The 287,533-nt window shown below is 43.1% G+C and overlaps 11 protein-coding genes and 1 long non-coding RNA gene across 18 annotated transcripts; 5 read left to right on the top strand and 7 right to left on the bottom strand.

Annotated features, from left to right (window-relative positions):
- Nucleotides 1–101,514: 101,514 nt before the first annotated feature.
- On the bottom strand, nt 101,515–103,604 carry LOC120441261. Its single transcript, XR_005613935.1, has 4 exons — nt 103,126–103,604; nt 102,902–103,019; nt 102,388–102,533; nt 101,515–102,103 (listed from the first exon to the last, which is right to left on the bottom strand). It is a non-coding gene; the product is annotated as an uncharacterized LOC120441261 (long non-coding RNA).
- A 6,761-nt stretch (nt 103,605–110,365) lies between these two features.
- gpat3 (glycerol-3-phosphate acyltransferase 3) lies at nt 110,366–121,556 on the bottom strand. The gene is made up of 13 exons (XM_039615642.1): nt 121,417–121,556; nt 119,885–120,057; nt 119,706–119,772; nt 115,680–115,968; nt 115,187–115,261; nt 115,021–115,110; nt 114,844–114,937; nt 114,597–114,712; nt 114,011–114,066; nt 113,843–113,928; nt 113,615–113,743; nt 112,199–112,278; nt 110,366–111,615 (listed from the first exon to the last, which is right to left on the bottom strand). Exons 2-13 carry the CDS (start codon nt 120,026–120,028, stop codon nt 111,492–111,494), a joined length of 1,350 nt encoding a protein of 449 aa, XP_039471576.1. The 5' UTR covers nt 120,029–120,057; nt 121,417–121,556; the 3' UTR covers nt 110,366–111,491.
- Nucleotides 121,557–121,730: 174 nt separating this feature from the next.
- On the top strand, nt 121,731–126,104 carry abraxas1 (abraxas 1, BRCA1 A complex subunit). The gene is made up of 9 exons (XM_031741467.2): nt 121,731–121,864; nt 122,800–122,890; nt 122,975–123,011; nt 123,089–123,155; nt 123,223–123,419; nt 124,381–124,500; nt 124,577–124,661; nt 124,746–124,857; nt 125,405–126,104. Exons 1-9 carry the CDS (start codon nt 121,784–121,786, stop codon nt 125,653–125,655), a joined length of 1,041 nt encoding a protein of 346 aa, XP_031597327.2. The 5' UTR covers nt 121,731–121,783; the 3' UTR covers nt 125,656–126,104.
- A 749-nt stretch (nt 126,105–126,853) lies between these two features.
- Nucleotides 126,854–128,286, bottom strand: mrps18c (mitochondrial ribosomal protein S18C). The gene is made up of 6 exons (XM_031741530.2): nt 128,138–128,286; nt 127,983–128,035; nt 127,822–127,905; nt 127,505–127,562; nt 127,369–127,428; nt 126,854–126,976 (listed from the first exon to the last, which is right to left on the bottom strand). The coding sequence occupies exons 1-6, from the start codon at nt 128,196–128,198 to the stop codon at nt 126,900–126,902; spliced, it is 393 nt and encodes a 130-aa protein (XP_031597390.1). The 5' UTR covers nt 128,199–128,286; the 3' UTR covers nt 126,854–126,899.
- A 482-nt stretch (nt 128,287–128,768) lies between these two features.
- On the top strand, nt 128,769–139,942 carry helq (helicase, POLQ like). Of its 2 annotated transcripts, XR_005613934.1 has the most exons (17): nt 128,769–129,152; nt 129,226–129,404; nt 129,648–130,209; nt 130,314–130,492; nt 132,892–133,092; nt 133,167–133,239; nt 133,326–133,423; nt 133,832–133,930; nt 134,092–134,237; nt 134,321–134,560; nt 134,719–134,860; nt 135,305–135,409; nt 135,898–136,093; nt 136,640–136,793; nt 136,895–136,993; nt 139,642–139,740; nt 139,924–139,942. XR_005613934.1 is itself a non-coding variant. In XM_039615641.1 (16 exons), the coding sequence occupies exons 1-15, from the start codon at nt 129,137–129,139 to the stop codon at nt 136,986–136,988; spliced, it is 2,484 nt and encodes an 827-aa protein (XP_039471575.1). In that variant the 5' UTR covers nt 128,769–129,136; the 3' UTR covers nt 136,989–136,993; nt 139,642–139,778. The 2 variants fall into 2 exon arrangements, 1 of the variants encoding a protein (XP_039471575.1); XM_039615641.1 differs by lacking the exon at nt 139,924–139,942 and having other exon boundaries at nt 139,642–139,778.
- Nucleotides 139,943–142,989: 3,047 nt separating this feature from the next.
- On the top strand, nt 142,990–151,738 carry hpse (heparanase). The gene is made up of 12 exons (XM_031741367.2): nt 142,990–143,619; nt 144,569–144,699; nt 144,813–144,941; nt 145,013–145,186; nt 145,593–145,764; nt 146,251–146,298; nt 146,799–146,892; nt 146,975–147,081; nt 147,386–147,500; nt 147,864–147,988; nt 148,816–148,962; nt 150,731–151,738. Exons 1-12 carry the CDS (start codon nt 143,393–143,395, stop codon nt 150,888–150,890), a joined length of 1,629 nt encoding a protein of 542 aa, XP_031597227.1. The 5' UTR covers nt 142,990–143,392; the 3' UTR covers nt 150,891–151,738.
- A 2,279-nt stretch (nt 151,739–154,017) lies between these two features.
- On the top strand, nt 154,018–174,301 carry ppp3ccb (protein phosphatase 3, catalytic subunit, gamma isozyme, b). Of its 3 annotated transcripts, XM_031741391.2 has the most exons (14): nt 154,030–154,703; nt 159,390–159,587; nt 159,851–159,975; nt 162,240–162,351; nt 162,431–162,576; nt 163,272–163,411; nt 164,944–165,021; nt 165,177–165,271; nt 165,367–165,492; nt 165,587–165,664; nt 168,679–168,763; nt 170,602–170,699; nt 171,589–171,615; nt 172,498–174,064. In XM_031741391.2, exons 1-14 carry the CDS (start codon nt 154,652–154,654, stop codon nt 172,680–172,682), a joined length of 1,545 nt encoding a protein of 514 aa, XP_031597251.1. In that variant the 5' UTR covers nt 154,030–154,651; the 3' UTR covers nt 172,683–174,064. The 3 variants fall into 3 exon arrangements, with proteins under 3 accessions (XP_039470272.1, XP_031597264.1, XP_031597251.1); XM_031741404.2 differs by lacking the exon at nt 171,589–171,615 and having other exon boundaries at nt 154,029–154,703; XM_039614338.1 differs by lacking the exons at nt 165,367–165,492; nt 165,587–165,664; nt 168,679–168,763; ... (1 more) ...; nt 171,589–171,615; nt 172,498–174,064 and adding an exon at nt 174,071–174,301 and having other exon boundaries at nt 154,018–154,703; nt 165,177–165,358.
- Nucleotides 174,302–175,213: 912 nt separating this feature from the next.
- dmtn (dematin actin binding protein) lies at nt 175,214–189,920 on the bottom strand. 4 transcript variants are annotated; one of them, XM_039614339.1, is made up of 19 exons: nt 189,640–189,913; nt 185,790–186,161; nt 185,544–185,642; nt 184,879–184,927; nt 184,454–184,534; nt 183,895–184,044; nt 183,179–183,235; nt 180,380–180,488; nt 179,981–180,025; nt 179,766–179,900; nt 179,556–179,656; nt 179,368–179,473; nt 179,219–179,274; nt 178,700–178,745; nt 178,439–178,446; nt 177,387–177,452; nt 176,833–176,913; nt 176,380–176,538; nt 175,214–175,917 (listed from the first exon to the last, which is right to left on the bottom strand). In XM_039614339.1, the coding sequence occupies exons 4-18, from the start codon at nt 184,885–184,887 to the stop codon at nt 176,425–176,427; spliced, it is 1,164 nt and encodes a 387-aa protein (XP_039470273.1). In that variant the 5' UTR covers nt 184,888–184,927; nt 185,544–185,642; nt 185,790–186,161; nt 189,640–189,913; the 3' UTR covers nt 175,214–175,917; nt 176,380–176,424. The 4 variants fall into 4 exon arrangements, with proteins under 4 accessions (XP_039470273.1, XP_039470275.1, XP_039470274.1 ...); XM_039614341.1 differs by having other exon boundaries at nt 175,214–176,538; nt 176,833–176,962; nt 189,640–189,920; XM_039614340.1 differs by having other exon boundaries at nt 175,214–176,538; nt 183,901–184,044; nt 189,640–189,907.
- Nucleotides 189,921–191,717: 1,797 nt separating this feature from the next.
- Nucleotides 191,718–195,674, top strand: pbdc1 (polysaccharide biosynthesis domain containing 1). Its single transcript, XM_031741518.2, has 6 exons — nt 191,718–191,851; nt 193,501–193,566; nt 193,742–193,801; nt 194,093–194,233; nt 194,331–194,442; nt 195,226–195,674. Exons 1-6 carry the CDS (start codon nt 191,813–191,815, stop codon nt 195,315–195,317), a joined length of 510 nt encoding a protein of 169 aa, XP_031597378.1. The 5' UTR covers nt 191,718–191,812; the 3' UTR covers nt 195,318–195,674.
- Nucleotides 195,675–197,435: 1,761 nt separating this feature from the next.
- On the bottom strand, nt 197,436–220,073 carry xpo7 (exportin 7). The gene is made up of 28 exons (XM_031741342.2): nt 219,950–220,073; nt 213,098–213,244; nt 212,217–212,310; nt 211,752–211,918; nt 211,293–211,358; nt 210,475–210,579; nt 209,395–209,560; nt 209,191–209,264; nt 208,984–209,103; nt 208,761–208,907; nt 207,731–207,903; nt 207,059–207,252; nt 206,879–206,984; nt 206,654–206,789; nt 205,705–205,778; nt 205,522–205,602; nt 205,096–205,159; nt 204,860–204,968; nt 204,467–204,573; nt 204,076–204,164; nt 203,871–203,978; nt 203,316–203,398; nt 203,013–203,227; nt 202,781–202,919; nt 202,521–202,678; nt 202,321–202,419; nt 202,114–202,241; nt 197,436–201,008 (listed from the first exon to the last, which is right to left on the bottom strand). The coding sequence occupies exons 1-28, from the start codon at nt 219,980–219,982 to the stop codon at nt 200,915–200,917; spliced, it is 3,276 nt and encodes a 1,091-aa protein (XP_031597202.1). The 5' UTR covers nt 219,983–220,073; the 3' UTR covers nt 197,436–200,914.
- Nucleotides 220,074–223,495: 3,422 nt separating this feature from the next.
- On the bottom strand, nt 223,496–225,546 carry LOC116321515 (E3 ubiquitin-protein ligase TRIM21-like). The gene is made up of 2 exons (XM_039614240.1): nt 224,447–225,546; nt 223,496–224,221 (listed from the first exon to the last, which is right to left on the bottom strand). The coding sequence occupies exons 1-2, from the start codon at nt 225,544–225,546 to the stop codon at nt 223,663–223,665; spliced, it is 1,659 nt and encodes a 552-aa protein (XP_039470174.1). The 3' UTR covers nt 223,496–223,662.
- Nucleotides 225,547–225,566: 20 nt separating this feature from the next.
- LOC116321543 (mucin-5AC-like) lies at nt 225,567–230,798 on the bottom strand. The gene is made up of 2 exons (XM_039614239.1): nt 230,722–230,798; nt 225,567–229,001 (listed from the first exon to the last, which is right to left on the bottom strand). Exon 2 carries the CDS (start codon nt 228,964–228,966, stop codon nt 226,927–226,929), a length of 2,040 nt encoding a protein of 679 aa, XP_039470173.1. The 5' UTR covers nt 228,967–229,001; nt 230,722–230,798; the 3' UTR covers nt 225,567–226,926.
- Between the last annotated feature and the right edge of the window lie 56,735 nt (nt 230,799–287,533).

The raw sequence follows: 287,533 nt of genomic DNA, 5'->3' as shown, positions 1-287,533 counted from the left end.
GAGCAGGACAGGTTCATCTGCTGGGAGACAGACAGAGCTCCCACGCTGGGGCAAACAGTCTATAAGAGAATGTAAATGAAGTAGCTTGTGCCAACAAACCCGGACTTTCTCTCCATCATGAATAAATATTAGTGCTTCTCAGTCAGTTCTCTCCCACAAAGCCCCGGGCGCCGCGTCACATTCCTCACTTCCTGTTGCTACACCAAGCATCTTCTGAGCGTGGAAACATGGCGGGAGGGAGGAGGGAGGGCGAGCTGGGCCTGTTATCAGAGAGCCTGCTGGATGACAAACACAAAGTCATTAACCTGCGACCCGGTCGGTGGACAGGGGAGGGAGGAGCGAGTGTTTGGAGAGGAGATTCCCTGAGCTTCAGGGGGGCATCACGAGGAGACCGACTCATCAAACCAAAGGAATCTGAGGAGACTAAACCTCACAAACATTTAAATCAGAGTTTTCAGTCAGTGGAGGGAAGAACTCGAGTGTCTTTATGGCTGTGAAGTGCACTAAAAATAACTGTAACTCTGACATGTCGCCTGCTTTGCTTTGAGACAGTCGCGTCTGCTCGGATCACTTTCAGTAAACAACACAAACCTGTGTCTTTATGGCAAATGTGGACACCAGATATTAAAGGAAATACAGTTTTTACTTCAAACACTTTAAGATTTATGCTAACTCACCTCTTCACATCAGTTCACCAAATACAGCACCATACCCTCAGGTGACCTCACCAAGAGGAAGTGATGTCATTCATCGCCTATACCTGCAAAAGCTCTTGTCTCAATTTCGTTATGAAAAATATACATTTCTCCTCTATGAGAAGTTTGATAATTGAAAGAACATCCTCATAGACGTTATTCAAATATAAAACAGACGATGATGTGTGACAGCAGATGTTCAGTTTGAAAGAGGTTAAATGCACTTTTGTTTGTACAGCACCAAATCACTGCAGCAGTCGCCTGAAGGTGATTTACACCGTAAAGACGCTACAATAACACAGAGAAACTAAGTATGAAACCAGGTGCATTGTTAGTGGGAATAACAAAAATTCAGACATCAGCGTGTTTGTGAAGTAGATTCAAATATCACTTTGTTCTGTTTCACCGTATACAGCGATCCACTGCACACCTGCAAGGTGCTGTCTCATTAAATTACTGATGTCACAGCTTCTCTCTTCTTCTGTGTGAATTTATCCAGTTTATCACGTGTTAGTGTTATGTTTTAAATCCACTCGACTTTCATGAATATGAGCTCACTGATTGGTCGGATAATCAGCAGGAAGCGGAAGCAGAAGCCATGAAAGCCACGTGGTGTTTGTTGGTGATGAATCAGGATCCTGGAGGAGGAAACTGGTCTGCTGTTTCAGCGTGGCAGGGGTGAAAGGAAGGCTTTGAGCAGGGTCTCCGTGGGAACAGCCGGTTGGTGATAAGAGTGCAATGACTGGCCTCTGAGTTTAAAGATCACACACTTAATCACTGGTGGCTAAAAGAGCGCTCTGGTTCTCTATCAGCAGCTGCAACTGCACAGTTTCTCACCACCGTTTATCTCAGAGCACTGCTTCCTGACAAATAACCCCTCATTGATCATATATGATTGATTATTGCTAAATATCTGTGATATTTCTTAATGTGGCACTCTCTGTGAGAACTGCAGAGACAATGATGGGAATGAATCCAGGGTTCAGCACCTGAGCTGGAACGAACCGATGCTGGGGTTCGTGCGCTCTGCGGGCTCCTTTAAGGCGTCGGTGTTAAAGACGTGGACAACAGGACTTTCTGTCTGCACTGCATGATGAATTTTATAAACATGTTATCGTGTTGTCAAAGAATGAAACCCAGTTATTGCGGTCACAGCCGGAAAGATGGATGATGAGAAAATGCCGGCGATGTCGGTGTAACTCGAAGCTGGCGACGCTCCAGCCAGATATAATAATGGCTTTTAATGGCTGCAGATTAATGCACATAATGAAAGCCAATCAATAGTCCTCCCACCTGCAGCTCGTCAGCACAAAGTGAACCCGTGACACGTTTTTATTTACACCTCAAACACATCATTTGCCTCCTCGGCTTCACGTCGCTAAATCTGCCCCCTCCAGCTAAAATGTATTGCCATTTAAACATGACAAAGAGGCCATCGGGGTGGCCATTACAATAATCCATCATGTCTACCAGTGGTTGGATCCAGCCTTGCGGTAAATCCAATCTAAGCAGGGTCAACAGTGTTTTTCCTCCAACATGGCTGATGCTGCGTCGCTGTCATCAGTTAGCTTTTGTCAACACGAGGACACCAGAGACGCATTAATGCTGCTGCCTGACAGTCGGCGGACACACGGACATCATCTTACTGTTAAATACCGTTACCCAGCATGCAGCAGTGCTCACCATGTGTGTCACTGTGACCTTTCACTTTTTTTTAAACTATGGCCTCATTTAGATTTAGTTCATCCCCAAAACACTCATAAAAACTAAAATGACCTCATCAGAAAGTCTTTGAACGTCATCATCGCTTCCCTCTCCATAAATCTGAAGCAGTTTCCTTTCTTTTTACTCAAATCCATACAAACACAACCACAACGACCTAATCGTGTTCACTTTTACCACCATGGAGTCCTTACAGATCCTGATTTGGATGAGAGGGTGGAGTGCTAAATTATCTACATTTGATTTTATCATAAAAATGATCAAAGACAATTGATTTAAGAACAATAAAAACAATAAGAATAATAAATTTAATTGAATGAATTTGAATTAATAAAAATTAGCATAAAAATATAGAAATGTTAATAATGAAAAGCAGAAGAAGAGAAGGAGAGATTTACTGGGGGAAGAGACACATAAACTGAAGCTGACAAAACTAGGAGAGAGCTTTCAGCTGGTATTAAAGGCTGTTAGTGAGGAAGATGAGCTGATGAGAGGAGGGAGATGAGAACACCTGCGCACCAACAGACAGAAAGAAACATCAATTTAAGAATAGGTTTCACTGAGTCAAACATATAAGAAACAAACTGGATGTAATTTAAAAAAAAAAAACTTTCTGAAAAGACACAAATAAAGAAACGGTTTAACTTTAGTTCAAAGTCTTTTTTTTTCTTCTTTTTTTTTGGAAAGTGGCTTTACAAGAGATAAAGAGTTAAAGAGATGATGTTGAAGTTTGTTCCCTGAGATTTAAGATATGATGCAGGGGCTCAGTTCTAAAGTGGTAATGAAAAGTGTAACAGCATGTGAACCTCAGACTGTTTGGACCATCACAGATACCATATTAGTAACAATCAAATAAATTTTTCGAATTTCACTCAAGTAAACCGGAGCTCAACCTTCTTGGACACTCTGTTAGTACAGCAACCTCACAGCAGCCATGTTGTTGGTCACATGACAAAATGCTCTAGAAGGTAGCTCGCTGCTACAGCCACCTGTGTCACCATTTACCTGTCAGTCAAAGAGGCCACGCCTCTAATAATGCAAACATTAAACCTTAATACAATTTAAACAGGTGAATAGGGATGGGAATCGAGAAGTCTAATAGCTTGGAATCGCCTGCCTATCGATCCCGCTTATTGGCTCGCGCACTCTCTCTACGATCAGCTGATTTCAGTTCGTGTGTCGGAGGAAAACAGTGGCACAGTCTCCAACGTGGACATGGACATTACTTTTATTTTTATTGCATTAAAGGATGAGAGAGCGATGGTGAATTGGAGGCTGCTCCAGGACAGAAACAACTACATTATACTGTTAACACAACTTCGGCGCTTCACAAGGACCTGCACAGACAGCATGCTAACGCTAAGCTAGCCAAGAACCCCCAGACCAGCACCGCGATAAAGTGAGCTGCTGCTGAACTTCAACAGGTAACAAAGTGAAGGCTGCAGCCTCCGTTTCTACATGTTCACGTTTCTACAGTAGAATCAACATAGCAAAGCTCTTTTCATCTTTGATTTGTGTTCATATGTAAATACTAAGAGAAAGATCATGTGTGTCCTCATTAGGATAGGGATTTGTGTTGGTGTGTGGGGCTGTAGTCTGTAGGTTTATATCGTTGATTGGTAATTATGAAAAAGTGTGTTTCAGATCATTTTACAGAGTAGCATGAAAGTAAAGTAACTGGTAGTATAAGAGTGTCTTTCTCCTGGGTGTAATTAAGTAACGTACTGCAATACTTTTAAGAAAAGTGTTCAGTGTAATTTGTGTAATAACTGTTTTACTTTACTTTTTTTGAGTAATGACCCCTACACTGATCACAACAAAGAATGGAGATACATCCAACATGCACAAACATTTGACCATGCAGTTGTGTAATTAATTTGCATGAATGTTTGTCTTTGATATGCTGCTTAAAGATGGTGGTTACAATGATCCAATGAGAATTGATAGGGAATCATAATCGCTAAATTCTTATCAATTCCCATCCCTACAGGTGAGCTTTAAAAACATTATCACCCCAAACAGTTGTTATGAAGGAGGAAACATTTTGTGGTGCGGCAACCAAGAATAAAATGTAAACATGACTTAATAGAGGATCGATGACAGAGCCTTGTGGAACACCACGACCTGTAAGAAAACACTCTGTGATGCCCTGCTCTGGTTTTTGTTGCTCACAGTCATCGCTGATGTCTACTGCTTCCAGAAAAACTGGATGTAAAATACTTCATACTCGGCTCTTAGTGAGTTATAAAACCATTCGGCCCTCTGTGCAGGTGTTATGAAAGGGGTTCTCCTAAAGAGTCTGGAGCTGCTTAAAGGTCAAATATTCCAGAGCTAACCCAGAACCAAACAAACCCGTTAAGGCATGTGATTTATGATTGGACTAAAAGCGGGTTTATCCTGATGTGACTGAAGCCAAACTGTACCATATAGTAATGTGTTTAATGTGCAGGTATGAATCTTTTGTCCTCGCTAGCCTCTGCATGTCTCCTGTCATCCTGCAGGCAGACTAAGGAACCCCCATATAGAGTTAATCATTACATCCCAACCCCTACCCTCATTGATTACCCACATACTAAAGCCGGTGGAGCAGTCAATCCGGCACTGGATGCAGATTGCTGTGGCAGAACAGTCGCCTCAGCCTTTAAAAGTGCTTTCATTTTCTGTGTTTGTGCTAAAGAAATATCGACCGACTCCACTCAACAAGTTTGTGCCCAGTCGATCTGCAGCATAACTCTGCTGTATCAAGATACTGTTCAAGCAGCTGCACTGACACACACACACACACACACACACACACACACACACACACACACACAGTGGATAACAATAGTTTTTTCTTTCTCTGAGCTTTCATCAAACTTGAATTGACTTTGTGTTTTCTGACAGTCGAGCTGTGAGATGAGAAAAGGGGCAGAACTCCTGTTAATCAAACCCATGATAAGATATGATAATACAGTGTGTGCAGCGGAGAATACCAGAATCCAGACTGGCCTATCTGACTTTCTGTTTTACTCTAAATCATGTTTTACATTTAAATCCAAGGCAAAAAGCTATGTGGAGTCAGCTGAACATCCAACATATGCCCTGTTGGAGTCTCTTTGTGGCCAAACCTGCAGCAGGAGGCCAGATGTGAACCTCCTCTGTCACAGTCATGATTTTTTTCCCACCTGCAGACGGAGTAAAAGGTGGGTGTATCTCCTGTGACATCATCTGACATCCTGTTTTGAAGTGTGGAGTGAGTGTTTCTGCCATCACCATCTTGGTTTCAAGAAAATAGATGTGAAAAAAGGGTCGGGTCTAACTGTAAAACCACTGAACTGAGCGTATCAACTCAACAGGAAAGAGGTCACAAAGCAGTTTTTAGACATTTCTTCCTGTTAAAGGGGAGTTTTTCCTTCCCACTGTTGCCAAGGGCTTGCTCAGCTGATTATTGGAGTTTTTTCTGTTTTATTGTATGGTGTTTACGTTACAATAGCAAGCACTTTGACAGGGCTGTGGCTGTGATTTGGTGCTGCATAAATTCAATTTTATTCTATAGATCCAGAACCCTTTCTGCAACCACAGCTATCGCCATCTGCTGGCCTATAGATGGAACGCAGGTGTATGCTTCTTTTTTGCAACCAGGAAGCTCCAATTATGTCGCCACAGGATGAGGACGGTGCGCTACATTCAGGGGCATGCAGCAGGTGCTAGCGATACCTGCTGGAGACCAGGACAGTTTTAATACAGTTTTGCTTTCTACATATTTAAAAGTATATGTGGAAATTATTTAAAAGTTCACACCACCCAATCATGTGTGGCAGATTTTGTGTCTTTGCAGCTACGCAACTTCATGGCTAAATGAAGACTTTATAAAACGACGTGATTGCTGTCCTTTTCCTGAGAAGATGTGCAGGAATTGTTAAAGAGGACAAATGAGAGCGGAGTGTGTGCTGACTCGCAGCTGTTTAAACAGGACCAGGAGTTACAATGACTCTTTGCTTAGCTGAAGAAAGGATTCTGCCTCTGAATGAAAGTGCTGTCCACGGCCGTCAGGCTCACAGCTCAATATGCCGTACAGTGACTCCTGAACGCCGTTTCTGGGAATCTTCAGAGTGCACTGCAGCATTCAGAAGCTGTTTAATCTCTCCAAATCCTCAAAGTGTCGTGCATCTCTTCCTCCGCTGCGTCGCCTCGCTCATTATTTCTGCTCAAGGATTTCAGCTAAGCATTCAGACGTCGGAGGCCTCTGGGTTTCAGCTGAGATGTAAAAGCTTTGTTAGAAATGTGTAATTTAAAATATTCTCTCCCACCGTCTCCTCGGAGATGTTAAGCAAATGAGCCGAGCGCTTAATCTGCTCTGATTAATATTTTCTGCTGGGAATAACTTTCAAGGCTTTAAAGTCTCATAAGAAACAAGATGTGAGACTCGTTTAAATCTTTGTAATTTATACTTTCAGATCTCTGATCTCCCTTCATGCTGATGCCTTTGAATAGAAACAGATATTTTCTATGAATCTATATTTTATGAGACATTTGGCTGCTTTAGATGAATTAAACAGATTACAGCTTTATGCTCTGTCAAGAATATCTTTAGTGGTTTGGTGGAAAATCTCTGCAAGTCATGAAACTATTTACAGCCTCATATTTCTCTTTCTTCCTCTTTTCTTCAAGCCAGAAGTGACCAAGTTATCATTTAACATTAGCACTAATTACCTGCTAATTAGTACTGAGTAACGAAGAAATAAAATCCTAGAATTTCACTCATCAAAATTGGAGCTCAGACTTCTTGGGCGGTTACTACAGTAACTTCACAGCAGCCATATAGTCACAATTTTTCATTAAAAATGCCCCAACAGCGCAAGCATCATCCAGAGGTCCAGTTCAGGGACTCTGATTAGCTGAGGTGAAGATTAGAAGGCAGCTACAGCCATGCCCCTAATAATGCAAAATTTAAGCCTTTATGTTTCTATAACTCACCTGCAATTTAAACAGGTGAGTTATAGAAACATTCTCACCTGCACAGTTGTTGAGAAGGATGAAATATTTTGTGCTTTGGTAAACAAGAATATCATTAAGTATGAATAAAAAGTAGAAGACCGATAGTAGAGCCCTGTGGAATGCCACAACCTGTAGGGGCGTTTTCACACCGATAGTTCATTTACTCTTTCAAATCAGTTGATGAGTTTGTAAACTCATAGCTTTTTCCTGTGGTTCCGGTTTGTTTTCACACAGAAACATCCAAGTGAAAAACAAATAAGCCAAAATCCATCACTACAAATCATGTGAGAATGTTCAGTCCACTCATTGGCCAGATGTGTCAGGCTGGGAGGAACAAGAGTAAGAAGGTTACGTGTGAGAAAAGAGAGAATTTACATTCATTTCACTGATAGTTGCTAGTCTGTACACAGTTTTGTTGAGAATACGAAGCACATGTGGCTACGAGACCATTTTTAGCTCTAACAAACACCTGGTTGTTGGTTCAGGTCGGGGTCAGGGTCATGTTCACACCATAAACAAACCGCTCGTTCATTTGGAACCGTACCAAGATCACCTCCGAAAAGCCTCAGTGTGGTTGTTTTGGTATCACTTATGTGATTACTGTGTTCACATCCGCACAAACGCAGCGCACAAAGTGGGAGAGCAAACCAGAGTGCGATCTCAATGGACTAAACACTGCAGGCGTGAAAACACGCTGTGACGAATCATTCTGGTTTTGTTCCTGACTGTGATCTCTGATGGTTACTGCTTCCAGAAAAACTCTGATTTGAATGTAAAATACTCCAGACTGGACCTTTAGAGGCTGTAAAGTTGCATATTTGAGTCTGTGGGGACTGACTCACTGAATTAGACTGCTTCAGAAATGTGAACACAAGTCCACTATGGGGAGAAAGTAACGTAGACTATACCTAACGGGATTCATCATTTAGAAATTGTTTGGTCTTAATTTTCATGTATGGAGGTCTTAAAAAGTTGCTGGTTCATGTTGTAAATGGAGCAGGAACCCTGTGACGTTAGAACCTCAGGATGGGTGGTTTGCCTCGCCCCCAGTGTAGCCGCTGTTTACTGGCCAAATGTAAAAGCGCCTGAGTAAACTCCATTTAATGTGGCCCGCTGTAACTGAAATACATAAATATGTCAAGTGAAGGAGCCTTAATAGACCTGCTTAGGCTGGTAATTGCAGCAGTATTGTTTCCCTCTGATTAGGACAAAAGCACTCCCAGAGGACCCCCCCCACCCCCTCAGCTGCTTCATCTGCATTAGCCGCCTCTTCCCCTGCTTTAATCTGCTCCCTCCTCAGGTATTTAGAATAAATCAATGAGAATACATGATTGTTTAATGATTTTTGGAGGAGCTCTCTTCGACCACAGCTGCATGATTTAGAATGACCAATCCCACTTTTTACCATTGATCCGCGGCTGGGGGAGCCGAGCATCCTCGCTGAAGAATCGCAGCATTTAGAGCGCGCTCAGTGGAGCTTCAAGGTTACAGAGCACCTGAGGAGGCGAGAGGGAGGGGGCTGAGCGAAGGGGACCCGGCTTAGGAAAACTAAAGGTGGATAATCAACAAACCTCATGATACAAAAGGCTGATGATCAAGTTTTACCACCGATCACTCTGAGCCTTAAACAAGTGTCCTGTTGGTCACCCTCATGCCCCTTCTGGTACCTAACGTGTGTCTGGTTAAACCCATTTTCCGGTCTGCTGTTTAAACGTGAGTCTGTTGGCGGGCCTCTCGCTTTAGAGCGTTTCCAAACGTCTCTGCAGACCGATGATCCATCAGCTGCTCCGTGCCTTCAGCCTGTAACATGGTGTTTATCTGTTACTGAACCAGTTAAAGGTGAAATCGTTATTCCTGCAGGTTGATTTCCTGAGGCTGAGGATGGAGGAGGAGGGAGCGTTCACTGTTGCCTGGCTTGTTGATGGACACCTTAATTACAGTGGAAGCTGATTAATTATAGGGCTGCCAGTTGCCACTTTGCAGTGACCTACTTCCTGCCACTGCCCCCTCAGCTGGTTAAAAAATGAGAGCGTGGCGGGAATGTCAGCGCTCAGTAACTCGGGTTTGAACCTGGATCATCTGAGACGGGCTCATTAGCACGTTTACTGGAGGTCAGCGTCAATCCAAGGACATATGAAAGTAATTAATTAAAATCAATTAGTTCAGCCCCACTTACACGTGTGTTTAAGACATCTTTGAGTTCATTCCAAATTGCTTCCCTGTTTTGTCCGGGGTGGGTTGGTTTATAATGGGAATCGCATATTTCCAGTACCATTAAAAATGCAGTGTTACTGATCAAATCTCACATCTGCAGACACAAAGTCCTCCTTTTGCTTTAACGTGCTTCCACGTGTGGAGGAACATGTTTGTGTCCTTCACTTTAGCATTTATTGTGTTTTAATGTTTTAGCTGGTAATAATCATGAACATGAACTGATGGACTTCAGTCTGAAGTTTGCTGTCAGATTTTAAATAAGTGCGTTCTTATTCACATTGACTGGTCAGTATGAGATGTGGCATAAATGAGCTCAGCAGCATTGGAAATAATAAACTTCAGTCACAGTGATTCAAACCTGAGTCAGTATTAGACCTCCTCCTCTGCCTGTGACTGTAGTGATCCCCTTTTAATATGAAAGGACTCGTCTTTCCAACATGCTGATGTCATGACATCAAATCTCACTTCTGAACATTAATATTTTATTTTTATGTACTGTGTGTATATATATGTATGTTGTGCATATGTCCATAAGGGTTTAATAACTATCAGCTTTGATCTTCTAAGTTATTTATTTCTTATTCATTCATTTTTGCCTGTCTTTTAAATTCGGGAGGTCTAAAGTCTCTTCGTCAGACGTGATATTTGGAGTTAATTATAAACGTTCTTTTTACAAATGGACTGGGTGTTGTTCGTATCCGTTTCTGTGATTTCCTTTTGGGATTAAAACACCGGAAACGTTAAACCCTCGCAGTGTGATCGCTCTGCTTTGTCTGCTCTGTTTGTGCTGCTCGGCTTTAATCTTCAGCTCCTCTGGAGTCACTTCCTCGCTCTTTTCTTTCCAAATATCCCCACCCTCTTTTTCAGAAGTGGACCGGGTTCATCTGTTTACCCACAAAGCCTTTGGGTCAATGATGTCAGCCTGCCGGAGGCTGAATGAAAGGCCACGGTGTGTTTTAGCTGCTTCATCATCATCCTCTCCCTCACTCGGCTGTTATTTTAAGCATGCGATGGTGACATTTACATATTTTAGCTGCTGAACTTGTCAGACATGATAATTTTGCCCAAAGCTGACAGCCACAGAGCGCACAGGTCTTATCAGGAAGGAGAATGTTCTTATCCTCGTTAGAGTTATTGGACTTTAATCAAAATTACCCCGTAATTGGTGTCTGTGATTAGATTAGCTGTAATAAAATCAAGCCGTCCCCTCCCCTTTAAAAGGATTAGCGTGGGTTAAAAAACAGTGTTCATTCTGAGCAGCAGCACAGGAGCAAATGCAAATGCAATCTAATAGAGGAGAAAAAGCATCAGATGGAGGGAAAAAAATGGACTTGTTGGGAATGCAAATTGGCCCGGCCCCGTTTTATGCTAATAAAAGAAGAGCAAAACATTTCAATGTATTCTTGTCTTGTTACAGTCGGGCTAAAAGCTTCTAAATCCCTACCATTTACCAAATTAAACTAATTTCAAGTGCTTCCAAAAGGCACATCTGTAGGCTGACGTTTGTCCCCCGGCCTTTGAGAAGTGGGCTCCGCCAGAGCATTCAACATCCCATTGATCCCTGAATAGCCATGCCTGTCAGGCAGCCATATCAACCATTATCATTCTAATTTTACTGCCTTTCTTGGTCCCTAATCTCATTTGCAATGATGCCGGAGCATTTCGCGAGGCCCCTGCACTTTCTTCAGAATTTCAACAAGGGCATTAAACCCCCCCAATTTACATTAATGAAGTGCACATTTAATTAAGGCGGGCACAGCGGAACTGTGGAGGGACACATGCCGGGACGCCAGGTGGACGAGACGGGTGGATACGAGGCGAGAAGGGAACTCCGGGAAGGACGGACAAAATATCAAACTAATTATCCTTCATAATGCTGGAAAGACAAACATGCAGGCGGAGGTCTTCATACTCTCAGAAACCCCCCACCCTGTCCAACGAAGCCCCCACCCCCACCCAACTACAGGAATCTTACAAAAAGCAAATCTATATTAGACAGATTCTTCCAAGTATTGCATGATGCAGAGTAAAAGTAGTATAAATAAAAATATAATAAAAGCATTGTTAAAAGTGTGGCAGGCCCAGAGTGAACGCACCACTGTTCGAGTTGTTTGCAGTGGCATCCTGTCAGGTAAAATCTGCATCTTACTTTTACTGAGCGAGGCCTCCACCTCGGAGCTGGGCTCTCGGGCTCAGATTGGATCCTTTTCATGATTCTGCCTTCAGCTCCAAAACCGTGGAGCAGCTGACCACCGTGTCTTTGGCTCTGTGGCTTCCTTTAAAACTCACCTGTTCAGACCTGCGTGTGGGCGGGGTTTGTGCGTGTCCACTTGGCCTTTTCCTTCGGCTGGTGACTGTCTCTCTATAAAGATGAACTTTACTTACATTTCTTCTTCTTTTGACTTTATTCCTGTCGTTTGAATGAATAAATGTTTTTCTGTGTAGCACAACAAACTGCCTCTGACGGGGTTTCAGGAACAGGAAGTTCACCCTTCTGATAACGTGACCACAGATTTGAGTTTAACAGGCTCGGGTTGGGTTAAGCAGATCTCTGGCTGTATTTTTCTCTCTGTGGTTGGACTCAGAGGCGTGATCTGAGGTCAGCCAGCGGTGGCTGAACGAGACTTCCTGCTCATTGTGGGCTGTCGCTGTGGCTGAATGTGTGGTAGCAGAGAGGAATTAGAAAACATGGCACCTTTACCAGGGTGGCCTGCCAACCCGGGTGGTGTTGGTGGAGGGGGGTGTCACACTCCTTCTCCCCTGCTTTGCACAGACTGAAGGAGGGGGGTGTTAGTCTCAGTATGGGTGTCCTCAGAATAAGTGGTGGTCTCTGGGGTGGAACAGCAGAGGGAGGAGGGGCAGACAATGATCCTGCTCCTCTGGCGTGAAAAGCCAAAGTTATAAATTCATCTATTTGCTCTCTGCTGACCTCAGCTCTGAGGCGGCTGAGCACCAGGAGCCCGGACTCGCCCACAATACATCAGCCTGTCACAATATTGAGGAAAACGTGAAGGGGAAAGAAAGACGAGCAGATGCTTTATTGTCTTTGTAATTTCCACATAATTAGCCGGGAAGAAAAGTCCCCGCTCCGGTTTAATCACGCTGAATGAACTTGAAGATTGCTGCCATTCTGCCCAACGCCACCAGCCCCCCCCCCCCCCAAAAAAAAAACTGCTGCAGAGTTTAACTGTGCGTGACTGTGGACTGTGAAATTGGTTAACACACACACATACACACATGGCGGCTGTGGCCGACCCCATGCTGACTGTTGATGTAGTTGAACAGATTAAGCGAATCAATCTGTTAACACCTCCGAACATTAAGTTGGGCAGGCTGATTTAATGGGGCCACTCAGGCTGAGAGCAGCGCACCGTCATTAGTTAAGACTCCACACGCGGCCCCATCAAAGCCACATTAGGCTGTTGATGATGTTTAATTTGCTTTTGATAAGCCACCTGAAAGTTGTCCTCCGCTGATGAGCCTAATAGTTACTAATTACAAAGATATTACTAATGAATTAAAAAGACATTTACCTCCACCAGTAAAAGTTCTAATTAAGGAAATGAAGAGCGTCCTCGCTGACTGACTGCACTTTAAAAGTTGCTGCAACGAGCACAGCAGTCACTATAACTGTATGTGTGCGTTCATCAGCTGATTTGTAGACCTTTAACTTTACACGAACAGGTGTTGTCACACGCACAGGCTGCTGTGATTGGCTGAGTTTACATTTCACATTTACTTCCAGACTTCAGAGTGTAACTGAGAGGGTGCACAGAGTTAGTTATTGCACATGTGTCGGTAAGGGTTTACCTTTCAGAGTACCAGATACTAGGAAGAGAATTTTTAAATGAACCATACAGATGTGATTTACATGCTGAACATGGTGCCAGAAATGTGTCTCGGTGTTGTAACTTCAGACCAAGTTTAGCGCATACTCCCACATGTTTCTGGTCCTCAGTGAACATTTTATCGGTTGGGTCGAACACACAGAGCTGTGCAACATCACAAATGGACTTTCATCTATTTTGCTTTTTTTTTCTTTTTCTCTAAGATGCAACACAGAACATAGCAAAGTGTCTGTTCGTGAGTCTTTCAGGTGTGCAGAGGTGGCTGTGATTTTGATTCTTTTATTTGACTTTAATAAATACCTGCAGCCTCACACAGCGATATGTGCATTTACACCTGTTTGCAATTCAGCAGACCTTCCTGCACTCCACCTGTGAGCTGCCCAAACCTCCAAGTATCCAAACAGTCTCTGTCTAATAGAAGAATTTAGTCCTGTTTTCAGAACGCATTGATCCTCTCGTTGATCTGAACTGCCATGCTGCAATGTTCTGTTATTATTGTTAGTAACTGATTTGTTTCTTCATCAGGCAACAAACTTTTAGTTAATGGGGATCCAGGAATTTTAGGCGGGATTCTTTAACAATGGGTCAAATTTAGTGTCTTTTATTGCTATTGAGTAACAACTAATCTGTAATCATGTGGAAGGAAACACAGCAACGAGACTGCATCCCCCCACCAAGCTGGAAATTCCCTCCACACCATGAACTAAGTCCTGGGGTCCAGCAGTACATGTAGTCTGATGTGAATATGTGACACTAAATATACAGTTTGCCTGAAATGATTAAAATTAGTCTGTTTCATTATCACCTTTGGTCATCTATAATTATTCATTGATGACGGAAACAGTAAACCTGCTCCTGTCCTTATTGTGTGGCTCCTGCAGGACTGCCCACCCTGTATTAGACAAAAACCAAGGGGCTGCAGCCAGAACATGTGTGTATGTGTTACCAACCTTTTAAATGATCAGTTATTTAGTGAGGAAAACAATCTGCAGGCCAATCTGTAGCTCAGATTTAAAGTTTTACCTGCAGGAGCACCAAGTTTAGAGGATCAGCAGGAAGAGCAGCACATGGAGAGCAAAGATGAAACAAAACTCAGAGCTCACTCTGGAGAGCGGGCAGTGGCTGATCTCTAAAACTCTGCAGTGAGTAACATTTGTGTATTTTCTGTGTGCTTTGCCACTGATCTGTCCTTGTGGCCTGAGTGTCTTTGAGTGCTCCGACTCTCCACTCGAGCAGCAGAAGAAGAGCGGCCACTCATCCGCCTCATCATCTCATCCCACCGCCGCAGCCGCCACAAAGGACGTGGCAGGAAACGGTGGCAGAAAAGCTCAAATCTGAAGATGAATTAAAGTGAAAGCAGCTGGACAAGGCCGGCGCTCCATACACGCGCAGTGTAGCCGAAACGCTCCCCCCCTCCTCGGCGAGCCGAGAATGAATGGCCCACTTTATTACAACGTGCTGTGTGCAGTCAGACAGCAGCTCCGGGCCTCTTTGCCACCGTCAGCCTTTATTCACGGGCTGCAGGGGGGCTTGTAAAACTGCTCTGCCTGGCAGGGTGAGGGCTGGTGGCGCTGGTGGGGGAGCTGCATAACAAAAATCAGCTTCGAATTAAAGTCCAGCTAAAGACTGGGTGGGCTTTTTGTCCCCCGCCCCCTGCTCACTCTGACGGCTGATTCCCACCATGGTTTCGAGTCTGACCTCGACCGACCGCCACTCTTCAGCTGACAGCTTCATGGGCGATGACGCTCACTCATCACTTAAATCCTCCTTCATAAAAGAGGCCATATTTCCCTCAGTCGGCGGCGTTAAGTGGCGGTATCTGTCTAGTATACCGACCACGACAGGCTGTCAGCCTCAGGCTCACTGAGGGCTTAACATGGAGGTGAATATGCCGTGAAATCAGCCACAAAGAGGTTCACTGCAGGGAGCAGATCACCCACAGGGGGACAAGAAGTCTGTCCTGCCTTCCAGAGTAAAGATCTAATCAGGAGGTTAACCTGACCCATCCTCAGATGGACACCAGGTCCACAGAAGGTCAAAGGGCAGATTTATTAAACATGTAAAATAAAAAAAAAAATAAAAACAGAAAAAATTACTGAAAAATACTGAGTATAGTACAACAAACAGGAGTTTCAACAAGGAGACTGGGGTTCATGTCCATGCGTGACCTGTATTTTTAGACTTTATGTTGATATTATTATTTATTTACCAGATCAACTTTATTAGGCTTCTGGCATCACATACCTGAGCCAGAAAGGCTAGCTCAGGTATTGGAGTCACAGCCTGGAGGAAGCTCACAGTGACAGCAGTCTGCAGGTTTCCTTTGTAATTTTGCAGAAACATGCATGTTTCATGTTTGGTGCAGACTGGTCAGCGTGAGTGGACGTGACGCTTCAGCGATGGTGTTTCTTTCCCTTTTCTCTCTTCGTGTTCTGTGTGCCTAAACTTTTATTGCTCTCACACAAAATTAATGTCTGATTAATATTATTTCTCTCCTCCATCCTGTCTGTCTGCTCCTCCCTGTGTGTGAGATGGTGCACTCAAAGCGAGACTAACAGCAGGGCAAGGACTAATGTGAGCATGATTAACAACTGTCAGTGAAAATAAATTAAGTAAATATTTCATTCTGGTATTTTTATTAGATTTATTTTTGGTCCCTGGATTGGATTCAGTTCAACCTCACAGCGAGAAGGCTCTGAATGATCTGCTTCCACTCTGCGTGGGTCCTCTCCGGGTTCTCTTCCTCCCACAGTCCAAAGACGTGCACAGGGCCGGTTAATGGTGATTCTGGATTAATGTGAGTGTCATGTTAGTCCTGCAGTAGAACAGTGGGCTCTCTCCAACATAGCCCTGGGTTAAAATGAGTTAAATAAGTTGATGGATAGAATAAAAGTGTGGGTGCATCAATGCTGCAGTCGGTGAAATTTGGGTTGGCATTTGCCAATAAGCGGCTAAATTAGCCCGCACAGCTTAGTGGGGACGTGTTTCGGACACTGATTGAATTTTTAAAAAGCTTTAAATCATGAATTTTTCTCTTGCTGAAGAAAACATGTAGGTACCATAAAGTTTTCAGATTTATTTTATGTTATGAAACCAGTTCATCTCCTAAGGTTAAAAATGCATTTTAAAAATATTTAATCGTTACTTAAATGTAATTTTTTTTTTTTTTTTTTGCTCCACTGAGGATCTCAGGGGTTATCTTTTGCTCTTAGAGCTGATTCCTTGGTGAATCAAATGAATTATTGATAAGAGATTATGACACGATGCTTTGGCCGGAGTCTGAGGGTTTTGCAGTGAAGAGCGAGGGAGGCGAGTCTGGAGTGACAGCTGGGTGCTGGGAGGTCTGAGTGGACAGGAATAAAGGGCAGGATGAGACGTGTCGGGCAGTAAAAAGACGACTGTGGAGTGTCGAGGGGCGTTTGGGGGGGAGAGGGTGTTTGTGTCTGTGTGTGAGGGGGTGGGATAGTGGACTGTGTAAAGCCAATGAATAAATCAGTGGTTAGTAACAGTATTTGAATAAGAGGAGGAGGAGGAGCCCTGCAGCTGCATTACTGAACAGACAATGGCCGCTCAACAGATGGGAGAGTTTAGTTAAAGAAAGTCGGCGCTTTAGTTAAGAACCACGCCGCCCACGAACCCCATCAGACCGACTCTGACAGGTGGTCTGATCTCCACGACACCGCAGCCTCTCGCCGCCTTTCTTCCACTGAGCACGCCCAGACCGCCCGGGTGTGTCTGAATCAAACGGCTTGATGTCCGGCAGCTTTCAAAACACCTGATGTTGGTCTAATCCGGCTGATGTGAGGAGGAGGAAGTCCCATCTGTTGCTTCATGAAGCTCTCAGCATGTGTGACAGCAGAGCCGCTCTCAGAGAGGTCACATGATACACCGCAGCCTGACCCTCATCCACCTCCACCAATCGTCTCTGAGCTTCTCAGCTCAGGTGACCATGTTAACTAGTCAAATACACAACTGACAGAAAGATAACTGGCAGAGATACAAACATCTGATTGGTTAATCACATTTAATCAGAAAATATGAGAAAGCAGCGCTGTGAAAACGATCTGCACTTCTTCCATGTTTCCGATTATCAAACTAATTTTGTCAGACAAAGATAACCTGATCATATACAACATGCTGATTTTATTCATTAAGGGAATAAAGTTTTCCAAACATACCTGCCCTGTGTGCAAAAGTACCCGGCCCCAACATAATGACCGTCTGTGATAGGTTCAGTGAGTCTTTCACGTCACTGTGGAGGACGTTTTGCCCACTCTTTGCTGAACTGTTTGAATTCAGAGGCTCTTGAGAGTTTTCCTGTCTAAGGAACTCGTATGGGCTCAAAATGTGGTCATAAATATTTTGTACTTGTAAATCAGTTTTGTACTTGTAAAAAGAATTTGTGTGTGTAAAAAGATTTTTGTATGTGTAAAAAAGATTTGTATGTGTAAAAAAGATTTGTGTGTGTGTGTGTAAAAAAGATTTGTATGTGTAAAAAAGATTTGTGTGTGGACTTAGCCAAAAAAAACCCTGCAAGTTACAAGTACGAATTTTGACCCTATTTTTCTTCCTGTCATCTGATTGGTCAATATCATGTCAATCACAAATGTAACAATCCAATCAGAGAACAGATGGGTTTGGCTGTCGGAAGGGCACTTTTTTGAACTGCAGGTCCTTGAAGGGTAATACAGTTTGAAGCTGGAGGATCTCTATATAAATATCCGATAGCAGCTAGGTCCCCTTACTTTCAGCAGCTGTTGAAAGGATAAAGTTGTGGTATGTCAGTGGTTAGAAATACCATTATTACTTTAGGATTAGTTTAACACAAAGTCAGGGCTGACCCGGGACCATTGCTGTGAGTCACAGTGCGCAGCATAAAGGTCCTTTCACATTGGACGCAGGATGTGCTGCTAATGCTAACTGCTAACTAAAAGCAAAGGATCCAGAATTTGTTGTGCTGGCTGCTGAGCTCTGTGGGTTTTTGCAGCAGCGCTACCTGTACTAGATGCACCTGCTCCTTGTCGTTTCTATCTCTGACTTTATGTCCTCTACAACAGTTTCTGGTTTTTTGCTAGTTCTTCAAATGTTCAATAAAAACATGTATGCTAATTCATAACGAAGAAAGCTTTGTAATGAAGACTGTCATTTCCAAAACACTGCCCCCAGCGGTCCGCAGCGCTGTTGAAAAGGCTGTGGAAGTCCCTGTATAAAGCACGTAGACCTGTGACACAAAAATCACCAAACTCGGACGACCACAGACTGTTTTCCTTCGTGGTGATGAAGGAAAACGCTGGGTTGGCATGTAAAGGGCATTTATTCTCTTCAAGGACCTGCAGTTCAAAAGTGCCCCTCCGACAGCCAAACCCATCTGTTCTCTGATTGGATTGTTACATTTGTGATTGACATGACATTGAACAATCAGATGACAGGAAGAAAAATAGGGTCAAAATTCGTACTTGTAACTTGCAGGGGGGGTTTTGGCTAAGTCCACACACAAATCTTTTTTTACACATACAAATCTTTTTTACGCACGCACAAATTCTTTTTACACATGCAAATCTTTTTTACACACGCACAAATCTTTTTTACACACGCACAAATCTTTTTTACACATACAAATCTTTTTTACGCACGCACAAATTCTTTTTACACATACAAAACTGATTTACAAGTACAAAATATTTATGACCACATTTTGAGCCCATAAACTCGGCCACTCCAAACCTTCATTCTGTGGACTGAGCTCAACTCAAATGCAAATCAACCAGATTATTACTAGTTTCCTGTTTTTTAGTTTCTACCTTAATAACATTGATAAGTTACCTTCACTTTAAAACTCACTGCTTTAAAACATGTTATGAGATGGTAGTTGTGCTGTTTTTATTCTGAGTTCATACAAACTTATAACTGAAGTAAAAAGATCTTACTTACTTAAAAAAATGTATAATAATAAATATGTTGCTGTAATCTGGATTCCCTCACAGAGCCCAGAGACTTCAGTTTGCTCACATTCCTGAGTCCCACACAGTAACAGGAACATCAGCAGCCCGAATATGACCTCTGACCTTGAATCATCAGTCTAGCCTCAGTCATGATATTAAACCTTTCCACCGGAGAGCACATCAGAGCCCGCAGGAATCAAACAGAAGTAAAGCTCTGATGTGAAACATTAACAGAGTTGAGTCAGCACCAACGAGCTCAGAGCAAAGTATGAAGCAGGCTGCAAGCTCCAAAACTCATTTTATATACACTAACAGGACATTTTATTAGGTACACCTTGTTCCTACTGGGCTGGGCGTCCTTTTCTGCAGCGCTGCTGGAAACGTTCCTCAGAAATCAGCGATGTCACAACATCAATATGACATCATCATAAACTGCTGCAGGTGTGTCGGGTACATCCTAAAGGTGATCTACTGGACTGAGACTGTGACTGTGGAGTGAACTCAATCTCTGTGACAGGAGAAGATGATGCACTGAGGTCATAAGTGCCTGGTCAGCAACAACACTCAGGCAGGCTGTGGAGTTTAAATGATGCTCAGTGGCCTGAAATGCTGACGCAGGCAGGATGGATCCGTGCTTTTGTGTTTATCCAAACTCTGATCCTGCCATCTGTGTGGTCTTCTGCTGCTGTAGCCTGTTCAGAGATGGTCTTCTGTAGACCTTGGATATAATGACTACTTTCCTATCAGCTTGCAGCAGTCTGTCCTTTCTCCTCTGACCTCCAACCTCAGCAGGGCATTTCCTCCTACAGGGCTGCTGCTGGCTGGATGTTTAATCTGTGAGCTCAAAAGATGGTTGGTGGTAAAATCGCAGCAGATCAGGAACCATGCAATGCTCAGCCACACAGACCTTCTGCTATGTGATTGGCTGATTACATATTTACAGTTAAACAGGTGTACCTAATAAAGTGGCTGAGTGTAAGCAGATTGCAAAGAGCGAGTCTTGGCTGGGTTTGTGTAAATGCCCCATGATTTAAACGCCACCTTTAAGAAAAGACTCGTGTGAGCCGATAATAAAGAAATTCTGAGAACGATCAAAGAATCTGGAACAATTTATTGAACATGTTCGCCATGTTGGTCCTTCACTTCAATAAATGGCGGGAACATTAGAGAGAAAACACTTCTGGAAAATGTGAAATATCCAGCAAACAGACGTGAATCTTTATGAATGTTTGCGGGACTTCATCTTAGATAAGTGAAATAATTTGTAGCGAAAGCAGCGACGCTTCACTTTGATGGATCTGCCTCTGCTCGCTCTCTCTGCGCTCCCACTTCCAATTTGTAATTTCCCAATCATAACGGATGGCTCGAGAAAGACATGAGCTACAATATGTTCATCCTTCTTGGTGGCACACTCACCTGAGGGAGATGTATCGACTGGCTCTGACAGCCGGTCGCTCCGAGGTAATTTAAGGCATGTGGATGTGCGTGTGAACACCTCGGGCGGCGTGCGTCGGCTGACAGCGCGCCACGTTACGACACTCCGTGTGACTGATGCCGTTTTATATTCTCATTTCTCTGTTTAGCTCAGAAAAGGCGGCCCGATCGACCCTCGTAGAAGAGACGGATAGAAATTGAATTCTCTGTGTGTGTGTGTGTATAAACTCGTAATTGAATATCATATTTATTTTCCTATTCATAAAGGCTGCTAGCATTAGCCGTGCATTATCTGATTTTATTAGCTTTGCGTGGGATGAGTTATCCTCCAGAGCCCCTCCTGCTGCCAGATCTGCATTTAGGGACACTGAGGACATTAGAGTTAATCACCCCCCCACACATAGATAATGATATTCCTGCTCAGGGACGGGGGCCTCCTGCCTGTGAAGGTTGAAGCTGAAGTTCTGGGGAGGACAAACGCTCTCCTTGCTCCTCGCTCTTTGGGAATGAATGATTTTTAAGCGAATTAGCGAGGGGGGGGTGGGCGGTCCTGATTTGGAGCTTTGTGGAATCTCATTAAAAGCAGCTTTGTTAGGCACAGCCCCCCAATAATGACATGCAGGGAGGCCCGGCGCAGCCATAGGTCCGCTCATAATGGGCCTGATTCATGCATCTTTGATTGCCGTGTGGAATTGGATTAAAGGATCATCTCGGCTCTTAAAGACGTGTGTTTGTTGTGGACAGTTGCACAGTTGCCTCCTGCTTTGCATACATCAGCTCAGTGGACAAGGAGAGGTGAAAGTCAATTAAACATTAATGCTTCTTTAACATCGAAGCTCCAGCTCAAAGAGAGGAGATCACATCGGCCTGTTCAGACCCAACACTGAGGGAGAATCACTTTCATTACTGTCATTGATGGTTTCATCCAGCTGCAGACGTCAGAGGAGAGATCAGAGACATTTTTTGATTAAATTAGAACATTTTTGTCTTAAAATAGAGGCATTTTTCACACAGAAACCTCCACCACCACCATGAATTTCCCTTAAAGTAGTAAATAGATATACTATATAGAGAAAACCTGGATTATTTGAGGGATTATAAAGTCATAAAGGTTCAAAAACATCTGATATTAAATATGTACATTCATGTTAAAAAAAAAAACCAAAACCCTGAATATCTTTTTAAATTATTTAAATTATAGTCATAAATTCACAAGCAGGAACCTGAAATTTCCCACAAGGTCTCACAGATTAGAAAATCATAAATCTTTCAGAAAAAACTCAATTTATCAAAAGTTTTAAAATGTGTGTTTAAAAAATATATTATTCTCCCACCACTGGAGCACTCATCAGATTTTAAATTAGCTTTTAAAAAACAAAATATTCTGCTTACATTTACAAGTACAATTATCATAAAAATGAATATTGTCCTCTTAAATACATTTACATAATTATATGTAGAAAAATATAATAATTCAGGGATTATAACATCAGAAAAATTGAATGGAAAAAAAATTCTCATATTAAATACTTTTATAACAGGTACAGGTGTAAATCTCATAATTTAGAAGGAAAACTCAATTATTGAAATAATACTGTGAAATAACAATTTCTGAATTATCTGGAATAAATGTGTAAATTTACATGAAAAAAATTCAGCAGAGGGGAAATAGTATAGTATTATAGTATATTTTTTGAAAATTCTGCTTGATGTCAGAGGAACTGCAGGCTTGTAGGGAGTTCAGATTTTGTAGAGAAAAGGAAGAAAATGACATCATACTGGGACTGTTGCTTGATTCTGCTGGAGGCTTCTTCCTCTTAAAAGGGAGTTTTTGCTTCCCACTGTCACCAAAGCTCTTGCTCATAGTGGGTTCGTCTGATTGCAGGGGTTTTCTGTGTTGTATTATTATAGGGTCTTTACCTTAAAGTATAAAACACCTTGAGGCGACTGTTGTTGTGATTTTGTGTTATATAAATAAAACTGAATTAAACAGCAATATGTCACTGCATGTAGCTACATCCATCTTTTATATACAGTCTGCTGTTCTGAGTTTAAACGTGTGACTGTTAAAGAGGTTTTTGCCACACAGACATGCTTTACTTGGGCGACTGTGATATATTCTGTGAACATTTTCGTGTTTTAATCTGTCTGTGACTACAGTATGAGTCAATGAGTCATTCTCTGCCAAGTAGCTGCATTAGCAGATTATTATTGCACCATGATAAGAAATGTCCAAAGTCATTCTGCTGCTCTGTGCCCACAAATCCAGCCTGATTCAGTGGGAAACACTTTTTCATGCCGATTGCTGCACAGAGGTGACTGTTTTATTAATTCAGGAACTTTTCAGGGAAAGTTTGGGATATTTTTCCTCGAGGTGAAACCCGCTCCTGCAGGTTCCTCCAAGCCCTTCACGGTGACCACGCTCAGAAACTTTATGAAACCCAAGGAAACAAATGAGAAGTGTATGAATGTGATTTCCAGCCTCAACCTGTCACATGACCGCTCCTGTAGTGCTCACATTAACCCCTGAGGCTCCTACTCAGATTCCCGTTGAATTCATCATCACAGCTCCTGTGCAGTGCACGCGCCCGAGCTCACGCCCCGCTTGCACCTCGCCCCTCCATCCTTGCTGCGCATCCGTGGACCATTCATCACCGGCCGCTCGCTGACAGTGACGGATGGGTCAGCCCGCCGCTGGCACTCTCCCAGCCAGAGACTCATACGGCGGTGGCAGCAGACTGACAGCTGGAGCAACATGTCAAGTGTTGGAGAGAGCGCGGCCATTAATAACCTCCGTCACATGACCGTGGCGGCGTGGGGCCTGGGGAGGGGGAGGGGGGAGCGTCCACGGAGGGAGATGTCACAGGGACAGTCATAGATGCTGGATCTTTAATCAAGAGCTGATGGGTAATGAATATATCGCTCACAAACTGGATGGCGTGTGGCGGGAGGCGGAGAGGGGTCTGATGACCCATCTGTGGCTCGCTGTGACCCCAGGGACGGATCCTCTTGAAGACCAGAGCACATGTAGTGTGTCGCTGAGTCAGTGAGAGAGATCGTAATCATCTGAGGAGGACTGCTCAATGAGGCACAAAGGGGTGGAGCCTGAAGGCAGTGGAAATCATGACGTGACGTTCATTGGTCTATAAACCTGCTCAGAGTTCATCACTGTGGTGTTTTTGGTGCTTGTTGGTTGATGATGTCACTTCTGCAGCTCTACCTGAGGTCACATGGTCCTTCTGCAGCTCACACTGGAGAAGCTCTTTCTTCCTGTTTTTCAGCACAAACAGAGCATGTGCAGATCCGCTTCCATGTTTGTTTCTCTGCTACAACACCTAAGAGCGTCCTTCCTGATGTCGCCGACCTTCAGAGCGTCAGTCATTACTGAGCAGCGAGATTTTATGAAGTTCCTGTTTCAGACAGTCTTCAGGTGTTTATGAAGCTTTAACCACAAAACAGCAGCAAAAGAGTAGAGATGCTAAGGCTGGCGTAGCATCTGTGACATCAGCCGTTGGTTGTGTAGTGTGAAGCAGATGTTTTTGTTGCCACCAGAGATGACCATATTTAAACTGAAGGGAGGGAACACTTAGACATCAGTCTGCATCCATACAGACACAGATACCTGGTAATTAGTGCTCGGTAACGCTAATTTCTCTTGCACGTTCTGTTAGTACATTAACCTCACAGCAGCCATAGTATTGGTCACATGATGTCATTAAAAATGGCTCCAACAGCACAAACACGGTCCAGAGGTCCAGTTCAGGTGAAGCTAGCAGCTTCAGCCACCTATGTCACCATCCACCTGTCAGTAAAAGAGGCCGCATTAATAATGCAAACTTTAAGCCTTACAATTTAAACAGATGAGTTATAAAAACATTCTCCGCCTGTACAGGTGTTATTAAGGAGGAAACAATTTGGACTTTGACAAACATGAATATAATTTCAGTAAAAGTAGAGGATTGATGATAGAGCCCTGTGGAACACCTCGACCTGTAAGAAAACACTCTGCGATGCCCCGCTCTGGTTTTTGTGGCTCACAGTGATCTTTGATGGTTACTGCTTCCAGAAAAACTCTGATTTGACATCATATCAAATATCCAGATGTTTTAGATGTGATATAAAGGACCTATCCCAGTTTAGTTTTTACATTGAGTTTGTGTATTAGGCTGTAAACGTGTTTATTTCTGCTTTAAAGTTTTAACACGGTGGTCTATGGGGAGTGACTCACTGCTGCCTCTGCTGGACATTAGAGGAACTGCAGGTTCTGATGCTGACCCTGTGACCCCATCAGTCATCACCATCTCTCTTGTTTGTGCCTGGATGTTTGAATTCGGAGCAGTTACCGTAGATTTTTTGCTCTGTTGAATCCTGTGCGCCATTACAGTGAATATGAGGCGCCTGTCAGCATGCACCAGGGGCGGATCTAGAGACATTTTTTTAGGGTGGCATGAGGGTGGCAAAGAAATCAAATGGGGTGGCAAAATCAAAGCCTTTTTTCCCCAAACACATATGCAGGTGGTTACATATGGTTAAAATAATTCAAATACAGTAAGTATACACGTTTTTCATATAAATATAGTCTATAACTTAATTATTGTCTGTAGCCCACATAATTAAACACTTTAAACTTACATAAAACATGTGAGTTTTGATCTTATGTACTGTATAGCCTGTATAATAAATAAATATGTAGCCCAATAAGTATAAAACCCAAAAAGCTACACAACATGGGGCGGTTCATTTACAAACACAAGTCTAACTTAAGTTTCACACTGTTTTTTATTAGAAAACAATCACATTGTTACAGCTTAAATTATACAAAATGTCAGAAATCTGCACTGTCATGAACAAAAATTTAAACCTAATTTTTCATGATTTGTTGGATTAACCCACTGAGGTCTGAAATACAACCGGCCATTTTTGACTCCTTTTGAGTTTACGTTTGTATTTCACCCTCAAATTTTTTCATTTTATTTGTTTCCCTCTTGCCTTGTTTGGTATCATTCTTTTCAGCTCAACTGAATTTTTTTTTTCTTTTTCACTGACATACTGCATTAGTATTACTGATCTGAAATCACACAAAGAACTTAAAATCCTAGTAGTATTTTTTACTGTAAAAAAACCACAGACATGTTGAGTAAATTTTTATAACTTGAAATGTAAATATAAATTGTACATTTTGTAAACATATACAACTATTTATCTAAAAATGCAGCCAATACACCTGCCGTTTCTTTCATTTTGTACAACCATTTAAAAATATTACTAAAACTGAAATGAGAGAACAATCAGGTGTTGCAATAAGATGCCCCACAAATGATGTGTGCCAGTAAACAAAAGTTTTTCCACCAAAAGACAGGAGAACAGCACAGGGATAAACCTGCAGGCCTGACAACAGGAGGTGTATCACTCCGCTGGTTTTCTACTTAGTGACAGTGTTTACGTTGCAAATGTGCCTTTGTGACATTCATTAGTGCCCTCACTGACACACAAAACAAAACGACTACACAACAGAACAACTACACAAGACAACACAACACTAACTATACACTCCACACTAAACGTCACAAATCTCCCACATCTAAAAACTCTCTCTCTCACTCACTCGCTCTGTCTCACTGCCGTTACTGTGACTCTAAAAACTCTCCCCTCTCCCTAAACAACCAAATCCCACGTGTTGACTTTTTTTTTAATTGGTTGACATGATACATTTTTCCACCGATAAGAAAGAGGTGGCTTTTTTCCCCCTTTCTTTACTGTTTTCGCGCTGTCCTTAGAAAACGCTTAAAATACACACACACACACACACACACACACACACACACACACACACACACACACACACACACACACACACACAAAAAACGTGACGACAGTATTTAGAAAAAAAATTGGCTTATATATATTATCATAACTCTGGATTTACTGGCCTGTAATTAAAATTTAAAAATTTTGAAGTCCGAACTTTCAATGTGGGCTGAAATACCACAGAGGGTTAATAACACTCACCTTCCTTCCATTTCCAGAGTGTAACATCCAACCACCTGTGTAAAATCCGAAATTCTCATGGTGTTGTTCAAAATGTGCTCTGGCACAACCATAAACATCGCTTGCTACTGAAAACAAGAAAAAAGCCGGTCCTGCTGTGGGCTGAACCATTTGTTAATGGTGGAGGGGGGGAACACTATGCAATATATTCAGTTTTAGCATTTATATTCACTGTTGACTGTAACTACACTCAAACTGTTAATGCTATCTTATTTTAATAAACAACACTGTCATATGCAAGACTGGGGTGGCAAGGGATCATTTTAGGGTGGCACTTGCCACCCCATGCCACCCTTCTAGATCCGCCCCTGGCATGCACCATGTGGTCTCCTCACAGTTCACCTGTTGGCAGCAACCTGAGCTGCACATTCTCCCTCATGGATCACATGTCAGCTCTTCTCCCCACCCTCCACCCTCCGCCTCCATCTCCTTCACTCACACAAATACAAAAGCCCCTTTGCTAATGTAATTGTATCACTAATTATGCATTTAATTCAGTTATAAGGAGCTAACAGCTCCCTGAGTGGCAGCGCTCGCCGCTAAAAGGCAATTCATCCCTGAGATTGAGAAATCTAATTAAGAGGAAATGCTTAGCAGAGAAATCCTTTCTGAGGATAATCCTGTTTGCTGGCATTAACATCCCAGCTGTGGCTGCTGTTTGCCCATTAAACAGCCTATGTGTATGTGTATGTGTATGTGTATGTGTGTGTGTGTGTGTGTGTGTGTGTGTTACACACTTCCCATGACCTCCTCAGATCACAGACTGTGTACCTGTATTTCCACCCAGAGGCCGGATTTGAGCTGAGTTTTCAGGGTTACGATGGTGGGGTACGTCACCATGGTAACCTGAGCAGGTTGCAGATGGATTTGTATTTCTCTGATTTTTGAGATGAACATCCGAGTGCTGGAGCTGTAAAGGTGAGTTCAGGTGTTTATGTGTGCCTGGCTCAAAGTCCGTCCTGCCAACATGAGGCCCGGGTCAAACCCAGGACCCGCTGGAGAGGTTTTATGTCTCAGCCGGCCTGAGAACACGTTAGCATCCTCCTGGAGTTGGCGGCGGTTCAGGAGGACTGAAAGCAGAGTTGTGGTTATTTCTATAATTAGAAGTTTGAATCGGTGAAACTTGATTTGTAGATGACTTTATGAATGGGTTTAATGATGCTGCACAAACTGCAGCGTGTAAACAAACATTAAGCAGATTCACAGGACGAACGGGGAAAGACTGGAGATTCAGATCAATGCGTCAGCTGATCTTTGCTGATCGTTTATTTGATAAAACGTTGAAAAATGCTCCTCATAGTTTCTCAGAGTCTGACGTGATCATGAACATATTGACGGGTCATTATAGGAAAAGCTCGGATCGAAGACCTGGCTTCCCGTCCCTGCAGTTTTTATTTTTATCAAATAAACTGAGCTCAGTGTAATATCAAAGCTCAGATCCAACCCACAGACCTCAAAGATCTGCAGGTCACATGATGAAGAAAAGCATTGAATCCTGAAATCTGAAACACACAGACAAACAGAAAGTTTCTCCTCTGTACACGCAGGAACGACGCTCACATCAAATCTTTCTGCAGAACTGGAGGTCGTTCTGCTGCCAAAGAGCAAATCCTTGAGCATGAGATTTAACAGTTTTTAAAAAAAGATAATTAAATCTGTACTAAACTGAAGCGACTTCTTTCAGTTCAACTTTCGTGGTTTTGGTGTACGCCTCTTTTGAAACCATTCCACCTTCGACTCATCGTCCTGCACATCCTCCTTCAGACTCGCTCTGAAACAGCTCCAGAGATCTTCACGTTCCCGTCACGTGATGCAGGAAACCATCTAGCGTCTGACTGTCCTCCTCAGAAAATGACCAAAACGACGACTCAATCATCAAAACAGTCGGCGATTAATTTTCTGTGACTAATGGCGGCGGCTGTAATTGATACGTGTGTTCTCCTCGTGCTCCTCCTGCAGCTGAGTTTCAGGGACCTCCTGCTCCACACTCTCCATCTCTGTCAGAGGAGCGCGCCGAGGAGCCTTCCCTTCTTTTAATTTACTACGTGAATGATTACATAGCTCATTGGCTGGCCATTGTCTGGCTGATGGATTTAATTAAGTTGGGATTAATCACGGCAGGTGATATTTAATGTTTGGGATGAGGGAGCAGGGGAGTGGCCGCCGACGGAGGACTCGCACCCCGTTCTTAGATTAATGCACCTTCCTGACAGAGGTTGAAAAATAAATTTCACCCGCTTTGCCTCCTGGCCTCTCTTCATTTTTTCCACATCACGGGCCAGTGCTCGCCCCGCCCCCTATGACGCAGCCGCATGCTCAAGATGAGTTGTTTTACAGTTGGAAGACGTCCTCCTCTGGTCCTCACTTCTGCATTCGACTAATGGAAATGTCCTCGAAGCAGTGAAAAGGCTCCAGTGTAGGCCCAGATTGCAGAGGGAGGAGGGCTGAATTCTCCCTCATCTGTGACAGATCCGGACCTTCAGCAGCAGAAACCCTCCATGAATCAGCAGTGAAACAGCTCCTGCGTCCTGAAAGCTGTGAGGCTGGAGGCAGCGCTCAGAGCACCTGTGGCTGAAGCTCCGAGCTCTGCTTGAGCTTTAATTCAAACAGTGCGACAAAAGGGAACACAGAGGCCGAGAGGTGGATTCATATTAATTAACACAAAGAAACAAGCCGGAAGAAATGTTGTCAGCAAACGAGAGGCTCTGATTAGTCAGGAGTCGCTGAAACTAAGCAGCAGATAACAGATGTATTCATTCGCTCATTATATTTATGATATCTTTACACTTCCTTTAATTATCATCTCTTAAATTCTTACTGCTGCTAATATCTTTGTTCTTAATCTTTTATTTCTGCTTGTTTTTGTTTTTTATTTGCATTTAATGTGAATTGGAATCAGAATTTCGCTGAGGGGACATCCCCAAGGGATTAATAAGGTTCTATTCTATTCTACTCTAGTCTATTCTTCTTCTTTCTTTAAATATTTAAAATACAATAAATAAATAATTTGAAATAAATAAATAATTAAAACTTTAAGGATGCAACAAACATGAAATCAGTGGATAACACACAATTAAATATAAATAAAAATGAATAAATGCAATTAAATATTTTGTATATACTGTTATAAAACGTGGGGCCAGTTTAAATTTTCAAACAAGCAAATAAAACTATAAAATTAATGTTATAGTACATATATATTGTATATAATAATGATTGAAACAACAAATTAACACAAGTAAGCAATAATCCTCAAATTTAAATAATACATGAAATTCAGATTACAATAAATGAACTTATAATGCCAAGAAGCACCAACAGAAATGAGAAAATAACAAATAAAAGCTCCACACACTCTTCAAGCCTTCCCTGAATAAGTAAATAAATACAAAAACAAAAATATAAGTTATGAAACTTTTATGGCCATAATTATTTGAATAAATAAACAATTTTATCTATGTCACTGCTTAGTGTTTATTGAGAGTGGAGAAGTTTTTACCTGAAAGTGTTTTTAATCCTGCAGGTATTGATGCTTCAGTTTGAGCTCTAACATGTTGAATAGTGTCGCTGTGAGCTGTGGGTGGAGGTGTTGGGGGTGTTGGGGACCTGCAGAGCTGCTGATGGATCCCCGCTGAGAGTGCGAAGCGCATGCCGCCAGCCGAGCCCAGCAGATCTTATCGGGCCCTGATCGCATTGATCGGTCCTCCGGGACCTCAGCCATTCAGCCAGCGATGGTGGAGGTGGGAGAGAGCGGGTGGGGCTGGGCAGGGCTGGCCACATATGCTCTGAAGCAGCTCCTCATCAGCGAGGCCATCAGCGGCGTGTGCGCTCCTGATTGTTATCTGTAGAAAAGCTTTGAATATGATTACGTGACCCGCGCCCTGCGATCATTAACATTGTAATGGGGCATCTGTCGGTGCTGCGACCCTCCGCCCGGGGCGCCAGGAAGCCCCCGCCACTTCATTAATTAACCTGCACCTCAGGTCTGCTGCGCCTCTTGCTGCAGCTTCACCTGCACAACTCATTAGCCCGGCGCCGCATCACCTGCGCGTTGTTGTGTGTTTACATGGGAACACGTTCGGAGCAGGACTTTACACGGAGGCGGGGTGGAGGTGGGTGGTTGGGGGGGGACCTGCTTTATATCAGCCTCTCCACGAAATTAGTCTGCCATGTAAATCAGAGCGGCGACAACAAAAACACCTGTCAGGGGACGCATTCATTACGAGGCCTTTAATTGAAAGAGGTGCGTCATAAAAACAGCTTCTAATCAGCATCATCGTTCACGGCAGGAAGGAGGAGACGCTCCTACGAGCGCCTTCTGCCCGCGCACGAGCCTCGCAACAAATGAAAGATTGTGTGTCAGTTGATTATCTGCCCATAGAAATAATGGCTGAATGAGAAATGATCATTAAATCATTGGTGGCTCTTTGTTGGGGTCCAAATGAGCTGTTTTGCTCGGGCCATCTGTTCCTGTCTCACAGGAAGCTCTTCTGTGCGGCGGCGGCGTTTCATCGACGCTCAGCCGAGCGTCCAAGAGCTTTCACGTACGTCCAGGTGAGGCTCTGCTGTCCATAGATCAGCATCAAATCTGATCCCCAGAGGAAATGCCACCTCTGGTCCACGCCACCATCAGCACACAGAATGTCTTTTTCTGACTACACAGCCATCAACAAACATGGCAGGACTTTCTTTAACCTCCTAGGATCTGGCGTCCACATATGTGGACATCACATTTTGGGTTGTCTAGACCAAAAAACTAAATTTTGTCCTACAAGGGTGTGATATCCACTTACGAGGACATTATACTGCCACTGTTCTATCGAAATTTAAAACGAACGTCCTCATATGTGGATCTCATTTTTCTCAGAAACAAAAATCAGGTAAAAAACAAAATCATGTAATTCTTTGTTCTTACATTCATCAGGTCCCAATCAGCCCACTAGCAAAGAGAAATTAAAAATGCATGCCATGAAAGAGTTCGGGTCTTAGGAGGTTAATGTCTAAAAAAGCCTAACGCCAATCTTGCCTTCGCAAGTGACGCTGTGTGAGACAAAGTAAGACTCACTTTGGTGCCTCTTCAGCCTGTTGTACACTCCTCAATATATGTAACCACCTTGCATGGGTGCCGCTCTGCTGGAGCCACCTCCACCGACATTCAACACATGAGTTTATGATCGTGTCAGCCCAGAAGCTACAGAGGTTCACAGATAATACAGAAGGAGGTGGTGCAATGCATGGAAAAGATGAAGCTTCTTGTCCTGTACCAACACTGATGTGGAGGTTTTGTCTGAGTGGTGATGCCTATCTATCTGCAGAATACAGCAACAGGCACAAGCACCTACAATGCAAATGGTACAGAACTATGGTCATTATAGCAAAAATGCTAAATTAGCAGCTAACACTAGGGAGCTTAGAATTTTCTCAGAATTTCACACAGACTTGGGGCTGAGACTTCTTTCGCATTGAAAATGCTCTAAAAGCCTTCAACAGTCCACCTGTCAGTCAAAGAGGCCACGCCCCTAATAATCCAAACTTTAAGCCTTAACACAATAAACAGGTGAGTTCTAAAAACATCCTCCCCCCCACACAGTTTTTATGAAGGGGGAACAGTTTTGGGCTTTGACAAACTAGAATGTAATTTAAATATGAATAGTAGTAGAGGATCGATAATAGAGCCCTGTGGAACCCCACGGCCTATAAGAAAACACTCTGTGATGCACTGCTTCCACAAAAACTCTGGTTTGGGTGTAAAACACATCATGTTAAAGTTTTAACATTGGAGCCTACAGTACTGACTCACTGCTGGAGTCTCTGCTGGACGTTAGAGGAACTGCAGCTTTAGTCTTCATTTTTTAGCTTGACCTTTGACTTAAATACACCCCTTCACATCATTTACTTTGTGCATTTAAATGTGCATTAAAGTATTAAATCAGTTGAAAAAGGCCTCCACGAACAACATAAACCCAGATTATCTTCGGCTGCACGTTTCCAGCTCCACCACGCAGTGTAAATCCCGCTCTGACTCCTGACATCATCATGTTTAGTCCACATAATTGAAATCTCTTATCCACTCAGCAGCACATCAGCCTGTGCTTCTGCGAAACAATGACAAACTGTGCAGAGGAACATGTTAATGTGAGCACAGGAGCTCTGTATTAGAATGACCTGCAGAAGGAAACTCGCTGGGACTGAATGGAATCTTGGATGACATGAATAATTTAGCTGACAGTAAAGGAGGTAATATAAATGCACACATATATTCTAATCTTTTTGGCCGCTGGTGCGTGGATGCTGTGTTTCCTGCCGCCTCCGTCTCTCTCTCATGTGGAAAGGCAGCAGATGCCCTCAGTGCTGCTGAATTAATCCAGAAATGTATCTGCTCCTCGGATTTATTCACATACAGATGCATGATAATGATTCCCAGATTAATCCGGGACAACCACTGCCGCCTCTGCGTGCACTCAAGGTAACTTTTTTCCCTCCTGACCTTTAGCTCGCCGGCAGTCTCATTTCACAGCTGATACCTCGATCGGCGACGACACCTGAGCTGTGCTCCTCCGCCTCCAGCACGGTGCTCCTGTAAGACGGCGCCCTCGGTGCGCAAGCCCTCACCCTCACCTTCTATGGCCAGCATATTTTCTTTCAGCTGAGATGTTTGATTTTTATATTTTGCTGTGCTGCATAATTTCTACTTTACGCAGTACAAAAATATTACTTACAAAAATATACTTACAAAGTGTCCATGTTCATAAACATGCAGATGTTTTCTGCAACTCTTTCACATTTTTCCATGAAACTGAAAACAATACTTTGAACTTAAAGCTTCAAAGCTCTGAAGCAGGACACAAACAGTCAAGCAAACTCCTCACCCATGAAATCCCACTATGAAAGCTGAAAGGTGAGGGCTAGATCCAGCTGTGAGACTGAAGAACACTGTCGATCGTTAGCCAATGAGCTTCCTGGATGAGCCTCCTCTCTGTGTTTTTATGGGGTTATTTTGGGTACTTTCCTTATTGCTGTCACTCTTCCTGCTTCCAGCAGGTGGGCAGGTTTAAGGTCAAGGTTAAGGGTCAAAAAGCACACCTGAGAACACCTTTTGCAGGAATGAGTGACGCCAGCAGCACTGACAGCTCACCTTATCACAAATATCTGATGCACAAAAAGCACATTAGCACCGGTTTGGGATTTTTCTCTAAATAAACTAAAAATAAACAGATTTCTAGAAATGAAAGCAATGATCGAGTGTTTGATCTGAAATCTTGGAGCTGATGTATTTTTCTTCGTGTTGTACCTGAGTGGATCTCTCGCTCTTCATTATTCCTGACCTCTCTATCTGTCTGCTCGTCACCTTCTTACTCAGCGTGTCTCAGGATTGGACCTGAGCCGCCGGCCTTCACATCCAATCACGAGCCAGCCTTCTCCTGAGTGACACCTGAGAGGAAACGCTCAGAAACATCAGCGTCACCTGTCGCTGTGACGCTTAGTGGTCTGAGCATACCTGTCAGTGACTCGTCTCACCTTCAGGTGACTCAGAAAACAGGAAGTCTGGCTCACTCCCCACCAATTAAAACTACAACCTTTTAATCATTTAAATCAGGTGATAAACCTCCATCGCCTGCAATAACATTAATATATTTAATGAAACCATGTGAAATGCTTTTGCCGTCACACCATCAAAGATGATCCTGGTCTCTAAGCTTAGCCATAAATGAGAACTTTGATATTTCAAGTTTCTGTCTCACAGCTGCTGATGAAGTGATGTCACAACGAGCTGTATATAGAAGGCCAATGAATCCAAATTTCAGATGTTTGGTGTTTTAAGCCGAGCGGCGGGTGCTCAGAGTCTGTAAATGTCCTTCACGTTTGTTCTGCCGGCTGTTTTAGGGCGCTCAGTCATCCTGAAGCGTTTGCCCTTTCTCAGGAAATCTGCTGCAGATGTTCAGCCCGCCCCTGATGAATCTGCAGTTATTGATGGCTTCATATACGCAGTGAACTTCTCCAATCGGCCCGTGCGGTAATTGTAAAGGAAGTCATATGCATAAAATTAATTATACAGCGCAATAAGGCCCATAAATCAGGTCACCATCAATTCAAGTGGAAATGTTTCAACCACAAGCTCCTCTGCAGAGTTCAAGGTAAAAAAGGAAAGGAATCCCCACATTTTTTTTTTTTTTTTAAACAAATCAAGAAAGTAATCAGCGAGAGAGGACAAAGACGTGCCGGCACAATGGCGGCACAGTGCCGCGGCCTCAGCGCATGCAACCAGGGATGAGCTTCGTCCTCTGCAGCGCAGCAGCGAGGAGCGCCAGGCCTTCCACGAGGAGCTATAGCGCCGCCTGCGGCGTCACCATTCAGAAGGTGTGAAAGCGTGAGAAAATCCTGCCTCTGTCTCAGCGCGGGAACTAATCCGAAAGAACAATTACACGCGTTCAGTCCATTTATTTTCCGTCTCATAATTATTTGATGTATTTATTTTAATGACATCGTGTAATTCACTTCATCTCAGCCTCTCGCTGCCTGCTAGCTTCAATTACCGGCCACTCATTTATAACTCCCCGCGGCTAAAAAGAAGCTAATTGCCCAGATGGAATGCCTAATGAGGGTTGCACAATTATTTCGCGAGTTATTGAGATTTGTATTTTGTTAGCTACTTAATGAAATGGCTTCTTTTTCAACAGGTCCCTTTTTTCTCTCAATCACAGGCCTCCGAGGAGCAGATCATCATCGTCCTCCGAGTATTTACACACTTCTGCTGGAAAAATGAATTCCTGCTCTCGAGTCGCAGGCTGATTAGAAATTCATGGCCCGAGCGTGTAATTAGTGCAGCGGGACACGCTCTCAGTTAGCTTCAGTGTTTTCCTGTAAATCGGACTCGGACACTTGTAGTTTCCTCTGGTTTTATCACATCTGCATTCATCTGCATATTTTTGCTGTTTGTGTGCAAAATGGAACTTCATTGAACCTGATCATCATATCCCACAGTTTTAACGCCTCCATGTAAACCACACGTTTAATTTGTGCACGATGTCCTTCACCTCCCGTATGTGCTGCTCACTAAAGCTTTTCATTATGAAGGCTGCAAATGTGCTGACTGTCAGTGATGACACGGTTCAACTGAAACCTGGGTCAAACTACAGGAAGTTTTATTACTGATCACATCAACAACCTGACACAGACTGAGGACACGTGAGGAACAGGTGAAACCAATCAGACACTGATCGGGTGGGAAAAGAACGGTGGAAGGAAGTAAAGACAGAAACTAAAAGAGAAGCTGACCCTTCAAAATAAAACAGGAAGTAAGCTATAAGAGGGACAGAGACTCAACTCACAGAGGCAAAAAAAAGAAAGAAGAGAAATTAAAAATGAACATTTAAACACAAAAAGAAAGACATACATTGGTGTGAAACATAAGGCCTGGGGCCCAGAATCGGCCCAACAAGCACTGTAATCTGGAAGGATTGGGATGGCATAAAGGTTTTTTAGAGTTTTTCTTGCTGATGAAGAGCTCTCCTCACACATACCACACCACAGTAATGAAGTAATATATAAGCAATAAATGACACAAAAGTTCCTGGGGTTTTTTTCATATTTACTATAAAAATGTGTGTGGGGGGGGGGTGGGGGGGAAGGGGGGTTACAGTTAAAACACATTTTGATATGAGAAAATAAAGCACAACTGTATTACCTTTATTTCCTCACTGTTACGTTGCGCTCGTTATGACGGGGTAGAAAGTTTGTGCTGCGTATTTAAATTCATGCATTCTGCTGTTGATGATGTCATTCTCCCACCCGCCTACCGGAGAGTCGCCAGCTGACATGAGCCGTCTGTCGCATCACAGCGTGTAACAATAATATTAGTGTGACGGGTAACTGCAGCCATTAAAGCCCATTCTGGCTTATCAGCTAACACAAACTGTGCTCTACGGCCCCGGCTGGTATTTTAACGAGGTGCCGCGGCGCTCGGGCTTCCAGCCCGGCACCAATACTGAGGCACACCGCAGGAGCACTCGGAGGTGTTCCTGATGGGGACGCAGGCCAGCTTCTTCCCGTGTTTAAAGTCGAAGCTTTGGTTGGATCGTCTCAGGAGTTGTGATGTTTTAAAGCCTCCACCTGCATCAGGCCTGCCGGGTGGGGCAGTGAGAGCTGATTGGACGACGTAATGACAGCCTTCACCATGCCTGCTCTTTGTAAAATCTATGTTTATGTCATCTTTCATTTGGTACCGGCAGCGTTCCAGTTTCTGTAGAACTGGGGCTGCGATCATGTTCTGAAGCCTGCGATGCAGGTGAACATCCTGTGGGGGAAAAACCAGAGCTGCATTTAATGAGATAAAATCTTGAACGCAGGTTTTTAAAATTTGTCTGCATTTGTAAATACTGAAGGGAGCAGGAACAGGAAGTACTGGTCCTGAATGCTTCCTCAGAGGCAGCAGACTGACACAATGACCGGTCAGGTTCAGTTTGCATGAGGAGATCTAAGCTCTGAGCCGGGCTCACAGCTGGAAGCACCAATGGACGATGTCTGCAGCAATGTTTGCTTCTCTAACGCTCGAGATGTTGGACGGATCACTACAGGAACAGGAGGTGATGTTCTTCCTTATGTCACTCGCACTGATACAGGCGTTGGAGTGATTTTGGAAACCTGCAAACATCCACAGCTGCCACCTGGAGGAGGAGCAGGAATCTCACATCTTTGGGTTTAATCACATCGCATTTGACGTGGTTTAACCAGTTTAACAGCCAATCACTGCACGTCTGCTGCTGGAAATGGCCTCGAGCGGTGTAGGAGTCCAATTGGTCCACATCTGGAGTTTATGAGAAGGGCGGCTTGAGCGGTGAATGATGCGCTCCCTTATCATGACCTCTGAAACATGTATGTTAAGGTGGGTTATTCATCAAACATGGCAGCCACGTCGATACGGGCGAGCGGCGGCGCACGTAAAGGCACAAACACATCAGCACTTTAATTAATGCAATTAAATGAAGCAGCGATTTCTCAGGGCACTGTCACTCACTTTAAGTGACCCAGTAACTGAAGGGCCCTTAATAACCGTGGCTCCTATTTATCACGCTGATGACGCTGGAATTGAATCTAGCCCGCGCTCACACGAATAGAATTTATCCATCAAACCTGCAGTGACCTCGGACAGCTTTTAATTTGGTTAGCGACACAGTGAGAGGTGAGCAGCCAGTGGGCGGGGCCAAACGAGTACCTGCTCTGTGGTCATAATTACAGCATCACTGGAGCTGTGACACTCTCTCTCTGACCTCTTTAACCTACAGGACGCTGTCTGATTGGCTCTTGTTCTGTCACATGATTGTGTGCAATTAGCAGCAAGAGGTGCCACACGAAGCTCATCCGGTTTGTGGATGTTTGCTGAACTGAGACATTTTGTGTGTAATCAAAGCCGAGCTGCTCTCTTCATAAAGCGGCGACGGCGAGCACACAGTCGCACAATTAACCGCCACTGTTTGTGGTAATAAAGCGGGTGGGGCGCAGGCCGTCTGCACATCATCGCGGCCATTTTTCACAGGTGGCGGCACCATAATATTGTCCACAACATAATGGTAACACTTGTTCCAATAAAACAGGCAGTTTTACACCATGTTTTCATAGTAAGCTTTTATTTGACTGCTGCAACAGCGCCGTGAATTCATCACATCCTTTACGGCGCACACTAACCCGGGAACGTCTCCTCTAACAGCTGCACCGGCTCTCGTTAAAGCACGCCTAGCGTCACAGGAAACGTCTCTGAGTGCGTGCAGGAACAACTCAACACAGAACAGCATGAGCGGCGCTTTCCAGCTCTGACTGTCAGGACTGAGGTCTGTGTCAGCATTGCTGCAAGATGATCAGGTCATTTGATGGCTTCAGTTTTCCCAGGCCTACCTGTCAGACAGCCAGAGATGATTAAACACCTGGATTTGTTAAATAAATCTCTTACTCTATACGTTTGATTTCACAAAGAAAAGACAAGACTTATGTAAAATACAGATTTATGAATCATGTTCTTGCCTATGTCTGTTTCCTGGTGAGAAGCATGTTTCTAAAAAAAGGATGAGAGGTCTGTGGACCCAAAAGTAATATTTTACTCCTATAAACATAAAAGCAGCGTTTGGATCGTCTTCCTTTGGCAGTTTGTCAAAGAGGTGAGCAGAATCAGCTAAAATGTGCTTAACTCATTTGTTTGGTCTAGCAGCTAGCAATGTTAGCCTGGATGAGTTTCAAGCAAACACAGAGATCCTTCTCACAGACCCTCCTGAAGATGATGGAGGTTTCCGGCCTTATTTCCTGCTGTCAGCTGAGATTCACCATCAGAAAGGCTCTCCGACCATCTGCTGAGCGCTCTGTGCAGACACTGCAGAGAGGCTACGTGTTAGTGATGGACATAAAGCTGCCTTGTTGAGCTAATTTCCTTAATGAATGCCTTCAGCCCCCCTCTGTGTCCATAATAATGGCCGCTGCTCCTCCTCCTCCTGTGGCTGTGAAAGCAGGGACCACCCACCCAGAGGACGGTGCAGGAGGAGGAGGAGGGATTCATCAGCAGGTACGCCGTCACTGTCAGGAGTTCACAGGAAGTTCACGCAGGGACAGCTGGGATGTGTGACATCACAGTGCTGTGAGGTCAGAGGCTCTGGGCATCTTCATACCGCCGTCATGTAAATACGGCGCCGCTCCTCTGGTCTGTTTACAGCCACAGTAGTGCTACAACCTGCAGCCCATTCAGCTGCAGCTGATGGTGTAAACACTCATGTCTAGCCTGAGACGTTGAAGCAGGACGGACGGTTTAAACCTCTATCACAGCGTCTCAGATGGCTCGCTCGGAGAACTCTGTGGATTCAGTCATGGGGAAGAAAAAATAATGTTTTTAATTGTTAATAGAACAGAATTTTGTTAATGCTGAGCTCCTTGTTTGCTTCGAAGAAGTCACAAAAGGTCACATTTTTTCATCTGCAGATATTCTCAGAAAGAGCAGCTTTTATAGTGGGTCAGAGTTTTTAAACAAAACCTTTATAACGAGTGAAGACATGTTCAGTCTCTCCAAATGAAATGTGAGGAAGAAAAAAGCACAAAAAGAAGTATTAATGATGTCATAAAAAAGTGCTGGGCAAGTTACTTTGAAAAAGTAATTAGTTATAGTTACTAACTGAGTTAGTAACTGAGTTACAATATTCTAAAAGTAACTAATTATTAGGAAAAGTAACTATTGCGTTAAAAGAAAAATGTTTAACCCTCTGGGGCCCAGGGTGTAACTGGCCGTTTTTGACTACTTTTTATTTGACCTCTGCATTTCACCTTTTTGCCTTGTTTGGTATCATTCTTTTCAGCACAACCTCACATGTCTGAATTTACAGTTATGTTTTCATTTTTGATACTGTATCAGCACAATTGATCTAAAATCAGACAACAAAACCTAAAATCCGAGTAGAAAAAGTTATATTTTTTACTGTAACAACAACCACAACAAATCATTTACATAACTTGAAATGCAAATTTAACACAAGTTTTGCAAACAACAAAGTTATATGCAGCTGTTTACCTAAAAATGCAGCCAAGGTGTTTTTTATAACCATTTCAAGCTATTTACAGAACAATCAGGTGTTCTGCATCAAAAAGGATGCCTATCGAAAAATAATTTATTTCATTTTTTTTTTTACACACTATCAACACAACATTAACATCATAACCTATTAGTTACGCTTAATACTCCAAACACACAGAAAAGTCACAAATCAGTGTTCTCACATCTGAAAACAGGTATAACAGAATCTTAGTGTTGTTGTTTATTTAAACTTGAGTATGAACACCACACCTTCACATCGGATTAATATCGGTATCGCAGATATCCCTAAAACTTCCCCTCTTCCTCCAAAAACAAGTCACAAATGCCATGTTGGCATATCATTTCTTGATTGGCCAACATGGTACATTTTTCCACCAATAGGAAAGGGGTGTTTTTCATTTTTGTTTTCCTTTTCTTTTTTTGGTCATAAGCAGAGAGTGCTTACTAGCGCTGTCCTTAGACAGTAAACGTGATGAAACTATTCAGGAAAAAACACAGCATATATTTTTTTTGTATCATGACTCTGGTTTTCCATGGACTATCAACACAATTTAAAAACTAGTATGTAGCATCTTGTTGCTTTGTCATCTTAAATTGGTCATGTGATTGGTTTACCACGCCTACTTTATTCTTCCTCAGCCAATCAGCAGCACTCGTGCAATTGTTTTACCCCCTTAGCTCCCGGTAAGAAGAAAACAGTTTCAACTGTCTGTGTGGTGAAAAATAGTAGCGTGTCCGCACCGCATTTTCTTGTAAATAACGGTAACGGCGTTGTAACGATAGAAATGGTAATTAGTTAGATTATTCATTACTGAAAAAAAGTAGCGCCATTAGTAACGCAGTTACTTATAACGCCATTATTCCCATCACTGGTCATAACCCAGTCAGTATTTTACTAATTAGTATTAGGTCTCAGACCTCAGTTCAAACCAAGCCTCCGGCAAAACCTGCAGTTCCTCTAGTGTCCACTAGAGGCTCCAGCAGTGAGTCAGTCCCCAAACACTCCCATGTTAAAGCTTTACAGCAGAAATAAACATTTATAGCGTGACACAAACAGTTTGGTATCTGTAGATCATTTTTCTCTTCATAACACCTGTATGTATATAATAAGGGGTTTATGTTAAGAAACACGAGTCGACATGCACAAATATCCTCTAAAGGTCTGACCTGAAGGATTGTACACCTGAACCATCAGAGATCACTGTAAGTAACAAAAACCAGAAAGCACCATCACACAGAGTTTTCTTACAGGTCGTGGTGTTCCACAGGGCTCCGTTGTCGATCCTCTACTATTAGTCATGTTTAAATTATATTCTTGTTCGTTAAAGCACAAAATGTTTGCTCCTTCATAACAACTGTATGGGTGTATATATGTATGTGTGGGTAGCGTCTAATAGCATCTAATAAGTTGTATACTTACTTCTACTGACTGTCCAGTCTAAGCTAGCATTTTATTTGAAAGTCACTGAGCACTAATCAGCAGTTATCTGAGTGATTTTACAGGAACAGATACAGTCTGTGTGATACAGCTTGCTAACCTTGCTAGCATTAGCTAATAACTTTAACATTCTCCTCCAAATATGGCCAGCTTTGTTGCCAAAAACGGGAGTGATGTCAATAAAACTAAAGTTAAAACTTCAAAGCCCAATAGTGAGTGTCACATTTGGTACCTCCATCTTTTATATACAGTTTCTGGTTAAAATTGTAACTCAGACTCACAGATCACCAATGAATACTTAGATTAGCAGATTTAAAGAGTGACAGGTCTGCCTGTAGAAACATTATTATCAGAGGCAGCACTTTAAACAGAAAACTGTGGTTTGTGTCCTCTGTATGATCATTGTTTTCATAATTAGCTGAAAATTTTCATTAATATGGTAAAAAAAATCATTTTCCGTTAATGATGGGTTCAGTTTATGTACTGAAAACTACCTTTTTAGTTCTAAACAGGAAGCCTTTCTAAGGTCAAACATGTGCAACAAGCTCCATTTTCTTGCTTTTGAATCTCAGCCAACCTAATGAACATGACAACAGCACAGATTTTATATGCACTGTTCACATGATCGCATGAGGTCAACTGCACGAACTCTCTAACCACCCTGAACAATCGACCAGTGTTGTTGTTGTTCTTGCTGGATCCAGCCTCACTGAGAAAAATGTGACAATCAACCCAAATCCAGCTCGGCTGTTTTCTGGTGCAAATAAGGCAATAACTTCTAGTGGACGGGTTTATTGGATGGGGAACAAGGTGAAAGAGAGGCAAGACATGATTAAAGTCTGGAGCCTGTGGAGAAACACGGCTCCCAAATAAAGAAATGACTCTCTCACTTCTGGATGAAAACACGAGCACATCTTGCTTTTGTTTGCGGCTCTAACAGCGGATGAATAATGGGCGAATGAACACAGTTTGATTAGGAGATGCTGAGCCATAATCTGACCCGTTCATTTTAATAGAGACTCGATGATAAATCAAGAGGGTTCATGCTCGCCCCGATTGCCCAAAGCAGTGGAAATGATTGCTTTGGCTTGGTGGCGTGGCACACAATGGTCTCCCTCTCAAAAGAAAGGAAACAGGGACAAATAGTGGCCAGAGCCAAGCTATTTATGGAGCAACTCCAGAGGGCTATTAAAAACTTCTCAGTCAAATGCTGATCTGCCTGAGTGGATCACAACAACACTGCAGCCTTTGGCTTGCTCTCATTCTCCGACTGGTTAGCATTCATCGCAGGGAGGGAGGGTAGGAGGCAGGGGAGGGAGGAGGCAGGGAGGGAGGCAATAGTGAGGCCAAAGGGGAAATGAATTGTGATGGGAATCTGATTAAAGTCTTAATTCTGATATATATTTTAATTGCCACTGTTTTCATACTTTTTAGGAGCATGTATATAGACTGTATATAAAAGATGAACTTTGCCACCCATTAGTTTCTGGATTCAACATTTTGAAGCCTCAACTTCTGTAAAGCTAGTGTTTTGTATGCTGCCATGTTGCAGTTTAAGACACATTACCATAACCATATTTGGATGAGAGATTGGAAGACTGAGTTATCAGCTAATGCTAGCTAGCCTGGTTAGCATAGACTGTGAAAACAACACACATACACAACTGCTAGATAGCCATCAGTAATTAAAGTAGAATCCTAATTTCTCTCATCAAAATTGGAGCTCAGAGTAATTGGGTTAAAAATTCTTTAAAAAGGGCTCCAACCCCAATGAGCTCACTCTTCAAGGCAACCTCTAGTGGAGGCTAGAGGAACTGCAGTGCTTGACTCTTTTGTTTTGTTTTGCTTTTTAATGTCTAAAGGTTCATAATTAATAGCAACAAGTGCTTTTGGAGTGTAAATTACACAGAAAATGCTGGAGAGCTTTCGCTTCACTCCAAATTCCATCCCATGTTTTTTTTTCTCTAATGTGACCATAATATCCAAATCATGTTTTATTTAATAAGACCTGAAAGCAGTGACTGAGAGCATAAATCCACGAAGAAAGTGTTTACTGAGCTCAGAGATCAGCTGACAAAGAAGCTCATTTTCTCATAGACCTGCTTTTCACCCCCTGCTGGTGAATAAAAAGAAAGGTTTAAGGTCTCACTTGTTAGACCTAGAAGGTATGTCCGTCTTTTGTAGACAGTCTGTGATCCCAGCCTCCAGGGGGCAATATAAGCAGACCACCAGCTTCATATTTTTGTCTCACACACAAATGCTGAGGTGGAAAATCACTGGAGGTCCCTAATAAAATGAACTATTCATTACTGAGCAGCATCGCTGTGCCGCCCACTTATTCACTACATCACTTGCTTTAACCAGCTGATGCCGGTGTGTGCGTCATTAGGTTAACTCAACCTGTGTGTGTGTGTGTGCGTGTGTGTGTGTATGTGTGTTTGGGAGGTGGGGGGTGAGTTCAGGGACATCTGCCCCTGTTTTTTGGGGAAGTGTAAAACACAAAGGCCATCAAAGTGACAGAGGTTAAGTCAATCCATGGCCGAGCAGCTGCTGCCCCCACCCACCACACACACACACACACACACACACACACACACACGCCCTCCCACCTGCTTAATGGATCGACTTTAATATCATTAGCCTAAATGTTGAACAAATTGCAGCAAACAGCGCGCACACTTAAAACCAAATAACTCTGCCTGACTTTAATGACTTTATACAATTAGCTGCGATGGGATTTCCATGCAGCTTCTAATCTGGCTGAGGAGAATAAATAAAATCACTGAGGCCTGTTGGTTAGCCGGGACGATGAATGGGGCCAGAGAGATGTGTTAAATGAGCTTTATGAACAAGGAAGAGGAGGAGAGGCAGGACACCAAATAATTTTCCATTTTCAGATCCTGCGGGAGGACAACGCCCTAAAAAAAGTCATTTTTCAGCTTATTCATCCCTAAAAGCTGGGAGTGAACGTTCCCCCGCAGTAATCAACCAACTCTTAATTAAACTAAATTTTTTAAACTACTAAAGGTTTCATTAAACTGTGAAAAGAATCTGATAACAGCATAAACTTGCAATTTAACATATGCCTGAAATGACTCCGTATTTTCATTAAAGTTGACTGATGCTGTTTGTCCTGATTTCCTGCCACATCTCTCCTGCTCGTGACCAAAGTTTCTAATAATGAGCTCAGTGTTTGTACAGTAATCACTATGAGCCATTTTTACCTTCTTTTTTTAGTGTAGGATGTGTGTAATGACTGTGCGATTTCACAGAGGGGGAACTCCCACACATTTCTGTTTGTGAGTGGCAGCCAATCAGAAGAAAACTTGCTTGGGATGACAAGGCACTAGAACAGCTCGCTTTAGCAGAGCATGAACTGAGGCCCGGGACAAGATAAAGACACCTTATTTTGAAACAGAGAAAGCTACTAAATGAATAACTGTCATCAGCATAGAAATGAATAAAGCTGTTATTACTCATTGATCTGTGGAATCCAAGATTTACACAATGAGCCACAATGAATGATGAGGTCATCTTCAAACAAGGTACAATTAAATAAATCTCTAACTTTATTCAGTTTATCATCACATGAAACAAAAATGCAGAAAGTGGAGTGATGTTACATTAATGATTTTTTTTAATTGTTTGCAATTGCAATAACACATCTCCTTTATCTCAGATTTGCACATCATTAATGTTACTATTTTACAAAACAATCAGGAAAAATGATAAAGCATGTTGTTTTTTCGATTGAGATTCCAAATTACAGTTGTTTACTTACATTCCTGAACAGAAAAATGAGTTTAGGTGGTTAAATGTTATGCTTGATTAATTTCTCAGTCCACTGTGCCGACTTAAATTTGGGTATTAAAATGTGAATTCATTGTTTTTATTTCTCTGATAAATAACAATATTAGTTTTAGTTTTAAGTTTTTGACAGATTTCCAAAATAATTGTGTTCTTGTTTTTATGACAGGTGACATAATAAGTTTGTTAAGCACTGTATTTATAGATATATAGATTTTCTAATAGCGTTTGCCTGTAAACAAGTTACTCAGGTTCAGCGTTACTATAGTTTAGTATTTTCTATTTCAGCTGAGCTATTCAATTTTTCGTCATTTTGCTGTGTTCTATTTGTATAATGGGGATTAAGATTTAATAAGTTCATTCTTACAGTATAAATACTTGACCTATAATCACATACACACTGCCGTATAGGTTTATGGATGGTGGTCTAGTTAAGCACTGTCCATCCTAATCTCTGTCATGAATGTATGAAATCATCTTCCCTTGGCTGGTTGCACTGAAAGCTGTAACTACATAATTACAAACTAAACCTGAGAATGTTTCCTGTTTATTTCTGTTAAGATTTAGTTTTCTCTTATACTTTTTTTCAGAAGTCTGGTTGCTGAAATGTGCTCTCGTTCAGGTTTCATTCAGTTTGTGCTCACGTAAACGTATTTCTATTACAATATTAAAATTGTAAGTGTTGACAGAAGTGTGTGTAATAAAATAACCTGTTCTCAGGGTTTTATTTTCCATTAACACAAACGAGTTTTAGAGTTTGCGGGTTTGTTTCTTCACAGTTTCTGACTGTAACGCGTCAGTTTGGGAAATCGAGAGCAAATCCTTTGGACGTCTTCCGCTGTGGTGGGATAGTAAAATGTATTTCCAGCGCTGCTTGTAAAGATACGAGGGGGTCAGTTTGGTGACTCTGGCCTTTGTTTAGTCCTGGTGGGAGCTTGAATTATCCTCCCCATAATAAACCTGTGGGTGGTGAGACACTTCACCTTAAAACCTGACATCTGGAGATGGCATTACTTTGTGGATATCCTTAAAAACCTCCCAGATTCACATCAAACACGAAGACCGTCTTCTCTGGTATTTGGTGAGAAACTCTTCCTCCTCCTCTTTCGTCTCGACCTCGTCTTCCAGCTGATGGCGGGAGAGTGAAGTCACACTGAGTTTTAAAATATACTTCCCAAGCATTTCCTTCAGCACACACACTTTGATGTTAATTTGTGGAGGGATGTCCAGCACTGGAGCGTGCTCGAAAGTAAATACCACGGGGATTTTTGCTCTTTGAGAAAACACGCTGGGCTCCTCCGTGTCCTCAAATAGACACTTGACGGTTGAGAAAAAGTTCTTTAAGTTTGAAGTTTATTTGATGCAAAAACCCAGAGGAGGTTCAGGTGTGTGCGTAACCTCTCCGTCATTATCACGTGTTCGTACTTTTGTGTTTAAACACGATGTGAGGGTGAGATCGGAGAGCGAGGGGGGTTCAGGCTTTGATGAGGCTGATGAGGTCAGGACTACAGGACTCCCAGAAAACACTCACATTTAGAGCACTTTCAAACAGAGGTCAGCGCTGCAATAATATTTTCCCCCGTGACTTTAGCCCGTTCCCCTCGTGAAGCAGCCATCTGTAACATGTAATTCCCAAGCTGAGTAAACTTGTGAGAGCGCGGCTCGCACACAGAGCCTCCCATCCACACACATGTGAACCACTGTGTTTGTACTTGTGCAGTAACATGGAGCGCTCACAGTTTATTTGACTCGTATGCACATCCATCATTACATCTGACACGCTGCTAATTTGGATCACGGCTCAGAACTTCATAAAGTGAGAGCTGCAAGAAGCTCGCAAACTTGTTATGTGCATTAAAAATTCAGAAATATAGTATATGTGAAGTTTTAACTTGGAAAACAATGTGCCATATATGGGTAAAGAGGTATGATAAACAAGTTATCAGTGTAATTCTTTGGTTCATTGAGGGTTGATGTGGTTTTCACTGTCTGTGTAACAGTTTTGCTATTAACAGGACACAATTGGCTCCTGTAGCCTAACATTGTATAATATAGTAATGTAGATTAATGACTCAAGGTCAGAGGTCATGTTCATGTACCTGTTATAAATATTTGATCGCTTTAGAAAATGCATTTAACTTAAAATCATTTAACTAACCCTAAATTGGAGCTGTTGTGGAGGGCTGCACCAGTAAGCTCAACTCAGTTCTGATCAATATTCATTTTGGGTCTTTATGAGGTGACTGCTGCGGCCCTCCACATAAGTTTGTTAGGTGGCCCCTTAGAAAAATTCATTCAGCCAATGAATTGGCTTTAGTGTTACTTTTAAATATATATATATATATATTTGTAACTAACTACAACAAGGGACTAATTATACAAATTTGTTTATTTTGAATGTGCAGTAATTAAGGGGATCACATAACATTACAAAGTTAAATGAACTATTAATAATGAACCCGTTAAAAAGACACTGAAAACATCTGTGAACCAGAGAATTACATTAATACATGTTTTACCTATACTATTTTCTTTATCTGTAACAGATAAATTCTGAAATGTTCTGATGTCATTGGTTATGGTTTTAAGTCACTTTTATGAAAAAACCTCATTACAAGAAACATTGTTTATGATGTTAATGATTAAATATTAAAATAATAATAATCACAACATGAATAAATGATTAATATAAAGTTGAACAATATCAATCTAAAGATTTTGTGCTCACTGTTTCAGAAGAAAAATAAAAGAACTGAGTATTAATTGAAGTAAGTGTGAGTGCACAAAGTGCAGATAACTCAGTATAAGTACGTGAACTTGCATTTACATTGCATTTTAAGTATTCATGGAGTAAAAAAGAAAATTACCTTTAGTTTCTGAGATTTGAGCCTCAGGTTAGCAAACACCACAGTTAATTGCTAACTTTTAAATAAATAAAGATTAAAAAAAATTAGAGTGACAAGCTCACAATTACTATCAAATTAATTCTTATGAATATATCTTTTAAAACCTCATAATTTTGAAGTATTGTTTGTAAATAATAAATATTTCTGTACATTATGATGTTGCTATGATTAAGAAACTTTATCATAATTCCAGGAAGGTCAACCTTGGTGTCTCATAATTGTGAGAATTATTTGGGAAAGTTTAATTTTGTTTTAAAATTCAAGAAAAAGCTGAAATAAAAAACTTAATTAAAAAGACATTTTAGATGAAAATGTTTTGTAACTGTGAAAACAAATAATTTGTATTTCCAATAATGTGGAGTGTTTTTAGTTTAGGATCCCATAATCGAATTAAGTTAATTTTCATAATATCACAGACATCTGAAATAATTTTATCTTATTATTGTGAGGAGCATTATTATATGAAAGGCGGGATATAGTTTTTGCCATGGCTGTGCTCAGTATTTTTATTATAATGGAAAATCTTTAAACAATTTTAAATAATAAACTTTACTGTAATTATGAATGTCATTATTTGTCATTCGTCATGTAGCCCAGTATCAGTAGTTTAATATTTCTGATCTGCTCTTGGTAAATTTCACATCCTCGACTCAAAGTGCTCCGGATCCAAAACCCGTGTTCCCCTTTTTTAGCAAATAAGCAATATTTATCCATATCTCTGTCTCTTCACAGACAGAAACATAATGAGAGATGATTGAAAATGTAATTTAGCTTTACTGCTAAACCTAAATTCACTGTGTGCAAAACAAAAATGTAAATATTTCAGGGCTGTTTGTAAAGGCTAATGTGTGAAACGTACAGATGGTAGAGAAATGCACCAGAATAGAGCAGAATCATAAAAGCTGGACTCCAGCGAGAGCGCAGTGTTTGTATTCATGTGCTGACATGGACGCTCACTGCCTCTCTGTGAGGGTCTGCAGGGAGGGGGAGGAGTCGGAGGGGGACGGGGTCTCCGTTTGATGTGGGAGGTCTCCCCCCTCGCCCCGCTGAGCTGCTCCCTCAGACCTCTCATTAAGCGTGTCATCAAAGGCCCCCTGCCCAACCAATCACAACATTCACGTTAACATTACCACACAGACCCCCGTTTCTCCTGCGCGCTGAACCAAACCGCTCCTCCATCCAGGACATGAAGTCCTACAAACACAGAGGAGCTCCACGAAGCCAAACAGCTGCTGCACCCGTGACACTCTCCCACAGCCAGGCATGGACATCAAGAGCTGTGTGGCGCCCAAAAAAAAGGGGTTTATTTCTTAACTAGAGACACCACAAATTCAGCACGACGATCAAAACATCGTCAAACGTCTGTCATTTAAATCTGTGTATAGCATTCTGCGGCTAATACCTGAAAAAGTGTATCCACAGTTTGTCTGGTTTAAATGGTAAATTTTTTAACTGTCATGATTGTTGATCCATCCATCGTTTTCACCTGACGTCAAAGCTACTGGGACACGCCCACCTGGCAGGCAAAAACAGTACTGTGGTCTTTTGAACATCTTTAACAGATAGTAGAGTGTGGCACCAACAGGTGAGCACACCTCTCCTGAGCCCGCCTTCCAGGCCAAATTCAGTCAATCCCTGCTTCTGCACAGTGACCCTGGCTGTCAGCGTGGCTCATTTAAACTGCAGGATTCATTTACTGACTGTTATAACACGACGTTAATGTGACAAATTAATACTACCGGAACTATTCTGGCCCTACACTGTAAATGTCTGAGTCAACAAAACCTAAGATTTACACGTGGTAGTTTGTTTAAGCTAGCTGTGTAGCCCTTACCTTTGCTTTAACGATGAACACTTTATTGTTGTTCACCCACACAGCGGCTTTACCCATCCAGAAGAAAATATATGTAGCTGTCTGTACTTCGAAAGCTTTCGTCCTGGCAGCCGTGTCAGCGATTCTCTACAACATATATGTAGCTGTGACTGAACTGGAGCTCTGGGGGCAGCACCACCACTTTCAGGGATTCAAATAAAGCTGCCGGGGTAGAGTGTGGAGCACAAGTCCCCCAAATTCACAGACTGTGTACAAATTCAGGGGCTGATTACATCACAGCAAGGCGATGAAGGCTGTCCAAGTTTGAATGCTCCTCTAAATGCGGCCCACATATGCATCCTCTTCTTCCCCGGATTTGAAGGACAGGTCACATGTATCCTTCATGGCCCACCATATCCCAGGATTCATTGTGGGCAAAACGAGATTTTTGTTCCTGTATAAATGTCAGACGAAGCAGGCGAGGAGTACAGTTTTAAATGTAAGTATATGAAAATCTGAAGGTGCAAAAGTTCAAAGCTTAAAGTGGCTGCGTTGTTAGGCTTTTGGCATTTGCTTAGAGATGTTTTTTTATATAATTTTAGTAAGAAATCATCGCCTGTGAACTAGTTCGTTTGTCGGGTCCCACGGGTTTTTTGTATATTGCCTCCTACATACAGCTAATTTAGATTTTTGCAAATTAATCTTTTTCTGATATGTTTTAGGGACCAAAGAGGAGACAGCTCTCGTCATTCGAATGAGAGGTGAAAACAATCACCTGTTCACCGGGGTCAAGAATTTGGCCACTCTGGAGTGGAGGTACAAGAATAAACCCATTTACACATCTTACGATTACGGGTTTTATTAACCCAGTATGTGAGAGCAGGGCTCTGTGGTGTAAATTAGCCTTTATACATGTAGTGTAGCATTTACATTTTAAAGCATGCGATTAACTCAGTTTTTTTTACCTCTTTTTTTTACCTCTTAATGTTGTCAGCTAAGGAGAAATAAGTTTAGCTAATGCTAACATGCAATAAGGATTTACTTACTGTTTTCAACAAGTCCAGAGTCCAGCTGTCTTTCAGTGAAAACTGGTTTGACCTAGAAGGGTTCAATGTGCGATTCTGCCTCGGGTCCGCAGTGAATCCACAGCCTGATTGTCCGGTATCTGTTGGGCATCTATTTCAGCTAAATTTCTATACTTAGTATACCTCAGTTAGTGTAGGAGTGAACTATCATCCTGGCCAATTACTTTATATGTGATTTAGTTCCCAAGCTAGCCACTTCATATTTCAGTTAACATTTCAGGTAACTGCTTTACATTAGAGCTAACTACTTTTCATTTCAAATAGCATCCAAGACATTACTTTGTATTTCACTTAACATCCCAGGTAAATAGTTACATTTTCAGTTAGTATTCCAGGTATCTTCCCTACATAGTAGAAACATTATGGCAGTCACTCTTGCTACCTAAATGTAATGACGCTACAGATGTTTGGTTATTGTCTTGTGGCTAGTTCCACATTAGACAAAGTTACACTTTAGTCAACAGTCTCTATGTAAAATTTAACTATATAAATTATTACAATAATAATAATACAAGTTTTTGTTCTTTCATTGTCTTGATGTACAGACTGAAGCTAGCGGTCACCCAGCCCATATCAGTCAGCGTCCATCCTTCTTTAAGCTTGTCTAAAATGATAAATGCACTCTGCCAAATTTGTCAAATCAAATGAAATCAGCTTTTATCAGCCTACAATGTTGTTGTACATGTACAATAACAGTAAAGGGGTATTTTGTTCTTTTTTAACTTTAACAAACTGTTTTCAATGCAGTGAAATAAATGTTGAATACCTCAATCAATCAAATCACATTTAACCATGTGCAGTTAAGCTCCAGCCGTGTGCTCCTCCTTCAGTAGTGTTTCCACTTTATTGAACCAGGTGAACATTCGCAGCTCCCAACAAGCTAAACATGGGTCACTGAGTGCCCGTGTCAGCACCAGACTTCACCCTCGTTTTTGCAGGTTCTTTGAGATCTTCTGGTTCTTGATGAAAAAGCCGTAAACGATGAGCTAGGATGACAGTTTCCTTCAGCGGGCCTGCTCCTCTGCAGAGCAGGATCTCGGGTGGTTCTGCAGCTCTGTGTCCTTGATTAAAGCAGCACTGACAGCCTTCACAGAGGTGCTCTGACAGCAGTGCTCAGATAGCTGTCCTCCCCCGTCCTCTACCCCTCTCCTCCCGCTCCTCCCTCCATCTCCTGTCCTCAGGTCAATGGGTCTCCCGTGGATACCTTGCTTTTAAGTCATCACACTCCCCCCATGGGGCACATGAGGGAGATCTATCTGTGTCACCCTCCTCAGGTGATCTCAGGGTAATGTACTGAAGGACGGCAAGTGCGCCCATCAGCCCGGACCTACATGGCGGCACGCTCCATGGCGGCTTTTGGTGGGTAATTACAGGGAAGGCTGCTCTCTCCGTGAAAGAGGCAAACCAATTAGAGAGTGTCTGCGCCGTTAAAGGACATCTCTGTGACAAACCCGGCCACAGGGTCGCATGTTTATTATGTCATCCCTCCGCTCTGGGGCCGTTATTACTAAGTATGGCGGCGTGGAGGTCATGGATGGAAGTACGGCTCTGTTTTGGCCTGTGGTTTTACATGCCCTGATTATTCTGATGGCTGCCTGAGTGCGTAATTATGATCATCCGTCTCCGATTGGACTTTGATTCCCGTCCATAAGTTATCAGTTTAAAAGGTATTAACAGGCGTCCTGCAAGGATCATTCAAAGACGGGAGGGGGGCAGCGCTGGTTTACTCCCACTCAGGCTGTGATAGATGAGAGCTGGAGGACATTTTTACATTTCTGATGTGTTCACTGAAGGTGTGGAACAGCCAGAGGTCTGACTCAATCACGGCAGCAACATCAGCGTACCTTTAAGAACCTGCTACGAGCTGGAAATACAAATGAAGAGTGTTCAAAGGAGAGCTGATAACTGAAACAAAAGCAGAACAGAACTTTTTTAAGCTTTTTCACTCTACACATGAAGACGTATAGCATCATATTCTTGGATGTTTCTGTCTGTACAGAAAAGGAGGACTTCAGGTGTTTGTGGTCACCTCAGAAACAGGAAGATTTTTGGCATTAGTGACATCAGGAATGAGCCGCTGTGGCTCGTCTGCACCGAGTGACGTGGCTTTGTTTAACCGCTGGATGTAAAATCATTGAGCTCCTTCGGGGCCCATTAGCCGAGACTTTGAGTGCCAACAGTCTGTCAGGCTGTGTGTTAAACTTGTGACGAGGCCGCTCTCCAACGTGATGCTCCATTTGCTTTATTCTCCTGAGCGGCGCATCCTGCAGGTGTAAAGCGAGGCCACGCTTCATTTAGCGCCATTCACTTAATGAGGCATCGGCGGAGGAGCGGCGATGGCCGCAGAGCTGCCAGCAGCTTTTGCAAGGCGGCAAACACGCTGTGACCCGATTCACCGCATCATGAAGCACGAGTGATTGTTTTTATTGGTTTTTACTCATAAATGAAGGAAAAAGTCTTCAGATGTCTGTCTGTGTCTGACTAACCATCCAAAACTCAAAGATTCAGTTTACTGAGAAAAATAAGAGACTCTAATGATTATTGAAGATTGTATTGTTTCAGCTTTGAGACATTTTTATATCTCATTGTGTATGTAAGGATTATTTTCATTGATTATTATTTTTATGGGTCTGCAGTACAGAGCACTGCACATTACATATTCAGAAGATTTATGTGATTCACAGAAAGGGGAGTAAATAAAAACAATGGAAACAGTTTTAGATTATGTGACAAATATTTTACTTAATTATTGATTTTGGTAATGAATTAAGATCCAAGTCTATAAGTTAGAACACGAGTATTCCACCTGGAATATTTTAGCAGTTTGTTGTTTATCAGCCAGCGGCCTACTCTGAAATCTAAATCTACCCAAGGCCACACAAATCTTTAAGGTGCAGTCTGTAATCTTTTAGGCTGTTTAATAGGAAAAGGACTTTGTACTCAGGAGGCATCGTAGATGTTCGTGTGCCACAAGGAACATGTCTACACCTTCACCCTCAAGCTACGAAGGACCATAGCGATCTTTATGGTCAGAGAAGGAGTTTGTTTATCAGCTGACAATAATAATAAGCATAAGTTATAAAACAAACATCATCTTATTATTCAGTATGATCCATGAAGTCATCAGGAAAGTATTTACAGACCGATACTCAGACGCGCAGCTGGAAATCTGCTTTAGCTCCTGTTTCGTTAAGGCACCGCGTCCCTTAAAGCTTCCTTTGTTCTGATTGGTCAACTCGGTGCTTGCTAGCAAACTATAAACTTACTAAAGGAAGTATTTTTTGTGTTTGGGCTGCCATAGTAAACTTTTAGGACAATAATTTTTTGATCGTCTGCACCGTGAACACATTCAGATTACAGGAACAATGTTTCTGTGACGTCATACAAAGAGTGATTTATCGACCCGTTACAGCAGCCTACTGATCTGTATCAGTGGGAGTTTTTGCAGTTTCATACAGTAGCTGTGTGTGTGTGTGTGTGTGTGTGTGTGTGTGTGTGTGTACATTAGTATGTGAGTGCAGTAGTTCAGAGTGCAGCGGGCGGCCTGACCTCAGGCTGATCTGCATACAGGGGGGCGATGTGCAGCTCTCTCCATCAGCATGCACTGACACCTGCACTGTTTAATGCACTCCTGCAGTTTATTAATGCCGCCGTGCGATAAACATTTCTGTGCAGGAAGCTCATAGGTCACACTCACTGAGGTGCGCCGCGGCTCACGGGAAGCCCCGACCTGTCCGCTTGCCACACAGGTGGAGGCCGGAGGAAAGCTGATGTAACGAAACCCGTTCTGTCCCCAACAGCTGAGAGGAGTGTAGTGATACTGCATACCTGAGGTCAGTCCGATGACCACAAAGACCACCAGTGTTCGATACATGCTGGAGTGTGTGTCATGCTGGGACACGCTCGTTTGGTGATGTCACTGATTGGCGCCATATTGTATTTGTATCTGTAATCCTCTAAGTCACAAAGGTTGAAAAAAACAAAAATATCTCCATTACAGAAACCCACAGACAGCTTCACGCCGACCGTGAGGACAACAGGACACAAAGTGTGCAGTCTTTTTATTTATTTACAGTCTTTTTACTGCTGGTTAACATGGTGAACTGTGACTGTGGATTACAAACACAAAGGAACAATCACAGAGCATCACACCAGCCTAGAGTCAGTGCTGCAGCTGGATAAAGTCCACGTCTGTTCACTGACTCATCTTGAGACTTTATTTCTTAGTTTCCTTTTATCTGATATAGTTACTTATTAGTCAGTGACTTCCTGTTTTATTTTGGTAGTGCCTCGTGGTAGGCAACCTGTCTCAAAGCTATTGAGATCTGACTCAGATGACTCCTTTTTTTTTTTTTTTTTTTTGCCTGTCCCGTTTGGCTCTTTTGCCATCAGAATTATTGTCTGTAGTCCAGTCTCCCACCGTCCTCCAGTCCTCTCCTGTAGTTAAGTCTCCTCCTGTCCTCCAGTCCCCTTCTCCAGTCGCCTCCCGTCCAAAGGTCGTAGCTCAGTGCCCTGCTCCCCGGTTGCCTCCTGTCACCCAGTCACCTGTCCTCCAGCCTGGCTCCGTTCTCACCGCCTGTAGTCCACCTCCTGTTCAGCTCCGCCATCCACGAAGAAAGATTTACTTTACCAAATGGACCATCCCAGCCTTGCCGTAATGGTCTATTTGATTCACCTTTATTGTTTATTTTATTTTATTTTCACTTGCTAAATATGGGACAGACTTGACTGGGGAAAAGAAATGGGAGAAAGAAAGAGGAAAGAAAACAGCGGGGGAAGAGGAAGCGGTGATAAAGGGCAAAAAACAAAACCAACAAAATAAGCAGACAAAAAATACATATATCAATCACCTGGATCACCTGTTGAGAAAGAAAAAAAGAGAAAACAAGCAGAAAAAAAAAGAGCAATATAATAAACAACATCATCACAATGATCTATGGGAATATAATATATTCCGGTTGTACTCCTGAATCCCAACCGGTCACCGCAGATGACCCCCCTTCCCTGGGCCTGGATCTGCTGGAGGTTTCTTCCTGTTCAAACAGAGTTTTTTGTTCCCACTGTCCCCAAAGCACTTGCTCACAAGGACAAATATGATTGTCCAGGTTTGTCTGTGCTACCGTAGAACTTTACCTTACAATATAAAGTGCCTTGAGACAACTGTTATTGTTTGGGGCTATATAAATAAAGCTCATCATGTCTGAATCAGCATTGGTGTTTCCAACAGTCAGAAAGAAATCAGCAAAAATGATCTGCCAAGTCGTCCCTCTCACCTTTTCTGTGAGGGTTGGGATGGTGGTACGATGTATCTGAGGGTCTGCAGGGATATTAACCCGCCGTTCCCACAGGTGATTAAATGTCCCCAAAAATCCCCGCTGAAATATGGACACTTTAAACATCCTCACTGTTTGCCTGCTTTCACTGAAGTGTCTGTCTGCAGCAGGCGGAGGTGCAAGAAGATTAATTGAGTCCTGGATGCTTCGAGGGGCCGCGGAGGCCGCGAGGAGGCCTGGACGGGCCAAAGTAAAGAGACCATCCCATTAATATATGATTAATAGCGGCTGCTGCGGTGATTAATTAGTGTTTGTGACAGTAAACTTTTAGCAGGCCTCTGTGCCGTCCTCAGGAATGCCCATTTATCTTTGCAGATCTCCACCTCCCCCTCCACCTCTCCCTGCCGTCCAGAAAGAGCGAGTAAGTTTGCATATTCTAGTCTTGTCCGATTTCATTCTGCCGCTGCCTGGAAGGAGCGGCCAGGAATGAGGGCTCTCCGACATGATTGATTGCTTTGCTTTTTTATTTGCAAGTTGGAATCCAGAGAAGTTTTTTTTCTCCCTCTCTCTTTCTCATTTCCTCCCCCACCTCCTCGTTTTACTTCTGTGAACTTGTTCTTCTCCAAACGAGGAACCTCAGGCTCATTGGTACAGAAATTTCTTCCGGCTCTGCTTTGAAATTGATTTGAATCGCTGGTGTATGAGCTTGTGTGTTTTTCTCACAGCCTTCCTCCCCAACCACCACCACCTCCTCCTCCTCCTCCTGTCTCTGCAGAGCTCAGCCTCACACACAACAAAAACTCAGCAACAACCTTCATGCTAAAAGCAGAATTTAGTTAAAAGCTGTTTAATTTGATCACAAGATGCAATAGATTTTATTTTATTTATAATCATCTACGGACTATCAGCTGCTATTCTTAGATAAAGTGAATATTTGGAGATTTTTATGGAGTCCTTCAGCGATGCTCTCCAAAGTCTTCAGATACGAGTCTCTGGAGGCCTTTTGTAAGCCGGTACCTGGAGGCGGGTAACAAAGGTCGCAAAGTTATCCAAAATAAATCCTTCTATAAATCATCCATAAGTAGGGTAGATTTTAAACAACGGTCCAGAACTGACCCGCACCAATGAAGCCCAAAAGTCTAAGATTTGATGCAAAAAAATGTGGAAAAACCTCCAAGTTCATTCAAGGATTCAAGGCAGGGCTGGATTATTGTTATTGTATGTTCTGTAACCACATCTGTCAGCAGTTGAGACAGGAGCATAAATCGAGTTTTTGCTGTCACATTACTGCTATCAACATGGTGTTAACATATCCATGGTTTCGGATGTGTGACAGTGTAAGATCAACTTAACAAAGCCCGAGTTACACAGCATAGAGACCGGTCCTCGACCAAACGGTTGCTTGGGTAGGTTGTGTATTCTCCAACAGGTTGTCGAAAACCTTTTGATCGCTTTGCTTACTGGTAGATTATTCACAGAGTGCTTATGAAACAGTGCTGTCAGTGTGACAGCTGGTGTTGAATGTAGACAAGTTCGTCACTTCCATTAAAAGTTGAATCTGAACAGTCTGCTAGCAACTACAGCAATCAAAGTTTCTGCCAACTGGTTGAAGACAACTCGATTTTCCCAGCAGCTGGTTGTCAGAGAGTCTCTGAGCAGTCTGTACACCTGAGTGACTCACACTTTAGAAATCATTTTCCCAGAGGCTCCCATCATCCTCCAGCAACACTTGCAACGAATCGGGGAACTTAAAATTTCTCCCCCACAGCGGTTGTTGCCAGATGGTTGCAGACTAGTCTCTAGGTCTGCATGTCTGGGTCTTATTGACTAGACCTGCATTGTCATCATTAAAGTCACGTGTCCTAAATGTTATCTCCTCCCTCTTCCTGTGACCTTAGTGAATAGTCTCTTGATCCTATTATGGCCTCACTCACCAGTTTCAGCTCATAATGAATAAAAATTATGATAAGTTTATAATTTCTGATTATTTTCAGAGTCAGGAGGATAAAATGGGTTATGGTCAGTGGCGAATGAGTCGTCAACCATCACATGTGGTTTCAAATCCCCAAGATGGCAACATTGAAAAAGCTCACCACGGGGCTTCACAAACCAGCGTGTGACATCACGATGGCCATGAGGATCTTTTACACTGTCTGTGATTCGCTAACGTCTCCAGTCTCTCTGCACAGCAGCCTCCCCTCTGTGTGCAGACATATGGACGTTAACAGTTATTTTCTGCAGCGTGGGGAATATCACAGATGGTTCACTCTTTTCATGATGCTCAAAAGTTGCTGCCTTCACAGCATCCCTCATAATCGGGAAACACGGCGCTGCTCTGAAACATAAACGGTCCAAATTAAGCAGCGAGAGCACCGAAATGATCCATTAATCGTGTGAAGCTGGAGGTGAGAGAAGCAGCTGCAGACTTTATGTGGACACAAAAACCCTCAGAGTGTTTCTGATTTTTCACATCAGCTCATAATGAAATACATCCTGAGCTGAGCCCTGAATATTAATCCCTCTCATTACATATCACGCGTAAACCCAGAGAGTCCAGACTGTCCTCGCAGCTTCTGCGCTGTCGAGCAATACAGCTGTTTCAGTTTGTCTGTGATCCACTAACAGCAGACAGCCCGATGCTGATCTCTCACATGCCAAAGATTCATGTTGCTCATGCAGTTTATTTGGTGCAGGTAGTTGCAAAAGTCATATAGTTACTGTAGAGGTAATGGGTGGTGTACTTAAGTTGCGGTAGCTGGTTTAATAGTAGTGTTGCTGTAAGTGTGGTAATGAGTGATTGTTGGAGCTGCAGTAGCTGTTTTAGTTTTATTGTCATGGTGCACAGCTCATATTTCGTTGCAGTGGATGCAGTGGGTGGTGTACTTGAGTTAGCTGGACCTGTTGGTCGTAGTTGCAGGTGTGACTTCAGTTTAAGTTTCAGGAGTTGCCACACTTCATTGCAGTCGTGGTTTTTTTACAGGCATGTATTTAGTTGCAGCGGTTAGCGTTGCTAGGTGTTGGTCTTGCTTCAGCATTAGTGGTTATTGGTGGATTTCTTTGGCTGCATTAGCTGGGTTTGGCAATCATTGCCACTAGTTTAATTGCCGAAGTTGTTTAGTTGCTGTGGATGTAATGGAGGGTAGCTTTAGTTGCCGTGTTGCTTTATCTGTCAGTGTTTGAGTTGATTTGGATGATTTGATTTTCTGACTTTGTAACGTGACCTTCGGTCAGTGACCTTTAATGAAAGACTGTTTTTATCAGTTTTCATATGCTGTGGTCGCTGTGGCGACTGTAAACCAACAGGAAGTCCTCATCATGTGCAGTTTGCAGAGTGGTTGGTTTGATGAAAAACGTCGATGTTTTTGATGAGATGAAGCAGCAGTGAAGCCTTTGCTGAGCTCCTCTCTGCTCCTCGTTCTCAAAGCGTGGCATTCACAAAGAGAGGAATTAATCAGAATATATGGCTTTTAATATAAAAGCCTGTCATCCCTCCTGTGTGTGTTATTAGGTTTGTGGAGGCGAGTGGAGCTGCCGGGATCACAGGGCGAGCACGCGGCCACCTGTACGGCCCGCCTGCCGCGCCACACTTATACAATAAAAAGCCTTTTCTGGGAATTTGTTGGAGGAGCGTCCGAGTTTTCACGGCGTGTGTGGAGTGCAGGAACTTTTCTTTAGATTATCTTCATTGTTTATAATCTCTTTAACTACAGGGGTGAGCGCTACACCTGAACCTCTCCATCCAGGGCCGCCGCAATCGCTCTATAGCCCCCTGCCACTAATCCCATCATGCCTCGGGAGGACTTGGCTTCTCCCCACGCTTCTCATCTTCCTCGGCTCCTCTTCCTCAGCGCTCTTAGAGCAGCAGGGGAAGAAAAGCAGATTTAGAGCAGATCTATTTCATTTCAATAACCTGCATCTGCCCCGGAATCCTCTGCGAGGAGCAGAGTTCAGGATTCAGGACCGGAGGTGGGGCTTCGTTTGCAGAGCCATGACTGCAGGTTCAAATCACAGAGAACGATGTAAACCTGCTGATCAGATCAATGTTTCTCCTTTTCTGCAGGTAACAGCTTCTACAGCCCAAGGAACAGAATGCATTGTCATGCACAGAGACGTATTCTTGGAGCGGCTCCCACAGATGTGTGTGGCACACCTGGTTACAGCATTACTGAGCTGGAATTTTGATCCTAACTGGTATCTGTCATCATTTATAGTGGCTAATTCTAGCTGGCCTCATAGATTTATGGTGTCTAAATCCTGCCGACTATTTTTTAGTCACTAAAACTAACCAAGCCACTTAGGCTTAGTTTTAGTGACTAGAACTAACATAGTGGATATTAGCAACTAATTTTAATTGACTAGTTTGTGGCAGTGAAACCAAACCAAGTAGTTTTCAGTCACTAGCTCTTATCTAGTGGGGTTTTGGCTTATACGTAGCAGCTAATCCAGAGTCATTTTTATAATGAGTGGTTTTCAAAGACTAACTCTAAATACGAAGTCTTTGGTGACCAAACCAGTAAGAGGAAGTGAAATTTAAAAATGACTCCAGGTCTTTAAAATAGGACTGGAGTCTGCTGTCGGCCAACAAACAGCTTATGTGTGACAGTGAGACATGAAGCTGTCACAGTACTGGGTCTGTGACCCAGTGTTTTTGTCTCTGCTTAAATTATATTTCTTGATTATTTGTTATTCATGGTTTTGATTTTCTTGCTGGTTTTCTGTTCATATTATATTTGTAGTTCTAGCTCCTAGTTTTGGTCACCTTGTTCCATGTTGCATATCCAGTCAGTCATGCCTCAGTGTCAAGTCCGTGTCTCTGATTTTGCGTCTTTGCGAATGTCTCGTGCTTCCTGTTTTACTTTGATAGTCCTTGTCTTATGTCAGGGTATTCTGCTTTGCTTCCTTTGTCTCGTGATGTCTGATTTGTCCCAGGTGTGTTCCCACCCATTCCCCATCCTCTCGTTGTCCTGCCTGTGTATTTAGGCCCTGTGTTTTCCTCTTCTTGTCGCTGGTTTGCCTGCTTGTCATCTCCTGTGTTTCATCTGTGTTCCCCTTGTTGTTGTTCCCACTGTGTTTCAGGTTTTTCCTAGTTCTTTGTCTCTGGTTACATGTTTCTTGTTAGCCTTCCTAGTTTAGGTTTTTCTTAGTTTACGTTACGGCCATTCTCTGCTTTTGTTTGTATGTCGCCTCCCACTGTAAATTAAGCTCTCACTCAGTAAGTCAGTCTCAGTGCCTGCTCCTGGGTCCACACTCCTCATCTCCACACGATCTACCAAAAGTGCATTATTTGACACTCCAGGACAGGAAAGTGTTTGACAATCGAGTAAATTTATCAGTTTTTCCATTTTTAATGCAAACTGTAATCTTAAGTCCAACCTACAATCTAAGTGTCTAACTTTAATACGATACAGAAAGTCTATAAATAGTGGCATCACGCAGGATGCTAACACACAAAGTCCTGTAACCCACTCTGTGACTTTTCCTATAGAAAACTGTTACCTACAGTAAGCTAGTAAAGTCATTTTAGGTCCACTCAGAATCCCAAATCTAAAAGAACTTCCTGTGTTTCATGGAGTATTGCACCAATAAGTGTTCCCACTTGTTTTATAGTCTGATGTTCTTCCATTGAGTTCTACAGAAAATTTATTTCACAAATGGACAGAAGAACCAAAATTTGCAGCGTCTAACCTATTTAACTCACCTGTGGCTCTAAGAAACCTGTGTGATAAATACCACTAACTTCAGAGAGCTTTGAGTATTCATACACTGTAATAATACATGTTAAACTACAAATTTTCTGTTGCTTTTTGTTTAGAAAATATTTATTTTTCATTCAAATTAGACAAAGAAGCTCTGAAAAAGTTTTTTAAATTGTCAGTTTGGCCTCTTCATATTCAAAAAGACTGTAATCAAGAATAAGTGTCTGAAACAGTCTGGTAAAATAGCTGTTTCCTAATACTCTGATCTCAGAAAGCAATCATTCTTATTATTAGTCATCTTGCACATCACTTTGGCAAAACATTACAAATCCACTGCGTTGCATTTCACTGCATTGCTGCAAGTCAGACATCTGCATCCTTAATTAGAGTCTGAGAATCAGCCATCAGCCGCTCTTCATCCATCCACATCGGAGCGTTCGTACACGCTGTTAGAGGAAACTTGTAAAACCCTTAAAGGAGGAACACGTCGTCTTGAACCCTCGTTTCGCCTTGCCATCAGGGAAGATGAATCGGACATAAAGTCAGCGTGGGCCACAAAGTGTGTTTCATTTAAAGAAAAAGAAAGTGGGATATTTCCTCATCATGCATCCTGAATACGGCTGCTAGAAAATAATGGGGAGTTAATCAGATCAGTAGCACTCTAATTCACTGGGTATTGATCAGGGCTGATTCCTAATGGGCCTTCAGACGTGTGTGTGTGTGTAATTTGGTGAGGGCATGCAGAGCTATTTGGCATTAGTTTACAGGAATGGAAACATCAAAGATCAGCCTGATAATCGCCGGATTCATCTGTCTGTGTGTACTTACAGAGGCGTGGTAAAAATATCATCTGATTATATCCGTGGCAGTCGTAATCCCACGATGAGTGGAATTTCAATACATGAAGATGAAGGTTTGTTATAGCTCAGTCATGTTTGCTGATGTTTGAGTATGAATTAAAGTTTTCTCTGGATTTTATACCATGATTGTTCACTTAAACTGAATCCATACCAGGAAAACACAAAGGTCCAAACAGGAGGTGAACCACCGCCTTCTGGCTGGTTCTGACATTATTTCATGGTCTGCGATGAGAATACGTTTGTAGATTTATTCATAACATTTTTTTCAGGATCAAACCATCCGACTGGAAAACAAAATCCGATACTTCTACCACACACACAAGTTAAAGAACCAGTAGTATTCTTTAAACAAACGAAACGTTTTTGAACGTAAGGGCAGAGACAAATACTGTACAACACATAGCTCTTAACCAAATGAAATACACTGTATAAATGAAATAATTCCCTTTTATTATATTAAACAACCCAATCAGGAACTGTTCACTAAATACACTCCAAAACACGTTATATTTCACTAAACCTACAATATTCACACATGGGCCCCACACACACTCACATTCACACTTGTTGCAGGCCTGTTTGCTGCTCACGCTGGACGATGGAGAAAAATCCTCTCTTCCCCAGTAAGAGCACAAAGTCTGACTTACAGTTCCGTTGCTCGGTAGGTCGCCGTTCACCAGTCCCACACTAAATCCACTCCCTGCGGACCGATGCTGTCTCTGCTACAGCGCGTTAACCACTGTCCAGCTCTCCGACAGTCCATAGCGGCTGCCGCTGTGGCGCAGCCAAGCAGGCTAGCCTTTAGCCTCGACGGTCTTAGCTGGAAACACAGATTTTCACGGTGGTGCTACCGTTGAAACAAAAAGTCACTTCACCCACACTCTGTTGCGAAGCTCCCACACGGTTAGCTTTCTAGTCACACACTCTTTTGTGCTAGTTTACCTCAGTAAAACAACCTCGTGCATCTCTCCATGCCGTTCTCTTCTCCTCCTCCATTGCAACAGATACACAGGTCCCGTTTTATGCTACCTTCGGGCCTCCAGAAAATTAGAACTTTAACTCCCTTCAGAGTTACTAACCCAAATTCAATTTTGCATGATCAGAACAGATTAAATTTGCTCCAGATATGTACATCCATAAAAAATCTATGATTAACATAACAGTTTGATTGCTCTAATTACCTGTATTTACCTTGTGACATATTACAGGGCAAATTAAATTCAGAGTACAGTTACATCACACTGTGAACACCTTATGTTACCGTATTAAGTCCATGGGAATTATGAGTATCTACTCCCAAATTCCCATCCGGGCTACTTAGTATCGGTTCATGGTATCTAACTGCAGATTTTTAGATTAATACCAGTATGGTATATCATCAGTTTTCAGTCCTTAAATCTAACAACCAAGGAAAACCTAAGACAGTGTACAAAAACAAACCCGAGTCTCCACGGTGAAACTCCTCTACGTGACTCCATGCTGCTCCTAATGCAGATTTTTAGATAAATATAATGGGATATCATCCACAATGCGATGTAAATGTATGTCTAGTTTTACATCCTTCCCTTTAGCAATACTATGAGAGAAATATGTGTCATAGAACAGAATGAAAGACTGAGTAAACTTTAGTTTGTTGAAGTCTGAATCACTTTGTACCATCTGCCAGCTGTGTTTTTCTGTTTGGTTAAACGTGTTTGTTTGTTCATAATTTTGGGTAATCAGTATTATTTTGTAGCGTGCTATCCAGCAATTAATAATTTGCCACTTTTGGCTTTTTATTCATTAAAATTTATATTGGTTTATTCGACTTTTAGCAAAGAGTTAATCTGGTAATCCACTATTTTAATTCATATCTAACACTTATATATAATTATCTGAGAATTTCAACTAATATTTCATTATTCCAACATTATTTAATAGTTATAGCTAGCTGTTTAATTATGATAACTATGAAAATAAGTTGATATCCAAGTGTTAATTCGACTGCATGCTTTTATTTTGAAATGCTCTTATTGAACCACCTCCTTTCTGTTATTTTGATGATTGAAAGGTTGAAACTTTCATTTTTCTTTCTTCAGGGCAGCAAAATTAAACTTTTCAAGCAGCTGCTGTTTTCCTCCTTTAAATGAAAGCGGAGGGCAGGCGGGAGCCATGTTTTTAATAATAAACTTGACATGAGAGCAGCGGTCTGAATTAAATGGCCCCGCCTGTTGCTTGTTTTTATTAGTGGCTCTGAGATTACATTGTTTTTGCCGTGACATCATATTCTGTCCTGGTTTATTTTTGCATGGGATGAGGTGGCTCGCCACAGTCCATGCAAATCAAAAGCTTTGATTTATGCACCTTTCCCGCGGCGAATGGAACATTAAATTTAATTTTGCTGCTGTGGAGCTGTGCCCGCGGCGTGCTCAGGTTTGACACGGTGAACCGGGCCCGCCGCCGCCGCTGCCACGCAGGAATTCATTACTTCCTCCACAATATGCGAAAGCAACATTTGAATGAAACATTTGTCTCGTGTCAGATCCGAGTAGCGTCTACTCTCTCTATACAGATTCATAAAAACAGGGAGGAGGCAGGGAGGCGCTCATACTCGACTGTAACAAAGCAGTGAGTCGCGTAATGGTGGCACATTAAAATGAGGCCTGTTGGATGCGAGTAGCAGAGCAATCTGTTTCTCCCTGTGATCGCCCATTACTGCTTTGTAATGACGTGGAAAAAATGCCACAAAGCAAAGTAATGAAATGTATTTTTCCCCTCCGCCTGCTCCGACTGTTCGCTTCAGCTCTGCACCTCAGAGGGCTCAGCAGGAAAACAGATGGGACCATTTAAATACGTTCATAACTGCAGATTTATTTGGATTTTTTTTATCAGCATTAAGATTCTGCAGTTAATTCACCTGTAACTTAAAAAGCGTTTATGCTGATCGCGTCTGTCACATGCAGAGGTGAAATAAAAGCCGGCTCCACCCTCCTGTAGCTCGCACACGGCCTCTGTTTTTATGGATAGAAATGAGCCATCGGAGCGTTTTACAGCCGTGACCTTACCGTATGTCGCTGAAGTCAAAACCATCATTTCAAAGGTCCCTCAGCTGTTTTACAGCAGCTTCCACGCCTCCGTATGGAGCTTGTTCTCTCACCCGTGGATCTCAGGTGATGGAGTGGGTCGTTGCCTGCTAATCTCAGGGCTGGTGATGCAATGCCCTGCCAAAGTGCCCATGTGCAAAAATCACTTCTGACACAAATCTGAACTTCCGGGTTGTTTGAATTAAGCCACATTAGAGTGTTTTCAGCATGAATAGCCTGTGTAAGGTCACCTCAGTTTGACTTAATCAAAACTTGCTGCTGTGTTTGGGGTCATTGTCCTGCTGCCTGAGTGCTCTTGAGCTTCAGGACATGACCTGATGGGCGGACATCCTCCTTCAGGATTTTCAGGTAGAGAGCAGAATTCATGGATCCCTCAGTTACAGCTAGTCATCCTGAAGCAGCAGAGCAGCCCAGACCATCACACTACCACCACCATGTCTGACTGCTGCTCTGATGTTCTCTTTATGAAACGCTGTTAGTCTGATTCAGATGTAACAGGACTCAAACTTTCCAGAAAGTTCAGCTTCTGTCTCGTCAGTCCACAGAATATTTCCCAGAAGTCTCGGGGATCATCCAGATGTTTGTTTCCAGATGTGAGACGAGCCTTTGTGTTCTTTTTGATCAGCAGTGGTTTTCTCCTTGAACTCTCCCATGGAGGCCATTTTTGCTCCGTCTCTTTCTTGTTGTTGAATCGTGACCTCTGACCTTAACTAAGCCATGTGAGGCCTGCAGGTCTTTAGATGTTGTTCTAGGTTCTTCTGTGACCTCCTGGATAAGTCGTTGATGTTGCTCCTGGGAAGGTTCAGCACTGTCCCAGGTTTTCTCTCACTGAGGTTCACTGGAATCCCAAAGGCTTAGAAATGTCTCTGTACCCTTTCAGACTGATGATGTCCCTGACTCTGTTTCTTAGCTGCTTCTTTAGATCGTGGCGTGATGTCCTGCTGTTTGAGATCTTTTAGCTTGTGTTGAAGCGATTTATGGTTCAGCAGGTCTGGCAGTGATCAGTTCTGGGTGCGAAACTGAACTTAGCTTTACAAAAACTTTATTAATCACAATTATTAACGATTTAACAAGACGAGCAGTTACTGTGAAAGTTTCCTGTTCAAGATCAATGTGTTAACTTTTAGCTTTTTGTTCTAATGTGTATATTTCAGCTGTTTATGCATGAAGTCTGGTGTAGTGGTTAACACACTGATCTTATTTGTGAAGCAACCCTGGTTTTAGACCAGGAGGAAACACAAACCCAGCCTCAGGGGTGAAAAGCCAGAGGCCATCACCGTCCTCCTGTTGCTCACAGTGATATAGATAGATGGCCTCTTTACTCCTCACACAAACCATCTCCTTTAGGTTCAGGTGCACAGCTCAGTCCTTTCCTGTCCTTCTGGCTCTCCAGTGTGGAGGTACCAAGGTGACGGCCACACTAAAGGTTAAACACCTGAGACTGGTCAGCTCTTAGACCCGAAGAAAGTTTTCAGGTGAGAGGTGAAGCTCAAGTTGATTCAAACACTTTTAGTAGATCGTCACTCAGTCTCCAATCCTGATTCGTTCACGGGGCTGTGAGTATTGTCCTCACACAGTCTGTAACATCCTGATGGAGGTCTGAGCAGCATCTCACATAGTTTTTACTTTTTTTATTTTTCTGTTGTTTGAACAATCCCTCAGAGTCTGTTTACAGCACGTTAACAAGCTGAACTTAATGGTTTTATCAACGGTGAATAAATCACTGGTAATGCTTTATAGATCGCTTATCATTAATGGATAAAAACATTTGGGTTGCCAGATTGTAGGAAATCCTGCTTCATCAGGACTTTAATTCATCACCAAACTGTTTTATGTTGTGTGAGAGAGCTGCAGGACATCTGGACCGAGAGACGTTTTTCCTGCTTATTAACATTTACAGCTGCACACATAACCGTTTATGGACTTCTACATAAAGTTTGGCATGCGGGTGATCTACCTGCAACACTTCACAGGGCACAAATCCATTTTCCTAACTGCTCATCCAACTTATGGAAAACAAACGAGTGGATGTGAAGCTTCAGATCGAGGCTGCTCTGCTTCAGTGTGTCCCGTTTCAATCAGATTTTCTGGGGTGGCTGTGTGTATTTATTCCATAATAATCTGTTATCATATGTTGATAATATAATGTTAATATAAAAAAACAGTCAGTCGTGGGGTTTTTTGAAGGTTTTTGCTGATTAATTAGGAAGTCAAGTAAATTTCTAGATTTCAGGACAACAAATGTGTTAAAGCCAAAGAAAACAGTGGGCAAATATAAAAGGATTATAAGTCAGGGGGAAGCAATGAGCTAAAAAGTGTCCTGATTAAACAGGATTTTCACTAATCTGGCAACCGTCTTTCATACAGAGTGTGATGTGTTAGCGTTGATAAAGGTGTTAATTACAGCTTTTAAATCCAGCATAAACGAAGCGATGGCATGGCGAGTGGTGGGTGAAATGATGCTGAGCAGCAGATGAGGTGGACCATCTTCTGTATCCACATCAAAGAGTTCTACATCAGTGAGCACGTCACCGCCTTGAATGAATCGCTTCCATATGGAGCCGCTTCACTCTCATTGGGTCCCTCGGCGACTGGGCACTATGGTGTTCTGGAAACCGGCGGAGCCCTTGGGAGAGGGGGAACAAGGCCCAGGGCCAGCTTCGAGGTGTTGACGTGGCTACTGCCACGTGGCCGGTAGCAAATCCAGACTTTTGCGTTGCTTGGTTACTGGCAGTAAAATCTTTAATTTCCGAAGTCTGTCCTGAAGTTTTACCTCTTCCTGTTTCTCCTCTTCCTCCTCCTCCTGGCTTTATTAGTTACTGACTGTACCTGTCACAGTTTTTTTCAGCCTCCTGCAGTCTTTATACAGCTTTGTAAAAATGACTCTCTATGTTTGGTAGCGCCACCTTCGGTCGTGGTGGTGTACATTGGTGCTGAAGTCTGATTGTTATGTGTGCGGTGGTGCCTTTCACACCTCCTCTCCTGTTCTGCAGCGTCGCCGCCCCCCCACGTGTCCCTCGGGATCCTCTCCCAGCCAAAGTGAGGAGCTCGTGCCCAGATGCAAATGACTTTCCAAGGTCCTTGTGATCGCTCATTAACTTTCCGCGGGCATAAGTCCTAACTTTATTATTGACTGCACAGAATACACAATCCACCGACCTCTGCCACCTGCAACTAAATCTCTCCCATCCGATCCATCGCACTGATTTCTGCTGCGGGCCAGAAAACTCGAGCCAGCAGTTTAGTCACCTTAAGTGTTTACACGCCGCCCGACCCCCCACCTCCCTGCACGCCGCTCACACATCACTGCTGAGCCTGCAAACACCATGTCAGCTGATTCCCTCTGTTAAACGCTGGCGTGTGGGCCATCACGGTGTGAAGCGTGTTTGTGGCAGATCTGAAATCTCTGTCTCACTTTAAAAGCAGCTTCATCGATTCGGCCCACAGAGTCCCTCCTGCGTCGCTTTATTCAGGCAGCGTCACCTCTGCATGAAATATTTATGGAAAGAATTTCCCGCGGCCCAGCTCAGCGTAGTGCTTATGCAGATCAGGCCTGCGCAATCAACATATTACAAGCAGCTGACATTTGTCCGGATATATCGAATGGTCAGCGCCGCACAATCACTTAAGCATCAAGTTTCTTCTCGTTATTGACCCGCGTGGGCCAAGCCTGACAGGTGGAGCTGCAGCAAAGTTCATTAATGATGGGAAATAAATCAATGCACCTGGAAATCGAGGAGACCTAATTCTGATCACCACACACAGGCATCCATCCATCCATCCATCCATCCATCCATCCAACCAACCATCCATTCATCCATCCATCCATCCATCCATCCATCCATCCATCCATCCATCCATCCAACCAACCATCCATCCATCCATCCATCCATCCATCCATCCATCCAACCAACCATCCATTCATCCATCCATCCATCCATCCATTCATCCATCCATTGATTCATTTTGACACCATCTCTGGTTCAACTTCACTTTTAGAAAAATTAGTGCCTCCAGCCTGACCCCCTCAGAATCAGCTGATTTTTATGTAGAGTAACTTTTGTAGAATTTTACCTTCATCCTTTGAATATTTTTAGAGTTACAGGCACTCCAAGTACACTCATCCCTCACCTTACATTAGTACACCAAATTAAAAAAATCTACATGAACATGAAAGCACAAAACAATAAAACTGATCAAGGTAGTAGTAGACTAAGACTGTGTTATGATGAAGGATAGCAATTCTAAACAGATGGATTTAGAGATATGATTTTAAAAAAGAAAGAGAGTTTATGGTCCAGAGATTGGCTGGAAGTGGAGCATAGACGTTCAAACCGCTTGGCTTGGACAGCATGTTTGTCCACGGGATGGATGCTCTAAAGCTTTAATTAATCCTACAGTTTTTAAAAGAAAGACGAAAATAATCTAAATTCAGTCTGAACAGATTTGAATACTCTTCATTTAAGTTTCTCGTTGATTTTCCTGTTTTTATTTAAAAAAAAAGCTTGGGCCTGAATTTACATCCCCTAATCGAACACTTACTCATTCATATCTGAAAGTACTTATTTTAACTTCCAAACAACTGCAACCAGAGTAGGTGGAGGATTGAGAGCAGAGACATCAGGTTTCATAGATTTGTATTTAGAGAGCTTCGTGTTTCAGTTTCAGCGTAAACTCGTTTAACCTGTCGGTCCTCGGAGTGACGTATGCTCCCGCGTTATTCCCAAATTCAGACAAATGATGGGTAAGATGAGCAGGAGTTCATATTTGTACTCTCTCTGGTGGGCCGGGTCATTTCTCAGGACATGTGGTTTCTCCAGAGAGCGAACATAAACACAGACTCGGCCCAATATGAAGACAAATAAACCCCGAGCGGCTGGCAGCCAACCAGATAGCCGTTTAGGATTCCACCCGATCATCCATCATCTCCCGTCGGCTTGTTATTGTTCGGCCTCTCTTTGAGGCCCTCTCCCCTCAGGTGGAGCTTCCTCGCAAACAGGCAAATTCGAGGGACACGAGGCTCGCCTTGGAATAACTTCATTAATTAAACCTCCTCATTAAATCTCCGGAATTTACTCCAAACTTCAGAATAATGAAGCCAGCTGTGATGTGATGCATGAAGCTACAGATGCAGCTTCATCTGAGTTATCGATCACCTCCCTCCACCTCCTCTCTGTGCATTTTCGTCTGAACCTCCCCCCACCTCACTCCACCTCCGCTCACAAATGTGACACGCTCGTTTTTGCGGTCCGTCTGTCTCCGTCTCTCATTTCTTCATCATTCCTCGCTCCATCGATTCCTCTGCTTCATCAAACGCTCCACGCGACGGCCCGGACCTCTCACACCTTGGCAGTGACGGCAGGCAGGAAGTGCAGTGTCAGCCAATCGAGACGTCCTTCAGCAGCCTCTGTCACGTCGAAGGAGAGAAGGTCAGCGCTGCTGACAGAGGAGGGGAAACAGATCACTTCATTTCCCATTCCCACCTGAGGAGGAGATCAAACATCCGCCAGAGGAGCTTTGATCAGATGCTTGTCACTGATTATTGATTATTTCTGCCTGAAACTGAAACCAGACAGGAAGTCTGCACAAATCAGCTCTTGCAGTCGGTCTCAGCAGAAATATCATTTATACTCCATCCACCCACCCATGCATCCATCCATCCATCCATCCATCCATCCATCCATCTACCAATTCATCTATTCATCCAACTCTCCATCCATGACAAGCCAACACTGCCTAAACCAATAACAAAGCCCCGCATCAGAACAAATACACTTGACTCTGGTTTCCTAAAAGTTCAGTTTCTGTTTTCTGCTTCAGTTATGGAGTAATTTGTTTCTGTCCCTGTTAAAATCATCTGATTGTTAGATTTTTATAAGAAAGTTTCTATCTAAATAAGCAGCTGCTGAGTAGACTGAACATTTTCAATGAAGAGTTCAGGTTTTTTAGCAAGTGGTGTAGTTTGGGTGGTGAACAGGTGAAAGCAGTGACTTCCTTTTAGCTGATTTACTTCCACCTTTAAACAAGGTTTAGTCATCGGGAAACCGTTTGGCAGTTCATCTTTAACATCCACCTCTCACCTGGACTTCTATGAAGTTTTAGTTTAAAGCTGCTCTGCTCTCTCGTTCCGCCTCTGAGCTGCTTCATCATTCTTTAGTTCTCCTCTCCATCAGGATGGAGTCACTTATCGGCCGTCTGGAGGCCCCGCTTCGCGACTTGAACCATTTGATGGATCGCTAATGGTGATTTGGTTATATTCAGTTAATTTCATTGCTGTTTGTGAAGAAGTGGATGTTCCCGCTGGCTCAGCTCTTCCTGGCTGTGACCGGGAGCTACCTTTGTGGTGCTGGAGCTCATTTGCTAATTGAAAAGTGATTGACAAATCTGGAGCTCCATGACTAGGAATGCCCTCCGCCAATTTCCAGCCCCTACAGATGTGACACACCAAGGAGAATGGAGGCTGATGCTTTGAATGATGAGGTGAGCGGGTGGATGCAGTGGCTTCCCACACTCCAGCCAGACGGGAAGGATTCGGGAAGAGAGCGGCAGAAGCCAAATCCTTCATTGTAATTCCCGGCGGAGGAGCCGTCGGCCGGTTCGAATGCCTTCTGTCAGTGCCTCTAAAAGTGAGCAATAACAAATCTGCCGACTAATGGTCAGTGAATTAAACCGCCAGCCTGCATAGACAGCGCCAGGAGATTGGAGGTTGCAGCAGAGCAGGGCCCAATCTCCCCCCGCCTCGCCCCCCCGCAGTCCCATTACCTGTCAGGCCGGCCAGGCCTCGATTAGCAGAGACAAGTCCTTTCTGTGCTGCAGCAGAGGAGAGCTCACAGCTCCCCGGGGAGTCCCACGGCCTGTCGCATTGCTGTCAGCGCTCCACCACCAGCTCCGCCCGCTCAGAGAAACCAGCAGAGCCAGCGGGGATCACGCCGCGCTGCATTGCTGACAGCAAGGAACATGATGGTGAAACGCCACACTCCCCAATCACACAGAGGCGAGACTCCTGAGCAGGAGCATCATGTTTATGGAAAGGAGATGAAGTAAGAGAAGATCAACTTCTCACGTTCTGACTTTCAAAGTTCCTGAAACCATCTCGACTCACCGACCTCGTGACACTCGATGTTTATTCATAATTTAAGCTCTTTTGCATGTTAAACTTTTCATCTGTGTATATCTTTAACTGTATTGTGTAAAAGTCTTGGGCCACCCACAGTTCTCCATATTTATTACTGCTTTTTCTCTTATTTTCAGTCCAGTCCTTGTACCTGAACATTTTCACAGGAACATTTTTGTTTGTTGACCTCTGAACTCTGACCTACGAACCATTTAAACATAAAAAGGCACAAAAAATAACTGACAACTGAGGAAAGAGCGAGTTTTAAATGAGATTTTTAAGCTCTTTGTTCCCAGCAGCCTGTCACACAAACACTTCATCTGTTCACATTTCAGCTGAATCTATGACAAATGCAAAACAGTTTGACAGAAAATAGTATTTTTGCCTTAACAAGGTGATTCCCAAATTGCATTTAGCTGAAAACTCTGCATATCTCAGCAGATGTACAGTGTGTGCTTAAAAATCTGAGGAAACTGGACGGAAGAAGTGTGAGGTCTAAAAACTCTACAGCAGAGGAACAATATCTGAAAGACCTGGCACAGGCCCTGAGAGATGATCTGGACGTTCAGCTAATCTTCTGCTGTTCACTGAAGAATCATCAGAAAGGTCTTAGTTTAGGGAACAGCAGCCAGGAAGCCATTTTAAAGAAGGGGAGCAGGAGGAAAGGCTGAGGTCTAAAGATCAGAGGAAGAGGTCTGATGGAGAGATGGATCTACATCATGGTCAGTATGTACAGGGAGGAGGTCCAACAGTGAGAGTCCGCAGCCATTTGTGAGACATGGTGGAGTCTCTGTCATGGTTTCAGCTGCATGTCAGTCAGTGTTGTTGGAGATTTTTGACAAAATGATGAAACTCAGTAAAATACCATCAGAGTTTGATGATCCTTACAGAAACACCTGGAAACATCTAATTATCAGCAGCTTCATGTTTCAGCATGACAATGATCCCAAACACACTGCCAGTGAAGTGAAAGCATACCTAGATAGAAACACACAGTGAAACACCATCAGTCATGGATGGGCCTCCTCAGAGCTGGACCTCAGCATTACTGAAGCAGTTTGGGATCATCCTGACAGAGAGCACAACAAAAGGCAGAAACACCCAAAGAAGAGCTTTGAATGTCCTTCAAGAAGCCTGGAAAACTGTTCCCGAAGATCCTCACAGAGATGACAGAGAGCTGCTCAGAGAGTTCACACTGAGCTGAAGGATGAAGCTGCTCACACCGCAGAAGCTCATTTTAGCCTTATATTCTGTATTTACATGTATGTTTCTTATTCTCCTTCACAACAGAAAGAAATGAGGGCTGACCCGAGGCTTTTGCACACTGCTTTAAGTTTGTGTATAATTTTAGCTTAATATTCCAACACTTTATTAATGATTTTAACTGTTTATTCAGCATTATTATTCCATATTTTCAGATTATTGATTGTTACCAAGTGTCAGGTTTCTGCAGCACTGATGATGGAAACACCTGAGCAGGTGTGTCTCATACCTGACACACTGAGTTCACCCGCACCATGTGATGCACTTCTTTTAGATGAAAGGTGGATGCGATGTGGGACACTTGCAGGGGAGGTGCAGTGGAGCTTTCCCACGTTCAGTATTTCGGCGCTTTATCGGCCTCTTTATGGGGCAGCGGGGCTTTAAATGTCAGGGGCTTGTCTTTCTTTGTGTTGTGGTCTGAGTCGCAGTGATATCTGCCTGCAGAGGTTTTATGGGCCTGAGTGAAGATGCTGTCACCACATGCTGGCTTCAAAGCTCACCCTCCCCCATTAAACACACAGTGGGGGGCTTTTTCAGCACTTTCAGCTCCTCACCCTTCATGAGAAACACGACTTTCTTCCCCCACATGCAAAAGAAACATGCTGGGTACCATTACTGTGCTCAGAGCTTGTGTGATGAACTCTGATGGTTCTTGGTCAATCTTCCTGAATACTCAGCTTCAGGCTCCGGGCGGTGTGCGGGTGTTTAAACTGAGCAGTCCGGGCTTTTCTAATGACCTTTTGTTAAAATGCAGCCCCTTCTTTTCAGGCCCACATCGCCTCCCGTCCCTGATAGTTAACCCCGGCACATTCACAGGAACTGGCCAATCACAGCGCCCTTTAAGGGAAAGCCCTGCTATCTACCCAGCATGCACGCCGCCCCGCCATCACTCTCCCCTAACGGTCTCTAATTAATCCCGATTATCGCTACAGGGGGTCATTGTCCCCGAGTGAATGGCAGCATTTCATGGTCAATTTACCGCTGTGTTCTTATCAATGGCGGCTTTACATAGGCGCTCGTTTTAAAGGGCTAATTAGCTGGAAAATACATGACAAGTCAATTGTGGCGGCGGCGGAGACGGAATGAAACGGCTTCAACAAATCTCTGCTGGTCACAGATACTCTTGTTCTGCTCTCTGAGGGGCGGACTTCCAGATAACGCTTCAGACCCCTGGGTCAAATGAAGCTCGCTGATTGGTCCACCAGGAAACACCAAGGTTATCATAGCAAACTAGACACAAGGATTAAAATAATAATGTTAGACTTTGCTATATGCTTACTGACCCGAAATAAACTGAAAACAAGAAGAACAATAGATTTACATTAAACATCTTTGAGTCTGTTTAGTCAAATTTATCACAGAGATAAATATAAATGTTTACCAAGGGTGTAATAATGAGCTTACATCTGAAAAAAAATCACTCTGATTTGATGACAGAGGGTCAAAAATATTGGCAGTGATGATTTAAACCTGATAAACGGGCCGCTTAGAGCCGCCATGTTCCAGCTGCTTATTTAAGCTCCAGTTATTTCTATTTGTCCATATTAAAGACTCTTAACACCATAAACACTTACAGTATGTTTACAGACTGTCTCACGGTCATACTGAACTCTCTGTAAAAGTCTTACGAGTCTAGGTTCAGGTTGAAATCAGCACTTCTGAAAGACATTTCACCTCTTTGAACACCTGAGAGGCCAAGCAGTTTTCTGTCTCTCAGTTAGAATATGAGACTGGTTGTACCCTGGATGCTTGGATGGGAGAAAAATACTGATTACATCACCATTGGCCACTAATTAATTTCTGTTTAAATGATCGTCTGAAGCAAGGATCATTTGAAGAGTGCTGAGTGAAAGTTGGATCAGTTTTATGCTAATTACGAAGCACATGGGCTGGTCAGGTGACTGATCCCGGGTTTGGGTTTAGTAAATCTTTATCAAACAGAGAAGCTGCTTTTCCAAAGTGAATGTATGCACTTGATTTCAAAGGTAACATCTTTTGGTTTCAGACAAAGCTCCTGTGGTTTGGAGCGTTCCCGCGTCGACGGTGACCTGGAGCTGAGGCGTCCTGCTGGCTCTCTGCAGTCTGACCTCGACAGACTCAACATGTGTTTCACTGTGAACTGAAACAAATATTTTGGGCGTGAAATCAGTGTGACGCCTCTGACTGAGAGGGCGTACGGCCGATTCATTAGGGCCATTAAAGCTTTGCGGCTGTCCCGATGAGGACAAAGGAGAAGCACTCGGCACATCTGCAGCGTGATTATCCTTTTCTGCCTGACAGTAAGTGCTCTCTGTTTGTTTCTGCTGTCCGGTAATACTAATGAGAGGTAACATCTGAGTCCATCGCTCAAACGTCTGAACAGGGAAAAAGCATGAACTGCTGCTTTTGGCAGCGGCTCCGGACCCGCCATAACACGCTGTTAGTGCTGTTTCTCGGTTGGCTTGTGATGGCGGTGGGGGATTTATGTGGCAGTGGATCTATCTTACAGGCCGGCCCATCTGCCCGGAGCTGCCTCCACTGGCAGCGACTCCGCAGCGCTGCAGATTGCTAATGTGGCATTAAACGATAAATGGACGAAGCGCTCTTCCTTCACTCATTTCTTAAAGCTGTCCGAGTCAGCAGCTGCAGCGTCCTAATCCTGATTTTTTTTTTTTTTACATCTATAAACCACAAACTGCACGCTGGTTCCACCGACGGCGCCGTTACACAAGGCCGCCGCTTTTTATTCACACCATTCATTACAGCTCGCCTTCACTTTAAAGCTTTAAAGTGCAACTCTGAGGAAATCCTGATGATGTTTGTCTTTGGAAAAAAAACACAAACTCAAACTTATGACAAACAAATACGGACGATACCGTAAAACATGGAAGACACAACCACAACGATAAACACAACCAAATATGACAAACATGAAGAAAAATAACCAAACACTTAAAAACAACAACCACAAAATGTGCAAAGTACAAAGGTGTAAGAAAAAAAAGCAAAATATTGCAAACGATATTAGCATCACAACCACGTGACTCATGACCATCTGCTTTAGACAAAGACATGAAAAAAATGTAGGAGACACAACGGAGTTTAAAAAAAATCTCCTAAATTCAGAAGCCAAATATGACATTTCAATACAATAATAAAACGATTGGAGTCACTGGAAGTGTAAATGCACCCGTGGATCTTCACTAATAATCTTATGGTTAAATTTAAATAATCTGGGAACGTGTTAGGATAATTTTAATACATGTTCCCAGGCCTGCGGCGGTTTTTCAAATTCTTCATTCCACATTTAGTGCTGAATTGTACAAAAAATTTCATTGCAGATATAAACTTTGGTGACTGTTAAGTTACGTACAGACGACATGCGTGACACATGAAACAAACGCAAACAGAGAACATGACATCGACTGCAGGGGAATGATAATGACACGAACGGAATAATAAGAAAATCCAAAGAACTCTGATTTATATAAACCTGTCTTAAAGACATAGATATTAATAATCACAGTATATGTGATGATGTTTGTGCCGTTACGGAGGATATACTTACATACACTGCGGTAATTACAGGAAGATACAGGGTGGTGATTCTGAAAGTCCACAACAGGAGGCAAACGCAGGACGGCTGTTACATCTTTGGTTTTCCAGGGTTTTTGATGAGTTTCCAGAATATTTCTGCTCCTGTAGTTTCCTGTGATTTCCAGCAGCTCCTCCAATCAGCACACATGCTGTCTGCCAGTCAGAGTTTCCTATTTGTGAACTACTGAACAATTTATCCACAAACACATCAACATAAACTTCAGATTTAAATTCTTTTTAAATCTAAAACATTAAAACCATGTTGGGTAACAAGGCTGTGACTCCACGCCTGAAGGCTCTGTGTGCGAATACGGGTTTGTCTGAATTCACTCAGCTCGTCTTTTCAGCATTATTTGGGGGTTTTTTCATCTTTTTGGCTTCCGTTAATTTTCTGTGATCTCCAGAGATGATTAAAACTTGTTATGAGTAAATCTGTGCAGATCGCTGAGGTCCGACTGAACCGGGAGAACACCTGGGAAAAAGCGGCCTTTTAATCAGGATAGACTGGAGTCATGTGACGGCTCCTTCCCGTGTCTCCTAACCACATGCGTGAAGCTCTGATAACTGTTTGAATCTGACTTATATTTCTAGGATGAGACATCATGAAAGAATCATAAGCTGACTTTGGATGCTGCCGCCGCTCGCTGTCATCAAACGATCTGCAGAGCAAACATGAGGAAGGCTCTGGATGCTCGAAGGGAAAGAGAAACAGAGGTTTGGGGTTGAGCATGTGGGCGGCGGGGGCGTCCTGCAGGGGAAGCTGTTTTCTCTCCACACACTGGGCACCGAGCACACCTCTGCTCCTCGCCAACGTGACGTCAGCTCGCTGCGAGACGTTTATTTTTGCTGCGTCGTGTGCGGCAGCCAGAATGTCTCTTTCATCCCGAAGATTGTGTGTCCTGATCTGACAGACCAATCCTCACCGGACTGTTCAGAGTGAACGCACGTGCGCAGAAGCATGAGCACATGACAGGAAGTCGCTTGAAGTGATGAGAGAAACGGAACGTTTTGATCTTGAAGGATTCGTGTATGAGTCACAGAAGCTTCTAGACTCCACTTTCTGCCAGGAGTTTAACGCTACAGAGTCAGATCATCTAAGAGGTCCTCCAAGTAAACAGCCATTTTGGATTCAAGTATTCCTGAAATAATAAGCAGGCTGCCATGCCCTGATCCTGGTTCTATTGGAGGTCACTTCCTGGTAAAAGGGAGTTCGTCCTTTCCACTGTTGCCAGGTGCTTTGCCTTTGATATAAAGCAGCCTGACATTACTGTTGCTGTAAATTGGAGCTATTGTAGACACCAAGTCTTCTCTTAGTGCGACTGCTGAGCTCTACATGATCAGTGGTAGAGCCAACCTAGGTGAGAAGAACCAGGCTTCGATATGTATGACCTCGAGTTAGAGGTGCTAAGGTATACGCCACTTTCCACTCAATGCATCTTCAGTCGTGTTTTCAAGAAGGCAAAGGTCATCCGCATGCTGGAGCCTGGGCTTCTCCTCAGGGTGAGACCATCAGTGCCAGGTTCTGGTTCTGGTGGTCTCATGTTTTCAGCCTGGAAATTTCTGGAAAAATATCTAACACAAGTTTTAGAAGATCAGCCTGAGAAAAGCACCGTGACATGATTGCTGCTGTGATTTGGCACTAAATTAATAAAATTCAATTGATTTGAATTGTATTGAAAGTTCTGATGGAACGAAAATGACAGCATGTAAGGTTTATGCCATAACTGGCCTGAATTAGCAGCATTTTATATACCAAAATCATTGGTATCATCCACCAGTATGTGCAAAATAAAATAATAAACTAATAAACATAGTTTTTAATGCTAAAATATAATGTTATCTATAAATTTTCAAATGTATTGTTTTACAAAAAAGCTGAAAAAATAGTAAAAATAGTAAAATATTATTATTATTATTATTATTAATATTATTTTTCATTAAGACACCAAATTGCAGCTATTTACGTTAGTTTTAGCCCTTCTCTAATTTCTCCGGGAAGTCCAGTGTGCAGCTCAGATTAGGATATGAAAATAAGAATTCAGGTTGTTGTTTGCTGAAAAAACAATAGGATAGTCTTTAGTTTAAAACAAGTTTTTGACATTTTTTGAAAAAAGTGGTTTTTTGTGTTTATGAGTAATCATGAGCACATTAAACTGGTTTTATTTAAATTTCCTGTGAATCTGATCCTCCATGTTATTATTCCATTAATAAAACAGAAGTATGTGAGGCCTTAAAATTCATCAGCTCAGCCTTTAATGCTCTGAAACCTGCAGTTAAATCTTCCTCTCTTCTGTCTGACCTGTTGAAACGAGTCTTTGAGTTCTCCTTGTTTCAGCAGCACTGTGCGGTATCATGGAGAGGAGGGGGGGTTAAAGGTCACAGGGTCGCCATCATCCTCTACTTTGCCTAATTACCGGGGAGATGAGCGTTTGCTGGCTGCAGTGGTTGGAGTGGTCCTGATGGGAGAAGCGTGGCAGCAGTTCAAAGTCTGGAAATCTTTAATATTTAATACATCGATTAACATTAACAACTGAGGCAGAACTGTTTCAACAGTTCCATTATTATTTGATATCTCTCCATAGAGCCATGATGGGTGGTATAATGAAAGGTGGATCTCTATTTCAACCTTGAAGGGATTGGGCAGAGTGCCAGTAATGAAGACGTATTAAAGCTTAATGTAGCTTAATGTAGCAGGTGTCATATATATAATGTACAGAAGCTCTTTCTAAAGCATTATATTCATCGCTACTACCTTAAAAGCCACTAAATCTTCTAGGCTAAGTTAGTCTGGCTATGATTCTCTTCCAATTAATCAATAGAAAAATTGTTAACACACCTTAACTGGGATCCATTAGAGTGTCCCTGGGTAATAAATGTTCCTGCGGTGCTCAGGGAGGGGGGCAAACTGCCTGCTGCACTCAGGTTAATGGGCAAAGTTGAGAGAAGTGACCACTAAATCTGCAAGGACACCACATTCACACTGGCTGAGCCTCGATCGCTGGCAAATGAGCACGGCTAAGAGCTAATCAATGGTTTCTGTGGGAGAGGAGGGAGAGCGGCGGGGCCCCGAAGAGACCTGAGACGACATCGAGTATGATTCATTTCACCTCCGTTTGAGTCTTCGCAGGCTTCATACTCCTTCGGTTTACACTGACCGGCACAGGAAGTCTACCGCTGACGGAGCGGATCTTCCTGATCTCCTACACGTGAACATCACAACATGATGCTGAACATATGTACTGAAGCTGAATCCTATCTGTCACTCCATCATGTTATGACAGCAAAAGGAGGAGGAGGATGTTTGCTTCCAATAATAGTGGGGTTTGTGTTAAGAAACATGAGTCCACATATATAATGAAATCTAAAGGTCTGACCTGACGTATTTTACACCCAAATCAGAGTTTTTCTGGAAGCAGTAACCACCAGAGATCACCATGAGTAACAAAAACCAGACCAGATTATCACAGACCGTTTTCGTACAGGTTGTGGTGTTCCACAGAGCTCTGTTATTGATCCTCTACTTTTTATTCACATTTAAATTATATTCTTGTTTGTCAAAGCACAAAATGTTTCCTACTTCATAACAACTGTGCAGGAGGCGATTGTTTTTATAACTTATCTGCTATAATTCCATTAACACTTAACATTGCAACATTAGGGGCGAGGCCTCTTTGACTGACAGGTTGATAGTGACATGTGCGGCTGTAACTTCTAGCTCTATGTTGGACTTCACCTGAACTGGACCTCTGATCTGTGTTTTTGCTGTTGGAGCCTTTTAGAGCATTTTTAATGACATCATGTGACCAAAAATATGCTTCTGTGAGGTCTTTTTTATATTCCATATATTTTGACCAGGGCAATTATCAAAGATGGAAAATGAGGCATATTATTTAAGGCAAAAAGTTTAAAAAAAATCACTTCACCTTACAAATTTAACACAGATTCTTTCTTATGATGCCACCAACAGTCAGAATGGAGAAGCAGCTCATTGTTTCCATCCGCAGCTGAAAGAAGACACTGAAAAGGACCAAACTTTAGCCGAGAGAACATCTGAGATGATCCATCCACAGCATGAGGTTAGTCATCATTATTATGTTTCTGCAGGGTTTGGACCACTAGCTATGGAAAAAGTGCTGTTCCAGAGCTGATAAAAAAAAAAAACTGGAGCGGCTGAGAGTCAAAAAAGTGCAGCCTGTTAAGAAGATGAGAGTTTGATCCAACACATTAGACGCTCGGACAAGAAACAGTCGATCTGATCCATTTCTGGGCAGACAAACAGGAATACCCAATATGTGAATAATACAGCAGGCTTTTGCAGAAATTGGACAGGATGAACTACAATTAAAAAATAAGTTGGAGTGTATCTAAGTGCAGGGAACTAATGGAAATTTGGCTCTAAAACAGATAAAAAGACTAAAAATGTTCCTCTGTTTCATAAAGTCTTTATAAAATCTCCTTCCAGCATCCTGAAAGTATTAAAGCAGCCTGCTGGTCGTGTGCAGAGATGATCCAGGAAGCTGCCTCTCCTTTGGATTCTGTGCAGCCATTATTATTATTATTGGGATGAGTCAGCTCCAATGCATCATGGAGGAAAATGGCCCCTGAGAACATCAATGTGAAGGCGGACGGAGAGGGCCGGCACTGCCTCCGATCCACTTTGGGCTGCCGGGGAATTAGATCGGGAGGAAAGTGTATGTGACAAGAGCTAATTAAGTCCCATCATGCCGCTGAACCTGACGGGGGGGGGGCTGAGGTAATTGCATTTACTTCATCTTGTAATGCCGGCCATCATAACTGCTAATTCAATTGTACAATCATTCTGCCAACTCCTGGCCATTAAGCACACATTTAATTGCTTCCATAAAGCTTTTAATATGCAGCACACAGAGCGCAGGACGTGACACGGACCCTCGCCACCAGCCAACATGCAGATGTCCCGCCGTCACCACGGAGACACAGTCCAGCCTGGCCGGCGTGTTATTGGACAGTCCTGCTTCTAATGCATCACCGCGAGATGAGCGTTTGGGGTGAGCTTGGTGGGGTTGGATGGACGGATATCAGCTGTAACCTCAGTGTGACAAGAAGTTTATCTGCAGTGGTGGCGGCACTGTTTACGGCACGACATTCAAAGTGCTTTATTTATGACACAAAGAGACAGCGAGACGTGAAGAAGGATGGGGGGAACAGAACAGGCTAAAGGGTTGTTCCATAGAAACCAAATCTAAGAACAGCTCCCAGAATCAGCTGATTAATAACTTTATTTAATGAAGCTGTGAAATATTTTACAGCACAAAAACTCATTAACTGTTCAGAGTTTCAGGCCCTCCAAAGACACAGAGGCCGGGTCCAAATTTGACATTTTTCAATTATTTTCCAGCAATTTTGAGCCCTCATAGCTTCATATGTTCAGCAGATCTCCACGTGAAACTTTCAGGGCTGAAAATATGTTTAGAGAAACAGTCTAAAGATGAAAGCTCTTTGCTCTGACCTGCTGTGAGCATCAGTGATGGATCCATCACAGTGAGAACAAACTGGTGCCTCAGAACAGAGGACATCACATAAAATATGACTACAAGATGATCCTGCGATCAAGATGCAGAGAAAAGAAGGCTTTAAATCTGCTCCGACTTGTTTTGTTTCTGTGTGGAGTGTAACTCAAAATGCAGGAGTAACTAATAAACCAGCAAAAAGTCTGGTGAGCTTTAACTGATGATGAATAAATCCAAAAATATAACGTTAACAACAAGGAAACTGTCAAAGTAAAACCAGAAATGGAAAAAGCACCCAACACTGAACGTGGAGTTGGAAACAAAGAAGGAATGAAAAATACACCAAACACTGGAAAATAAAATCTACAGAAACTCAGATTCAGTCCTCAGGCTGTGAGTCCTGCTCTAAAACTGATCGGAGCCGTTCATCTACTCTGGAATGTCGGTGGTTCAATCCCTGACTGGATGGATAAATATCTTTGGGCAAGATACTGAACCTCAAGTTATTCTTGATGCATTGATTGGAGTGTGATTGAAGGGTTTAGGTATAGGAAAAAACTACTACTCACGCTTTATACGAACCTTTTACCACTCCTGCAGGGATGGACATGATTCTTCTTTCTAACCTGCTTCACATCACTGGATGGAGGTGTCGATTGTGTCTACAAAACTGAACTGATCCTTCTCTTTAAGTGGATCAAACCATCCTTACAGAGTCAGCTGGTAGTATTTTCCTTTAATGTGTCAGCTTTCCGCAGCGTGAGCTGTGTGGGGAGCTGAGGGCTTCATCGAAGGGTTAAATGCTGCTGTTGACCACACTGAGGCCTGCTGTGATAAGCAGACACGCTCTGTGAATGAGAAGGGAGGAGAAGCGTCTGATAACATCCCGGTCGGGGAGTCGTATATAACAGCAAACAAAGCTCTGAGGAGACAGCGCATCAATACCCTCGCATGTACACCACCATTATCGTGCTCGAACAAAGCCCCGGAGCCGTCTCTCAAATTAAAATCTTGTATCAAACCGATGGCAACAACTATTTACTGGCCATATTTTACAGGCGAGCCAATGAAAAGTAATAACAGTTGTATTTAATGTATCTGCTCCTGCCAGCTGCCGGGCACGCGGGGTCTTAATAGGAGCTGTCCATCACTGTCAGCGCGGCGGCGCCCAACAAGAGGCCGGCTCTAATAAACATGAGGGGAGATAACAGCGACCGCCTGCTGCCGACCACCGCGCTCCTGTTAACTTCCTGCTCAACCGCCCGTTTGTCATCCCACTTTGTAACTCTCATAATTTGTCACGCTGGATGAGCCGTCTCTTTATCTCGCCTGTCTCGTGCCTTTTCTGTTTTTTTTCAGCCATTAATTCATCTGCAGATGCTCTGAGGGATTTCCTGTCTCACACGGCTTTGCGGGGTTATTTCATCAAGCTAGTTCACGTGGATCCTGGACTGACTGTTTCCTGGAGCCTCAAACCTGGATTCTTTTAACGGCCTCCAGTGGGCGATACGCATGGTCGCACAGAGACTGCTCCTGTAGAAGTCTAAGGAGGACGTCCCCCTGCCCCGACCTCCGTGAACGCTCTCCTCGTGACTTTATGAGCTCATTTTGAGTCCTGCTAAATAAAAATGTAAGGAGGGAGGATTATCTGGGCTAATCTCAAGCACTGTAGTATTTCTAACAGACGCTCCCTGTAGCCTGTCCTTCTGCCACTAATCCTCACCAGATCACCAAACATGGATTAATGCACCACTGAAAGTAGTCCCCAAAATATTTTAAGATATTTCCTCACTTTTGTTTGATGCAGCCTCCTGCAGCTCTTCTGGAGAGCACAGAGGCATTTCCAATGTCTCCCGTGTGTCCAGGGTCTCAAACACCTCACCCAGGAGGCGTCCTGGTTGCTTCACCAGTTTCCTTTCAAGGAGGTCAGTGGCTCTACGCTGAGCTCTTTCCTTCAAAGGAAGCTCATTTCCACTGCTTGTATGCTCCTCCATCTCAGTCTTTGGGTCAAAGGTGAGGGTGGGAACACAACCAGTAAATCAACACTTCAGTTTCACAGTGCGCTCAGCTCTTTCCACCACAAAATACGGGACATCATTTTGCTTTCCTGTTTGTATAATTACTTTAAAAATGGCAGCTGTGACCGAGTCGTTTCTTTACCAAAAAAGTTCAAACCTGTGCTCCTGGAAGTCTGTTAGAAAGGCCGTCTGACCTCAAATCAAACCAAAGTATGAACACACAGTTATCAAGTATCATAAAAACGGCAATATTCACAGTATTCACTGATCACTGGACCAAAAAAAATGAATCAAAAACCTGGTTAATGACCAAACATCGGCGCACTCGCTGCCGTCTTTTATTCTTTATTACTCACAAGTAACTGGCATTAGTATTTATGTGCTGTGTTCGGGAACTTTTGTCTGATGTGATTTAATTATAATTTAAAGTTGTATTTTTATAAACTGCTCAGAGACAGCTGCTGAAAATTCATATTTTTTGGCTCATTTGCGTTTTAAAGTGAATAAATAAACTTTAATGTTTCCTTTGAACAGAGTCCAAACTTCTGGAGGCCCGGAGACGGGTTTTTTTTCCTCCAGTCGAAATCAGTCTAAATTAAATCCCGCCTGCTGTTTGTGTGTTTTCTCTGCATGCTTGTGTGTGCGTGTTATTGAGTGAAGTTTCCCAGAATGCTGTGCAGAGCCTCCCTCTCCTTGATTAGAGGACAGCGGTGTGGGTAATGAGAGCGTGGCGTTCTGGGTGCAGTTTTAATCTTTATAAAAACCTTCACCCGGGCCCCCGTCCCACCGGAGGGAGATTAAATGCTTCTTCACATTAGTAATGTCAGCACAAAATGATTATCTTTTCTGAATAATTTATTCCTCGGCCCGCCGTAATTTTCTTATCTCTCCCTTTTTGCCTCTTTTGCTCTGCCGGAGACGGTAAATGGCTGTTAGTCTCCAGAAAACCTATGGATCGCCGTTTCCATCAATCAATTAAAAAACACTTACCTCACACTCAACATGATTTATATCTTGTTAATAGAATTGTCTCACTATATCCCTATATTATTATAGCCTTAATTCCATTAGCTGTTGGCTTAATGCTTTTTTTAAGGCTGACCTCCAGGAGCACGCAGATAGAGGGAGGATTAGTCCAATATTGGCCAGAATACAGAGCCTCTTTCTGGGAATGTTGGAGGTCAGGGCAGCCGGAGGAGTCTGGACGCTGACTCCTGATTGGCTCGCGTAATCCCAAAGACCTCATCCGTTCATTAGTGCCTATTTACTGCTGTGGCATTCAATTAAAGGACCTTTGTGCAAGCCACTGAACACGGCAGCTTCACAACCCCCCAAAAAGAAGAAATGCCCTCAGAAGTGATCGACATCAAGACAAAGGGATCCTTCTAGCAGATAACTTACCTTTTAATTGATAAAGGAAAAACTTTCCATGCTGTTTTCATCACGTATTTAAATTCATAACTTTTTATTTAATAGTAGTACTAACCAGATCACCAAATGGATTCATTCACCACTAAAAATAGTCCTGAACAGCTCCAAAAACTGTTTCCTTACACTAATTTAATACAACCCTTCTGCAAAAACGTTGTTGTACTGTGTGAGCTGTATGTCAGCACCATCTTCCCCAGGTTCAATCTCATTTCACAGGTACTGAAAACAGTCCTTAGAGCCGACACAGCAGCGCCTTTAATTACCAGACATCCAAATATACACCAGACAAGTCATTAATTTACAGAGGGGTCAATTCTGCAACCTGACAAAGATGGCGGAAATTGTTATTATATTTCAGGAAAAGAAACAAGTCAGGGCATCAGAGCCCAAGGCGGGGTAGCGTGGACATCTGTAAACAACACCTCCTGGTTTAGGAGCTGCTTCAGGCTCTTTCTTATTTCAGCAGACGATGAGCAGACCACACTGAGCTCGGACTCCTCCTGTTGCTCCACGGCTGACCGGAATACCAGGCCATCACCCACCCAACATCTGGAGGTTCACAGAGCCAGGAACGCCACAGAGGAACAGCTGAGATTTACATCAGGCACAAAAATCCAAAACACTTCAGAAGCATCTTTCTCACTGAGAAATGTGTGTCACTTTACTGATACACATTTCTGATTTCAAATAAAAGAAACATACTTATGCAGAAAAATATCATCTCTAAAAAGGCCTCTCACTCCACCACCAATGACTGGATTCCAAGCAAAATAAATCTGCTCCTGGGGTAATTACAACCACCATTAAAATGATCCATCCTTACAGAAGGCAAAGGGCTCGGCTTCATATAAACACTGTGAGGAGTTCAAGAAGAAACTGATTTCAATAGGACTCCATGACCTCATTTACTAACAACTAAAATAATCTCATATTACAGCAAAAAGGCTTGAAATCAGAACAGGAAGCAGGTGAATTCAGGTGTCCAGGGGGTTTGGGAACCACGGCATGCGCTCTGTTTGAAACCAGCTGCAGATGATGTTTAATTCATGATATTCTCTGAGTGATTTACAGTCAGAAATCCAAACAATCATTTTAAATCCAGCCGCAGAGACAGAAACGGGTTTGTTTATGGACTCGTCTTCACATTTCCTCACTGATGCCACACTCATAATTCAGTCTTGCCCTTGACACAGTTTCATGTAAGTTTCTTTTTAAATATTCATCACATATGGCCTCATGAACCCATTACTGTTCAACAAAGCCCGGAAAAGATGAGTTAAAAACTACAGCAAAGTGTCATCAAATAATCAATCACTCGCCATGGCTCCCACAGCACGGCGCTCTTATTTAAAGCTGTTGCATAGTATTTCAATATATTAGGAGGGAATGAATAGGGACGATGCATCAGGCTGGTGTTACAGGAAGCAGATGAATTCAGCTGCGAGAGCTAATGAGGATCATATCTGGCAACCTTTTGATCCTGGACCTCGTCCCGGTCCATATCAAACAGCTGCTCTACGCTGGCCTGTAGGGTCAGGATGTTCTGGAAGTTTGGTTTTCTAACGTTTAGGTCGAGACGTTTACATGTTCACACCGTCACCCTGTGACAATGAAAGCACACACGTAAACACATGCACTCGTGCAGTAGTATGTTCCTGGTGTTTGGTCGTGGACTAAAACAAGCCTAAACTATAGTTCCTCAAATGTCCACCTGAGGCTGGCTCCAAAAGTGAGTCAGCTATTCAACAGGCGAGTTATCATTCTAACGGGTGTAAATTAATTTAACACCTGTTATTTACATGCAATAACCCACACTGTAAATATATAAAACTATTTATTTTCTTTTTTTCAATATTTGTATATTTGATATTTTTTTTAATTGGGGCTGTTCGTATGTACATAGTAGAACCGCAGAACTGTGCACCTCCCCCCCCTTTCTTCTCCCACATGTCTGCACTGGGTAGGTGATGCTCTGAATCTCACTGTACATGTGTATAGTGACAATAAAAGGCATTCTATTCTATTCTATTTTATATAGAGCCAAAACAACAACTGCCACCTCAAGGCACTTTATATTGTAAGTAAAAATAAGAGAAAACCCCAACATGAGCAAGCACTTGGCAACAGTGGTGAGGAAAAACTCCTTTTTAACAGAAAGAAACTTCCAAGAGAATCAGGCTCAGAGGGGAGCAGCAGTCCACATGACTGACAGCTATAGAGACTAGAACAGATTTTGCATCACGCTGGAAATGTTTGCTTCTGCTCTAAAGTTTTAAGATGGGAGTCTATGGGGGCTGATTTACTGCTAGACCCTCTGCTGGATGTTAGAGAAACTGCAGGTTTTAGTTTGAACTCTGTGGCAACACTGGGACTGTTGAGATGTTTCGGTGTGGTCCGGAGCGATGGACTGGCTGAGGCGCACTGCAAACACACTGTTAATGTGTTTGTGTTCAGGATGATTTCTCTGAAGCGACGGGGGGCCGAGCACAGGCTCCACACAGACGCTCTATATTTAGCGTCCTGTGAAAACCATCTGCCTTCCTGCCGCTCTGAGGGGGCGAGTCTGTGAGGCCTCAACTCACGTCTCACACTTTAAGCCTCTGTGACTTTCTAACGAATAACTTGACAGTGCAGAATACACAAACATGACTGTCACATAAAGCTTTACAGTAATGAGATAGGTGGCCTCTGGCTTCAGTGAAAATCGAAACCACCACGTCCTCAGTTTTTGTGGTTCCCCCACAGCTGCTACAAAGCCAGGATCTATGTGGGAATAATAGGCCCACAGTGGAAATATTCCAGACTAAACACATCCACAGGACGGGATCTCCTGCAGGAGCTGTTGATGTAAAGCTTGGGTGGAGTCACACAGCCAGCAGAGGGCAGCACAACAATCAGTCTGAGTATTAAGATCAAGAACTCACCAAAACTGGAATTGCTGTAATGTGGCTTGGTCAATAATGCAAACTTTAAGCCTTAGTGCAATTTATAGCTCATGCAGTTATGAAGTAGGAAACACTTTGTGCTTTGACAAACAAGAGTGTAATTTAAATTTAAATAAAAAGTAGAAGACCGATAATAGAGCCCTGAGGAACGCCACAGTTCACAGTGATATTTGGTGATTACTGTTTCCAGAAAACGCTGTTTTCATCACTCTGTTGTATACATACAGTTATTATAAGGAGAGAAATTAGACCAATAAAGACTGGAGCCTCAGGTGGCCTTTTGGTCAATTGTTTCCCAGTTCTATACTGTAGGACAGATGAGCTGCTTCCACAGTTACAGATGTGAAAAGTTTCCAAAAAAATCATCTAAAAATGATGATGTAAAGAAATTTCAGTAATATTTTGCATTGCAACGTCTCTGGGGAACTCTGCAGCTGTGCGGTTATGTGAAACAAAGCCACGCTGCCATTATCACATTACTGATTGAGCATTATGTGGCGTACAGTAGACGGAGCCTCCGATAATTCAGCCTAATTGAATGAAAGCTCTCAGGCCTGATCTCACAGAAGATATGGAACATTAATTGACATTTGCTGAAGCCGAACAAAGGACAGTAGAGCCGTAACGCTCATTTAAACATATTAATCCCCAGAATAAATCGTCCTCTTCAATCTGTTATTGATCTGAAAACGAGCTGAATCAATCCAGAAAATATAAAACAGCCTTTCTGCAGATTTATGTGAATTTCTTTAAACCGGTAGCTTTGGATTAGGGGAGCACATTCATGCCAGAGCTGAATAAAGAGAGGTGCTTTTCTGACACACACACACACACACTTGTAGAAGTGGAGAGGCTCTTATTGTGGTGGTGCCTCTCCTCGATCCCCCTCTCCAAGTCTCCATCACAAGGCGATAGATAATAAGAAATCCCTGCGTGATGGCGGGGGTTTGGGATGACGGGTTAAACTGGTGAGAGCATGTTTGCTAAGCTGTTTGAGGAGCATTCTCATATAGCCGCTGGCAGTGATGAAGGCAAGGAGGAGGAGGAGGAGCAGGAGGTTTTTTTCCTCCCGCCTTTCCATCTCAGTGCACCGGAGAGCAATGATGGAATGACCTGGACTTGATCTTCGAGGGCAACATGGCTGATGGCTCCTGCAGATTGATAAATTGATTCAAAACTATTACCATGGTAAAAAAGCAATAAGGTCATAAAAATTGCATTGGTCCGGCCCGGCTAAGTAAATCCGAGGCATTTTCGGGAGCGGGCACGGCGGGGCAGGAGGCTCCGGGCATGAGGTGGAATGAGAGAGCGAGAAATGACTTTGAAGAGCTCATCATCTTCAATCTATTTTTCCTGCCGGGGCTCCATGCCGCTGCATAGAGGCACTTCATTACAGGGGAATAACTGTACACAGGCAGAGCCCCGGCCAGCCTCGGGCCCCCCGGGGGGCTCCAGCTGGTTAATACCTCATCACGGGCTTCATTGAACGCTTTAATCTGCACTCCTGTGATCAATAGGAGCCCGCTGTAAATTAAAAGGGCCATTTCATGTAATCAACCCTGTTAATGCTCATTCTGAAAACCATTATTTGTGGAAGGTATTTAGGAGAAAATTGCCACCGTGACAAGCCCTCAAAATCCCCCCACCTCACCCCACCTCCCCCAACCAAACACCCCCTCCCCCACCCCGCGGTGCAGCAGAGGTGGTCAAATATTCAGGAGCTTTTTGTTATTTCAGCATCACAAAAAAAAAAAAAAAGACCCAGTTACAAGTAAAACTACTGCATTAAGCTAACCTCTGGCTCTCAGTGGCGCCCCCTGCTGTTCAGGTCCTGGTGGCTGCAGTTTGTTTTATTCATCAAAGCAAAAGACCTGAACATTTATAACAAACAAGACACCAGTATGGTCAATTAAAAGCGCTGCTGTTACAGATTTTATTGCAGCTGAGGGCATTAGGTGTACGGAGGACTGAGAGGGTCATTATTAATAAATAACATTTAAGAATACATAAATGCTTCATGATTTTTATGGCATCCAAATAAATAAATGTAGGCATTAAATAACTTTAAAATGTCACTCAAATTGTTTTTATTTCTTTTTCAGTTTTGTTCTTTATTTGCATATTTTGTATTTATTTCTTCTCCTTTTTTTCCATTATGCAAGGAAGGGGAAAGACAGTGGGACTTTTACATGACCTTCTGTCTGGAGGCAGACAAAAATATGTGAATTTAAACTATGAAATTATATACATAAAAATAATGCTTATATATTTATAATATCTTTTAATTATTATATTCCTGCACTCACCTGCATTATGTTTATTGCTATAAATAGAATGCACAATATGTCATATAGTTTTTATAATCGTATTTCATTATTCTTGTTTATTTGTGATTATGACCTCTGGTCTTACATGCATGTGGAGTCCATTTTTTTTACCTAAAAATCTGTCAGATTACACATTCCTAGTTTGTTTCAGTCAGTCTTTTTTTTAAATGACGGGAACAATTTTGATCTTTCGTAGTGTAATCAATGTTTAAGCTACATTTTTTGTGTTGTTAAAATTTATTTCACTTATCTAGCAAATTTAATGTCACAGTTTAAAATAAATGTTGAAAGGAAAATGTGTCTATTTCAGTTCTGCCATAAATGATATGACAAATTATTCAATAAGAAAAATCAAAGTACTTTTTTCAGCTGTTTTAGGAAAAGTAATTTGTTAACTGCTTCTAATTTAATCAACATTGCAATTTGGAAAATTACTGGTTTTTTTATCTGTAATTTGCTTCCCTCCTTTCAGAACTAGCTCTCAGTCTCCACGCTCAAGTACCCTTAAGCAACCCAATATTATCCTATCTTCTATTCTTCTGTTACTCAAGTGCACTTCCTGTGATGTATTGTTATATAAATAAAATTGAATAGAATTGAGTTGAACAATAAACCTTTTCTGCTCGAGTGTGAGGTGATAAATGCTGAACAGAGAACTGAGACGGAGTCAGAAATATCGATTATGTTCATTCAGGTGGCACATCAGTGGTTTGTGGTTAGGGTGTACCTGCAGCATTAGCATTAAACTTTAGAGCTCGCAGGATTCCCGTTGTCGACTTTGCTTTGATTGTAACTAATCAGTACACCGTGAAGTTTGGCAGCGATGGCTAACATCCTGATGTAGACACTAAATGTCACGATCCCGGGTTTTGTTTTGAGTTTTAGATTTTTTGGTCATTTTGACCAAAACCTGTGAACCTGGGTTTGATGCTGCTGTGTTTATAGTGACTTTAAGGTTTTTGTGATATTATTGAGTTTTCAACTCCAGTTTTGATTTGATTTGATTTGTTACTGTTTGCATTCAGGTTTTAGTTGTTTTTCTCTGTCTAAATCCTGGATTTGAGGTCTTTCCACACCTACAGCAGTCTCATGGCGGTTTGTGAAACAGTCCTAACCTTTAATACGGACACAAATTTTCCATGTCTCTGAACACAATTTTTAATCTGGCTATTCTCATATATACTGTGTGTTCATTTCGTGGTGGAGCAAATGATTTTTCCATCATACATATGACCGATGTTCACACATGACCTATGATAAATATGCTATTAATTATGAAACATATGGGTTGGTCAAGTACAGGCATAAACACAGAGTTGGTTCGGGTTAGTAATTAAAATCTTGGCTGCTAATGATGATGCCTTCCTGCTGTTTCTGAGGCCGCATTCATATGTACACGGCTATTTTAAAAAATAGTTTTTTTTCTGTACTTCTGAAACTCTGTTCATGTGTGGATGAGGAAAATTAAGATGTTTTCTTGCAACATCAAAGGTATGCGCCTTTGCCTCCTGTCTGGCATGATCTTGACTTGTATTTTATTTTTCATGCGGACAGTGATATTTCTTAAAAAAACCAAAGCTAAAAACACCCGTGTACGTTAAGACACAGTCCAACACAAAATAAACTCCCAATTTAAATACAGTATTGGTATGATGAACATAATTACAGAATTTCTGAGTAAAACCCAACTTTATTATTTTAGATACTTTTGAATATTTACCTTCCTAGCTCTAGTGCCTCAATTTTCTTTAATTTTTTTTTCTAGCACTCAGATTATTATTTTCAGATTATTAGGTAAAGCTAACAGTCCTGTGAGACTGGAGTGGATGGAGGGGCTGAAAGCAGCAGTGGTGGAAGGACAGCAGTCCAGAATGGAGTGGGATGGCCGTCTGTGGGAGACTTCAGACTGGGAAATGGAAGACAGAGCAGATCAGTTAGGAAGGAGGGGATGAGCCTCGAGCGCCGCTGCATTTAACACACACACACACACACACACACACACACACACCCGCTGGGAGCGAAAATGAAATTTTCCAGGCCGCTATTTCTGCAGCAAATTCAATTACTGAAGGCACTTGTACAAAGAGCTGTGACTTCCCTGATGGTGAGATTGGAAAAGGCTGATGGCTGCAGACAGTGAATAACACGACATGGCTGCGGCGGCGGAGCAGGTATACGAGCTCAGAAACAATATGTGGACAGGTGAGAGAGAGCGAGGAGGGCGGCCGCGATAAAAGGTTACGAGTTTAGAAAAGTTCCATCGCATTATCTTCCTCTTATATAAAGTGAGAGAAGGATTATGTTGTGACCCAGCGCTGTGCTGTGATTTACAAATGGCTGTCAATACATGAGCCATCCTCCATCACATATCGTAGCACTTAAACACACCTGAGATGATAAATAGGAGCCGAGACAGGGCAGGATATTAACCTGCAGCCAAAAACACCTGGAGACAAAGGGTCCATTTACTGCCGGCACTACAAATACATTCAAATAAAAACATTTTAAAAATCAGGAGAAGAATATCTATACGTTACCTTCATGAAGTCCAAACACGTTATAAATCATAAATCTTTTACTGATTGTTTTCTATGTATTATTGTAGAGTCTGAGGAAACTGTTGTTGTGATTAATCCTTTGTATATAAAATTGAACTCTTTTTAGCCGGACCCTGACTGAGTAGCTTTTTAGCATTTCAACCTGACTCATTTTTAACAGCTAAAGCAAAGGACTAGCTATTAATGCTTTAAGATAACTGACTAGTTTGGGAGAGCTAACCCTGACCTAGTACTTTTTACAGCCTGAAAGAGGAGCTCTTCAATGTAACAGACTACTTTATAGTGGTTAAACTGAACCAAATACTTTTTAGCAATTACACTTAATCAAAAAGCTTTTAGCACTTAACATAAATCAAACTGTTTGCGATTGGTTTTAGCGCTTTAACCTGACCAACTACCTTTTATGGCATAAAGGTAACCAAGTAGCTTTCAGTTCTAAATCTTAACCAAACAAGTTTTAGTAGTTTTACCCCAACTAACTAGTTTTTACTGGCTGAAGTAAAAAGTTAAATGAACCGAGTACCTTTTAGCTCTTTAATGTAACCAACTAATTTTAGCACCTAACTCAAATCAGATGTTGTCATCAGTTTTACCTAAGTTCAATCTTTTACCACCTAAAGCTAACTGAGCGCTCTTTAGGACTTTAACCTAATGCTAACCAAATAAATTTTAGCACTTTAACTTTAAGCAGTTTGTTTTAATCACCTAACCCTCACTACTTTTGAGCTTTTGGCAAATAAACTTAATCAAACAGTTTTCAGTAGCTTTTAGTGTTTTAACCCAACTGACCAGTTGTTGAGTATCCAAATCTAACTACGTAGCTTTTTATTAGCTACATCTAGGTTTTTATTGTGTTGTCTGAAAAAACACCTTTATACTACGGCTCGGAATTCAGTTATTTTTAATTAAAGTTATGGTTTCATGTATTGTTTGGCAAGTTTAAAACTCTGGTTTATAAAAAGTTACTGGTTTGGGTTTTATTGACACAGTAACAGTCGACGTATAAATGCATTAAAATATTACCATCATTTTTAAAGCCTTCACTCTGTTTCTTGATTTGATTGTTTGTTGATGATCTGTTTTTATTCATCACAGGGGACCCTTGTTGTGGGAGTTTAAAATCACGGCCTCGGTCCCACACTCAGGCTTTGTCTAGCTTGGCTGGCCACTGGAAAATGAGTGTCCTTTCTGGTAATCCTGATCGCCTGCTCCTCATTCTCATTGTGTGCTTTTCCTTTAATTTCTCCTTTCTCTGCCACAAAGCCGGCAGCATTACCTACGAGGAAGAGGGGATCTAAAGTATTTGATTCCAATTCCAGGCAAACCCTGAGGGGGACTTCATCAGCACGGCAGCCTGTGTCGTTTCACACCGTGACAGACAGAGAGGGGAGAGAAAAGCTATTAAAGTTGTATCTTAAAAGGTCAATAACATTCGCTGTAATGACTCTGACTGTTTAATCCAAATATATGGGTGTGTGGCTGAGCCCTGCTGCTGACATTGATAGACTTGAGTGGCAAGCGAAGGATCCCTCCCTGTCAAAACATCCCCGGCTGAGAGGTAATGAGAAACGCCACTTGAGTGTAAACTCTCCAACAAAAAGCCTCATCTTGGCCTCTCCCTCTAATCATCGGGATTGTCTGACTGTGAAGAAGTGGTTGTTTTGTATGTGAGACAATCAATAGCGGACCATCCAGGAAAAACCTCCAAACATGTCCACCTCCAGCTTTTTTCTAAACACCTGCACAAGACCTACGCACCGGGCAATGAGTCATAACATGCAGGGTGATAAGGCAGTAAATATGAATGTGTGTGAGACATCTTCTATGAACATAAACATTCATATTTGGTAGAAAGAATATTGTGTCTGGTAGAGATACAGATCTTAAAAACATAACAGCTTTCACAAATATGATAACATCTGGTTTGTTTGTGTTAGGCTGCTTTTCTTACATTTATGTGAGCAGATAAAATGGTGATTGCAGGTGAACAGGTGTTACTATGCACCAGTCGATCCAGAGTAACCTGCAAACAGGATGCTGTCCTGTTTGCACTGGATGTAGCTCCTGAAGGTGAACTTCTAAAGCAGCTTTGCATGATCCACAGTTCAAAAAAATTTGTCTTCATTTTAAACTGGATCTCAGTTCAGCCACATCCTTAAACAAGCTCCTCCCCCTTTAAACCCTTCTTCTGATTGGATGCACCTCACAAACAGGGTTGTGGGTGTGACCCACAGAAACCTTTACACACTGGATGTGTAAAATTCAAGCAAATATTTCATAGTTTAAAATATATTTTTGGAATTATGTATTGTGTATTCTAAATGCAGCTGTTCACATGTAGCCATTTCATTTTTGCATTTACCACAAATTCACATTTTTGTTTTTTGTTTTTTTAATTAAGCTTGATTTAGGGGATTTTTCACATGTGAATAAACAGATCTGACCAATGAGATCACTGCGTTTGGCAACAAGTGTGGTCACAGTTTAAAACGCACGCCGGTACTCGAGTGACGCCTCAGGTTGTTGCACCCGGTTTAATACAACTGCATGGAGCAGATTTAAATGATGGCAATAAACCAGGTTTCACAGAAAGGAGAATTTTTGTCGCAGGTTTGCACCACCCCGACATCTTCCCTCGCCACACTGTGTTGCGGTGGGAGGATTGTTTGGCGTGGTCACGAGCGCTCGGGCTCCTCCAGTGGGGGGCGGATGAGGTTGTTTGGGAGATGAGATGATATGTGGTTGTGTTTGTCTAGAGCTGAAACACAGTCTGATATCATCTCTCCAGCTCCCGGGCAGCTAATGTGATATTTGCTGTCGCCCTGGCCCCCAAATCCGGTGTCAAGCAGCAGATCTCATCTGCGATGTAAGACAATTTCCGCATATCTGAAAAGACAGTTTCTCCAGTCAATAGACTATAAATTGCACTTGGAAAATGGGATCATCTTAACTAGAGGTTATTCACTTTCCTCCCTGGGTGCAGAGGCTAACCCCTCCTTTTTTAATAATTTGTATGTTTAGATGTTTGGTCAATCTACCTTGCACTTGTAATGTCTCATCGGAGAGCCCATCAATCAGCTCCATCCTGGCAGAAATCTCCTGCCACAATATTACACGTTATTAAAAGGATGATCAGAAGGCAGCTGGGTGTGCGCTGGCTGAGGCCCTCTTCTCATTTTCCGAGTGCACGGCCCCAGAATAATCTAGTGATTTATCCCCCACCTCCCTCCATCAACAAGTGCTGCAGCTCCGTGTCCTCAGCCATGAAACGCTGTTTACTCCAACCTCCAAGAGCCACAGGTATCATCATCTGTCCTACCTGGAACAAAGACTCGTTTCATCTTCATTCAACTTCACAGCAGCTGCTGTCAGGTGCTTATCTTACTGTTAAAAACCCTCAAAGCCATCATTAATTCTGACATTTGTGACTGGAAAGTGACCCACTGTCATCATTTCAGCATTTAGCATACCTGCTGTATACCTGAGCATCAGTACGACAACAAGGCTGACTGAAACACGACAGCGGCGTGCCAGGAAGGCATTGATACAGTCTGCTATCAGTCTGTGACTGAATGTGCTCAGGTTGGCAATTAATTGCAATCTGTTTGTGGTAATACGGTGATTAACTGAGTAATCTGCAAAAAGCACAGCTCTGCTGCTGTCTGCATGCACAGAAATTCACACCCTTACAGCCAAAGTCCAGCTGGGATTTCACTGATGTGACTCAGAAATTTCTAAATAAATAATGACGTAGCGGCTGCAGGACGGCAACTGCAGCAGGACAACCTGGCTGTTATACAGGAATACAGCCAGACTACTATATGCTGAGTCCAACCCCCCGTTGTAGAGACGCATCGCAGACGAGTTGCGCTCATTAGCGCAGTCTTCAGCCCTTTAAACACCAGAAGTGTAAAATCTGTGTGAATATTTTGTGCGTTAAAAACATTTTTATTTTGCACCGACTGCGTAATTTCACTGGACATATTTGTAGCATTTATTTTTTCAAACCAAGCTCACGTTTACAGAGCTGACTACTGCATTTGGGAACAAGTGCTCTCACAGCTCAAAGTGTCCACTGGTACTGAATAACCAACAATATGAATCGGTAAATAATCCAGTGTGACCTCACAGCTAGCCACTGCTATGGGTCAGAGGGGGCTCTGAAGGGATTCCTCAGGTGTGGTCCCACCTCTGCCAACAGGAGCTCAAACTGCCCCACTGTTTCCTGAAACATGGACAAAGCTTCGACTAGTAAAGGCAAAGGCCAGCAGACTAATGGCCTTTACATAGACCGACTGTGGTGTGTTTATAAATAAAATGTCATATATTCTCATCATTGATGTGCAGTTTAGAATCTCAGCATCTAATACGTAAGCCAAATATTACTGAACATGCTGAAGACCTCACGTTGGTAAATATTGTGATTTCCTCTAAAGCTGTGTGAGCTGACAGACGAGTTTAAGCTAAGCCTGACCCCATGTTTCAAAGACACTTGAGGGAATGGTCTTTACAGGTCTTTACTCACAGCGGCGCTCAGCTCCATTTTTCTGCTCTGACAACACAAGTTAAGAAACGCAATATGACCGTAATCATGGGTGATCCATAACCGGTAATTTCTAGAAAGATTTACGACCGATCTAACAAGGTTTTCAGTTAAACTGCAAAATATTGCTTTGATTAGTCAGCATTAAAGAAATTAATGTCTTTATTTAAATGAAAATAAAGCCTTATCACGGTGGTATTTAAATAAGACAAACGATGACAGGACTTAAATAATGACTCTGTCTTTATGTTGGCCTTACATTAATATTGCTTTTTATCTCCATCCAGGATATTAATAATGGAATACTGTGGGAATTAATACTTTTGATCATTAAGAGCTCAGAGCTGTGTGAGAGGGAGAAGTAAGCGCCGGGGTCGTCATTAATAACCATCATAAAACATTGAACCTGTGGCTCTTTGGTGCCTCATTGCTGATGATTGATCATGAATATTAATAACACCAAATGGCAAATAAATGGCATCGTTTAAATGCTTCATATATTACTTATCGAGGAGGTGCTTTGCACAAAGAGGCGCCGTATTTCATCCAACAAAACTGTCAAATATGCAAAAGAATATTTTACAATGAAGATAAAGGGGCAGGAAACACCTCCTCCCGACCACTTTGTTAATACTTAAGGAATTTAAAATATTAATTTGTTTTTGTGGACATGGATTCGAATAATAGGAAAGGAAGACTGTTGGATTCTTTTTAATATTTTAGGTGTTGGAGCCTCAATTTCAGTGTTTTGGCTGCTGCCATCTAGGCCTCTGAGAGAGTGACAATATTTAAATGCCTGTTAGTATCAAATGACATCTAAATAATCCTATCATTTCACTTGCCAAAACCAAGGTTAACCTCACAGCAGCCATATTATTGGTCAGATGATGTCAATAAACATGCTCCAAACGGCTCCAACAGGTCCAGTTCAGGTGAAGCTAGCAGACAGCTAGAAGCTACAGCCACCTGTCAGTCAAAGAGGCCACGCCCTTAATAATGCAAACTTTAAACCATAATGAATACACTGGTGACTTATAAAACAAAAACAACACACTTGTTATGACGGAGGAAACATTTTTACTTTCAAAAACAAATTTTTGTTTAAAGTAAATAAAAAGTAGGAGATTGATGATGAGCTGATGGAGTAAAAATGGATTTAAAAAGTGAAATCAAAGATGATAAACCTTTTTTATCAATTGATTTTCATGGAAAATAGAAATGAATAAAAGCATTTGAAACTGAAACAGAACGATGTCCAGCAAACAAGTAAGATCCAGTTTTCCTCTAAATTAAGCTGAAGTGATTCAGTCTGATTTACATTAATATCAATCAAATCAAAGCTATAAATTCGTATTATTTCCCAGATCGATTCATCTTTATTTGGGTTATAGTTTTGACTTTGAAATTCCAGGAAATGTTTTGACTATAAGAAAATGAAAATGGTCTTTCCTTGTAAAACAACAGAACATGTGACTTGCTGATGTTTCTAATGGAGCTGATGAGAGAGATAAATACAGTTTGTAACCCGACGTGATCGAAGCGTCGCCGTGAGAGTGGACATGAAGAGACTGTATCATCAATATCCTGATCACACACACACTCACAGCTGTGCGCAGGCTGACAGGAAGTGGTCATAAATAATCTAGACTAAGCACCATGAGCGCGGCCTTTACCTCCCTCCTGCACCACCTCAGATATCGAACATGACATAATTCGCTGTAATAAAACCAAACGTTCACTTCATAAATTTGCATGATTTATATGGAAGCTGCAGAATAAATTCAGCATCATAAATATGCAAAAACATGAAAGCATTTTAATTTATTCTCATGTGATGGCGGGACTTAATTACTGATTGGTTTCCCTGAGCTCGCGCTCATTAGGAAATGTGCGTTAATGAAGTGAACGCCGAGCGTCTACCTTTTTTCCTGTGCGCTCACAGCGGCAGTGAATCTAACTTCTCATACGCTTCCATTCTTTGCAGCTTTATGTAAACGCCGGGGTCACACAGCGGGCGTACATCTGACTTTAGCAGCTACAGCGAGGTAATCAGAGTCCTCTCACGCCAGCGCTCCTCCTCCTCCTCACTCTCCTCGCACACCTTCCTGGCTCTGTACAAACAGATACCTGTCACGTATGAGGAATTGGACCGCTCCTTAACGGATTATTTACTTTTAATGGGCGGGGGGGATGATGAGAAAAGCACTTAATATGTGCTCACACGAGGCGTGATGTATGGGGTCATCGTAACGCCGGCGGCACCGCCCCGAGCTGCTCGGCTGAAATAAATCTGGGAGGCTGCAGGGCTCCGCGCAGCTCTGAGACCTCAGGTCTGCGCTTCTCTCACTGAAGCCCAGGAAGGCTGGACGTCAGGAGGGCAAGACGGAAATGCTGGCTTCGCATGTGGTCATGGACGTTAGTTTGCGTCAGGCTATGATGGAGGCAAAAATAAAAAAAAATTACAAATAATACACATCTGCAGGCTAAAATATGTCGGAGATAACGCTGAAATAAACAGGTTTACGGCCTGGTATGAAAACTGGTTGATAATTTCACCCTGCATAACACCTGTACAGGTGTTTTATTATCTACTTGTTTAAATTCACTTTGGCAAAGCATCAGAAGATTTTACATGGTGTCGGATAGAAAAGCAATTCTCAAAGCAGAAAAAGTTTTCATCTTTCATAATTTCGGGACGGTGGGTTCATAACTCACCTGTTTAAATTGTGTAAGGCTGGAAGTTTGTATTGTTAGGGGCGTGGCCTCTTTGACACAGGCGGCTGTAGCTGCTAGCTGTCTGCTAGGCTAGCAAAATGCTAACAACCGGTCCAAGAAGTCTGAGCTCCAGTTGGTGATTGAAACTGAAAAAACAACATTTCGGCACCCAAAAATGAAGCTTTAAGTTTTACATATAAATGTGAGTGTGTATAATTCAACAAATTCTTGTTTGTCATGAAATAAGAAATGCTTTTTGTGATTTGTGGTGTTGTCCCCTCTATAATCATCAAAAAACATGTAACATGTAGTTTATGATGCATACTTGTAAGGAGAGCAGTGTTAACATGTTAGCTAGCAGCTGAACGACCTCCTGTGGATCATGTATTTAAATGTAATAATAAAGTAAAAACCAGCCGGGATATTAAATATGTATATGAAAGGTCTTAGATGTGATTACAGCCACATTAGAGTGTGTTATAAAGCATTTATTTTGTGTGCATATTGATTTTACAGTAAGTTCCTGAGCTCCTCTGCTTCTTTCAATCGCTGAGCTGCTTCACGTCATAAATAATGGACGATCCGTTGCCGCTGTGCCGCAGAGAGAAAGCAGCTCCGCGGAGTTAAATGATCTGAGGCGGGATGAAAAGCACACAATGAGCAAGAGGGAGGGTTAAATGGCCTCCCGAGCGTTTGCCGGTGGGTCGGGAACTTTGAAGCGTCTCCTCACAAACTCACCTTAAACTACTGTCCTGCGGCAGCGGCCCCTGACCCGGCCCCGCGCTCCCGACATGATTGCCTTTGTTCTGCGCAGAATATTTAAATGGGGCTCTAAAGCAGCGAGGAGCGTGCGGGTCGTAACGAGCTGCTGCTGCAAAAGCTGCAAGCAGCGCGGGGTCACAGCTCGCCGCTTAACAAAGAACAGCGGTGCCACAATGAGCCACGCCGCACATTCACTGCAATTTAGCTTGAGTAATAGATGGGGGTCACGCCGGGTCACTTTCAATTTCCACTTCCAGCAGGGAAAAATGAAAACAACTCATTTGCACATATCTGAATAATTCAGTCACTGAGAAGCGGGAGAGATGAAAATAGGAGGAAGAAGAAAGAGACAGTGTTGCACGTGGCGCGGTAATGATGGCCGGCCTCGTCGCCGTCGCCGAGCATAAAGGCTAATGATGAATCCGACAGAGGATATGAATCCAGATGTAAGAATAAAGCGGCCTCGCTCGGGAGGCTGCGCTGCCTCTGCTCAGCTTTTAAACTTATCATAAATGTATTAAGATTGCAGCGGGCCATGAAACAGCTGTAGACAATTAATCTTGTGCAAATCTTATCCGAGGAATTGGTTTCTGCAGAGTAACATCTGCTACGAGGGGCGATTATTCATGGGTGCCGCCGCCGCCGTGCTTCTTTATGCATGGGGCACAATCATTGCCAATGAAGTAAAAATTTATAGTTTTCCCTGTTCAGTAAAAATAACATTCAGCAGCATTAAAACATCATCCATCAACATTGTCCGGGGGCCCGGGGCCATCCCAGGCAGCCAAATTAAAAAGTATTCATTTTGCAGAGAAGTTGCAGAGCGTGCCGGCTGATTTTTTTTCCCCCGCTCTGCATCGCTGCTGCTGCTCGGAGGGAGATTGGAGACGTGGTGGGGTTGCCTTTTTTTCTGGTTGGTGGAAGAGGGAGAGATGAACCTCGTTCCCCCGGAGACGTGATCAGGAAGTGCGAGCCGTGATGGATGACAGTCGGTGTGGACGTGCCAAATATGAAGTTGGAATAAAAATGGAGCAGCGTGATTTTCTTTGAAGGTTGTTTCTGTGAGAAGTCTCCACATTCAGTGTCATCATCACATTTCCTGTGTATGAAATCAGTCAAACCTAAAAAACACTCCCTCACAGTCAGCCCACTCATTCTAGACAGCAACTTTATTTAATGAAACAAGGGGAAACTGTAAGTATTATAAATATGTAAGGTACAGGCGCTCAGAGTATCAGGGAAGGAACAAATTTGGCTCTTTTTCTTTTAGTCCTCACATCGCAGAAATTCACTGGGTAAACTTTGAGGGCTCATGTCAGCATGTGGGACAGGCAGCTGCTCAGAAATGAAAGGTCTCCTCCTATTCAGAGACCAGTCCCTGTTTCTGTGCACCTCCATTAAATATCCTGAAATTATTGCATTATAAAAAAAATGTTTAAACACGTGGGGGGCACTGACTGATGCTCCATGTTTGCTTTCCTCTGTTTCTGTCCATGCTGAACTTTTTTAAGTTCACCTAACATAATTTGACCTCAGATGGCCTGAACCAGTAAAATCATTGGATATGGCTTAAGTAACAGAAATATATAAAAAATTTAAAAAGTCTAAAAAAGGTTACAGGCGAGACACTAAAACGAACCGGGAGAAGATGGAGGTGGAACTGTAACTTCTAGAGGGAAAAAGCTTTTTATGACTTTATTTGTGGCAAAATCAAAAATATTTAACTGTTTTAATCACATGTGATTGGTAATCCTGTGCAGTTCGTTTTTATGACCACTGAAATTGAATAATGCTCCAGATGATTCCCTGGAGGTGCTGAGTGCAGAGACAGCTTCTAGAAGAGTTTTAAAATCTTCAAAATAAGCGAGATGTTCAGGCATTCAGTGTCTGAACGCCAACATATTCAGAGACCAGTGGATATTTGACTGTCACAGGAAGGGGCGGGTCTGACGGTTAAACCGCTCACTCATTGGTTAAATACTAATAAGTGGCATGAATGAGATTTAAAACGTAGATTTTCAAATCTATGACCTAAAATGAGCAATGACCTCAGCAGCGACATGTTTGCAGAGGTCAGAAAGACATTACCTGACTGACAGGTACAGACAGGAAGTCTTTTTCATTCTTCACAGGTTCTGTCCTTCTGCTTTTTTAAATGTTTGAGTTATTTTAATTTTTGTTTCCTTTCTTCTTTCCCAGTTTGGTTTCTGATCATGTTTTGGTGATTTCTGTTTGCCTTTTTGTTGTACTGGCACGTTGTAGTTTGTTGGGTTTGTTTTTTGAGTGTTTGGTTTACTTTAGGGGGTTTGTGTAATTTTTTTGGTTGGTGCGTTTTGTGTGTAGCTTCCTTTTTTTGCACGTTTTGAGAAGACAGCAAATACACTGCCGCAGAGTGTTCACAAGTCAGGTTCATTCAGAAACAGGTGGAGTTGTATTTTATCTGCTTATTGCTTAACCCCATGAAGCTTTTCCATGGTTAACAGCTGACTGTAAATGCTGAATAAGGGAACTAAAATGGATTTTCATCTGTCAGTTGAAGGAACATCAAAAGTTGAATGATATGCTTTGTGCTGCTTGTGAGGTAGATCTGAAGTGAGACGGTAAACCTGATGTAACACAGCGTTTTAATGCCTGAAACTTTACAGAAAATGTCGATAATGACCGAGTGCTGCAGCAGTCATAGGACTGCTACTGTAATACGAATGGGCCGAATGCAGACTGATAGAGATCCTCTTCTTCATTCCCCAACTGTTGTAATCTCACAGATGGCAATATCATTTACAACAGAGGCTGCGAGCTGGAGCGGCGCCAGACGCTGTCTTAATACGAGTTTGATCATCTGTAACTCTGGCTGCCTGTCACTCGTTTGGGTTTTTAAACAAGGCAAAGCAAAAAATATTCCGGCAATCAATCCTTATAGATGTTTCCGGTAGTTATTTGGAAAAATAATTAAAGTTATTGATCAGTGGAGAGTAAAATGGGGGCGATTAAGGTCGAGTTACATGCAGAATTACCAGAGGACAAAAGATCCAGAAATGTTTGTCAAGCTGAGCCACCTGAGGGGGCCGCTGCAGAGCTGATCATATAACAATACTTTAAAAGCGAAAACTAGAAAAACTTAAATACATGACAGTTTTGACACACTTCACTAGTTTTTTTCTACTTTTGTATTTGTATGATGTCATATAGAGCGGATAGCCCTAATTTGGTCATCCAAGGCACAGAAGCCCCGCCCATGTCCAGTTACCAGGGGCAGCCAGTCAGGAGAAAATCAGTTTAAAAGGGAGGAGCTTAAACAGCATGTTTCAGGTTAGGATGAACTGAAAATTTGCACTGAGATGCAGTATAAGATAAAGATCGATTATTTTGAACAGTGAATCCTTTCAAACTAGCCAGGAATTAAAATGCAGAGTTAAAGTCGACCCACGTTAAAGTAACCTATTTGAATCGACTTCCACAGAGAGGTATGAACCATACGAACTTTTTCGCTATCAGATTAGTACCTGTAACTTTAGTGATTCACATGGTTAGTCAAGCAAAAAAAAGAGCTTTCTGTTAAATTAGAGAAGCCGTAATGTCATCAGTTCAAATAAAATATCCACAAGCACACACACACACACACACAAACACACACACAAAACACATGTTAAACAATCACAAAAATACCAAAGACTCAAGGCCCAAAGAGGCCTAAAATGATCCAAACTATAGGAAAAAATCCCACAAAATGAGAAAAATCTAAAAAATTCCAAACACAGAAAACAACTACAGACACAAAGGGTCTTCAAAGGCACCAATGAGTAAAGGTAGACCCAAAAACCCACAAAAAAGTGTAAAATGAGGGCAAAAAGATGCAAAATAGCATCTTAAAGGTTCTACATCACTACAAAAACATGCACAGACACGAAATGTCTTAAAAATTACCCAAAGCATACAAATTAACTACAAAAATATGAAAAACATTAATTAAAAGGCTCATAATCGTTAAAGAAAATTACATTAATAACATTTAAAAGGCCTACAAAAAGAGGCAAAATCAGTCAAACAGAATCGAAAAGCCCTAATAATGACGAAAAACAGAGAAATTGGGATACAGAGAAACTAAATGATCATAAACACACGCAAAATCTCTGAAATGTCCTCAGAGACTTGAAAATAAGCCAAAAACAAACCCAGTGACCTGAAATGATGAAAAAAATGACAGCATGATGGAAAACAGTGTTTTTAAAAAGACATACAACAGCAAACATGGTGCAGGAGTGTGGTGTCTCCATCAGTGGAAATAAAGATGGCGGTTTGTAAGCAGGCAGTCAGAGTGGAAAAGGACTGAAACTGATCTGAAGCTGGACGTCCCCCTCCGTCTACCTGCCGTGGAGCCTGGCCTGCGTGGAGGAGGCGGCCATGTTTAAACCTCGACATGTATTGTTGGACGTGACACGCTCAATTTATCATTAGTTGTGAGGGAAGAACGGATGAGTACACTTTCAATTTAGTTCCGCTGCTTTCTCCATTCATCACGCCGCTCTCATCATCCATCATCTCCACCGCCGCCATCCACGGCAAACACACGTTCATAAGTTTAATGCAATTAATCTTCATGCTAAGATAATTTCATATTAATGAACCACGGCATTTATTTGATTATTGCTTTGATGAAGTCGACGGGCCCAGCGTTGCCGCTGAGCGTGAAAGTGGGAAGATTTGAAGTGTTTCCTTTGTGTCGGCGCTCTGCGGAGGTTTATGTGCATTTCCCAGCGAGCGCCTTCTGTCTTCATACAACGAGCCCTGAGAAATTGGAAAAGTTGCAGCAATAGATAGGAGGTGACCTGGAAACAAAAGCAATCAAGGATAGAGGGGGATGTGGGCTCCGCGGCGGCCGCCATCAGCCCGCGGTTCAGCCGCACTGTCAATAAAAGAAGAAATACCTTTTGAGGCATGAGGCCGAGGGCAAAGAGGAGTCTGCAATTTCACACCTTCATGTACCCTGCCGGAGGACATTTTTCATGCGACTCCACCTCCTCACTCAGCGAGAGCCGTCAAAGCCTCACAGCAGATTGTACACATAACAAACACGGAGAAGGGGATTGGACGGGGAGGACGGCCGCCGTATCAACGCATGACGACATCATTATTTCCCAAACTAAATAAGCTGGAATTTAACCACAAATCAATCCACTTGAAGAACTTCAGACTCAATTGTAGCTCAATCACAGCAGCAAGAAAAAAATCAATTCTGACCAATTAATGCCTGTTTCATTAGAGTATGCAAATGAGAGGTGCCGTCAGAGGCTCGGTCTTACATTTCCCCCTAATGGACAATGCCGACACTCACAGGAAGCTGTCACGGTCTGCTCTTGGCCCACTTTCATTTTGATAATGACCACTCAGACACAACAACACAACAGCCACACAGAGGTACAGAAACGACCCGAAACAGCACCAAACCTGAGAAATTACGTCAAATGATGCAAAAGATGATTTTACAGAAGCAACATGCAGTAAGGCCAAACATCTTTAAAGGGACTCTGTGTCCAAAAGAAGACACAAAATATAATCACAGACATAAAATATCTTCAACAGCGACACATCAGTAATGAGTGAACCCACAAAAACAACCACACAAACTGAGCACAGACACAAAAAATCTCCTTACTGAAAAATACAATTAACCCAGTCACACTCCTCACTGAGTCCTTGGGTGGGAGCAGGGAGGCTTCCAGCCAAATCAGCAGACAGTACTTGTTCCCCGACAGGTGAAGGTGGAGGGAACCAGCATCACTGTGGGCAACTCCAGAGGAGACCCGTTCCTTTCCCACTGAAGAGGCCAGCTTTCATCCACTCCACCTTCCCTGCAGGGAGATCCTTACAGCTGGTTCAGGGTGAGCCAACCCTGGCCTCGCAGGAGAAGTCCTAGTCTCACCAGATGATGTCCCTGATCCAGGTGAGGGTTCTGGGTTTTCTCACAGGACCAGTTTGGGAGACTCAGCCAAGTTCAAACTGCCCCCATTAACTCATCATTGAGGGACTATGAGACTCCTTTTTCTACTATGTAATTTTTCTACTATTTAATTTGGTTTATTGATATGGTTTTGAATAGTTAAGCAACACATTTTTCATATTTTGTCATGCTGTGAAATGTAGAAATACTACTGTGTGCAGTAATTTGAAGGTGTACATATAAAATAAGCATAAATAACCACAAAATGAAAATACTCATTACTGATGTAAGTAGCAGTAACTTTACCTCTGCTTATAATGATCTGTGCAGCAACTGTTTTTTCATACCTAATGATACTATGACGTACTAATAAGACTGTAAATAACTGTGTTATGAGTAGACTCTGTGTCTCTGTACACTTTTACTTTTCTCGTAGTTAACCTCAGAAAATGAAGTTGTCGTTTTATCTTCCACAGAAGTCATGAGAATATCGTTCCCATGATTTCTTTTATACCATGTCAGGCTCTGATATCCCGACGTCCTTTCCCAGCTGCGTGTCGTACCATACGTGTTAAAGTGGGGTCGGAGCGAGTCCGGCTTCAGGAATCGATCGGCCCCGGGAGCTGGACCGGACCTCGTCTGCATCACATCCATCAGAGCGGCGGCACAGAACAGATGGCAGAACGATGTATTTAAAGGCATTACACTCGAGCTAATGGCGAGCCTTAGAGGGAGCAGTCATTTACCCCTGTGAGTGGTCACTTCCCAGCACAGCGTCATTTAAAATGATGTCCGCCGCCCGATACACTCTTTTGGATTCAATTTGGAAATGTATTCATATTTACTCAGCGTACCTGCATTGCATTTGTATGGATCAGTTGAGGTAAACGTAAAACTGAGCAAATTGAATCAACATATTGGGACGGGGCGTACGTGGGGGCGTTAGCGAGCAGCCGGGGTCAGCGCGATGCCTTTTATGATGTCCCTCTGAAATCTATCTGAATCACATTAAATTGGATCTAAAGATGTGCAGACACATACATCACAGTAAATGGTGGTGGAGCAGCGCTCGCCAACAATCCCACCTCAACAATCGGGTTATAGGATCAGCTTTAGATCCTATTAATAATTCACAATCTTGTTAGGGGAGAACAAACATTTCTGTTCAGGCTATTCCAGCTGTGGGATTGTTATTCCAGGCGGTGGTGGCGGCCTTGGCGCGAGCACAGAGGCTGTGAAATGTAAGCCGTCCGTGTGTGGAAGAATAACTCCATGCTATTTCACAGTCTCTGCTTTCTTTATTAAAGCGCCGTCACAGTAAACACGCCGCCCGCCTGCCGCCTCCCTCTCAAGGCAAGGACCTCAGAGTCGGCTCTGAAGGACAGACGCGGCCTCACGTGACTCATTTAACCTCCACTAACAGGTGACAAAATATCAACACACATGGAAATACTGGAGTAAAGTAAAGTAATCTGAATACTTCAAACTCGAGTCCATTTCGCAGTAATCTTTAAATCTTTTTACTCCCAAAACTATTTGTCATTTGTGTTTGTAATTAAAAACATTTTTGTATTACTCCAAATAATAAAATAATTACATGGATCCTAAATATTCTGATTATTTTAATAAAGAAAGAGAAGGTAGATCAACCTCTCACCTCAGTGAGGACCTCATCCCAAAGGTTGGGAATCCTGCACTACATCATCTCTGATGTGGGCAAATATAAAAATAAGCATAAAAAAGTTTGATGTTTGTTTATTTTTCCCTCTGCCTTTTTCTTTCTTTTCATTTTACGGACTATTAAACATATATACATATATATGTATATATATATATATATATATATATATATGTTGTAATATTGTAATAATGTTTACTTTCTTTATTATGTCGATCTCTGTTTTAGACGTTTCTCAGATTCTTTTATTATTTTTCTTGTTACTGGAGAAGGGATTTGTGGAAAAATGTGAATTATTTATCTGTGTGTGTGTGTGTGTGTGTGTGTGTGAGAGAGGTTTCTGTTGTGTTGTGTTTGAGAGGTTTCTGTTGTGTTGTGTGTAGACACACAGATGAAATATTTCTTCGTCCATGTGAGAAATAAACGGTGAGCAGAAGTGTCAGTTTGGTTCAGATATTCGTACAAAAGTTAAAATCAGACACAGCGATGATGACGTGATAAATCATCCTCATCTGTGTGATGAAGAGTTCAGTCCTGGCAGCCAACGATGATGATGATGATGATGAAGAGGAGGAGATGAGCAGCTGGATGGGTGATTGTGTTGTGTCATGCTGCCTCCTGCTGGTGGAGATGCTGTCCTGCACCCACAGTCTGATGTGGCATTCAGGTCTGTCCTGTAAAGTCTAAAATCAGACGACTGAGTTTGCTGTGACTGATTGTTTATGATTAATCGTCTCTGCGGGTGTTTGTGGCACTGATGCCGTTCTGCCTGACGATGACCCTGCTGTACATCTTCTGCTGCTCTTCCTTATACGCGTCCTTCACCTTCCCTCGCTTTAGGCTTCCATCCCTGAAACGGGAAAAAAAAAAAAAAAACAGGAAGAAAGTTTTCACTGAGAATCTCAATCCTGCAGTTTAAGTTTTTTTCCCACACGATTAACAGGAACTCCAAAATAGATTGAAAAAAAAGAAAAGATGGTTTTCGACACAGAATTGATGCTTAAAAATTTTGTTTTGCAACTTTATGGATTATAAATATCATATAGTCATAACTTTGGGACTCAAACACAAAAAACTACTCATTAATTTATTATTTACAGTGCGTAATCATTTGCTCGTTAGTTTTAGTGAGTCGTGCTGACACGTCACTTTAAATGAGCCCTTTTCTTTGTGAGCTCGCTCGGCTGAGAGAAAATAGTCCCTGCTGCTGAGGTGTAATCCTTCAGCTCGCTATGTGAAAGCAGACATCGCCACGACTGACATCTACAAACCGGGACGAACAAACTAAATCTAACGTTCAGTGTTTAGATCAGAACAAAGTTGTTATTTCATCATTTAAAAATCTGTTTTCTATCTTTAAACTGTTCTAATGTAGATACAAACTTCAAGTGTGATGTAGTTGAGTAACTGTACTGAGTAATCTGAGTACTCACCATGCCAGGTCAAGCAGTCCTCCCCGACAAGCAATGGCAGATTTCACTCTGTTGGCAAACTGGACTGCATCCTCTCCATCCTGAAAACACACCGAGGTCATGTTAGCTGTGATCACATGACTCTCACCATCTGTGTGTGTGTGTGTGTGTGTGTGTGTGTGTGTGTGTGTGTGTGTGTGTGGCGTGTTTATGCTTCGGTAACACTGCTTTTAAAAGCCCAAATGGCGAGCAGCACAACATTTAACTCCTCATCTTCATCTGCAGACCATCATCACCCTCCATCAAAAGAGACGCTGGAGGGCGATGATGATGATGCTCAGGTGTTACAGCGTCACCTTCCTGACACAGTGAAGCACATGCTGCCCCCATCAGGTCAGAGTGGGAATTACAGCATGGGCAGATCATTGAAGATCAAAGGAAAGCGCTCAAACCTGCAGACGTCAGGCCTTCAGGAAGTCCAGACTAACTCTGGATGAAACAGAAAATAATTCACTGGATTAACCCTCTGGGGTCAACAGACACTTTCTAAGGATAGTGCTCGTTATAACTCGCTGCTGAAAAACAAACAAAACAAGAAAAAAAAACCTTTTCCTATTGGTGGAAAAATGTGATGTGCTCCTCGTCATATAGTGGACAGAAACTATTTTTTGGAGTGGCACAAGTCATTTGTGTGGGATCTTATTGTGAGGGTTATAGAAAAAATGCCTGAGGCACTGGCTGCATTTTTAGGTAAATGGTTGTATATAACTTTGTTGTTTGCAAATCTTGTCCATAGGTTTTTAAAATGTACAATTTCTATTTGCACTTAAAGTTATGAAAATGATTCATTAAACATGTCTGTGGTTTTTACAGTAAAAAATATCACTTTTTTCTATTTGGATTTTATGTTTTTTGTGTGATTTTAGATCAGTTGTGTTAATAAAATTCAGACGTGTGAGGTTATGCTGAAAAGACTGAGACCAAACAAGATAAACAGTTTATAAATGTGAGATCAAAAGTAGCCAAAAACAGCCCCGGACACCCAGAGGGTTCAAACTGGCGTCTCTCTTTGTGTCTTTATTGTGTTTCTATTCGAGGCCTTTCAGTATTACTGTGTGTGTGTGTGTGTGTGTGTGTGTGTGTGTGCATTTCTCATCAGTTAACAGTTAATGTTTCCTATATTAGTGTCAAATGATTTATGCTCAGACATTCGGTGATGTAAACGATAATGGGAAGTTTGTTGGTCACAAGCAGAACGTCGATCAGATGATCTTTTCTACCTGTTGTTTCCTGTGAGGTCATGTGACAGGTGACCCCTGATGGATTAATCAGTATGTGTGTGAAAGGTTAAAGGGCAAAAATATAGTTTAATTTCCCCACTTGTACTTCAGATCCCTCCCTGGGGTGTTTCTAGAGACGTTGACCTCCAAGGTGTACCTGTATGGTCATGGGTGGGAGGTACCACACATTGACGACGACGGCCCAACTGGTCATGGTGCGCAGCAGATAGCTGACCATGTTGTACTTGCTGCTGTTCCAGAAAGCATCGCCGAAGCGAGGGTCGTACTAAGACACAAAGGAAGTGAAGGTGAGTCAGGTTCTCAAAGCCGATTGGCTCAGGTAAAACATTCTCTGGACTAATCGATCATCGTGCAGCTTTGCTACCTTGATGGCGACGGGATGGATCGTTCCTCCGATCTCAAAGCTGCCCTTCTTAAACATCATGACCGACGTGTTGTTGATGCAGGTTCCTGTTACAGAGACACAGACCGACATTATCCTGCCATCAAATCATGATTATCATTACCACCACCATCATCATGTGACGCTGACCTTCAGGAAATATAAGGATGGGAAGTTTGGTCTTTGCTGCTACGTGAGCTCTAAGCCTGCAGAGAGGAAGCACACGTCAGTGAGTCATCAAATACGTCTGCATCAACACTTTCACTAAACAGCTGTAATTACAGATGTTCCCGTCCGTTCCTGTCCCGTTTGACTGTGATGTGGTCACGAAACCTGAGTGTGACCCTCGAGCTCGAGGCTGTGGTGAGCATTTAGTTTACAGGAAGTGAACCTGGACCAAATCAGCTGACTCATCAAAGCGTTACGCCACACGGCCGCAGCTCGTCGAGAAGACAGCAAGGCAAACATCATTAGCTGATCAGCAGCAGCTCGGCAGAGGATGAAACGCACAAACACACACACAGGCTCCTGATCCACCGGCTCTGACAGGCAGAGCCACGCTGAACTACCTCCTGAGCCAACAGAACAAATTAAAGGTCAGGGTGCTAAAAATGTGTGATCATACGGGCCACACCCAGCTGTCAGTGATGTCAGAGCATCTCCACCATCATGGTTTGGAGCAGAAATATAAACGTCTGACTCTGTCTGGCAGGTGAAATCGTTTAGTCAGCCTCACCTGCTGGTCACCGCGTGGCGGTCTTTCATCTCCGACCTCTCAAACCAAACATGAGGGCACGACCTCACCATCGACCTCTGGATGACCCCCATCAGACCTCCATGAATCTGCCCCACCTGAGGACGACATAGCATCAAGACAACAGAATACACACACACACACACACACACATACATACAAACACAGAAAGGCACACCGACAAACACACATAAACACACACCCGTGCGCTGCTGTTGACGACACTTACCATGGCATAGCAGCCGTCATTGGCCAGGATCACCACATCGATGGGCGTGGTGTGATTAGCGACGCAGATCCCTCCTTTCTGAGGTCGGTTCTCTCTGCAGAAAGAAACACACGTGCTCAGATCAACAGGACGTGCTCGACAGGAAGAGCTTGACAGGAAGCGATGAAGTGGACTGACTTGTTGTGGTAGCGGATGGTGGCCGACAGCGCCCGGGCACAGATCCTGTAGCAGGTCAGGTGGACAACTTCGCTTAGCCAGTACTTCACACTGAAACAGATGCACATGCTCAGTCTGGGCCTCGCCGAGGCAGTCACCAAAGGTGTGAACCGTGGAAGCGCCATACCTGTTCTCAGGCAGAATTCCAACCAGAGTCGTTCCGATCACAAGCCACGAGAGGCCGATGATGGCCAGAGCAATCCTGCAGAGACATGAGGAGAAGGTGAAAATCCCCCTGATCAGAGCTGTCTCACTTTTATTCACTGAGAAGGCCTCAGAGAGACAGCAGCTCTGTCACCTGGTTTCTGAATGATGGGTGTAACCACACAAACTGCACGTATACAGACTGCACTGCGGTGATGATGGTTTGGAGATAATTACAGCTAACTGCACATCTATTATCTCTTTTCTCACCAGTGATGTGTTACAGTGAGCAGCACTTCCTGTTTACCAGTTAAAAGCAGAAGATGTAAGCCCTGGAGTGACCTGAGAGCACTGAAACGTGCCTCTGGCTGAATTGCTTCACCGCTGTGAGAGCTGCTGTTCCTGTTGCAAAGGCCAAGGATGCTGAAATCAGCGCCTCCCCGGGTAGGTGAGAGGTCGAGCTGTGACACACTGACCTGAGAGGGAAGAGGACGCAGTAGCGCACGAACACACCGATGCCCCAGAAGATGGTGAGGCGGAGGCTGATGTAGCGGAAGTTCTGGTTGGTGCGGGTCAGGAGGTTCCAGGAGGCCAGGTCCTCAGAGGAGAAGCGCTGGGTCACCTGGTCGTCCACGATGCTCTCCAGGCCCTTCTTGCAGAAATACAAGGCGTCACTCAGAGCAAACTCACCGCCTTCCAGAGACCGAGAACGCCGCAGCTGCTCCATCTCCTCCTCCATCGAGCCCTCCGCTCGCTCGATGATCCCTGAGTCATCAGAGAGTTTCAGAAAGAGTTCAGCAGGACCCGAGTTTAACACAGACACAGTAGAGACGAGAGAGGAAGGAACAAAGAACAGCGCCGAGTTTAGTCTCACTGTCTTTATTTGAGCATATATCATGTATTTTCATATGTTTTATCACACTCTTCCTGTCTCTGTGATTTTCTTTTAAAAACCTGTGTGACTGTCTTGATGCATGATCAATCATCCAGGTAAGCAAATCTCAATAGTTGATTCTGTTCATCTGGATTTTTCAGTGGGAAAAACATTTCATCATCATCTAAGTGACGTATTCAGTCTCAGCTGACTGCAGGTTTCCAACCTTTAAACAGAACATTTGCATACTAACTGAAACTAGCACCACTGGTGAACAATGGGCTGTGAGGTCAGTTTCTTGGTCATTAATATGCAAATTGTCATAACCATTAATTAACAACCACTGGTCAAAGACCATTCACTGAGAAGGCTCGTCTAGCACAGCATGAAAAGTCTAAGACCAGGCAACAAAGGAAATTTGACTTACTTGTTGTGTGTCAGAAACCACAGCAAATTACGGAGAAAGTCCTCAGCAGCGAGAAGAGAACAGGATGCCACACCGAGGATGGGGACAAGTGGGTGAGAAATTTGTCTAACAGACAACTCGCCCAAGCAGAGAAAAACATCTTTGCAAAAGGGTTGAACTTTGCTGTGACACCAAGACAAAATCCCAATAGTGGAACTGATCACAGCCACAGAAACAGCGATTCAAAACAGCAACATTGCAGATGTGGAAGCAGAGCAACTGCGGACAAAAGTTTCGGCCTGTCCCAAGAATGCAAGTCCCCACCATCCAACATCAGCATGGAGGACAGGAAGGCACTCACATCACTTAGTAATGACAACAACATTATCATCCTTCCAGCAGACAAGGGTAGGTGCACAGTTTAGCTAAACCATAAAGACTATGATGACAAAATACTCATGATCCCCTGAAACAAAACCCAGGAAGTGGTTACAGGAAGAGGATGAGAGATTGTCTGAAGCAGTTAGAACAAGACAATGCTACTGACCGAACCTCATACCACAGGCTATACCCAGGGGAATCTACACCAAGTCTGTCAACCCGCTGGTAAGCAGCTCTGAACACCACAGCCAGAATACCTTGGATTTTGTTGAGAAGGTGAGAGATGTCATTATGGAGGCAGATGAAACAATGGTCTCATACGTTGTTACATCTCTCTTCACTTGTGTTCCAGTCACTGAAGCAGTGGAGGTATTTTGTAAGAGATTACAGGATGACCCCAACCTCAGCAACAGGACCACTCTCAGCACCAACCAAGTGTTTTTCTGTGTTTTTTGCTCTTGGAACTGTGTCTTCATTATACCCATTTTGCATACAAGGGTCAGTACTACAGGCAGAAACATGGGTGCGATCGTGGCTCAAGAGTTAGGAGCTCGCCTTGTAAACCTGGAAGGTTGCCGGTTCAAGCCCTGGCTTGAACAGTCTCGGTCGTTGTGTCCTTGGGCAAGACACTTCACCCGTTGCCTACTGGTGGTGATCAGAGGGTGGCGCCCGGTGGCGCCAGTATCCGGCAGCCTCGCCTCTGTCAATGCGCCCCCAGCTACAATGTAGCTTGCCATCACCAGTGTGTGAATGTGTGTGTGAATGGGTGGATGACTGGTTGTGTAAAGCTTTGGGGTCCTTAGGGACTAGTAAAGCGCTATACAAATAGAGGCCATTTACCATTTACATGGGTGTGCCATGGGTCCCCAGTTTCACCCATTGGAGGTAACTTGTACATGGAAGCAGTGAAAAAGAGGGCTCTGTTACCCTACCCTGGAACATCACCAAGTCATTGGTTCACATATGTATGTATGTGTGTGAAAAAACAAATCTCAGGACGGACCACCATTCACTGATCACATTAACTCAGTGGTAGCAGGTTAGCCTTCTTAGACTGAAATTTCCATCAGTAATGGAAATGCGCCAAAAATTGTTCCACCCCAACAGTTAGGTCACCCAGCACAAACAGATTACTATAAGACACATGGTAAAGTATTGAGAGGATTGGCATGATTTATACATTGGGGAAACCAAACAACCTCTGGCTGAGCAAAATGGCTAACTCATCAGGCCAGTGGACACTCTTTCAGTGATGAGAATGCTACTCATGGTCATATTAATGATCATGAAACTGACCTCACATTGTTCGTCAGTGGGCTGGTTTCAGGCAAATTTACTGTTTATAAGGTTGGGGAAACCTGCAGTCAGCTGAGACTGAAGAAGTCACCTGGATGATGATGAAACGTTTCTCCTACTGAAAACATCAACTTTTTGGGAACCTGTGTGATTGTTTCTGTGTCCCTTTGTGTTTTGGGGGTCATTTTGTTCTCTGTGTGGTGGTTTTGTGTCTCTCTGTAGTTGTTTAGAGTCTCATATTTTTTTGTTGTCATGTTTGTGTGTCTTCCTGTTTCCATGTCTTTTTCCTTGAATTAACCCAGAGGGACCTGAATGAGCTTTTTTTTTTTTTTTTTTTTTTAAACTTTGGTCACTTTCCTGTCCTTAAGGACGTTTGACTCGGTGTGAAAGGTTCTTGTATTTATTTCTATTTTTTTCTTTGTACCTCAGAACAAGTTTGCAGTAAATCTGTGAGGCCTACAGGCTGTTAAGCGTTAAACCTCTGACACACAGCAGCAAAGCAGCAGTGCCTGTGTTTGTTATTAGTGTGTGTGTGTGTAAGTATATGTTAGTTTGTGTTAAAGTGTGTGTTATTGTGTTAGTGTGTGTGTCTCAGTTTCTCTCTCAGGTTTCTGTTTGACCAGTGTTATGTAAGCAGCTGTTGCATCATCATCCTGAGACGAGCCATGTGCTTCTCTCCCTGACCTACAGCCCGACATCAGATGCTGCAGCTGACCAATAGGAAGCCCCCACCCTCGGCGCAGAGCGTCACATGATCTGTGCTGGCAGCCCAAACATCCAAACAGGAACAGGAGCTGAAACTCCGAGCAGCAGCACAGAGGAATCTCGTTCTGCTTTTAAAGTCTTGTACGCCACATCAGAAAGGAACAAAAGTTTGATCAGTCATGAGATCAACGGGATTATTGGTTTATTTAATAAATACAGTTTCAATCTGACCAAGTGTGATCATTAAAATGTTTAACATAGCGATTCACTGTTTAAAGCCTTAAAAATCTAATTTTACGAACACACCAACGAGTATCTGTGACAACAATTTTATTTTACATAGTTATTACAAATATTATTCTAATGTTATTAGAAATTATTTATTGTAAAAATAATATTATTTCTGATTTTTATTTCTTTTTTTCAAAGTAATTTTTAAAATTTTCATTGTAGTTTATATTATTTATTTTGACAATATCCAACAGCTTTATATCTCATATACTATAAATATATGTATATATATTATGTATATATACATATATATATTAGAGTTTCTTTATTTAAAGTGTCTTTTAAAATGAGATTTATATAATTATATAAAAATGTTATTATAAAACATATATACATGACATATACATAATTTTATTTTGATGTTTTTTATTCCCTGTTTAAAATATTTTTCCTGTTTTTATTATATTTGTTATTGAGGATGATGAGTCGTCTGGTAGTTTTTACATAAATGTGAATAATCAAACTTCTCTGATGATGTATTTCTACATCTGATCATTATTGATTAAGTGACTGACTGAATGTTTTCTGCTGTGATGCGAGCAGACTCACCGTTGGGCAGCGGTGCGGGTACGCTGGGCTGCTCCTGGCGTCCTCTCTGGATTCGTATCGTGGCCCACTGCAAAGTTATTAGGACAAATGACCTCTGACCCAAATCTGCCGCTGCTGCTCATTGCACAACTTTACACACATGTTGAGCATAGACACGAGTTCCTCTGAGGGCAGCTTACCTCAAGGAGTTTAACCAGGATCTGGATGTAGACGCTGGTGACACCCAGAGAGAGGCCGAACATGGCGGGCAGCGTGATGAGGAACACAACTACAAACATCCACAGCTGGAAAACAGCCACGGCCACGGTCCACAGGTCCTCCATTGCTGACAGCTTGCAGGTCACCTCATCATCTGCAAACAGGAGGTTAAAGGAGGCGCTAGCATCATGTTCCCCTGAGGACGAACCAAAAACACTCTGACCCGCTCCCCATCACCTCCACCACAGTCAGCATGCCGTCCTTCTCCCCTATATACTTTCATTCTTTGACTTTCCAGAACAGAAGTAAATGATCATTGAATAGGAAAAGCTTTATTCATTTCTATGCTGATAACAGTTATTTACTGATCAGCTCCTTCTGCCAACAAATTCTGTCTAACCTACAGGATCTTCTTCTAAACATTTTAAGCTCCAGATTCTAATTCTGGGACCTCTATTGCTCTGCATGATTCACAGCTCAAAATAATCTTTCTTTAACCTATTCTGCCCCTCACTTCAACCCCACAAAAAAGGGGGGAAAAACATTAGCTCATCAAGCTTTCTTCTGATTGGATGTCCATCATACAGATCCAAGAGTAGAAAAAACTGAAGCTATTTATCAGTTAACAGAAAAACTATTCACAATAATTGATCAATATTCAAAACTACCTGACAGGTAGAGTTTGATTTTCCTGAATTTATAAAATTAAAAAAAAGGTTTTAAACCTATTTTTTGTAGCAAAAACATCAAAGAAAAATAACATAACATATAATACATAACAACTTTAAGGTACTTATGCTCAAGTATTTCTGCTTTTTTATTATTCTATAATACTCCAAACCTTTTCAGTTATGACTGTAAATTTATTTTGGGAGTTTTTATGATTATCATCTTTCTTTCTGACCTGCTTTTAACTAAATGCAAAGTCTTATACATATGAAAAAACATTTTAATTCATATTACAGCTGTTGCTGAATTGAAGTTATATTAATAGAAATGTTTTAGGTTTGTGTTTGTTTTTTTTATCAACAAAACATCAAATATTTGATTGAATTTAGGTTAAAAATGTGAATTTCATATTTGTCTGCTTTTAAATGAGAGGAAGGTGAAGAGTTTTGACTATTTGAAAGACAAATAAGGCATTTCATTATATCACAGGCTGTTTAAAAAACTAGTGCACATATTTAACTAATACATATTAATATGTTTACAGCCCTTTTAAAACACATATAACCCTTTAAACTTGTAATTTAATGTAATATAAACACAACAACATTTAATTGAAATAAAATTTAAAGTGAGAAAATGACCCTTTTGAACTCAGTTAAAGTGAAATCAGTTGTTAAGTATAGGTTCATATACTGAGTATAAAACAGTTACAGCAGTAAATGAAGTAGTTTTAAAACTTTAGCAGAACAATCAGTTTACCTGTTAAAACAACAATAACAACAACAAACATTCAAAAATATGATTATTAAACAGCCTGCGGTGACTCTGGAAGTTTAACTCTTACCTGTAATCGAGTATTTGTACGTTTCAAATCCAAAGTACCGTTACATGAGTGAATTACTGGCGCTATTATTCGGATAAAGGAAGTTAGACCCGTTAGTCCGACTATCTAAACTGAACTAACCCGGGTTACCGGGACAGGACCCCCACAGAAGGCCCTGTTCCAGTGGAAGTGTGCCTGGGAGCGAGGAGCGGCGAGCGGATCTCTATCGTGCTGCTGTCCGGAGAAACTGAACCTTCAGCCCGCTGGTTTTATGGTTAGCTCGCTAACCAGCCCGCTCCTCCTCCAGCGGAGCCCGCTGCGCACGAAAAAATACGCAGCGTATGACTGCGCGTATGTGACGCGTCCGTGTTTGTGATGAAACGGCATCATGGCGGAGCCCACTGTCCGCTTCCCCGGGATCGTTTTAGCTTCCCTCATGTTTCAGCACGTTAACAGTGACTCCGATGTGGTGAGGAGCTCTTTTACTCGTCATTAAAACTGATGAATTCTTATTGAGCCTTTGTGGGTGATTATGTAGTATTATTGTTAAGGAGGAAAGCTAGCAAATAGAACAGACGCGCCAGGTGTTAGTATCAGGCTTTAAAGTTGATAAAATCGTATTTATTAGTTTAATTATTCGGATTTCAGCGTGTCGTTTGATGCAGCAAAGAATAGTTTGTCGTTTAAGTGAAGTCAGAACTCCCTCTGTGGTGTTTCTTCAACTTTTAAACTAGCTAATCGCTCTTGGGTTCCAAACAAACCAGACTCCATTCAAAAATCTACTAATTTAAAGGGAAACCAGGTCCTGGTAAGAAGTCAAACCGTGTAAAACATATTAAAATACATTTTAATGTTCAGGGAGGTCTGTAGGTAAATTCGGTACATCTGTGATCCAACAAGGAACGATTACGCGAGTCGAGTTTTGCATGAAACCCGAGATGTTACTGCTCCTTTTCAACCATTCCGTCGGTGCACACCACACTCCATTCACAGATTTTAGGTTTTAATGTAGCACTGATTATTCTCGTGTATTCGTGCACTTTTAAACAGATCCCCAAATTAACGATGATCTGTTAGTAAATTCGGCATATGTTTAATCCAACTACTGAATCTTACTGAAGACATAATTTAATTGAAAAATTGGTGCTCAGTTCTCGCCCACCACCTTTTCAGAATACACCAGACTCCATTTAAAAAATGTAAAGTTTAATGAAAATGGCTCCTGACAAGAAAACGTTAGCGTGAAACATAATCAGATACATTCAAGTATTCAGGGAGGTCTGTTGGTAAATTTGGCATATTTTTTAATATTTATGTAAAAATGCTGTAGCTGAAATTATTATATTGAGTAAACAAATGCTTATAGATGTAGGGTTTTTATATCTGGTTTTATTCATCCATCAGGAGGGGTTGATTCTCGGAGAGAGCAGGTTTGACGAGCAGGTCACCATCAGCGACTCTCAGGCCGATCACATCCACATTGAGGAAACATACAGTAAGTGCATCTCAATAAACTGTACAGTTACACAAGTACTACAGTTACTGGTACACTTTTAGGAATGTCTGTTTTCTCTGACAGACGTCCAGAAGCACATCGCCTGCCACAGACTGAACACGTGAGTGATGCATCGTGACGTAATCATGCCATCATGTGTGTGCTGTGTTCTTATGTAAAGATGTGTCTGTGTGTCAGTCTGTACAGCAGTGATGGACAGGTGAACGCGGAGGAGCTACACAAGCTGCTGGCAGAGAACAAGCAGGTGAGTGTGATGGGGAGAAGGTTTCAGCATGATGCGATCATGTGATTGACGTGTTCGGCTCGTGCAGGAGAGCGTGATCGGCTGGTACCGGCAGCGCAGGAACTCAGAGCAGCAGATGACCTTCAGAGAGAAGCTGGTGCACGAGAACCTGAAGAGCGCTCTCTCCAACCCTCACATGATCTTTGTGCTGCTGACTCCCACCAAGACGACACCTCCAGGCTCCACGCACAGGATGGAGTACTCGGCCTTCATCTCCCGCAGCAGGTGGCGCTCTGAGTATACCTGAATATCTTTATATCAGCTTGCTCTCTAGCGTTGTCTCTAAATCCTCTACAAAGACACATCAGCTCATAGTTTTTACCCAAATGTGGAGTTTGTGTTGTGGGGAGTTACTCATTTGGTGACATTTGAACTCAGTCCACAGAGTCAGCGAAGGTTGGCTTTTTTTTTTTTTTTTTAAGTTATGTTACAGTCACTCCTGAAATCTTAAATACATTAAAAACGTTGTGCAGTACGGATCAAAAATCTTCGGCTCCTTGGAAACGAGATTTAAATCTCAATTAGACTTTTCTCTTGAATAAACTAAAGGATAATAAGTTTCATTCTCCCACCGATGGCATCAAGATGGTAAAGAAGACAGTTTTAACCATTTTTGACTAAAAGCCTTGTTTGGTTGTAAAGAAGTACAGTGTAAAACCACTTCATATTAATGTTATCTAAAATTAAAATAATCTTTCCCGGGGCTCCAGAACGATACCCTGAGGAACACCTTCATAATCTGAGACTGCCAAACCTCTGTCTGCCTGAAATTCCCACATGAAACCTCTTAAAGATCATTTTTACTGTTAAAGCTGATCAACCGGGTCACTGCTACCTGTTTGCGTTAGATGAATGTTTCTTCGTTTTGTATAAAAAGATAAGAAAAATCTCATTTTACTCAGCAGGTGCTGGCAACTTAAATATCAGGAGAAACTGAGTGTGAATGAAGTGATGGTAAAATGTTTTATAATTATTAAAATGCTCCAGTTGGCTTTTAAAGTGAGTAAAAAACCTGGGAGGCATTCACAGAGGTCTGAAACATCTCAGCTTTGGGTGAAGCGATCAGGTCAGTTAGAGGAACGTTAAATAAAAACAGGAGGGTGGAGGCGGGCGGACAGCTCTGTGTTTCCACGTTTAACGGACTCGTGTCTTTTCCTTATGGTTTGTTTCTTCTTCTCCTGTGGAGGCACTTCATGAACGTCCCTGTGCTCATCACCAACCTCGGCCTCCTCGAGCAGCTTTCTTACTGGAAGGTGTCGGTGCCGTGCTCTGCAGCCGGTTACAGCCTCACGATGAAGAAACACGGGTATGCCCCGCCCACGCCGGCACGTTTACACCGTGTCCGTGTTTCTGCTGGCATAGCTGAGATTTCTTTGTTTCAGGTCAAAGTTCTTCTGCTCCAACGGGCTGCTGAAGGAGGTGAACGAAGTGAATAAGATGAACGACTCGCTGCAGGCGGAGCTGCAGGTGAGCGAAAGTGTCAGAGCGCCTGAACTTCCTGCTGCTTCATTTCCTGTTTGATTCACTCTGCATCCTTCTGTTTGTGAACAGAAAACGTGCAGAGACGTGGAGGAGAGCGAACGCCTGGTCGAAGTGCTGCAGACGGAGGTGTCAGCCCTGAGGACGAGGCTCAGAGAGAGGCAGCAGAGCGAATCAGGAAAAGGTTTCAGATTATTTTATCTAATCTCACACAGCAGCGGGATTAGATGAACTCACAGTATCTGCCTCTTCCCGACACCAGAGACACGTCTCGGGATCAGCCCAGCTTTTTAAAAACACTGCGTGCCACAACGCAGAAACTCTTCCTGTGCTAACATGTGGACGGACAAAACTGAGAGTTAGTCTCATAATGTCAAAGGTGTTGTGTGATTTGTGGGCTTTTGATTGGCCAGTATTTCGTCGTGGTTAGGTTTATATCACTGCGTGTTGCTTTGGCATGCTCTCCACAGACTGTGAAGTCGCTCTTTGCATTTTCATGGAGATAATTTTTAGATTTTTTCATATTTTAAAAATTCTACCAGTTAGAAATTAAAATAATAATAATGATAAAGATTTGGATCGCAGTGATAACTAAAGGGGTAGGTGAAGGTGAAAACCCTGATGACAGGAGAGGAAAAAGAAAGTGCCAGTTTAATGTCTTTATTTAAAATCACGGTTAGCTGATGACCTGCAGTAAAAGTTTTTGAACTTTTCTTTTTCTCCATGAACAGAAAGCGCCGGCGACCCCGGCGAGCCAAGGAAGAACCTGCTGCTTCAGGAGGCCGTCAGGGCACTGCTCGCCTCCTCGCCGCTCTTCCACACCCAGAAACTCACGCTGCAGGGATTTCCTGTTCCTGACCACACAGAGAAGATTTCCACAACGACAGCGAGTGAGGCGCCGCCGAGCACAACACACTGTCGTAAAAGGTTGAGGGAAATGCTGCCAGAGAAGGAGAGGAAACGCAGGAGGAGCAAGAGCTGAGTCCAGGATGTATCCAAGTTCTGTCAGTGTTTTTGGAACCGGTCTGTTTAAAAGAACTGTTATCGATAAAGTTTGTTTCAAAAAAGGACAGCAGTGGTTCTTTTTACCTGAGCAGGTGTAAAGTTCAGAGTCTTCACGCTCAGATGGAGGACTGGTTTGATTTAGGCTTCCAGCTGTGACACGTTGGTGTTTATTCCAGATGTGGGAGAGCAGAGGCAGCAACAGCACGTTCGGTTTTAGAGTCATCAGGTTTTTACCTTTTGTTCAGTTTCCAAGTTTTTACCTGACCTTTAGTTGATCTCGCGCTCACACAGAAACTGTTTCACACTGCGTTTTATTTTTCACTGTAAAGGATGAAGCGTGCATTTCATTAAAGGTCTGACCGTGTGCGGTCATTTGAATTTATCTTCAGACTGCAGCAGAAATCATAAAGCTCTGAATTACACAAACCTGCCTGTTTTTTTTTTATCTGTTTCATATAAATCAGAGGAGTCAAACATGTGGCTTGGGGGCCAGTATCAGCCCACAACAGAGTCAGGTCCAGTCCAGGTGGTGGTGAAAACTCTAAAAACTGATGAAATGCGAGAAGAGCTTTCCCCCACCGCCGGCTTCACCGAAGACTCAAACTGAATAAATTAAATTAAGGAAACGACCCCTCCCTTAGTTTCTAAGCCGCCTTCATCACCACACTGAATATTTGTACTCATCAAATTTTAAAAAAAAAAAAAGAAAAGAAAGGAAAATGTGCACAGACAGAATCGGTGGCCTCGCTGTTTGTGATGAGATCGGCTGATTTTTTTTTTCTCCATAAACACAAACTTTCTGGGTTTTACCAGCTCTGTACGAGCCGACAAGACTTCGGAGAGCCCGGGTTACGTTGGTTCATACATTTTCTTGATTTTAAACTCGAGTGACACAAACTTTAAAAAGAGAGTCTAGGATAAAAATATTTCAGTCATTTTATTGGTATTGAATATTTTATAGACTCTGTTTAGTGTGATGTTTGAAAGTCTTCAGATGATGTCACAACCTTTCAGTTTTCAGAAGGTCCAAATTAAAAATAAATAAATAAAATTAGCAAGTGTTTTTAAAGTGTTTAAACTCTTTCACAATAAGAAACCGTGCGGAGGTGTTTCCTGTGATGAGGACACGCTTCATGTTTGAAGCTTTGGCTCAAACAAATTCTCCGACAGCAAACTGACAGCAGAGAAACTTTATTTACACAGACACACAGATGTTTGACACTAATCCAGATGTTTGATTCCACAGACGTTAGGGTCCTTCATGAACTGTGGATTTTTGTGCGTCACTGACATGAAACCTGCAAACAAAAGTTTATATTAACGGCTCACGTCTGTAGCTCAGCTCAGAGGGAAACACTTCTTATATAATTATGTTAGAAATGTGGCGAAAATGGGAATATTTGGATTATATTTGTTAAAAGCCAAAAATATGAAAAAGATTAAAAATGCAATAAAGCAGTTCATTAACTGGGTCATCAAATGCTAATTTACTCAAGTCAATGTGAAAACAAAATATAGATTCAAATTCTGGATGGAAAAAGACAGCAATTAGCCAAAAGTTTTGTGTTAAAAATTCAATAATTTAGTCTAAAAACATCCAACAAAAGTCGGGATTAAAGTTGAGATTATGATGGCAAACAAATCGAATGATGAAACAGAAGAATTGAAAGTTAAGATGCTGTGAACGTACCCATGGACTGAGCCTTCTTTATCGCCTTCGACACTTCTTTCTGCTTCCTTCCGCATAAACCTGAAAAAACAGAAGGAGGTGTGACCCAACCTGAAGATGATTTAATCCAGATGATTTGCTTCGGGCGAAGACTCACCTGTGATGTGGCGGCCGTAGATCCTGCCCGTGTGCGGCGAGATGAACTGAGAGAGCAGCTGCAGGGCGACAAACTCAGATTAATCCACGACTGAGACTCAGTCTGACTTGGGATCAGGAGATCCTGTCACACACCTGGAGGAGCAGAGCTGCTGCTTCAGGTGTGCACCCAAGCGCAAAGGTCAGTCAGAGGTGAAGGCCTGATTTCTGGCTGATTATGATCTTCCCAGTCACAGATATTCTGATAATAATCTCACTCAGCGTGTTTTTTCATTATTTAATCTGTGGTGAAGTGCTGTTTCTTTCCGTTTGACTCACCTGGATGTTTTTAAAGTCCACCGTGACGTCACAGAGGACGCAGCCCTTCTGAGGCTCTCTGTACGGGTTCTCCATGTTCACCAGCTGAAAAACACAAACACATCTTCATAACCAAACTGAAATCAGCAGCGAGCATCCATCAGCCTGCACTCAGCACCCACCCCGTCCTCCGTCCGTCCGGCTTCACCTGCGGCGGCCGCGAAGCTCCGCACACCTACACGGGAGCAGCACGGCTAGAGTTAGCATTTGTACCAGAAGGATTGGAGTTAAACTTCAAACTTTTATTTTTGTAATTAACGTGTTACGCACGACTCACCTGTGTTTCCATAGCGACACAAGACAGGTTTCCACCTCTGCAACTCCCTCAGACACAACATGTTGACCTAACACGGCACAGGAACCGCTTCCGCTGCAACTGAGAAATACTTCCGACCACTTCCGCAGACGCTGTTTGTGACTTGGCTATAAACTGTAACTGGACGATGTCACTAAATTTAAAATATAAACCTAAAAGAGGTATATTGTCTGTTTTTAATATTTCACGGATTTCCACAATCTAAATGTTTACTATTAATGAGATATAACATTTCGCTTTGAGTTTTTTACGGAAAGGTTTAATCGTTACTCATCTCAAAGATAAACCAAATCAAGATAGAAATCACCCGGAACACATAAAGTCTTAGGAAAAGCAGCCCTACGCCTCATTTGTGCCACTTGTCAGCTTGCTATTAGTGTATGTTAAAGCAGTGTTGCAGTTTGTCTTTGAAACGTGACTGAAACCACGTACAGCTGTCCTAAAACTCCTAAACTATCAGGGTGTCAAACATCACATCTAATAACCGTTTCAAAACAGACTTAACCCGTTTTCAGTGAAAACTCAATTTTACATCCAAGTCGTCTAATTATTAAGGTTTGATAAGACTTCCTTTTTTAGCATTTAGTAGCTAATCGAGATGTTTAAATGCACGTTTTGACACTTTGAACGACAGTAACTCAGCGTTAGCTCAGTGGTAAACCGAAAGCGGAAGTGATGGTGGCATTTCTCTCTCACTCCAGGGTTAATGATAGTTATTTTGAATGAAGGATTCGCTGAGCTGCTGTAGATGCGCGTTTAGTGAACGTTAATTTTTACTGGTGGTGGTAAAAGTTATTCCATGGACATACTTTTATTTATTTGAGCTTGTTTGTGATTAATTTGTAGTTTTTGTAACTGAATGCCGCCGCTTGCTAGCTAGCTGCTCACTGAGCCTGTGTGGGCTCTTTGGTGTTTTTAGGTCTCATCATTTAACGTCAACTTGTTTAAGGTGGCGTTTGAATGGCTGCAGCAGCAGGTTAGTGAAGTATGTGAGAACTATAAGATGTTTATTGTGTTTCACATGTAGCCGCAGTGGTCTGCGCTCACAGGGATGAACTACGGAAGGCTGGAAGTCAAAATAAAACGAGTCTGTCAGAGGAAAAGGGCGCGAGACCACCTGAAAGCTCACCTGACACCTGCCCGGAAGAGGGGAGGGGCTGTCTGTTCCCCGCTATGCAACTTCAACAGGAGGATCAACAGCATCATGGCTGAAAGCAGAGCTGTGGAGGTACATCTTACATATTGACCAGCAGGGGGCGACTCCCTTGAAGTCTGATTGCATTGAAGTCTGTGAGAAAATGAGCCTCCTGCTCACCTAATCTTTGAGCTCAGGGAACACCTCCCCGATGTGTTTAATGACTCAGTTGGTCATAGAGTAATCATCCTTTAACTGGCAGAAAGAAAAATGATGCCCTGATTGATTAATAACCTGTTTGAAGTCCACGCTGATGGTATTCTTTTTTCTTGGCAGTACTGCAGCGACAGCGAGGATTTATTCGGCGACTATGACAGCATCTTGGAGGACTCGTCTGTCTTGGCAAAACTGGATGATGCCGAGCAAAATGAAAGGCTTCGAGGGGCGGAGCAACAACCAGAAGACGAGGATGTCCTCTCAGACTCCATCCTGGACGGCCTCAGAGATGAACCCTTCGAGGACCTACCGGCCAGCCAGCTGCAGTTTCAGGAGGAAGTTCAGGAGAAGGCGAAGAGAAGCCGACTCCAGGACGGAGACAAAACCTCAACGCCTTTCAGAGGACTAGCAAACGGAGAAGGTCCACCCAGGAGACCAGCCGCAGCGAGGAGGAGCGTTGCCGACCAGCTGAAGAGGACGATGCTTGGCAACGCAGCGGCTCCTTCTGCCGTTTCACGGACAGCGATGCTGAAGGAGGCGGTGGTTTCTGAGGAGATAAACGTCGCCATGCAGGCCATGGAGACTGTCTCTGCCGACATGCCTGACCTTGGGCCGTTCTTTGGGCTTCCAAGCAAAGTGAAGGAGCTGATGTTTAAACTGAGAGGAATCCAGAGTTTATATGGTGAGATTTCTGTATATCACAATAAAATTTAAATATTGTAGTTTCTGCACATAATAAGTCAGGCCAAGACATTTACAACCGGTTTTGTTTTTTGGGGTTTTCAGACTGGCAGCAGACGTGTCTGAACTTGGACTGTGTTCAGCAGAGGAAGAATCTGATCTACTCCCTTCCCACCAGTGGTGGGAAAACTCTAGTGGCAGAGATCCTTATCCTCAGAGAACTGCTGTGCAGGAGGAAGGACTGTCTGTTCATCTTGCCCTACATATCGCTGGTGCAGGAGAAGGTACGGAAACCACAGAACATCAAAACATGTCAGAAAAGTGTGTTTTGTCAATAGAATGCATAAATGCTATTAGATGTTACTGAGTTGCTAATGGGTAATAGGCAAATGAATAAAATTGATCGATGTTGTTTAATGTTCTGTAGGGAAACTTTCAGACTGGGATTATTGTTGATGTTACTCTCACTCCTGAACATGAGCAAAGGGTTAGCTAGCTTTTGGTCTCAGATATAAAAGTATATCATCTGCATAGAACTTGACATCAGAGGATAATAATATTTGTGTTTGTGGAATAAAAGAGGAGTAGCAGTAATGACTTTCTGGTTGTGTGGGATAACAAGCTTTGACTTAAAATATAAAATGATAAAACTTCATAAAATGCCTTCTAAGCATAAATTTTAATTTACGCTTAGAAGAAATACAAATAGAAATCAGAAATAGAGCTCTGTGGGGTGATACGAACTGCCATGGTAGTGTGGATTATTAATTCCCTCATCAATTCTCATTGGTCCATTTTGAGAGTCACCACCATCTTTTAGCACCATATCAAAGACATTACATTCATGCAAATTAATTACATGCAGTGTGGTCAAAAGTTTGTGCATGTTGGAGGTATTTTCCCTCTTTGTTGTGATCAGTGTTGGGGTCATTACTCAAAAAAGTAAAGTAAAAAAGTTATTACACTGAGCACTTTTCTTAAAAGTAATGCAGAATGTTACTTAATTACACCCAGGAGAAAGACATTTGTTACACTACTTGTCACTTTACTTTCATGTTACTCTGCAAAATGATCTGGAACACACTGTCTCATAATCACCAATTAACAATATAAACTACAGACTATAGCCCCACACACCAACACAAAGCCCTATCCTGATGAGGACACACATCATCTTTCTCTTAGTATTTAGATATAAACACAAAGCAAAGATGAAAACCAGCACAAAGAGGCTTTAAAGTGGTCGTCATGGTGATTCTATGCCACTTTAGAAACATGAACAGGTAGAAACGGAAGCTGCAGCCTGCCTGCTCATCAGTTTGTTACCTGTTAAAGTTCAGCAACGGCTGTCTTCAACGCAAATGACGGTTCACTTTATCATGGTGATGGTCTGGGGTCAGCAATTACTCAGCTTTAAAATCGCTCTGGGCTCTTGGCTAGCTTAGTGTTAGCATGCTGTCTGTGCAGATGCTTGTGAAGAGCTGAAGCGGTGTTAACAGTATGATGCAGTTTTTTCTGTCCTGGAGCAGTCTCCACTTTAGCATCACACTCTCATCCTTTTGTGCAATAAAAATAAAAGTCAAGTCCATATTTGTGCTGAAATCGTAGTGAGAGTGCAAAAATAAAAGTCAAGTCCATATCCACGCACTGCACCACTATTTTCCTCAGGCACACATTTCGGTGCTTTAACTGAGCCAATTCAGCCAATCATTTTACGTTTCCGAGGATAGTAGGCGGGGCCAGACGTACGTTCTTTTAGAGCAGAGCTACAGATTAAAAATGCCCAAGGCGAAGCGATCAAAAGTCTGGCTGATCACAGCAAAAGATGCAAACTCAGCAGCCTGCAACAAGTGAGCTGATATTGTGATACTGTGCAAAGGAGGTAACACCTCAAATCTGATGAAACAATTGCGGTTTTTTAAAGCCGAGAAATAACGTGTTTGATAGCTTGCTGCGAGACCTCACACTGCACATCTACTGCGGGTGTGGTGCCTGTTATCGGACCCGGAGTTAGCAACATCCCCAATAGAGAGTCCTGGCCCCTAGCCCTGTCAGCGTAGCAGAAATGATGACGGATGATGAAGGCAGCAGCAGTCGTTCTCCTCTGCGTGAGTAGCTTCATGTTGTTCGTGTGTAATTAACGTTGAGTACGCTAACCACATTATTACATTAATGCATGTAAGGTGAACTAGCAAACACCGTCGTAGTTACATGCATGTTTGATGGCAGATACTCCCTTCACCCTGGCCAAAAGGTAGCCCAAAGAAAAAGTGGAAAACAGTTAAACAAGGTTTTTGGACAAAGTTTGTGTTTTTTCCATTGTTTAAGCACTGCTTCCAGCCAAGAGTGATACCATATATGCCCAATAGCTGCAGAAAAGGCTAACATTGTTATCTTTTACAAAAAAAAGCTGAACATGAGAGGTTTTGGACCAATTTTGTGTTCTCCATTCTTTAAGCACCGGTTTGAGCACCGTTTAAACACCGGCACCGTTTCAAAAGTACCGGTTTGGCACGGTATCGGATAAAACCTAAACGATACCCATCCCTACTCTCGATTATTATATTTATGTTCATAAGAAATAAAATAAAAGAGGATCAAAACTAGAGCCTTGTGGGACACCTTTCAGAGACATTAACAGTCTTCATTTTGAACTCTTAGGAAGTACTTTGTGCTTTTCCAGGTGCGTGGTTTAGCAAGCTTTGGCCTGGAGCTGGACTTCATGGTGGAGGAGTACGCTGGCAGCAAAGGCAGGTTTCCTCCCGTGAAGAGAAGAAACAAGACATCCCTTTACATCGCAACCATAGAGAAGGGTCACAGCCTTGTCAACTCTCTGATAGAGACCAGCAGGCTGGATAACCTTGGTCTGGTGGTGGTTGATGAGGTACCTCCCAGTTTGGATGAAAGGTGTTTTATACAGCTGGAGGACATTTAACTGAGATTTTGTTTCTTCTGCAGCTTCACATGCTGGGTGACGGCAGCAGAGGGGCCATTATAGAAATGACTCTGGCCAAAGTTCAATATGTGAGCAGTAAGTGTCTCCTTATAGTCTCCATAACTCAATCCAAACTTTAAGTTAAAAACAAACTTCTTGCTTTTTGGGGTTTTTTTTTCCAGAAATAACTCAGATAATAGGAATGAGCGCCACTCTGGGGAATATCAAAGACCTGCAGACGTTTCTGAGGGCTGAAAATTACACGAACAACTTCAGGCCTGTAAGTGATTGACTCAAAGCTGCACCTGAACCTTATAAAACTGCTATAAAACCCTAGAGTGAACACTGACCCCAACTTCCGGCTTCCACAAGGACTTGCTCGAGCAGTTCCTGACACTGAGCAGCTGTTTGAGGGGCTCACTGAGCGTTGTTAAAGTTGCTCATTAACTAAAATCAGGTCTGTGTGTCATGCAAATACAACTCTCAGAATTAGTCATGACTTATCAGCTGCACATATGAAAATGGATGTGGATGAGCTGGTGATAGTCAGAGGAGACACTTGTGTTTCAAGATCATTGCATGGAACTGCTGGTTTCTATCAGCGGGGCTTCTTCCTGTCTTTTAAACTCATTTTGGGAGTTTGGTTAAATTGGTGCTCTGTGATTTATTTTATTTTTATTTTTTCCAGGTTCAGCTGAAGGAATTCGTCAAACTGCACGACACCATCTACGAGGTTGACCCAAAAGAAGAGAACTGCTTCAGGTTCTCACGTCTTCTCAACTTTAAAGTAAGTAAAAAACATCATTAACTCTAACGATACAGTGGAGGATCACACCAACACGCCGTGGCCACATTAATAGGTACAGGAGACATTTTTCCTGCAGTAAATTAAAGTTTAATGTCCTCCTCTTTCGTTTCCGTGGTGCTTGGTCTTTCTCTTTCCTGCAGTACTCAAGCACGATGCAGAAGATCGACCCGGATCACATCATCGCTCTGGTGACTGAGGTCATCCCAGCGCACTCGTGTCTGCTCTTCTGTCCCACCAAGAAGAACTGCGAGAATGTGGCGGCGATGATCTGCAAATATCTGAAAGAGTGAGCAGCAGCCACCGGGTGACTCCTCCCACTCTGCTGCCCACGCCGATCACTGACTCAGAAACCTTTCTCGATTCTTTCAGGGACTTCTTGCGGCACCGCGAGGAGGAGAAGGGCGTCCTCCTCAGGGAGCTGCGGGACAGCGGGAATGGCTCATTGTGCCCGGTGTTAAAGGTCACTGTGCCGTACGGCGTGGCGTACCACCACAGCGGGCTGACATCCGAGGAGAGGAAACTGGTGGAGGAAGCCTACTCCAGCGGGGTCCTCTGCCTCCTCACCTGCACCTCCACCCTAGCTGCAGGGATCAACCTACCTGCTCGCAGGTGAGCCGCTCATTAAACAGGGTTTTCTCCTTTCTGTCACTCAGCAGCGGTCAGGAGCTCGCCTGCGTGTTCCTGTGTACATATCAGAGCTTATACACGTTTGCTGCTGCTGAAGTGATCTGACCTCTGACCCCAGTTTGACCTCTGTTTGCACACAGAGTGATCCTGCGCTCGCCATACGTGGCCACGGACTTCCTGAAGAGGAGCCAGTACAAGCAGATGGTGGGACGAGCCGGCCGAGCGGGGATCGACTCGGTGGGCGAGAGCATCCTGATCCTGCAGGAGAAGGACAGGAACATGGTAACCAGAGCCGTGAGAGACTCAAACTGATGTCTGATGAAAAACAGTGAGCTTAAAAACTGAAGCTTTCCAACAATCTTATGTCAAAATACTTTTCTTAATCCTCAAATATCTGAAATACAGATCTGCAGGCATAAAATCTGTTTTAGGTTATTAAAAAAACAAAAAACAAAGAAATGTTAAATTAAAAGAGTTAAAAGGTTGAAAAGCTTCATTAAATCTTTGTGTGTGTTCATTTGAGGGCAGCAGCTGCACGAAAACCTCTGTATTAAAAACAATAAAATTAAGGTGGATATAATAACATAACAATAACTCTTTATGACTTCTCCACCACCTCCGACTCCTACTAAAACAATCTGATCAGTTTCCTGTGAGTTAAGGCAAAATAAAAGCATTCAGTTAAACCAACAGATGTCAGATAATTCTGCTTTTGTGTGATTTCAGGCTAAAACACTGGTGTGCGCGCCGATGGAGAGCTGTTACAGCAACCTGATGCACGATGATGGAAAAGGCCTCCTGAGCCTCGTCCTGTCCCTCATTGGATTAAACGTAAATCCTTCTAATTCACTCCAAATCCGAGCAGATTAGCCAGCAGGCGCTAATCTCTTTTATCTCTGCATCATTATTTAATATCAAATGGTACCTCTGTGGGGTCTGACTTTCTTTTCTCTATTATTTTGAAAAACTAAACTGAATTAGTGGTTCATAAAGAAGCGGCTGATTTTTCTGTATCAGTGAATCTGTCGGTAATTCTGGTTCATTCTAGGTAATTCTAGGTTTTTGTTACGTTTGGTTTGTGTCACTGATGGCAACATTGTCTAACGTCCACAAGCTTCCAAATATTCAGTTGACCAAATATAATGGATCCAAATATTTCCATATATCCATGTTTTTGTTGCTAAACTGGCCAATCAGGATGCCTGATCAATATTTTTACCTGCACAGCGACATTTCTCGTACCCCAAGTTATAAAAAATGATCAGATCACAGCCTAGTTCCACTGGTGCTCCTGTCCTTATGAGTCGCGGTTTCTGCAGATCACGTCGTCCGTGGAGCAGCTGCAGGACTTCCTGCAGGGAACGCTGCTGTTTGTGCAGTGGCAGCAGCTGTGTGTAGAGAGGAGCCTACTGGAGGCGGTGCAGCAGTGCGTGGACGTCCTGAAGGAGAAAGAGCTCATCACAGTAGACTCTCAGAGTCTGCGGGTCACCAAGCTGGGGAAGGCTACATACAAAGGTACCCTCAGCATACCTGTCGGACTCGTTACTTCCTGTCACATGACTCAGGGCGTTGTGTTTAATCATGATTCTGAAAATCAACAATGAACACAGAGTTCACAGATTTTGCTCCTGTTGGCTCTGCATGATGTCATAGCGAGGGAAATCCCTAATATGATCATCTCAGACACACAAGATGCACCCACTTGTGTTCATGAGGGGCAGCCAATAAGAAGACATTTGATTGAAAGGAGGAGGAGTTAAAACTGATTCAAACATGGTAGGTCATTTTAGCCTGGGCCGGCCACCAAAGGTCCTGAACGGGGTAAACTCGTGTCCCAGTCTGCTCCCACCGTGGTCCCAGTCTGCTCCCACCGTGGTCCCAGTCTGCTCCCACCGTGGTCCCTGTCTGGTCCCACTGTTTCCAGTTGTTTTGATTCATTGGGCTTAAATTAAGTTTCAAAGATCCTTTTGTAAGGTCAGAAAACTGCGATGGTGTAGTTTTGTGTGTCTGTAGCTGTTATGATTCGTGACGATGAATTAAAACATTCCTGGTGTTCTTCAGCCTCGGTGGATCTAACCTATGCTGAGGTCCTCTACAAAGACCTGTCCAAAGGCTTGGAGTCTCTGCTCCTCAACAGCTACCTGCATCTGGTCTACCTGGTGACCCCGTACGACCTGATTGATCAGTGCAAACCTAACTGGATGATTTTCTTCAGGCAGGTAAGCAGAGCTTGCCTCAGAGCCTCTCGGCCTCCTTCTCCTCCTCATATCTCTTACAAGCTGCTCTCTTCTTCTCCTTCTTCTTCCTCATCTGCAGTTCACACTGTTGTCTGTGGCCGAGCAGAAGATGTCAGCTGCTGTCGGCGTGCCTGAGAGTTTCGTGGCAAGAAAAGCTGCAGGACAGACGGTGAAGAAGGTGAGAAAGTTCAGACCACAGATTTAATGCTCGAGATTTTCAGGTTTTATTTCATCGTTTTTGAGATGTGACCTGTGAAATGTACTCAAACCTGACTGTAAAGAGAGAATCACAAACACGAACACGCATCCATGAAATCAAAGATGAAGAACAGAAGCTGCTCAGGTGAACGCAGAGTGATGGAGGAAGGATCTGGATATGTGATGTGTGGCCCCAGGTTTGGAGGTCTGTTGGAAGCTCAGATTAAAACTCGCTGAACGCTTCCACACAGATTAAAGCTTCAGTACAGAATAAAAACATCCAGCTTCACTGTGAAATCTCACAGTGAAGCTGTTTCCCCTAACCCAGTTAGAAAAAACAAAACAAAAAAAAACTGGATGGCTTTACCAAATCTAGATCAGCAATACTTTATTCACCAACATAAAAGAGCCTCAACTATTTTAATTTTACTAAGAGCTATTCCATCAGCAGTAATTCATTATTTTATCCACAACCTTTAAAATTCCTTCATACGGGTGCTGCATGAAGTGAACAACTGCACGACCACAAAAGCCAAAAGTTAGTGAGCAAAGCAGGTTGGAAACCTGAAGCAACTTTCTGCACTGTCGTTATGCTTTTACTCACCTGAGCCTGACCGATCACAGGAGAAACTAAAACATGACCAGCAGAGGGCAGCAAACATCAAGAGCATTGATTAAACTGTTATCTACTGTGATCAACTTTAGTATTCTTCATTCATAATACACAGCTCAGTTTAATGTAGATCTCATAGCTTTAATGAATAAAAACGCAAGTCCTGAATATTTCATACATGTATATCACATGTATGAAATACAGTGCTTCATAAATAATCATCACTGTTTGAAAATATATCATTATGTGAATATAGTATTTAATACACAGTATAATGCAGTTTGTAGCACCGTCTATCAGTTCTAGTTTTCTTGTTTGATTAACTTTGGAGTTTTTATTTCATGTTTCCAGTCTGAATCCAGCCCTCTGCTGGAATCACAGTAATCCTGTTCCAATAAGCAACAAAAACTCGAGTTTTGATCTGAATTTTAAAAAAAAGAAGAAAAAAAAAGCTGTATTGGCTCAACTGATTTAATCTGATGATGTAATCCTGTATTCCCTTTGAACTGCCGGATTTCAGGGTCTGATCTGAGCTGACAAGATTAATCCTGCCAGATTAGTTTTGAACTGCTGAGCTCAGGTGTGATGTGTAGGGGTGGGTTTAAAAAATTTCCAATTCAAATCAATTTTAGCTTGTCTAAAGATGTAACCACAAAGCGCCGACACGCTGTCGGTGCTGAAAGCCGACATCTGACAGATTCTGAAGCTGGAGGTTTTGTCACTCTGACCAAAATTCACTGAACCAGCAGCAAAAGAAGATCCAAAGTACACTTCACATTGTCATGAATTCTCTCTTACTTTTGCTGTTTTGCTCCCACCACGGTAAAATCACACTTCCTCTCTCTCTCTCTCCCTCTCTCTCTCTGTATTTCAAGAACAATTTACCATCAAAAATCTCTGTTTTCTGCATTATTTGCGTGCTCATTACGCACCAGTCTACTGTCGTTTACAGCAGTCAGCCTCTGTTTTGTTTTTGTTTGTTTTTTCCAAAAATGACATCCAACAAGAAAGCCTAATTTCTGCTGTTCAAAACCAAAGAAATATAAAATTTTACAAATGATGCCAAATTGCAAAACACTTATATGTCTCTAATTAAACTCTGTGACTTTGCTCTGCTTCACTTCAGTAGCATCGGGTAATGTTCATATGTTGATTCGTGGTTTTCTTCCATTTTTGTTCTACTGCAGAATATTTTTAAGGTTATCTGCTATAAAAAGCCAGGCCAGGAAAATCTCCGTCATGTTTTTCTGTGTTTTATCCTCAGTTACTTTGACACAAAGGCAACTGCTGTGAAGCTTACACGTCTGATGAAGTCTCACAAGTGTCAGTACTGATAAATAATCAGAATATTTCTGAATGTCTGAGTCAAAATTAAATCGATTCGATTATAGAAATCGGTGATGATACCCAACTCTTGTGATGTGATGGACTCAGGCCGTCACATCACAACCCTAACTCCAGCTCCGCCCTCCAGAGGTGGATGTTTGCACCTTAGAAATAGGAAATGTTAATGTTGTTTGCATGGCACAAATCAAAAGGTTAAAGGTCGTGACTTTTTTCCACAAGCTCCTTTAAATGGTGAGGAAGTAAAAATGAGAAGCAGAGACAGACGTGAAGCACGAGCAGGCAACTGTGAATAATAATGACACAGTAAAGACACGTCGGAGGGGGAAGTAGAAACAGAGTCACTTCCTGTTGAGGGTCACAGACGCGCCTTTCTCAAAGGAGGTGAGCGGCAACCTGACGCCATCGTTTCTGCTGCAGGTTGTCGTGACGTCAGTTTAATCGTTTCATTGAAACTTACTAACATTGAAAATCATGACTCGAGTTCAGCCTCGTCCGCCTGCTCCATGAACGCTGGATCTGACAAGTGTGATCTTTGAATTTGACCTGACAAGCGGTGCAGGTGATGAAGATAGATTATGATGACGTCATTATCTTTCTGCTCTCTGAACTTTGTGATCGAGCCCCCCCGCTCCCCCACCCCGCTCAGCAGCGTGCTCTGTTTGTTTCAGGGCGTGAACGTGGCGGCGGTGAGGAGGATGTACCTCGCTCTCGTTCTCTTCTCGCTGCTGAAGGAAACGGACGTCTGGAGCGTCTCTGAGCGTTTCCAGGTGAGCCGTGGCTTCGTGCAAACGCTGCTCGGCTCCTCCTCCGCCTTCTGCTCCTGTGTGCTGCACTTCACCGAGGTACCACTGGATTTTACCCAGAGGTCATAGCAAGATGGGCAGGCTGCAGGTGAGCCAGCACATGTGTCTCAGGTGAGACGGTGATGCTCTGATGTTTCTGTGTCTCAGGAGCTCGAGGAGTTCTGGCCATTCAGAGCACTGCTAGCCGAGCTGACGCGGCGCCTCAGTTACTGCGTGAAGGCGGAGCTTATCCCTCTGATGGAGGTGGCCGGAGTCTTGGAGGTGAGACGTCTTCTTCACCTGCTTTCTTCTTCTTCTTTTTCTTTTTCTCCTCCTGCATCCTTTTCTTACTGTGTGCTCATGTGACATCATTGAAACACGTTAAGAGTGATGAGTTTCCCCACCGTCACAGTTCAGGATGATGACATCATCAGACTGTTGTTGGAGTGTTTACAAAAAAAAAACATGTTCTGTTGTTTTGTGACATTTTCATGTGTCATCATTGCACGTCAAAGCACATCTGAAGATACTTCCTGCCCAAGTGCAGATTAGAGCTCCATTAGACTCCCATGTCTATGTAATAAACACGTGAGTTTGTGGGCCACAGGAAGTGGACCATTTCACCAGTTACTGATCACATGAACACCGTCTTCATCCACCTCAGCTCAGATTTTATTTTGTAAAACTGTTATTACAGCTTTAAGTTCCTTCCTGTCAACTTTCATTGATCCTGTTGGCATCCATTCTTTCTTCTTCTTCTCCTCTTTATTGATGTTTCTGAAAGCAGCCCTGGAGGTGTACCTGATGAAGGTAATGAAGGTCAGGAGTCTTTGGGAGAATGTTCAGATTCTGTGTCTTCGCGCCGTCATGTTAACGTGTTAAATGTCCCATCATGGCTGTAAAGTTTTTCTTTATTTCACTGTGATGTGAAAGCTAAAAACGCTGCAGAGGAGAGCCAGAGGTTTCTCATGTCGGCTTTTTCCACTCAGCCTGATTAATTCAGATTCACTCTGGAGACGTTCAAACTAAAAGGTCACGTTTCAGGATTATTTGAACTTAATTTTGTAGACATATTTAAACTCGCTACAGGAAGTGCGTCCTGTGCTGAGTGTGGTGTGTTAAGGGTTCTGAGAGAGCGTAAGTGCTGCTGACACCTCTGTGAGCAGGAGGTGGTTCAGGGCGGTTGTTATTCGGCTCACGGCCCGTCCCACCTCTGCTCTGCCAGATGTTTCGCCTTTGTCCCAGTCGCCGCTGACTCATCGGTGAACGCGCTGAGCTGATGTTCCTGTCAGCAGGTTAAAGAGAAGTGGGCGGCGCTCGCAGCCCTGAGGTGTCCCATGCTCGGCGTTTCTGAATCAGTGCAACAGTTTTATTCAACGTGAAAAGGTTTTTTTTTTGCTTCAGGTGATTTTAAGTGAGAACCATCTGAGGCTCCGTAGCTTCTCCATGTCCTCTGTTTCAGCTGAAGCTCTGACATCACCTCTTTTTTTTCCTGCAGTCGAGAGCAAAGCAGCTGTATGCCGCCGGCTACAAGACGCTGACTCACCTGGCAAACGCCGACCCAGCCGCTCTCTGCACAGCCATCCAGAACCTGTACACACAAGCTGATCACCGTACCTGAAATCAGCGCGAGTACTGATGGTGTTAAATGACTGATGTGACGCTCTGTGGAGCTGACTACACTCACAGTGTTTGATAAGATAAGATAAGATAACCTTTATTAGTCCCACACGTGGGAAATTTGTTTTGTCACAGCAGGAAGTGGACAGTGCAAAAGTTATGAAGCAAAAATTAGAATAAAATAAAATAAGAATAAATACAGTACACAACTGTACAGAATAGAATAAAATAAAATACTATATACAGTAGAATAAAATAGAATAAAATATACAATAAGATAAAAATAGAATACAAATGCTTTATACAACTGAGTAAAAATACAACGATGCCAGAAAAGATTATTGCACAACATGTGTGGATGTGTGTGTTTGATCAGTTGAATGTCTGACAGCAGTGGGGAGGAAACGCCTGCAGTCTCCCACTGAAGGAGCTGCTCTGTCACAGTCTCATGCATGGGGTGGGAGATGTTGTCCAACAGGGATGACAGCAGCCGCCATTCTCCTGTCACTCACCACCTCCACTGGGTCCAGAGGGCATCCTAGAACAGAGCTGGCCCTTCGGATCAGCCTGATGACATTACAGTGTGAAGAAACGCTGAAACAGGAAGTTTAACCGTGACAGTTTCTTTGTTTCAGATGCTTGTGAGCGAGAAAGCCGCAGCTCTGCAGGAGGAAGTGGATGAACTGCTGGCGCCGCCCTCTGACCTGCCACAGCTCTGACATCTTCACAGGAGTTCTACCCTCTTTGAACACTTCTGATCTCACTGTGACATTGTTTCTTATTAAAATAACTGGGATGTCCTCGCCGTGTCTGTGTGAGAAGCTTCACTTCCTGTTCTCTTCACCTTCTTTCAGCACTTCATTGCGCTCTTATTTTGTCGTCTGTACTGTCATCACACTGAGAACACAAAGGTCGTTTGTCACTCGAGGAAACGTTAAAGGTCATTTTCTGCTTGTTAGAGAAGGTTTCAGCTTCACCTGAGAAGTGTGAGTGTGTCAGGTGAGCTCAGGTGAGTCTGTTTCAGCCTCAGGTGGCATCAGCAGGAAGCTGTCAGCTGTTTTTGCCATGACATCATCATGTCTTCACCTCGACCGCACACAGAATGTGTCAGTCTGATGGAGGGCGACCTGCACCTGACGGTTCACTGCGTTGAGAAAACGACTCATTACTGTGACTTTTCTCATTTTAATAAATTTTAAACATTAAATATTTAAACTTTATTTTCTGTCTATGTTTTTTGGGCATTTATTTATTCTGGAAACTGAAAATAATTTGTCTGCTACATCAGACAGCTGACCTGCCAAAATAAAAGCATGTGTGTCATCAAATAAAAAATGTGTAATCTGTTTTTATTTGCAGTGGATTCATTTTATTTTTAATTTTAGTTTGTTGTTTGGTTAAGTCGAGCTGTTTCCATTTTTGATGATATGTTTTCGACATATTTTTGACATTTTTATCTTATTTGGAAGATTTTGGCGTTCTAGATGTGTTCGTATTTTTCCACATTTTAATCTACATTTTAGGTCATCAGATTTTTTTTGTCTTTAAGTATAAAACTATTTTAAAAAGGTTTTTTTATTTTAAAAAAATCATGAATTCTGAGGACATAAATTTGAGTCTGTTGATTATTAATTTAATTTAGTGTTGGTTTGGGGCATGTGGTCTCATATGTGTTGGTGGGAAATTTTATTAATATTTAATTTAATTTCAGTTTTGACTTTTTTGTCACAGTTTCGTTTTTTTAAACATTAAATATTTATGTGTACTTTTATTGAATTTTGTATTTGTGGGACAGTTCATGCGTGTTTCTGTCACAGTAACATGTTCGCAGGTGTCTTCGCTTCTGGCTCGTTATTAGATGATTATTAATTTCAGGTCACTGATAACTGATTCATTGATGGAGTGTCGTCTCTCGTGATTCCTGGTGAAATGTTGGACCTGGATATAAGTTCGTGGCTGGAGGTCACGGTCGTTCTGTGTGCGCGCACGAGGACGCGAAGTAGGAAGTGTGACAGACATGAGGCTCGCGCTGCTGCTGTGCGCGCTCTGCTGCACCGGGACTTTTGTATCCGGAATCGGAGGATCCCGGCTCCCTGATGGACCCCCCGGGGAGCCGGACCGGGACCCAGGTCTGGGTTTGGGCGTGGACGTGTCGGCCCCTCTGCGACGCGTGGATCCGCGCTTTCTGTCCGTGACCATCGACGCGAGTCTGGCTTCACAGGAGAGCTTCGTTTGGCTGCTGAGGTGAGCTCTGACTCTAATCCATCGAAGATCGTCCCGTTAAACAGGGAACACCGGGTTAAAACAGACAGGTCACAAAATTCAGTTTTGTTCAGAGGTCACAAAATCCTCTGAGGAACAAAACTTTCAAACTTTTGTTTCACTTTCAAATCTGATCCTGAGTCAATTCACCTGAAACCTGTTAGCTCCGCCTCCTGCAGTCTCAGACCAGATAAGCATCACCTGTGCTCCTCAAAGTTCAAGTTTGGACCTCAAAGAATAAAAATCTGACCCCGACTTAAAAGGCTTAAAGGATTGAGAAGAAAGGTGATCCTGAGTCAATCCAGGTTTCACTTCTCTTTCCGGAGTCCGCATGGGAATTCCCAGAGTTCCTGTTTCAGCAGGAGCACACCCAAGAACCACAAACACTCTAAGATCTGAGAATAACCTGAGTAACCCGCTGACGCTCGTAACCTGATCATCTGAAATAAAACTGCTGTAAATTTGAACTTTGAATCTCGACAGCCAAACTTAGATTCATGTTGTGCTCCGGGAATAAACTCGAGCTCCAAAATCCCTTCTGTTTCAGTAACATGATGAATGTGAGATACTCAGCAGAGATCTCTGTATGTGGAAACCAGAGGTCAGAGGTCACAAGTAAAATCATTTCCAAAGTCTCAAAACCAGGAAAGGAAATCAAGTTAAAGTCAGATGTTTGGAGTCAAAACGGTTGACCAACTTAAAAAAAACAATGACATCAGAGTTATTCTTCGTAATCCTTCAGGAGTTGTGACAACAAAATAATTTCAAAACTTAGATTTCAGATCAAAGGTCAAAGTGAGGCAGAGCTGGGGTCGTTTAAAACCAGCAGGTTTCGGTGCTTTGACCCGTGAATATTTCCGAGCATTCTTTTATGTGAACTGCTGTCAGTGAAGCAGTGCATCATGGGAGTGACTCTGAGGTTTCTCTGCAGCTCTCGGAGGATGAGGACGCTCGCCGCAGCTCTGAGTCCAGCCTTCCTGCGATTTGGGGGGACGCGGCAGGACTTCATGGTGTTTGAGCCTCACAGGAGGCAACAGTGGGAGGAGCCTCAGGACGCTGCAGGTAAACACGATCACCTTGTGATCTCTCTGACATCACACTGATCTGGAACATGTTGATTTCTTTGTTTTATTTACTTCCTGCTTCCTGACCTCTCTGACCTTTGAAATTCCCAGGTGAGTCATGTGATCAGACTTTGCTACCCCGGTGGATGGAAGAGCGACTGAAGTGCGACTGGGCGAAGCATAAGCTGGTCCTGATGAAGGAGGACCTGCTGAGTACATACAGGAGCTTCTTCTTCACAGGTGAGTCCTGATGTCTGTCAGGTGTTGTCATGGAGATGCCCCCCGTCCTCTGACTGTCGTCTCCCTCTCAGAGCTCACCGTGGACCAGCTGCATGCCTTCGCCAACTGTTCTGGCTTCCAGCTCATCTTCGGCCTGAATGCTCTGCTCAGGACGGCTGACAACAGCTGGAACAACAGCAACGCTGCCCTGCTGCTGCAGTACTGCCAGTCCAGACATTATGGGATGTCCTGGGAGCTCGGAAACGGTACAACTCCTTCTCTGATCAGCTGATAATCAATAATCACAGAGCCTCAATCAGTGTTTTCTTGAGTCTGTGACCTGCTTATTTAGGGCTGCAGATTTTATTCTGCCTTTTATTTTGAAATGCAGCTCAGAGTGATGTGTGTTTACTGCCACCTGATCACACCTGTAAATCAGAGCATCAATAATAGGCTGACGCTGTTAGTATAAAATCTTCTCAGGCTCCTTCTTCTTTCTTCTGCTTTCTGTGATAATATCTGGTGGAACGCTGAAACGCTGTGGTTTCTTATCCGATGTTTCAGTTTCACTTCCTCGCCTTCATGTGGCACGACACTCAGACAGGAAGTCACCTTTCTTCTTCACATGATCTCTAATCAGAGTGATCTCTAATCAAAGTGATCTCTAATCAGAGCCGAACAGCTTCGAGAAGAAGGCCGGGATCCGGGTGGACGGGTATCAGCTCGGGCTGGACTTCATTCGTCTCAGGAAGATGATGTCAGAGTCCAAACTGTACCAGGACGCTGGGCTGTACGGGCCGGATGTCGGCCAGCCGAGAGACCACCATGTAGACTTACTGGACGGGTGAGAGGTCAAAGGTCACCGTACAGAGACAGCTCATGAAAAGTTTCTGCTGTCAACACAAAAGAAAAGTAAACATTTTGGGAAAAAAAAATTTTACATTTTATTTCATTGAATTTTTTTCCTCACATGAAATTTTGCGTTACGAATTTTCGAGAACAAGACACATAATAAATAAATGAACTTTTTTACTTTCTTTCTCTCTGTTTTCAGGGATTTTATTCACTCTGCTCCTCCTCTGTCATGAGCTGACAGATTCTAAAGTTTTCAGCTTTTTGAAAAACTCTGATCTGATGTTTTAACGTCTCTCAGATACCAACGATGCAGACAAACCTAAAACTTTTTATTAAAGGGAAGCAGCTGATTTTTGTGCTCTAACCGAGTTACAGAGTCACATGTGAGCTTCAGTCTGCAGGGATAAGACAGAAAACAACTTAATTACTGAGCTGACGCTGCCGATTTATCCATGAATTCTTGTGACTGTTGCAGATTCCTGCAGACCGGAGCTGAGGCCATCGACGCCTGTACCTGGCACCAGTGAGTTCACCCTCACTTTATTTACTCTGAACTGTAATTTCTGAGTTAAGTCTACTCTCACAAGATAATGCATGAACTGACCACACTGACAGTTAGTTTGGGCTTAACAATGCTCACATCATCCACAAACAGCTGAGCACTGGTTGAGACCAGCAGTGGTCCTAGTCCAACTGACATTCGAGCTGTACACGCCCAGGCTGAGGGACCACCTGAATCTGTCTCCAAATGTTTGTCTGAAGTCTCCTAATTTTTAAAATAAAGCTCTTATTAAGTTAAAAGTGACACCTCGGCCTGAAACAAAAGAAACTGTTAAGATTATTTTTATCATCCTGAAGCCTTCATGCTCACATCATTTAGCTGAGCACTGGTTGTCTGAGGACCACCTGATTTCATTCATAACTCATGACAAATAAACTTGTTCTGCTGTTTGTCATGCTGGTTTATTGTTGTGAATGCTTCATTCATAACTCATAAAATAAACTTGTTCTGCTGTTTGTCAGTTATTACGTGAACGGCAGAGACACGTCTGTGAAGGACTTCCTGGATCCTGAAGTCCTGGACTCACTGGCCTTAAAGACCAATGAAGTTGTGAAGGTAATGCTGTGCTGTGTGCCAGCAGCTCTGTGCTGGGTGTGTTCGCAGTTTCACCGGGTTTGTTTCTTCTCATCTGGCTCAGAAAGTGAAGCTGGCGTCTCCGGGGAAGTCGGTGTGGCTCGGAGAGACAAGCTCGGCGTACGGAGGAGGAGCTGCAGGACTGTCGGACACGTTCGTCGCAGGATTCATGTGAGTCCCTCAGGTCTGCCCTGCTTTAGTCTTCTCTCTGAACATTATGAACGTCATGTTGTATTCAGTCAGACCTGAAACAGAAAGCCATCATGAAGGCATTCAGGCGTGAGCTCAGAAGCCATTTCCTCATAGTCTTCTAGACCTCTGGACCTCGTTGGTGTTTTTCAGACTGATTTTACGATTTTTAATCTGCTGAATGTGTTTTTCTGTGGAGGAACATTGCTGCTCTCATTATCTCTGAAAGACTCTCAAATATCTCTGAGTCGCTGCTGAGCTGTCTCCATGCTGGGAATCTGTGCAGGTGGCTGGATAAATTAGGCCTGGGAGCAGCACTTGGCCTGGATGTCGTGATGAGGCAGGTGCTCATTGGCTCTGGGAGTTACCACCTGGTGGACGACAACCTGGATCCTCTTCCTGTAAGACAGAGTCAGGTTGATTCTCTCAAATATACCAGCTACGCTTTCATGTTTTTTACATGTGCAAAATCATTTTAAGAGTTCCTCCTTCCTACACTCAGATTAGATGTTATTGCTTAATTTTGTCCACTTTGGGACATCAAATGAATTAAAAACATAAACGGACATGTTTAGAACAGGCTCAGTGAGTTCATTAGCTGATCATTTGTCAGAAAATGTATGTTAATCTGTTCAAATCAGGACCTTCACACTCATACTGAGCGTTAACGTGGCTAAAATAAGCTGCTGTTAGTTTATGTGCTCGATGCATTTCATGATCTTCACAGTTTGTCGTTGTCGAGTAAAGGCCGTGTCCTCTTTCAGGATTATTGGCTGTCCGTTCTCTACAAGAGGCTGGTTGGACCGGAGGTTTTAAAGATTCAAGTGTTTTCTGAGTTTGGCCGAAGTAAACGAGTGAGGATGTATCTGCACTGCGCCAACAGGAAGAGGTATGCTTCACATCCTGCCCTCATACAAACACCGAGACCTCCCACCACCAGTAACTCTGCCATCCAGACATCAGGTGGACAGGATTTTCCTTGGCCCGTCCAGCTGCTTATACAGCTGTATAAACAGCTGTTTATCAGCTGTTTATACAGCTGTCTCTGCAATGGTCTGAAATAGCTAGCTCAAGGTAATGATGTAGTAAAGTATTAGCAGTTAGAAGTAACAGATAAATGGTTAACAGCTGCTACAGCTTCCTTCAAGCAATGTCCTGTACAACAAAATAGTTTCACGGAGCTGCTCAGAAAAAAGATTTTTGATTTCATATATTTCTTTATATTTTTACTGTGAACATCAACACCTCTGAAACTGGACTCATGACAAGAAAAGAAAAAGAAAAACTGATTTTAAAGTAAACTGCCCTCTTAAGGAATCAGCTCAGCTTTAAGGTTTATTATTCCTATAAACCAGCAAAAACGTCTGGAAACAGAAACAGAAAAAAGTTCTTAAATCTTAAAATAAGAAAAGATTGAAATTCTTAAAGTGTTATTCAAAACTCCATCTCAAACCTGAATTATTTGTCTTTTACTTCAGCTCAGGAACAAACTTCTTCAAACTAAAAGTATTTATAGGGGGAAAAAGCTTTTTATTTCTTACTGTGTGCACTGACACCAGGAATATTTTCCTAGAGATTTTCATGTTAACAAAACCTAATTTCTGTGCATGTTTTGCTTCGTGTGAGCAGAAACAAAGCTCATGCTTCGTTCTGTGTAGTTTGAGTTGAAGTGGAAGTCAAGCTGAGTAATAATGCTGCTGTTCTGCGTGTCTGCAGCTACAGACGAGGAGCGGTCACGCTGATGTCAATGAACCTTGGAAAGACGCCAGCGAGGATCTCGGTGCCCGCCGTCTTCTCCAACAGCACAGTGGAGGCTTTTGTCCTGGAGTCTGAGCAGCCGGGGGAGGAGGGACTCTACTCCAGGTGCCTGAACGTACTCAATGAAGCCATTTTCCTCCCAGTTAGAAATCTGCTTCGACCCCAAAGAGGACTGTTGCTTTTCACTAAATATCTCCGGCTCTGCAGAAGTGGAGTGAACCTTAGATAATAAGCCCCGCCCCCATTTTTAGTGAAATGAACACGGTGAAGAAGCAACAGGTCAGAATCTGTAAATGAACACCTGATTCTACCTGAACATCAGGATTGGCCCATTGCAGATGTTTTATGTGCTGATGATACACTGCTCTGTGTGTCAGACGGCTCAAACTCTGCAAGCCAAATAAGACACGTTCAGGTCATTATAGTCGACCTGTTCTGCCTCTCCTCACTTCCTGTCACTTCCTGTCCTGTCTTTGCTCTTCCTGTGGTGCAGGTTCACGATAAAGTTACGAATAATGAGCTCGGTGTGTGTAGTGATGCTCGCAGGCCGCTCCAAACACTCACATTATTACAGTATTTTCTACTCTTTGATCTGAATGATGTAATCTCAGGGACTGAAGCCCCGTCAACTACTGTGTGAGAGGGAGAGCCAAACAGAAGAAAACTGGCGTAAAGCCAGCCTTGTTTCAGACAAGGGCTGAGCTCTGAATCATGCAGAGCTGCTGTGCTGGAGTCAGAAAATAAAAGGATGGAGCTGATGTCTTTTCTCTTTTTAGATTTACATTTTCTGTTTTTGTTCTTATGAATCTGAGTCTCTGAAACATCTGGATCTCCTGAACTCAGTGATGGTGAAACGGTCGAAGCTTAAAAATGAAGAAGAATCCAGCAAACGTTTTGATGCTGAAGAAGCATCAGCTGATCATCCTGCCTCAGCATCCAGTGAAACCTGCAGTTTTTACCATCTGCAGGGACGCTGTCTGTGTTTCAGCTGCGATGACTGGTAGGTGTAGAAACCTGAACACCAGCTCACATTTCTCTACAGAAGTGAGCCTCAACACTTCCTGAAAGCTACTTTTTAAATCTTTTAAAATTTTATTTTACTCATGAAAGCAAAAACAGGGGCGATAGTGAATCAGACGCTGGCTTCGGTCTTGTGACGCTCAGATTCAGGTGTTTATCGAGTCCTATAAGAGCTGCTGAGGTCGACCTTTTGATGCTGGCTTTTGATCTGTGGCTTTGCTTTGGTTCAGCGTGCCGGACAGAAAGCTGTTGTCATGGCGATTTAACGCCACCTGAGAGCGAATCAGCTGATGCAGACAGCAGCAGGTCGAGGACAGATGCTGTTGATGTGTAACTCTCTCTCAGGCTTTTATCTCAGCTGTGCTGGCGGAGGACAAACAATGGCCTCATAGTTTGGGCTGAGCGGCGTGCTTCAAAAGAGTTCAAAGGTCACCGCCGTGAGTCAAAACCGGTCAGCATGAGTCGACAGTCTGACTCCAGTCCACCCCTCCACAGCACCTCAGCTGCTGGGGGTTTTCTGAGAACAACTACATAAAAATCAAAAGCTTTACCTGATTTAACCGACCATTCCCAAACTAGCCCCATCCTAAATCCTCCTCTTATGGTGTTATGATCTGATTCATAAGCTGTGGTGGAAAATGATACATCCATAAACCCGAGGAAGGGTAACTAGGCCGATGACACCCCGCACTGCTGCAGCCAGACCAGAAGGGGGCGCACAGGAGCCTAACACCTGAAGTTCATAAACAGGATGAGTTATGCAGAAATGGGCAAAGATTAATATCTCAGTAATCTTTGTGTTTGACTCGCTGTGTGGCGGTTAGTTTGATGAGCTCATTTCCTGTTTCTGCAGGTCAGTGAAGCTGAACAGCGAGGTGTTGATGATGGTGGACGATAAAACGCTGCCTGAACTCAGAGGAAAACTTCTCCTGCCAGCTCACCACCTGCAGCTTCCTGCCTACTCGCTTGCCTTCTTCGTCCTCCCGGATGCCCAAGCTCCGGCGTGCAGTTGATGACATCACACGGAGAGCAGATCCTCCCTGGACACCAGCGTAGGCTGCTGTTTCCTCACACCGTGGACGCCTCAGTGTCTGATTTTTAGACAGTACTGTCACTTTCTGATAATGTGTTTATTGATTCTCACTCATGACCAAACATCTCCATCTGTCTCTCCACCCACTCGTCAGTCACAGAGGCCACGCCCCTAATAATGTGAGCTTTAAAGTCAATGTGGATGATGTGGGATGATGGATATGGAACAATATGGAATAAGATAATTAAATGTTTTTTATAACAATTTTCAGAAACCAAAAATATTTTTGATACGACCGTGTTTCAGGGTGTCACCTGTGAGGACGTCTCAATGATCTAATTAATTAAAAAGCACAATGCTGACGGCGCCTCTTCGCCATCATCGTCGTCAGCAGGCTCGAGCACGTCCTCCTGATGCTGCAGCTTCACGTTATCATGACAGCAAATGTGTTAGAGTTTAAGCAGCGGAGACAGTGCTGTCACCATCAGGTCAGACTGGGAAGTGCAGTAGTGTCCTCCATCATCTTTATCCAGTCTGTTCATAAAAACTTCAGTAAAACTAAAAAAAGTTTTTTAAACTTTAACCAGATATATATATTTTTATAACAGATATTTTACACTGAAAATATAAGTGTGTAATAGTTATATATCTATAAATTTCAGTGTGAACTCTGCTAATTAAATCTTTATTTCATTAAATCTTTCTGTTCTCTGCTGATTTTAAACTGGACTCTGTAATAAAACTAGTGAACCGGTGCCGGACGCTCTCAGTGTGAGTGTGACGCCCTGCTCTGAGACCTTCAGCTTATTAAAGGACACCAGATTCAGAGTTTGATCTTTGAACTTTTATTTGATGCCAGATAAAGACAAACATCACATTTCCTTTTTCATTCGTCCTGCTCCTCGCTGTGAGTGATGATGTAACACAGGGATTTGTAGTCCAGGTTTCCGGTGGCGTTGATGTTTGATGACTGAAACATCTGCTTCATCTACAGACACACAGGTATCGATGTTACGCCTGTCACAAAACATTTCCAAAGTGAGCCCTTTTCATTTTTACACTTTCATTCGCTCAGTGTTTTCACTTCCTATCACGGGCTGAATAAGGAGACATTCGAGTGAGAACTCATTGGTCTTTGTGGATGAAGCCTTTGGCGTCGGGATCGAACATTTTGATGCTCGCAGCAGGTCGGTGCCTGCAGCGAACACAATGTCAGGAAATTTCCTCACAGTGAAGAGATGATCCTCCATCAGGGCTTTCACACCATTACAGGACACACAGGAAGCTCAGACGATGGAGGCCATGAAACTAAAAGCTCACTGTTATTTCATAATGAATCAGTAGAACCTTCTTTAAGAAAAAGTTCTTCAGAGCTTAATTAAAGCTGTTTGATTGCTGTGATCTAGAATATTATGAAGAACATGTGAAGAACAAAGCTGCAGGATTGTTAGAAAATGATTCTACTACAGCAGGAATCACGGTCAGAAGGAGGACCTGGTATCAAAGGAGACTTTAAGAGTTTAAACCAAATGATGAGAAAGCAGATCAAAACCTCTGCTGCACCAACGGTTCGCGGAAAAATCCTGCTGAACAGAGAGCAGGTTCTGTTAGACTGTGGCTCTACGAGTGGGAGTAAAACTGATCTGGGTTCAGTTTCTAGCAGAGCGGGAAAAGAGTTTAATGTGGAGATGTCAGTTATGAAGCCAAATCTGGAAACCAAAACTATATTATAGTAGATACACAGTAGTATAATTCTGTGCTGTATTGTAGATGGTATAGAGAAGTGTAACTTTATTATACTACTGTTTACCATCTAGATTACAGTGTATTAACTGTATTACACAGAGTAATCAGGTTTGCTCTGTTAGGTCTCTGAGCGTTTAGCTTCATTGATAACATTTCAAATTGTGAAATGATTTTATTTTCAGTTTCAGGCCAAAAAACTCATCAAACACTGTGATGAAACTGACGTGACTTCCAGCCCTGGACAGACTGAGAGCTATTCACAGCTCTGTGTAATAATTCAATAAGACATGTTTTATTTATCCCAGCGTCCCAGCGTGAAGCATCCAGAGCTCAGTTTTTAAAACCAGTGAACCGGTGCCGGACGCTCTCAATGTGAGTGTGAAGCTCAGGATCACCTGAGACGTCCTGCTCTGAGACCTTCCGCTCATTAAAGGACGTCACCTGCAGTGACCACACGGAGGCGCTGTGGTGTTTGGCTTCAGCTCTGTGCTGCGCAAAATCCATCCAGCACGTGACGTCAGAAAACCAGCTGGTCTCTTCATCATCATCGTGAGGAAAATAAGACCGTGCTGCAGAGCAGGTGCCGAACTTAATTTTAAAAATCCAACAATTTTAAATGTTTTTATCCAACAACAGGTGACAGTGAAGCACACGTGGCTCTTTGTGACGTATTTCAGATCAGCTGAGTGTGCTATCATATTTAGCGTGTAACGGGATGTAATGCCCAGCACTTTTAAGTATTACTGTGAGTGCGTTTAAAACAGACACTTCTTTGTTTCTCGCTTTATTTTATTGAAATGAGAATGAAAACTTTAAACTTTGAAAACGAAGTTTAGAATAAACACCAAGAAACATAGAAAACTTTCAGAAAACCATTCTTTAGAGTTCACCGTTTGTTAAAGACTAATATTACCTTTGTCACAATGAAACTGTGCTTTTTAAGGATGATATTTTTCTTCGTAAACAGTGTATTTTAAATGTAATTAAACATTTTTTCAAGACAGTGTCAGAGAAACTTACTCCTTATTTTATTTTACGTTTATTTTAATGATTTTTTTTCCTTTTTTTCATTTGTTTATTTTTTAATTTTATCCTAAAGACATTGCATTTTAATTTATTTTGCCCCACAGACATTGTTTATTTAATATTATTTTTGACTCTAACTTTTTTATTTTCCGTAGTGTGTTTATTATTTAATTATATTTCTTATATTTTTCTGTAGGGTGTATTTTTTTTATTAATATATTTGTAATTTTTAATTCGTATTTTTATTAGAGATTATTATTATTATTTTCCGTACATTGTGTATTTTTTTATTTTATTTATTCACACCGTAGACAGCAGTGTTTGTATTTATTTTTATTTTTGCAGTTATTTTCCATTGACAGTGCGGTGCACGCGCTGAGCGGGCTCTGAAGGAGACGCATTCATACCGCTTTAATACTACATTACCCACAACCCCCCGCCCGCGCAGAGCCATGTTGTAGGAAATCCGCTTGCGGCGGATTATTGTAATCCGACAGAGGGTCTGGGCGACACATCGGATCACGACAGGAAAAAACTGAAGCGCAGCGGCCTGGAACAGATGCACCTCGTCCGAGAATAACGGGATAAAGCCGAGACATGATCCGCCGCGCTGCTCGGTGCTGCTGAAGCCAGAGATCGGCGCTGCTGCCCGGGCCGCTTCCTGCCTGGACCGCGGGTCGGCATCACCGCACCGCAGAGAGGAGTAGGGCAGAGCGGAGAGGCTCCGGTTTGTCGGTGAAACGGACGCCCTCGCTCCCTCTTCCCTACCCTGGTCAGGTCTGACTCCAGCTCGGCTCGGCTCGGTTGCTCTGTACGCGGAGGGACGCGCTGCCGCCGCCGCTCCCAGCCACACCACCAGCTAGCGCGGCTAGCTCGCTCCAGCTAGCCTGCTAGCTCGTCAGGAAGAATCGGTCCAGTTTAGTTCGGAATTTCTCCTGTTTTCCGGCCCGCAGCCCGCAGGGAGGGAGCATGTCGGCCAAAGACCAGAGCAAACTCTCCACCACGGAGCGGCCCGTCAAAGGTACGTGACTGTCCGGCTTTACAGGGGGTTCCCGGGGCAGGAAGTTAACGGGTGTCGGTGCTAATGGCTTCGCTAAATGTGAGCAGCTGGATGTCAGAGCCGCAGTTAGCGGTGACTTCTCCCCGAGCTGCCCGCTTTAACGCCTCTTCCATCAGGCAGGGGGAAACAGGCAGTCCGGCCAATCAATCAGCCCGCTAATCGATGCCGCGGCAGCTAATAACTTAGCCTTTTAGCTTAGCAGCCCGGAGCTCCAGATGTGGGTGTGCGGTATGACAGCCCGCCGTCAAGCCGCGCTCGATGCTTAGGTTCACGCGGAAAGTCCACACGACGCCCCGGACACCTGGATCCTGTCCGCGGGTATACACCGCCCCGTGTACGGCAGGTAGCTGGCCTCGTGTGGGTGCAGGGGGTGAATAAACTGGCCTCGTCAACCCCCCGCCCCCCAGTCTGCCCCGCTGTGTGTGTTTATGGAAAATTAGTTTGAAATTGAGGTTTGTGTGGAGTACTCAGCCACGTCCTGCTGCTGCGGTTTTTCCTCTGCGGTGTTCAGAGCTCTCAGAGAGGCAGCAGCTGGTGCTTCACCGCTCTGCAGAACAAACACCCCCGAGACCAGCCCGGCCGAGCCCGGAGGCAGTCTCCTGCTCAGCATCATAGGCTCTCCGAACCCCAGCACACACACCCCACATTTAATTTCACAAATTATTATTTAGTTATGCTATAATTGTGGAGATTTCACAGTGTATAACCACATTATTATTATTATTATTATTATTATTATTATCATTATCATCATCATTATTATCAACCAGGAAAAAACATTAATAATATTAAAATGGTGGTTGATAGAGTCTGGCTTTACTTCTGCTTTTATTTTATTTTTGGAGTTTTTGATGCCACCTTAAAAAGGTGTTATTGCCCACTTTAGCCATCAATGAAATTATCCTGTTAGATTTAAACAGAACTTTCCATCTGCAGAAGGCCCATGAGTCTGAGAGACACCGCTCCTCACCAACATCTCTGTGTTATAAGACCTGCTTATTACACATTAGATGAATAAAATTATTAAGTCCAATGTCGTTATCATTTCTTCATGATGAAACAGGAAGTAATGAAGCTATTAGGAGTCGTGTCTCCAAACGGGCGGTGTTGGGTTGTGAACTCTGGTTCCTGTTGAATCACTGAAGCCTAAAATAACTTCCTGCTTCTCCGAGCATCAATGAATTTGAGAGTTTTTAGCGAGTTTTAGACTCGACTGTTAGGCCGGCTAATGTATGCTGATTGATCAGGAGCACTGCACAGATGGGCCATCGCTGGAGCCCATTTTGGTGGTTGCTGGAGAATAAAACAGCTTTCTCTCTGAGTCGCTGTGGTGTCGGGTGAAGCAGCAGGTGGGGTCATGTTTGATATGCTCACCGGGTTTGAGAAGCTTAGGAGGGCCACTGGTCATTACACAGACCTCCTTAACGCCGGTGCCGCCGCTCAGGAAGCCGGCACGGCCGGCTCTGATTGGATTTACCTGCTCAGAATCACCTTTGATTGTTTATCTGGGAACACCAACACAACAACTCTTCCAGGAATTCCTGGATGGATTTCCAGATCCACTCCAAGAGTTTATCAGTTAGTTTTTGACAAGCCCAGAACCTTATCCTTCTGATAAGCAGCCCTGAGCACTCAGCCTCACTGTTGGTTTTCTCTGATGACGACCTGGTTGCTGTTTGGTTTGGGAATGGTCAGAGAGAACAGCTCCTACTTGGATTCTGGGAATTTTCTTTGGGATGTTTCCACGTGTTGTTTGCAGCCCTGAATCAGCTCGATTGAATTATGTAATTACTTCAGGCTGAGCAGCGTGCTGCTGATGGCTGGAGTTCATCACAGCAGCCCACTCTGCAGCTTCCTGTTGAACCCTGTGTGTGTTTGTGTGTGCACGCATGTGCATGTGTGTTCTGGCCTTTTGGCTTAGTTACCGATGGTAATCGAATCAGTCGGGCCGTCTGCCTCGCTCGGCATGTGTAATGATTCTGTCCTCATTCATGATTGATGGAGCTGGGCCGGAGGATGCAGCAGGATTGCTCTGCTGTCCTGGCCCCTGTGATGGAGCTCCACCCTGGACCCTGTCCACCCCACCCACAGAGAATCGGGTCAGCACAGTCTCCAAAGCCTATAATCTTGTGGTTATTCTATCCAACAAAAAAGGAAGGAAAATGCTGATCTGTTAAGGTGGTATGAGACTTTTTGGGGTGGGCCCAAGCACGGAGCGCCGTCCAGTGCCTGTCCCGCTCAGGGGTACACGCGACCCTCACCCTGCACGTTCGGGTGTTGTGTAATCAAAAGGGTGCACATCTGCAGCACTTTAAGGGTCACATGATGTTAGACAGGTATTTACGGTGTGATTCGAGCTCAGTATGACAGTCTTTACGTTAGTTTCTCCTTTCGCTGCTCTTAGCCTTGCTGTGGGTGCACCTCCTCACACGCAGAGTGGAGCAGAGGGAGGATGGGAAGGAGGCGGTAACCATCCAGGTGATGACAGAGCTGCTCCTCAGGTGTGACTCAGAAGCTAACACGCGATAGTGTTTGACCTCGGTTTTTTGGTAGATGCTTGAAGTCTGCAGAGGTGTTCAAGTATGAACTCGAGGCAAGACTGAAAGTAACACACACTGCAGGTTATTAACAGTAATGTGAAGCTGGCAGCCCGACCTGCTCTAACTTGTGTGGATGAGTCAGTTTGGGTTATTCTGCTGTTGGGGGTTCATTCCTGAGCAGTTCCTTTTCTCTGTCGGTCACGTTAACGTTGCTCGTTATTGATGGCTGCGTCGGCTGCAGGAAGCTGTGAGTGCATATATATTCAAACAAGATGAAAATGAGCTCCTTATCTAACGAGTTCTCATTCTCGTCTGTGCAGATGTTTGCACGGCGGACTTAATGTGAGGCTCAGACTGAAGCCTTAGCTGTGATGGTTTGGCCTCAGACCAGTCCATAGACAGCACTGACACCCCCCACCCCCCCCATAAAGAGAGGGGGGGGGTCTTCCACGTTTGGCATGTGGGCTTCAGTCCTTGGGTTCTGTCGTTGCCCCTGCTTGTGTATAAGTAAAGTTTGTTTGCACTCGGGTCTGATTCTGTGTGTCCTGCTGGTGTTTGCTCGCTAGCGGCACAGACAGAAACAAGCGGCCGTCTGTGCTGGGCCGGCTTGCTGCTTTGCTTATGTTTGACTGGCGGGCAGCCGCGTGGCTTCAACAGCAAACAAAGCGCGGGCCGGCGGCGGCTGAGTTTACTAAACGTCTGAGCAGTTTCACTCTTCCTGTGTCCCTCCTGCTGATGGTTATTTGAATACCACTTCCTGCAGCGGTCGGCAACGCCTCCTTTTCACAATCGTGGTTTTGTTTTTCTCTCTCTCTCTTCACACACACTCCACTCTCACTTCTGAGTTGTCAGGCAGATAAATTTGTCTGGTGGGGACTTGCAGCTGCTTTTACTTCGATGAACCAGTTCACAAGGAGCTGCGACGTGATTGGCTGAACACGTGCGGCCTGGTTTGGTTTCAGAGCTGCGTGCTGAACTAGAGCGCCGTGCCAGGAGCGAGTGTTCAGGAATATTCAGTGTCTGCGTGATTGCTCCCGTCTTCTTAGAACTTCCTCTCGATGCAGAGCTCGCATCACCATGTTTATGTCACCGCAGCAGTCAGGTGACCAAACAGCCTCTGACCTCACAGCAGGTGAAGCGGGCGGTCGGAGCCGGTGTGGCGGGGAAAGGTGATAAAAACACAAAATACGTGTTTGTGATGAATCACAGCGCACACTGACCCGCCTCTCTGACCGCACCGTCACTGAGTTCATGTAGACAGACGGGTGATTCCAGGTCATAAATGTATCACATGACCTGGACCGTGCAGGTGAGAGCAGACAGTCATGTCATGTGTCCTTCTCCTCCTGCTTTTATGTATTTTTCATCTTTAACTGTGATTCTGATTTCTGCTGCAGTGCAGCTGCTCCGGCTCAGCTGCTTAATAACAGTTGTTACAGCTGCGGTTTTACAGCATTGGTCCAAACACCTTTAACCGCGTCATCACGGTGAAGGAAGGTTAGTAACCGTGAGTGTAGAAGCTCGGCCCTGCCTGCTGGACTCTGTGAGCAGCGACGGGTTTTCTTGAAATAAGCTGCTTGGTATTTCCTGCAGGGCTGGGCCGTGCCGCCACACTCTGCTGCTTTGTGTTCAGGACGAGCCTCGACACGCCGAAGACACCTTGCCGACGCTGATCTGCCTGTGGGCCTGCGTGGTTGGCTCTGAGGTGTGACCTGATTACGGTTGGATTTGAAGTCAGTGGGCTTGCTCTCTGTGAACAAAGCCGCTGGTACCCGGGTGATCTCAGGTGTGCTGCAGAGGCACGTCGTGACCTCGCTGATGATAAGAGCATTCCTAACGAGGCGTTATCTGAGCATGGGAATGTTACAGCACAAAAACAGCCAGAAAACACCCGAACAGCAGACCAACCTTTATTAAAGATTACAGCAAGCGATCACCTTTCAGCAGGACAGGAATACGAAACAGTTCAATATCATTAAATATCATCATTAAAAAGTTGTCCCTGAACGCAGCATGGAGCCCATTTAAAGTAAAGGGTGAATGTTTTGTCTGTTCTGTATGAGGTCACAGTGTAACCGTGTCCCTTCTCTCTTTCATCTCTCTGCAGCTGTGCCGTATCCTCCTGGAGACCGCCTGACGGTCAAAGAGCTGTACGTGGACGGGAGGCCCAGTTTGGAGGTGCTCAAGGCCCATCTGGTAAAGGAAGGTCGGCTGGAGGAGGAGGCGGCCCTGCGAATCATCAACGAGGGTGCCGCCATCCTCCGGCAGGAGAAATGCATGCTTGAGGTGGAAGCCCCCATCACAGGTAAACCCTCGCCTTGACCCCGCCCACTCGGTATGTCAGCGACGTGCAGAGACATTTAAAGATGTCAGCTGAGAATTTATCACCAGCATGTTTTCCTCTTTGTTAGTGATGAAAGAACACTGTCTGCTACCGCTAATGTTACAGCTCCATGCTTTGGACTGGAGCTTTGCATGAGTGACAGCTCATAATCATCCTCCTCTCAGCTCAGCCTGTGTCTGAAAGCAGGTGTGGTAATGCTGAGCTTGTTGTGTTTGTATGTGCAGTGTGCGGAGACGTCCACGGTCAGTTCTTCGACCTGATGAAGCTCTTCGAGGTGGGTGGGTCCCCCAGCACCACCCGTTACCTGTTCCTCGGGGACTACGTAGACCGAGGCTACTTCAGCATCGAGGTGCGTGTCTGTAACTTCCTCGGCACAGGAAAGAATTGTCGTTTGTGCTTCTTTGTTGCCTTTTTATACTTTTTGTGCTCTTGATTTGTGTCTCTTTTTCATTATTTTTTGTTTTTTTGAGTCACTTTGTATGTCTTCGGGTTGTTTTCTTCTTTTTTTGCTCTTGTTTTCTGTCTTTCTGTAGTTTTTGTGCTTGTCTTGAATCTTTTTTGGGTTGTTTTGTGGGTAACAGTTGGCAGTTGGGGGCTTTCTCTTGTTTATTTGTTGGCTCCTGCGTCCTTATACCCATCCAGGTTTGCTGTGCGTCGTCAGCCTTGCGTGTTGTAGGAGTGTGCACGGAGCTCGGAGTAGTCTTGTTTATTGTGTTGGAGTTGTCAGGATGTGTTGGTGCAGAAATCCTGGCGTGACATTTGGAGACTCGGCCCGCGCGGCTCTGCAGGGCATCTTTAAATAGTCATGGGTAATAAAAGGCACACTGTTTGCCCCCTCGCCGCCCTGACTGCCACACCCACTCATCCACACAAACACACCCTGCTAGACACACACACTTACACAAACACACACACTCAAACTCCAGCTGCGCCCCATCAGAGGGAGGACCGGGCGTCTTCTGGCATGGAGCTGCTGGCATTTGTATGGCTGCCGTCGAGCTTCCTTGTTTGGGATTAGTGGACATCCTGGAGTTGCTCCTCCTCCTCCTCCTCCTCGGCTCTGTCTGGACCTCAGAGACGCCATGTGTCATCATCCTGTTTCAAAGTCACACTCAGTTTGCAACAGCAGATGCTTGGCTGAACTCTGTTAGTTTAGAGGTCATTTGTCTTCATAAAGACTCGTTTTCCAGACGACTCAACAGCCGCAGACCGAACGGCGTGCTGCGTGTCCCGACTCTGAGTCACGGCTGAATCAGCTGATTGCTCTAATGTCTTTTGTGTTTTTTGACCTTTTCAGACATTTAATTGGGCAGAAAAAGCCTCTCAGAAGTTTTAACTGTAGCTCAAATCTGAGTGTTTAGTCATACCACATGATCATGGCAGCACCACAGGCTTCAGTTCCTGTGACGTCCAGCACGGGCAGCAGTGAGTCGGTCTCTGTGTTAAAACGTTGCAGCACAAATAAACATGTTTGCAGAGTGATGCACAAACTGTTTGCTCGCTGGAGAAAAGACAGTTTTGCAGATTATCCATAAACTCAGAGGAATCTCATTTACTGCTAAAAATCTTCACTTTTTAGCCACAAACCAGAAAATCTTGAGGATAATTCCTCAATTTTTAAAATTAATTTAATCAGTTTGAGGTCGTCTCCTGTCTCTTTGAGGTTGTCGTGTTTGACTTCGTCTTGCTGTTTTCCTGCTGTTCTCTCCAGTCTCATGTTTAAAAGGCTGAATGGTGAAGCGTGCCGCTGCTCTTTTACTAACAAAGGGAACACGAGCGTAAAGTCACCCATGTCTGACACAAGCCGTGGCTTTACCAGCGCCATGAAGTTACATAATCCAATGTAGAAAGGACAGCGTGCACGCAGCCCGACTCCAGCGCTCGTTATTCTTCTCGTCTTCCTCTGCGCTCGGCTCAGTTGAACAGCTCGACGCCTTCAGAGCAGAAAAAACATTAAATTGAAACAGGTGGTGCACAAAAACACAGGAGGAGTGAGTGGCAGCTGAAAGGATCCGTGGGTTTGTTTGGAGGTTGAGGATGACGTCCGTCAGCTGCCGGTTTACCGCATGTCGGTGCTTCAGCAGCTCTTTCCCTGATGGAGATGAAGGTTTCTCCATGGTGCTCGTATTCCCTCTGCACCGAGAGTTTCTGCTCGAGGACTGTCAGCCCCGGCCTGTAGCGATCAATAATGGCATCGACTAATCCCCCATAATTAATGAATCTGTCAGAGTCGGTAAACAGCGGCGGATCATCCCGCAGCGTCGGGCTGCTGTTAGTCATCTCACAGCCGTCCTGCAGACCTGTGCCTCCGCCGGCCTCCGCCTTCAGTCATGGCGGTGAACCGGGAATGATAATCCAACGTTATCATCCTGATTATTATGTCACATTCAGCGTAAACCTTTTATGTTTGCGGTTTATTTTCACCATGATGCTCTTGCCTCTCCCCACCTTAAAAGCTCATATCACTCACAACAACAGCTGGACCGTTTAACTGAAGGAGAATTTGGACCCAGGAGCGGTTAACACCATCAGTCTTAGAGAACTGTTCACGTGGAGTCAGATGATGGTGTTTCTCAGGATTAACCCTGTGTGTGTGTGTGTGTGTTACTGCAGTGTGTACTGTACCTGTGGGCCCTGAAGGTCAACCATCCCAACACCCTCTTCCTCCTCAGAGGCAACCACGAGTGCCGACATCTCACAGAGTACTTCACCTTCAAGCAGGAGTGTAAGTGTTTGTCCTCACACACCAGCATCAGAGACCGCTTATCTCACTGCAGCTGACCTTGGTGTGCGTGTGTTTCCAGGTAAGATAAAGTACTCTGAGCGTGTATACGATGCCTGCATGGAGGCGTTTGACTGCCTGCCTCTGGCCGCCCTCCTCAACCAGCAGTTCCTGTGTGTGCACGGAGGTCTGAGCCCTGAGATCACCTGCCTGGATGACATACGAAAGGTGAGACATGTTACCTCATGAAGGGCTGACAGCCAGAGTCTTCAATAGGCACGCCACTGATAGTTTGAAGTTTTGCATTTTTCATCGGTTTCTAATAATAACGTAAATGTTTGTAAATGTTTATAAACAGCAAGCCTAAATCTGACTGCACTGAATTCTTTGTTTACAACATGTGCTGGCCCATGGTTGGCTTACTGGGGTCAGCCAATCAGAAGAAAGTGTGCTTTTAGGGAGGAGGGCCTTAGAAAGAGTGAGAGAGTTATTAGCCTCTTGTCCCAAAAGGCTGATTATGTTTATCTGGACGTAGCGTTTTTAGTGGGAGAAACTTTCATCATCATCCAAGTGACTTCTTCAGTCTCAGCTGACTGCAGGTTTCCCCAACCTTATAAACGGCACATTTGCATAATGACTGAAACTAGCACCACTGAGGGAACCATGGGCTGTGAGGTCAGTTCCTCGATCCTTAATGAGTGATGAGTGACAAAACGTTTCTCCCACTGAAAATGCTATATCCAGATGAACAGAATCAGCCTGTTGGGATTTACTTACCTGGATGATTGAGAATGCATCAAGATATTAGAAGAGCCGGAAGGCGAAGAATCAGAGCTGGAAACGGTTTACTCTTCATGGCGGTGGTTTATAAACACATTCTCTTTTAGAGTTTAAATTATCTGAGATTTTCCTGTTTTTTCCAGCTGGACCGGTTTAAGGAGCCTCCGGCATTCGGGCCGATGTGCGACCTGCTGTGGTCGGACCCGGGCGAGGACTACGGCTCAGAGAAGACCCAGGAACACTTCTGCCACAACAGTGTCAGAGGTTGCTCTTATTTCTACAGGTACAAGCCTCGCCGCTGCCGCCCAAGCACCAAAAAGCAGAGCACTTTGTTAATCCGAGCTGATTAAAGCTTTTACAAACAATGGCTTATCTGTGGATAAGTGAGTGGCGTTAAATCCGCTGTCACACAGATACTGAAAATAAATATTAGCATTCCCTGCTCTGTCTTAATATTTGAGCTGACTCTGCAGCATCAACGCTGTTCGGAGGTCACAGGGCGACAAAAGCTGCTCCTAAGCCTCTTTTATCCACCATTAGTTTGTTTCAGTAGCTCGACATTTACAGAACCCATTACAGCGAGCATGTGATCGCAGCCGTCTGGTCTTTATTAACCGAGTCAGCACACACAAACCTGAGCGAGTATCCGGGTCGCTTCAGACAGCGTCTCAGACCCACCACTGGACACGACTGACTGAGAGGATCCACACAGACCCACACCACTACAGGAAGTAAAGATGGCCTTACTTAGGGTGGAGGCCACATATACAGTGAGAGAAAAATGTGACGCTGGATCGATTTTAATGTTAAATAATTCAAGAACAGAGACAGCAGCATCAGACGTTTACTTCCTGTCTCTATTTTTAGGGTCAGAAAAAAGGTCTGGGGGTTTTTTTTGTTTTGTTTTTTGTTTTTAAACGTTGCACAATAAAACTCTTTTCCCATCAATCACTGATACAGGAAGTGTATCCTTTATTAAAGTAAACAGGAAAAAAGTAAACCGACAGCTTGCTGCAGGTTTTAAGACAGATGGTTTTGTTGCACTTCCTGATGTGCAGCATCTGTGACGTCTGGTGGAGGTTTCATCCTGTTAAATGGGAGTTTTTTCTTTCCAGTGTCGCCATCCGTTTGCTCAAAGGCTGTCATGTGATTACTGTGGGGGCTTTATTAAGTAAAGCTCCCTGAGGTGACTGCTGTTGCGATTTGGTGTTATACAAAAAATAAATTGAAAGGTTCCTCAACTGTAAGCCTCGGGCTGCTGTGATGCTGGTGGCCTCAGACTCAGGCTTAAACTCAGGTTTAAGTGATGATTGTGTGACATCACCTGGACACCTGACTCATGCAGACTGAGCTTCATGAAGGCGCCTCCATCTTCTTTAATGTGGGTTTTGCTGAATGAATCATCTTCTTGAACTTTAGTCAGGTGATGAAGGGAATTCATTTCTGGGCTTTGCTTTTGGTTGAGTGAGTGTGGATAAAGAAAAAAACTCTAAACAGGAAAAGTGTATGTGTGTGCGCATGTATGTGGGTGTGTGTTGGGTATAATTTTCTGAAGTGAGCTGGCATTTCTGTGAGGATCTGATCCCCCCCCCTGTGTAAAGCCCCGACCTTAATTAATCCTAATTTTAGCGCTTTCAGCATCGCTTGTCATACTCGAGTTTGAGCAGCCCTCTTAGCTGTCATGGTAACTGCGGCGGGTTGGAGGAGGCGGTTCTGATGCTCGTCACGTTCAGTGAGATCGCCTCCATCTGTGTGTGTGTGTGTGCCTTGTAAAAGCCGTTCTTTAAAACTCTTCTTCTCGTGTTTGTGTTTCAGTTACCCGGCAGTCTGTGACTTTCTGATGAACAATAACCTGCTGTCTGTAATACGAGCACATGAAGCTCAGGACGCTGGGTGAGTTCATTATGGCTGTTTATAAACAAAAGTGTGTTTTCAGCACCTGGAAACGTGTGTGTGCTTGTTTGTTTTTGTCACTTCTGCGGCCTGCCCCTCGTGGCCGTTAGAGGAAGTGCAGTGTTTTTAAAGCACTGTCCGTTTGTCTCCTGCAGGTATCGAATGTACAGGAAAAGTCAGACGACGGGCTTTCCTTCTTTAATCACAATCTTCTCAGCTCCCAACTACCTGGATGTGTACAACAACAAAGGTAAGAGGACCAGAGGAGGAGGAAACCATGGCAGCAGGAGGCAGGATGATGGAGTCAAGATAATGTGTGTGTGTGTGTGTGTGTGTGGTCCTCAGCGGCGGTGCTGAAATACGAGAACAACGTGATGAACATCCGGCAGTTTAATTGCTCCCCTCACCCTTACTGGCTGCCCAACTTCATGGATGTCTTCACCTGGTCTCTGCCCTTCGTTGGAGAGAAAGGTGAGGGTCGAAGAGGAGGGAGGATCTTTCTGAGGTTTGCCTTCTCTGATAACCAATCAGACATGCCACTGTGTGTGTGTGTCCTCTGAAACAGTGACGGAGATGCTGGTGAACGTGCTGAACATCTGCTCCGACGACGAGCTCCTATCCGAAGCCGACGACACGGGCGAGGGTAAGAACGCCTTTAGCCACCCCCATTTAGTTTCCACACGTGCTCAGTAAGGCTCGACCTGCACAGACGGCAGTTTGGCACCTTTGCATTTCTTGCCATGTTAGGTTCACATGGTCACGAGGGTGTCACACGTACCTCCTGCAGCAGATTCACACGTTTTATTTTCACTGTCTTCACAGTGAATTCTGTGCGGTTTTCTTAGATAAAGTGCAGCTCGCAGCAGTGAGACAGGATATCCGACTATCCTTGGACACGCGACAGAGGACAGCTTACACTGGCCTCTGATGGCGGTGATAAAAACACGAGTCTGTGCTGAAAGTTTTAGTTTTCTTACAGTCGAGCTGATGTAAAGTGGATCTGATTCATGTATCTGCTGTTCCAGTTGGGCTTTCATGGTAAAATATCTAATTATGAGCTCAGTCTGTGTTCAGTAATCTCTGTGAGCCCAAAGCTCAGCATGCACACTGCTCTGAACACCCAGTTTACCCCTGTTTTTTTTTCTTTTCTACTTTTGGATCTCTGTGATGTCATAGAGAGCAGGGCTGAGATGTTCTGGTTTAGATCAGCTTCACTGAAAGCGCTGTGAGCCAGCCAGATGTTCATAGAACAGCCAGATGTTCATAGACTTCAGTTTGGTTTCACAACCCGCACATCTGTAAGAGGGGGCAGAGCTTGGCTTCCTGAAGTTGGCCAATAGAAAGAAATTTGCTTTTAAGGAGGCCTTAAAAAGATGGGACATAAAGAGGCCTTTCTTTGACTCTATTCCAGCTAGATTTTAAATGCATAAAACATGAGTCAGTCTGCTTTTGTCCTTGTAACAAATCTGAAAATGTACAAATGTGTAATTTTAACATGACGAATTCTCTAAAACATGTGGCCACTGTATTTTTACCAAACAACAGTGACTCGCCAGGAAGCTGTGGATGTGGAACTATTTTCCCCAGTGGATTCATCCGTGTGTGTGTGTGTGTGTGTGTGTGTGTGTGTGTGTGTGTGTGTGTGTGTGTGTGTGTGTGTGTGTGTGTGTGTGTGTGTTCCTGTCTAGCTATCTTTGTGAGGACTGTAATCTGCATTCTACTATACTTGTGAGAACCAACAGTCACTTGTGAGGACACACACACACCGGTCCTCGCATGTTTGAAGGCCTTTTTGAGGCTCAAAATGTGGTTTTATTGTCCGGGTTACAATTAGGTTATGGTTAGGGTTAGGGTTAGGCATTCATTTTTAATGGTTAGGGTTGGGGTAAGGGGCTAGGGAAACCATTATGTCAATGAAGGTCCTCACTAAGATAGCTGAATGGGTGTGTGTGTGTGTGTGTGTGTGTGTGTGTGTGTGTGTGTGTGTGTGTGTGTTAATAAAGTGCTGCGGCGGTGCTCTGGGGTGTTTTATTAGCTGCTGACAGGCTGACTGTGGAGGCCGGCAAGTCAGAGAAGACTTTAAAAAAAAAAAAAATTGTCAGTAGTATCTGGCGTGTTGCCATGGAGACCTGCAGCGGGTGCTTAACACTGAATGTAAATGAATCAGATGCGTTGGGGCCCAGGGAGGAAGTGAAACCCTGAGGGAAGTTGATGTGTGGCGGCAGCTGTTAGAGCGAGTTTGGCTCTTAACTGTGAGAGCACAGTCGCTATTAGCCCCGCCCCCCTCTGTGGTTGGCTGATTTTTACTGTGATAATCTCTGCTAACAATGAGACGGTTAGGAGGAAGATGAAGGAGATACCTGCTGTGGGGTTTACAGTCTTACTGATTCAGGAAGAAAAAAATGTTTTATTCTGTCAGAGTTACAGGTCAGCTCAGATTATCAGATTATTTCATCCTCTGAATTAATGATTCATGCTCAGAACACTTCAGCAGGTCTCTGAAAGGAAGACGAGACCATGGCCCAATGTGCGTTTCCTTATTTCCTCGCATTCATCTCATGTAATCAAGTTTCTGATAACGAGCTGTGTGCATGTGCATCAAACACTCAGGTTATCACAGCTTCCTCTAGTCTTGGATCTTTGTGATGTCACAGAGAATCAAAGTTTTGTTTACCAGGGCAGACAATCAGAAGATGGTTTCCTTAACGGAAGATGAGCTAAAAAAGCTTGTTTCAGAGTGAGCTGAGGCTCAGGATCAGATACAGAAGCATTATTCTGAATTGTGCATCATGCAAAGCTGCTCAAGGAATAAAAACCTGGAGCAGGAAATGAGCAGAACTGTGAATCCACTCCGACAGCTCGATCAGTGTCAGCCTGAAGCTCAGGAAACTGAGGAAACTATTTTTTTTAATAGTCTTTAGTTGTGTGGACGGGGAACGATGAAAAAAGAGGCTGTCGGGTATTTTTCAATGATGAGCTCTGGAATTAAAAAAAAAAACTCAGGAAAATAAAGTGGATTAAATTTACTGCAGCAAACTGAGATTGAAAGAAAATGTTTTTAACTGTTGAAAGTCCAAAATTTATTCCCTCAATCACATTTACCAACTACTTTTCTGGGGCGCTTCCGGCCCCTGGGCCTTATGTTTGACACTCCTGGGAGGAATGATAAGTTTAATGCTGATAATAAGACAATTAAAAATGAATTAGTCCAGCTTTCCTGTTTAAACATGAACTATAAATGTGGTCATAATGCTTTAAACTTACTGAAAACTCACTGCATCGGTGACGTGCTCGGGTCCAGCGGGTTTAAATATGTCTGTGCATCATCTGTTTTCTCGTGTGACGGTTCACTGAATTTGTGAATTTTTAGACAAATTTGTATGTTTAAAAATATACTTAAAGATTTCCTCTGCTCAAATCATTACGTGGTAGTTAGCAGTTATTGATATATTCCCATCAGGTCATAACTAGTCTGCACATTTGGTGTATTTTTCTATGCATGTGACTTTTTTTTAAAGTCTGTGTATTTGTTATTTCTGTGCACAAGTTATTCATTTCTGATTTAAGGCTGGGTGACACGGTTGAATTCTCCGACCCGGCTGCTTGGCTCTGAGGTTTTTCTAACTGTGTTTGCTCTCGTCACATTCTGCTCCTCAGGTGGAGCTCCGGCTGTCAGGAAGGAGGTGATCAGGAACAAGATCCGGGCGATTGGAAAGATGGCTCGTGTCTTCTCCGTGCTCAGGTGTGTTTTATATTCCTGAAGTTTGGTGAAGTTTATACTAAAATGAGACTCGCTTTAACATCAGGGCCATGTTTAGAAGCAGGAGAGGGTTTAAGTCCTTTTTCTGTATGATTTCTTTCTTTCTTTTTTTAATAGTCACTCTAAAATGTGGAATAATGAGGTTGTTGGAGCACGGTACTGAGAGTTTTGCTCCACTTTGATTTAAGGCTAATGAGTTTCTCAGTCATTTACATTTGTCCTCCTTTGATTCTGTGGAAGTGTGTCAGAATAATTTGTCCTTAAAGTGTGACTGCTCCTCTTCAGAAAATGTCTCGCTGTTATTTTAAGGCTCAGGAAAGCATCACAGGCACCTTATCTCAAGTCCGTCTTTATGACTGAGTTGATCTCTATCAGCAGTTTAGTTCTACTTCTGTTTGCACTCACTTCTTAAACCGAGAACTTTCTATTTCATTACAGCTTGGTGTCTTTTTACTGAAGTGCAAATCATAAAATGAAAATTAGGACTATAATAAATTCAAATTAAACTCTCTCACACCCAGGATATCAGATATGATATAAAGCCACAGACATGTGCAAAGAACAAAAGCCTAAAAAAACTTTCAGGTCAAGTTTAAACCAGTTTCTCAGAATTAGCTGTAGACCTCATTTTCAAAGTAAGGGTCCAAAATGCTGAATATATATATTGGCCCGGGTACATAAATCTGAACAGCTCAGCAGTGTTTTATTGGACCTGCTGCTAACAGAAGCTCATTAATGCTAAACTAACAGGTTTAACAGATATCTGCACATGAATATTTAGACATCTTTAGGAAATGGACGGTAACAGAAGCCTTCTGAATTCTGATTGGCTTTGGCTGTAATCAGGCGAAAAGTCGGTGTGGTTTGGACAAATTCTGACTGATAAGGTGGGTTTTTTCCACACGTAACAACACAAACGAGGGTGTGTTTGCCTGATATTTAGATTTAGCTCGGGTGGGACTAAACGAATATTATGTTTGAACAAATCAGTTTGTTGTACAGTTTGAGTAATTTAGTAGTTCATTAAATGCAGAAAAGAGTGACTGTTCTGTAGTAATATGTAAAAACATTTAGTTCAGCCACAAATTAATTCAACCCCAGCCTCTTTCGAGAACTGACATCAGCCGAGTAGAAACAAATAGCCGTGTGTTGTCTGCATAGAGCAGCACCTTTATTATGAAGTTAGAAGGGTGAATAAAAAAACACAGCAGGCCAGTGGTTGACCACGCCAGAAAAATGTGGCTCAGCAGATACACTTTTATAGGAGGTCCTGTTTGTGAATGCTTGCATGTAGGTAGGTAAAGCTTTATGTCATTCTTTATGAAAATCACTTCATGTTTCAGTTATTTTTGCAGATAGCGTCATCTGCAGTAAAAGACCAAACAGGTGACTTTTCTCCTGGTTTGACTCTGCTAATAAAAAGAGCACCTCCACTGAAGCAGGAGCTTAAAAAGGCTCCAAAGCTGGGGCTCTACCTGGTTTGTTTCTAGTTTCTGCTGTGTTGGCACACAGGAAACACACAAGAGGCTATGAAAGGTTCTGTGGAGCTTTGAGTTCTGGTTATATAATAAAAAATAACCTGGAGAGCTAATCTGATAAAACACTGGTGAACCGGTTCAGCAGGAGTCCTTGTTTCTTCTTTCAGGTTTGTTGAGCAGCAGTGACCTCCTGCTTCCATCTGTGCTGTCTCTGAAAACATGACGCCGTCATATTTAGACTTCCTGTCTGGAGGCTTTTGAAGTTAACTTTTAACAACTGTGCCTCACCAGTGACACGATCAGCTGACACTCTCTAATGATGTTGTGTTTGTGTGTCAACAGAGAGGAGAACGAGAGTGTACTGCAGCTGAAGGGACTGACCCCGACGGGGACGCTGCCCCTCGGTGTTTTGTCCGGCGGTCGGCGGACTCTGCAGAGCGGTGAGTGCGAGCGCAGCCGAGCATCCCACCAAACACTAACCCAGAGTCCAGCTAACACTAACCGCCCCATGCCTGCACTCACACCGAGAGACTAACCGCCGAGAAACCGCACGTAGCCTGGTGGAAATGTCGAGTGGCCTCGATTCTCCTGTGACGGACCAACCTGTGCACGTCTCTGCAGCACACTGGCCTTCAAAGACAAAGGACTGCAGGGAGAGCAAGCACATATCAAACTGCATTTATTTATTTTCATGGATTCATGGCTTATTATACTTATTATTACAAAGCCTGAAAGCTTCACCCACACTCTCGGTCCTGATCTGGTCATGTAGATCACTCCATCAGCTGCAATATTACAGGTTATATGTACTTGTTTAACTTCTATAATTATGGAGGTGAATTCATATTAAAAGTAAAAGTAGTTGCCTGAACCTCGTGTTTTTGTCCCCCTGGTAAAAACGTCTACTTGTACCATCATCACCAGGGTCAGACTAACCTGCGGGTCTTACTTCAGCGCAGGGTTGGTTGGAGTTGGCGGCATGAACTTTGCACCACTAAATCAGGACCGATTGGGAGCTGCATCACGTTTGGATGCCAAAATCGTCACTTTGATGTGACGGTAGAGTCAGGCGCGGGTGGTTTGTCTTTGCGGGGCAGCGTGGCGTTTCCGACAGACCCCTGTAAACCGTCCCAATGAAGACGTTAGCTCTAACCTCGGACTCTGTGGTCAGGATGGTGGGGTGGTGGGTGGTGGGGGGTGGGGTTGTATGATCATTGACTCCATGTTAACAGGACTGATAACGTGACTGACTGAATGCATTGATATATAACGTTCCCACTCTCTCTCCATTGGTTTTTTGGCATGGCACTTCTACTCACGCTTACACAGCCACCGTAGAGGCAGAAGAGGCACGAGGTATGCAACCGACCCTCCGACTCTCTGTGTGACTGTCTGTGTTCACCCACTCTGAAATATGTCTGTGCTGTTGGTGTCTAATGTTCAACCTGAACCCTTTATGAGCTAAATGTGAGAGCTGATTATTGATCACCTGTTTCTTTGTCTTCATGCTGTCTTTGTCCTGTTTCAAGTAAGTTTCCTCACCTTCTCTTCGTGTTTTTAAAAGTGACTGTGTTTGTGTAGCGGGTCAGAAACAAGCCAGCAGGACGGGAAAAGTTCACACACTTAAAAGTTGTAAAATAAAAACTGAAATATTTTAAATGAGATGTTCAAATTATATCTAAAAATGTCTAAAAGACTAAAATGTTACACGTCAATAAATAAAATAATTTATTACTAAAATTTTCTGAAATAAAAATGACAAAATGTTAAATAGTAAATAGTAAAATTTCTAAATAATATTAACATTATTTCCAAAAGATTAGATAGTACTAATTAGAAATATCCTTAAAGTAGAAAGACATTGCTGAAAATAATTTTGATTAAATGTTTTCTTTACATTTTACATTTTTGACAATTTATTTTATAAAATAAATGTAATTTGTTTATAAAGTATAGCTCTCAAAAATAATAAAAGTATTTTACTGAAATTTTAAAGAAATTTTTTTAAAAATATTTCTTATAACTGGAAAGTTTTTTTACACAATAAAATTTTTTCTCCTGATATTTATTTTCATGAGAAATCATTGAAATGTGTCATAAAATCTTAGCATTACGTGCAGACATTTAAAATACATTTTAAAGTAAAGATGGACGGTGGCGTCCAGCGCTGGCCGTGACCTTCTGACCCGGCTGTGTTTGACGTCTCATCGTGTCTAACCTCTTCCTGTTTCCTCGCAGCCATTCAAGGCTTCAACCCGCAGCACAAGATCCAGAGCTTCGAGGAGGCGCGAGGGCTGGACCGCATCAACGAGAGGATGCCGCCGCGTCGGGACAGCAAGCAGCACGAGGCCCCGCCCTCCCTCAACAATCTGCCGGCGAGCACCGGACCCCCGGACAAGAACGGCACCAACGCTCAGGCCTAGACCCTCCCCCTCCTCTCCCTCCTCCTCTCCTTCCTCGCCTCCTTTCCTTTCCTCCCCTCCCTCCTCCCTCCATCACGAGCGGCAGACGAGGCCGTTCAGTCCGAGCGACTCGGCGCGCTTAATTTATTTCATCATCGGTTAAATATCGTAGATCCAGACTGAACAGGAAGAAGTCTCAGTGCCGCTCGATGCCTGCAATCAGGAGGCAGCTGGTACTCAACGCCACACCTTCGTATCAGCCACACCTTTTTTTTTCTTCTTTGGTCTGGGGAGGAAGTGACGCTCATTCAAACGCTGTGTTCGTGCACACACACACACACACACACACACACACACACACATCCTTTCTTATGCCAACGATAGTGTGACTGAGCTCCGCCGAGCGAGTATTTACATTTATAATATATGTATATTTTAATTGTTCCCTCTTTTCAATGTGATGTTTTTTTTTTTTTATAACATAGACTTAGGCTTTAACTATCCAGGTGGGAGGGGGCGGAGCCAAGAGTGGAAGTGTGCAGGCAGTGGAGGGAAAGAGTTGAAGGGTCATTCTGCTTTATTAAAACTCAGTTTCTGAGCTGAAGCTCGTAATTCTGGAAAAATGACTCGAGCCTCCTCTGCCGGTCGAACTTCAGAGAGATCTGTTATATTCCGATATTTTGGGAAAGCCGGGAACGTGTCATGTTCCTGTTTTACAGGAGTGAGTTTAACGTGTCCTCCACTGACACTCAACCACTTCAAACTTCAAAAGAGAATTTTGTCAAAAACACATGTAGAATATTCAAAAACGAATCAGAGAAAAATCTGAAAATTCTTAATAAAATCTCAGAAAATTATAATTTGTGGAATTTATCAGAGGAAAAAATGTTTAAAAACTAAAAGTGTACATAAATAAAATTATCTGTTAATAAATGGTTTGAGCGCTGACGCAGAATAAAGCTGAATCTTTTAAAATGACAGCAGTCAGAAACCACCGATCCTCCTAGTCTCTGAGCTGGATGTAAATAATAATAATAACCATCATCATCATCATCATCAGTAATAATAATTTACGTAATTTTTGATTGAAATCGATTAATGAGACCGGCAGTTTTAGTAGAACAGAAGAGCCCTTCACACGTTCCCGGAGAGGAGGAGGGAGTTTCAGGTGTGCTTCAGGTGTGATGAGGACCTGCGTGGGTTTGATTTGACTGTTGATTTATTTTTGTGGGGGGGTCGGGGGTGGGGTGTGTGTGCCGGGCCTCATTTCTCAGAACATATCTCACCGAATGTACAGAGAGGAAAAAACATCTGGATGTTTGTCTGTAAGCAGCTGGATTTATTCCTGCGAGGCCTCATCTCTGTAGACGTTTCACTCATTCAATAAAAACTCAACAACAGCTGCTCAGTGTGTGTGTGTGTGTGCTTTGGTCTCAAGGACGCCGTCTGTGTGCGAACGGGTCGCCGAGCAGCTGCCAATCAGAGTGCGGCGTGGGAGGTGGTCCTTTGTGCAGCTTTTATCTGTTACCAAGCAACACAGACTCTCCACATCATCACCTGCTGCTCACTCCACGTGAAGTTGCTCGCAGCCAGGCGGGAAAGGCTGACGATGATTAAAATTAATTAAAAAAATAAAATATGGTGGCGGGGGCGTTTGGAGTGCTCACAGCAGAAACCATCAACAGCGAGCTGGGAGGTGTGACGCAGTAGTAACAGGAAGAGGCTTTTCCAAACTGCTGTGACTCGGTCACACCTGACACAGCAGGAGATCTGCTGCTCAGGAGAATCAAAGGAGATGACCACAGGAGCACACAGAGGTGTTCAGATGAACTCTGACCTTTCAGGCTGTGTTTTCCTGCCCACATCAGTGCTGTGAGCTCATTGTGTAAATGATTTGACTCCAGTCTTTGTTTTAAATGAGTAAAAGCAAGGGTGTTAAACATAAGGGGGGCCAGATCTGGCTCGGGAAAGTCTTCGATCCGGCCCGTTTGATGTCTTTGGAAAATGAAAAATTATAAATGAATAAAGAATATAAAAACTTTCACTGTGAATGAACAGGAACTTTCTGTGTTAAAATTACAGACCTTTGCTGTAATTTTACACATTTATTTCTCAGTTTAAGCTCAAACAGTCGCGCTGACAGATTTCTTTCACTTCCTGCGGCGGCATTTTTTCCAACGTATGGAAAAACTATCTCATGTTCAGTTAAACTTCTCACACTGACGGGGAGCAGCTATGAGTTCGACATCCCTGCTGGAGAGAGACAGAGACTGGACATTGGATGATGATGATGATGATGATGAAGGCAGAAAAACCCAGAGATCCAGAGAGAGGCCGGGGTTGAGCCAGAGGTGGAGATCAAAACTGTGATTGGAGGATAAAAGTGGACGCTAAGTAAGAACCCAGGTCTGAATGTCTGAACGCCTCAACACTGACAACCTGTCCAGTCCCTGAGCTGTGGGGTTGGAACTGGTTCCAGTCTGAGCTCTGGTATGCAGGTACGGAGGACTTTTATGGTGGAAATGTGTGAAAGACGACTCGAGAGCCAGATGTTTCTCTGCAAGTTTATTGGTCTCCGTTATATCAGAGGACAGAAACAGGACTGCGAGGGATGGATGAGACGGCACAGGTGACACCAGGTGAGCTAGCAGGAACTGCAGGTGTGTGTGGTCTGAACTCCACGTGGAGTAATATTTAAAAACAGAAAAAAAACTATACAGCCAAAAATATTTTCAACAAGATTTTCAAAATAAAACGCTTCACAGTAGCAGACAAATGCAGAAAAAGTACAATCGTCCAATAAATAAAAGCTGCATGTGGTTAATCATTACAATCAGCTGTTAGACCCGGACCGCTACCATGAAGCTGCAGGACCACAATCATCACCACGAGCAGCCTGCTTCTCTGCAGCTGACAGAACAGGCTGATGGCAAGCTTAGAGCGCCCTCTGCTGGTCTTCCGGGGAATTACAGCCAGCCTGAAGGAGCCTGGAGGGTTTCAGACATCCTGAAGTCTCTGCAACTCCCAGAGCTGCTCTGAAGATCTGTGAAGGATCGTGGAGGAGCTGCAGGCTTCCTTCATCAGCAGAATGTGCTGAGCCCGTGATAATGGGCCGTCACTAAAAAGAAAGCTCTGTAAATACAGATCATGATCCCCCTGAATCTGAGGTTTGACTAACAGACCCAGGATACGCTGGAGATTGAGGTCTGCTCTTTCCGCAAATCCTTATGAGGTGTCCATAATGGCTTTCCTAGACCTGGAAATGATTGGGAAAGCTGTAAGAGGTCATTTTCATTTTTACTATCCCACTAATAATCCCATCTAACTGTCTAACTACAAGGATGAAAGTGAAGCAGCTTCATGTTAGCGTAACACCTGAAGATGGCGTGAAATCTGAGGGACCCGCAGCAGGTCCCTGACGTGGATCAGACCCGGAGCCGGGAATAATCCACGTGAGGAGACAGAGCTACAGAGATTACATGTGATGAAGATGATGAAGATAAGGTGGTGATCTGTAAGCAGTGGTGATTATATGTGCAGCACAGGTAATCAGTGCATCGGTTAAGGTTAGTTGCAGTAAAGGGTTAACCAGGACTGGTCTGCTCCTCGGCAAGCGTCCAGGAGCCCGATTGGTTAGTAAGATGGAGGACGTGTCGGAGTGAGGTGATTGGCTCTGTGTGTGTCTGAGAATTGGATATTTTATTTGTTCTCCTCCTACTTTGAAAGCTTCATCAAGTATTTGTTGGGATGAGGTCACTTCCTGTTAGAAAAGCGAGGCTTTCTTCTTCAGTTCATTTCGTTTCCACAGCGAGAGGCGCTCGAACTCGGCCATCGACATCCCGAACACCTGCTCAAACTCCTCCGGGGACAGGTGCCGCTGACGGGGAGGAGAAGAAGAAAAAGTTAAAACCTCCAGTGAAGCAGTCGTGCTGCAGCGTCGCTCAGACTGGGAGGACTGGAACCAGTCCCATCTCTGAGAAGGTTTATGTAAACCAGTTAAAACCAGTTCTAAAGTTAAACTGGGATGCACAAACCAGTCTGACTTTAAACAGTCAAATTGGGAAACCAGAGAAACCAGTGCTACCACAGAGAAGCTTCAGCTGGGACACTGAGAAGAAGGAGAGGAAATGACATCTATCCAGCACAGCGTCCCACTTCCTGTAACGCTCACCTCAAGCCGAGTGCGGTCCACGCCTGGAGGCAGCTTACAGCGCCCTCTGTGGGTCACAACAAGCGTCTCGTAGGGGTAGATCTGAAATACACAGCACGCCATCAGCTGGAGGGAGTACTCGGATACTACACTGCAGTAAAAGTACACATCTGAGTTAGGAGTATTACAATGATATCAGAGACACTACAGTCAGATCTGATCAGTTGATTGTTCGCGTCAACTGATTTTTAAAATTCAGACAAAATTCAGATGTAAAATCACTAATCAAGTGATTAAAAAGGGTCTAATTTTGTTCCTAGACTTCACAGAGCAGCTTTGCATGATTCACAGTTCAACATAATCCTCCTTTATCTGATCCTGAGGCTTGAAGAGCCCCTCCCAGTTCATCCTGTCTGAAATGCCCTGTTTTAACTCCCCCCCTTTGAAGTCAGCTGTCTTCTGATTGGCTCCCAATCACAAAGAGCAGCTGTAAGATAAATATGTTTTATTTTGAACTGTGAATCATGCAGAGCTGCTCTACCAGAGCCCCAGGATGCGAGCGTGGAGCGCCTCACCTTCTGCTCCAGGATGCTTGGCAAAGAGTTTCCTCGGTCCATGCGCTCCCTGCGAGCGTCTCCGTTCTGCACACACACATTTAAAATGCTCAGACAGATTTAACACTACACATGAAACCAACGTGTTAATCTGATGCTTCTGTCAGCACAAAGTCACTGAAGTTAATTTAAGTCTTCCTCCACAGTCCAACACGTTAAAGCTCAAGCCCAACAATGTCTCTGTGAACATCAGCTGGGTCGTGACATGTGGGCCATCAAACCCCTCCTGCTCCTGATGGTCTGCTCCACATCTGCTTCATAGCGCTGTTTGGATTTATCCTCAGCAGCTGCAGCAGCTGCATCACAGAAGAGCATTTGGCGGCCCTGAGAGCTCAAATGCAATGCGACTTGCAACATAGCGAATAATAAAATATCGCAAAATCTCACAGTATGAAGCAGAATGTGATGAACACCTGCAACAGTGACAGTAAAACGAGCCGAGGATTGGTTGGTGCTGATGGAGGGAGAGATGATGTTCTAATCACATGTACTTAACGTGTATGTTTGCTATTACTCGTTCACCTGAATCACCTCTGTGGTGTTTTTGCTTTTTTCAATTTGCTGGTGTTTTGACCTCTCTGGGCCTCCGTACAAACTGTTCATCACAGAGACAAAGACTTTATGAGACTGTTTTATAAGAAATAATCCAACAATAACAGACCAGTGAGGCTTTAGAGAGGCGTGAGACTGCAGGAAATATGAGGGCGGGGTTAGTCGCCCTGCTGTGAAGTTTCTGATTGGTCCACAATTCACAGTCACAAAGTGACCAGTGGTGTGCTGAAGTGGTAAAGAGGAGCTGATTCTTTATGTTGAGTTATGCAAAGCTGCAGGAACCCAAATTCAACCGTCGACCTCCGGGTGCCAAACCTGCAGTTTCTCGACCACCAGAGGCTCCAGCAGCGAGTCAGTCCTCACAGACTCCTTTATAACAGCTGTAGGGGCGGGGCCAGTAACAAGCTCAGGTGTGTCAGGGCTGTGCAGCTTAAACAGGTCATGCACACAGACATGCTTACCTGAGCAACTGAAAGACAGAAGACACGACAGGAAAAGCAGAGGTTAGTACCGAGTGATGTCACTCAGGTGTGTCAGGCACAGTTCATCAGCACACTCACAGGTGATTCGTTTCTACAAACTGAGGTTGTTTTTAGATTCATGTGACGTGCGTTAGGCTCATGTGACCAATTGTCTGTGAGAGCTGCACGCTCAGAATAAACTCGCAGCGCAGCTGTTTGAAGTCATGAAATGTCATGAAAAAGGTGAGCGAGGACTCGTACCTGGCCGTCCTTTATCGCCATCTGTGGAAAACTCTGCCGACTGCATCTGCAACACACAACCAGTCCTTTTCAGGGTTGAATTTACGCCACGGGTGGTTAAAGATGGGCGGAGCCACTGTGACATCACCTCCATCGGTGCAACGACTCATCAGGCAATTAATGTGCGGCTTCATACCAAAGCTAATCCTCCATTTTGAAACATGGTGGGACTGAGATTTTATTTTATATAAAGTTTGACCCGACAAACACAAACAGCTGTTTCATACACGTCCTATAGACGTGTATGAAACAGCGTTTCTACAGCCACAGCTGTCGCCCCCTGCTGGCTGCTCAGGAAGAAAAACTGCTTCATTTGTCCAGAAGCTCGTGTTCGTGTTGTAAACACTTCAAACCAGATTCCAGTTTTAACTGTTCATTTACCACAGTGAGATAAAAAAAAGTCACTTAAAGTGAGTCTGAGTCCGGTTTAACTCTGGTTTGGGGGTCTCACTCTGCAGCGTGTCATGTGTGAGCACTTACTCGGGTCAGGCCTGATCCTGAGCGTGATGGAGACTTGGAGGCACCTGCTGACAAACCTGCAGGTAGAAGTGGACAGAGAGATGTCAGAGGAGCGCTCCGTGGTGAAAGTGGGGCATGTGGAGGCGGCGGCTGTGTGCAAGCGCTCTTACTGCCGTGCATGTGCGTTCTGTCGGGCAATGACTGCGTCTTCCTCCTGAAATGGACGGCTTTCTCCTTCTCCTCCTTCAGGATCAGACGGCCCAGGTTGGACTTGATCTGAGTGGCCACAAAACCGCGGGTCAGATGATGCTTTTAGGTAAAATGTGAATCTGGAAAATGGGGGGCGACGGTCACAAACCTTCTCCAGCTCCTGTTCCTGGAGCGTCTTCGCTTCTTCTGTCAGGTCCTCAAACTCGTCTTCCTCCTGCAGCTCCTTCTTCTTCTTCCGCCACTCGATCTCTGTGAGGTTCAGCCTCAGAGTTACCAGTGACCTCACAGCACAGGTGTGTGTGTGTGTGAGCGTGTGTATATATGTGTTTGTGTGTGTGTGTGTCGGTGTGTGTGTTACCCATTGCGGCCAGCGAGGGTGGGCAGGGCCAGTACTCTGTCTCAATCTTGGAGGGCTGGTTGGGATCTGGTGGCTGGGCTGCGGGAAACTTTGCTGACTGGATGACGCCGCTGCCCTCGCCGTGTTTGTGAGCGTCTGTGGAGACAGCATGAAGCTGCTGAGTGACGAAGCAGTGATAGACACACACACAGTGAGGAAGAGGAGGAGGAGCTCACCCTGTTTGTAGATGGGAGGCTTCCTGTAAATGTTGGTCCCGTTATCTGAAAAAATGCATAAAAACTTTTTTTTATGGATTCTCCAATGTTTCCTGTCTTTAGTTTGCTGAAGACAGTACAGAACTCTAAATATCTCGAATAAAAGACTAAAAGATAATTAAAGAATGTTTTTGAGCTGTTTATCTGCCTGAACACAGGAAATCAGCCAAAGTGGTGATGAAGGGTCAGAAATGTGACGTTCATGCTGTCTACAAGTCTTTAAACAAGTCTGCAGCGTGAGCGCACAAACTCAGACTCAGACACGGCTGCTTTGCCTTGAGGGTTGACAAAGGTTTTAGGGTTAATGAGTCCTGACAGCCCTCAGGTGTGTGTGTGTGTGTGTGTGTGTGTGTGTGTTACCTGGTCGGTGGAAATGCTGCAGGCTTGTGCTAATCTTGCGTCCGGCCTGCAGCTGCAACGTGGATCCTCCAGGAGAACCGCTCTCACTTTCTGCCCTGCGCCCCTTCACCTGGAAGCAAACAGAGTCTTTTAACCTTTAACGCCCTGACAGGTGAGCTCAGACCAATCAGTGAGTCAGAACATCAGCGTGGGTCACACGACTGACCGTGAGAACTTTGATGTCTAAATCAAACAGGCCCATAAAACAAAGCTGCTGTGTGGCGTGGCCTCTTTGGCTGACAGGTGGCTGTAGCTTTTTAAAGGTGTAATCCGGATAAAAATGTTTCCTTTGGTGGATGACGTAATCCAGCTCGTCCAGCTCATGTCTGTCGTGGTTTTTCAAAGAAAAACTGGACGGGTTCACTCTGATCCTAGTGTAGACTTTTAAGGATTACCAGTAATGTTATTTCAGTGGAGGAGGTGCTGAAATTCACTCAAAATAAAGGAACTTTAATTAATTAAATTTGTTAATTTTCTGTGTTTTTATTTTTTCACTGACCTGACAACAAATCACCATCATTTACAGAAACATTGTGGATGGTGTCCTTAAGTCATAACATTTAAGTAATTTCAAAGAAAATAAAAATAAAGACTATTTACAAATTTTCCGATGTGATTTAATGAGCTGGATTTGCTTTAAGTTTTAATGATTTAATTGTCATCTACTGTGATCGCATTTATCATTCTTAATTCAAAACCTTTTTTTAGGTTTTGACTTTACTTCACAGCTCACACTTTATTATATATTTGTTTTCTTTATGAATAAAAATTAAAGTCCTTAATAGGGCTGGGCTATATCATACCGTTCACGGTAATACCGGTGTGATTTTGGGCAACGATAGGAAAATGAAATATCGCGATAGAATATGGGTAAACCGCGCATGCGCAGTGCCTATGTTTACATACGCACATGGCAGCGACGCAGAATGAGAAGAACGAAAGTGGATCGTTAAATTGGATCGTTAAAGTGGATCGTTAAAGTGGATCGTTAAAACCAGAATTGGTTTGTAAAAATGCTGCAACTTCAGTGGTGTGGAACTGGTTTAGCTTTCGTCCGTCAGATACACAACAAAGCACTATTTTTGGTAGCGCATGCTAGCGGGCCGTCATTATTACGGTGTTGTTTGTAAAATACGGCACACTTTAAATCAATCCTTTGATTTTTCTGAAAATCGACAGTGCCCCTTATAATCCCGTGTGCCTTATGTATGAATTCTGGTTGTGTTTACTGACCTCGAAGCGATTTTATGTACACGGCGCTCGAAAATCTGTCAAATGTTTTAGTACGACTTTGCTAAGCTACGAAGCCGCACCACTTGGTGGATTGTTGGAGCATTACGGCTATCGTAGGCAGGCGCCTCGCGGAGTGATACGTACTGTGCTTCAACATAATATTACCGTATTGTGTGTGTATAACCTCTTTTTAAGTTTTGTGGATATTATACATGGTTATGCTGAGGATATGTCGGACAGTTTCCACTGGAAATGCCTTTTGGTTAAACTGTCAGCAAGGAATTTGCACTGTTACATTTTTATATAACTTTAATGTACATAAAAAACAGCTGCTTGTTTAAGTGAAAATACATTGATGGGGTTTTTTGCACTAATAAAGTTGTGGAGTTGTAAAGTATTTTGTCTAGTGTCAATTATATCGTCAGTTATATCGTTATTGCAAAATTTCAAATGTATATCGTGATAAATATTTTTGGTCATATCGCCCTGCTCTAGTCCTTAATATAAATATATTGCATGTATGAAATTCAATTCACCATAAATAAACTCTAAAAACAAGTATTTTAATGCAAGTATAGGACAAAATTTAAAAACTGTAGTTCAGGTCTGAGTTTGTTATCGTCTTAAGTTTATCAGTTCTAGTTTTCTTATTGGAATAACTTTTCTTTATTTCATTTTTTTTTCTTTGTAAATTCTGAGTCCACCCTGGGATCAGGGTAATCCTGATGTTTTGGAAGTCATCCTGATCCTGTTCCAGTGTTTTGAACAACACAAACTAGAAGTTTAATCCAGATAAAAAAAAGCTGGACTGGATTACCTGATCTTATCCAAACATGTAATCCTGTTTTTCCTTTAAACAACCCGATTTCACTTTTCACCAACTGGACCTGTGGACCATGTTTGTGCTGTAAATGTATTTTTTACTAATTAAAATTAAAAAAGGACCCAAACTGAGTGATTTCTGCACAGATGTCCCGTCCTTTAAATCTGGATAGAAACGGAGCTCCTATTTTGTTTTGGCCTCGCGCTCTGACTGAGGGGAGTTTCCAGCCGTCTGAACAGAGGTCCTTCTGTTCGCCAGCCAGTGAGTGTCACGGTTTCGACACTGCGGCGAAGACAAAGCTGCGATTGAAAGCTGGACGAGAACACGTACAAACCGCTGTTTTCCCAAAAAGCCGAGGTTGCGAACCACTTGAGGTTTTAGAAAGGTCAACAAATGCTGTGGCACCGAGAACTGAACCACCAATCAAAGCTTGTGTTTGAGTCTTATCGATCACGGAAGCAGGTCTACTCAGTGTCACAGGGTCAGGTTAACTCGGGTGGGCGGGGCTTTGTTCCAGACTCCAGGTCACTGGACCAGAGCGTTAAAGAAAAGCCCGGCCTGAATGAACAGGCGGAAAATGTAAGCGCTGCCATTTCATTAAAAACAGCTTATATCCCTGTGGCCTGAAGGCGGAGAAGAGACCAGGATGGAAATGAATAATGGAGCTGGGTTATTACCACCAGCATGCACTGATGAGGTCTTACCTCAGGAGACATGGTTGGAGACAAGGCTGGAGACGTGGATGGAGGAGACAGAGATCTCTGCAGAGAAACACAGATATGAACAGTCATCATAGATGCTGCAGGAATTTAATAAAGTCCAACAGCTGGAGGCATCAAACAGGCCTCAGGATTACATTAGTGTCAGTAATGACTTGTAAACACACACCTCTGTGCGCTCACACACACACACACACACCTGTTTTTTCAGCTGATATTCTTTCAATAAATGTGGATTCAATATTATAGAAAAAATCCTGCATATTATGAAGAAAATTAAAGTTAAAATAAAAAAAATTAAAGCACGTCTGTGAAATATGATCATTAAAAAGTAAAAGTTTCATCTGATCTTCCTTTAAGGATTATTCCAGATTATTTTTTTCCTCTGACTTTAAATCTGATGTCAGGATTTTAATGACAGCATATCAGCGCCATCGAGGGGAAACAGGAAGTGATGTGACTCCAGTTTTTTTAATAATATTTGTGAGAAAAGTGTTAAATTTGCAGGAGAAGCTGAAATGGAAACTGTCTGTTCTGATTTTGTTGACGGTCCCTGAACGCTGCTGTATCAGTACTGTCTGTTGGGGTCAGAGGTTGGCTCATTTGACAAATGGACTAGCAGCAGTGTTTAAGTCAAATATTTCAGTTTCAGGGTTGAAAAGTGAAGCAATAACGTTCCTTAACTACAAAAGAATCCAAACCTGCACCTCTCTGCGTGGCAGGTCGAGCGGGGAGAAGCTCAGGTGGGGTTGGTAGGTCATCAGGTCCGGTCTCTCCACCTGCAGGATGGCTTTATCTCTGGGCAGCGCCGCCAGGTCTCTGTAGCCCACCACCTGGTCATTGACACGGGCCTGACAGAGGAAGTTCTGTATTTACCACGAGCACTCCTAGTATCATCACAAAGATTACTTAAAGATACAAATACAAGTACTCCATGTATAAATGTGTTTAATTTTACTGGGTAGGATTCAGCATAAAAATTCAACATTGAACATAAAAATAAAAGAAGAACTAAAAGTACTAAAATCATCTGATCAGAGCTCAAATTTCAACAAACAAAAAAATCTGAAGTACATGCAGACGTTTGACAGTAAATGCAGCCAACTTGTGGTGAAAGTCTGCATTTTGCAGGTTTTTACAAAAAGCACCTTTACTAAAAGTAGAAAATGTCAGTAAAATAAAGTAAATGTGTTAAAATCATGTTTCCATGGATGAAACGAGTAAATAAACATCTGAACGTCTGAGCAGGTGTGACGTTACCACGATGCCTGTCGCCGGAGACCCCGGGGTGCTCGGGCCCCTCGAGGACGGCAGGTTGACCGGAGTTACCTGTCCCTCCACCTGCCAAACAGCCAATCAGAAGAGACGATCAGGAGGTGAAAACAGTCCAGTTTATTAGCACCAGCTCAAAGAGCGGGTGAAAAACCACGAACAAACAAGAAGGAGAAGAAGATCTGACCCGACAGCAACAACAGCTTGTTTCAGACAGATGATGGTCATGAAGGATTATTTTGAGCTGTGAATCATGCAAAGCTGCTACAGTGAGAATACATCCGCTTTAAGGTGTAAATGAACTTTCAGAGTGACTGACTGCTCACTGAGCTGAAGTCTGTGTGAACCTCATCGTGCAGCAATATTTTAGGTGTGAGTGTGGTGCTGATTGAGCTCCAGCAGTGACTCATTACCTTCTGCATAGCTGTGGACACGAAAGTCGCTCCGACCTGATTTAAGCAGCTGCAGAGGAAAAACAGAGAGAGGGTTAGTGAACGCATCAGCTGCTCCAACGAATGAGCTCAACTCATCTGATCCAGGATCAGAGGAAGAGCAATTTCTCTCACAGCACAGCCTCAGACATGATGTCAGCTCGTTTCCTTCCTGAAACCACTGGAAACATCCAGGAGGAAACATCCAGGAGGAAACATCCAGGAGGAAACAGAGAGAAGGAAACAGAACAGGAGGAAGGATGCAGAAGGAAGCATCGAAGCATTCTGGGGACTTTGTTTCATATCCTTTGTTTCCTTTACCGTTGACATCCGATCAGCAGAGTTTTGAGACGATTTTATTTTATTTTGTTGTTTTTAAGAGTTTTGGCTGCGTTTTTAATTTTTTTTTGTAGTTTTTGGTTCTTTATTTAAAATATATTTTTTAATCAAAATTTTTTTAACCTTTAACAGGCTTTTGTTGAAGTTTTTGGACAATTTTTTTCAAACAAATTTAAAATGCAGTTTCTGCTTCTGTTTTTATTTTGATTTTATTTTGGTAGATTAGCTTTGTTTTTGTTCTGTTTTATTTTTACTCTCTCTTTGTTTTATTGTTTCATGTTTTTGTGGTGTTTATTTTTTTGACTTACATTTCTCAGTTTGGTCTCTCCAGTAAGCTCTCTGATTGGCTGCGAAGAGTTTCAGGAAGTAGACGCAGACTTGTGGTGATGTTCAGGTTGCCGCGGTGACTTCAAGACAGAGTAAAGTGAATATCTGAATCTTTGTGTTGATTCTGAAAGTCTGACGGTGATAAACGAGCTGAAGGTGCTGCAGCTTTGTGAGGATGCGTGACAGCGTCCTGATGAAGAGCGTTCAGCGTTAAAGGTGTTACTCACGGCTCAGACGGTGTTTGGAGCTGCTGAGGACGGACGACTGCTGGAGAGTCACAGCGAGGCTGTCAGAGGGGAGGGGGCACACCTTCTACCTAAACAACACGAGAGCTGGGGGAGGATATCCTCCATCCTTCCTCTGACCGTCCCCCACCACCTCCTTTCATCTCGTCGTCCTCCTCCCTTCCTCCCCCTCCCCTCTGCTGTTTATCAGCTCGCCCAGCCGGGCGACGCCCAGCCGCTGCTAACGGCTGCTGTGGTTACGCTTGTCCTCAGAGTCAGGAGAGCAGCTTCACCCTCCCCCCCCCTCCATCGCTGTCCAACCATAAAATCTGACACCAGATCGGTGAGAGGAGAGCGACCTCAGCTGAACCTGATCTGTGAACATGTGTGAGAGTCACAGTGACGGTTCTCCTCCAAACGTTACCCAGGAGCACGCTCAGATCTCCCGCAGGAGGTCAAACAGTATAAACTCATCCAGCAGCTTTAATTTATCTTAAAGGCTGAGAAGAAACCCGCTGTAAACACCTGCTTCTGTTAACGAGCTCCCTAATTCAATTTATACAGCACCAAATCAAAGCAATGGTCGACTCAAAGAGCTACCGTGAGGTAAAAAGACCAACAATCAGATGAACACCTATGATATACTTGGCGATGGTGGGTGGGAAGGAAAAACTCCCTTTTAACTGGATGAAACCAGGCTCAGGGAGGAGGGCCCATCTACCATAACCCGGGGGGGGGCACTGAAGCAGTTTCTCCCGGTTTAATGGCAGCACACACTCGCCATGGTTTTGTTTTGATGAGCTCACAGAGTTTGTTTCTGTTTCTGCTCGTTTTTCTGGTGATGATGGAGTCAGACCATGGGGTGAAACCTTCTCCGGTTCAGGATGGACTTAATAAATCCCAGCTTGATCTTCTTGGAATACGTCTGTACCATCAGGAAGAAGGAATGTCTAAAGGAGAAACCAGCCTCCTTCAACTCAGTTAGCTGACCTCTGACCTGACCACCTGAAGCAACCTCAGACCTGCCCACACAGGCTGGTACAACAGGCCCGAGGCATGATGGTAGCATCACTTCTTACCCTGATGCCCCCCTCGCTCTGGAACAGGGTAAACCTGGATCAGCCCATGTAACCTTCTCCCTGTAAACTCCTTGTTTCTGATTGGCTACACTGATGCTAATGGTTTCATGATTTAAAAAAAAAAATCCAGTTTCAAATGTTTCCAGAGACCTCAGAGATGAAGGTTCACCTCTGCCCTTCCAGGGTTTTTAACACATCTGATTTCAGCTTCAGTTTCTCCATCGCTGTTTTCTTTGATCAATGCACGTAAGATCTCCTGGGGCCTCCTCTGGACCCAGGACAAGCTGGAGCGTCTCCAGATAAGCTGGAGGAGGTGGCCGGAGAGAGGGATGGTCTGGGCTTCTCTGCTTAGGCTGCTGCCTCAGCCACCCAGCCCCGGATAACACAGCATTAATAACATGACGAATGATTTATCCTAAACTTTTAAGGTGGACTCAGTTTCCCGTTATCACTGTTTTTGTTGCTTTTCTACATTTTTAGATGTTTTATTGTAATTTTATAACATTTGCTCTAATAACCATGTGAGGCCGTCATGACTGTATGTTGAGTGTGTTTGCACAATAACGATGAAGGCCGTGTCTGAAGGATGGAGGGCTGTGAGCAGCTGGAAGTGAAACCTTTAAACATGAAACATCTAAAAGCAGGCTGACTTCGATGAATTATTCTTTATTAATGTTTCCTGCTTTAGTTTCACTTCATTATGTTTTACAACGTTTTATTCTTGCACCGAGCAGGTTCGGGGATCACGTCGGTTTTTCTAGCAGGATGTGGATAGAAATCACTCGGTTTGGTAATGAGGAACTGTTGGGAGGATTCTTAGACATTGTGAAATCCAACAAAAACAATCATATGTTCACAAATACAAATGAAATAAGGACAATTAGGAGATACCACACACTGATGCAGACCCGATCAAGCTCCAGGAGGGACGCCCTCTGGAGCGCTCTTTTTTATTTTTCAATAACAGGGATCATTTTTGTACATTTTATTGTTTTATTTCTGTAGCTCGTGGTTTAAATCACTCTTCGCTGCTTTTCTTTGCAGAAAGCTGAGGCTGCAGTTACAGCGGCTTGCTGATTAAAAGTACTCGGTTACTTGACTGTGCTGAGTGTCTCTGAGGACTGACAGCAGGCTGAGTGCTCTGTGTGGCCGATAGTCTTATCACTGAGAGCTTTTATCTGCCATTAGCCCGAGCACATACAGACACACTTAAACACACTTTACAGACGCTGGGTGGATCCAGGCAGCGGCCTGCTTCATATCCACATCCCAGCAGCACACAGGCCGGAAACTCATAGACGGTCTGCAGCATGTCAGCCATGCTTTCACTGGTTTCACTAAAAAACCTTCAAAAAGTCCAAGTGTGTCATCTGAACAGAAAAAAACAAAACAGGAAAATGACTCAAATAATGAACCAGATCATGAAAACAGCTGCAGACCAAATACAAGTCAAATGAGAAACACTGGAAGGTTTCTAACTGTGAAGCTACAGAAACACTCAGAAGGATCCACCATGGTGACTCTGTCAGAGGAGATCCTCATCACCACTCCGCCTCAGAGAACATCAGGTCTGAACTCCGACCTTATCGGCAGATTTCAGGCACTGATTGGAAGCTTCTCCATCTAAAATCTGATATCAGATTCTATTGGGAGGCCTTGGACTCATGATTGTAAACAACCAGAACCAATAAACCAATCAGCTGATGAATCAACAGCTCAAATCTAAGGAGCTAAGGAGAAATCGACTGGACTTCTGTAAGTTTCCTGAAAACGTTTCAGCTCCCATCCCAGAAACTTATTCACTCCAACAGTTCAGTGATGATCAGTAAATGACTTCCAGAGACTGATCCAGCTTCCTGTGAGAGAGCATTTCACCGATTCTGATGTTTTGTGGATTGAACTGATCGAGTTTCTCTGATTAATCACCGATAGAAGAACTGATCAGTGCCAGAGCGTCGCAGCTGCTCTCACAGAGACCTCGGTGTCCACGATCTCTGAGAGCATGAGGAACGTTAGCGATGATGACTTTTGGTCCTCAGCTGCAAGTGTTTGGGCTACGATTGGCTGAGGGTCTTCTGGCTGCTTCAGTGCAGCCTTAAATGTCCCAGATGTTAGCTCTGCTGTGACATCAGCACCACATGTGGCCCAAAGAGCAGCTGTTCTAACTCTGTCTTCAGGCAGCCTCATGAATACCTGACTGTCTCAGCTCTGCCTCTAATGGGCCAGGTGTGACTTTCTGACCAACAGCTGAGCCATAAATACCAAACACACCTGCAGCTCCTCTTAATCTGTTTGGAGGTAAACGCTGAGCTCCTCCTGCCTCCTCCAGGAGCAGCAGTAGCATTCTCATCATTCCCTCATGTTTTAGAGACTGAATCAACTGCTGCTCCCCTCCTGGAGCAGGCTTTAAACCTTCTCCTCCTCCTCCTCCTCCTCCTCCTCATCCTCATCATCCTTTCTCTTTATTTTCTACATTTCACAGAAACCCGACCCCCCCCCCCTATCAAAACATCATACCGACCTCAGATCTCCTTCCTCCTCAGAGCCGGTTGAGGCCCGAAAACACCCGAACACACACACACACACACACACACACACACAAACACACGCTGTTTTTTATTCCGAGCTGAGGAGCAGCGGAGGGATGAAGGAGCTCTGCGGTCATGTGGCCGATCTGAGGCTTCATTACGCGGAGGAAGAGGAGGGTGAGGAGGAGACAAGTGCGTCTGCAGCGACGCGAGAAAAACAGAAACGCGCACAGAGGGAGATCTTACCTCCGAGCAGGAGAATCAGGCTGACCGGAGATGAGAGGAGAGGAGGCGCTCCGTCCTCACAGCCCCGACAGGAGGAGGAGGAAGGGTGGAGGGAGGAGAAAAAGGAGGAGGTGGCGGCTGGCTGCTTTTAAAGCCCGGGCTGGGGGCTGCTGTGACCCCAGCAGGCGGAGGAGGAGAAGGAGGAGGATGTTTTCCTGTTGCCCGGGTCGGTCCACTGTGGAGCTCCGCGGGGGGAGGAAACGTTTGTGACGTTCGCATTAAATAAAATCATAAATACATAAAAACAGGAGCTCAGCACCGAGAAACCGAAGCTTCATGCTCCAACCAATCAGAAAGAGCCAGAAACCCCCACCCACCCACCTCACCTGATTTACCAAAAAAGACACCAAACAAGAAACATTTACAGTGATCAGAGGAAACTCTGTTTATCTGATTAACACGGGAAAATATTACGTCTGATTACAAAAATTACAGCATATATTCTCACAATGTACCACCCGCTAAGGAAGCCCAAATCTGCCAAAAAAGCAAAGCCACTCCCAAGTTTTTATTTATTTTATTATTTTTCATTTACAGAGGATGTAGATTTCATTTATTTATTTACATCAGGTGCATTTTTCAGATCAAATGTCCAACTGTTGGCCTGATGGCGTGAGATACTACCAGCACTGATAATAACAATAAAGTATTAAATATCATTATTGTGTTCATAATACTCACATTACATAATTATAGATTCATATGAAAAAAAATTAGACAAATTATTATTAATTTCTATATTTTCTTATATTTACACATACATACACACATATCATAATACTTTATCATGTGATATAGTGACAGCCCTATTTTATAAAATTTTTATAACCACTCATACCCCACATCTTCAGGATTGAGGAGTCAAATAACAGCATAATAATAATTTTAAACATTACAAAAACTTAATTAAATAAAGAAATTACAACATGTTCACATTTTGAGATTAAATGACTGTTTTAGGGAAAAAAAACATTTTGTTCAATGATATTACTTTTTTAATTTAAACAATTTACTGTCCAAATTCGTAATTTTTTGTAGCATAAATTGTAAAATAACATAATAATAATTCAAAATTATGAGATCATGTGATCTGAGACTGAAACATTGAACATTTTAAACCACGATTAAATCTCTTTGTCAATGCCTTTGTATTTTATTACTGTAATCATATTTTTCAGTTCAGTGGTCCTGTTTATGTCTGCGTACCATAATACTATTGTGATTTAACATAAATTCATTCAAACGTTACTCTGAATTTTTTTAAAAAACAAAAACTGTTTTGGACCTAGAAATGAAATTCATTCAGTTGCCACAGGGGGGCAGCACAGACTGCAGACTGTATTAGTGAGTAATTCCTTCAGATTGATCACTGTTATTTTTTTTTTTTTAAAAGAAATAAATTAGATAAATAAAACATTTAATTAAATATTTTCATATGTGTTCATTACATTTAGGAGCACTAGATAACACAAGATTACATATGAAGTAAATTCATAAAATATCATTAAAAAAATAAAAATTAGATCCATATAAAAATGAAAGCAAGCAGTAACAAACGTAGTTATAAATGGAATTACATTTAGATATACAAGGTGAAAGAAACAAAGCTAGAGTATAATTATTATTATTTTTATTGATTTTTACAAAAACATATAATAAATCATATAATTTCTAATCTCATTGATGGTTATTTCAAAAGAAGACAGAAATGTTTGATATAACATTTACACATTAAATTTAATAAATTAATCATTACATAAATGTTATGTACTTTTCATTTAGTTTTATTTGTTTAATTATTATTGATTAAAGTTAATAATTAAGTAAAAAATAATATTTCACTGTTTTTGGTTTTGAGGGCAGTAGATTTTTTTTTTTCTTTTGTCACTCATTTTTTTCATTTTACCCTCTTTGGACTTCCTTAAATTTAATTTATTTAAAAGTAAATAACTGTTTTTTAGCGCACCTCTGGCCCTTTAAATGTTGTGACGTAACACGGTGTTAAAGTTGAGATCAGAGATCGTAAAAACAGAAGATGAGTCACTGTTGATGAGTCGCTGGGACCCACGCAAGACACTGCGCATGCGTGAAGTGTCTGACAGTGGTCCATCTTTGATCCGTAGACGATCTTCGGATGGGAGACATGGCGTCAGACAACGGACTGGCCGCTCTGGTACGACTTTAATTGTGAAAACCCGCGCGTGTGTGTTCGTGTGTTGGTGCTGTCTGTGAACTGATTTAACGGAGACGCTGAAATGAGGCTGACACGCGCGGTTTACCGACGCAGCTCGAGATGTTTAGCTAACAGCTAAAGGTAGCTAGCTGAGAGAATCACACGTGCAGGGAGCGATGAGCTCTGACCTTTGACCTCTGTGTTCAGCTCGCTCACTGATAAATGTTTTTTGTGATAAAAACTGTAGAGACTGTTACGGCTGCTTACCACGTGCAGCTCTGCTCTCTGTACGTAACGCCGTCACGTGGTCAGTGTGGCTTTGTTTATTCCGGAAGTAAGAGACTGATCACCTGATTTCTGTTTGTGTTTATGAACAAACAGCTGAATATTTAAAAAATATCTAAACTTAATGCTCTTAATTATTTTTATTAGCAGGTAGTTGATCAGAGGGTCGTGGTCACACTGGAAGTTCATCAGTGTCAGGCTTTCTTTGAGTTGGCTCGTTTTTATAAAACTACTGTGGTTATCAACTTTCTCTGTTAATATGGGCTCTCTGCATTCATTTGTGCCACAGACAAGTAAGATAAAGATTTGAATTGCAGTGAATGATTTTGTGTCTGAGCGTGATCAGTTGTGCTGTTTATTTCTAAGGTGATAGCTGCACATTAGAGCTCTGAGACTTTAAATGGAACCAGTTTAAGGCTTCCTGTCCAACAACTTGATGAAGGAGACATGGAAATCAGATCAGTGAATGAATCAGAGTGCGACCTGCTGAGGCGTGATGATGATCGCAGGGGTTGGAGTCAGTGTTTGAAGCCTTCTCTTCTCGCCTTTTTCAACGAGATCGGCCTCTGTGACATCTGACTGCGCTGCCTGGTTATCGTCAAAGTCAGGACGTACAAAATAAAAATTCAGAGATTAAAAGTTAAAAAATTTGAGCAAGAAATCAGAAGTGTGAGTTAAAACAATCCAAATGGTAAAAAAAAAAGTGTGTGTGTGTTTGTGTATATATATATATATATATATATATATATATATATATATATATATATATATTTATATGGATATATAATAATGATCAAAATTAATAATGTAGAATTTTAAGTAAGATTTAAATATTGAGATATAACTTAACAAAAACAAAAATAATAGATAAAATATTGAATAGTCAAAAATGTAAATAACATATAAAAATAAACCAAATTAAAAATTCACAAATGCTTAAAATATTAAAATAAATAGAGTTTTATGATTTATGATAATGTAATAATTTTAAAAAAGAAAAAATGATCATGATAAAATAGTTTTTTATGTAAATATCAACTTTATTTCTTTAATCTCAGTTCTGATTTGTGAAGTCACATATTAATTTAGTTTGTTTTAGTTTCTTTATTAAATCTCTATTATTTTATTCTGGCAGAATTGGACCTCCGTAGACACAGAACACCATCAGAGAGTGAAAATGGGATTTATGTTTTTTTATTAATTCAAGTTTCCAACATAATCCTGTGCCCCACCAGTTGGTGGAAAACTTGAAGCTCAGGCGTTCCTGCTGATGACTCAAACGATCTTTATTGCTCAGTGTGTTTGACCATGACAGACCGTGATGATACTGGAGTGTGTGACGGTGTGTGTTTGTGTGTTTTCAGGGTGCGGAGGGAGCTGCAGCAGCTGCACATGCTCTGTCTCTGCCTGCAGAGGCTTATGGGAATGATGTAAGTTTACGTCATCATCTTCTTCATCAGTCACTGTGTCCTTAGAGGACCTCACGTTAAACATGAAATGTGAAACAATTCTGTGGTGCTGTGAACACCTCGTAGTTATTCCTGAATGTTCCCAAAGAAACATTCCTGACAGTGTGATGAATCCAAACTTTTTGTCTCCTTTCAGCCGCGGCTCGAGGTCATGTGGGCAATGAAGGCCTACAACCACGCGGAGGTTTACTTCAATGTAAGTCCACCTGCTGCTCCACCCTTCACCATGTTAATGGAGCTGGTTATGACTCGTTATATTTATTATTAGTTACTGGTTTGAAACCAGTACACGCCATGTCTGCTCGAAGGTCAAAGGCTTGGTTATCTGCAGGAATGCTGTGGTTTATTAAAGACGACGGCGTGATGTTCCTTCACAGAATCGACTGCCTTTATCTGACCTCAGCAGGCTGAAGATCACATGATCTGTATTACCAGCTGAGCGCTGTGGGTTTTGACTATGAGGTGTTTGATTCTGTTCTGCCTTCAGCTCATCTCGTCGGTGGATCCAAAGTTCCTGAAGCTGACAAAGATGGACGACAAAATCTACTCGAGCTTCAGGGAAACCTTCAAAGACCTCGACATAAAACTGCTCAACGCCGACGACCTTAAGTCTGAAAAGGCCAAAGAGGTCAGTCAGCACCTGCCGTTAGCTCAGCCTGCTCCTCCATCAGTGCTTAGAGTCACAGATGCTGGGTGGATCAGACAGCTTTGGTTTGTGTTTTCAGACGTGGCGTCCGTTCTGTAACCAGTTCGAAGGACTCGTCGAAGACTTCAACTATGGCACGCTGCTGCGACTGGACTGCGAGAAGGACTACACGGAGGAAAACACCATCTTTGGTAAACATTTAATTCACGATGTTTATACTCAAGTACAAGTATCAACAACAAGAACAAGTATCCAAACTGAATCATAGATACTGCTTTGCTTCATTTCATATCTCCAAACCAAAAGTTCATCCATCCTCTTGTCAGGGTCACTGTTGCCTGTACCATTGGGTGAGAGGGGGGGCACACCCTGGACACCCTAGTCTAACACAGACAGACAACCATTCGCACTCACACCTATGGGCAAATTGGAATTACCAATTAGCCTAACCTGACTAACTGCATGTCTTTGGACCATGGTACCCGGTAGCAGAGTACCCGGAGAGAACCCACGCAAACACGAATGTGCAAACTCTAGATAGAATGGTGGTAAAGGCAACAGTGCTAATCACCGCACCACTATGCTGCCTGTAGAATAGAATTAAACCTCCGTGTGTTCTCCCAAGTTTGGCATTTTTTAATGTATTGGTCCTAAAATACAGATCCTGATTGATGTAGATGATGAGAAAGAACAGTGAAAGTTTCTTACAGCTTAGAGAGTTATGTTTCAGATTTCAATATGCTAAAAAATGTCCAGAATTTTACAAAATGAATAGAAAAGTGTTTGAACTATGAAGCTAAAACTCCACAGCACTTTTTTAAAATAAATGTTCAAAGTCTGGATCTTAAGATTTTTTTTGCAGATCTAAGATGTTTGAGCAGAAAATAAGATTTGTTGATTTGAGACAAAATGACCCTTTTATTAAAAAACCCATAAAGGTGAGTTCTGACTGATTCCTGTATCTCTGGTTTCAGCCACCAGGGTTCAGTTCTTCGCGATTGAGATCGCCAGGAACAGAGAGGGTTACAACAATGTTGTGTTCAAGTCCAAAAGTTCAAAAAGCTAACCTGCAGTCAGGATCCCGGCCCTGCAGACCGTCAGAGTGGAGCCGACGCCTCCGAGGCTTCGCTCGTTTCCATCAGTGTTTATTTTGATGTCCGACATTAAAACTTTTGATCGGATCAGAACCGTTTCTACAAACCAGAACAGCACCGAACTCTTTGTCACCAACGCTACCTGACCTGTTTGAAAGTGTTCTTCACAGTTCCTGAACATTTAAAATCGATGTAATGAACACAATGAATTTTGTATTTACTGTAAAGTTTCAAGTTTTTTGTGCCAATCACAAGTGGTTATTTTATTTTGTAATAACAGAAATGTATCTGTCTGACCCAATAAAACCTGAGCTTCATTTCACCGCCGATCCCTGTGTTTAAACTCTGTTTTACCTCCCAAAACAAAAGTGCCTGCTGGAGGGACGTCTTCATGAACGCTCTCTGAGGCCTCGCAGAGGATTTACCCAAGCTTCAAACAAAAACTTCAAACACACAGCAGTCGCAACAGAAACCTGAAGCTTCTGTAAAACTGATTTACTTTACACAAGCAGGAGAAGGGATTCTTCCTGTTCCTTCCTTTCACAATAAAAGTCTTACACACTGTGAAGGTAGATGGAGAAATATAAACAGCAAAATTAGTCCTTGAATTGCGAAAATGTTTAACACTATTTTTGTGTTGCTTCCAGTCACACTAAACAGTTATATCAATGTGTAAGTCTAAAGATACAGTCCACCTTTTTCTGCTTCTACTGAATTTAGAGGGTTAGTATCAGGCAGGTACTGCTAATCAATGCATGGATTAACTGATCATGAGTGTGAACACCTCAGTAACAGCATTCAGGTGTGTTAACACGATACAACAATCTCCCTATGAGTGCATGTCCCAGCAAATTCACCAAGTCTACAAAGCTGCATCTGAAGAAAGTCTGTTATAGAAGTGTTGTGCTAATGTTAACTTGCACTGCCGCCATCTTGGTTCGTTAAGTCAGGGTTGGCGGGCCTGTTCCGACTTTCCAACTCAGTAAATTCAACTTTGGGGGCCATCTAGTCGAAAGCTCCAACTCAGACATTGCCTCCCACTTCAAATGGAACACATTAGATAAAATATGTTTACCTGGCTAATGTTAGCTAGTTAGCCTCTTTATACTGTTACACAATTTAATTGTGAAAAAAAATCAACATTTAAAATTACATCACTTGTTTTTAGGTTAGCTTGCTAGCATTACTATAATAATTAACCTTAAACTGAAAGTTAACTTCCTGTTTATTCAAATAGACTTCATCAGATTAAACTGGATTTTCTCTGGTTGATGTTAATTGCTAACATGGGCACGCTACTTGATTTAGAATTTATCGGCTAGCTGGCTGACCTTAGCTTGCTCTCAGATATTTAGCCTCACTTACTGATGTAGCACATGAAAACGTCCGTGCACCCCGTGTATGTTAGAAAATCAGAATCAGTGTGAAGCAGCCAGACTGTGCAATCTGCATACAGTTACGCCCCCATTTTTCTACATAAGGAAACACCTTTACTTGGAGGTGAAGCAGAGACAGTGGTGATGATGTTTAGTGCTACTTTATTTCTTTTGTCCCGTCTCTCTCTCCTACCCCTTAGCAGGTGGAAGCCTTAGGCCATCCCTCCCTGAGACTTTTTTGGCCAGAGGTTTCTTCCTGTTAAAAGGGAGTTTTTCCTTCCCACTCTCACCAAGTGCTTGCTCACTGTTGGGATTTCTCTGCATTTGTGGGGTTTTTATCTTACAATATAAAGCACCTTGATGTGACTGATGCTGTGGCTTCGTGTTATACAAGTAAAACTGATTCTGAGCATCTTGTCACCTACGATGTTTAGGACTATAATGATGTATGGTTTGGAGATGGTGGCCCTAACACTGTCTTAAGATTATCCGATCTTCAGTGGCAGCGAGCAGGATGACATCAGAGGAGAGTGGACATATTCGACAAAGGCTGATGAAGATGGAAAAAAAGAGGACGAGCTTGTGGGAGGTTCATAGTCTTGCTGACTGTTGATGTTGTGAACATAAGCTCACAAAATGAGCAGCACTGCTGCTGAGCACCTGTGGCGAGCTGTAGATCACCTGAGATCAAGGAGAGGATGCGAGGCAGCGAGGTAAAAATCAATGAGGTTTATTTGCAGTCACAATGCTTACACTATATGTAGCAGACATCCAAACAACTCAAACAGCTATTCACTCTATGGACCCAACACATTCACATCAGGGACACAAGCCAAAAAATTAGGAACTCAATAAACATCCGTGAGTGCTGACATGGTTAGAGATGAGCTAGTTGTCACAAACAGTTAGCAGCAACATCGTAGAGAGTAACACAAGTTGCTAATAGACTCCACTTCCTGCTTCTCTTTGTACACCTTCTGCCAAGGTTTGACGACCGATCTGGACGCCTTCGCCGCACTCCCGCCTCGATGGTTTCCCCTCGTCGCTTCCCGCTTGGCGGCTCGGACCTTGGCTGTTTGAGCTCCATCGCGGGTTCAAGCCGTCGCAGCACCGTGAGACGCCACATACACGCACGCCAGGCAACAGAGAGCCACTCCACTCCACGCACACGCAAACACACACAACATCAACGCACACGCCAAAAAGGACTCCCTAAAAAAGGGGGGCAGGCCGAGACCTGGTCCGAGGAATCCAGAGTGTAAACAAAATGGTGGAAACTGCACCCAGCCTACCAGAGGGGAAAATGTAGCTGTGACCATGTTGCTTACACGTTCATCAAGCAGCAGGCGTGTGACACCTGCAGGACGTCGCCACCGGCACCGCCGTCTTGCTCAGAGGAAGGCGGAGCCGCGGCGGCGCAGACGGAATCTTAAAGGGAAGTTCTGCTGCTTTTACAAAAAAACAAACAAACAAACAAACAAAAAAAACCTCCATCAGTTTCTGTGAATTCAGTCAGCTGATCCTGGAGAGGATTTCACGTTTTTTAACTGCATGAAAACGACAAATAATGTGGTGAAACGTGAAATATCGGAAATTATGACCCAACGTACGCCGAAAACTGCCAAAGAACCGATTCACGCGGTGATGAACAAACGGTGACCTTCCTCCCTGACTGGTTTTTCTTGGTCATGTGTCTTTAAATGCCGCCATGGCGCCAAATTCGACTTAAAGTCTCGGTAGAAATTGGTGCTGCCTCAAGATCTGTGGAGGTTTCAGCTCAGCTTTAAACGTTTTCCTCGGTCAGTGGATTCAGTGTTTTTGGACTTTGTTGGTCAGACACTTGAGAACGTCACCGCCGCAAACCTCTGAGACATAAACTCTATTAATCCGACAAAATCCTGTAAAAGTCGCAATATTAAACCAGTCATCGAGGCGAATCGGGGTAATACTGTAACGTTACCATGTGATCACTTTAACAGTCTTTTTCCTGAGTTTGAAGACTGTTTAAAGGCTCGAGTGTTCATTATGATCAGCAACTCCTCTGATGTCAAAGAAGATTTGTGGAGGTTCAAACATGTCGTTTTTACGATGCGTTTAAAGTCTGTCTGAAAAAGAACCCTCACATCTAGTTTTACATGACTCATTGTGTTAACTTAACTGAAAATATGATAACTGAGCGTGATTATATCCTCGTTTTCTGCTGGTTTTATTGGGAAAGTTTATTTTTATTACAAAGGGGGAAAAAAAATCTACAGAAAGCATGAAAATTTTTAAGGTGAAGATATCGGAGAGCTGAAAACTGTTAAGTGGGGCGAAAGAAGGAAGTCCATCAGCTTCAGGAGCTCGAGACTGAAATGCTGCAGATCATAGATAACAGATAAATCAATAACATCTGAATAACAGGGAAAAAATGAAAAATAACTTTTAAGGAGATGTCTTCAGATGTTTGACGAACGTTTAAAAACCCAAAGATGAAGAGTTTAAAATAACGCAGCTTTAATTAATCATCAGAACAAGCAAGTTAATGATCTGCTTTAGTGTCGCAGGAAAAAGAAAAGCTGGAACTTAAGAAGAACAAAATATCTAAAAGTTCAACATTTGAAACATTTTGAGGCTGAAAACTTTTACGACTCTTCCTCACAACAGAAGCTCTAATCAAGGAATAATCAGCAGATTATATCATCAAAAATCTGACTGAATATTGATAATTATGTTCGGCTTTGTGTTGTCTCTAAAATCGTCACTGCAGCTCCAGTAATAATAATAATAATACTAATAATAATAATGATAATAATAATTATCATACAAATACGGCTTTGATGATTTCCTCTGTATTTGGAAACCTGGGTTGTGACCTGTCAGCCTGATGACACCCTGAACTTCTCTGAACACTGAAATGTCAGTCTACTGTAAACTTAAAGAGGTAAAGTTTTGTTTTGATCGCGCTTTAGTCAAACTGAAGTTGATGAAGTGCCAGCTTATTGTTCTGCAGCTTACAGTTATAATAATAATGACGATGATGAAGCGTTTCTTTGATTATGAAAAAAGGCCAGAAAACTGAAAAATGTGAAGAATCAGAAAAGCTTCAGCATTTTTAACTTTTGTTTTTTCACAGCTGAAGGTGTTTTTTTTTTCTTTTTATAATGATGGCTGGACAAAAAGTTTCACGTGACCAAGAAAAACAGGAGCTAATCACTATTTTTGCCTTCAAATCATTGTTATGACGCTCTGACAAACATGCTGACATTAGACCAACTTTAAGCGGAAGGTTTAGCGAGCCTTCACAATAAAAGCGGCTCTAATGAAAGATGTTTGGTCTGCTGAAGGTGTTTAATTCAGTCCGAGCACCACCGAAAAGCCCAAAGATCTCCAGGTTAGTGTTGTGGGCAAAGAAAAACAGGAAATGAGGACGGAGGCGGCGTTTTTCTGCCTCGCTGTGACCAAAGTGTGACGGTTTTGTGACGCTGAGGAGGAAAAGCAGCAGGACGGTCCCTCTGAGGCCGTCATTTGGGAATATTTACATCACTTCAAGCAGCAGAGACGGAGAAAAATGTACAACATGGATGCTCTGAGCCTCCCTTTCCGTTAGTGTGTGTACCTCTGCTTCCTGTTCTTGCCCCGCCCACCCTCCGGCCTCGCGCCCACGCAGACAGACATGTGCACTAACTCACTATTCTGTAAAAAGCTCAATCACACGTTGGTTTGTCGTCTCGTCTTTGTGGGTTTTTAAAGTCGATCATTATAAACATTGTTCAAAATGTTACGAAAGAAAATGTACACTTGGTTTCTCGGGTGGTTTCTATACAAGGCAGGCAGAAGCGGATTACTACGTTTACCGGCGTTCGTCCCCTTCGTCCCCTCGCCGCCTCTTCTGGCTGCGGCGCACTCCACTTCCTGTCAGTGATTCAGAGTGCTCAGACATGCTCCCTCCCCCCTCCCCCCCTCTGTTCAAGCAGCCAGGTGAGCCGGGCGTGGCGGGCTGGCTTTAAAATAGATCTGTATATATTTATATATGCTTATATCAAAAAGGAGGAGGGGGAGGGGGAGGGCTGAATCGGTGTCGTGGCGGGGTGATGATCCCCAGGCATCCGGGCCCGGGGGGGGAGAGGGGGATGCAGAGAGGTGAGGGGTAGGAGGCCGTGGAGAGGCGGGTCGAGGGGCCGGGCGAGCTCGGCAGGCGGCCGCGTGGAATGTCAGCTCATCATGTCGTTGCTGTTGACACCGTATGTCGAGTTCTTCATGCTGTCGTTTACCTCCCTCCTGAACACCGACAAGTTCTGCGTGAACCTGCAGAAAACACACACAGAGCATTTTTACCTCATCAGGCACACGAATAACTCCCCTCAGTGTTCCCCTGCAGGAGGTCAGAACCAGCTAATCCCGACTGTTAACATCCGCCCACTTTAAAACGCGTTTATTTGTGGAAAAGCTCAGAAAGGCAGCGCTCCTTTCAGGGCCTGACCAGCATGTAACGCACGTGTTTTTACAGGATAAATTTGTGGTTTTGTGAATGAAGTCTGGTGGAGAGGAGCAGATCTGCGGCATCAGCACAGAAACACTCGTTAGTTACCGAGGGCTACCGTGGGAATCATTAGGATTTTTTGGTTGTTACAGCGCAGACTGATGTATAACTGCTCGACTAGAGTAATGTGACCACGCACTGCACAGACCGCAGCAATATCTGCACGTCAGCCGAGGTTTGAGGTTAGATATAGACCGTGAACAAACACAATATTTGTACAGAAATAATTTCAAGCTCATTTTTCACAGTTTTCGTCCTTTTAAGTCACCCAGACCTTCAGCTGCTGCTCCATCACACATCACACCTTCTGAAGGTTCTCCATCAGCAGCTTTACTTTCCTAATTCAGTTCTTTCCAGTTGATGAGGAAATTTGACGTGTTCGGGATCACAACGTAACAATAGTAACTGGACGACTTACTACACACACCGATCGTCCTGACGTCCCCCCAGCAGCAGGTTATATTATAATGCACAATGTGTGTCACCAAAACTAAGGTGCGCCTTGAGGCGACTTTTGTTGTGATTTGGCGCTATATAAATAAAATTGAATTGAATTGTTGTTGTTCCACATCACTAAACATTGGTCTTCATATATCGTTCAGGCTGTTTAGGATTACACAAGAAAAAATGTTTTCCTCCAGTTTAAGCGAGTAACAAATCAGTGACAGCAGTAATCGAGTCCACAGCAGTACCTTTAGTTTGTACCTACTTGTGGGCGTGGCTTTCTGCAGGTAACCCTGTCTGTGCTCATACAAGCCCTGCTGCAGAGTCTGAATGATCACAGACTGAGTGACAGTCTGTGAGTGGCTTTTATCTCTAATGCTGAGCTACGATCCTGACTGAATGAGGATGAATGCTGCCTGCTCTCACCTGTCCCGGTTCTTTGTTAGTAGATTTCTCTCGATTCCCTCCATCAAGTTCTCGAAACATAAGTGCATGGCTTGCTGCTTCTCAGGCGGCTGGCTGTTGACGATGCTGTTCCTCAAGTCAGCGAAATACTGCAGTTAGAAAACACGTGTTATAGCGCACACGGATCCATACGGTGCCACCTCTGAGGCGAGTGCGAGCAGCGGTTACCTTCTCATTGAGCAGGATGAGCCCTAAGAGTGGCCGCGACATCGACCACTGGTTCCTGCAGTCCTCGAAGATGATGATGTTCAGAACGGTGGACAGCATCTGATCAACGACAGCAGCAAGGTGTCAACACGTGTGTGTGTGTGTGTGGTGGTGGTGGTGGTGGTGGGGGGTGTCAGGTGACTCAGGTGTGATCAGCTTACCTGCTGGATCATCTCCGGGTGCTGCTGCATGATGTGCAGGAAGCGGTCGTCTGTCGCCATGGGAGCGGGACGCTTCTTGGTGGAGCGCGACAGCTGCTTGAACAGGTAGGTGACGATGTGGTCGAGGCTGGAACAGCAGCCAGTGCACACCATCGTATCTGAAACACACACACAATGATGTAGCTCCAACACACACGCGCACTCTCACACACACACACATACAAACACACACTCAAACCTGACCATTGCCGCTGCCTTACCGAGCGCCGTGAGGCCTTCTGATATGGAGGACAGGATGTACATGACGACGTGAGGCTCCAGGCTTGCGATGAAGTTCATGTGGTCCTGCGTCAGCACCTCCAGCAGAGAGTAAAAGGACTGACTGAGCTTCGGGTAGTCCTGCAGAGACAGGACCAGAGGTCAAGGGTTAAAAACTCCCTCAAACAGAGTCCACGTCTCCAAAGTCACAAAAACCTGTGAGGTGGAGCATACCAGCAGGTCACTGTGAGGGATGGACAGCAGTAGTTTGATGAAGGTCTGTAAGGCGTTGTCCAGAGCGTCGTCGCCATACAGACGGAAGACCCCGAAGTTGACGTAGTTCCCGCTGAGCACCGCCTTCAGCATGGCAAAGCACACGCTGACACCCTTCAGCTTCACCCCGTACACTTGGTCCTTCGGGACCTCGCCCAGTGTCAGGATCCGATTCCCTAAAGGAGAAAACAGGAACTCGATGAGCGGCGCAGAGCAAAGACAGTTATCTGTTTGAGGCGGTTGAGTGGGGGTCAAAGGTTGTACCATAGGTCGTGATCATCTTGCTGGTTTCTCTGAACAGCAGGATGCCGTTTGGTGACGACACGTCAAACTGAAGCCGCTGTGATCTGAAAACAAAACAAAAACCAAACACAGAGACCTTTCACCTCTACATTTGATCTGAAAGGAGATGCGCTTTGGTTTCTGAGCCGAGTCAAACATCACTGAAGACCAGCTATGTTAGTCACGCCTGATCACCAGAACTCTGAAAATGTTCAAGTGTCAGACCTCTGAGGCGGCTCCCTGAGGGACACTTTAATGTTTCACCCTCATTTAAAACTTCCTGTGCTGATCGTTCTGCTGACGTTCACTGTGTGTACTGTTAGAATTAACCAATGAAAACACTCGCACAGCTCCTGCTGGGAGGGGAATTGCTACACATCTGATCACAGCTGATCCCGGGCCGCCCATGGGCTGCCTTTACTTTCTCTGAGTCGTCTGTGGATCCTCACATGCTAAACCGTTATAAGGACGTGACAGCACAGAGGTCAGAGGTCATACTCCCAAACTGGCGATGCCTCAGTCACCGGGCAGGTTTACCTGTTGTGGACGAGCTCTGCCATGAGCTTAAGGACCGGCGTGGTGCATGCTGGGTCGTGGTACCACAGCTCGATGGCCCGCTGCAGGATGGGCATGTAGGTTGGGTATCTGCGGAGCGGGTTAAGGACACACCCTCATTGTTTACACAGTAAACAGAAAAATCAGGATCTGACCGTGGGTTGATCGGAAGTCAGTGTAAGGATACATCCAGTCAAACAGCATCATGAAGCTCGTCTTGGCGTTGAAGGCGAACGCGATGCCTCGCAGGTCCCGGACCAAACCCACCAGAGTCCTCTGCAGGAGGAAGAGGAGGAGGAAGGTCAACATTTCTAAATGTGTGCTCAGCTGCTTCTGCTGGAGTTTCCTCATGTTTAAGCAGCGTCACAGTTTTATTAGCACAACACTGAGTTACACCCGCTTTATTCTTTATCCCTCCTACACCCGCCATCGCTGTGTCACGCATGCGTTTACGCACACACACAGAAACACAAACACACGAGCAACACAATGTGTGTCTGTCTGCAAAAACAGAAATAAACGTTTGACAAAACTGACGCCGTTTATGTGTCTGTGTGTGAGGGTGTGGGTGTCCTAACCTTGGCTTCCTGCTCGTTAAAGGTGTTTGTACTCAGCATCTGAGCCACTGCTTCAAACGCCGCCGTCAGAGGCAGCATGAACTGTTCGAACTGGTCCTCATCTTCACCTGCAGACACACACGCAAGGCTCAGTGTAAACTGTGTGTGTGGCTCCTGCACACCACGTCACACTTCATTTCCTGTCTCCTGAGTTTCAGGCAGCAGTGTCTCTCCTGCTTCAGCTTTTGTGTTGTTACAAATAAAAACTTTCAGCTGCTTCTTCATCACAAGGGGGCGCCACAGTGGGTCGTTCTGGATCTGTGTCTCAGCGACATTTCGCCAAGTGAAGTCTACAAAAAGTCAAACATTGGAGAACCTGAAGCCACACCAGCGTATGTGTGTGTGTCTGCGTACCTAAATCGACCATCAGCAGGCGTCCTAGTGCAGTGTAGAAGGTGGTCCGACACCTCATGTCGCTCAGGTTGGACTGGTTGTTCACTCCCAGGAAGGAGAAGTGCTCGCTCTGACAAAGACAGCAGCAGGAAGTTCATCACAGCTCACTTTCTTCTTCTCCTGTGACGCGTGTGTGTCAGCTCGACTTGTTTTAATCAGACGTGAAACTCGGGCTCTGATAAATGTGAAGTACTCACCGTGTGGTTGTTCAGCATGAACTGGACAGCACTGAGCTTCACCAGCTTCCTTACGCTGCTGTACGTGCAGACAGTGAAGTCAAGGAGAAAATGCTCACCCAGAGCCCCGCCCCTTCCTTTAACTCAGTGCCTGGTTTTAATTGTAAGTCCTTAGGATGGATTCATTATCCTGTTCAGTAGCTTTTCATGACTCAGTTCATAATTATCCTTATTTATTATACACCAGGCCCTCAGCTCATCTGAAACAAGCTGCTCAACATTTAAAGACAACTTTCTTCTGATTGGCTGCCCCTCATTAATGAGAAGATCAGGTGGGCAGGGCTTCTTCTGCTTTACTTTCACTACAGAAAAACAACAACAACAAAGATAAAAGCTGGACTAAATCAACATGACAACACTTGTGTGGGTCACAGACACGAAGGATATCCTAAGGAGAGGTCGTTCAGGAGCTGGAGTGTCTTGGAGGTGATTGGTTCACACTGGCCCCAGTACTTCAAGTTTGTGATACTGAAAGAAAGGAAAGTTTATATTGACAGCGGCTGAGAGTTTGTTTAGCTTTGAACATCGGCTCTCAGGTGTGCCGGAGTTACCTGGACTTCAGTTACTCACATTTTCCCTATAAAGACGCTCAGTACCATCGTCTCGTCATTCAAGCCCAAAACTTCTGATAGTCGTCGATAAAGCTACGAACAAACACAAACAGGAAGTCACATGATCACCACACGACTGCTGCTTCAGAGGACACTGTAAATCATATCTCTGTTTTCAGTTTGGAACAGGCTGCTTCTTATTATTTTACATTAGTTCCAATGAAAACAGAAACAATAATAATAATGAATATTTTAATAAAATAATTTCAAACCTGTGCACTTCATTTTTGTTTGATCACCCGCAGCGTTTAAAAAGGGTTTCAGGACTTTACTACTCCCCTAAATTTAGTTTTAGCCCCAACACGCTAATTCGATTGAATCCAGCCAGCCAGAAATCAGTAATTTGGCCCGAGCACTGTATGAACGACGCTCCAGATTCAGTCAGACTTCCTGGCCCGAGAACAGGTACCAGAACTGAATCCAAAAGTAAGGCCTCGGGTTTGACTGATGTTTTGGATGGACTGAGGTTCTCCGATCTCTGGAGGCTGGAGACTTTTCCGAGTTCCTTCTGGGCATCCTGAGGCATTCCTGGGCCAGCTGAGATATATAATCATATACTCTGTGCAGTGAGTTACTGCTGCGCCCTGGGGTCGGCTCACAGGTGAGAATCCAGGCCCCGGATCAGCCTCTCAGCTGGTTTGGGAATGCCTTGGGAACCACTGGAGGAGGGAACTGACCATCAGACTCACAGCTGACTCTACGTCTACCTAACGCCACATCCTGAATTTTAAACACCACCATTATGCTCTGCGAGCCAGCAGGGGGCACTAACACTAACCACAATCTAATTTCAAGCACTTATCTGGACGTTCATGTTTTGCAGTTTCTGAGCAGAGAGATCACACAGAGTCAGACCTGCTCATTCCTGTCAGCTGAAAGGGCGGAGCTTACAGAGAGGCGGGGCTTACCTTTGATGATTTCTGCACCTGGTCACCGATGTAGATCTTTCTGAACTGCTCAAAGAAACTGAGCATGGCGAGCTCCAGCCTCTCATTCCCGGCTTGAGCTAGCCGCGAGTCCGTCAGGTTCATGAGCTGCAGCACCCTGAGGCAAACGCAGGAAACGCAAGGTTAGGCTTTCAGCGACAGGAAGCCACGCCCCCAGACACCAGCTCGCCACATTCCCACTCTTACCGACAGACTAACTCTCCATCCATGGCATCCTGCTCGTCTGTGCTCGCGAACGACACGCGTCCTCCGATCACTGCCCCGATTATGTAAACCAACCACGTGAGCCGACCTGCAGAGAAGCAGAGGAGGCGTCAGAATCCCGAAGTCCCCAAAATAGCACAGGGGTGTGGCTCGCGCTCTTACCCTCCTGCACCGTGATGTCCATGGCGCTCGAGTTAGTGGACTGCAGCAGCTCCTGGTAGGTCTGAGCCGCCTGGTCGAACAGCTGGACAAGCAGCGCGCACGTCTTCTCGTACTCGCAGCGGCCGATGGTGGAAAGCTGGTCCAGCTGCTGCTGAACGAGGCCGGCGTCGTCCAGAGGGTCCTCCAGCCCGTCCCTGCGGACAGAGACACTCTCAGCTCGTCCCCAAAAACCCTCAGCGGAAGCTTGCCTGAGCCATCACCGACCCAACCCTTCAGACTCAAACCAGCGTCACTGTACCGATTCACAGCCACAAACACCGAACACATCATGGGAGTAACATCCAGAAACCGTTCCCAACACATCTAAGTTTTTATGTACATCTTATGAACGCATTAATAAAATTAAAGGTTTTTCTTTTTCATATAAATTTATGATTTCATTTCTTTTCAAACAATTTTAACATGAGCAAAGCCAAGTTATTGTCTGATAACAAACCCCAACCCTTCTGAGCCTTCACGCTCAGTGCGCTGACTATCTGAATGCTGTGAGAACTGGAATAAAAGAAAATGCAGCTCTTTTGCTGTAAAATCAAACGAGATGAAACGTCCTAAATCCTGTCTAACTTAAGGTTGCCGTAGTTCCCCCTGTTGGACCGACTGCGGCGGTCTCACCTGAGGATGACGTGGACCGACTCGAGCCGGGACGTGATGTAGGCCTTGGTGACCTCTGGAGTGTACGTCTCCAGCAGGTGGGGCTCCGTGGCTTTAACGTAAGGGACCGACGCCGCCAGGCGCTGCCACAGGCTCAGCAGGTAGTGAACACTGTTGGGGGCAAACTCCCAGTGCTGAGGAGGAGGAGTAAAGAGTCAGGTACACAACACTGCTGCTTGACCACACTCTTCATCACTCTAAGTGATTTAAATAATTTACTAAAAGTGAAAATGCTGAGATTTATTCTACATACCTTCAGAAAACACAGACCTCACCGCTACACCATAAAACCCTCATATCGACCATCTATAACTATATATTCATAATTATCAACTTTAACTCAACACTTGCAGCAAAACTTGCTGAATGGAAACTAGTCTGTGCATTCAGAGCAGCGGCAGGAAACCTCGTGTTTCCCCACACAGCTCAGGTGACTTTACACCTTCGTTAATCTCAGTTTTAGTCCAAGTCAGATTAAACTAGCACAGATTAAACTGATGTAACTTTCAGAATAATTTTAAATAATAATAATAATTAAAAAAAATCTCACAAGGAACAAGAGTAAAAAAAAAACCCCAAGAAAATAAACAAAAAAACATTTGTTTAAATTATGATTAAAAAACTTAGAAATAATTCAAATAAAATTAAAAAGGACCGCACACATGAGGTATTCTAAGACCTGGAGAAGTCAAAATTGAAATAAAAATAAAATAAACAAATTTTTTCTTCTTCGTAAATGTATGAGAACTTCCCCAAGAAGGAAATAGCCACAAAACAAAAATCTTAAAGGGAAGCCTCGTGGCTGTCATAAAGACCAAGAGCAGGAGGTCACATGACACAAACACAAAACAAAAACAAACAAACGAACAAACAAGTCTTTTTTTTTTTTTTTTTTTTTAAAAAGATGAAATTATAATATTTTTATTTATTTACTTATTTTAAATGGACGACACACATGCACTATTACAGACGGAAAAAGTTAAAAACCCACCTGGAGACTGGTGACGGTGAAGTTGGCGATGAGGCGGATGACCTCGGGGTAGTTTTCCACTTTGACCAGCTCGCCCAGCTGGTAGTTACTCTTCAGCCTCGCCAGCAGGCGACAGAACTCGTGGTAGTTGTTTGGATCGGGCAAACACTGAAGCACAAACACACATTGTTAAACACACACCAAGCTACAGAGGTGTGTGTGTTTTCAGACAGGTGTGTGTTACCTGTGGGTTTGCCAGTATCCTCTTCACTCCGTCCACCAGGTGTGACAGAAACTTTGCTCGCTCTGCATTGTTGAAGAGAGACCTCCGAACTGAGGCGATCTGAACTAGACACGACAACACCTGCACCCAGATACACACACAGTCATGAACAGGAAAGCTTCACGCCTCAGTCTGCAGGCTGTAGTCACATTGACTGTGCTCACTTACCAGCGGGGAGAGGGATGGAGGGATGGAATGATATAAATTGAAAAAAAGCTGCAGGGTGGAGGAATCGAGGAACGCTGCGGAAGAGAAAACACAGATTTAAACGTTTTTTACTTCGCTGAGCATTTTCACGTTATCGTGAGGCAGTAAATCTCAGTAACGGCGCCACATTAATGTGTAAACGGTGGGCGCGCCTCGCTCCTCTACCTGATCTCCATGATGTGGGGATCTGCACGGTGCACAGGTCGTCCGACGACTCGTCCGTGGAGGTTCCTATGAAGTCGTAGTTGAGGCAATTGTAGCTGAGCTTGAGGAGCTGCATCAGCAGGCCGTGCTGGGACTCATCGTTCAGGTTCAGGTTCTTCCCTGAAGCCTGAAAGGCAAATGCATAATAATCAGCTGCTCTCAGGCATTTAATATGATCTGTTAGTGTCCACAACGAGCTGCTGAAACAAACATGCTCACGCTGACCCAAAATAAGTGGTAAATGGCCTGTATAGTGCTTTACTAGTCCCTAAGGACCCCAAAGCGCTTTACACATCCAGTCATCCACCCATTCACACACTGGTGATGGCAAGCTACATTGTAGCCACAGCCACCCTGGGGCACACTGACAGAGGCGAGGCTACCGGACACTGGCGCCACCGGGCCCTCTGACCACCACCAGTAGGCAACGGGTGAAGTGTCTTGCCCAAGCACACAACGACCGAGACTGTCCAAGCCGGGGCTCGAACCGGCAACCTTCCGATTACAAGGCGACCTCCCAACTCTTGAGCCACGATCGCCCTTATACATCTTTATACGAGCTTTTACAGCAGCTTTGCGTGATCCACAGATCAAAATAATCCTTCTTTGTCCTACACTGAGCCTCAGTTCAGCCTCTGTCTCTTTAAGACCCCTATTTTCTTTTGATTAGCAGGCTTCCAGAAGTTGGCCAAAGGGCAGCACTTGTGTTTTCCTTGCAGAGATCACATTTTCATACTTTCCGCTCTTTGTTTGAAGCATCGACACATGTTTAATATGGACATTAAATATCTGGTACAAAGAACACAAGAGATTTATTCTCTTTGCATTTCCATGTTAGCCTGACACTGTCAAAGAAAAAGAATAAATCTCAAGTTAAAGTAGATAAATTGAGGAATTGATACAAAATTAAATACAGAACAAAAATAAAATAACACACATCTTAAATAACTAAAAAACTAAAAGAGGGAAATCAGTACAAAAATGAAATGCAGTGTAAATGTACGCCTGTATGGGAGAAACTGCCGACAGGACAAAACAAACCTGCTTGAGGAGGTTGCAGGAAAGCGTGAAAATGTCAAAGAGCGAGGAGTCTCTGAACGAGGAGGCGATCTTCCTGTGTTTGGTCAGAGGATGCGTCGTGTCAGCCTGAGGAGGGGAAAAAAAAAGAAAGATCAGAGTCGGCAGAAAATCTGAGGACCAACCATCACACTGGTGATTTCATCATCAACAAAAAATAAATAAAAATGACACTTCCAGAGTTTAGCTTCAATATCCTGCATTGTACGCTCGCTGTGCACAGATATATTTTATTTTGGAATCAAGTCAAGTCACCTTTTAATCCACCTTACTGAACTTTTTATTTTTAAGACACTTTATTATTTCCTTGCATTTTTTAAAGCTGCTGTACTTTTTTGAACATTATAACTACGTTGATTTATTTTTGCTCTACTGAGCCACCTTAACTTTGTGCAATAAATAAAATCCACCTGTCACGTTATTTAATGTTTCCTAATTCAGTGAGTATTTGGTAACATCCCTGGAGCAGGTGACACTCATAGGGATCATTTTCATGTTCTGTAGAAGAAAGGTCAAATGCCCCTTTGCGGTTGGTCAGATGCTGCCAACATCAATACTTTCGTTGAACGAGTTAACGATCATGTGACTGTTTATCCTGACTGCTGATGTTAGTGTAGGTGAATCTGGATACAGGAAAGGTATCCTGGATATGCTGAACTTGTTTTGTAGTATAGAGCCCAGTTTGGTCTGGACACGTCATCAAACATGCAAACTCTTCGGCCTGCTGTGGTCAGATCTGTTTAAATCTGCCACACCTCCATAAACTGCATGCTGCGACTCACCTGATTGATCTCATTGGTCAGCTGGGACAGGATGGTGACGCCTATGATGCAGTGTTCAACGCTGTCCTGTAAAAACAACCACACAAAAGGTTAGAGATGCACACAGATCATGTTCAACTAATCCAGGCTTAAATGATCCTGTTTCTTTCCTTCTTCTCACACATTCAACAAAACAGGTCCAGAAACAGAGTAAGCAGGTCTGAGCCATGTAAACGACTACAGGTCATTATGACATCAAAGTACGCTGCACATTTACACCTGAAACCAGAACAATGCATCCTTCGCCAGATCCAATGAGCCTACTTAACAGTTATAAAAGCACCGAAACCACCATGGTAATGATCCAACCAATAAGCTGAATCTTCTTACTTTTAAAAACTTTAAAACTTTTTATTTTGACAAATTAAATAAATAAATAAACACGAGATTCACAGGACCGAAGGGTTTCAGCGCTCTGACCTGCAGGAAACGTGTCACGTCTCCGATCACGTTCCTGAACACGTAGTCGTCTTTCTGACAGTCGAACCAGCCCAGCTTGGTGATCCTGGCGTACAGCTGGATCAGAGCCTGCGTCACAAACGCCGCCAACTTCGGCCGCGTCGCCAGGTAGTTCAGCACATAGTTCCCTTAAAAACAAAAACAAAAAAAAACAAGCAGCACAATTAGCACCGGCTTTTCAAAATAAAACACTGAAACACCCTGCTTAACTTTAGTGAAAACCCCACAAAAACCCCATTACTAGTTGAACCTCAACTAGTAATACAGATTTGGTTATATTTTCAAAGACAAACATCTTCATTGTCATTATTGAGGTTTGATGAGTGCATCTCTGTTGTGACTGTTAACGCATCACTCCAGCTTCTCTTTAATCCTCAGACTGACCTGACCTGCAGGGTTTATCTGTTTTTTTCAGGAGATACTCACGGATATCGATGCGTTGCTCGAGGGGTAGAGGGTTGCTGGTCCGAGAAACCAGTTTTGACAAACAGGTGGCTGCGAGCAGCTGAGAATATGAAGACTGACAGGAGACAAAACAGTGAGGTCAGGTTATCTCCTCTGAAAGCCATCTACATGCTTTTATTCTGACAACAGAGGAGGAAGAGGAAATGGCCTTTCAGACATGAACTCCAACCTGATAAGCCGGTTAGTGAAGGGATGCTCCATCGTTATCTCAGGCAGATGAAAGAATAGAAATCCTAAAGTATACCTGCACATGTACAGAAACCTGCTCATAAATATGAAGTATGAGCTGAGCTCCACTTCATTTTAGAGTTACCTCTTCATTAGTGTGGGGGCTCAGTGATCTTCACCTGGATGACACGATACTTTCATCCATCCCAATTAAAACAAACCCCTTGAAATATTTCAATTTGTGTTTATCAAGTACAAATATTTAAAACTTTGTCATGTTGGCATTCTTGGATTTTATCGTGTGTCTGCACGTTGTGGTCATGTTTCTGCGTCATACCGTTTCTCTCTATGAGAGGAAACGCTGCCCACCCGTGAGGTGAAGCTTTTGCAGGTGAACCTGTGGAAGGATTAGTCAGTGCTCAGCTAACCCTCATCAGGGCGTGACTCCCCCCCCCCTCATTTTTCACTGACTTGACTTTTGTCTGAGTTAAAGATGGAGCACAAAACTGAAAGTCTTCATGCTTTCAGCTTGTCCAAAAATCCCCCATCATGTCTGCTGAGTCTGATCTGAGGGTCAGGCACAGGACTGTCTGACCCTGCAGAGCATCATCTCTGCTAACGTGGGAAAGTTAAACTGAAGCTGCTCGGACCGCGCGGCTGTAGTTTGTACTCACACTGCCTCTCTCCAGCAGCAGCTGACATTTGCTGAGACAGTCGGGGCTGTTGGTGAACTCCACCAGAGCTTTCTCAGCCTGGTGTCGGACGGCGGTGTCGGTGGTCTCGTACAGCTGCTTACACAGGATCTCCAGCTGGGCGAGGCCCTGGATAAGACAGAGGAACACAGCGCAGGCTTATCAGCGAGCCGCAGCCGGCTCGAGTCTTTCATCGTTTCAGACAAACAGAGATCACAGCAGATAAGACGGGCGGCCACGCCGAACTTTACACACTCATAATCACAGACAACCACGGCGAGCGCCATCTGCTCCAACCGTCTCGGGTTACTTTCTAGGAAAACTACAAAGACAGCACCAAAGATGGAGGACAGTGGCATGAGTGCAGGTGGAAGCTGATGGTCTGATGGTGTTTTCAGCCTCCACCTAGGTGCGCTAGCCACCTCCACTCGTGTGATGCATTGAGGGTACGTGGAGTGAGGTACGACCAAGCACTGCATCATGTGCGTCGCACTTCTGCAAGCGTCAGATAAGCGGCGAACACCAAACCCCGCCCACGGTGACGCCTGCAGACCCTCAGCTTACAATCAGCTTCACGAGAAACTCATTAAGTTCAACAGAAGAAGAAGAAGGAACACACACACACACACACACACACACACTCTAATAACATCTAAGGAAAAAACCAAACCAAACCAAAAGGTATCCCGCAACAAATTATTTCAAATAAAACAGGAACATTTTTCAGTTTTCCTCATAAATTTGTTTTCCTTGTGTAAATTTTCCACATTTTCCCGAGGTGTCGCATCAGCCTGATTCCGGCTCTTCCCGGTGCAGCAGCCGACAGATGCTTCCAGTTTCTAATTTTAAATCAAACCGTTTCTATTTTTAAATTTGTGCCATGCGTCTGGCCTGCAGATGGATGTTTTCTGGATTTTAACTGCTGCTTTTATTTTGCAGATGCATACTCTGGGTGCTCTAATCTCACAGGTGACATCCACTCTCTCTAAGGACCAGCAGGGGGTGACTCCTCTGAGGTCTGATTGGATCTAAGTCACCTGACCTCTGAGCTCATCAAACACTTTCTGATGAGTTTGTAGGTTAGTTTTATGAGTGAATAAAAGTGAAGTTTATTTTGGTCCCATTAGAATGAGGGAGGACGATAACGAGTCCTGACTGCTGAGTCTGTTTTCCATATGAAAATCAACCAGATCTAAGAAACGTTCCCAGACTTCCTGTAACTCTGAAAGCATTCACAGTACAAAGGTTAATTTTTCATGGCTTCATTAAATTAAATTAAAAAGAAAATCAGCTGATTCTGAAGTTTCCTTTGATTTAGTTGATTTAATATGAAATGAACTGTTTTCAGTCCATTTTACAAAATAAAAGCTTCTGTAATTAAGTGAAAATGACGAAGAAATCTGGGCTAACAATGAGCACAGAGGTTCATAGAGAGCTGCATGCTTTACTTTCATTATTCAGGACTAACCTGAACTTCTGCCATTTGAACTGGTTCCCATAACACAGGAGCTGGTTTTACAACTTCCTCACAAAGTTTCCTCACCGTGCTGCCACTGAGCAACACTTCTGGGCTGGCGTTAAACTCTCAGATTTCAGTTTTCACAACCATCAAACTAGCTCACGACCTTCAGATCCCACTGAGAGTGACAGCTTTTGATGGCCTGTTATTCTGTTTATCACATGTTTGTGACTGAATATCAGGTCTGTGTGCGTCTTTATCCTGATACTGTTGTTGTATTTGTGTAAATGCTGCTGCCCTCTTGGACACGTCTCCTTTGAAACAGACTTTTACCTGATAAATAAAGGATCACTATAAATGTGATGTGACTCGAGCCAGCAGCCTCCAACCATCAGACCAGTTACATGAAATGAAGTTCTCATCAGCTCAACTAAAACTGCTTTCAGCAGGAAAGGAAAGACTTCGAGGAATTAATCTGAATTTCCTGATTTCCAGCAGAAAAATTACAGATAAGAAACAAATCAAACGAAAAGAAAATCTTTAAAGTTATGATTGAGGAGCCTTATTTTTACCTGGCTAACACCAACTTCACCCTGATATACGATTCAAAGTCCTCAAACCACTCATATCGGAAACATTTTAAAATCTGGCTCATAAAGAAACCAGAAACCCGAGCATCACGGTGTAAATGTACTGGCTTCCTGCCTCTGGGCTGTATGCAGACCTCCCCTTCACACCATCACAAGGAGTGGAGAGGAACTTTCTCTCACTGGATCAATAAATCAATCGGCTTTAACGCTGATCCATGTGGAAATAAGGATGCAGTTTCTTTACGGTGGCAGCTAACATGTCCTCACTGGTCTAACTTTGTGTTTTTGGTCCATAAACAGTGAAAACTTCACCTGTGCTGACTCTGACGTCTAATCTTAATTAAATAAACCCAGAGACTCACATTTACCGTCACAAACAACTCAGAAACACAAACAAACGTGAAAGAAGTAGCAAACCTTTGATTCCTTTTGATTCTGTCCGTTTGTCTGCATAATTATCATATTCAGTCAATAACTCTTAACACAGTTGGTCTCTTTTTATTCGACCGGCTTCTCAAAGAGTTTCTAATAACCTTAATCCTAAAACGATGTGAACCAGAGCACATCTTTAACTTTCTGCTCGTAACCCTGCAAGCACCTTCAACAATATTCTTCTTTATTAGATTCAGGATGTCTAAAACTGCAGAACAGAAGGATGCATTTGGTTTTTAGTTTTATAATAAAGATATAAACCCCAAATTTGTAAATGCTGTAGGTAAGTGTGAAGGTAAATCTGACTTAGAGGGTTGGTACTGAGTTTGAGTCCAGCTGCAGGCCTGCGAGCAGCAGCGTGAACGTCACAGATCTGAATGTATCTGCGTCAGAGCTTTTTCTGCCGTCAAACCGCAACTCTGTAAAACTGTAACTGTGGCAGTTTGAAAGGTTGGGTTGGCCGCGCTTTAGCTTGTCATTTAGAAACATGCCGCGGCCGTGCTGGAGACACGAGCACACAGGTGTGATGATTTCATCACCGGTTCAGTGGCGATGAGATGCTGCAACAGCTGAAAGAGACCAAACTTTCTCCTCCTCCCACACCTGCACTGACACAGAGGTGTTTTCTTTATGGCTTCAGGAGAGTCCAGCCCACCTCAGAAACACCAACAGCCACTGAGCCAAGCTTCAGGCTGAAGCTTTACAGGTACGCTAGCAGAGAAACATCTCAGCCTCCTCTGGTGATGCTGCAGGAGCATCGACCTCCCCGCTGACGGCACACAGACCAATCAGAATGAATAAAATACTCAGCTGCACTAACCTCACCTGCTTCGCTCGAACCCGCAGACGTGCCTCTAACACAGACAACAACCTGGGAAGCTTCTGCAGCCGGCAGCCTCACACGCCTGAACACCACAGCAGTGACTTTATAAAGGTTTGTTAGTCCGTGTGCACTCTGACGTTGCCTCAGGTCACACTGAAAATCTGAACAAATTTTAAATTTGGGTCACTCCAAGTGTCAGACAGGACACTGGCTAATGACAAGACAATGACACCTGTCATGGAAACACTCCTGCACTAACTTCTCTTTGTTTTCAAGGTTTGTATTTTCTACGACGACTCGAAGCGAGACTCAGGAAACTGTTTATTCCTCATCTAAACTTATGAAGAGTCACTTCAATGAAAATGAGGTACAAAAACAACCGAAGCGTCCAAACAGCAGCCGTGTTCACCAAAGACTTTAAATAACCTGTATTTAAACTGAACATTAATCAGCCTGTTAGTTGTCTCGGTTTTGTACAAATATGCAACTACTTCTATCATTTAATCCACCTGGAAACACACAGCGTCCCGTGGAGGCACCATAGAGGTCGGGTGTGATCCTGACAGGATCGCAGGTGTAAGGATGGAGGAGATCTGACCCCCGGCGCTCCCTCAGAGACCAGAGACAGGCTGGCAGATTTGGTCATTTGGGAGGAGCTCGTAGCACAGACGCTGCTCCTCCAGCTGAGGAGGTGCAGCACCTGACTAGAATGCGTCCCACAGAGAGAGGTGGGGAGTCTCTGCTTAGACCCAGGTAAGCATCAGAAAACAGAGATCATAAATAATAACCTCACAGGAATAGGCTCAGTCTAAACCTGAGAGCAGATTTTTTATTTATTAACGCGTTTTATATTCTATAAACTCCTCACGGCTCTGCAGGCTCGAGCTACAAAGGCCCATGTGTGCAGAAACATAATAAACATAATGGAGGGATATCCTGTGAAACCTCCCGAATCATTAAATATTCAGGAGGTGATTTTTGGTCTGAAGCTTATCTCCATAAACAGAGAACCTGTGGGAGGCGTCAGGGAGCAGACGGCTGATCAGCTATTATCTAAAGATTACCAGATGGACATTTAATCATCATTAGCAGGAGTCCTGAACATCAGAGGAGCACGGCTGTCAATACAGACCACCCCTTTTTATTCAAATAAACACACAGGTGTGTGAAAAACAGACGATTCAGGGCCTGAAATGTCTGAAGAAAAATCCTCTCCATCATCATCTGCTGTCACAACACAAACATTAGAAACTGTTTTATGGAGCTAAAGAGCGAAAATCTCTTTCCCTGCTGTGCAGTGACTCCAGCCTGAGGAACGTGTGTGAGGAACACCAGCGTAAACGTTGGACTTCAACATGAACTTTTTAGACTCAGGCAGGTCACTCTGGCCGCATGGCGCTGGCCCTCGACACGCCACATCACATCATCTTTGGATGACAGCTCATAACAGATGAACTGACTAAAGTTAGTGTTTGATCACAGGAATGAAGGTGTTTGGGCTCTAACATGAGAGGATCTTTTAACAATTACACATTAATGTTATTTTATTACAGTGAGGAAAGTGAACAACCCTCCATCAGAACAAGGCAGCTACACGATCATCAGTCTGGAGACAAACGGCTGAGTAAAACAAACAGCACACAGTGGAAACGGGCAGTAAATATCAGCCTGATCTTTATTCCACCAAAAACTGTCTCAGTAACACCAGAAAGAACTTAAGTGGTTCATTTTCAGTCATTTAAAATCATTAAAAATACTTAAAGTCTGCTTTCTGTTAGATTTCACCTAAAAATACTTAAAAACAAGGATCTGGGCTTATTGTGTGCCAGAATCACAGAAATTCAACTTAATCCAGCTACGAGAACTGCCCGACGTGAGGCCCTTCTCTTACTTTACCCAAACATTATTAATTATGAATTTATGAGCTACATCCAGCTCAGTGGTACCAGTATAACCATTACATAAGTGAAGACTTTCACCTGGATTATCAGACACTTTATGGCACTCACAGGATCATAAACCTGGGAGTAGGTGATGAAGTAAGTGTCATTTCCAGGGGAAAAAAAGCTTTAAAAACTTTATTTGAGGTTAAATCTGCTAACTTAAAACTGTTTTTTATAAAGTTTGCTGTTTTCATGACTTTGAATTTATAGTTAATCTGTATAATCATAAAAATAACTGCTAGAATAATTTATATTATCATTTTTATCACTAATAAATATTTTCTCCCCAGTACTCTGACCAGAGCTGAGACTGAAAAACCTGAAATCATCGTCACAAGGTTACCCAGAATCCCTCAGAAACTCACCTGAACGTTTGGTTACCTGGTAAATTATTTAAATATTAATGAAATCAGGCTGAGATGTTCCACTTTGACCACATTCAGTGAATCTGTGACCCACCTGAGTTCGTACCACCCTTCCTGGGATTAAAGCTGATCACAGATAAACTGATTAAAGTTACTCTAAAGCAGAAACAATAACGACCTGTTACAGCCTCTAACATGAGAGGACCGGATGAGTTTCTCCTCATAGTTCATGCATGCTGTGCGCAATTAACAATATATTATGTCATGTCACACACAGCTCATGTGACCAGCAGAGAAAACGAAAGCTGGCTTCACCTGTCCCTCAGCACAAAGTCTCCACAGTCTCCTCACTGAGTTCCCTGCAGGGACATCATGGAGGAAGCCCACAGCAGCTGAACTTCATCCCTCTCCTCCTTCGGCTTCCCAAACATGTGCCGGAGCACAGCGGCTTGGCTAGCTGCCGCTCCAGGCTGCCCACACCAGGGTGAAACCCCCACTGTCCTCACCCTGGAGCCCCTCGCGGGTCCGGCCCGGTACCGTCGCCCTGTTTCACCGACTAACGCTCACACAGACCAGGTCATGTTTTCAAACACGCTCGGGCGGGAGAAGTTGACGTGTGGAGATGCTAACGTTAGCCTAGCCTGCTGCATGGCTGGGTGTCGTTACCGGAGCGAGCTGTGAATAAAAACACAAAAACCTGGAACTCCGGGACAGAAGCTCCGGGTACCGGGCCCGGTCCGTCGGTCCGGCCGGGATAAACGTGTTTACGGCGGTTCCCGGTGGCGCCAGGTGACCGTGCGTGCTAGCCTGGCAGCTATCCGTCTACAGCTAACCGCCTGTTTCATTGTTTACTTCACTGAAATACACCGACTTTTCCCGCCGCTCGCCCTCCGGTTACCCGCCTCTGACGGCCACGGACGCCGGAGCTCACCGGTCTGTACACTCGGAGCCCGCAGACTCCCTTGTTCGCCCCGGAGCCCGATCCCTCCCCTGGCTGCTAACAGCGGCTAGCCTCCAGCCCGTGCTGTGACAGCAGGCCACAAGTCAACACAGGCGGCCGCATCCTTTCTTTCTCCCCGCTAGCTCCACCGCGGCCGCCGCCCGCAAGCACCGGCTACACGCCGGCTCCGTGCCGGGAGCGGCGCACTCGGATCCGGCCTCAGCTTCAGCTGCGCCCGCCTACAGAAATTATCCGCGACAAAAACATGAAACCTCCACTTACCTGCACATGATCCGCCATTTTTCTCCATTTCATGCACCTCTCACTCCCCCGCTTATGGGTAACCAAAGTGACAACAGCGCCCCCGCTGGTGGCCGCTGGCAGGACTCCAGCAGCACGATGCAACACAATGAAACACAATGGAACGCAATTTAATATAACACAATACAATTTAATACAGTTAAATACAACATAAAACAATTTAATACAACACAATGTAATTTAACAATGCAAATAGATCAATAAACTATACATCTCATTAATACAGTGCTGTAAGACAATATGTTACAATACAACACAATGTAATGCACTACAACACATTGGAATCAAATACATAGAGATATGAATGCATAATAACATGTAACAAAGATAAGTTAGGCATACAATAAGAGTTTGTTTAGTGACAGACATTTAAAAAACTCGTTAGAAAACCTTTTTTTTTTTATAAACTTCTGACTTTTTAAATTAATTTAACTGTCATATTATTATTATTATTATTATTATTATTATTATTATTATTAGCAGTAGTAGTAGTAGTAGTACTATAAGTTTTTGAACTGACATTTTTAAAGATGCTTATAGATAGATGGACTAAATGGACAAATGTAATGTAACATCCTATCATATAGTAACACATCAGAAAACAGTGTTATAACGTATGATTTATTAAATTGAATATTTTATTTGTATTTTTAAAGTTATTTTGTGTTTATTTATTGCACTTGCGATTTTTATATTATTACTAATTATTTGGTTACTCCATATCCAGACTTCAATGCCAGTGACGACAGTGCAATTCTTCGGCGTGCCATTGAAAGTAAAGGAATGAATGAGGATGTGATCATTGCAGTCCTTAGCGCCTTGAGGCAACTGTTGTGATTTGGCGCTATATAAATAAAATTGAATTGAATTATTTATATTTACATTTATAATTATATTTTGCTTGATTGTATTTGGGATTGTTTAATTTCAGGTGAGTTTTGACCTCATTAGCCTATTTGTTTGGTCATATTATATCTAAGCCCTTGTTGTATTTTTGTTGCTGTTTGAATGAATGTCCTAAACGCTGGATTATTAAAATATTTCTGTTGTTGAGTCATAATCTTAAACACCACAGTGCATGTAGTCCAATGAAGCTAATATCTAACACGATAACATGTTTGAGTATAAAACTGGAAGGTGTGTTGTGGGTACCGCAGTCCCCCCTGGTGGATGTTAGTGGATCTACACAGGTAAGCCCAAAAGTAATCAGAAAGGAATACATTCATATTTTTTCATTTATTTAAATTTGTAATTTTTGAGTGATAGCACCATCACCTCACAGCAAGAAGGTCGTGGGTTTAAATCCATCGGCTGCCTGGGTTCTTTCCGTTTGTATGTTCTCCCCATGCACAGTCCAAAGACCTGCTCGTTAGGTGAACTACTGATCTGGAATCTGCTGTAGGTGTGAATGACTGTCTGTGTTATTCCTGCCATATACTGGTGACCTGTCCAGGATGCACCCACCTCTCGCCCAGTGAGAGCTGGGATAGGCTTCAGCACCCCAGCACCCCAGAACTGGGTAAATGGATGGGTGGATGTCATCTTTATGATATTTCTATTTAAATAAATAGATATGTGTATAAACAACAGGTTTTATGTGCCTCTGTGATCACAGTGTGATCTCCACATTTGCAGACAGATGTGCAGCTCCTCAAAGAATGAGCTTTGAATGAACCTGACTTTCATGTTGTTCTGTAATCATCATCATGCACTCAGAGCCAGTCTGTGTTTAACATGCACACTAACAAAGACTGCAGCTGTCAGGTGCCACACACACTTTTTTCTTAGAATAAAAGTCACATTTAAACATATTTTATGTTTGAAATGTTGGATCTTTTCCCCTTAAATTCTGAATTTTGTGTTTTCTCTTCAGGCAAAAAAAGAAAGAAAAAAGGTTTGATTTGGGCTGGTTTTCTAATTTTTTTTCCTCTCTCTGTTATTTCCGGTTTTTATTTGGTCACAGTCATGTTGTTATTGTAAATTGTTATGTTGCTGTTGTAAATAAAGGTTTGAAGGTTAAAAAAAAGAGGCAGGTTTGATAACGATGATAAACGTCTTCTGCAGTGGCTGAGACAATACTGTAGTTTCAGGTCTGACCGCCAGAGGGCAGAATACTGCCAGCACTCTGACAGAGGGTCAAAACTTTCTATGCGGACTTTCAAAATAAAATCAGCAGCGTAAACAGCTACCACGAGAGAAGTTTTACTAAAAGTAGAAACATGGCAGGAGCAAATAACTGTTTCTGAGTCAAAGAATGTGTAACGTTTGATATTTGCTGATGAATTTCAAGTGTTTGGTTTGATCAAATAAATATTAATCAGAGTTAGAGTTATGAAAAAAAAAAAATCCATCACACCAACCATCTGCATGGGGTCCTTCATTACATCCATGAACCTCGTCTGAGGTCTTCCTCTTCTCCTCCCAGCTGGCAGCTCCATCCATCCCCTGAACATGTGCAAACCATTTTTTAAATGACAGCTCAGCCTTCACCGCCTCACAATGCTGTGATTGCAGCCTTTCCTCAACTCTCTGTTTATTATTTAAACTAAATCATCAGAACATGGAAACATAATCATCACATCAAAATGATGTCATTGGAAGAATGTGTTACGGTTTGCGGGGCAAGCCGTGTGAATTATTAAAGGGCCCAAGATGCAGGTAGCTTCTGAAGTGAGCGAGCTTTATTGCGACGGTGAGATAACAAACAAAGGAAAGGGCGGCGAGAAACAGAACTAGAAATACTCTATACTGGGAGAACTAAAACTTAAACAACAAAACCTGAACACAAGTGAAAGCAACTGGCAGGGAGAATTCACAGGATGACGGCAAGCGATACGCAGACCAGAAAACACTAAATAACGCAGACAAACTAGCAATGCACACCAGAAAACACAGGGCTTAAATACACACATGGCAATCAGGGAATGGGAAACAGGAGGAAAACATGGCTGGGAGTAACTGGACATAACGAGACAAGGGGAAGCGAAACCAGAAACACTAATGAGAGACGCAGACCTACAAAATAAAACAGGAACTCACACATGCAAAGACAGACTAAGAAACCCAGGCTTTACACAGAGGAAAATACAGACAGAATGACTAAACATTAAACTGAGGAAGAACAGAACCAAAAACCAATATATATCACAACAATAGAAAACACAAAACGCTGAGTCAAAGATCCAGGATCATGACAGAATGATGTCATTGCTCCTTACTCCTCCACACTTCAAGGTGAAGAATGTGGATGTATGAATATTTCCAGAGTTCTTTGAATATTATCCCGTCTAATCAGTTTTCAATAAACAGAACAAAAATAACCAAACCACTTTTTATCCAGCATAACTCCCCCTCAGCTGAACTCTGAATGCTCTGTATAACACCGATACATCTTTCTCTATTCAGTAAAAGCATTTAACAAACATTTAACAAACAAATGAAGCTTTTTGACATTTATCCTCTGATGTTTGGTCTTCAGCTCGAGTCTCCATTAGTAGGAAAATTTCCTGATTTAACTTTTCCTCTGTTTGCATCAAATTCCATGAAAATAAAATCAAAGTGTGAGAGTCCCCTGATAATCAGATTCTAGAGAAAAGATGGAGACTGTAGAGTATTTACACTGAATATGTTCATTTGTTCCCTTCAATAAAAATCAATCAGTTCATCAAATAAAATCAGTCGATGATCAACTCAGTTTGATTGACAGGACAGATGATCAGAGGTGCAGAGTTTTTACCACCATCATTCTTACAGGGACTGAAGTATGGGTGGAATTTGTGAGTGAAGGAGCAGCCAGTAAAGGAGTAAATAAGAGCTGCAGCACCTACATCATAAAAGGAGACCAGACCCTCCTCATAATCCACAAACACCCCCACCTTCTCAGGACCAGGCTGAAGACAGAGGGGGACTGAAGGACCAGCATTAGCCTCGTACTGATTTCCATTTCTCAGCCACACAGTCCAGAAACCATTCTGAGGAGACAGTGGGATTTCTCCCTTCCTGTTGATTGACTCTCTGGCCACTCCTAAATCCCATTTTGTCTTTCCTTTAACCTGAACCTCAAAGTAAAATCTGCCTGAAGAGAAACTCTGCTTTCCTAAAACATTACAATAACGTGTAAATCTCTCTGGGTTGTCTGGAAGTTTCTTCTTCACATCACTATGATACACTTGTTTTCCATCATCAGACAGGATGAGAACAGGACTTGCTGTATCAGGATCCAGAGTCACATCTGTGGTGTATTTGACAGAAGAACGGAGACGGAGCTTGGTTTATAATGGAACGTGTATTCAGCAGTAGTTAGCCATTCAATACATACCACAATACTCTCTCTCTTCTTCTATCCTATCTCTATCAGTCACGGAGCCCCCTAATGGTAACTGAGTATATGTTCATATTCAGTCCCCCTGTAAAGCGACCTTCACCATCTTAGCAGCGTATGTAAACATAACAACATCCACTGCATACTGCTGGACCTTCTTCAGCTCAGCCTCAAACAGCTTCTTCTTCACGAGTTTCCTGAGTGTCTCCTCCAGCTGAGCCACAGCTCTCACCACAGTCCCCTCATATGATGGTGGACGGACGCTGACTTCTGTCCAGTCTGTGGCGGGTGGAGCAGCTTTCAGGGTCAAGAAGCTTTGGAGTAGGTGGAGGTGGTCTTCGGAGTGTGAGAGCTGCTCCACCTCAGATCTTCTCTTCATCAGCTCAGAGATTTCCTGTTCCAGATCTTTGATGAGACCTTCAGCCTGTTTCTCTGTAGTTTCCTGTTTGTCTTCAATCTCCTTTATGAGCTCCTTCAGGCCTCTATCAACAGACTCCTTCAGAGCAGTGAAGACCTGAACACCTTCTGCTTTCTGTCTGTCTGCAGCACATTTACTCATCTTCACTGACTCTTTGACCTGCTGAATCTTCAGTCGTCTCTTCTGGATCATCTGCTGAATTTCAGCCTCTGTCTTCTCCAGCTCTGCCTTCTTTCCTTCATATTCTTCTCTCAGAGGAACAAACTCGTGGTTCTTGTGGTCTGAAACAGAGCAGAGCACGCAGACACATGTCTCGTTGGTCTTACAGAACAGCTCCAGAGGTTTATCGTGCTTCTTACACATCCTGCCCTCCAGGTTCTCCAAAGCATCAATCAGCTGATATCTTTTCAGGCCTTTCTTTGTCAGATGAGGCTCCAGGTGAGTCTGACAGTAGGACTCCTGACACACCAGGCAGGACTTCAGGGCCTTCAGTCTGGTTCCAGTGCAGATGTCACAGGGAACTTCTCCTGGTTTGGCAGCTTGTTGCTCTGAGCTGCTGCTGCTGGCTTTCTGCTGAGCTTCACGTCTAAACTCAGCGACCACCTCAAAGAGCAATGTGTTGACCCTCAGCTGAGGTCTAATGTAGAAAGTCTCTTTACACATGGGACACTGACACATGACATTCATGTCCCAGTGCTGAGTGATGCAGTTTTTGCAGAAGTTGTGTCCACATGGTGTGCTGACTGGATCAGTGAACACATCCAGACAGATGCAGCACAGAAACTGATTATCGGATCGTAGACTGCTGACAGCAGACATGTCTGCACTCTGAGGTTGAATGATTTTTATTTAAAATTCAGTTTCAATTTCATTTTTAAAAAGAAAGAAACAAGTGTCAGTGTTGTACTCTTTACAAAAATCATTGGCAGATTTTCAACTTTCTGATGGTTCTTGAACAATGTGTGATGGACGTTTTGTTCCCAGAAAAACAAATCAGAACCTAAAAATGTGACATTTTTAAAATCAGGTTATTCAGAATGTCTTATGTCAGAATTGTCCAAAAATAAACCTTTTACACCAAGAAACTCTGCTTTGCTTTTACTTTGAAAGAGCTATAGAAACGATGTAAGAGTAGGAAGTGATGTACAAACAGTAATTTTTTAGAATGATCAATATTGACATAAAATACAAATTGAGTATTTATGTAGTTGATAAAATTTACAATGTAAAGCAATAAAATCAAATAAAGAGAAAAAGAAACAATGAAACATTCAGGAGAGGTACATGTCAGATATTTCAAAGTAAATCTTTAAAGGTATTAAAATGGCTTTGAGTCTTGATGGCTTACAGATTTGTCAAACCTTTCAAAGTTCCCAGGTAGGTTTTCAGTTCAGCCTTGAATTGATGTGCGTTGGGTTTTTTATTAGACATTTATGAACGTTTTACAAATAGAATCAAAAAGTTTAAAATAAAACATTTTGAGAGAAGCCAATTGAGTCTAATAACAGATAACAGGAGGAGGAAGCTGCAGAGAGGCATGTTAGACTGCAACTCTGCTTCCTGGTTCCAACTCTGGATAGTCACGTTTTTGGGGGGTTTAATAAATTTGGCCAGATTTCTGGAAATGAGAGCTGCTCCATACAAAGTGGGATGGATGCTGTCTCTCCTAAGAAGACCAGTTTTCCTCCAGAACAAAAGAAAACAGAGTCCAAAACAAAGAGCCAGAAGTACAGGGGGTCGACTGTGTGGATGGTGGCAGCACCAAAATGGTTCTGGAGGCCGTCCGCATGGAGAGCGGCAGCACTGAATCAGTTCTGGAGGCTGTCCACGTGAAAAGTGGCAGCGCTGACTCAGTGCAGGGGGCCGACTGTGTGGAAGGCAGGAGCACCAAAACATTTCTGGAGGCAGACCACATGGGAGACGTGGTGACAACGAGACAGTTCTGGAGGCCGTCAGCGTGGGAAGCAGTGGCGACGAATGAATTTAGGAGGCTGCCCTGGTGGCCTGGAAGGTAGCTGGTGACGGCATGCCTTGGTAGATGATTGGTGCTGGGTTGCTTTGGCACATGCAGGATGTGCAGATGATGCAGGATGTGGATGTACTGGCCGTGCAGGACGTGGATGTGTAGGATGTGGACTGAGCAGGACGTGCAGGTCCAGATGGCTTGCTAACCTCTGGCTTGGGCTAAGCAGGACCAGGTCAAGCAGATCCAGATGGCTTGGGCTGAGCAGGACCAAATGAGGCAGGACCAGACAAGGGAGGACCAGACAAGGCAGGACCAGACAAGGCAGGACCAGACGGTGCGGCAACCTCTGGCGGAGACGTTGCTGGATCAGACGGCCCAACGACCTCTGGTGGAGATGGAGCTGGACCAGACAGCGTGATAACCTCTGGTGGAGATGTGTTTGGGCCAGAAGATGGCATGGAAGGTGCAGGTGGCTGAGCTGGTGGTTGAGCTGGTGGCTGTGTGGAAGCAGCAGGCAGCTGGACGGACTCTCCTGAGCCCCCAGCAGGGACAGACAAAGCCTGGACAGACTCTCCTGAACCCCCAGCAGAGACTGGCAAAGGCTGGACAGACTCTCCAGAGCCCCCAGTTGACACAAGGAACTGCTGGATGGGCTCTCCTGAGCCTCCAGCCGAAACTGGAGCGGAGCCAGCCGGTGTGGAAACCTCTGGTGGAGCAGAACCAGATGATGTGGAGACCTCTGGTAGCGACAAAGCTAGCTGGAGCTGCTCAGGGCACACAGCCAGCTCAGGTTGCAGCGGCTGGGGCTGCGCAGTGCACAGAGTGTGCTTAGGGCACTTTTCAGGCACAGACAGCAAAATGGAGTCCGTAGCTGGCTGGATAAGCTCGTCTGAGCTCCCAGCAGAGACAGGTGGCTGGGATGGCTCTGCTGAGTTCCCAGGAGAGGCAGGTGGCTGGGATGACTCTCCTGAGCTCCCAGCGGAGACAGATGATGGGTGAACAGGCTGCATTGGTTCCAAAACCTCAGATGGTCCAGAGGCAGCTGAGGTCACAGGCCCAGCCTCTGGGTAGGCCTCGGGAAGAGTTTTAGTCTCTGAGCGGAAATGTTTAGCATCGTCAAAAACAGTCTTGGCACACACAGATGGTAGGGTCTTTGAAGTTAGCTCACAAAACTCAGAGTCTGCCCTGGAATTACTAGCTGGGTGGGGCATAACACAATCCAGGCCTGAAACAGAACTCCCATAACCCAAGGTAAACTCAGCAACAAAACAATTATCCCTACCAGACTCAGGAACGGAGAAGACAGTTTGTATATTGTCCATATTAACAGTCCTTTCAGAAAGTGTATCAGTCTCCAAATGAACAGATCGAGTTGCACAAACAGAAACAACATCATGCAAAGTCTTGGAATGAGTCAGCTGAGGAACACAAAACGTAGCTTCAGAGGTCTGGGAAACACACAGTTTAATTTTGTTGGGGGTCAGTCTAGATTCACAAACTGAGAGCTTAGAGTCCTTGAGTTTTGTCTCAATGTCCGAAACAGAAAAAGGTAGAGCAGTTATTGTTAATCCGTGCTTGGAAGGAGCACAAGGCAAACAGTCTTTAAAGTCCACAGAACTGGAATAGATGGCCTCAGAATGAATAGTCTTTTTCTTTCCCAGCTCGGACGGAGCACAAAAAAGGTCTTTTTTACTCACCACGACTGGTTTCTCAAAGGAAGTACTGGGTTCCAGCCGTGGTGATGTGCGCCGGTGGCGTGGACGCCGCTTTCTCCTGGAAGAGGGAGCAGAGATAACAGAGGAGGTCGGTGATGATGGAGAACTGGTGACCTGCTCTTTATCCTCTGACCACATTGCAGCCGGGAAGGAGGCAGGCGAATGCGGGTCAGATCGGGATGTGGAGGGGAAGAGATTCCGCGGCAAGGAAACAACTGCCCCCTGCTGCAGCGACATGGAAGAATTCATCTGCTGCGACAGTGTGGAGAAATCCTTTTGCTGGGACGTGGTTGAGGGTGACGTGATGGGTTGGGCCAGCTCCGTGCCTTGGAGTGCCTCTTTTGCTTGGGCCAGATTATGGGCAAACTCCGAAGCTATGGGTAGCTGGCGCAGGTGAGGGTTATCCAGAAAAATTGCCTCAATGGCATTAATTCCAATAGATAAAGTCCGTTTATCCGAGGCATGGGAAATGCGCTGCCACAGCCTCAGGAGGCGAAAGACATCTCTCGCTCTTTCAGAGTCCGCCGTGTCCATGTCGTAGTCGCGGTGTTCTGTCATGTACGTAACATAATCATCCTGCTGCAACCAGGTTTCTGTAAGGCAGAGTAAAGTGATTTGTTGATCAATTATTAATTCATATACTAACAGAGACTTGGAAGAGAGAGACCTAATGTTTTATAATCCGCATTTCACTGTTTTAGTCTTTAATGTTGTTAAGGATACTGTATTGTTCTTTCGTTGTTATTTTTTATGTTTAAGTCATTTTTTTCTGTTTTTTAGTTTGTTTTTTGTCTGTTTGGGAGCTGACACAGTCACTAAGTCAGTGGTTTTGGGGGGTAATGGGAGGAGAGAAGCTGCAGAGATTCGTGTAAGATGGCAACTCTGTCAATGGCAGACAATTGACTATGGTTGCTGTTGTCGCTAGCTTCATATGTCTCAGAACAGAATCACCAATAACCTGGCTAGCTCCAGGTTTTTCAAGGGTGTGAAGACGAGTCTCCATTTCAGTGATCCTGGCCTCCAGAGCTGCAAATAGGCTACATTTATTACAAGTATCATTATTTCTAAAGGAAGAGGCCATGCTGCTAGCTGCTGCTATGAGCTAAGCTAAGTTAGCGAATCCCTAAAGACGCAGTGAGTGAATACTGTGAATATAATTAGCAGATGAATCAACGTGCTTCGTATGAAGCACGTGAAGATTACACTATGAAAACAGAAGTTATCTATAAGTTTTTAATTAACTTGGCTATGCAGATAAGCTACACAAAAACACCACTGTGGGTTGGAACAGGAACTGTCATGTATGGTGCTGTGTGGCAGGCAGGATGAGGAATCAAATGCACGACTCAAAACAAAAGAGCGAACTAAAGGAGGCAGCTTTATTGCTGAAGTAATGATATTTAAACATTGGAGCATTAATAACCAAAAACTCAAAAACAAGTAACTAGAAACAAAAGCAGAAATAAACAAATAGGGAGAACAACTAGGAATACACTAGGGAGCCAAGAGACACACAGGAAAACACACAGCTACTGGGACAAAGTGACAACTGGCAGAGGAAAACACAGGGCTTAAATACACAGAGGGATAACGAGGGAATGAGACACAGGAGGGGAACACAGCTGAAAGTAATCACATAAGTAAAGTAAAGTAAGTAAAAGTTTATTTATATAGCACTTTTCACAGACAGATGTCACAAAGTGCTTCACAAGAGAGACAACAAAAACAAAATATAGTCATAAATGCATCATAAAAACCCTGGTGGGGCAGGGAGGAAGCATAACTGAACGCACTAAACACTAGACAAGGAACTATCAAAATAAAACAGGAAACATGAGACACAGACTAAGACACGGACTTAACATTGAGACCAGGAGACATGACTGACTAGGGAGACAAGGGAACATAGTCTGGACACAGGAGATACATGAACATAGAGACAAGGGTGACTAGACTTGAAACATGGAATATGACAGGAAAGGCATAGAAACAAACCTAAATCCTACAAACTACAGAAAATAACTAAGAAACAAGAAATACAAAGACTATGACATAAATCAAACTAAATCAAAGAATATTCAAAAACCAGAAAACACAAACCCTGGGTCCCCAGACCCAGTACTGTGACAGGAACAGGAAGTGATACTCACCAAGTGACCACAGTGAGACTGTTTCACACGGGAGCTCAATGTTTCTACAGTGGATCTGTGGCTACATGAGCAGATTTCTATGGAACCAATGTGACTGTGATGAGTCAGCATGAAGTGAGCAGAGTAAACTGAAGATTTGTGTAGAAACAGAAAATGCACTCACCACTGTTGCTGAGAGAAACCTGATGATTTCCGGTGAGTCTTCTTTTAGAGACTAACAGGTCTTGACTGCAGCTCTGCTGCTGCTCTCTCACACTTTCACTTCTGGAAAACGACCTTGAACGTCTCGTCTTTCAGGTGTTGCTCCACCTCTTCCTGAAGCTGTTTTTCTGGTTTTACTGTCTCTCCCTTTACATGAATCAGCAGGGTTATACTCTGTGACTGTCCAGCAGGTGGGAGGAGTGAGGAGTGGTGTGTGGGTAAAGTTCACACAGTAATGACGGCCTCAGGTGATCAGAAGAAACTCACCTGGAGTTCCTTTTTCCACAGCAGACTGAGAGCTTCTGGTGGACTATGAATGAGGTCACAGAGAGGAGTGGTAAAAGTACAGACATTCAGTACTTAAGTGGAAGTACATGTGCTACTGTTAGATAATACTCCAGTAAAAGCTGAAGTGCTAATTCAACTTCCTTACTCAAGTAAAAGTGAAAAAGTACCAGCTCTGAAATGTAAGAAAGTAAAAAGAGCTCCTTAAAGAACATTTCTTCTGCATATTTTTATATAAAGCTAACTGAACTGTATGCTATATCAATGTATATTATAAATTACAGTATAATATTTTCTGCTTGAATCAGGCAAGTAGAACATGAGCAGAGAAAGAAAAGGAAAACAAAAAAGTAGCTCTATTTTCTGTTGCCTCCATTGTAGAAGGTGACTTTGCCTCTAAAGAAGAAATGGGTATAGAAGAGGTAAAAGTGGATTCAACAGGTGGATGAACCCTAAAATTGGTTGTAATGGACCAGTATGGGGAAAAGAATCATAACATAATCATTTCTATTGAGTGCTCCAGTAGATTTCTTTGTGTACAGGCTGTGATCAGCTGACCTGCTGCTCTTTGATTAAACTCAGTTGTGTAAATCCACAGATGTGAGCAGATGTTTCATGAGTTGCCCTGCCTGATTTCCACCCTCTACACTGACAGTACACTGTTTATTCTGTCTTCATATTAGACGGTATAAAGTTGGTATGAAGGTGAAATTCAGTGAATGAGTCTCTGCTATACTTGGTAACCTAATTCTGACTATGAAACCACAGCCACTGTGCACCAGTCACACACTGTTCTTTACTTTAAATCCATCACAGTGCTGCAAACTAACCGTTTATCCTGCGCTAACCTGCAGAGGATTTTAATGCAACCTTTAAATAACACAGTTAGTCTACCTCAGTTTGATTTAAAGCAAATTTAACAATCTGAAAAAACATAATGTGACATGTACAGACACAATATCTGATTTAGAAATACGAGGACTTACATGAAAAATTTAAATGAGCAGTCTTTACCTTTAAATCTAACCACTCTTCTTCGTCTCCTGTCCTGTCTGTCTTATCTTTTTCGCCATCTCTGAGTAAAGTTTGCTCTCTTTCTTTTCTCTCCCTGTGAAATACAGCAGCTGAACCTTCAGCTAACAACACACTGTGAGACAAACTGCACACAAACAGTTTGCAAACAAATATTTTTTCCCTTTATGCTATGTTGAGTTTAAGTTGCTCTGCTTCTCTTTCTTGTCATGTGACAGAGGTGGGGCTCCACTGTTGGATGGTTTCGTGGGATTATTAAAGTATTTTTGTTCTGAAGTTATAATCCAAAACACTACAGTGTCATGTAGCATAATGAAGCACAATCCAATCTAATACAAGAACATGTAGCATAAAACTTAGAAGGTGTGATGTGCACCTGTGTGGGTTTCTATGGAGTCTACAGAAAACAGAAAACACATAACTACTTGGGAGAAACATCACAACTGTCTAGATTCACTCCAATACTTGGAAATAACAGCTTTCGTCCTGGTAGGGCAGATGCAGGCTTCAGATTCTGGTTCGATCAAGGTATAAGAAAAGTGTCTGATCTAAGAAGTAACTTTTCTATTCCTGCAAAACACTTTTTCAAATTTCTTCAATTAAGAAATTTTATTTTAACCACACAAGGTAACAGCTTAGAACTCCCCGCCCACTCTTCTCCAGAGAGGACAGTTATAAAACATCTAAATAGGAGAGGCCAAGTTTCTGCATTGTACAAAATGTTTATGGAAAAACTGAATCAACAGAGTCTATTTTAGAGGCATGGAGGAATGATTTGCAAATGGATATATCTGATGATGAGTGGTATAAATCATGCTCCTTGGCCCAGAGTTAGACAATCGATGTACCATCTAAATTACTTCAATATAGATGGTTAACAAGACAGTATATTACCCCCTCAAAATTGCATCATTTTAGCCCAAACATACCAGATACCCGTATTAAGTGTGGCGTGGATAGGGGCTCTCTGTGTCATTGCATATGGGAGTGCCCAGATGTGAAAGTCTTTTGGGAAAAGGTAATAAATCTGTTAAGCCAAATCATTGGTGATGTGATTCCACTTGATCCCAAACTATGTATTTTAAATATATACCCGAACAATTTTGTACCTGCTGCAAACATCAGAGCTTTGTTAATGATCAGACTTTTGGAAGCCAAGCGATGTATTGCTAAGTGTTGGAAAGATCAAAAAATATGTGGACTATCTTAGTGGCTTAATGGACTGACGTCTATACTAACTCTGGAGAAAATAACTTATGCATTAAGAAACAAACTGGACAAGTTTTGGGCCATATGGTCAAAATTCTCCAACTTTTTGGAGAACTGCTACGTACACACTGTGGACTTGACGGCTTGAAGTGCTAATTTGATATGCCTGTCTGTCCCCCCCCCTTTCTGTTATGGTTTGCTTTATTCTTGTCTCTATCATTATGTCTTTTGTCATTATTTCATCTTATGCTCATGGTGCATTATGTAAAACTTGTTAAAACCAATAAATAAATGTGTCAAAAAAAGGAAGGTGTGTTGTGGGTACTGCCAGTGTTGGGAAGGATACTTTTAAAATGTATTCCACTACAAATGACCCAAAATGTATTTTGTAATGCAAGTTACTCAATGAGAGTAACTGTACATAAATCGCTCTGCGTTCTTGCATTGTCGGCAAGTCCGGACTCCCATGTGAACTTACAAGTCCGGACTAGCGAGAACGCGAGTACGGACTTGCGTACTTGAGTATTTTGAAACGGCTGAACTGCAGTCTTGTAGTCTATGAACTAACCTCAGCTAACGCCAGCAACAATGTTAACTCGGAGACGAGTAGCCTTCATTAATAGTAATAAAAATCACACAGCAATAGTACATCAAAGATACTGAAGTTTATGAAGTGGTGTCCAAGTAAGAAATGAATTCCTGCCCGTGCACTGCTGGCTCTGTTGTGCTGGCTCCGGGTCCATTTTGTAACTGACACCGTGTATTCCATTTATTTCAGCAAAGCAAGTGTACTGTGATTATCACCTATTTAAACGGTAACTCTAATGGAATACAGTTACTCATGTTTTGTATTTTAAATACGTAACCGTCAAAGGCAACCGCGGGTGAACGAAAGTTCACAATGATGTTATAGTTCACAAAGTTTGGTAAAACCACATTCTAAACAAAATAGCATTTTCATCGCTTTTACACTGAAAAAACCACTCACAAGAATTTAGCGTTAGCAAAACCGCAGAGGTGTTTGAGCTCCATTGGAGGTCTGTGTCAATGTGCACACCCAGGAACTTGAAACTGTAAACCTTTTCCACACACTCCCCATTGATGCTGACAGGCTGCAGCTCAGACTTCCTCCTTCTAAAGTCGACTACCAAGATCTTCACATATCAACATCCCACATAGCAAAATTGGTATGGCCCGGATCTGGCCCACACAATGTGCTTACACATGGCCCACATACCGCAAAGAATGATGGCCCTTTGGTGGCCCAGATCTGGTTTGTGCTGGCCCACACATGGGCCAGCACAAGGCCAGTTGCAGACACACTGCTGGTCCTGTGCTGGCCCATGTGTGGATTACCTCTGGCAAACCAGAGCTGGGCGTCTCTTTCCTGCCATGGGACAGAGGTGGGGCTCCACTGTTGGATGGTTTCTGTTGTAAGGATTCTTGTCCAGCTGGATGACTCATCACATGCACCACAAGAGGAGAGTCTTCTTCATTTTCTGAAGGTCTCACAGAGGGAAACCTTTCAACCTCCAGCTGACTGCACGCCATCTCCTGCTGCGCCTCGTTTAGCATTTCATCATCCCTCCAGCTTCTCTCTCAAATCTGCTCTCTGATGTTTCTCTGTTATGTTTTAACAGCGAGCTTCTTCGGGCTGTACAGGTGGATGAAACACACACACACACACACACACACACACACACACACACACACACACACACACACACACACACACACACACACACACACTCTTCATTATAGCAGTCTCCTCTTCATCAAAGCACAAACATGTACAGAAAATATGGAAGCTCATTTTGACCAAAGATGCTAATCAGTAATCAGATGTTTTCCCCTCCAGACTTTTTCTCATCATTTTACTTTTTTTACTCATATTTATTACTTATAGTCACTGTTTGACATTTTCATTGCATTTTTTCTGTCATAATATTTCAATCTTAACAACCTTGTTTTGAGTTTTCACCCACAATTCTGCCATTTAATTCTGAAATTCTTACTTTCATTTCTTAAATTTGATCTTTTATCATTTTATAATTTTTGACTTTTCACCCAATAATTTTGTAATTCCATTTTGAATTTTAACTTTTCTCTCAAAGTTGCTATTTTATTCCAGTTCTCACTTTGATCTCATAAATTTAATTTTTAACCTCAATTTTACACCAAATTATTTCATCCTTTATTTTGAAATTTTAGTTTTTATATCATAATTTTGACCTTTTATTTGATATTTTGCTCATCTTATTTTACGAACTGGACTTTTGGTGTCATGACATTTGAGGAAAACTGCTACAGAAAAAATAAAAATGAGAGATTTGGTGAAGTGTAAACATTGGTATGTGGCACAGAGTGAATAAACATACTGATTCTATTAATACAACAAAAATGTAACAATTATAGTTTCTGTTATCTCTTATCTGCTATAGAAACATCAGATTTATATAAATTATTAATAATAAAAGACTGAAAAAAGAGTCTGTGTGAAAGAAACCCGCACTTACAGAAGTGATCCTGCAGGGGGCAGCACAGCATCAGACATCACACTGAAGCAAACATTTTTATGCTCCTGCCTCATGTTCCAAACACCGTGTGTGTGTGTCCTTGTGTGTGTATCTGTGAGTTTGTGTGTCTGTGTGTACTTCTGTGTCTGTGTGTGTGTCTGTGTCTATCTGTCTGTCTGTGTCTGAGTGTGTGTGTTTGTGTCTGTGTGTGAGAGTGTTTGTCTGTGTGTGTGTGTGTGTGTGTGTGTGTGTGTGTGTGTGTAGAGAGAGAGAGAGAGAGTCAGCTGTTTCGAGAGAGAAACTGTTGGTTGTGATGAAAATGAAAAGGGTGAGGAGATGAAAGCGGAGGTAAATGAGTGCTGGGAGGACAGCAAGGAATGAGAAAGAGGACGGCTGTTAATAAAACCAACGCTGTGGGTGTCTGAGAGGAGATGGAGAGTAAATAGAGGAGGAAATGGAAGCGGATGAGGTTAAGAGAAGGAGGGCGGCACATCAGACAAACTCATAAACGGATGGAGGAGGGAGGAGGAGGAGGCCACAGGTGGCTCCTCTTCACTCCATCAGGTAGAGGAGATTGTGGTGCGCGGGGAGAGAACGATCAATGGATGGAGGATAGATCATCTATGAGGAAATAATCTGCTTCAAACGTCCCTGAATGCCGACGTCCTCCTGCGTCTCCTGCTCATCCATCAGTTTCAGAGAAGGATGCTGAACTGAGTCCTCCTTTCCCTTTAGCTCCATCCACCTGTACTCATTTACATGTTTACAAGTTCAGATCAACATGCAAGTATAACTAAAACAAGAAGAGAAAGTAACTGTAAACAGAAAAAATATCATTTAAATGAATTTAAATTATAATTTTGCTAAAATAATCAGAATATGAAGAATAATCATGCTATTTAAAAGCCTGACAGTCACGCTGAAGATGAATGGAACAGAAGAGCTGATGAAGATGAAGCAGCTGTGATGTTTGAGGCTCTAAACATTTAAACATTGACTGTAACATCAGATTTGTCAGGTTTTCTGTTTCTTTGATGTTTCTAAGTGTTCTAAATGTCTTCACTTCATGCAGATGATGTTTATGATCGTTTTCTCTTCCTTCTTTCCCCCAGCTGAAGCTGAAGCACACAGTGTGTGGTCCATGTATGTGAGTGAGGATGTAAGCTCAGAGCCTCCCTGATGGTCTCTCAGAGTGTGTGCAGACCTCGAACAGACTCCGTGATGTCCTCCTGTGTCATCACGCAGCACACTAATAGGAACAGCATTAGCTCCCCGAGGCTGTGATGATGCCGCGGGAGGCCGGTGTGCAGCGACCGTTCTGTTAGCGCTCACTGTAGCACAGTGTGCTCAAAAAATTGACGCACGGTGGGAATACACACTGTACTTGTGTGTGTGTGTGAGAGGCCATGCTTTTCCACTCAGCAGCACGCTCACAAATATCATATCAAAAAATCTACCACCTTAGCTCACCTCGTTTTTCTCAGGGGAAAAAAATTGAGCAAACATCAGTCAAGGTCTGTGTGTGTGGCTCATCAGCCTGCAGGGATAACTGCTGCTTCAGGCAGAGGCGTGCAGAACCACCTCCACCACCACCAAAACACCAAAACCACCACTATGAAACAAAATAATTCTTCACCAGCACTCCGGGTCATCAGGTAATAAAACTCTGTCAGAGCTGACGGTCAAGCTCATTTATGCACACAACGCTCTTTAATGTTGGGTTTTTAGTGCTAAAACCGAAATAAACTTTACCACAATCGCTCCTCCAGCCTCACTAAATGGGGCTCTTAGTTCTTAGCAGCTAACAACTGCAGCTGGAGTATTGGGAGAATGTCCATGCAGTGTGAAGGATGAAGGAGGCTCACAAACACACGAGAACCTGCTGAATGAACACAAACATCTCCATGCAACAGCACAAACGACAACAAGATGCACAGTATAAATCTTGGTCTGAGACACTTTGCTCCACAGGTCGAACAAACAACGATTTTCATTTGTTTTGTTTTGTTTTTTTCCAGAAGACTGTGTATTTGACATTGAGAAGTTTTGTTATGTGTCTGAACTGTGTGGGAGTCCTCTGTGTGAAACCTGCAGGGAGTTTCACACAGACAAAACACATACATGTTAATTTATCATGTTATTCTTCATTATATCACTGTTCATGAACACGCAACAAATCAAATATAAAAACATATTTTCTTCTTCTTTGCAAGCTACATATTTATCGTATAATCCATCAATCAATCAATACAGACAGTGTCACAAGTGTCACTGCAATAAAACTCTTCACCAAAACTGATTTACAAACTTACATATATGTGTGTAACGTTGACATAATCTCACTCTTTGTTTTGAAATGATCTACGACACAAATTCTATATAATTTGTAAGAATTAAAGTTTTATAAAAAAATTCCCAAAAACTTTAAAGATGTTGACAATAATGGTACCATAGGCAGTTCATACAGTAAATTTCATCCAGGTTAATTAACAAGTGTAGAAGGAATTAGGGAACAGACATACAAACATCTTCATATGATGTTATAGTGCGATGTTGTAATGTTTTTTAAATCAGTAAATGCACTCCTGCACTTTTATGCTTCATCTCCCAAATACTGGTCAGAAAATCGAGGATTGTAATTCTTCCCAATCTCTGGAACAACCTACATTTTCATATTTGATGAACCCTTTTAAAACCGTTACTTCTAGCCCAGCCTGGCTTTTTAAATTTTATATCTTCATTATAAATAAGCAATGACTTATAATTATTATGTACATGAACACACACACACAGTTACTTTTAACTTTTCTTCCACTGTTTCCTTTCATTTCCATTAGGAGTTAGTCAGGAAAGAAACCTGAGCACTCGTGTACGTGAACAAACAATTTTTCTGCTTCACATTTTTCCATGAGCTGGTTCAGCACAGGAAAAGGAGCCAGGATGAAAGCTTGGGTCTGGAAACTGACAGCAGCTCCATTATGAGCTGGAACAGCAGTCAGCCGAATATCCTTCCCAGAATCCACCTGGCCAATGCTCAGTGTTGGTGGAGGAAATCGTGCCCCAACCATTTACACCTCTGGTAATCACTAAATGTCTCAGGTAGGTGAATTTTGCAGAAGACCTTTGTTTCTTGTGTCCTGGAGCTGGACTCTCTCATTAAAGTTATTTTCTTCATATATGGAGGATGTTCATTTTAACATGACCACAGCTTTACGTGATGATGTCACAGTAGCTATAAATAACTTCAGGCTACAGACTGCTCTAAACACTCAGAAGTGGGTGTGGTTTCAGTGTTTGGGATGACTATATTTCGGATATATACATTCTCTGTGAAATCATACAGATCCAAGAGCAGAAAAACTGTGATAAACTCTTAATGAAGGTTTAAAAGCAAGCTGGCTTAAAGTGGCAGGGCTAAAACAGTTTGTTTCAGACAGAGGATGAAATGAAGAGCTTCACCAAGGCCCAGTGTAAGATAAAGAAGGATTATTTTGAAGTGTGAATCATGCAAAATGGTTCCTGCTGTGTGAGTGGACCTGGCTGCTGTCAGGTGTTGTTGTGGAGCTGTCACAGCTCATCAAAACGTGACAGCGGTGGAGAAACAGCAGAAAACATTTCACTGCCAGCAGCTCCAAGTAATTTGTTTTTAGCAAAGTGAAGCTGTTGTGGCCATTTACCACTTTCTCTGTGCACGGCCCCGAGCCCATCACGCTGTTGTGACAAGTTTCCTGCGCCGCTTTGCTTCCAGCACAGCATCTAACCTAAAAACGGCCTGGCTCTGTCCCCTGGCTGAGCGTGAAGGGGTAGATTGTGGTCAGAGGAAAGACATCATCATCATCATCATCATCATCATCATCACAGCACACAGGACAAACAGCAGTAAAAGCTCCAATTCTCCAACATTTTCAGGAGGCAAAATGCTCAGACTGAAAAAAACCTGCCCTCATTCCTTCAAGAAAAACTGTTTTCACCTGAAGTTTATCGCGGTTCATACTGTGTTCAGTTGATTTATATAAAACTGTTTTAAATATTTACACAAGATGAAGTTAGTGTTAAACCTATGGCTACTTCTTATACATCACATTTTTGATAATATTCCTGGCTTAAAGGGATTAAAGTAGCTTTTCACAATTTACAGGTCAGACGCCAGCAAGAGGAGGTATAACAGTAGGAAACTGAGGTAACAGTAATGATGGCAGGAAAAGCGACGCCCCCCCCAATCACAATAATAAGAAAAGTGGGAAAAGGAACAAAGAAGATAAGTAAAATCAGGTTAAATAATAAGCTTCAAGTAAAGTTAATCAAAACAAAAAAAGGAACATTTGGGCAGAAAAAAAGTAAAACCCCTGAAAAACAAAGAAAAAAGTGAGGATTGGTAGCTGAACACACAGATCAATGCAACAACCAGCAGGCGTGTCGGAGGAGAGGCCTGGGATTGGACGGTGAGATTACTGAACGTCCACGTTACCTGACAGGCCGCCTTTTATATTGTTCTAGTAAAGTTAAGCAGTGTTTGAGGGAATAAGGCAGCTCCTGAGAAGCAATAACCGAACTGAAATACAGATTTTAAAAAGTCTAAAATCCTGGATAATTATGTTTTATTTTTGTTTTACGCCCACTATCAGTGCCATCTGTGTTTGGAGCGAGCAGTAGGGCTGAGGCAGCGCTGCCGGGGAGCTGAACCTCACTCTCTCCAGTTTTACCTTCACGCCACCCACTCATGCTCCTTCACTCTCACATTATACAGGCAGCAGGTCTGCCGATGAGTCAAAGTCGTGTTCGCGCAGCATTTTGCTCCCTTTGCACTCTGAGCCTTTTCCCTCCTACACCTACGCATCTGGATGATAGCGTGCACACCTGCTGTCCCTTTGTCACCTTTACACAACCTGTTTAACATCGTTATTATTATTATTATTATTATTTTTATTGTTATTGTTGTTATTTAGACTGCTGTAAAAAAAATCCTAAATTTGGAATGAGTAAAATCTTTATCTATCTTTATTTATTATGTTTTAACGAATTCTTTTTCAGATAAAAATGATTGGGTTTTTTTTTGGTTGTTTAAGGTTTTGTAACATTTTTTCATGAATGTGTCAAATTCACAAGGATAAATTTGGCTGTTTTAGACACCTGTGAGGTCGCAGGCAGGGTTCCTGTAAGTAAACTGCCAGAGAAGAGAGCAGGTCAATGGGTGATGATGACTTGAATCTATATCCTGAGCAGCAGGTAGGAGGAGGGAGGTGAGTATTGCAATACTGATGTATTGATCATTGATAAGGAATTGGCTGCGCTTGGTTTGGAGGCAAGTCCAGCTTGATGCAGGGAGACAATAAGGGATTACTTCAAGTTGTAAGAAAACACGATCCAGCCAAGGTGCACACCGGGAAGAAGACGAGAGAACAAGGTCAGGATATTAGGAAGCAGGAGTTTTATGGTTCATGGAGCATGTTTTTCAGGGTCTGGCAGCACTAAAGTGTTTGACCTGCAGGAGTCTGACAAAATAAATTCTTGATGATATCAGGCAGAAAAAAACTAGGCTCTCTCTTTCTTTCCAGTGTTTTGACCTTTTATGCAAATCTACATGTAGGAACCATTTATGTAAGTTCTTTGTGTGTTGAGGGGTTTAGTTTGTGTGTGTACTTCATTGTGTTTTGGTTGTGTGTGTCTTTCAGGGTTAAACATAATTGCCTGATGTGGACGGGCCTGAACTTTGTGTTGACTGAGATTTGTTTGGTTTCACGCAGTCTGTGTGTTTGACGCTGGGTTTGTCTGTACTGAGATAAGGTCAGGACAGTTTGATGGTGAAATAAAATCGAACAAAGAGCTCAGACGTGCACTTCAGTTAGTCACATCACCATGTCACACTGTCTTGTCAGACGTGCAAAACCTGTGGAGATTTGGTTAAAAAGTGAAATCTGAATAATGTTTCTGGTGCTCCAGCGGTCAGCCGAGGAAGGAGACGGTAAAAATCTCTGACAGGGGAGGCTGTGTGTTGGGACGTGGTGAGCCATCAGAGAGGCCTTAGCGATGGTTGATGCCTTTTGATTCTCAGATCTGAGAGTAGAGGGAAGTTTTCTGCCTTTTCCTCACTCAGTGTCTCAGTTAAACTGATTTTTTTTTCTTTTTACCGATGCACCATCTTCTCCTGGCCCCGTGGTATCAGAGTGTGCCTGAAACACAGAGATACACTCAGGACTGCTGATCATCAGTGTGATTCAGGGGTGTTGAAACTGATGGACTAGGTGAACAACAGAAAAATGAATTCATGATAAATGATGGAACTGAAAGAGTCTTGGAGAATATTGGATAATACATTTTGCTAGAAGGTATCCGTCCCACTGTTGTTGCGTGGTCACACAGATGAATTATGGTTTTTACTATGAATCATAGAGTTAAAAATGATTACCTGAAAACATCCAAAGGTTCATGCTTTCTAAAACAACAGCATATAGCTTCATCAAACCACAAATCATCATTTTGGTTTTTATTATTCTGAATCTCAGCGCCTTTGTTGTCTCTTTAATCGATCCCAGGCTGCAATAAATGGCAGCGTTTCAGAATAAAAGTTGCCAAGCTGCTATAGGCAGCACCTTGGAATGAGCAAATAAAACAACATGCGCCATGTGGCAGCCTGGACACAAATGTTCAGGCTTTGTGGATGTAGCTCCAGGCGAGCTGCCAGCGCTGTAACACCATAGTCAGAGTGAGGGCGGAGCGCTGCTGATGGCTCCACTGGGCCCATGCCTGTGTTCCCACTAATGTCCTCTAATTGGCTGCAAATGATTCAATTAAGACACAGTCTCTTTCCTAAAGCACAGAGGTAATATTTATTCACAGTGAATTATTGTCTGAGTAACTAATCTAACTTCAGATTTTTATCCTGGTAGTGACTCTGAGAGGCATCATGGCCTTCCACATATATATGTATTACTCTGTTATTTGCTGCTGGTTTTATTTTAGTGTCTCATCTGGTATTTTATTTTTGTGATGCCACCAGTGTGACAGCACTGTTTGTACGAATAGAAATCCCCCAGGGGGGTTGAAAAAGTTCTAAGTCCTGATGGACTTTCTGGTTCTTTAAGACTTTCTGGAAGTCTTACTTTAGCTTTTTTGTTTTTTCAGGTTACTGAGGAGGTCGATCTTTTTGTGATTTTAATGGTCACTGATAAAGTTCTAGATGAGCCACCTCGAGATGTTTTTCCTCTCTGAACTTTTACAAGATTGGTCAATGGAAAGGTTCTGTATCATTTGAGGTCATTTAGAGGTCATTGTTGTTGTTCATTGATAGAAGTTACAGATGTTCTAAAGGTTTTGGTCATTGGGAGGGTATTATGCAATTTATAATACAATACAATACAATACAGTTTTATTTATATAGCGCATTTAAAAACCCGAGGGCACACCAAAATGCTTTGAGTAATACGGAGAAACAACATAAGTCACTAACAGGGTACAGATCGGGCACTAGCACAGACAGAATGGAGGCACTTAGGCTACGTTCACACTGCAGGTCTTAATGCTCAATTCCGATTTTTTGATCAAATCCGATTTTTTTGTCTGCTTGTTCACACTACAAATAAAATGCGACAGCAAACGCGCTCGAGTGTGAACGCTCAAAGCGGCCCGCATGCGCAAAAGAAGACGTCACACACAACTCGCTCTGTTTAGACCCAGAGCAAACAGTATTGTTTGACTGATGGCCCTTAATATAAAGACTTCGGACTTTACGTTTCCCAATTTTTGCTTTAAGTTCTTTATTTACATAATAATGTAAATAACCTAATAATTATCCTTATTGCAGTTTTAGAGGAGCGGTGCTTCAAAGGATAGTTGCAGATTTCTGTCAGAATCTGCAGATTATACAGTACAAATAAAATGTTCACGTTGTTTTCCCAACAGTTTCACTGACATCTACACTGGATGGCCAGGAAGCGTTCGCGATGTCTTCTCGGGCGCTGTTTTAGAAAGCGACTGCTGTTTGAACGGTCATGTCGCATTAAATCCGTCTTTTACGTCACTAACACAGGACAGACGCCAATTATCAGCGCCGGAGAAGCGCCCGAGAGGACATCGTGAACGCTTCCTGGCCATCCAGTGTAGATGTCAGTGAAACTGTTGGGAAAACAACGTGAACATTTTATTTGTACTGTATAATCTGCAGATTCTGACAGAAATCTGCAACTATCCTTTGAAGCACCGCCTCTCTAAAACTGCAATAAGGATAATTTTAGGTTATTTACATTATTATGTAAATAACAAAATAACTTAAAGCAAAAATTGGGAAACGAAGTCCAAGTCTTTATATTAAGGGCCATCAGTCAAACAATACTGTTTGCTCTGGGTCTAAACAGAGCGCTGCTAGTGTGTGACATCTTCTTTGCGCATCCGCTGAGCGCTCACACTAGAGCGCTGTTGTTGTCGCATTTTATTTGTAGGGTGAACAAGCAGACAAAAAAATCGGATTTGATCAAAAAATTGGAATTGAGCATTAAGACCTGCAGTGTGAACGTAGCCTAATAGACCAGAAGAGTTAAGTAAAATAGGTATCAAACCTTAATACAGGAGGAAGGTCAGATCGTGAATACAAAATATCTACTAAGAAGATAAAAACAGCAGACAAACTAATGTTATAGAGCTCACTAAGGTCTTTCTACATAAAGTTTTTAGAGGTTGTAGCCACTTATAAAGACATTTTATTTGTCCTTTAGGGAGTCATTAATATATTTTATTTCATAAAAGTTATTTAGAAGTTCTTGGGGACACTCTTAAAAACTTAAAGTATATTTTGAAATTGTACATATTTAATGATCAGGAAGTTTCTATCATTCATGATTTTGAGAGGCCACTGAGGACATTTTATACATTGTATACTTATGAGGTTTTAAACCTACAAGTGTTTGTAGTTATTAATAATGTTGGTCAAAAGTTTTTTTTTAAGACTTCATAAAGGTTTTGTTTTTGGTCATCGGCATTAATCTGAATGGGCTTTTTCAGAAATTCTTGTGCTCATCGTCTCTTGTCCCTTATGAGGCTGTCGATCCTTTGGGAGGTTCTAATCGTCAGAACAAAACATCCTTTGTAAAGGTCTTTTATGTCACAGAGGTTGCTGAGGTGCCATCTGGGCTGTTTCTGTGGCCTGCGATGGGGTTCCTGAGGGCTTGTCAGATTTTATTGGGTCCAGTCAGGAAATCTCACAGAGACTTTAGGTCTTTCAACATATTGTAATGGCCATTTGGATATTTCTAAGAATTGGGCAGGTTCCTGGGATTTTGGGGGTTGCAATCATTAGTAAAGAGGTCCCATACATCATTTAAGGCTTTGGAAAGGTCCTAAAGCATGTACAGTTGTACTTTTTGTGAATATCTGGAAAAGTCTCGCATTTAATGAAACTAATCCCCTTTAGCCTCTATTATATTTAATGCTAATTAGCAAATCTCAGTGCGCTAATACACTAAGCAATGATGATGAAGATGAAGTCTGTTGAATATCAGCATGTTGACACTGTAAACCTGGCAGAGCTGCAGCATGGCTGCAGTCTGCTGGAATTTGTTCCAGCTTTATATAAAATAACACCTGTATTGAATGCAGCTTATTAGTTGTTTTATATTTAGTGTTTGATTCTGACATTAATGTGTGAAGCCTGAAGGCCTCTGATTATGTGGCTCAGCCAGGACAGACAAGCCTAACATCTGACTAATGAGACACTGCTGTCCAAAGCCTCATTAATTAAAATTGCAGATTGGAACAAGTGAAAATATGATTTATTTATTTATTTTTTTTCTGTTTCAACATGCTAAAATAAAGCATGCAGCCAATTATGTGTTCCAGCCTCCTTCACGGTTATTTTAAGCTGCAGTTTTAAAAATCATTTGCTACATGCGAGGCAGCACAGGGTCTGGCTCCTAGTTATATCACAAACCTTTTACTTTGTTGTCAGCTGAAGTGAAGCCTGAAGTCTGCAGGCATGGCCCCTTGGTATGGTGTTTTCATTAGTACGAATAAAAAAAGAGGAAACGAGTTTGGCTCCCTTGCGGCGAGAACATCCACACACTTGATTTGACCTATTTAGACTTGCAAATATTTACCTTAAGGTTGAAAGAAAAAGGTTAAAGAACACACACACATGGAGTCCTAGAACAGTGAACTTCACATGGTTCTAGGGGTGAATAAAGAGGTTCTCCATCAGGCTGTGAGGTTCTAGTGGTCACTGATGAGATCCTGTGTTTTCTTTCTTCTTTTGAAACATTTTAGAGCTTTATAAGAAAATAAACGATCACAGGTACACATTTATTTTCCTTGCTAATTTAAAATCTCGGTGAACTTGCAGAAATTACAGCTTCTGATTTGTGTCAAAGTTTAGAAGTTGATATTTCAGAAAAAGTGACTTCGGGATGGCTGATATGGTGAGACATAAATTTTGGAGATAAACATATTCTCCAGCTGGTTTACTCATCTTTTCAGCTGATTTATTTTGAAGTGTATACTCACACATTTGCAGTCATGTCTCCAAAGTGCAGGCAGTATTTCAGCAAGCTTCCGGAAAGCATCCAATCAGAAGACAGTGGACTTTAAGGGGAGGGTAGCCTTAAAGAACCTGAAACTAAAACAACTTGTTTAAGACCCACTTGGTTAGTGACCACTGGAAAAACGCTTGCTGTCATTAAGTGAAAGTGGTTGCAAAGAGATCGAGGATGCACCAAGAAAACCCCCCATGGGATTCCTTTCATTAGCACTTGGTGGCTAGTTAGTGACTGATTGCTGATAAGGCGGCGTCTTGCATGCTAATGAGGGCCAACTGAAGCATTCAGAAAGAAGATTTCAGAGCAGCACCCTCTTTGTGACTTATTTCTCCTAATGACATCATCAGGAGGTAAACATTTTCCTGATGACCACTAGGGATGGGTATCGTTTAGGTTTTATCCGATACCAGTGCCAAACCGGTACTTCTGAAACGGTGCCGGGGCTTAAACGGTGCTCGAACCGGTGCTTAAAGAATGGAGAACACAAACTTTGTCCAAAAACCTCTTATGTTTTTATTTTTAGTGGTGTCTTTTTTTCTGCAAAATGAAAACCAAGTTAGCCTTTTCTGTTGATACAACATGAAGGGAGTATCTGCCATCAAACAAGAAGACAGCCGCATGTAACTGCGACGGTGTTTGCTAGTTCACCTTACATGCATTAATGTAATAATGTGGTTAGCCTACTCAACGTAAATTACACACAAACAACATGAAGCTACTCACCCACAGAAGAACCGCTGCTGCTGCCATCATCATCCGTCATCATTTCTGCTACGCTGACAGGGCTAGGGGCCAGGACTCTACTCTTCGGGTTTTGGGGGGATGTTGCTAACTCCGGGTCCGATAACAGGCACCACACCCGCAGCAGATGTGCACGGTGTGAGGTCTCGCAGCAAGCTATCAAACACGGTGCATTTCTCGGCTTTAAAAAAAACGCTATGCGTCGCCAGGTGTTTCATCAGATTTGAGGTGTTACCTCCTTTGACAGTATCACAGTATCACCTTAAAGCACTTGTTGCAGGCTGCTGAGTTTGCATCTTTTGCTGTGAAGTACAGCAAGACTTTTGACCGCTTCGCCTTTGGCATTTTTAATCTGTAGCTCCGCTCTAAAAGAACGTACGTACCTGGGCCCGCCTACTATCCTTGGAAACGTAAAATGATTGGCTAGAATCCAAAGTGTATGACATCTCAGGGAAAAAAAAAGCACCGAAATAAAGCACTGAAATGTGCGCTGCCATAATGGCACCAGATATCGGTACCCATCCCTAATGACCACAGACTGACAGGGGTTCTGTGGACGGTCTCAGGACAGTGTGAAGTTTATCAATCTTCAGATGTCACCTGTGACATCACTGTGACATCATTATCACTGACTGAAATTTGTCATCTGAAGCTGTCAGTCTGGTTCTGAACTTTGACCTCTTATCTTTAGGGTGTTTTCAGAGTGAGCTGAAGGGCAAACTGATTGATGGATTTCACGTCTGAAATCCATCCCGGTCGACCTGACTGGATTTCTGCCTGCTCGTAATTAGACTGCTATGAAAACAGCCTCCAGCAGCAGCACATTAATGATTTATTGGAAAAAAATAATGGACGTTTTGCAGGACACACACAAACAGTCATAGAGGTCAGTGTGTATAAACTGCCACAGTCTGCGTGCATTTATCTCATCGTCCATCAAAATGAAAATATGTCATGACCTCCAGCATCGACTTTTTCAGGAGCGATCCTTTATCAGGCTGATTCCTTTAAACTCGAACCTGAAGTCCCCCTGAAACCTTTTGCAATCAACAATTACTGTAGGAGCCAACTTGGGTTCCAGGTCTCTGGGTCCAGGCCCCTTGTAAAAAGAAGCAACAATTCCCCACAGCCCACTCAGAGCCTCAAAGCAACAACCAATGAACCTGAAAAAGGCTAGAAAGATGCAAACTACTGGAAACACACAAACTGAGTGCAGAGGAAGATGTAAACACATATACAGGAATATTTCAAAGTCACTTTGTGAAAACTTGTTCAGTGACACAGAATCCTCCTCTCCTCTAGAGTCTTTCAAAAAGCCTTAAAACCAACAGATTTATGAGTCAGAGGTGATGTTTCTTAAGTTCAGTACTGTTTGCTATGATTCTCACTAATCTTAAGGTAAGATAGATCCAGTAACATGAACAGCTGAGGTGAAGATGACTAGTCAAATAATCCAATGTATGTGATTTTTTTAAAAACATGAGCAGAAAAAATCTGGTTGAAAATCATGAGCTTTTAAAGTCAGCAAAGGCACAAATTAATGCTTAAAAATTCACCAGAATGCAGGAAATGATGCGATGTAAGCCCTGCACACTGATGAAACGGATGCAAAATGAGCACAAACAGCCGGGGAAATGTCTCTGCCGTTATTATCAGGATGTAAACTGAGGTGTTTAAATTGGATGAATTTTCAGGTCGAGTTGATATTTTTCATGCTGGTGACAAAACAGTTAATTAAAGCTCAAATAAAAGCAGAAATCACTCTCGCATCCACTGATTTCCCTTATTTCACATTTCCCCATCTGCTGATAACCCTGCGATATAATTTCCGTGCGGCAGTAACTCAGAGGCAGTACTTCGAGTTTTGAAATCTGCCTGCGTGCACTTAAATGTGAGTTTTCACACATGCTGCTGTTTATTTCTAGAAAATGAGACTCCTATTGCTCCACTGATTCTCATTCAGAGGAAATGGAAACCAATGGGAGCACTGCACAGCTGCCGTTCTTTCATATAGTTTGTGTCCCAGCATGTCTCCACACACACTGAACACACTGAAAACACACTTGCCAGCAACGATGCTGGTTAATGACCGTGTGCCGCCTGTCCCCCCTGCTGACCTCCACCTGCAGGTACTGATTATGAGGTGGACTCAACCAAAGACAAGACAAGGAACTAATGCCACCTGAGAGCAGCAGTGTTTTGTATTACTGCACACTGTAAGGAGCGCACATCAGTTTCAATTCCTGTTTTATTTACCTCTAAAATACAGGTAAACAGGAAGTGGCAAGATTAACTGTCTGAAGGTCATCGTCAGTCATACTGTTCTTGTGGTTCTTGATGTAATGAAACCAGTGGTAGTCACTGAATGTACCCAGTGTGAAAAACTGAATGTTACACCAACCAATACCTCACCTGATCTACAGAGACTAGATAATACTGTTGGTATTAAAGGAAGTGCGCTGCAGTGGTTTGAATCTTATCTATCTGAGAGATTCCAGTTTGTTCATTGTGGCAAAGGTGGTCCCTGGCTCAGCTGCAGGGGAGGGGTGGTGCAGTGAGCTCAAGGGGGCGGTGCCAGAGAGGTTGAAGGGACAGGTGAGGGTGATACATCGAACAAGGTCTTTTCCTTTTTATAGTGAGGTCGGTGACCAGAAGAGAAGGTGTGTGTGAGACCAGCTGGAAAGCTGACCACGCTGGAATAATGTTGCCAAACTGAAGTGCATTGTGTGTGTCACAAAAAGCTATCAGAACACTGTGAGGGGTCAGAATTATTTACATTCATGTAAATGAGGATCCCTCATACATAAAAGTTAGTGATGGAGTTCCACAAGGTTCTATTTTGGGACCAATACTTTTTACATTACACATGTTTCCCATTTAAGTCCCTTTAAAAAAGACTGTGTGAATTTTATTTTCTATGCAGATGATACCCAGCTTTTTCTATCAATGAAGCCACAAAACAGTTAACTCCCAGTCTGGTTCAGATTTTTCATTTGATAAAGTGTATTGAGGTTTTGCAGACAAGTGACCACTAATCACTTGATGCTAACTTTTCAGCAATTTTAGACATGTGACAGTCATGATGAGGATGTGGAATCAACTGAACAAGACCCCAGGCATACAGACCTACAGACCCGCCCATCTTATCTGAAAACTGTCGGTCACAAAGGAAAATTTTGTATTTCCCCATCGGTTGTGAGAGGTTGCTGTCACACAGCAGTCACATCCTACAGATGGCTCTGGTAATCACCTGTCACTGGGGAAAAACTGTGTATTCTCAAAAGAGTTGGTAGGAACCACCTGAGATTGCTTGGTCACTAGCATATTGTTGCAGTCATAGTTCGAATACTTATGCTGTTATAGGCTCAGTCTGTTGAGGAATTTCCCATCATGCACTGAGCCACTGCTGCAGGTCATCACATTTTATCTTCTCTATCCAACACTGTGTCATTTGTCCTGCCTCCCTGTGCTGTCCTTGGTGCTTTTTTATTTTCTCTTATCTCTAACTAGTCTTGGTAGATGGCTGCACCTCCCTGATCCCAATTCTTCTGATTTCTTCCTGTTAAACAGGAGTTTTACCTTCCCACTGTCACTAACTGCTGCTTATAGGAGATGGTTTGATCTTTAGGGTTTTGGCTCTAATGTTGTAGGGTCTGTTGTAGTGCTCTGAGTCAAATGTTGCTGTGATTTGGTGCTTTATAAATAAAACTGAATATAGGTGGGGGTTTGTATTTTATTATTCTGTTACAGTTAGTCGTCTGCGGTTCATTCACTGCCACATCTGCCATCACATCCAAAATAAACTGCATACTCTGAAGCTTTAATAATGCGTCCCATTACTCTCTCCTCCAGCTCTACTTCCTGCACACACATCGATACGCTGCCATTGTTTCTCTGTGGGCTTGCCTGTTGAGTTCATCCTCTACATTCAATAGCTCATTTATGAGGCATCTGGGTTCTGCTGTGCAGGTAGTTACATTGTGCTCCCCGCTGAATGTTTCACACAGCTCCGTCTCATGCAGGGAGCTCCCTGCAGAGGAGAAGCTGCACCTCCAAATACAAACAACACAGCTTCAGAACGGAAGCATGAAGACCTGATCCCGAGTCCGACCCAGTCAGGAATATACCAGTACCGAATCAGCATCCGCTCTCACATTGTGAAGGAATCTGCTGTTTGTGTATGTGTGCATGGGAAGGATGTTTGTGTGAGAAAATGTCTGTCTAATTCTGCTGAAGGATGTGAGTCTGTGTGTTTCCACATGCTTTTAATGCATATTTCTATTACACACACACAATTTGCACTTGGCTGAGACAAAATGACAACAGAAACGCTCTGTACAAGAAAAAGACACAAAATAAAGAGAAACAGATACATGTCTGTGAAGCTGGATTTAAAAGATGAGTGCTTAAAGTTTTTAAAACATCTTCTCTCAGTACAGAACATGACGTCATATGGTTGGTTGGTTGACTGCTGTCAGTAGACTTACATTAGTTTATGTTACTGATGAAACAGATGCAAAACTAGTAACAGAACCAATAACTCAGGGAAAAATAAGGAAACCAAAACTAAAAATTGGTATAAGGGCTCACATTATGCTGCCCCTGGCTGCAGCAATGAGTTTATGTTAAAATCAAGGATATATATCCTTAATTGTCCTTAATTTATCCTTTTATGCCCAAACCTTCATTGTCTGTCTCTTTAGCAGTATTTTCCCTGCAGACATGCTGATGGGATTCCTGATCGTGCTACTTTTAGTTTAGGCTTGAAACTTTTGTTTTTGATAAAGCATATAGTTAGGGCTGGATCAGGTGACCCTGAATCCTCCCTTAGTTATGCTGCAATAGATGAAGGCAACAGGGGGATTCCCATGATGCACTGAGTTTCTTCTTCACTCACTGTGTGTTAATACACCTTTCTGCATTGAATCATCTCTGGCTCTCTTCCACAGCATGTTTTTATCCTGTCTACCTTCTCTCACCCCAGCTGGTCGTGGCAGCTGGCCGTCCCTCCCTGAACCTGGTTCTGCTGGAGGTTTCTTCCAGTTAAAAGGGAGTTTTCCTTTCCACTGTCGCCAAAGTGCTTGCTCATAGGGGGTCATAGTCAATTCAATTCAATGCAATTGTATTTATACAGCACCAAATCACAACAACTGTGCTTTATATTGTAAGGTAGACCCTACAATAATACATACAGAGAAAAATCCAACAATCATATGACCCCCCCCCATATGATTTTCTGTCTTTTCTGTGAATTATTCCAGGGTCTTTACTTTGCAATCTAAAGCACCTTAAGGTGACTGTTGTTGGCACTGTATAAATAGAATTGAATTGAATTGAATTGAATTGAATTGAATTGAATTGAATTGAATTGAATTGAATTGAATTGGGGCTGTCAGCGTTAACACGTTAACGCGTCATCATGATCAACGTGATTAAAATTTTTTAACCCATTCAACCCATCTGGAGCGCAGAATCACTCAAAATTCCTTAAATGTCTCTGTCAGTGTATTTTGGGCAGTTTGTCCAAAGTTTGTCCATTTTGCTCTCCAGAAGGGTTAAATGCGTTAAAACTTTTAATTGCATTAATCGTGATGATGCGTTAACGTGTTAACACTGACAGCCCTAAATTGAATTGAATAAACACGGTTATATCTGAAACTGGCGCCAGTGGAGTCTGTGTGTGTTTGTATGTGTGTGTGTGAGTGTGTGTGTGTGTGTTTATTTGTGTGTGTGTGCCACAGCCAGTTTATCAGCAGCTAGGTCCGGCTGGAATTGGCTCAAGGACAGGAGAGTAATACAGAGTTGAATGGAGACCCTGGGACTCGGTGTGTGTTTGAGCCACTGATAGGTCTCTGTGACTGAAGTTTACAGAGTTTACTTCCCAAAGTTTGATATTTTCTTAACTAAAGGCAGAACTTTAAAATGATTACGTTAAGTCTTTCTGCAAAGCTCAGTTAGTTTTATTAAAGCTCAGTATTTTGGGAGGAAGGGTTGCAGGTTCCATATGTTCTAGGTGAAACATTTAAAGCCTTTTTTAATCTTAATTATGGTGAATGTGTCTTATATCTCATGAAAATCAGAAAGCAAACATCTCAGATTTTTAGAACATTTTCAGCTTGACTAAATTATTATTGAGACTGCATTAACACTGTGTTTCCTGGTGTAGTTCAGTACACGACCACGGTGATCTTCTCAAACACAGCAGGTCGCTGCTGCAGCTGCTGGCTGCTCTCTGAGGGCTGTATGGAAGCATGTTAAACAAATAAAGAAGCACAGGTAACTGCAATCACCGCAGACCTGAGGAGGAAAATCAGTACTTTGGAGATCTTCACAGTGAGCTGATTGAGGCTGGTGTTACTGCATCAAAGAGCCTCCACCCACAGACATCTTCAGGAAAGCAGCTTCAGCTGTCACAGTCCTGATATCAAACCCCTCGTGAGGAGAAGAAGACTGGATTATTGCTCGGTGGTCAGATAAAAGTAAATACTGCTTCTCATTTGGAAATCAAGCTCCTGCAGTCTGGGACAAGACACGCTGAATGTCTGAAAATCAGAGAGGAGTTCCTGCAGTCTGCAATGGTCTGGGGTCCAGGTCATCTGCTGCTGTTGGTGGACATTGGTCTGCAGTATTTGATCCAAACTGAACACAGCATCCACCAGGACATGTTGGAGCTTCCATCTGCTGACCAGCTTTGATACTGACCTTCTCTTCCAGCAGCACCATCAGCTCTCCTGGTCATATTTCTATTGTGCTCTCCTGAACCTGTCCCTGTTTTTCTGCTTTGTAAAATCAGAGTGTTCACATTCACTTTATGAACCCTGAACCCGGGATTATCCTGGTTATCCTGATTATCACAAACCGAAGCTCCTTTGAACAATCAGAAACATAAAGCATGACATTTCAGAGCCCTGATGTCCTCACTTTACTTCTGCTCAGAAGAAAATGGAAAAAATAAAGAAAGCCCTTTGTGACTGGTTTGTGTGTTTGTGTGTGTGACCGATTTAAAAAACAAACTGTGTTGTGTCATCTGCTCTGTGCTCATTTATTTCTTTAAGCACCCAAACAAAGCATCCTCTGCAGATTAATACACTGTGTACTTTCTCCTGTTTGTATGTGACACACACACACACACACACACACACACACACACACACACACACACACACACACACACACACACACACACACAGAAGTTGTGTGTTTGTTGTAGGGCTTCATTACTCAGCCTCCTCTCAGGCTGCTGCTGCACAACAAATTTGCTAGAACATTTCCCTGATTACAGCCACGAGGTTGAAGAGTGCATGTTACAGTGTGTGTGTGTGTGTGTGTCTCTGTGTGTGTTCATGCAGGGATTTAGAGGAAGCAAAGGAGTTCTGACATGTCTTTTAGCAAAAGCACCAACAATAAAACTCTCTGTGCCCCCGTGTGACACCAGACTGCTGGTGTTTTCTGTGTGTGTGTGTGTGTGTGTGTATGTTGTCAGACCTGTTTTCCTGGCTGTCCTTCATCTATCTGGTTGTGGTTTACCTGTGTGGAGACTAAAGCTGCAGCGAGTAGTTGAGTTAAGTTCACAACCTCCTTTGTCATAGTTTTAACAACATAATGATCAGAATGTTTGTAAAGGATGACACGTCTGACAGGTGTGACGTCATGCTGTTAGAAAACATGAACAATGACGTTTCACTTTCTGTGACTGAAATAAGGAAGACCCTGAAACAGCAGCAGGTGTTGCTCCTGTAAACCTGTAGAAATCATTCATCATCACTGAGGCCTTCACACATGTGCAAGTTACCTCGCTACGTACACTGATAAGTTATATTGGAGATTATGTGTCCGAATTTCAGGAGCAGGACCACGCCTCCAAACACGCTCCTTCTGGCTGTCATCTATGTAGGTTCCCCCAGTTCTGTAAGCTGATCATTCTCGTTTACGTGCCCCACCCTCCCTCCCTCCTTCTTCTCCATTCTTCACCTTTTCTCTTCTATTTAGTACATGGGGATCTGCCAGGCCCGGGAGCCATCGCCAGTCCCCTTCAAGGCCTTCCCCAAACCGCAGCTCAATTCATGTCAAAGCATTCACTTTACCTAATAAAACGCTGTCAAACTTAAAATGAGGACGTGGGCCCAGCTAGTGAATTGCAGTATTAGACAAGTAAAATGAGCCTGGTATAAAGCACCGTGGCTGATGCAGGTCACTTACTAATTGGAAGGTTAAGGGATCGATTCCCGTCTGCTCCAGTCTCCATGCTAAACATCCTTGGGCAAGATACTAACTCCAAGCTTTGGATGATGAATCCATCTCAGTATGAATGTGTGATTGTTAGATAGAAAGCACGTCAGTTGAAAAAGCAGAGAAAAAGTGCTTGTGTGAATGTGTAGACTTGTATAAACCACTTTGAGTGCTCAGTGTAGAAAATTGTGATACAAGAACCAGTTTATTTACCATAAATATAACTTTGTATCTCTTCATGGTCATTTCACACGTCTTTGTGATCATGTGTGGTCATCATCATGATCACGTTGTGTTTCCTTTTAGTCACTGTGACTTAGTTGCAGTTTTTTTTTTAAATTTTGTGTCCTCATCTGTGCAGAAACACACAGACACACTCCTGATAGTCTGTGTCTGTGTGCTCTGAATGAAGGCCTGCAGTTACATTAGTGTGAGGACACAGGAGGCCAAGCGGGCGCAGGAGAACATGTGACTCGAGCTGATCAGGAGGACACTCGGGGGCTTTGGGTTAAGTCGCGAGGAACCCCCCCACTGATGTCCCTCTGTGTGAGTTACTGCTTGTGATGGTGGGCTAATGAGGCCCTTAAACCTCTAGGACAGCTGCAGGGGAGGTCTGCCTCCTGCTCCCCTTCCTCTCCTGCTTTATTGATGCCATAAGACTCAATGTGCATCCACACTCAATTATCTCTGACAGTCTTACACACTGTTACACAGCTGTGCAGAGAAACCAGCACACCAGCTCCTCTTCCTCCCCTTACAGAAATGTAGAAACACACATACACACACACACACTGGACCTTGCTTATCACGTGGTTTTCACATAGTTTTCATAAATAATGTGGTATTGGAGAGGTTTGGTGATTATGAACACAAAAACTAAGATCTAATTCAGATGCTGGCATGGATGCATACCTACAGATTATACGTGAAATCTGTCCCAGGAACATGACCGCAGGTCACTGTGTGGTCATTGTGCAACTCACTGAACTTCGTTTGTTGATGTGTTGTCTCTATGAAGTTATTTGTGGGTAAATGAGGTGAGAGTTCGCTGGTGTAGACAGCAGCATCCAGCAGCAGCATGATTCTGCGCTGGCCCAGTCGATCTGCATCAGGAAGGGGCAAGGAGGCGTTTGGAGGGGGGTGAGTGTACATCTGCGTCAGCGTACATGCGTATGTGTGTGTGTGAACTGAATTAGGGCTGTGTGTGTATCCTTTGTTCAACTTGAGAGAGCGTGTCCTTTCACCCGGTTAAGCAAAAGTCACCAGTCCTCAGCTGGTGCAGGTGTCCTTGAAGGATAGGGCCAGAGTCCCGTTATCAGGAAAGAATTTGTTGTTCTGGAGCCGCATGAGTGAGGGGAGATGGTTGTTTGGGTTAATGCGAACAATTGCATCCAACTCCGCAGTTGGTCTAATGTCTATCACTGGTCATCAGGTCTATCAATTTCCCATTGCAGAGCTGTGAGCTTCTCCAAGACCTGGTCCGAGCCAGCTCCGATCAGCCAGAACTCTGTAATCATGGTTCCAAATGGGTAGATGGGTCAATGTCCTCTGGGGGTCAAATAAGTCTTTGCACCATTTTTAGCTGTTGGTGTGTTGCTGGTGGACATTGCACTAGCATAGATGAAGCTTTAAGCCCTTTTCTCCTGGACATATGACAGTCAGAGAGTTTTAGAGGTCTTCTTCACTCTCACTGGTAGGTACTTGAGTCGCTCACTTCAAAGCTGAGATAGAAGATATCGTGCTACTGTTGCCATCTCCTCTCTGTATCGCTGTTATTACCCTCTTCTTGTTGTTGCTGACCATTAACAGCTGCTGGGCTCCATACTGCTTTTCCTTTGTTTTCAGCTGCTTTACTCTTGCATGCACTCTCTGGACTTTTTAGGGACCAAGAATATTTTTTTAGATTTAGGAATTGCCTGTAATTCTGGAATTTGTTCACCACTGTGTGATTCTTGGGGATTTTTCTGGAGCCAGAGGTGACCATGTTTGAAGAAGTGATGTTATTAGGTAATGCTAACAACCATAATCCATCAGTGCTCACTAAAGCTCAGACTTCTTGTGTGGTCTGTTAGTACAGTAACCTCCAAAGAGACCACGCCCCTAACAGGTGAGTTCTAAAAACATCCTCCTGTACAGGTGTTATGAAGGTTTAAATTATCTTTAGACCAAGCAGTGTGTGTATCAAGCTGTAAACATGTTGTTTTTTAACATGGGAGTCTATGGGGACTGACTCACTGCTGCCTCTGCTGTGCAGTAGAGGAACTGAAGGTTTGGCATTTCTGGATTAGCTTCAGTTTTTCAGCCTTTGAGGTTTATACTTGTGTATAAACTTAGAGTGGAAACTATGAACATAAACCTGGTGAGGCTTTGAATAAAGGGAGTCTCTGATGTCCTGGGACTGAGAGGGGGCTTGGATGAATGCATGGAGGGAGCAGAAACTCTGAGGTCAAGCTGGATGGGAAGAAGACAAAAGTATGTTGAGACAAACTGAAGCACTGAGGTGACAGACAGTTATAAAAGAGAAATCAGGGAGGGAGTTTACCGTGTTGATTCACAGAGGCAGATTAAGGGTGTCAGGTGGAGGGAGGCTGCGAGCGCTGTTACCTTGGGAACAACTGTCTCCTTTCTCACTGCTGCCAGGGCTCCATGACTTTTAATCCTCTTAATCTCAACACAACCCATTGGAGTCATTTCAAACTGGGTTTTGATCTTGTGGGCACGTGTGTGCTGCCTGCCTGTGTGCCTGCAAATGTGTGCAAAGTCAGAGATTATGATTTCAAAAAGGACGAAACGATGTGGGAACAGTATCGCTGCAGAAAGGTTGTTTACCTAAACTAACTCCGCTTACTTCTTCTTCTTCTCTTTTAACTGCCTTGTGCTGCTCTGTGGGGACTGCAGCTAAAGAGAACATGAAGGATGCTCTCAAAAAACTTCTCACAGGTGAGACACACACACACACACACACACACACACACACACACACACACACACACACAGGTGTTATGGAGGAAAGCTTTCATCCTTACTCTTTGCGATCGGCTACCCCAGCGGGCCATTTCAGCCACTTGTTAAAATGAAACGGCTCTTCATCAAACTTGTTTTCTCTGATATCCCATCAGTGGAGCTTCGAGCAGTCACAGCGATCAGCTTTGTTTCTTGTGATGAATCAAACATTTGTGGTGGGAGGAGACATTCTCAGGAGCTTACACAAAGTCCAGCTGCCTCGTCTGCAGCAGACACAACCGGGGCACCATGAGGTCTCCATCTTAACAGCAATTCACTCATCCATCCGTTCGTCCATCCATCCTCTTATAAATTAGGCCAGTGAGTCTGAGTCAGACAGGTGTTCTCTCACCAGGCGACCTGTGCAGTTGCCTTGTGATCAAAGATGGTGGCTCAGAGGTGGAGGGTGCTGGACGCTCCTCTGGGCAAACAGTTAGTCGCCAGATGTAAAAAAAAAATTAAATGTGGGAACTTTCACAAGGAGGTTTAGTCAGCTGCATGAGTGGGCAGTGAATATTCCCCACACTAACAAGCTGAGAGTGTTTAAGAATAGTAGGATACGCCTACTGGAAGTTACTACTGCTAAAGGTGGTTATACTTTCCTCCGATATCAGGAGTGTTCTTTTCCTGTTGAACAATAACTGTTCTTATGTCTGCTCATATTTCTGAAGATGTTAAAATCTAAACCTTTATATGTGGGCTGTGTCTCAGCTTCCAGAAAAATCAGTTGGATTCCACTTAAGTTTGTGAGGCTTCATTATCGCCGGCACTCTCGGACTGATGATGGCTCTGGAGTGACTCTCAGGCCCAGGGACAAACTCTCCTTCATCTTCACACTTTACAGTAAACTATAATTTCACTGATTAATCAGGACAGAGTGCACTGATTGTGAAGAAAAACATGTGACCCAACATTAAAAGTTGAGGACGGTTCATCTTGAAGGGCTCTGTCTAAATGAATAATGAATGAATGACAGCAGCTATCATTATGTCATGAATGTGTCTGAATGAGTGAAAGGAAACGCTGCAGGTGTAATGACACTCCATCAGTGATTCCCATGAACAGGCCTGAGATGAGCCAGCCTTCATGCCCACAGTGATAACTCATAACACCTGCTTACCCCTCCCAGAAGCAGGCGTGGCTGCCCCAGCTTGCACACCTGATCCCCACCTACCATCCCCAGCAGTGAATAATCCTGGTGCTTCTCTCCATCCCTCGCTGGATTGCTAAACTACAGTGTGTGGAGAGATTCAGACCTCCTAGTTTGTAGAGTTGGATGTCTCGAGACCGGTCTTGGTCTCGAGACCGGTCTCGAGACCACTTTTACGTGGTCTTGGTCTCGTCTTGGTCTCGACGGACTTTTGTCTTGGTCTCGGTCTCGATGGACTTTTGTCTTGGTCTTGTCTTGGTCTTGACGGACTTTTGTCTTGTCTCGGTCTTGGTCTTGCTGTTTCGGTCTTCCGTTCTCAAATCGACATAGTGTTCGGGAGATTTGGAGTCAACCATTAGCGGAGCGGGGGTGGCTTACTGGGCTTAAGCCGGGTCATTTTTCAGAAGCATGGGGCACCGTCGTAAATTCCCCTAATTTTGGTATGATCCGAGCTCAGGCACTAGGCGACTGAGCACAGCACGCATGTGAGCGAGGAGGAGAAGCTGCTGCCTGCAAGTTTGCTGCAGACAGAGGACAGCTTAAGTTTGACCAGGTACCAAAGCAAATCATTCGTACTGAACTAATAATGTAAATATGACGGTGTATCACAAAAGATTGATATCAAACTGATCAGTTGGTTGCGTTACTTGCTCTTCGAGTGAATCAACAAATGGATAAATAAAAAGCCGAACAACAATGCTGATTTTTAGAGAGTCTTAGCTTACATTTCATATTTTCAGTTGTTACCCTCCACGGCTAAACAAACTCTCTAAATCGGTTTCAATTGTGTACTGATGAACACAACAATGGACATAAGAAGCTTCTTTCAAAGAAAAACTCAGGTAGATGTTATTTTATATATTATGCTTTGTATGTTGTTCAGTATATCTATGCAAAACAAGAGGAATTTCAATACACAGCAGTATATTCACAGATGAAACAAGATATTTACATACACTTTAGGTAGAAAACATAAAAACTATTTTTACTGTTAAACATTAATTTAGAGTAAACTTTTGTTTTAGATAAATAAACTAATCTTTTGAATTAGTTTAATGACAGAATAAAGAGAGACAGAGCTGTCTATTTTTATCCCTTTCATCAAATTTAGGAGTACATATACACTAAGTTTATTGTTAATTAATAAGAAAAACTCCAGACGATTCCATTCTGAGCTTAAGAAGCTTCTGATAGGTTAGTAGAGTCCATGTGAGTAAATTGGTGGCACAGCTGTGGAAGCATATAAGGCAAAACACAGAGCCTGTTTCTGTGACATGTGAAAATCAAGAGATGTCAACCAAAACACCAGGAACAGAATTGTGGAGCTACATAAGTGTGGCTCAACTTTGAATACAATTTGGTGCCATTTGCAATTAAGAAATACATATAGTTTTTCTCTTTACTCTTAAAGTTAACAAATATGTTTTTATATTTATCAATCTAAAAAATAAACATTTAGTCTGATTTGATGTTACAATTAAAAAAGTGTTTGTGTTTTTATCTGAAGAGTATGTAAATATCTGGTTTCAACTGTATATTTGATGATGTTGGTGTTTGGCTTGATTGTCAGCACAAAGAGGGAGAGAGAGGAGAATGAGGACAGAACAGAGGTGGAACAAGAGCAGGTGAGACACACATGTTAGTCAAATGGTTGTTTGCCAAAACTCATCAGAACATGTATCTAGTACCTGTTTCTTTTTAGATACCATTTGTTACTTTTCAAATTCTATATTTATTAAGTTATGCAGGCTTGTTTGCACAACAAGGCTAAATAATTATATAAACTTTTCAGAATCTAAATAGCGTACTTTGGTAGAATTAAAAAATAAGTGTAGTGCAGGTCTATGATGATTTTTAGTGCTACTATCATCTAGTTCTGATTCTGGTTCCGTCTTGGTTAAGTCCTAAGTAGTCCTGATTTTGAACTGTTGTAGTCCTGTTTTAATTCCAGATCAGTTCTGGGTCTGGTTGAATTGGGGTTTAGTCCCTGTGTCTTGATACAGGCCCGACTTTGTTCTGCCTTGCTGCTTAATTAAAAACTAGTTTAAGGTGTCCTGCATATGTGATATTTATTTTTTTCCTATATGAAGTCATTCTTTTTGAACAAAACTCAAAACAGAGCCTAATAATCTTTCAGTCATTTCTACCCTCACTTAATTTCCTTTCGCTGCTCAGCTCTCACACAGTGTCTCAGCTATGCTCCAATCCCTCCATATTGTTGCCAATCACATGCGAGGATATAGGATAATATCATTATGTGAAAAACAGAGAGGGTGAGAGACGCGACAGTCAAGTGGAGCCGTGCGTCTGTCCTCTCAGCAAGTGAGTGAGACAGTAGACAGCGGTGAGGAGGGCTGTGCGAAAGCAAAAACACATAAATATGCCTGACACCTGTAAACGAAGCAGCATCTGGCTGCAGTTTAAAGACTTTTTTTGTCTCGGTCTTGGTTTTGGTCTTGGTCTCGTCTCGACTCGGTCTCGGTCTTGGTCTCGTCTCAACTTGGTCTTGGTCTTGGTCTTGTCTTGGTCTCGATACCCTCTGGTCTTGGTCTTTGTCTTGGTCTTGATACCCTCTGGTCTTGGTCTTGTCTTGGTCTCGGATTAGGCGGTCTTGACTACAAGTCTACTAGTTTGATGCTTTGTTTGTTTGCTATCTGTTACCTGTGTACTTACCTGACCTGCCCACCTAACCTCTGGAGAAACCTGCCTGACCTACTCCCAGTCACAAAGAAATCCTGACTCAAGTTCACACCTGTGGATTTAAAGAGTACTTGCCTGCATCCAAGCCTGATGAGAGAACACACAAGACTTATCTGCAAACAGTGTTGAGAAGACTACTTTAAAAATGCATTCCACTACAGATTACAGATTACATGCCCCAAGATGTATTTTGTAACATATTCCGTTACGTTACTCAACGTGAGTAACGTATTCTGAATACTTTGGATTATTTGATATTATCATGCTTTTTACAACTACATGAATGTACTATTGCTGTGTGATTTATTACTAATACTGAAAGTTACTCACCACCGAGCTAACATTGTTAGCTGGCATTACCTGAGGTTAGTTCATAGACCGCAGACCGTTAGACTTGATGGATACTATTAACAACTTGTTCGCTGCAAATATTCATGTGCAGTTCTGAAAGCAATACCAAGTAGGCTTTTAAATCTTAATATAAAATGAGTAACAGTAGGGTGGATATTTGGTAAGGCTGCACTTTTTGCAGTGACCCCATATAGAAAACTATTTCTGTATCACTAATATGTTTTCTTTCTGTCTGCTTTCAGAACTGCTCATAGCAGCAGGTTGTAATGCAGCCTACATTAATAGTAATAAATCACACAGCTATAGCACATCAAAGATACCCATAACCCAGGTAGCTACCACAACTAAAACAAGGTAGTTGCAGCAGGCCAGTGGTTCCCAAACTTTTTGCTAGGCCCCCTTCCCGGCACAGACACATCCTCCAACCACACTCACCCATATTTTGTTTTCAAACTCCATTGCAGTTTATTCCACACCTCAAATCTTTTGTAAAAAATTTAACAAATAAAAGTAAATTTCAATAAATTACAGGTTCCGTTAAAATAAACCAATAAACAAACCATCTTTATGGTGTAATTATTTTACATATAGTTGTTTTGTTTTTCTGTTTTTTGGGTTTTTTTTTTACTGTGTAAGAATTTTCAACACTGCTGTCAATACATTTTTCAAAATATGTCTCTCTGTGCTAAATGGGTTTAAAAACATAAACAGCTGTGGGATACTGTTTGTCTGTGATTTGAAGCGGGGAGCAAATTGCGTCAGGATCAGCCTGATATTATTTGTATCCCACTGTAATTTTACATGTATAAAGAGCTAACATCGCCAAAATGGCATTATAAGTAGTGTTTGTGAACTAAAAATCAAGAATGTGGGATACTGTTTGTCCGTGATTTGGAGAGTCCAGCTGGGCTGTGTAGCCAAAGGCAAGATATGCTTCATCATATTTTCTAGTCTTTGGCTTAGAAGGAAGTTGGTTTGGAAGCATATTTGCCGATGCTTAATCCTCTGCTTTGTGTTTGTGTGGGAGCCCCGTCAAAAATCCATCAAGTGTCCAAGCATTCTTTTTTTTTAAATTTCATACTGTATTTTAAATATGTTACTGCCCAACAATGTCTGCAAATCCACCTGTGAAAGGACCTGTGAGAATGTACCTGCACCACCACCCTGTAGCGCCCTGATGATCTGCAGAGTCTTACCTGCTTTCACTCTGAAGTGTTTATTAAAGTCTTTGAACCTTTGCCAGCATGTTCAGACATCCTGCAGCCTGTTGTACAAACTGGGACAACGTCTGGTGACACGTGTCGAAATTGACCTCAGCATCACTGAGTGGCTCAGAGATCATTGAGTTGTGTTTGTGTGGCTTTATTCTAAACATGTTAAAAATAATACAGCAACAACAACAAGGAAAAGAAAAGCATAAAGAAAACCAAATGATCAGAATCCTTTATTAATAACTTAACAATGTTAACATGGGAAACTGTTTCCTTCCACTGATGGGTTAGCAGAAATCATGTAACTAAAACATTATAATCCAGTCGCATGTCCTTCATCGACCTGATCAGCTGTGACAACAGGGAGTGATGTCACTGTGTGTGCTTTGCAACTTGTTCTCTAATATGTGCCTTTCTTTTATTTTTGTCTATATTTCTCCTGATTGTTATTTATTCCTGCACAGCTGGCATGGAGCATATAATTTTGTTGTACATGTACAATGACAATAAAAGGCTATTCTATTCTATTCTATTCTATTCTATTCTATTCATTTTCCTGGACTTTTTCAGAGCCTGTCACAGGTCCACAGGTGGACAAATGTTTCTGCACACTTTGTTGGAAATTGTTTATTTTGATGTACATGCTGTTTTTGTTGCAAATGGTGCGTAATCATATCCATTTTTGTTTTTGCTATAGTTAATAAAAATGAGAGTATCTGAAAAATGAACACACTCAAAATAAATTTCCTGTTGTTTGAAAAGCTTTAGTTTGACTTTTTTCATTTATGGGTTTGAGGGATTCAGCGGTGACATTTCTGTATTGAGAACAATTTTCAGTTTCCTTGTGGTTTGTAGCATTTTTATCAATTTATCCCTATACTGTGGACCTAAATATGATTGCAGTTTGGGGTATAAAGTTTGTATTTATGTATAGCAAGTTAAAAAAAAAAAAAAAACAGCATGTAAAAATGTAAATATTTATTTATATTAACAGCTGCTTTGTCTCTGGATCGCTTGCATGGTCCATGGTTCACATTTTACAGTAAATAATGCCGCCTCTCTGATGACCTCATGTTCTCTGGAAAAGTGGAAAATGAGATTTAACATATCATAGGCCACTTTTCCATCCAATCGGCATGATTTTGTTTCCATGGTAACTACCTGGAGACACAATGTGACATCTTAATTTTTCAGGCCTGGAAGCTATGTGTGACACTGCAGTCACCTGGATCCATTGGTTCGCTTCAGCGTTTGAAACGCTTCAGACTGCATGCACTGAATGTTTTCACCTTCACGGTTGGTGTGCCTGCTGCCCTTTGAACCTCCACCTCCACCTGAAACAGCAGCGGGCAGGTCTGTGAAACGAGCCACTAATGAATTCCCGAAGTAGAGACCACTTCCGGATTTCCAACCGGCGCAGTGAAAAGAGCAAGCTGAAGCAGAAGGAAGTGTTTGCTAACGAGTGTGAGTGTGTGACAAGGCCGGGCAAAGCAGATTGTGGCGCTCATTCATTGGTAAACTGTTGCTCGCTGAGCTGGGTGTGAACAAACAGCGAGAGGAAGTGAGACTGACAGCAGGAAGAAAACAGCCAGCGTCTGGCTTCAGGCTCATCTGATCGTGTCTGATGCTTTTGATGGATAATTTCCTCCCTGACACACACACACACACACAGGTGTGTGAGGCAGCATACAGGGTGTGTGATAAGGGAGCAGCAGGTTGGTGCTGATTCAATAACAAAGCTATTTTCTCTCCTTCTGCATCCGGGCTGGAAACAATCAGTCTTCAGGGTGATGTTCCTCTCGCCCTCATTGATCTGATGTGTGTGTGTGTATGTGTGTGTGCACACACCGCGCTGTTTCTGTGTTTTTAGCGTATGTGGATCCGACAAATAATCCTCATCCATCCCGTCACCCCCCTCTCTGGGCCAGCTGAGTTAGGCTGCAGAGGGGAAATCAATGACTGTCCACACCTACGCACACAGACCTGCCACACACACACACACCGGGTTTTGTATTGGTTCGCAGACTCGAGGATGCTCGCTGCTCGTGTTTTCGCTGCCTGTCGGCGGTTAAAGATTTATGGCTGCTGCACTTCAGGTTTTCGGGCGCGCTCGCTGAGCGGCCTTAGCGTTCAAGCAGCGTCTGAACACGATCGAGATCACGGACACACGAAGAGAGCATCAGTTACACGCTGTTAACAAGCTCAGATGGATCCTTTTAGGAACTTTGTGGGGTCAGGTATAGAAACTGGTCTGTTTGCAGCAAGGTAAGGGGTGAGTAGGCGGCCTGGTGTTACCAGCAGGAGCAGTGAAAGAGTCCACATGTGTAGAAGATGGAGTCAGCAGGTGGAGCACCCTCCAGCACAAAGAAGGCTCCTCTGGGTACAGTCAGGACCTGTTCCCTAACCTGAGGGTGCAGTGAAGCAACCCCCTCATCCACCAGGAAACACCAAAGCATAAAGGTAGGAAGCCAGGAAGATGCAAGGTTACCCACCATGCCTGCTGCCTCTCACCAACTCCAGACTGGAACAGAGTCTCGGGGTCTGTGCTGTGCTGGAACCGAGTCCAGGACTTCTCCAGGAGACCCCAATTATATCCAACTGATGATCGAGTTCAGGCTCCTTCCCCACCAGAGAGATGACTTCCATTTCCCTATAGTCAGTCTCAGTAACCTTAGTAACCTGACGCACACTGCATACAACCGCCACCTGCACTACCTGCAGGTAGGCAGGCCTATATCTCGTTTTTGTGCCCAGCTACCAGGTGCTCTCCCTGGAGCTCCCTATCACAGGCAGGTGATCTGTCTCTATTCTCTCATAGGTGTTGTCTGAGTGGTTCTTTACCCAGGACCAGCTGTACTTGGGAGTCCCTGCAAGGGCCAAAAGCCTGCACAGTAAAGGCCCCGAGATCACTGGGACACACAAATGTAGTTCGGTGGCTTTAAAATGAGGTGAAGCATTGTGCTAAAAAGTTCGGCTGTAACTGAATGCTGCACAGGCTCGTATGAGTCTGACTGACAGGAAGCCCAGATGTTGAATCACATTTGGTGAGTTGACAGGCTCGCTCTCTCCACACAGAGCTCTACAGGCTGGCTTTGTCCTTCAGCAGCACCGACACACCACAAAGAACCAGACCCAGAGCAGGTAAACCCAGGTGTTTCCTGTCCCTCACACTGAAGGGAAACTCTCTAAACTCTTTAGAATAAGATACAGCTGAGCCCCGAGATTCACAGGAGTTAGGGACCACAACCGCCCACGAATATTTGAGACCCCCTCTAAAAACACTTATAACTGCCTAGTTAAATAGCAAATTTGATCAAAAGAAGCCTGCACAAGATGCTGTGTGTGTGTGTTTGTATGTCAGTGTGTGTGCGTCAGTGTGTGCACACACTGACGACACACACTGTTTATACAAACACACACACATGTGTGTGTGTGTGTTATGTGTGTGAATCAGTCCAACCAATCTTCACCCCTGTCCCTGCTCTCCATATTAAACACACTTCTTCTCCTCCGCCTCCTCGCCTCGCCGCCGTGTGTTGGAGCATTTATTTGCGGGCACTTGACTCCCCCCTCCAGAGGAGCTGGTCTACAAGCGGGCTAATAAAGCGGCTAATTGTGTGGTTGTCAGGGCGGGATTGATTTGTCTGTTTCAACACTGATAACACAAGCAATCATCTCTCTCTGTGAAGCCTCCACACACCGTGTCGCTGCGCCGTAACTCCTGACATTTGACAGCCACAAGTGTGTGTGTGTGTGTGTGTGTGTTTGTGTGTGGAGGAAAAGGACACACACTGGTGGAACAAACATGTCGACTACAAGGACAAACGAAGGTTTGGGGATTTTGTTTGCAGGAGCTGAATGAGCGACAGACACAGCAGCTTTATAACGTCTCACGTGAACATCAGTGCACATGCACGAGCATATCAAAGCACTAATGCAGTTTTTTGGGGGGAATTAGGATTGTTATGATAGAAAATGATTTGTGGCCTTTAAGGAGCTCAGAATAATACCAGAGCAGCAGCAGCAGTTTCCTGTGGGACACCTCATCAGGTAGGTCTGGCTCCACTCACACACAAGTGTGCTCCACTCCACCTTACAAGGATCATGTGACGTGATGCCGCTAAAGGGTCAGGTTGATGCTTCACAGACGTACAGCATATGTCAAAGCAGCTTAAATAACACACCTGCCTGCCTGTAATGTTTCAGTGCTTTCATTCTTCATCCTCTGACAGAAGTGTGACCTTACCTGTCCCCATTTGTAAGAGCTCAGCCACATTCATGAAGGGTTAAATGTGTCGTACGGGTTTGACTGTATTAAACTGTTCGTCGCGTATGAAGCTGGTATAAGAGGAAAAACTAGAGCCAGCATTGACAAACATAAGCAACAACTCCCAGCTTCTGATTTTGAAGAAGAAGAAAGAATGTTGGTGTTATTGGGCAGAGTGGTGATTGAAAGTGATCATAGTATTTACTGTGTTTAGACATGGTGGTGTTTCATAAATTCTTAAATGGATGAGTAATTAAAAGTACTTTTCAGCTCTAAATGAGCACTCATTTTATTTCAACCATTCACACAGAGCTTTAGACAACACACACACACTCTGAGGCATGCAGCAGGACCCTGGCGCATGGACACTTTGGCATGTGGGCAGGCAGCCAGGGATCGACTTTAGCTGCTTATATGATCCTTTGTCTTATGTAACGAAGATGTGTGCATTAACTGAAGATCATATCTGTCATATTGTTGCTTACGTTAATAAGCTGCCTACTGGTATATTTACTTCACCTATTTCAGATGACCAGAAGGAACTACTCCCCTTTTATCAGTTCCATCCACGGCAGCTGGCTGGTCACCGTCTGCGGTGCCTTCGGAGAACTGGAGGGAAATGTGCCACCGTGTGGAACTGAATGAGCTGTAATCGTTCCTGTGATCACGGTGCTGATTAAGGTTACACAGACCCAGCTCATCACTGCTTCATTTTTCTATTTTATCCACATCTCAGTTCTGTGATGATCACTTTCATCTCTGCTGTTGCTGTCGTTGGGTAGAAGATGTGACTGCATCTTTAATGAGGCTGAAAACAAACATCCTCCTTCCTCTAACCTGCAGCATTTCATTAACTTACTGCCATCCATCATCAGCAGGACAGGGTCTGTTCTCTATGTGGCACTCTTTCTTTAAATAAAGTTTTAAAAAACTACAATGTTAGAATAAAAAACCCAATCACATGATCCCCTGTGAGCAGGGTCACCTGATCCAGTCCTAACTTGCGCTTTAATACCTGCGGCTTCCTCTTGTTGCTGTAAGAATTTATTATGGTGAGAGGTATTGAGTGCTGGGACCAGGGGTTTGCATGATTCGTATTGGTTTGGTTGTTTATGCTAAGTTACGTTACACATGGCGATCGATATTCTCAGCTTCTTCCAGAAGTGATGTTTATTTGTAAAACTGTCAGACTGGTTTGATGCTTGTTCTTCAGACCACAAATATTAGCCTCTATTAAAACATCCATTTCCATGCGTTTGCGTTCACTGATCATTAAATGATGCTGTTGCTGTTAATGGAGAACTTGTTTGTCACCAGTTGCCTTTATTATTTCTCCCCCTCTCCACCTCTCTCTCTCCCCAGGTATTTTCCTCACTCTTCTGCCTCACTTCTTTTTTTTAATGCTTATCTGAGTCTGACAGGTACTTTCACAGTGGAGCTGCAAATTGTGACGCTACTCTATCGAATATAATCAAACGCACTGCAGTATAAATAGCTTATGCTCACAGTCTGTGTGCACAGGTACGGAAACACACAAACTCTGATTTGTTGTAGGACGTGTCAAAAGGTGGAAAACGATGTTCTTAAAAATATGGGCTTAGCAGGTGAGGTGAGATAAGACAAACAGTATGGGCCAGTGTGGATTTAAAACTTCAAAAGGTTCCTCTTCATTCAACGTTTCCTCTGTCCTGCTTTGGATGTGATTCATGCACAGCTGGCCTCTAAGAGCGACATTTGCTTTGGGAAAGTCGTGCTAATTAAAATCGCCAGAAAACCAAGAATCAAAACAAAAGGCTTAAAATGGCCCATTTTCCCAGTGAAGCCTTGAATGCAGATTAACTCTGTGAATCCCTTTGTTACGCTGTGTTCAAACATCACAATGATGGACGTCTTCTTTACGGTTTTTGACATCAAGGCTTGCATATTTACCTCAGATGTTAACCTTGGGAGCAGTGTGGGAGTCGGAGGCTGAAGACAGATGGATCAGGTAACCAAGCACCTTCATTATGCTGACAGTTTGAAGAAGAGGATCGGTGCTAAAGATTCTGGGCAGTGTTTAAACTGTTTGGCTGCTTTTGTGTTAATCTGTTGTTACCTTGAAAGATGCCAGAGCCAGGGGCTGAAATCATAAAGCATCTTATCTACCCACCACGAGATCTTTTAAATGGCATTAAAGGTTTTCATTAAGTTTCCCTTTTACAGTTTTTCTCTGAAATTCTCAAAGAAACTTTAAATAAAAACCAAAGACAGTTCCTGAGATAAGAGAAAGGGAGATTTTAACTATGGATGCCATCATGTTTCATGGGAAAATTTCTCACTATATTCTGGAAAAAAACAAAATCTTCAATGACTCAGTTAAAAAGTTCACTGGATTAAAACATATTTAGTGTCAATGAGAAAAATGGAGTAACATGTCATAAAGGAAAGATAGGCTAATAGATCACTGAGGGAAAACTTAACGTGTCAGTGAGGAAGAAACATGAGCAAAAATTCAATGACTCAATCTGGACTACAATGTCTGCAAGGAAAACTAGAATAAAATGTTAATGAGAAAGAAAACGATGAAACTGGAGTACAATGTGTCTGAAAAAAACTGGACTCAAATATAAGCCCTCAAAATTGGAATAAAATATAACAAAAAAACTAAACTGTAATGAAAAAGGGACTGAAATGTGACCAAGGCCAAAGTAGGACTAAAATATATTTTGCCAAGTGATACTGCAGGAAAATATCACTGAAGGCAAACTGGACTGAACAGAGCGGAAAAGAAGCTGAACTAAAATTTAAATCAGGAAGAAAAGAAAACTACTGAAATGTCTTTAGGCCAAAAAAATCTAAACGTGAAACCAAATGCAGGACAATGACCACTGATAGGGAACAAAAGTGGCCCCGGTATTGAACCATGGGGCACATCGTTCAATACTGTGAGAAAAGTAAAGGATTACCTGCAATCCCTGACAAGTAATTTTCAAAGCAATTTACAGCATGACCCGATAAGCCAATAATGTGAAGTCTATGGAGCGAGGCGACAAAGTCCACTGTGTCAAAATCCTTCAAAACGTCAATAGAACCATCTGACATCTTAGTGATGTCATTTACCACCTCACTGACACCTGACTGAAGCTGAGATTAAAAAAATCATTCAGTGGTAGCGACGGAGTGATCCTCTGCTTTAGGCAAAGGGCAGCTTTCTTTATTTTAGTCATTCCAAGGCTGTTAAAGGTGAAAATCTACAGCTCGCTGTAGGCGAAACTTTACAGTGATCATTTATAGAACCCCAAGTCACACAACCATCAACCATCAGCACAGCCTCCCTAGCACTCTGAGTGCAACGCCTCTGGTACTAAAGATGATTTGTTTGTGAGTTATTGGTACAACAACCGTTATTTATTTATGTGGTCTTGTAAGCCTGTTTACGCATTCTGTCCTATGCATGACATAATATTAACAGCTATCAGTCCATCATGTAAAGACCCCACAAATTCCTGACATTATGCAGCATTTTAGGGCCTTAACTGGGAATTAAAGTAACTTGGGATGTTCTCTTTTTCCACATAACTGCACAAAGTTTTTTTTTTTTAATTTTTCTTCTGTAAAATAATTAATTAATTCATTAAAAATGAGACCTGAAACCAAATACATGACTAATTATAGGTAGGGATAAGGAAGTGTGGGACAATAGCCAATTTAAAAGAAAGGCCTGAAGAGATAAGATTGCAGCTGACAAGAAAAGTGTTAAAAGTTAAGTTCATAAAAAAAGATTGTTACAAGTTTAAATAACTAAAAATGGAGGACTCAAATAGGAGTGACACTTTCCAGCTTTAAAGCAAATGATCAAAAAGGAAGAATAAACGAGGAAAAAAGGACTAAACCTTATTCAGGTAAACTAGACTAAAATAAGGTCAAGGAGAGCTGCAGGAGGAAATATGAAACGTGACAAAAAAAATCAAAAATAAACATTAGTGAGGAGAAATTTTGTTCCAGTTTTGAAGTACAATGTCACAAAGAAAAATTAGAATAAAATGTTACTGATGGAAAAGGACTGAGTGAGTAAAACACGCCTAAACCATGACAGCAGGAAGTGGATTAAAATATGAAATAACAGAAAATATTGGAATACAAATCTGAGAAGAAGGAAAATTAGGCTAAAACATCACAGAGGAAAACTGGAGTTGGCAAACTGGACTCAAACATGAAGGAAAAGTGACTCTAAAGGCTTCAAACAGCGGCTGACGTCCCTGAAGAAAGGAGGACTGGAGCTTTGTTTGCTAGCTGTTATATTAGCATGAGCTACAGTTCTTTTAACAGTCTGTACTCTTTTTTATGTGCTGGCCTCAGGAGAGCTGCAATGAATTGCAGACAGAGTAGCAGACGCTGAATTTGAATATTAATTTATTATTCCAATAAAGTCTGCTGAGAGCGATGTGTCTGACAACAGCACATGCCTCTCTCTTTATCATCTCTCCTGCCGTTTGTTTGCCTGTCCAATAAATTCATAAATTTTGTGTAAACAACCAAACTTCATCACAGTCCACCGCGTCATCACTGAGACACTTCCTGTTCTGGAGCCCAGCTGGTTAAAGCATGGTGACATGGTCCTTTAACAGCTGAAGCTGTCTCTGCCCGAACTGATTCTCACTCAGCCTCGTGGCGAAGCTTCCTGAAGCTGCGATGGACGGGTGGAGTCGCTGCTGTGTGCCGAGGACCATGGATCGATGTCAGGCATCAGGTGAACCACAGGAGGCTGCGGTCAGACATCAGCACTGACAGCAGAGGTCACTTTGGATCTCACACCACACACATTTGCTTCATGGTGGAGTACAGAAAGAAACCCACAAGTTTTATGTTTTAGCTACAAACAAAAGCTGAAGCTTCTGCTGTCAGCAGCGTGGGGCACAGCCTGTGAGCTGATTTCTGTGTGAAAGACTCGGGAAGAGTTTGTCACAAAAACCCAAAGAATGTGTCATTGATGCTTCAAAGCTTCTCTTCAGTAAGCGATGCTGGCTACGTTAGTTTAGAAACGGTTTCTCTGATCAACTCAAGAGAAAAAGAGAGAAAGCCAGTTTTATCAGGTCAAACTCTTCTGATTCTGGTCATGCTTAATGCAGGTAGTATGAAAGATGGGCGTGGCTACCGTCACACCACCCATTGGTTCATGTCCCGTTATGAAGCCTCGAGCCGAGTGCTATTGTTGTTGCCACCGTCATCTTCTTTAATCGGACAAGCAAGCAAAGTGTGCATCTGACTGTAAAACTGCATACTCATTGGCTCATGATGTGTGACTCAGAGGGCTTCAGGGTTTTTTTCATCAACATGTACACAACCACCCAACCTTTGTGCTCTTCTGTTTATATTTGATTGTCTTGTCCTCCTCCTGTGTTTTATCACCTGACTGTCCTCCGTGTGTTTCCCATGTTTCTCTCAGATTTTTTCATCCTCTTCATTTTTTGCTTTCTTCATGTTGTCCTGACACTTGTTATATTCGGTTTCTGATCAACTGGGCTGGAGGTTCCTTGTGTGGCCTTCAGGTGTAAGCTGCTGTTGACTGACTGCAGGGATGTTCAGTCAGATAAAAGTGTGTTAAGTGCTGGGCCCAATGTTAATTAAAGCACTCATCAGGCTGCAGGAGTTTGTGCTTTGCAAAGATGCCGGTGTTTGGTCTGCGGAGTGTGATGGGACTGTAACTGCTCTGTTTTCAGTGTGTATTTAAGAGAAAGTCTGAGTTAATTGGTTGTTCAGCTTCTTAGTCTTTTTGTCCTCCTGCTGGCCCGTCTTCCTCCTTCTCCTCGGCTGTATTTACCCACTCTGCTGGATGTGAGCTCCCCGTGGAGCCGCGCTGCTCACAGTTATCACACAGGTAGAGTAAATGTTTACTGAGCAGCGTCGTCTTCAGACCTCCGAGGGACTGCGCTCCACTGACAGACTGCAGATCTGTTTTTATGTTTCTTCAACAACCTTAAAGTGATGTCTTCAAAAGCTTTGCTCACTAAACGGCGTACGCCAGTTTCACAGCTATTAAAGCAGTTGCTAGGAGACGGATTCATCTTCTTTCTGTATGGTATACACAAAATATATTCACAAACAGCCAGATGGAACAACGCTGATACCGGCTGCATGCAGTGTGGGGTAATCTCAGGAACCTACATCCCACAGGAGAAGATGAGAAATTACTGGAAAATACTGTTTCCTTTTTTTCTTACACTGAGCTGCTGAAAGCATGCACTCTGAGCGCTTTATTAGGAACACCTCTACCATCTAATGCAGTGAAATTCAGCAAAAGGCAGCCAGAGCTCTACAGCTTCAAACACAAAGCAGGAAAATGTTCATGACAAAATCAGCACAAAGACCATAAAAGATGAAGGAACTCAGCAAAGCTTCCAGACACTGATTAAGAATGAAACCTGCACGAGCTAGAGGTGAAGTTGGCCTGTGAGGGATCGGTCACTGGTCCCCTGGCAACCACCGGTCGCTAGGGAGAAATGTGTATTCCCCAACAAGTTGCTTGAAAACCTTCTTATGATTGCTTTCAGCGCCTGCAGTTTGCATGGAAGATTTTTTATATAATACAGACACGAGTAATATTACCTGCATAACCAGGAGCAGTACTTTATACAGATAACTGGAACTATGTGCATAAAATGAGGATTTTTAGCTGGGGTGGGTCATAAGTCAATTCTGGGTCATGCTTGGCATGGAGTGTGGAGTCTCGCAGGTTGAGAAGCAGAGAGCACGCTGAACAGGTGTCCAATCTGTTGCAGAGCTAACAGTCCAGATCGCCTGGAGGGGACCCACTCAGAGATGAGGAGGCGCATCACATAGAAATCCTCAAGTGTTTGCAGACAAGTTGACATGTTTCACGGAAACTGCAGGTAACCATGGCAACCTGCTAACAACTAAAGCCATCACATTGAGGTGTTTGGGTGTCTATGAATGACACAGCCAGCAGCCAGCCTGCATTTGTCCCTTGTAACGGGGGTCGCATCACACCTGATATGGTGGATGACGCTGGAGCGGCGTGTGGATGACATCATGTGAGGATCCTGTGAATGCTGCCCTGACAGAGCAGTGACTGACGTTTCAGTTTGAGCACTCTCTTTAAATAACACTGACTCCTACAGAAGGAGTGAAGCAGCTCTAATTCATATTTTCAGCTGATGACTTTCTCATCAGCTCACTGCTGTGTGTTTTTAAACAGAGAGATCATTTTAGTCAGCACAAACTCAAACAGTCTGATGATTTCTGGGCGATTTCAGGACAAATATATTTGTTATGTTGTGGCTTTAAAGTCTGTATCTGCTCTGTGATGGCAGCTGTCAGAAACTCGGACCCCTGCTGCTCTGCGACATCCATCTCCAATCATCCCGACGGTCGACCTCTGGGGCTGCCATGCTGTTTCCCAAAGTCTGCCTGAGCAGAAGCTGATATTTTACAGATCATCTCCTGGGAATCGTGACATTCCTATCACATCATTATTCCTGGATCAGCTGTGAGAGCTGAGCTTCACCTCCTGTCATCTGTCTGTTGCACAATCGATTCCCCGGCTAAATGTTTGCTGGAAAAAACACCGCCGCTCGCCTCAGTGCAGACCGCTCACTTATTTTTAGAAATGACAACCAAGGACACAAAGTGCCCGAGAGGTTTGTACCGGAGCGGTTCTGCTGGGGAACGAGGGCCGTGATTACTGGGATTCATTATAAGGATCCTGTGTGAAGGTGAGGATTTGTTTCAGCTGCACAGTGACAGCAGCTCACACCAGCCCCTCCGAGCTTGCCTCCACCTGCAGCGCTCACTTATAAAAAATCTAAAGGCACAGGTGCAGTCAGAGGACTAAACTACTTCTACTACTTTAAAGTATTTTTACTTGAATATTTATTTAATGCGAGGTTATGTTTCCACTAATCGTGTTGCTGCTGAATAAAGCGCCCGCTGCAAAAAATGACACTTTTCAAGTTTCACAGTAAGACTTTCACACCACCTTCTTCTCTCAGAGGTGAAGCCTTTCATTCCTGGAAATATTCAAGTAAATAAAGAATTCATTGATATACAGCAGCACGAAATGGCTCTCCACATGAGACATGAGATTCTCCTTTGCAGGATGGAGCTGAACGAGAGTGCCGCTGCTCCGCCCCAACCGCCCAGGAGGCGCTGGAAGGACGCCATCACTCGCCGGCCTACAGCGATGCTTGGCAGAAAATCGAAAAGTATTCATCTTTTTATGTTTCCGTGAGTGTCGAGCACTGCATGGAGTCGCTTTACCTGTGATGACAGATGTCAGGTTTTTTGGTTACGCTCTGAGATTTTTGTGTTTCCTGTTACTCCTTGTCCCACAGGTTCTTGTTTATCTAAGCCATTTTCTCGTCCTTCTTTGGGTTAGATCCTGTTTTACTTTGCCGGTTTCTGTGTTTTCACTTCTCTTCGTCTCTGCATCTCATCAGCTTCACCCTCAGCTTCTCATAGTGAGGTCGTCCAGAGGCCACGGGCCTGAAGGCAGTTCAGCACAGCCGGGATGTCTTTTCCTTTTCTGCCTGAACGTGATGATAGTTTAAGGATGGTCACATGACACATGAGTCAGCCACATCTGACCAATCACAAACAGGAAAGGTCACAACATCATACAGGCGGAGTGCACAGACAGTAAAAAATGTGGACGTAGCCACCCTGACGTCCTGTCAATCATTAGCTGGTAGCCAATCACAATATCCTAGAAAATCCTCCTTTGCCAAACTCAGAATGACCAAAATCTACAAAATTAACTTTTAAATATTTTTTTATTCAGAACAAAAACTAGCGCCTTACCCAGAAACCCCCAGGGACGTGTTTTTGAGGCTGATTTTCCACAGACTTGAGGTTTTGCAGACACAACATTAACTTGTTCGCTATTTTGGGCTGACAATCATATAAATAAGACCCCAGACACACAGACCTGCAGACCCACCTCAAACCACCGGGTAGCAGGGAAACGTGTTGCCGTGTTTGCCAGCAGTCAGAAAAACACGTTTCTGTTACATCTAATGTGGCGGACAACTCTGAAGTTATATGAGAAACCTCAATAGGACCACAACAGGTGTCCCCCCCTGGTGGTCGTTAGAAAGGGTGCAGGTTTAAGATTTCAAAAGAGTTTTAAAAATGAAAATTGTTAACAGACTGCCACAGTTCTGTCATTAAGACGGGGTGGGTCTGACTGGAGTTACAGCTGCATGTTCGGCTGTTTGCTGATGTTCATCGGTCAGTGTGGTGGGGCGTGGTCTGCGGTGCCGTGCAGGGAGGGAGGACGCACCTGCACGGCATTCGTAATCACCAGTGTTGGGTAAGTTACTTTAAATTAGTAACTTAGTTACATTACTAGTTACTTCTCTAAAAAAGTAACTCAGTTACTTCAAGTTACTCGTTACTTTCAAAGTAACTAGTTGCTAGGGAAAGTAACTTTGGTTTTACTCAGAATTCTCTTGTTAATGTGTTGCTTCCGTAACTGGATACCCAGCAAGATTGCCAGTCTTCTATCTTGCTTACTTGCCACAAGTGCACTGTGCCACCTACCAACAGAAAGGAAAAAATAATGTGCACATTTCCACGAGAGAAATCCCACGCCTGGACCGTCGTTGACCACCGCCATGATTCTAGCCTACTTTTTACATCCAACACAAAAACTGCAGTCGTGGTGCTTTTGATTGTACTCAGAACTTGGAAATTCTGCCTTCTGAATAGGAAGATGTAGGTAACACCAGACTGCAAATGAGCTGCATACAGAGCTGGACTGGGACAAAACAATCGTCCCGGGCATTTTGACTAGAGACCGGCCCACCATTATAGGAAAAATCATAAAGCCTTTGAATGAAAATAAACATTGTTGTGACAGTGATGTACACTGTTCTGATGGTATATATGTATCAATCTATCAATTGTTTGTTGTAAGACTCAGATAATTATTTTTTTAAAAGCGAGACATTTTAAATGAGAATAATAAAGAAAAGTATTTCCTTGTGCCCCCTTTTCCTGTTAATGCCCTACCTGGCCCCTGGCAAAACTTTGCTAGACCCGCCCCTGCACAGTTACCAGCTGTCAGCTACGTAGAAAAGGATCCTGGTGTTATTTGTCTCTCAGAAACAGTTCATAACTTCCCTTCAACTCATTCATGTGGCCTAAAAGGTAAACCTGTTTCTCCATCACCTGTTCAGCTCTGATGATTCAGTAAGGACATCTCCTGGTTTCATCTGCATGTTTCCCTCTCACCAGATAACCAAACCGATATCATGACCAGCAGCTTTACAGCTGTGGCTCCAGCAAACATCAGCTGATACTAGAAATTACTATTAAATAAATTCTAACAACAGCTGATCAAGCTTAAACGTGCTGCTGTTGTTTAACGCGACATCCGCTGGTTTCCTCTTTCTGGCGTAAAGTGGGCGATAAATAAACAAGAGAGAAAAGCTGATCAGCTGATCATTGATCAGTTTCGTGATTGAAGTAGAAACAGGAGAGGGAGAGGATGAGAGAAGAAGAGGCAGCTGTGCAGCTTCAGCTTTGTGTCTTTTTCATTGTAGCTGAAGTCCGGGACAAACTGTGTTGCTTTTCACCTCAGTACGAAATGCGTAATATTTTCTCTGAATACCAGACGATTCTGTTTTTTAGGGGACGGTTGGCAACTCTAATAATTAACCGTATGAACAAAATAAAGTTCAACATCAGTAACATAGCACCCACACAGCTGTATAGAAACTCCGTCATGCTAGCTAGCACGCAGTACGAAAATGTCAGCATACCGAAAATAAACTCCACCTAAACTTGGTTTATATCTGACTCCGATAGACTGCAGGTCATAACTTCTTACCTGAAGTTCAGTTCACCTGACACGCGGACCGGCGGCCGCTTCGGGTCTCTCCTCTTGCCTCCACTTTCCTTCATCCACCTGCTGGCTTCCACCACTTGCTAATGTTATTGAATCTGTGGAAGCTCCGCGATATCCACCACACGAAGTAACGAGTAACGAGCCTATCTAAATCCCAGTAACGAGTAACGCGTTCCTGGTTTTGGCATAATAACTATAGTTACCGTGCTCGTTACCACAATAATAACGTAGTTACTGTTAGTCCCAACACTGGTAATCACGCCCGCCGGGTTAAAACACGGGGACTCAGGTGTGTGTGGTGTGTTGTGTTGTGGTGAGATGTGAATAAAGATGGCTCTAAATGATACTCCGTGGTCCCGCCGTGCCTTATTCTCACCACAGTCAGGAAGAGGAGAAACCTTGATGCAGGCCATCAAGCACAAAGCTCAGGTGCTCTGCGTTGGGATCAGATCGCTGCGGTAAGATGTGAGGAAAAATAATATTGTTTATGTGATTCTGAGCCAGAAGAATTTTGTATGACTGTCACCTGCAGACCACCCGGCCTGCCCGGCCTGCGAGCAGGACCTCCTCTGCATGGTTGTGCAATTCTGGGTGTTTCTGTGTCTTTGTAATTCCCAGAAACATTAGAGCGAGCCTCCAGCAGCGCCCGCCACGCTGCGAGGATATGACTCTGTGATTGAGTGTGCAGGCGAACCACGCAGGGAGATTATTATTGTGCGTGTGGATAGAATGAGAACTGAGTGTGAGTTTTCCCTTTGCTCAAATTTAATTAGTCTTTGCATGATGATATTCGCTTCACAAAATAATATTTGTGCGCCTGCAGGAATCTTCCTGTTCTCAAAAAGGTCACGCTATGAACTAAATGTAATGATACATGATAACAGTATGCTTTTATGTTATTTAACTGATGAGCATGCAAGCATTTCTGTGGCTTTTCAGATTATATTTAGCTGCAGGATCATTGTTTTCTCCTTAAATGAGCTTCGTTTCATGCCATCTGAAACTTAGGCCCAGACTCATAAATACTGTTCAGAACAGAGCTTCAGCATAAACTCAAAGTATGCTAGATCATATAATTCGAGAGGCTGGTATAGATTTAACAGATCGTGGTATAGATCTCATAACTTCTGGACTTTTCCCAGAAACAGTTGTTGTTAAAAGAGGCTCATTTTATTGGACAGAAGGGTGGAAATGATGCTCCAAATCCCACAGTCCTGCAGGAACCATGAACGCCTCAGAAACGCCTTTACTGTGGTCAGAGATCAGGTGGGCTCGTTTCCTCACAGATTTCCATCCAATCATATTTTAGAGGAGTCCTCCTGGTTAGAGGGAAGCAGGCAGGTTTAAGGCTCTTCAGCACTGGGTTCACTTTGATTCTTATAAACATCTATGAAGTTAATCCCACCAACATGTGGAAGAGTGGCTAAAATCACCAAAATTGTTATTATCATGCAGTTATTTCTGCACATGGGGGTCACACAGGACACCACAAGCAAAGGTTTGCTCCTCACTGATGCTAATTTAGATAATTTTCCTCAACAAATCAACGCTTTGTCTCATTTTTATCCTGAGATCTCATTAAGTACTTGTAGTACACGTGAAGACGTGTTTTATGATATTCACAGAGAAATATTTTAAAAAATTAATCGAGGGTTCTTAAACTTCAGCAGCACTTCAGCCAAGTGCACCTTCACAGCAGAGCCACCTGTGACTACTAATTTTATCTGAGGTGCCATAAAATCTGTGAGGACACTCGAGAAAAGTTCACGTACTTTAAGCCTGAACTTCTTGAGTGAAGGTGCTGCACTGCGCGCCTCCTTTCACACACTGTCCTATTTTCAGCGTGTTTCTGGGAGGATTTCGCCTCCTTGGCAGATGTTTGTTTCTGTCTGAGTTTCCATTTGTTTTGCCCTTCAGTGCAGATTAACTTTAAGCCGTTTCCATGACTGTGTGAACCCATTTAAATAATCTTTACATGTATAGATGTGCACTTTAAACGCCTGTGAGTAATTAGTGGATAGCAACGTCAGCCATGATGCTATCCCATTAATTACAGTTATTATCCGGAAGCGCAGGTATGCTGCATCTACATAGAGACAAACGACTCTTCGGGATCACAGATCAGCTGTGATTAATACGAGGCCTGAAATAAAACAGCATAAAGAGTGAAAAAATATATAATTACAGGAGGAAACAGAACAACAGCCTTGTCTGCATCATGGAGACAACACCCACACCTGCTCTCACCTCTGACTTTTCCACAGAGCAGAACAAGAACTGAGACTGGAAGTGAACTCTGCTGTGTACGTTAGCCTCTGATAACGAGTGTCATCGCTGCTTCACTCCTCAGTCAGAAACATCAGCCTCACACATCGTCACGATCTTTTTGGTTTGTTTTCTAGTTTGAGTTTCTTGTTTCAGTTTAGTTTTGTATTTGATGTTAGAGTTTTTCAAGCAATAAAGGCGCCGTTTTGAGTTGATTCTCTGCGTATGAGTCCTGCGTTCGGGTCCTACATCCTTTCTGCGACACAGCAAACATGACACCAAGATTCCTCACAGTGTTACTGGAGGTCAGGGTAATGCCATCCAGGGTAAAGACGTAATGGTTGGACTGCAGTCTCTGGGATCAGGTGTCCCACAGTGAATATTTGAAGAGAAAAATCCCTCTTGGTGTGGAGATGAAGCTGTGGATCAGGGGTTTTCGCAGAGTAAACCAAAACACGCAGCAGTGGATTAATGACTAAGATCGTACTGTGGACGGATCATCTCATGGTCTGTTTATGGCATAAACGTGAACCCTCATCCATCATCATGTGTTTCCCTCAACCAGGCAGACTTCACCAACCCTCCAAATATCTGGTTGTAGTTCTGTTATGGTTCTGTTGGCTGTAAACTCATTTTTCTGTTTAGCAGAAATAAACAGTTCTACAGGCTTCAAACATGATCCGTGCTCTTGTCGTCTGTTACCTGCTCTGTGTTGTTCTGTAGTAATTAAATGGTATTTTGTAGTTGTAGTTTTTTATGAAGATTTGAATAAGCAGCATCTAAAACATGAATCTGTACATTAGCGCTCTGCTCCGTATGAGAATCTGAGCTGAAGCTTTCAGATTTCCGATTGTGAAAGCTGTAACTGAAATAATTCATGCTAGTCATTCTCAGTTTGTCCCTAAGCTTTCCACAGCACTGAAACGGGAGAGAATAAATCCATTATTCATAATCCACCTCTTTTTAAGTTTCAAAGTCAATAATATATTTAACAACACACTCCAAGTTTGCTCCTCTCATGTCGGCATCACAAGGAGCTAACCGTCGGTCTCCTCAAAGTTCATTAGCCAGCGGTGTTCGGAAAAACCTAGGTCATGTTTTTTTTAAAGCTCTTACCGAGACTTCTCTAACCATGAAAATATTTTGTTTAATAAACTCATTTGCAGCACAGCAACAGGACGTTTCCTTTTCATCATTCAGTGGATGGATTTTATTCATTTAGAAGGTTAGAAGAGAAAAATAACTGCAGATCCTCGTTTTCCCCGCATACAGGTGCCGTTATAATAAGGTAATCAATGTTTTCACTTCACCTGTCAGTCATTTTAATTTTATGGCTGATTAATGCGCCATCATTGTTTTGTTTTTCTGTGAAGTCTTACTGAGAGGCCTGAATACTAACTTCAGCTGTCAGATAAGGTAATGCAGTAATCTCTCCCTCTGAAGCTGAAAATGGTTAAATTTACTCCATGCAGGTGCTTCCGTGCAGGTTAACGCAGGACGACCTCCCCCCTTTGCCTCGTCTGCGTCAATGACATTGAGAAAGAAAAGAATTTGCGTAAAGCTGCTGACTCAAATCCTATTAAAATTCACCAGGTTGTCAGCTCCTTTGTTTTCTGCTTTGATTTGTGCTGAGTGTGGCTCTCACACAGGGGAGGTATTCTTCATTGTTTGGTCTGTGTCGCCTCAAGTTATGCTTTCATGAGCTGAGGAGACGCCCGCCTCCAAATCCCCCTGCCTCGTCCTTTAACAGGCGGCTGAGGAAGGAAGGCTTTGAACAGAAACACACATTCAGTATAAACACGAACACATCCCTTAACAAGCGTGAATTCTTTCATTTCTCTCCACGCAAACACCAATAATCACACTCTGATTTGCATGTTTGGTGTGATTGACGGCATTTAAAGCCACGCAGCACAGTGTGTGAATCCAGACCTGGATGATCAAACTGGGATCTGCTTGAGGAAAGATGCAGAGGGGAAATGGCTAGTTTTTGTGTAGGTAACAGTGAGTCAGTATGTTCCTAATTTGAGTCAGTGGGGAGCTGGAAAAGATGAAAGCACAGTGCTGCTTCCAGTTTCCTCCTCACACTGAGATCTCAATGTGACAAAACACAAGTGAGGTTAAAAGGATCAGAGAGCTTGAGTCGATTTTTGTTTCTGCAGCTACTTTTTCTGTTTTGTTTTTTTTTTAGTTTGTATTTGGCAGCAGAGGGCTGAACACTCACAGCGTGGAAATAGGAAAGTGATCAAAGCTGTTCTGAATCAAACAAATGGGTTAAATTTGCCAATATGGCTTCAAACACAGCGGAGGAATTTATTCTGATCCAAACTGAAAATCTTTGCATGGCTAAATGGACAAAAAAGATATTTTAGAGGGAAGTATGAGGTGTGTGGAGAGCAGATACAGATCAGAGTCGAGTCTCAGGACTGTGGTTTCTGTAGCAGAAGCTTTAGTGCATTTCATCCAAACCTCTATTTAAAGTTTTTGATTCCAAACAGGGATGCAAGTCTTCCAGGATGCACTTCTAAAGAAATTTGAGATACTCTACAGGTGCACCCTGAGTTAATGTTGCTACTACTTCCGCAAGTTTGTATAATTTAAAGAATGGATGCTCACAGGTGATGAGAGAAATGGGACAGTAGAGAAATCACTGTAACTTAGATTTCTTTGGACAAGCACTGCTTTGCTTGCTTATCCTGACTAAATGCTGCTGTATGAACAAAATGCTGTATGAACAAAATTGGTAGCTAACAACTCTAATTGTTTAACCAGTAGGTTTAAGTGACAGTACTGGCTTGTTTGCTAACAGTATATAAATAAAAACAAGAAAGTATTAAACATACTGGATAAACAGTTAAAAAAGATGTCACAAGGGCCAGAGAACAGTACAAGAGATGGACCCAAGTGCAGACACCAGACCGAGACCGCAATCAGTTAAACAGACTTTATTTACACAAGTACAGAAGACAAACTGGCAAAACTACATAAACTGAATTTTCTTTATGAATTAAGCTGTAAATATTTAGTTAGTTAGGCATTTTTTTTTCTCAAACGCTGTGATTGCAGAGGGGAATGCTGAGATTTGTTATCCGAACTTTCTGACCTTGCTTGGTTGCAACAAGTTGTGTTTTGGTGAGCGTTTTATAGCTCACTTAGTCGGTGCAGTGGCATTTTAAATGATGTTTAGCAAGCAAAGCTTCCTAACAGAAGATGAGTATACCTCTAACCCAGTCATGGAGAAGGTCACGTGTGGAAGGACAATCCGCTTAAATTTTTGGCCAAGTCAAACATGTGGATAGTAAAGAATAAGATTTCAATACTGGATTTCAGTAACCACCTTCAGTATTGGTCAACATGGTGGAAACTGCACTACTGCTGGCTAAAGACAAAGGAAGAGGAGAGGGGGAAAGCATGTTACGGGGCAGTGAAAGAGAAGGAAAGGCAGGAGTTTTTAAGTAAGAGTACAGACTTTAAATATCAGGATTGGTAAAGAGAGAGAAAAGACCTAAGAGAAGATTCATGGATTTAGTGAAGGAGGACTTGCAGAGGGTTTGTGATTAGAGGAGGATGCTGGGATAGAAATGAAGGCAGATAAGCTGCTGTGACGACCCCTAAAGGGAGCAGATGAAAAAAGAAGAAAAACACAATTTATATGTTAGCAAACGTTGTAAAATATGCGATCATACTGTAATATTTGTGTCATTCTCTTATAATCAGTATTACTGGAGGTGAAAGAAATGTCAAATTGCATCTTATGTACAGACAGTTATTAATGCTGGCTTATAAAATCATAGTAATCTGAGAGCTGTATTTTAAGGATAGAGAGCTTATTCTCTGAGCGCATGACTGTTGCATTTGGTGCTAGATATCCAGAATGTGGATAAATTGCATTCAGAGGAGCTTTTGCTGTGCTTGCCCTCTGTGTTTGTGCAGTGCTGACTGAATGCTGTAGCTCCATTTTTCCATCATAGGGAAAATAATATCTGTTGCTGAACTGAGTCATTCAGTGATCCTTGAGTTCCTCATTTCTTCTTTCTTTTCAGGTAAAAATCAGCTATATCGCTAAAAATGTTTCCAAAAAAGTAAACTGCATTCTTCATTACATTTACATTCAAATCGTTTTTTTCTCTCTGATATAAGTTTAATTTAAACATTTCATTTAAAAGACCAATAAAGTTATCATGAACAGACGGGTAAGGTGCTGGAGGTATAGACCACAAAACGTTTAAGCAGGAGGTTTTACTCCCATGTAGGACAGCTCAGTTTATTTGCGTGTTGTTGTTGTTGTTGTTGTGGGGTTTTTTTTTTAAATTTAAATTTCTGTACTGTTCACTTCAGTTTTGGGACCAAAAGAGCTCTCTTTGTGTGTGGGTTTTTTGTTTGTTTGTTTGTTTGTTTGTTTGTTTTTAAACAAACAAAAAAAACTTGTCCTGTCTGGCAGCTTTTGCAATCAGAATTATGATCTGAATGCTCGGTGATGCCGAACACATTTTGCTTTTTCAAGATGTATGTACCCTATCTCCTCAGAGGCTGGGCTGAACTGCACAAACAGTCACTCATGCAGCGATTATTAATATCTGTAAGTTTAAAAAAACATTTACTATTTATTTCAGTTCTTTGGATGTTTGGATTCACCATCATGCTGCGAATGCAATGTTATGCTCTTCGTTTGTGTTTCTGTCACGTTCAGCAGATGTCGCTTATATACCATCAAAATTTGTATCCACGACAGAATTTAGTTTGTCTCACCACTAAATTCAGAATGAAGAGGTTTTTTTTTTTTTTTTTTTTTTTTTAAAAAAGGTCCTAATAAATAAATAATAACAAACTTTACTTTCATGTTACCTTTCAAAGTGCTTCGGGAGACAAGAAGCAAACAAACTGCAAATCAAACTTTAAAGAGGAGATTCAGGTGATCAACTTTAAGGAACAGGATTCAAAGAGATTCAAAGTGATGAATAAATAAAATTAAACCTAAACAGATGAAATAATTAAAACAAATTAAAGGAGAGCATGATTAAACAATTATGAAGGGCATCATAGAAATAGCCCAGATCTCCTCGGTGGGATCATTACAGGGATCGATACCTAACAGAAGTTAGGTATCGATCCGATACCAAGTAAATGAAGGGTAGTATTACTTATAAAGGAAGCTTATGAAAGCAGCGTGTCATGATTTATGAGCTGAATAATCGTACATTTGCTACAGTATCATACAGTTGCTATCGATATTGCAGCGCTCTGCTGTAGTTCTCAGACAAGATTGTTGGATGACCAGCAGAGCCTCAGCTGAGGACCTGTGGTTACAGCCAGGGGCTGTGCTCAGAGTGGCACTTAATTTGTGATTTCAATGTTGACTTTTAATTGTTTCCTGTTTCAGGAGGAAGTCTGGCTGCGGCAGTTTGGATCAGCTGAATGAAGAACTCCAGTAATCTGATCTAATCTAGCTCTAATGTCTATTTTGGATAAAACTCAGCTGACCTTTCTGAGTCTCCTAAACTAATTAAAACACAAATGGACAAGTGACATGCTTGCTGATTCACGCTGGTGGCAGGAAAGACATTGGCCACAAATACTTAGAAAAGAAAAGAAAAGAAAAAGACCAGGTTTGAGGCCGATGCTGAAGGATCAGCATAAGAGGAAGCATGAATTAAAACCTGAGTATGACTCATGCAGATCTACTCAGTTGAATTCACATCATAAAACAATCATAATAAACAGAACAGGTCCTCTTTGCAGGTAAACTCCACATAAATGTGTTTACATGGAGCAGGATTGGATCCACAGCCAGAATAAATGGCTCTAACATTTCGCAGATGGATTATGAAAACAGTGTTTTTCCGAATGGACGGCCTCTCAACCTCTCGAGTTCAGAGGATAAACTGTGCGCAGGACCATGGGGTGTTGTTAATATTCTCAGGTGTTATCGTCATCATCGGACCTCTGTCTGTGCATCCTGAGCAGCTGACATTATGCCAAAGACAAAGACGCACCGCTGAAATGTCCAAAGTTTAAATGAGGATGGCCTCACATGCTGCCAACTTCACCCGCAGCTATCTTCTTGCCATTTCCTAAAAGGAATGTAATTTCTGCAAAAATCAAAACAAAAAGCCAAAACAAATCTTGTCTGAGGCAATTTTCAGCTATTTACTTGTCAGGCCAAGCTTTTTAAGATGCCAGATTGCTCAGAGACGAGTGCAGACAGCCGCTGACATTCACAGATGCAGACAAATTACACACGGACACTTCAGCTGCAGAGAGAGCAAAGACAAAGACAAGTGCAAAATATTTGAACACAATAAGTGATCCCGAGACTGAGTAGGATCATACCATCGATTGCACGCTCGTCTGAGAAACCGCTGCCATTAAAGCACACCGTGAAGATGCTAATTACACTTTTCATGTCATTTATAACTTCAAAGCTACGACAGTGTTCACATGTTAAAAAC

This window comes from Oreochromis aureus, linkage group 7 (genome assembly GCF_013358895.1).
Source record: "Oreochromis aureus strain Israel breed Guangdong linkage group 7, ZZ_aureus, whole genome shotgun sequence".
NCBI lineage: Eukaryota > Metazoa > Chordata > Actinopteri > Cichliformes > Cichlidae > Oreochromis > Oreochromis aureus.
Note: the sequence above shows the minus strand (reverse complement) of the source record. Positions and strands in the feature narration are given on the sequence as shown.

What these genes read in the sequence shown, in the direction of transcription:
- gpat3 (XM_039615642.1), bottom strand. Translation starts at nt 120,028, where the DNA reads ATGGAGGACCTGTGGACCGTGGCCGTGGCTGTTTTCCAGCTGTGGATG. An exon ending in GGAATTCTGCCTGAGAACAG is followed by an intron (nt 115,111 to 115,186) that starts GTATGGCGCTTC and finishes CATCTGTTTCAG; the next exon opens with TGTGAAGTACTGGCTAAGCG. An exon ending in TCCATCCCGTCGCCATCAAG is followed by an intron (nt 113,744 to 113,842) that starts GTAGCAAAGCTG and finishes TTTGTGTCTTAG; the next exon opens with TACGACCCTCGCTTCGGCGA.
- abraxas1 (XM_031741467.2), top strand. Translation starts at nt 121,784, where the DNA reads ATGGCGGAGCCCACTGTCCGCTTCCCCGGGATCGTTTTAGCTTCCCTC. An exon ending in GCCTGCCACAGACTGAACAC is followed by an intron (nt 123,012 to 123,088) that starts GTGAGTGATGCA and finishes TCTGTGTGTCAG; the next exon opens with TCTGTACAGCAGTGATGGAC. An exon ending in CGCTGCAGGCGGAGCTGCAG is followed by an intron (nt 124,662 to 124,745) that starts GTGAGCGAAAGT and finishes GTTTGTGAACAG; the next exon opens with AAAACGTGCAGAGACGTGGA.
- mrps18c (XM_031741530.2), bottom strand. Translation starts at nt 128,198, where the DNA reads ATGTTGTGTCTGAGGGAGTTGCAGAGGTGGAAACCTGTCTTGTGTCGC. An exon ending in CCGGACGGACGGAGGACGGG is followed by an intron (nt 127,906 to 127,982) that starts GTGGGTGCTGAG and finishes TGTGTTTTTCAG; the next exon opens with CTGGTGAACATGGAGAACCC. An exon ending in CTACGGCCGCCACATCACAG is followed by an intron (nt 127,429 to 127,504) that starts GTGAGTCTTCGC and finishes CTGTTTTTTCAG; the next exon opens with GTTTATGCGGAAGGAAGCAG.
- helq (XM_039615641.1), top strand. An exon ending in AGGAATCCAGAGTTTATATG is followed by an intron (nt 130,210 to 130,313) that starts GTGAGATTTCTG and finishes TGGGGTTTTCAG; the next exon opens with ACTGGCAGCAGACGTGTCTG. An exon ending in AACTGGATGATTTTCTTCAG is followed by an intron (nt 136,794 to 136,894) that starts GCAGGTAAGCAG and finishes CCTCATCTGCAG; the next exon opens with TTCACACTGTTGTCTGTGGC.
- hpse (XM_031741367.2), top strand. Translation starts at nt 143,393, where the DNA reads ATGAGGCTCGCGCTGCTGCTGTGCGCGCTCTGCTGCACCGGGACTTTT. An exon ending in AGACCAATGAAGTTGTGAAG is followed by an intron (nt 146,893 to 146,974) that starts GTAATGCTGTGC and finishes CATCTGGCTCAG; the next exon opens with AAAGTGAAGCTGGCGTCTCC. An exon ending in ACGTTCGTCGCAGGATTCAT is followed by an intron (nt 147,082 to 147,385) that starts GTGAGTCCCTCA and finishes GAATCTGTGCAG; the next exon opens with GTGGCTGGATAAATTAGGCC.
- ppp3ccb (XM_031741391.2), top strand. Translation starts at nt 154,652, where the DNA reads ATGTCGGCCAAAGACCAGAGCAAACTCTCCACCACGGAGCGGCCCGTC. An exon ending in CACGGAGCGGCCCGTCAAAG is followed by an intron (nt 154,704 to 159,389) that starts GTACGTGACTGT and finishes ATCTCTCTGCAG; the next exon opens with CTGTGCCGTATCCTCCTGGA. An exon ending in CGTGTCTTCTCCGTGCTCAG is followed by an intron (nt 168,764 to 170,601) that starts GTGTGTTTTATA and finishes GTGTGTCAACAG; the next exon opens with AGAGGAGAACGAGAGTGTAC.
- dmtn (XM_039614339.1), bottom strand. An exon ending in CTCCGGCGACAGGCATCGTG is followed by an intron (nt 184,045 to 184,453) that starts GTAACGTCACAC and finishes TTCCTCTGTCAG; the next exon opens with GCCCGTGTCAATGACCAGGT. An exon ending in CAAGCATCCTGGAGCAGAAG is followed by an intron (nt 176,914 to 177,386) that starts GTGAGGCGCTCC and finishes TGTGTATTTCAG; the next exon opens with ATCTACCCCTACGAGACGCT.
- pbdc1 (XM_031741518.2), top strand. Translation starts at nt 191,813, where the DNA reads ATGGGAGACATGGCGTCAGACAACGGACTGGCCGCTCTG. An exon ending in CAGAGGCTTATGGGAATGAT is followed by an intron (nt 193,567 to 193,741) that starts GTAAGTTTACGT and finishes GTCTCCTTTCAG; the next exon opens with CCGCGGCTCGAGGTCATGTG. An exon ending in AGTCTGAAAAGGCCAAAGAG is followed by an intron (nt 194,234 to 194,330) that starts GTCAGTCAGCAC and finishes TTGTGTTTTCAG; the next exon opens with ACGTGGCGTCCGTTCTGTAA.
- xpo7 (XM_031741342.2), bottom strand. Translation starts at nt 219,982, where the DNA reads ATGAAATGGAGAAAAATGGCGGATCATGTGCAG. An exon ending in GATGGAGAGTTAGTCTGTCG is followed by an intron (nt 206,790 to 206,878) that starts GTAAGAGTGGGA and finishes CGTTTGCCTCAG; the next exon opens with GGTGCTGCAGCTCATGAACC. An exon ending in TCATGCTGAACAACCACACG is followed by an intron (nt 204,969 to 205,095) that starts GTGAGTACTTCA and finishes TGTCTTTGTCAG; the next exon opens with AGCGAGCACTTCTCCTTCCT.
- LOC116321515 (XM_039614240.1), bottom strand. Translation starts at nt 225,546, where the DNA reads ATGTCTGCTGTCAGCAGTCTACGATCCGATAATCAGTTTCTGTGCTGC. An exon ending in AAGGTCCAGCAGTATGCAGT is followed by an intron (nt 224,222 to 224,446) that starts GGATGTTGTTAT and finishes CAAATACACCAC; the next exon opens with AGATGTGACTCTGGATCCTG.
- LOC116321543 (XM_039614239.1), bottom strand. Translation starts at nt 228,966, where the DNA reads ATGACAGAACACCGCGACTACGACATGGACACGGCGGACTCTGAAAGA.